This window comes from Mesoplodon bidens (assembly GCF_964165515.1).
Source record: "Mesoplodon bidens genome assembly, chromosome: X".
NCBI lineage: Eukaryota > Metazoa > Chordata > Mammalia > Artiodactyla > Ziphiidae > Mesoplodon > Mesoplodon bidens.
Window position 1 is genome coordinate 124,694,262 of NC_138163.1, and position 246,029 is coordinate 124,940,290.

The window sequence follows — 246,029 nt, forward strand, 5'->3', positions numbered from 1 at the left end:
CAGTAGTTGTGGCACACAAGCTCAGCAATTGTGGTGCATGGGCTTAGTTGCCCCGCGGCACGTGGGATCTTAGTTCTCCGACCAGGGATCAAACCTGCGTCCCCTGCATAGGAAGGAGGCTTCTTTACCACTGGACCACCAGGGAAGTCCCAATGTTTTCTTTTACAAATGAAAAGAACTATGGCTTTAAGAGGCAGAGAGAGTTGCCCTAAGAAATTAACACACATACCTTTCATCCTTTCTTTTAAATGTAAGTCTTAAGCTTTGGAAGTATAAAATGAATCAAGTATCAAGACTCAAGATGCACAGTACAGGGTTTTCATATAACCCTGTCCACCATAATTAATCAATCTTGAGTGAATGAATGTGTTAGAGAGTGGCTAGCTGATCACTAAAACTAGATCCTCTTCCTCCTGGGCACCTAGGTGAACTGCATTTCCCAGCCTCCCTGCAGTTAGGTATAGCCATATGGCTGAGCTCTAGCCTGACCAATAAAATGCAAGCAAAAGTGAAGTGTACCATCCAGACCTGGCTCATAACACTACGCATTCACAGTCCTCCCTCCCTTCCCCCCAACCTGCTGGCTGGATGTTGGCCCTCAGGGCAATCTTGAAAGCCATAGACTGCAGATGGTAGAGCCTCTCTTACTGGCTGTGTCTACCCTATTCATCCACACTCAAGAGTAGTGTAACCAAGTTCCATTGTGATTTTTGTTATAAAGAAGAAAGAATTGAAACTTTCCAGAATTCAACCCTGAGATGACTCTAAACCCTGGAGATACAAAGTTTTCCCACTTGAATCTGCTGTAGCCTCTGTGTGCCTGGATCTTTAGAATTTGCATGGTGATTTAGGAGGTATAAAGGGCTGTCATATATTATCTCATTTAATCCTAAATGAATGTAATGTCAATGAGAGTGGAGAATATGCATATCTTGGCCCCTTCCTCATTCCCAGCACCTCCCGCAGTATCTGGCACATAGGTACTCAATAAATACTTGCTAAATGAACGGATAGGAAAGCTTGATTAGTTTGAGGGCATGGAGAGAGAGACTTACAAGAACCTAGAAGCAGTTTAAACTGTGGTTCTTATGTCTAGAGCAATATTAATGTACAGTATCAGTGCCTGGCACATAGTAGGCATGCGATAATATATATTATTTATATACCTATAATGTATATATAGTATATACATCATGTATTAGATATCATATATACTATTATTATATACTTTAATAAAGCATAATTTTACTAATTAATTTACTTAAATATATATAATTGGCATTAGAATGACTTGAGAACTTGACCATCTAGCCAGAGTAAACTTGATGAATAGGCAGAATCCAATAAGAGGCATTCAAGTATTTCAGCCCTCTGAGATAGGATAAAATTTCATAATAGAGTGAAGCCATAGATAGATTAGGTAAATCCAATCAGACAGTGAAGCACTCTGGATTGAAGGGTTTTTTATTGACTCTTATCAGATGAAAAAGGGGAAAGAAGTTACAAAAGTAAATAAGCCTTGACTTGAACTTACTCCGGGGATTCTGAGAGCAAAACTAACCTCATTTATGGGATCTGAACTTGGAGTTTTCTGTTGGGATGGCCACTATGACAAAATGTTGGGGCGGAGGGTGGGACCACAAGGCCGTTTGGTTGTAAGAAAGATCACTATGAATATCTGTAGTTCCAGATCGCACATTCTGACCAAATCTCAGCCAACTGAGAAGATAACCCCAAAATTCACATGGGGTGTGACCCCAAATTGCTTGCAATGACATCATTGTCTCCTTAAATGGCACCTTTAACCCAAGGTTTCTCCACCTTGGCACCATTCGTATTTTGCACTGGATAACTCTCTGTTGTAGGGGACTGTCCTTTTGCATTGTACCATATGTAGCAGCATCCCTGATCTCTACCCGCTAGATGCCAGCAGAATTTCTCCCCCACTCAGATTGTGACAACAAAAACGTCTCTGGACATAGGCAAATATGCCCTGAGAGGCAAAATCACCCTCTATTGAGAACCACTGCTTTAACCCTATGAAGATTTACAGTTCAGTGTAGAGCTAGATAAATAAATTAAACCCACAGTATTAATATTTTTGTCTTAGCTGTGGAAATTCTCTGTGTATATCTATTTGCAGTGTTTAACATAATTTTGAGTATTTGACTGTCTAACAAATTGCCTTATGTTTCTAATTTTAAATGTGTACATGACTAATTGATTTAGGCTTGTGACAACTAGTTTACCAAGTTTGTAAACAATATTAGAACGTTTGAGAGAACTTATTTAGAAATTTAATTTATTAAATATATTAGAATCAGTGACATTCTTGAGGAAGTTCTTTGTTAGGAAACAACTGATATATTTAAACAGAAAATACAATATATTAAATGTATAAATTTGGCTTAAGGACTTCCCTGGTGGTGCGGTGGTTAAGAACCTGCCTGCCAATGCTGGGGACACAGGTTCGAGCCCTGGTCTGGGAAGATCCCACATGCTGCGGAGCAACTAAGCCACAACTGTGTACTTAGTGTACCACAACTACTGAGCCTGTGCTCTAGAGCCCGTGCTCCGCAACAAGACAAGCTACCGCAGTGAGAAGCCTGTGCACCGCAACAAAGAGTAGCCCCCGCTCGCCACAGCTAGAGAAAGCCCGGGCGCAGCAACGAAGACCCAACACAGCCAAAAATAAATAAATTTGTTTAAAAAAAAATTTGGCTTAAAATTATTTAAAAGAGCTTAATTGTCAAAGTCCCTGTAAAGTTATTGATAAAATGCAATTATGTTTATAAGGAAAACAACAAGATTTGTAAGTTGATCTTAAAAGCTTAAGAAAGATCTAGGTTTTTAAGTTTTAAAATTTGCTAATTTAATTTAAATCAAATATTATTTCCAAGAACCAAATTAACCTCTGAATAATATTTTCTGTGTGCGAAAGCCATCCTTGAGGACAAAAAAGAACTTCACGTTGACGATAAGAAGTTAGTTGCCTCATAAAGGGTGTGACCGATGGTTTTACACATAGTCCCTGGGGGGCTGTGAGGAACAGTCTTTCATCCTCTTATTTCACAGAATCACTTTCTGGAATGATGAATAAAATGTATGACTAAAAATGAGAAAATCGAGGGGATAATATGGGGGAAAGTATTCCCTCAAAATGAGGGAGAATGTTTTGAGGTATTTACTTATTTATTTATTTATTTAAATGACCATTTAATTTTATTTTTAATTAATTAATTAATTAAAAATTTTTTGGCTGCATTGGGTCTTCGTTGCTGCACGCGGGCTTTCTCTAGTTGTGGAGAGCGGGGGCTGTTCTTTGTTGAGGTGTGCGGGCTTCTCATTGTAGTGGCTTCTCTTGTTGTGGAGCACGGGCTGTAGGTGCGTGGGCTTCAGTAGTTGTGGCATGCGGGCTCAGTAGTTGTATCTCGTGGGCTCTAGAGCGCAGGCTCAGTAGTTGTGGCGCACGGGCTTAGTTGTTCCGCGGCATGTGGGATCTTCCCAGACCAGGGATTGAAGCGGTGTCCCCAGCATTGGCAGGTGGGTTCTTAACCACTGCACCACCAGGCAAGCTCCTTGGGATTTTTAAAATTGAATTTGAGGGGAAAAATATTCAGAATAAGTTGTCAATACTCTGTTAAACCTGGAGTAAGAACCAGCGCATCTAACCTACAGGCCCCGATTTCCCAGCCCAGCTCCCGGTAAGAGCCTGGTTTTGGAAGGACAGGGGCGTAGAAGGTGGCCCTGGCCAGCTACATGCTCCACCTGACACATGCCTCAAGGACAGTTTGGGGGCTGGAAACACAGAGCAGGCAAACACGTGAGCTGAGAGCTGTCTGAATAAACTGGGCCCTGCACATGCTCTGCTGGTGGCTCTCGCCTCCAGTCTCTGGCCTGGAACCAGCTGCTGGAAGGTGGGCCTCAGGGACACAGGTGCGCTGCTGGCTCTGGGGATGCTGCCATGTTGTAGCTCTCTCCCGCCAGGGGCCGCCGGTGCCGGGCTGCACACTCAACACTTTGCCTTTATTATCTGTGAGTCCCCCCAGAGCTGGCTGCTGTCTTTCCCCCAGTGACTGATGGAGAAATTGAGGCTTGGAGGGGTGGCCACTCAGCTAGGGAGGATAAGCTGTCAATCTTCTAGGCAAAAACCAGTGAGTAAAAATAAAGTGTCAGAAGAATCAGAAAATAATTTTATCATAAAATGAGACTGATTTGGTGAAGTCTCAGGTAGCAAATGCTATATTCAATGAGCTTGGGGCTTAGGGTTGTGTTGATTTCTGAATTTGTTTGGTAATATGGTGAACCGTACGTCCAGAAAACACTAAACCTTTTTTTAAAAATCACGATGTCAGTGGGTTCTTTGGTTGTCGAATTTCACTTGCATATAATTGCCTCAAAGTGTAGGTACAGCATTTGAAACAAAATGAAAAAAAAATTAAACTGATAATGATGTTCTTGCTCTCTGAATAAACTCTGTTTTTAAATAGAATATACCAAGCATGGTAGTTTTAAAGACCAATCCTAATTTTGTGAAATACATTTTTATTTTTCTAAACTGGAAAAGAACTGTATGTCTGTCAAGGGCACTGAAGACAGGCAATGGAGAAACAGGTTTGATTTAATTTACCAAAAAAAAAAAAAAAGAAAAAAATTCCAAACTTGGTTATGGGTTTTTTTCCCCTTATAATTAAAACATATTTGTATTTTACATCTTTAATAATGAATAACTTTGGGAATAAATGTTTATTTTAGTTGAAAACGGTACAAAGACTAAAATATTAATGAGGGGGTCTAGAAAAAATTTGAGAGGCAGGGATGGAAATAGAATGATTTATCTTGAGAATTATCAGTACAAATATTAGTAACCACTAACATTGATTGAACGTTTACTGTGCTGGATAGTCTACTAAATCCTCAACACCTGTGCTTCTCAAATTGTAACATGTATAAGAATCATTTGGGGGAATTCCCTGGTGGTCCAGTGATTAGGACTCAGTGCTTTCACTGCCAGGGGCCCAGGTTTAATCCTTGGTCAGAGAACTAAGATCTGACAAGCTGGAGGCACTGCCAGAAAAAACCAATCCTTTGAGGATCTTTAAAATGCAGATTTGCAGATTCTGTTTTAGTAGGTCTGGGGAGAAACCTGAGATTTTGCATTTCTAAGAAGCACCCAAGTGATGCAGATACCACTGTCTGGGTTTGTGAACCAAACTTTGGATAGCAAAGTTTTAGTTGGATCATCTCATTGAATTCTCACAGTAACTCGATGTACTATTAATGTCTCCATTTTGCAAATAGAGAAACTGAGTCCTAGGGAGATTAAGTGATTTGCCCAAGTAGTGGGGCTGGCATTCTGACTCTAAATCTACATTTTAAAATTAGAATCATCTAGCCAGTGGTTCTCAATTCTGGCTGCACGTTAGACCCACCTAAAGAGCTTTTAAAAATACTGATGGCTCCACCATTTAAATCAGGTTCTCTAAGGATGGGGCCTAAGCATCAGTATTTATTTCGAGCTCCCCTGGTGATTGTAATGGGCAGTCAAGTCTGAGTACCACTGGTCTGCGTCAACCCCATTCTTTTACAAATAAGGCAATTGAGGCCCCCACCACAAAGAGTCAGTGTTTGTGACCAGGAACCCAGGTCCCCTGATTTAGTCAGTATCTGAATAAGAAGCCACTGTAATACAGGCTGGGGTTGGAGAGGGGGAGATGTTTATCTCTGTTGAAAAAAACCCTTAATTTAAACCTTATTAAACTATCAGCTAAGAAAAGCCTACAGGGCACTTACCATAAGACACTAAAGGGACTTCCCTGGCGGTCCAGTGGTTAAGACTCTGTGCTCCCATTGCAGGGGACACAGGTTCAATCCATGGTCAGGGAACTAGATCCCACATGCTGCAACTAAAGACCCAGCACAGCCAAATAAATAAGTAAATAGTTTTTAATAAAAGACACTAAAGAGGATCTAAAGTAATTTACTTTATTTTGAGGAAAAAGGGTACTTGACTGTTAAAAAAGCAGGATCAGAATGAGCCTCAGAAACCCAAAAGAATGTAAGGGGTGGTGGATATGCTGGGTCTTAGAACAATTCTTTTTTTTTAAAATTAATTTATTTTATTTTTTATTTTTGGCTGCGTTGGGTCTTTGTTGCTGCATGCAGGCCTTCTCTAGTAGCGGCGAGAAGGGGCTACTCTTCGTTGCGGTGCGTGGGCTTCTCATTGCAGTGGCTTCTCTTGCTGTGGAGCACGAGCTCTAGGCGCGCGGGCTTCAGTAGTTGTGGCTTGCGGGCTCTAGAGCACACGCTCAGTAGTTGCGGCGCATGGGCTTAGTTGCTCCTCGGCATGTGGGATCTTCCCGGACCAGGGCTCGAACCCGTGTCCCCTGCATTGGCAGGAGGATTCTTAACCACTGCGCCACCAGGGAAACCCACCACAATTCTTCTAGTCTATACTGGGAGAAAATTAAAAAAAAAAAAAGAACAACGAACTTTGTTGTTGGGCACAGTACTTTGATTGGGCACAGTAAGATTGTGTGACTATCTCAAGAAATTTCACACCTATCCCCAGTGTGCATAAGATCACCGAATTTGAAGATTTCTAGATTCACTAAGAAAAGTTTACACTATTTATGAAATGATTCATCCACTTATTCAACAAATACTTGTGAAGCACCTGCTATGTGCTAGACACTAGATCCTGAACATACGGCAGTAGACAAGACAGATATAGAGGTTACAGTCTGAGAAGGATGCTGCCCGTCCTAATGCTCTTGCCCTTGACTTCAAGGGGAGGAGGCATGTGACTTAGGCTTAGCCAGTCATTATACTCCATCCTCCTCACCATGTGATGGTTAAAGCTGGGCCAGTGAGAGTGTGTCCCTGAGATTATTATATTCAATACACTGAACCAGGAAGCAGGAGTTCTGTTTCTTCTCTGGGATTGCTATCTGGGCTAATAGAAGCTAAGGGTGTCTACAGCCATGTCTCATGCAACTTAGCATGGAAGAAGCCCTGTGAGAAGGGAGGGGATTGGGACCAGCTGCTGAGAGAGAGAGAGACAGAAATCCGATGACATAATTTGAATTCCTGTATCCAGAATCTATTCCACCTCTGTCCTTCCCAGATATGTGAGCTGATAAATTCCCTTTCTTACTTAAGCTTGTTCGAGTCAAATTTCTGTCATTTGCACCCAAAAGAGCTCTGACTCAGACTTACAGATTCACTGAATGAACAAGCAACATGAACCTCTGAGTTTTTCTAATACAGTGGCTCTCAGACTGTGGCCTCTGAACCGGAACCTCGGCCTCAGCTGGGAACTTGGGAGATGCAAATCCTGGAATAGTATCCCAAACTTACTGAATCAGTAAGTGTGGAGGAAGGGCCCAGACATCATTTTTAACAAGCCCTCCAGATGATTTCAATCCACACTAAAGTTTGAGAAACTGTTCTAATACAGCCCTTTCCGTAGATGTGAAACTAGAAGCCCAGAAAAGGGAGGTAATTTGCTAAAGTTCACAAAACTAGTCAGAGGTTGCTTTAGACCCTCTTAGTAATCCAGGGGCTGTAGGGTTTAAGAAAGGAGGGCCACTTGGAGTTTTGAGGGAAGTAAACACATGGATTGGCAAAGAGAAGGGGGAAAAATATTTTGGGTCAAATAATACAGTACGGTTGGAAACACTTGCTGTGTGTTTCCACAGGAGTTTGGAGAATGTCTTACTCATCTCTTGGCTCCCCAGCTGAGCCAACAACAATGTGTTAAAGCTCCATGGCCAATGGCAGGAATCCAGGAGAGTCCTTTCTATGTGCCAGCAAAGAGGAATTTCTTAGAAAAGCTACAGAAGTTACGCTACTATCACATTTCACTTTGTGGAGTGAAAGAATAAAGAGGATGAAACAAAAAGCAGGGAACTTCAGTTATTCCTAAGAGTCCCACCTCTCCAGCTGGGAGAAAAGGATTTTATTGTTGTTCTCGCCAGGGCAGAAGTTCCCCGGAGGGAAACTGGGCACCTAACCGGGTGACTTGGAGAATAACTTGCTTTTTTGGAACTTTTTTTTGTCAGGTGGAGGGAGAGAGCAGCAGTATTCCAGAGTGTCCCTGGAAACTATTTAGTAGCCTGCTTTCCGAAGATTTGCCCAGTCTGCCCTGGGGACGTGGTCTATCCAGAGGCAAACCTAAGAAAAGAGAAGGCCTGGCGCCATATGTATGAAGCCTTCTTCTTCTGTCCTTCTCCTCCTCTTGAGTATACAGATAAGCATAGGAGGGAGAAGAGCAAAGGATCAAGGGAAGTTTCTGGCACTACCAGTTTCAGAGAGTACAAGCTTTTAATAGCCAGTATACACTTTTGCTTTGGTATATCTACTCAGGCAAGGCCAATGCCCTCCAGGAAGTTACCCGATAGGAAAACGAAAGCATCACCTCCTCTCATAAAAAATCCATGATTCACACATTCATTCATTCATCAATTACTTATTAAATATCAACTATGTGTCAGGCACAGGTCTAGGCACTAGGGAAACAGCAGCAACAAAAATAGTAAAAAACTACAACAACAAAAACAACCTTGCCCTTATGGAACGTATGGAACTTTCTATCTTTTTGGGGAGAAAGACAGTAAACAAAACAAGCAAGTAACATAAGTTGGCTGGCAGTTAGTGCTATGGAGAAAAAATAAAACAGGGAAAGAGTAGAGACAGAGCTGGGGGTGGTGAAGAAGGGAGTTTGAAAGAATAAATAAATAGGGCGACCAGGGAAGGCCTCACTGGGATTCAGTGTGGCCTTGGTCATAAACCCTCAAGAAAGATCTCTTGAAGCTGGAAAAGACCCTGAGAAAGAGACTCAAACAACAGATCAAGAAATAATTTGATCAGGTAACTACTGATATCTACTATGGTATAGATGAGTGCTCATCAAATATTCCATGTACTTTCCTACATTTCCCAGCCTTCCCTGCATTAGATTGGAGCCATAGGACTAGTAGTGGCCAATCGTTTGTGAGCAGAAGTGATATGGGGCTTCCCTGGTGGCGCAGTGGTTAAGAATCTGCCTGCCAATGCAGGGGACATGGGTCTGAGCCCTGGCCCGAGAAGATCCCACATGCCGCGGAGAAACTAAGCCCGTGTGCCACAACTACTGAGCCTGCGCTCTAGAGCCCGCGAGCCACAACTACTGAAGCCCTCGCACCTGGAGCCCGTGCTCGGCAACAAGAGAAGCCACCGCAGTGAGAAGCCTGTGCACCACAACGAAGAGTAGCCCCCGCTCACCACAACTAGAGAAAGCCTGTGCGCAGCAACGAAGACTCAACGCAGCCAAAAATAAATAAAAATTAAAAAAAAATCCTGTTAAAAAAAAAAGAAGCGATAGGTATCATTTCTGGGCTGAGGAATTTAAAAGCCCAAGTGCTTCCTTCCCCTTCTCTTGCCTACCTTGGCCATCTTGGAGGCACATGCTCCTGGCTGATTGTCTACCCTCAACCCATTCCTCTCGTCTCCTCATTTTGTTTTCAGGCATTCATCCTTCCCTCATGCAGCCCGTGTGACTCAAGCTACACTGATCCCATCCTTAGCTGCAAAGTCAGTCTGCTGGGTCTAACCCAGTGGTTCTCTTAAGTGTGGTTCTCAGGCTAGCGACATCAGCATTATTTGGGATCTTGTTAGAAATGTACAATCGGAAAAGTAAATTCTCAGCCCCCAACCCCTCCAGACTACTGAATCAGAAACTCTGGGGCTGGGGCCCTGCAATTTGTTTTTTAATAAGCCCTCCTGCTGATTCTGATGCAGGCTTATATTTGAGAACCACTTGTCCTCACCAATTATGTTAATCACATTCCCCTTGATAGTGATTGCTTCCTGAATCCAGGTTTAAGCCAGTCAGTGTCTGGCGTTCCCCTGGCAGCTGAACTGGTCCAAAGGGAGTCATGTGATTTAAGTTGGCCCAAGTCAGACTGAAGAGAAGGCTATTGAAGCTACAGTTGAAGGAAGGTTTTTTTCCTTTCCTAAACTTTCTAGGACCCTGCTCCTTCCTTTACCCCTTTTGATGGACACGAGTGAGGTTGCCTTCCTTGCCGACCATGAGGGAAACTAGGCTGCGGGCAGAGCTGAAAGGATCACAGTGAAAAGGAGCCAGAATGCTTGCACTGTGCCTGTTCCCTGAAATAACACATTTCCTTATGATTTAAGCCAGTTGGATTTGTGGTTTCTTGTACTTATAGCCAAAAATGTCATAACTACAAAGAAGTTATGAGACCAAGGAAGTATGGGGCCAATGGGCATACCAGAAATATTCTAGGATGATGAAGGACGTATTTAGTTAACAGGCATTTTTTTTTTCACCAAGTTCTCAAACACTAGACCCAGCTAGAATAACTGTTATAACTTGGGAAAAAGCAATTTAGGACAAATAAAATGGAGCATTACTTCATGCACTGGGTCCCCAGGTGGTGAATTGACTAAAAATACACAACTAATTTTTTTTAAAAAGGAGGGGGACTTAAGTAATCTTCTTAAGTGAAATGAAAAAAAAGGAGTAATACACAAGATGAGCCCAGAATGTATTGTAGTTCCAGAAAGTAAGAAAGTGCTCCAAAAAGAATGGAACGCAGGAACCAGCCTGAAAGAACTCCCAGTGACTGAAGCCAAGACAAGTTGACAACAAAATAAATAATGATAGCATTGGATAATAAACCAGACTAAAGTAATTACCCGTGAGTCCATAATGATATAAATAAATAATTGAATAAGTAAAGAAATGGGAGAGAAGATACAGCTCTTCCCTATAGAAGAGTTCCAATGAATTAATGTAGAAGGAATGAATGGAAGAAATGGAAAAGCACTGTTAGAACACCACAGTAATCATCGTTGCAAGTGTGATCCACTGATGGATGCTAAAATTAATGGAAGAAGGTTTGAAGAGAAACAGGATATTTGTATAGTCTCAAAGTATCTTCCTCAAGGGAGAAAATGAACATAGGAGACAAACTAGGGTGTCACAGGGCTGTGTATGTCCAGGGTTTTCCCCTGAAATATACCCTGTGGTTTCAGACACAGGTAAACTGAGAGATTTGGTTTAAAATTTCATGGCCAGGAGGACTTCATGGGTTCCTCCAAGAAACAACAGGAAGGGGGTCAGAGACCTTCAGTTAGGACTGAGTTGGATGAGGCCTGGCCCAAAGTGTTGTCCCCTGTGTTCTACTGAAGAACCCAAGGGGTTCGTCTTCCTCACCGCCCCCCCATCTCTACCCCAATGCCAAGGCTGCTCTCTGCAGGCAGGGTGGTGGTGAGTCGCACAAGCTAATGCCAGTGTGCAGATCTACTGGGATGCATTTAGTTTCCTCTGGATTTTCTGGTTGGTTATTTGTGTTGGCAGGGGGCCACACTCAGTTCCTCCCAAACTGGAACACATTCTCTGGAAGGGCTGGTCCCACCATCCTCATCTTGGTCGAGGCCAAAGTCTGGTTTCATTGTTCATTAAACTTCCATTTGTAATTTTCATTGAACAGAATGACAATCTGTCCAACTGTCTTCATTCAGTATTTCAACAAGAGAGAGTCTTTTTGCCTCCCACGACAGTGTGTGATTTACTTATCTCTTCCATTGTGCAATAGGTTCACCACCATCACAACTAGCGCAATGTCCTGGAGAAAATTTTGTTGTATCACACGGTGACTTCACTCACATCGGCAGTGACTGGTTTCTCACCTAAATCCACCACAGCCGACACCACAGAGGATAAGATCACATCACCAGAGACTTCTCTGGTCTGAATGTGAGTGCCTGGAGGGCTGGGATCACCTCTTGTCCATCTTCATCCTGCCCAGAGTCTGGCACATAGTAGATGGGATAGTCATCAGTGCAGTTCATCAAGTATGATGAACTACCTCTCCACTTCCTAGGTCCTTGTAGGGCTGCATTTCTCGGCCCTCTGTGCCTGGGTGCAACTATGTGAACAGTTCCAGCTGACGAGTTGGGAGCAGAAGTGTTGCACATCACTTCTGGGCTGCAGCACTGAAATGCTTGTGGTCCAGAACTCTCTTTTCCTTCTAGCTCAGCAACCAGCCGTGTTTGAGAAGGTGGCTCCTCAGTCAGCCTGGATCCCTGAGTGACTGGAGGAAGTAGAGCTCCCCGTTCCAACCTATAATGACAACACAGTGTAAGACATAAACCTTTGTTGCATTAGCCATAGAGATTTTGAGAGTTGTTTGTTACTGCAGCATAACCTAGGATATCCTCACTGATACTGTAGGCATTAAAAACAAATGTTTGTTGAATGAATGAATGACTTAAACCAGAAAGGATTTCTGAGCAGTGGTAGCTCCAGAATTTCTATAAAAGGGAAATTCAAACTTGGTAAGCTGATTACAATTTTGTGGGAAGTGGGGGCCGTGTTGGCTAGGGGACTTTTCTTGTTTTGTGTATATAGTACACTGTTTTTGTTAGATGCCTTTTATTTGGGGTGTTGGAGTGTTGATGGAGACTATGGGGGCCCAAAAGACCCCATGCCAACTCTTGGCACTACCCCTGGAGTTTAGATTGACCTTGTTACCTGCTATGTTTTTTTTTTTTTTTTTTTGGCGGTATGCAGGCCTCACTGTTGTGGCCTCTCCCGTTGTGGAGCACAGGCTCCGGATGCACAGGCTCAGCGGCCATGGCTCACGGGCCTAGCCACTCCGCGGCATGTGGGATCTTCCCGGACTGGGGCACGAACCCGTGTCCCCTGCATCGGCAGGCAGACTCTCAACCACTGCGCCACCAGGGAAGCCCCCCCCCCCTTTTTTAACATCTTTATTGGAGTATAATTGCTTTACAATGGTGTGTTAGTTTCTGCTGTATAACAAAGTGAGTCAGCTATACATATACATATATCCCCATATCTCCTCCCTCTTGCGTCTCCCTCCCACCCTCCCTATCCCACCCCTCTAGGTCAAGCAACTTTTAATATGAGCTCTACATATATTAACTTTTTATTGAAGTAAAACATACATAAAGAAAAGTACACATATGATAGGTGAGCAGCTCAATGAATTTTCACAAACTTAACAGATCCATGTAAGTAGCACCCAGATCAAGAAACATTACCTGTACCCCATAAATCCTTCTTATCATCCTTATAATGGTTGATGCTTCCAGTCATCAACTCCCCAATGACCACCATTCTGACTTCTAACTTCACAGATTGGTTTTGCCTGTTTTATACTTTGTATAAATGGAACCACATACTATGTATGCTTTTGTGCCTGACTTCCTTCGCTCAATATTGCTTATGAAGTCCATCTACGCTCAGCGTGGCAGTGGCTTGTGCATTCACTGTCTGGTATTCCATTTTGAGACTATACCACTGCAATGTTTTCAATCCATTCTACTGCTGATGCACATTTGGGTAGCTTCCAATCTGGGGCTGTTACAAATATATGGCTATCAACATTCTCGTTCCTTTCCTCTGGTAGACATAGGCACTCATTTCTGTTGAGTATATACGTAGGAGGGGAATTGGGACATCAGGTAGTTGTGTGCTCAGTTTTAATCGATTCTGCCAAATAGCAGTGTATGAGATTTCTGGTGGCTCTATACAATGTGAAGTCTTTTCTAACATATGCAAGTGTTAAGTGAATGCAAATGGAAACAATTTAACCCTTTGGAATAGCATTCAATCTATTAAAATATACTATTTTACTCTTCATCACAGTTCTGCCTCCAACTTGTTATGTAACCTGGGTGAGCTTCCTGCCGTCCACTCCCCCTTAACCCAACCCTTTCCATTCATTTATCTAGCTAGAATGTTGTGAGTGTTAATAAACTGGTGTTTGCAAAACAAAATCAACCCCCTCCTGCAGAGCGGAGTATATATCTCACGGGTGTTGTGTTTAATATGGCAGAGCCAGACAGGGGTGTGCTCTGCAAATCTGCACTTTATAAACATCCTCTCCAAAGCTCTGAATGCAATTCAGAATCTAGAATTTTGTTTTACTGGTAAAGAAAAATGGAATATTCTCCTGTAGATTTTAACGAAAGAAAGAGAATGGTGCTTTGAAAGTGATAAAGCATCTTGCAAATATTGGAGTTAGTTGACTACAAAGAGGAGGGCTGGAGAGGGTAGTGTGGGGATGGTGTAAAAGGGGCCAGAGAGGGAATTCAGAGCGCTTTCCCCCCTGGCCTCTACAACCAATTCTTACCGTAGAACCAAGCTACGTTCCCCTGGGCCTCGGTTTTCCCATCTGTAACACTGGGTACTTTTGACAAGCTGGTTAGGTGATCTGTAAATCTTATCCGGATCTAGTTTTTATTCTAGAATGTGCAGAGGAAGGAGATGCTGACAGAAAAGGTAGAGGGGACCAGGGACAACTCACTTCATATACTACCCCCCACCCCCCAGCAGTCAGAGCGCTGGGGATCCCAGTTTCTAGGTATCTGGTGTACCAGGTAACCATGGAACCGAATTCGTTCTCAGGACCCTTTCCTTTTACCGACCTCTCCAAATCCCCCTCCAAGCGGTCTGACCTCTGCATCGGGAATATTGTGGCAGAGGGGCGACCTCGGGGTTCCCACCCATCACAGTGCACGGTGCTCAAAGTGGTGGGATACGCATTTGGGTACCAGGGCGACCCCTAAAGGTGAGCGGCTGGGTGTGGAGACTGGAGGCCCCTAGGAGCACGCCGAACCGGACGCGGGGCAGCGGAGGTGTTCGCGGTCCAGGGAGTCCAGAAGCGCCACGCGGGCCTCCGCAGGGTGGGGTGGGCCGCTCGGCCCGCGGACCCTACTTCTCTCCCCGCCCCGCAGCCAGGAACTCCCCCCGTCTTCGGGCGGTCGAGCTACTCGCTCACACCCTCCCCCCTCCGCGCCCCGCCCGCTCCCCACCTCCGCGTCCCGCCCGCTCCCCACCTCCGCGTCCCGCCCGCTCTCCACCTCCGCGTCCAGCCTCGCAGCTGCCGAGCGCCGGACGCGCCGGACGCGCCACGCCGCGCTGGGCCGCTGAAGAGCAGGCCGGCCAGCCGTCCGGGAGCGGCGGGGGCGGTGCCCAGCCCGCGGGAGGGAGGAGTAGGGCCGCGGCCCGAGCGAAAGGGAAAAAGGAGGGCTGGAGGGCGCCAGCAGCCAGCCCGTCGGCGGGGACCGGCAGGTAAGCGCGCGGCGCCGGGATGGGTCTGTCTTCCTCGGGTTCCTGAGACCCGGCCGGGGAGCCGCGGAGCTGGCGACCAGCGCGGGCGGCTCGGGCGCAGCGCCTGGACCTGAAGTGCGACGGCACGGCGGGGCGAACGCTCCCTCCGCCCGACTGCGGCTCTGAGCCGGGGCCCTGGGCCGCCCTGAAAGGCGGAGGCTGAGGGCCGAGCTCCGGGAGCTGGCACACCGACCGTGGGAGAGTGCGCGCCGTGGGAAAGGGGGCTCTGGCGACGCGTTCTCCGAGGGAGAGGGGCGTGTGTATCCAAAAGCTTAGCACGGGCTCCAGCTCTCCCCACCCCTCCGCGAAAAAGAGCCACGAGCTTTATTCGCGCGGGCGGTCTTCGAGACCCGCCTGGTGGGGACTCAGTTTGCCGCGCCGCGCAGTGGAGGCGGCGGAGCCTGCGGAGCGCGGACGCGACCCGGGCCCCAGACGGCTTGGCGCGGCAGCGTCTGTCTGGACGCAGAGCAGGTGGCTAAGGGCGCGGCGGGATGGAGCGGCAGCCAGGAGCCTGAGGATGGGACAGGAGACTGGAGGTCTCGGGTGAGCGCTTTTCGACAGGGACTTGCCATTTCAAGGCTCCGGATCTATATACGTTTCAGGTGAGGAGAGAGAGCGCTGACGGCCTCCTGAGAGCCAGATGAGGCAGGCAGCAGAGGTTTTTTCCGTGGCTGCTTCGACAGTGACACTTATTTGTATGTACCGTCCACGTGAATTCCCTGGGGATCTTGTAAAAATACAGATTCTGATTCAGTAGGTCCGGCCGGGGTGGGGCCCGACAGTCTGCATTTCTGACAGGCTCTCAGATGCTGCTGCTGCTGCTTCATGGATCACACTTTACACGGCAGGCCCTGCAGAAATACTTTTTGTCCAACAGGCTGAAAACCTTAGGAAAACTGGGACATTGGGAGAGGAGGTCCTAAGAGTTTACAATCCCACCTCCACCCCAAATACATACATTAAAACGATTGCTGCTCATTTAGTAGCAAAATGCTTTACTCTTACTGGGTTACCAGCCAAATACATTATCTGATAGTAGAGCTGGCTTCATGGGCATGCAACCTGTATTTGGTTTAATGTTCTGCTGTTGCCGTCGAAATTCTGAATAATTTCGCATTTTTATTTTGCACTAAGCCCCATAAATTATGTAGCTGATCCGTAGGCAGAAAAAGGACCCATTTCTTTGATCAGTGTTCGGAGCTGGTGGGTGATGGAGAGTGAAGGTTTGTTAAGCAAAGACTATCCAGATGTTGCAGTTCCTTCCATCTTTCTCAACTTCTTTTCAGCTATCTTAAGAGATGAGCCTATGAGTATAATTTCAGTTCTACATGGTATGACAATATTTATTTTAAAAATAATATTAATAATTTATTAAGAGCTTATTTATTTATTTATTTATTTAATTTTTTTTTGGCGGCACGCGGGCCTCTCACTGTTGTGGCCTCTCCCGTTGCGGAGCACAGGCCCCGGACGCGCAGGCTCAGCGGCCATGGCTCACGGGCCCAGCCGCTTCGCGGCATGTGGGATCTTCCCGGACCCGGGGCACGAACCCGTGTCCCCTGCATCGGCAGGCAGGCTCTCAACCACTGCACCACCAGGGAAGCCCCAAGAGCTTAATTATTAATACAATTAAGTTCGATGTTGTAATAGTTTGTGAATTGAGTGACAAAGGCGTGTGCTATTTTCAAATGATTTGGGGAGTTTTAGTGTCCCAAAGTTTTGCTTACTTAAGATCTAAAATGAGCTGGACATTGCTAAATTGGCTGCTTTTTTCAGCTCAAATGCAAAGCTGGAAAATAAAAAGTGGCCAAATTTTGAAGCTGTTCAGGGGTATTGCTTTACAGGGCCTCAGTGCGACGCCAGCCCCTATCGGATTCCCTCTGCTTTTATCATTCCCACATCCCTGCAAGGTGACTTTCATTAAAAGGGGGATAGAGCAGACTTTGCTATTGAAAAACACTAAAGAAATGCAGGGCCAGCATTAGTGTTTTTTGTGAGGAATTCTTGCCCCAAACCCACAGATTCCAGGTGTGTGTACTTTTCTAGAGAAAAAATAAATAAATGTTGGAGACACAGAAAAGAAAAAAAAAAGGAACTTTAATTATGGGTATGATTTTGTTCAGCAGAGGGAGGAAAAAGCCTGGGAAATGGCATTTCATTGGCGGGTTTGGCAGGCAAAGGAGAGCTGCTGTGTTTCTGGTACCATGAGCAGCCTTCCAGAAATGGCAAAGTGAGTTTGCCCAGGTGTTAGGGAGAGCCAGTAAGGAAGCTGCACTTCCACGGCTAACGTGGTCATTCTGGGTGCTCCAGTGTGGCTGTGGTGTGCCTGAGGCTGGTTGGGGACTCGGCGAGGGGGACATCACCGTGAGGTTCCTAGTGCTTTCACAGCGTTCATGAAACTGACAAACACATTTTTCCATTTTGCTGCCTGAGAGTGCCAAGTCAGTTCAAATACACGCTACAAACTGGGAAGAGCACCATTACATTGAAAAAGAAAGAGAGAGCTGGGGGTGGGCGGGAGGGGAAGAATGCATTTCTGTGGTGGTAATAATTCTGAAGATAGAAAGGAGAGATTCTGCCTTTAGTAAAAACCTGGGAGCCGCCTTTTATGCCTCACTGAGAAAGGCCTTCGCTACCTCAAGATAGAGGAAAACAGTTTTTCTGCTAAAATGTTCATGGTGTTAAAAATACATGGGTCTTTAATCCCCATGGAAATTATCTGGGGGTTGTGGTGTGCGGTGGGAGATGTTGGACGTTAAGAAATGGGGTAAACATTTGGGAAAAACTGTCATAAAATAAATCCCCTCAATCAAAGTCTGTGAACAGTGTGTTCCATTTTATAAATCTGCTTAATTCTTGAGCCGATTCCATGTTTTAAAAATTGAAGTACAATTGTAAAGCAATTATACTCCATTAAAGATGTTTAAAAAATTGAAGTACAGTTTATTTACAATAACATTCACCCTTTTTAGTGTACCGTTCTGTAAGCTTTGACAAATACATGTAGTCATGTAACCACCACCATGGTCAAGATATAGAAGAAGTCCATCACTCCAGAAAGTTCCTTATTGACGCTTTGTAGTCAACCCCTTCCGCCACTCTCAGCCCCCGGCAACCACTGATTTGTTTTCTGTCCCTATAAATTTGTCTTTTACAGAATGTCCTGTGAATGGATTCATACATGATGTAGCCTTGTGAGTCTGGCTCCTTTCACCTGGCATAATGCATTTGAGAGTCACCCGTGTTGTGTGAATCAGTAATTTGTTCCTTTTTATTGCTGAGTAATATTCCACAGTTTGTCCATTTACCAACTTTTGGTGATTATGAATAGGGCCAATGTAAACGTTCACATACAGCTTTCTGTGTGAACATAAGTTTTCATTTCACTCCAGTAAATACCTAGAAGTAGGATTGCTGTTTTGTGTGGTAAATTTAACTTGATAAGAAACTGCTGAACTTTTCCGAAGTGGCTACACCAGCGTGCACTCCCACCAGCGATGTATGAGGGGTCCTGTTGCTTGGCATCCTTGCCAGCCCTTGGTATTGTCAGCTTATTTTATTCCAGCCATTCCAGTAGGTTGTGGTGGCATCTCTGTCGTTTTAGTTTGCGCTTCGCTGATAACTAATGATGTTGAGCATCATTTTGTATGCTTTTTGGTCATTTGTATATCTTCTTCTATGAAATGTCTGTTTTTTTTTTATTGTATTGTGTGTCATTATTGAATCGTAAAAGTTCTGCATACATTTGCACACAAGTTCTCTGTCAGATATATGTATTGCAAACATTTGCTTTTAGTCTGTGGCTTGCCTTTTCATTTTCTTTATTTTTAAAAAAAATTGTGCTAGGGAATACCTAACATGAGGTTTACCCTCTTAACAAATTTTGAAGTGTCCAATACAGTATTGTGAACTATAGGCATGGTGTAGTACAGTGGATAGCTAGAACTTTTTCATCTTGCGTGACTGAAACTTTGTACCCTTTGAACAGCAGTTCCCCATTTCCCCCTCCTTCCAGCCCCTGGCAACCACCATTCTACTCTCTGTTTCTGTGAGTTTGACTATTTTAGTTGACTCATATTTAGTTGACTCATATAAGTGGAATTAATGATTTTTTTTTTTTTTGAAGAGCACAAGTTTTAAATTTTGTTAAGGTCTAATTTATCAGGTTTTTTTTCTTCTATGAATAGCACTTTTAGTAACCTGTCTGATAAATCTTTGTCTACCTCACATTTACCAAGATTTTCTCTTGTGCCATCATCTAGACATTTTATAGTTTTATCTTTTATATGTAGGTTTATGACTTCATTTTTTTTAATTAATTAATTTATTTTTGGCTGTGTTGGGTCTTCATTGCTGCACGCGGGCTTTCTCTAGTTGTGGCGAGCGGGGGCTACTCTTCATTGCGGTGGCCTCTCTTGTTGTGGAGCACAGGCTTCAGGTGCACGGGCTTCAGTAGTTGTGGCGTGTGGGCTCAGTAATTGTGTCTCATGGACTCTAGAGTGCAGACTCAGTAGTTGTGGCGCATGGGCTGAGTTGCTCTGTGGCATGTGGGATCTTCCTGGACCAGGGCTCGAACCTGTGTCCCCTGCATTGGCAGGCGGATTCTTAACCACTGCACCACCAGGGAAGTCCCACGACTTCATTTTGAGTTAATTTTTGTATGCGTCAAGGTTCACTCTTTTCCATATAGATAGTTGCCAATTGTTGCAACACTATTTGTTGAAAAGACTGTACTTTTCCCTCATTGTATCCCCTTGGCCCCTTTGTCAAAAATGAATTTACTGAGTATGTGTGGGTTTAATTTTGAACTCTCTTCTGTTCCATCGATCTGTACATCTGTCCTTATGCCTATACCACACTGTGTAGGTGTTACACATTCTTTTTTTTTTAATAAGAGGGTATTGTGTTGTTGTTTTTTTAAATTTTTTTTGTTTCTTTTTTTATTTTTTGGTCACAGTGCGTGACATGTGGGATCTTAGTTCCCCAACCAGGGATGGATCCTGCACCCCTTGCATTGGAAGCTTGGAGTCTTAACCACTGGACTGTCAGGGAAGTCCCACACATTCTTGTTAGGTGAATTCCTAGACTGTTTTGTTTGTAATTTGTATTGCTTTTAGAAATTGTATCCTTTTTTGCCCATTTTATTTTATTTATTTATTTATTTATTTATTTATTTATTTATTTATTTATGGGCTGCTTTAGGTCTTCCTTGCTGCGTGGGCTTTCTTTAGTTGCGGTGCGTGGGCTTCTCATTGCCGTGCGGTGGCTTCTCTTATTGTGGAGCATGGGCTCTAGGTGCGCAGGCTTCAGTAGTTGTGGCTCGCAGGCTCTAGAGCACAGGCTCAGTAGTTGTGGCGCACGGGCTTGGTTGCTCCGTGGCATGTGGAATCTTCCCGGCCCAGGACTCGAACCCGGGTCCCCTGCATTGGCAGGCGGATTCTTTTTTTTTTTTTTTTTTTTTGCTGTACGGGGGCCTCTCACTGTTGTGGCCTCTCCCGTTGCGGAGCACAGGCTCCAGACGCGTAGGCTCAGCAGCCATGCCTCAGGGGCCCAGCCGCTGCGCGGCATGTGGGATCTTCCCAGACCAGGGCACGAACCCGCGTCCCCTGCATCGGCCGGCGGATTCTCAACCACTGCACCACCAGGGAAGGCAGGCGGATTCTTAACCAGTGCGCCACCAGGGAAGCCGCCCCCCATTTTATTTTGTTGTGACTATACTATTGTATAGACAGATTTTTAAATTTTTTTGTAGGTCTAGCATATTCAAGCCATGTTACTGAACTTTCATTAGTTCTCATAGTTTTTCAGTCAATTTTCTTGAATTTTCAAGGTCGACAATCAAACGGGCTGCAAATGGCAATGGTATAGGGGCCCCTCCCCGCCCCCAATATTTTTTCCTCCGTTTGTCTGGTCTCCTTAGTGGCTAGGCTGCTCTGTAGAGCAGTGTTGAGGAGTAGTATCTGACTCAGGTGGGAACGCTTCTCATAGCTCACCACTAGGTATTCTGCTTGCTGTGGAGTTCTGGCAGTTACCCTTATTAGTTCCTTCAGGAGATTTTCTTTCCATTTTTAGCTTTGAAATGTTCTAAAATTTAATTTTAAAATTTCTTGTTCTGCTTGGTATTTATTTTTGTTTTCATTGAAAGCCTAACAGTTTAGAGGTGAGTCAGTCTTCCCAGCTTTGGGAGGTCATATTTTGATCTTCTTCCCTGGAGAAGAAGATAGTGTAGCAGAAGTCAATTCATTTTATTTAGACTAGGAAGAAACTACCTTTGGAGCTTTTTTTATAATGTTCTCATTTGGGGGGGATGCCAGGTACAGCGAGGAAGGGAGAGAATAAAGGAACAGTTTATATATAAATAAATATCTTATGTATAAGTAAGATAAGGTAGCTTTTTGTAGTGTTTTTCAAACCTTCCTGCCCACCATTCACAGTGAAAAGTTTAGATCTCAACCCAGTATGAACATACCTGTATATAATTGAAACGGAATCTCACAAAGTATTATGCATTTTTCCTCTGTGCAGTGTATTCTGAAAATTTCAGTTCTCTTCCATCTGTTCTACTTCATTTAAAAATGATGATCATGACCCTCTGCATTGATTTGACACTCTTTCATATAACCCTGTTTTGTAAAACTGTTCATTTAGGTTCTAAGCCCCCAAACTGCTGAACTGTGTCCAGGACAGATTCATTTTATATCAGACCCTGTTATGATACAAAGTGAGTTCATTTTTAATACCCTGAGATAGTGGTAGCTACCCAGATTTTTCTCTTGAATTAGGATATAGCCTCTAACCCAGTCTCCCAGCACCCACTCTTGACCCCAGAGAATTGCCAGTAAAGGCAGTCTTGTAAATCCACTGTTCAAAACCTCTAACAGCCTCTGCCACATTTACACTAACCCCCCAGCTGCTCCCTGTAGCCTCTGAGGCCCTATATGACTTTTATCTCAATCTTCCCACACTTCTCCAGATACACCAGCCTTCTTGCTATTCATCACCCAAGCCAAGCATTTTCCTGCTTCCCAGCTTTAGTATTTGCGGTGCTACCTGCCTGGAGCACCATTTCACCAGATAATCACATAACTTGTCCCTCTGTTTCATTTGGGTCTTCTCTAACCCTCATTCTAAATCAGCATTCCTCACCTACCACTATAAATGTCCACCCCCTCATCCCACTTTTGTTTTCTTGTAACACTATTATCTGCAGTTATATTATTTAGTTATTCGTTCACTGATTCCGTGTCCTTTTTTTCCCTGCTAGAATACAGGAGGGCAGGGACTTTGTGTATCTTGCTCACAGTTGTATTTTCAGGACCTAGAACAGTGGGACATAGTAGGTGCTCAATAAATATTTGTTGAATGGATGAATGAGTGCACCTAGAATCTAGAAGAAATCAGGCACTAATCCTAAGAGAAATTCAAATTCAGTTTTGGTGTGGAAATTTCTTTAGGTTAAGCATAGAGTATATTTTATTATTATTTTTAATTTATTTATTTTTAGAGTATATTTTAATGTAAGTCATTAATCAACAGACATCTGGTGTCCACTACATTTCTGACTCTGATAATAATAATGATAACTAACAGCTAATATTTATTGGGCAGGCAGTGCTCAATTTACATATATTAACTCATTTAACCCTCCCATCCTCTTGGGGCAGGTACTATTATTATCATTTTACAGAGGAGGAAACTGAAGCACGGAGAGGTTAAATACTTTGTCCAAGGTCATGCAAATGGTAAGCAGTAGTAGATCCAGGGTTTGAACACAGACCATCTGATTTCAGAGCCTGTGTTTTATTTTTGTTTTTTTATTGAAGTATAGCTGATTTACAATATCATATTAGTTTCAGGTGTATAACATAGCGATTCAGTATTTTTACAGATTATGCTCCATTAAAAGTTATTACAAGGTAATGGCTATAATTCCCTGTGCTATACACTACATCCTTTTTGCTTATCTATTTTATACGTAGTAGTTTGTATCTTTTAATCCCATACCCCTAACTTGCCCCTCCCTCTTCCCTCTCCCCAGTTGTAACCACTAGTTTGTTTTCTATATCTGTGAGTCTTTTCTGTTTTGCTATATACATTCATTTGTATTATTTTTTAGATTCCACATATAAGTGATATCATACCATATTTGTCTTTCTCTGTCTGATTTATTTCACTGACCATCAACAGATGAATAGATAAAGAAGTGGTGTGCGTATACATACACACACACGCACACACACACACACAGAGGAATATTACTCAGCCATGAAAAAGAATAAAACTCTGCCATTTGCAGCAATGTGGATGGACCTAGAGCCTGTGTTCTCAACCACAGTGCTCGTAGGAGCAAGGAGCATACACAATTCCTGATCTTTATAAACATGTAATGTTATGGTTAGAAGTAAAACAATTACTTTCAATGTTGATAAGGAGACCAACATTTGGTAGACAGTTCAGTTGAATTAGTAGGATGGATCTTACAAGCCTGATTAGTAGGATGAATCTTAACAAGCCTGATCCAGATTCTTGGGTCATCTGCCTACCACTGCTGTTGTCTTTTTCTTGTCCTGATATGGGTATCATTTGGGGGTCAGCAGGTCTTTCTATATATCAGTCCAATGCAAAGGCCCTTCTTAAGTGGGAAATATGAATTCAAGAGTCAATTCCCTTCAGTTTCTCTGCGTGCGAGCTAGTTAATAGTACCTGATAAGGGTCCTTTTATCTAGGTTGGAGACAGTCCTTTAAATGATGCCTTTTCCGGTATGCATAATCTCCTGGTTGCAGGTCACGGGGCATCTGATCTTCATCCAAAGATAGATTGCTGTGATAAGCTTCAGAAACAAACTTCGAGTGTTCTTTTAATAATTCAATTAAACTTTCCAATAATATAACGTAACAACAAGGAGCTATCTGGGAAGTGAGTCTTAAGCAGTAAATACAGACCTCAATTAACAAACCTAGAATTTAATACTCACTGAAACCATCTTTTTCTCTCTAAAATTATCCTAATTTCTACCAAATATAGCCAAATTAAGACATTTGTTTGCAGAATAAGTCTGGCTAATTGACCAAATAGGCTCTTTTAAATTGGCTCTGCTGGAACTTTTCATAAGGAATCTCGGGTCGAACTTTTAAAAGGCCTCTCCAGGCTGGGAAATCCATGGCAAGGGCTAGCCAGATTCCGGCTGTGATATGTATAGATTTGGGTGAATTCCTCTCTTCTTGAGGTCCACCAAACATCTTGAGATTCTTGTACAAGTCAGGAGGTGACCTTCCTTATTCACCTGATAAGGCTTCTGGGAACGTAAGAGTTTCCAATTTCTGGAGGGATTTGGTAGAGAGAAAATATAAATGTTTCGATTCCGCTTACGAAGGTATAATTTACCAAGTTGCTGTAAGCCAAAATTACCCTGAGGGGAAAGGTTTCCTTATATCTGGAAAACACAGATTAAAAGCCAGTAATATTTCAGACAAAAACCATGCAAATTATGATCATATTCACCAGTTCACTCAGTCCAATGTAACGAATCCTTTTTGTTAACAGTTTTATGGAAGCCGTCAGGTTTTCTGTTAGGATTCTTTAAATTTCTTACCTTGTTCAGCAGTATGGTCTGAAAGTTATTAGAAACCTGTACTTGTCAAAAAGTCCTTTCTATGAATCTTGAAGATGAAACATTTTTGCAAAAGGATCAGAGTAAAACAATAACCGTCTATGAATGACAAAAAAACTTAAAAAGGCATGGTTAAACACATGATTACAATGCCATTGACAAAGAAACTTGATTACTGCTGTGACATACAACATTTTAAGATGATAACTAGAATTATGACTGATACCATTTTACTAGAATGTATTCAAATTTTAGGAATTCCATATAATTTCTAGTATATCTATATTAATAACATTTACCCATACAATATAACTTAAGGTTTATCCCTCATTTGACAATGCTTCCTATGTAATTTAACATACCAAGCAAGCCTAATTAGTTTAATATTTCTCTTTGATATGCCTTAGGGGCTCTTTGGAAAACTCAAAGTTAGCTAGAGGTCAACGGACTTTAATTAGAATTTGATCTTTGGGAAGTTTGTCAAAAATATTGAAAAGTTTCAAAACACTTGGTCAAACACATAGGTCACTGGGAAACGATACTTGTTCACTTAACCAAAGTGACAATAAAAGATTTCAAAAGCAAATACAGAATGTAACAACAAATTACTTAAAAGGTAAAGAAAATTTACACTCTGATATCAAAAGCAGCTCAATAGTCCAAAAAACTTTGTTTTCTTAACAGAGGGAAAACCAAACTCCAGTCTTGTACCAGCTTACTTTTTTGTGTGTGTGTGGTACGCGGGCCTCTCACTGTTGTGGCCTCTCCCGTTGTGGAGCACAGGCTCCGGACGCGCAGGCTTAGCGGCCATGGCTCACGGGCCCAGCCGCTCCACGGCATGTGGGATCTTCCTGGACCGGGGCACGAACCCGTGTCCCCTGCATTGGCAGGCGGACTCTCAACCACTGCGCCACCAGGGAAGCCCCCAGCTTACTTTTAATAACAAAATCAATTTACTTAATTAAATTCAATCTAATCTTAGCCAACCCTGACCATACACAAAACACTTTTCTCAGGGTTCCTTTTTTACAAACCTTCCACAACTTTTTGTATCCATATTAATTTATCCCTTATTTTCTTTCCCATCCAGAAGCAATCAGCTCTAGGACAAAATTACCACTTTTTTCCCTTAGCAAAATGTATTTCTATTCCTCATACCTTCTTTTACTGAAAACACACATCCTACTTTCCTTGCATACTGAAAAATTTCCCTTATTATTTCTAGTAGCTCTAATCACATATATATTAAAATTTTTTTTTAATTTTGGTTTTTATTCATTGTGAACTTTTTTTCTTATAAATTTATTTATTTTATTTTTGGCTGCATTGGGTCTTCGTTGCTGTGCACGGGCTTTCTCTGGTTGCGGTGAGCGGGGGCTACTCTTTGTTGCGGTGCACGGGCTTCTCATTGCAGTGGCTTCTCTTGTTGCAGAGCATGCACTCTAGGCACGCGGGCTTCAGTAGTTGTGACACGCGGGCTCAGTAGTTGTGGCTTGTGGGCTCTAGAGCACAGGCTCAGTAGTTGTGGCGCACGGGCTTAATTGCTTTGCGGCATGTGGGATCTTCCTGGACCAGGGCTCGAACCTGTGTCCCCTGCATTGGCAGGCGGATTCTTAACCACTGTGCCACCAGGGAAGGCCTATCCTTTCTACTCTTGATGGGCCTTTGGTTTGTTTCTAGTTTTTGGCATTTATGAATAGTGTTATGAGGATCACCCTTGTACATATCTTTTGATAAACACATGTGTGCATTACTACTCGGTGAATGCTGTATTCCCTCTACCCTTCTAGGTTCTTGGCTGAGACACCCCTGTAATAAAAAGACAGATTAACAGGAGAAAAACAAACAAGTTTAGTAACATATATACCTTCTGTATACATAGGAGAGACCCACGAAAACTGAGTAACTCCCCAAAATGGCCCAAGCCCCACCACCTTCAACACCATCTTCAGCTAAAGACAAAAGGAGATTTTGTGGGGCGGTGGTGGAGGAGGCCAGTTATAGGAATTATCAGGAAAAATACAGTAAACAAGGGTAAGGTTGTTATGCATATTTAAGTCCATGCCTTCTCCATTGACAAGAGTTTCTAGAGCTTTAGAGTCACCCTTCTCTTCCTGGTACAGAAAGGGAGATAACTTTAAAGTGGAGATTTCCCTTATAAATGTAAATGTCTCTTACAAAAGGGTAACTTCTACTCGGTTTTCAGAGCTTCTCCTTTGTGTGCTGTTTCTTAAAAATAATCAGCCTCAAGATAATTCTTATGCCAAAGAGACATTTTGGGGTGTCATATTGTGTTCCCCTTCAGTACCTAAAAGAATGCTTCAGATATATTTCTACTCATTTTCATGGTTGTCAGTTATTCTCTGAATGCAATTAGGATTAGTAACCACCTCTGCATCAATTTACATATCTGTATCCATATACAGTGTTGAGGCTTTTTATTCATAACTTGAATTGTTTTAGCATCAGTTGTTTTTCTACTTTAATTTTTCTCTAAGAGTGTTTCTATGTTCATTTATTACTTTACCAGCTACCTATATCAAAATGTCATTTTTAAGTATCTCAAGAATTTTGACTTTCTTTTTTCCTGTGAGACACACACACACACACACACACACACACACACACACACGTAATTATTTTGAAGTGAAAAACACTCCTGGAACTGTCAAATGTATTTTGCAGATATTGAGGCAAAGGTTTACCCACCTGAATAGTCTTGGAATGGTACAGGCTTATTAAGCACTGATTCCTAATTTTGCCAAGGGGGGAAAAAGGGGAGAGCAAAGTGAATGAAAGCGGTTTTGAAAAACTAAAATAAGCTTTATTTTGTTGTGATTACACGCAGGTCCGCAGGTTGACATTATTATCTCCCTTTGTCCCAGATTGCATTAACTTATTCCATTCAGCAAATCTGAAGTTAACTCGACAAACTGAATAGAGCAAATATAGCCTGAAATCGAGCAAATACCTTCCATTTGATTTTGGTAGGAGTCACAGCCGCTGAACGTACTCTTTATGTAGAGAACACTTAGTGAATCCTGTTATCTATGGCACTGCTTTTCAGATGTACACATCAATCAGCTGGGGAGCTTGTTGAAATGCAGATGCGGATTCTGGGGTTCTGGGATGGGGCTGGAGATGCCTGCTTTTTGGGGGACCACACTTTGAATAGCAAGGCTTTAGAGCACAGCCGGGTTTACATGAGACCTTGGTCGGTTGCCCATTCAGGGGTGATAAACATCCCTGCCCCAGTGCCTCTCGGGTTGGCCTCCCAGTGCGGGCTGAAGAACCAGGTGTGTGCAGTCTCCGTTGGAGCCGCAAAAGCCCGTGCTCTTTGGACGTTTCTTTAAATCTCAAGTGGCAACTCCTTTCAATCTCCCCTCACCTAGTCTCTCCTCAAACATTCCGAACACCTGAAGAAAAACGACTGTACTCCTCAAAAGCACGCCAAACCAACATACACACACCCCAACCCCCGCCCATATGCGCGCGCGCGCACACACACTTAATCCCTCTTCTCTCCTGGCTTCAGTGCTTTGTACTTCCTCATTCATTCCACAGAGGGTGTCCGTTTAACATCCCGGTGCCGAGCACTGCGGTACACACCAGCCCCCTTCCAGCCACTAGCTGTGCATTTCTCTGCCCGCCTGTGTGGCAGCCTGGAGTGTTGGGGAATTAACAATCCCCAGCCCACCCCGGAGCAGCCCTCAGCCAGCGCCTGATGAAAGCTGGTAGATAATGAGCCCAGCTCTTTGCCCATGAGCAGGACCACTGAGACGGATGGGCAGTCTGCATTGGCTCCCAGAGCTCCCCAGGACTGAGATTCAGCTGCCCCCAGTGGTAACTGGCTTGATGACGCACCTGTATTAGCTGCCTTCCTGCCTCCGTCTCACTTCCCCGTTCTCCTGTGTCCTGGGATCACATCCTAAATAAATTGCTTGCTCTCGAATCTTTGCCTCAGAGTTACCTTCTGGAGGAACCCAAACTATGGCAAGGCTCTTTGAGGCCAACAGTCAGGAAGTACTTTTGTTCGTTTTAATAAAACCCCATTACAAGAAAACACGGGAGCCCCTTGGGTTTGTCCTAGGGGGGGTTTCACCACTGTCTAGTTATTTTGTTGGCATGACACCAACCATTCAGATGGCTGGAAATAAGCCCGATCATGGAGAGCGTGCTTCCGTGTTCCTGGACTGTCAACAGAGTTGATATCTGGGGTCCCTAGCAGAGCTGATTCTTGCCTTTCTGACTCCTGACCAGGGGCATGTATCTCTGAGTTCTGCCTCAGAGCCCTGAGCACATCCTGTGGCCTCTGCAACCCTCATCCTGGCTGCCTCCTACTTCCATTCTCCTTTCCGTAGGCCTCCTTCCCTCGGGTTCTCTGTTGTGAGTTCTCTGCCCAACCCTTTGGGACAAGGAGTCCTTTCTTGGACCTTCAGTTTACTGCATGGAGGCTCCTGACTTTAAGTTTCAGGGACGTACCACCCCTGTTCTCCAAGCTTTGCACCAATGATCAGTGCTTCTCATAGCCGTGTCTTTAGCTTGTCCCCCTCCTCCTGCCTTCTTCCCCAGACTGGAAATGGATCCAAACCTTGGCATAATTTAAACTTCTGAGTGCATTTTAGAACTGCCTGTACCCAAATGGGGGATCTTAGCCCTTCTATATGTTCAGAAGTGTGCCTTTTCCCCTCAAGACCTTGTATGCAGCACTCCCCTTTCTGTGGTTCCTTGTATGATGGGAACCCCCACCAGGCAGGGATATTTGGGAGGGTAGCCTGACCTGGCACTCCAGAATGGATTGCTCACAATCTTGCTGTACCCCTGCCAGGGTGCATTGCCCACCAGGCTGAACACCCATGTCTTTGTTTGGGCCTCTTGGGGTTCCTGATTAGAGACCCTTGTTCCTTTGTATTTGGTATTTTAAGAGTACACACTACATCAGTAGGACTGTCTTTAATGTAAACATCCATGAAAACATCAAGGATGGATGGCTAGGTGACTGCTTCCCTGTGACTTTGGGCTCTCTTCCTGCCTTGTAGACTGCCACCTTCTTGCTGTGTTCTCAAATGGTGGACAGAGCGGGGGGTGGGGGAGAGGGAGGGAGGGAGGGAGGGAATCTTTCTCTTCTTATAAGGCTGTAGCCCTATTAGATTAGGGTCCCACCCTTATGACCTCATTTAACCTTAATTATCACCTAGAGACCCTGTCTCCAGATACAGTCATGCTGGAGGTTAAGGTTTCAACATATCAATTTGTGGGGGGAGGGACACAGTCCAGTCCATAGCAGTAACTGTGCCCAGCTTCCCCCCCAACCCCTCTATTCATCTAGCTGAATCCTGAAATTCCACAATTTGAGATTCATTTCTTTGGCTTAGAGAGTTGTTAAAATGTAAATGGGCACAGAATTTGGTTCATGTGTCTTGATATGAGGTCGGCTTCTGAGAGCAGGTAGGGTTCAAAAAGTAGACCACTGGGTACCTACAAGTTGGGAATGCGCCCCATCTAGAGGAGAGAAGGGTACTAAAAAGAAAGTCGGTTTTCTCCGAGCAGTGTCTTTTGTTAACTTTGCCAAGGCCTGTTCAAGTCCTCAGAATTATTTTATCAGTTCCTGCGAAATAACCCTTAAGATCAAAGAACTGAGTACTTAACATTGCTTTCTTGGATCTATGAACAATTTGAAAGACATTGCCTTTTATTTTTATTTATTTATTTATAAATTTATATTATTTATTTTCGGCTGCGTTGCGTCTTCATTGCTGCTCATGGGCTTCCTCTAGTTGCGGGGAGCTGGGGCTACTCTTCGTTGCGGTGCGCAGACTTCTCATTGCTGTGGCTTCTCTTGTTGCAGAGCACGGGCTCTAGGCATGTGGGCTTCAGTAGTGGTGGCACACGGGCTCAGTAGTGGTGGCTCGCGGGCTCTAGAGCACAGGCTCAGTAGTTGTGGCGCATGGGCTTAGTTGCTCCGTGGCATGGCATGTGGGATCTTCCGGGACCGGGGCTCAAACCCATGTCCCCTGCATTGGCAGGCGGATTCTTAACCACTGCGCCACCAGGGAAGCCCCGATATTGATAAAGTCTTGGTTACTGCTTGTTACTGAATGGTAATCCTTTATCAACCAGGATATTTCCATTTTAGTACTTAATCCTTCTCCCACACTAACATCAAAATGGTACCTGAGGTAAAGTGAGCCCTTCTCGTGGCTTCTTATTGCTGGGATCGGCTGCTTGTGGATAATTAGCTCAGCTAATCAGAACATTGTGTATGAGTCGGGCATATGGCTTTGACCCCATGTGGCCTTTGCTCCTAGGGGGACCCATAGAGGGTGGGTCAGTGCTGTTTCAGTTCTGCTAAGGAAAGTGCTTGGAATTCCATCTCCTTTGGACCTGCTCCATCAATGGTGTCATCTAGAAGTCTTTAACCCTGGCCGTACATTAGCTTTAAAAAAGTGCACAGAGGTAAGCACTGTCCTGAAACTGGTGTTCATTTTCTCATATATTTCTTTATACTTATATATGAATATGTCCCTAAGCAAGAGAAAATGCTACTTGCATGCTTTTGAACTTTATATGATTGGTATCTTTTTTACCCTCATATTATTCTGCAACTTTAATTTTCAGTGTCTTTTTTTTGTGAGATGTGTCCTCGTTGCTACATGTAGCTCTAGCTCATTTCTTTTTCTTTGCTCTGTAGTAGTCCGTTGTGTAAATATATAATCTACTTGTACATTCTTCTATTGATGTTCATTTAAATTGCTTCAGATTTTGTTGTTAAAAATGAAGCTGCTATGAACAGCCTTGAACATGTTTCCTTGTGCTAATATATAAATATTTCTGTAGGAATTATATTCAGGAATGGAAGTACTGGGTGGCAGGGTATGTGCCTCTTCAACTGTACTAGTTGTTGCCAGATTACTTTCCTAAGCAACCGTGTAAGATACTTCCTGTTGCTCAGCATCCTTGCCAACACTTAGCATAGTCAGACTTTTGAATATTGCTAAGATGATAGGTATGATATTTATCTCTTTTTGTTTTGATTTGCATTTCTCTCAGTAGTAGTGTTCACTGACTAAGTTTCATCTTCGTGAAATTCTAGTTCAAGTTTCTTACCTATTTTTCTCTGTCAGTTTATCTGTATTTTTAAAAATGGATTTGTGGATGTTCTTTATATGTTCTGGATACTGATTTTTAGTGATACATGTTATAGATAATGTCTCCCAGTCTGTGGCTTATTTTTCACTTTTTATGGTGTTTTCTGATAAAGGTCTTTCAGTGTAGTCAAATTTCTTCTTTTTTTCTTTTATGGTTTGCACTTTTTTTTTTTTTTTTTTTTTTTTTGCGGTACACGGGCCTCTCACTGTGTGGCCTCTCCCGTTGCGGAGCACAGGCTCCGGACATGCAGGCTCAGCGGCCATGGCTCATGGGCCTAGCTACTCCGCGGCATGTGGGATCTTCCCAGACCGGGGCACAAACCCGTGTCCCCTGCATCGGCAGGTGGACTCTCAACCACTGCGCCACCAGGGAAGCCCTATGGTTTGCACTTTTTGTGTTCCTGTCCCAAAGACATAAAGATATTCTTCTCTATTGTCTCCTAAAAGTTTTAAATGTTGGCTTTTGAAATAATTTTAGTCTAATTGGAATTGAGGGAGGAATCTGTGTGTGGATTGTTTGTCCATGTGGAAAACCAGTTGTCCCAGGATCATTTATTGAAGAGTTGATCATTGCCCTCCCTGAGCTGCATCTACCCTGGCACCTCCTTTGCTGTATCAAGTGCCCATATATCTGTGAACCTGCTTCCAGGCTCTCTCAAATTTGGTTTCCTGGTATATTTTTCAAACCCTGAGTAAATACTACACGGCCTTGATTGCTGTAACTTTCTCAAGAGTCTTGGTATCTGGTAAGTCAAGACCTCCTTTGTTATTCTTTGTCAAATTGTCTTGGCCACTTTGTTTTACATACACATTTAGCCCTCCGTATCCATTGGTTCCATATCCGAGGATTCAACCAACTGCAGATTGAAAATATTTGGAAAGAAAAATTCCAAAATGTTCCCAAAAGCAAAACTTGAATTTTCTGCAACTCGGCAACTATTTACATAGCATTTACATTGTAATAGGTAGTATATGTAATCTAGAGATGATTTGAAGTATACATCCTTTGTAGGTTATAGGCAAATACAATGCACTTTATATAAGGGAGTTGAGCATCCTTGGATTTTGGAACCTGCGGGGGTTCCTGGAACCAATCCCCCATGGATGCCAAGGGACGATTATACACCTTAGAGTTACCATCAAGTTCCATAAAGAACCTCGTTAAGATTTTGAGTGAAATTACCTTGAATTTGTAGCATTATATATATTTTTCCAAATTACTTTGATATAGATTATCTCATTTGTGTCTTGCAACAACTTGAGAGGTAGGTTAATATTGCCCCCATTTCTCAGATGAGGAAACATATTAGAGAAATTAAATGCCTTGCCCACAGCTCACAAAGCTAGTCGATTGCAGAGCCTGGTCTTTTTTTTTTTTTTTTTTTAATATCCCTCTCTTCTTTTTTTTGTTAAGAAATAATTCACATACCATAAAATTCACCCTTTTAAAGTGTACAATTCAGTGGTTTTTAGTATATTCACAAAGTTGTGTAACCATCACCACCATCTAATTCCAGAACATTTTCATCACCTGAGAGAGAAGCCCTGCACTTATTAGCGGTCACTGCATGTTTTCCCCTCCTCCCCACAGACTCTGGCAGCCATCCATCTACTTTCTGTCTCTATGGATTTGCCTGTTGTGGAGATTTCATATAAATGGAATCATGCAGTATTTGGCCTTCTGTGTCTGGCTTCTTTCACTTAGCCTCATGTTTTCAAGAGTCTTCCATGTCATGAATCGGAACTTCATACCTTTTTCTTCCCTTTCTTCATTTTTTCTTGGGGTCATTTCCTTTCTTCATTTTCATGTTCTTTCCTTTTTCATTCTATTCCTTTTCCTTCATTTCTTCAGTCCTTTAGCCAAATCTTTTGACTCCAAATCCAGTGCTCTTTTTACAGTTACCATGTTAAATCAATCAGTAAGTGGACATTTATTTCTTTAAGAAGCTAAGGATGAAATGAAATGATTACGCGTGAGCCTAACAACGAAGTTCTTCAGCCTCACTCCTTGCTGGCATGCGTTAGGCACTCAAACATTGAGCTAACTGCACCAGAATAGAGGATTCAGTATCAGAGTTCTTTAGAAGAATCTTGCCAATGTTGTTTATGCTACGCCAAACTTTTGCTAAGCACTGTGCCTGGGAAGTGGAATATTGTTTAGGTTGTGAGCTGTGCATTAGATATGCATTCTTGCTTTTGTAGAAGAGAAGTCGTATTTTCTTCTTGCAAACATCAGGTTGTTCAGTTGATTGTGTTACATAGATCTTGATTTGAAAGACTTAACATAAAGCACTGTATATAAAGAACGCTTCTCTCTTTAAAAATGTACTTATTCAGTTAATCAATATTTTGATGTTAACCTTGAGCTTGAGTTGAACTATGAAGAAAAATCAGAAAGAATGACACTACAATTTGCCAAGCCTGAACTAAACTAGGGACAAATATGTATGTTTCCCTGCAAAGTCTGCTGAATTAATTCCTTACCACTCCCCAGACCACTCCCAGTGAACAAACTGAACCCACATTTGGCAGGATAGTGGAAGAGGAGAGATTAAACATGCACACACACGCACACACACACTCACACACACTCATAATTAGTTGATCTGCAGCAAACCTCAAGCTATTCTTTTAACTAAACTTAAATCAAGCCAATAATTCACTTAGATTTTAACCAGCTCTTTTGAAAATTGTTTTATAAGGCTTTAGTTCTTCCAAATGTTCACAACCCACAAAATTGGTTTTGGAAATAATCCTTTTTCCCTTTGCCTACAAGGAACTGCAAAGTTGAGTTTGAGTTCACTTGCAGTAGTTTTTCTCTCTGTAGGTTTCCAGATATGATTCTTTTTCTCTGTTTCCTTTTTTAACTTGCCATGGATTTGCCCTTCTTCCCCAATAGTATGTCCAACTCCTTCAAAATCTCTCCATTCAGTCATCCATGTACTCTTTCAACAAGTATTTCTAAAGTTCCTGCTATGTGCCAGGCAACCTTCTAGTCACTGGGGACTCAACAGTGAACCCAAAGGACAAAACCTCAGCCTTCAACAAAGCTTATTTTCTAGTGGGCAAAGCAGATAATAAGTAAATAAAATACACATTATGTTAGATGGTGATTAGTGCTATCTGTAGAGGAAAATGAATCAGAAAAGAGGCACAGGGAGCATTGAGGGGCTTCAATTTTAAATAGCATTTCTCTAGGTCAGGAGTTGGCCAACTTTGGCCTGTAACCTTCCACCTTTTCCTGTAAATAAAGTTTTATTGGCACACAGCCACACCCATGCATTTACATGTTGTCTGTGGAGTTCATTAGTTGCAACAGAGACCATATGGGCTGCAAATATTTACTATTTGGCCCTTTGCAGAGAGAATGCAGATTTTTATATATGATAACTTTTTAGAATTAATATGCATGTTGCACTTTTCAGCTTCCAAATCATCTTTACAAACACTGCATCATTGGAGTGTGGTAGCGGTGTTGGGAGAGGTCTAAGTAGCTTTGTTTTATAGGTGACTGAACTGGAGAGGTTACTGAGGTTGTCCAGGGCTGCTGTGCTTGTAAAGTGGTGATGTTTAATTCTAAAAGCTGGTGCTTTTTCCAGCCTAATCGCCTGCTCCTGATGATAAATAAAACCCAGCTTTTTAGCACCGGGAGCTTCCTAGCGTACACAACACAGAAAGGCAATACTACGAAGGCATCCAGAGTGTGGGCTGTGAAGCTTGGCTGCCCAAGTTCAAATCCTCACTCTGCTACTTCCCTCTGTGACCTCTGTGCCTTGCGAGTTTCCTTTTCTATAAAGCAGTTATAATAATATGCCTTCTGGGTACGGGGGTGATACATCCCAGTTTGCCTGAGGCAACCCTGGTTTATGCCTCTTTTCTCTGCGTTAATTAATAGTGTCTCATTTTACTCGCAGGTGCTCCAGTCTGGACATTAAATTATATACGTACCCAGCTAGGGTTGTCACTGGGGTTGAGTTAGTACAAATAAAGGACTTAGAATCCTGCCTGACCATAGTCTGTGGCAGTGGTTTCTTATCTCAGTGTTGTGCCTACTCATCACTTAGTTTTCTTCTGACTCATTTTTTGATTCCATTAAGTCCAGACTGGTTTCTGTCTGAAGCGACTTTGTCTGTCTGGGTTAACAGGTGATGAAGGATCCTTCTTCTAGGGCACAGAGCCCTCCACCTGCAGCGTTCATCCCCCCGCGAGCCTCTGGGCTCACTCCCTGACCTCCTTTGGCAGGTCTTTGCTCAGATGTCATCTTCTCATGATGCTTTCACAGGCCACTTCTCTAATTTGCCACGCCCTCCCATACACTTTGTGTCTACTTCCCCGCTTTAGTTTTCTACCTAATACTTACTACAGATAACATGTAGATTTTATTGAGCGGCTAATAATATTTTTAGTGTAGTTTTGTTTTGCTGTTGGATAGAAAGAAAATTTTTGCTGTTGGATAGAAAGAAAAGCTCACTATGCCTGTGAGCTTTATTTTTCTGTTTTTAAAAATAGTGTAGCTTTATTGTTAAGATTTGAGAAATTACAGAAAACCACAGTGAAACAAATATAATCCACCCATAGTCCCACCCCTCCCCCAGGGTTGTCATTTTGGGGTGTATTAAGAAGAAAGCAATTTTACACCAGCTCTAGAGGGAATGCATTTTCTAGTCTAATCATAGAACTTTAACTAAACAGCTTATAAGCAAATGAAGATTTCCTATGTTCTGTAAGTATTATAATTTTGATTCCTTTACGATAAACTTTTCTTCATATTTTCATCTGAAACTGGTCTGAGAGAAAATATCAAAACAATACTGGTCCAGCCTGGTCTCAGCCCCAGAAGTAAAGAAAAAAACACGGCAGAGCAGCTGAGTGAGACGGCAAGTTTCCCCACTTGGAATTAAGGTTTCCTGGCGTGTTGGCAGTATGTTAGTCTGACTCTTGCCAATGTGAACGCCTTAATAGAAAGGATCATGTGGTGGCATACTTTTTATTTGCTGACTTCCTTTATAATACGGAGCAAGTTGCACATTCTTTGTGTGTCACTCTCTCCTCTAAGAATGTAATTCAGCTTCGTGTTTGCTCCACAGCCCTCTTTAAAACTTGTAATTGTTTCATATATTTGTTCGTTTACATTTTTATTTGAGTGCCCCACCAGCATGTAAGTACCAGAAGGGCACAGTTGTATCTGTCTTGCTCACCACTGTGTTCCTAGTGCCTCACGTGTGCCTTGCACATGGTACTTACTTACTAAACATTTGTTGCATGGGGAGTCCACTGAGCCTGGCGGCGCACACTCGCCCACCGCACAGGGGTCCAGGGTGGGGACGACCCGTGTGCCAGGTTCTCAGCTGCGAGAGAATGAAGCCCTAAAAGATGGCCTTGGCCCCTCAGATATCATCCTCACTTTCTCCCTCAGGCCCCCAATTCCTTTAACAAATGGCAGAGTCATCAACTCAACCATCTGAGTTGGTTTCAAGTACCAGTGCCTTTTGAGACCGGAAGCTCATTAAGACCTTCACACTCAGAGATCAAGAGCGATGTTAGCTGCGGTCTTGGGGGGTAGGGGGTAGTGGTGATAGGGTGGGAGTGAGGAGGAGAGCACAGGGCAGGGAGGGGGAAGAGGGCCTGCAGGTGGGATGGCCAGGGAGGAAAGAGCGCGGGAAGGGTAGCGTGCCCGCCGCCCAGGCTTCTCTAGTCTCTGCTAGAGAAGCTCGTTCAATTTCACCTGCCGCCCAGGCCGATGAAGCAATCAGCCTGACACACCTGAGCAGTGGATGGTGGCAATAAGGCAATAGCTACATTTTTTTTTTTTATGGCTGTGTTGGGTCTTTGTTTCTGTGCGAGGGCTTTCTCTAGTTGTGGCAAGCGGGGGCCACTCTTCATCGCGGTGCGCGGGCCTCTCACTATTGCGGCCTCTCTTGTTGTGGAGCACAGGCTCCAGACGCGCAGGCTCAGTAATTGTGGCTTGCGAGCCTAGTTGCTCTGCGGCATGTGGGATCTTCCCAGACCAGGGCTCAAACCTGTGTCCCCTGCATTGGCAGGCAGATTCTCGACCACTGCGCCACCAGGGAAGCCCCAATAGCTACATTTTTGGGGCATGTCCTGTGAGCCATACTCTGTGCTGAGCACTCTTCCTGTACTTACTCACTACTCCTTTGCAAGAATTTTAGGACACAAATATGATGATTATTCCCATTTTATGGATAAGGAATCTGAGGTGGTGAGGCATTAAATATCTGAGACGACTTCATCCTGCAGCTTGTGGTAGGCTACAATTACATATTCATTCTCATCAGGACTCAGTAAAAATGTCTTGCTGTCCCCGCCCACCCCCCAACTGTTGCTTGAGGTCTGGGTGGCAGAAGGACTTTACAGGAGCTGCCTCTGGAGAGTGGCCTTTCTACTGTCAAGTTTGCTGACCCCTCCTAGAGTTCAAGGTCAAACCAACTGGCCCCCACACGATATCACATGGCTTTCCTTGCAGTGTATTAGAGAGTTACAGACCTTATAACAGGCAGGCCCAGTGCGCCTCATGGTTCAAGGGGACTTTGAGGTCTGGTGGCAAGTGAGTAGCTTTGGGACCCCTCATGTGGTCTGCTCCAGTTTTCAAAAAATATCCGGGGAGTTAGACTCTTGCTGCAAGGGAAAAAAATAGTACTCTCTCACTATTTGGAACACCTCGGTTTTGGGAAAATCACTAAAAAAAAAAAAAAGAAAAAATTACTGCAGAGCCCTCAGTGCTGCATGATTGCTGGAGGGTCATTAGGGAAAAGGCAGTGTCCAGACACTTGTGGGAGGTAGGAGTTTTTTATAGGCTGTTTGTGTGTCCAGTTTTGCAGTTTTCAGAGGAGGACTCCACTGGGGCTGTGAATGAAAACCATTGAACCTGTCACATTGTTGTTAGCCAGGTCACCTGGAAAAACACCGTGACAAATTGCAGCCCTGGGCGGGTCAAAGAGGGGAACACTAAAAAGAGAAGAAGAAAATGGATGGCCCTGCTCTGGTGTGAGGCCAGGGCTCGGTGTCATAGCCAAATTCCCCGGTGAGAGAGGAGTTTCCACCATCGGAGGCTTTCCCCACCCTACTGTGCACCATTATTTTTTACAGTCTGAAAAAATAGTTCCACTTCTGGTGGAGCCAAATAGAGTCACTTGAAGGCAATGAAAACAAAAGGAGCAGGTAGTGTTGATGCTTTAAGAGAACATCCTGATGAGGGAGGGAAAAAAATGAGAAGACCAGCTAGCAAGTGGGAGGTTTTCCTGGATGTAGGAGAGCTGCTTGGAATGGCATTGACTTCTGGTTTCTAAGGACCAGCCCAGCAAACCTAAACCTATAATGTAGGCAAACCCTCCTTGGGGGTCTCTTCCCCATCCCTCTCCCTTTGCCCTCACTGAGCTAACAGCAGGTTCCCGGCTCAGTGCCCCTGTGTTGTCTGTGCCTGACCTCAATGGGCTCTCCCCAGTCATCCCTGCCTGTGGGATCCCTAGTCACCAGCAAAGCTGATCTGATCAATGGAGCCACACTCGTCTGTTAATGACCACAGTCATTGAAATTTGCATTCTTTAATGGGTTGCAATGCCTTACAAAAAACAACAAGCCCTGAGAGGTGGTCTTTTGGTTATTAGTCAGAAATTAAGAACTTTGAGGGTAGGAGAGGAGTCCTACTCTAGGCAAGCTTTAACAGGGCATCCTCTCCTTCAGTCCCTTTGATATGGAACACATTTCTCCGTCTTCCACTTCCCAAACACAAAAAGAGTCAGTCACTCCCATCTTTGTGTCCTCAAAGCAGTGCTCTTAGGACTAGAGCACATTTTATAACACTGTTCATCTGCACATAGGGCTTGAGTGAAGATGTTTCTTGCCTTCCCAGAACATACCCCTTTATCCTTTCCCTGTGCAAATACGGACCGGCCTCCATTTAGAAGAGAGTCTTAATTAGGAGCCACAACTTCCTGTAGATGATGTGATCAAACGTCCAAGGCTGCTGACAGGAGGATTTCGCCTAGGACTGAGAAGTGACTGCTGGGTGAGGTGAGGTGGGAGTCCTGGGCGACCTTGATAAGAGTAGCACAAAAGCCTATTTGAAATCAGTTCCAGAGAGGCTGGGAAGAGAGGAAGTGGTGATCGTGAGTACGGCCAAGCCCTGAGCAGATTCAGTTAAGGACTAGTTACAAGGAAAAACTCTGCTTCCTTGAAGGATTGTGTTTTCTCCTCTTCATGGACGAGTTCAGCATGGGACGTGATTCCTTTGCTCTCTGGGCACCAGAGAGCCATGTTTGTGGTTTGATATTTGATAATACAAATGTGAAGGCCTTATGACCGTGTTATTTGTTTTCTAGTTCCCCTCCTTGGTTTTGATCTCCTTTTCTAATTTATATTCTCCTTGAACCTGCTTTTCTTTGTGTGGGGAGGGGACTAGAGAATGCCATTTTGTCATCTGTGGTCTTGGTGGTTGATTACCTCTTGGCCTTTTGTCTACCATAAATCACCATACAAATGGAAGGGATTATTACTATCAAGAACAGATGAGAAGGAGGGCAAATAGTTCTCTTTAAACAGGGAGGTTCTATAGACAGTTTTGGAACATGGGAAGGGAGATATTGGAAGACGGTTGAGGCAATAAAGTCTTCCTCTGCTCTTCCAGAAGATGGCATTGAGAAATCGAGAAGAATCCTAGAGATGTGTTCCAGAGGGTATACTTTCGATTTATTCTTGTTGATGGAAGCCATTAAAATCTCTGTCCACCTGACAGACAGTTGGTGGTCAGTTTCAAAATATAGTCACACATGCACCTAGAGAAGAAGTGAACTTCTGCAGGGAGTCCTAGGGGAGAAAAGAGTTCCATTTAAAACACCATTAAAAGAAAAAAAGTGAACATTTATCCAACCCTGACATCTAATTTGCCCTTTCTAAACATTAATGTTGTAACCACAAACAAATGACAGGTTCCAGGACACCAGGGAAAAGTAAGCTTTTAAAAAGTCTGAAAAAACATCATTCAGGGGAAAAAATAAGTTAGAGTGGGAATAAAGTACAGACTATAAATGTGGAAGAGGAAAGAAAGCGTTTTAAGAAATAACCTTCTGGCTTCTGAGTTGTACTGAGTGGTTTGATGTCATTAGCAAGATGATCCTATTGATTTTCTTTTATTCATATAGTAAAGAAATGGAAATCTAACCATTTTACCACTCACAGTGTGTTGTTTCCTGTAGTTATAAATATATCTTCCAGTCGCTTAGGCTGGGCAGCCAGGTGAGGGAAGGGGTTTTGGGCTATGTCCCTTAAACCTTGGGTGTCTGGCATGAAAGACCTGTTTTCTTATTGTACTTCCTGTCTGATGGCAAGGAGTTGACCGGTCAAGAGGGGAGGGCTAGAACGCTTCAGTAGTCTACTCAGCAGGTCACTGTGATAAATGACTCTCCCAGGTAGATTATCACCAACAAATGCCCAGAGATGGACTGCAAACTCTGCCAGGAGTCCACCCTCTTGCCTGCCAGTCCCCAGAAACATCTTGCTGAATCACTTTATGAGTGAGTCCCAGAGACCGTGTCTATAGACTCTGCTTATGCGGGCTTCAGTGGGAGTGGGCTAGAAGGAATTGAGGCCTTGAATTAGAACTAGCCCGGGCCAGTGTCTTTTGTACCCAGTGGGTCCTTAAACGGGTACTTGTAGTACTTGCAGAAGGAAAAGAGGAAAGCAAGAAGCGTGGGGGGAATAATGAAAGGGAGGAAAGGTAGACAGAGAGGAAGAGAAAGAAAGAAGAGGATGGAAAGGAAGAAGGAAGGTACGTAAGTTAGTTTTCTCTGTGTAACAAAACACCCCAACATTTGGTGGTTTAAATAAAGCCACAGCCATTTCATTTGTTCCCAGTTCTGGAGTCTTCACTGTGGGCTGGGCTCAGGTGGATGGTCCTGCTGGTTTCAGTTTGCTCACTCACACCCCTGCAGTCCCCTGCCAGTCAGCTAGGTGACTCTGTTCTGGGGGTTGGAACAATGGTGGTGACTGGGCACATGCCTTTCACCGTCCAGCAGACTAGCTCAGGCTCATTTCCCTGTTCACATAGTGGCTCGAGGTTCCAAGAGCAGCAAGAAGACTTCCGCGGTCAAGCTCTTTTCGAGCTTCTGCTTGTATCACATTTGCCAATGTCCCATTGGGCAGAGCAAGTGCAAGTCCAGCCCGCATTCAAGGGGTGGAGAAATAGACTCCTCCTTTTGCTAGGAGGAGCTGAGGTCACATTGCAAATGGGCAGGCATATTAGCCTAGGGAGAATTTTTGGCCAGTTTTGCAATCTCCCACAAAGGGAAGGGCTAGAAGTTTCTTTTGCTGGCAAGGTTGGCAGAGACACAACAGTATAGAGGCTGAGTTTGAGGCCCTCACCTTGAATTTTATTTTATTTATTTATTTATTTATTTATTTTTAACATATTTATTGGAGTATAATTGCTTCACAATGGTGTATTAGTTTCTGCTTTATAGCAAAGTGAATCAGTTATACGTATACATATATCCCCATATCTCCTCCCTCTTGCATCTCCCTCCCACCGTCCCTATCCCACCCCTCTAGGTGGTCACAAAGCACTGAGCTGATCTCCCTGTGCTATGCGGCTGCTTCCCACTAGCTATCTATTTTACGTTTGGTAGTGTATATATGTCCATGCCACTCTCTCACTTTGTCCCAGCTTACTCTTCCCCCTCCCCATATCCTCAAGTCCATTCTCAAGTAGGTCTGTGTCTTTATTCCTGTGTTACCCCTAGGTTCTTCATGACATTGTTTTTTCTTAGATTCCATATATATGTGTTAGCATACGGTATTTGTTTTTCTCTTTCTGACTTACTTCACTCTGTATGACAGACTCTAGGTCCATCCACCTCACTACAAATAACTCAATTTCGTTTCTTTTTATGGCTGAGTAATATTCCCTTGTATATATGTGCCGCATCTTCTTTATCCATTCATCTGTTGATGGACATTTAGGTTGCTTCCATACCTCATTGTAGTTTTTTTTTTTTAATTTCTGCATTCCATACCAAGTGAACTTTATTAGTAAACAATCATGATCCATTGCTATAAGAGGTGTTCATTGAATTCTGGAGTTCAAAGAGCCCCAATAATTTTTTTTTTTTATTTTTTTACTCACAAATGACCTGTGTATGTTTATTTATTTTCTTATTAGTCATCCATTTTATACACATCAGTGTATACATGTCAATCCCAATCTCCCAATTCATCCCACCACCACCCCGCCCCCCACCGCTTTCCTCCCTTGGTATCCATACGTTTGTTCTCTACCTCTGTGTCTCAATTTCTGCTCTGCAAGCCGGTTCATCTGTACCATTTTCTAGGTTCCACGTACATGTGTTAATATACGATATTTGTTTTTCTCTTTCTGACTCACTTCACTCTGTATGACAGTCTCTAGATCCACCATGTCTCTACAAGTGACCCAATTTCGTTCCTTTTTATGGCTCAGTAATATTCCATTATATATATATACCACACCTTCTTTATCCATTCATCTGTCGATGGGCATTTAGGTTGCTTCCATGACCTGGGTATTGTAAATAGTGCTGCAATGAACATTGGGGTGCATGTGTCTTTTTGAATTATGGTTTTCTCTGGGTATATGCCCAGTAGTGGGGTTGCTGGGTCATATGGTAATTCTATTTTTAGTTCTTTAAGGAACCTCCATACTGTTCTCCATAGTGGCTGTATCAATTTACATTCCCACCAACAGTGCAAGAGGGTTCACTTTTCTCCACACCCTCTCCAGCTTCTCATTGTGGTGGCTTCTCTTGTTGTGGAGTACAGGCTCTAGGCATGTTGGCTTCAGTAGCTGTGGTGTGCAGGCTCAGTAGTTGTGGCTCGTGGGCTCTTGAGCACAGGCACAGTAGTTGTGGCAAACGGGCTTAGTTGCTCCGCAGCATATGGGATCTTCCCGGACCAGGGACTGAACCCGTGTCCCGTGCATTGGCAGGCAGATTCTTAAGCAGTGTGCCACCAAGGACGTCCCGGCATGCCCTGAGTTTTGAAACGCCTTTAGTTCCACCATGTTGGGTTGAGGCCTGTGGTAGCCTCACCCAGAGGGTTGGGTCTGCTGATCAGGGTCCTTTGAAAGTGGCTTCCTCACTGTGTGCTCTTTAATACCCTCTTCTCCAGCTCTGGGCAGAGGTAACCAGCAGTATTCTATCCCCTGGCATACATTTGGGAAGCCTTAAGCTAGGTAAGGGGAGGGAAGGAAAAGAGGGAAACTGTGGGATCAAGGAGAGTAGAAGGGAAGAGAGGATGAGAAGACTGGAGAGAGGGGAGGAGAGAAAAGAAAGGGTTCAGTGCTGCAGAAAAATAGCATCGGACCAACAGTTGCAAGAGGTCCACCAGCTCCTTTCCCTGGCCTGATTCATTCCACCTCTGACGCAGCCTCACCAGGGTGACCAAGAGGTCATCTTCTTAGATGTTTTGGAAAGCAATTCCAAAAGCTCTCTTCGTCACTTCTACAGTTGAACAGTGCTCCATATCAGGACGTTCTTCCTCTTGTTAATTTAAATCCCTTGGAATGTGGTTTAAGCTACCTTTAGACATCACCTTGTGCCCGTGGCAGAGACGAAAACCACCTCACTGCAATGGTTCTTTCTCAGAGGGCCTTGTATACATCGTGGATATTATTCATAATCCATCGTAACCTCCACCTGGACATGCAATGTGGACTGTTCCCAGTCTATTCACAGATTAAATTTTTAATACGTTCCATCGGTTGTCTGCTCCTTTCCTCCAGGTCCCTTCTGGCCATTCTCTGATTTGCTTGTTATGCTTCAGCAACATCAAACAGATTCTAAGCCCTGCCTACTCCATGCCAGTCTTTGACTCTGTGTCTTGGTTCAGGTACTTTCCTCTCTTTGGAATGCCCATTCCCATGTCTTCACGTAAAGGGCACTGCACATCCTTTAAGATGCAGCATGACTGTTATCTCCTTGAGGAAACTCTCCCAGATCCGTTTCCCTACAACAGGTTAGGTTCCCTTCCTTGGAGCTCCCCCTGTGCCTGTGACAGAGCCCGCTGCCAGTTCATGTGCGCTTCCAGAAAGCCTGGCCATCTGCATTCAGAGTCTAATGGTCCTCTTGGCCAAGTGCCCTTGGCACACCCAAATAGAGCGGCCCTGTTCTTTGGCACACAGTAGGCATTTGGTAAAGTTTTGTTGAATTAATTATCTTTGAAGTCTTTCTGAGCCATCTCACAATTTAACTCCTCTTGAATGGTGGCATCCAGAACTGAACAAACCAGTCTGTGCGGGTAAAGGTCCTTTTAGACGGTCTCCCATCAGTAATGGGGCCACCACAAGGTTTGAGAACCATTCTGGTTTGTTCCTCGATGGCCATACCTACCACTCTACAGCCAAGACCTCCATATCCCTGACCTTCTCGTGTATATGCCCACAAGCCTAACCTTCACCATTCTCTCCGTCTGTGCAATTTGCTTTTCCTACTAGTGTGGAGAAGCTTCTCCTTGCTTATTTCTACTCTCATTTTCAATTTATCAAGGCCTTTGTCCTCTGGTCCTTTCTTCCATGGTGTTGGTGTCATTGCCTGGAAGTGTGAGCCACTCTCTGCCCCTCAGTCTGGGCCAGTGATTAATCATTAGGTTCTAAACGAAGTGCTGAGCCCTCAGGTTGCTGCATGTCACTGGGTTTTGTTTTGGTTTGGTTTGGTTCCTCCTTGGACCAGCCTCACATTACCCAAGAGGACAGTGGGAAACTGTCTGGGGCTGCTGTTACCTGTGCCCTTTGCCCATTGTTTTGCTGATTATTCCAGGATGTGTGGGCCCTGTGGTCAGCACCCAGGGCCTCTGAGCAGCCTGTGAGCACAGGAGTTCTAATTCTTGGATGCAGCCTCTCTGGGAGCTTCCTCTGCACTGGAGCAGGGCTCTAAGTACATACAGAGATCATTTCCTTCCCACCCAAACCACTTGCAGTCTGCTTGCTTTTTTTTTTTTTTTTTTCTTTTTCTGGTTATGCTGGTATTACCTTGGGTTTTAGCCAGCTTGATAAATAGAGGAAGTTGGATGCCATTCCAGCCTTCCTGATGTCATGGTTTGGTGGAGTCTGCAGTTGTGGGAGGTTTCAGTTAATCCTAGCAATTGGTGAATTTGCTGTTCTTCTCTGAGAAGCTTCTCTGTCCTGTGCCATGTCTTACATAAGTCAATATGGTTCCTTTTCTGACTTGCCTTTTCCTTTCAATGATGTAAGAAGCCCAAACATTGGCAGGCACTCTGTTTTGTTACTGGAGTGCTGGTGCTGATCCTGATCAGATCCTCAGTCCTGCTCAGTTTCTCACGGAGATAAAGGACGGTGGACATGCTGTGGCGATAGTGGCAAAGAGGGATCCAGAGGCCGACGGATGCACAGTTCTTTAATTAAGTTTAGGCCTCTGTGTCCATCAGCCATTTTCACATCATTGCTTTTGACATTCTCTTCCACAGCTTACTCAAGTGAGTTCTTGCTCCCTGGCTGGGAAGCTGGTTTCTTGGCTCTGAGACCAGAAGTCTGTGCTGCCAGTGGGGCCTTTCTAATTGTGTTAGAGCAGGGCCAGGGGAGACGGTATCCAGCTGAGCAAGTGATGGCATTACCTCCTCGTTAGTCCCCCTCCGAGCTTGATTTATGAGTTCTGTTTGGAGAACCTGGATGGCTTGGTTCTGTTTGGAGAACCTGGATGGCTTGGCCCAGCCTCCCTCTGTTACGCATTTTGCTAGAAGAAATACATGTAATTGTATAAGTAATACATGAACATGTGCCGGTGTTCTTTTGAGCTTCATCCTTTCCTCCATCACACGCCTCTCTGTGGAGGTTTGGTGGGTTTCCTTCCAGGCTTTTTTGTATGCAGCCATACTTGTCACTGTATAAATAAGCATGCATGTGTATAGCTTTGTTTGTTTCTTAACATGTCCTAGTATCTATATTATTAAGAAATTTGATTTTATTCACTTGGTTTATATGTATTGACCATCTCTATGTGTCAACACATATAGGTCAACTTCATTTTTTTAAGCATTGTATAATATTCCAGAATATGGATGGACCATCGTGTTTTTTTTTTTTTTTTTTTTTTTTTTTTTTTTTAGAGGTTTACTTTTTTTTATTTTTTTTTAATTAATTAATTATTTATTTATTTATTCATGGCTGTGTTGGCTCTTCATTTCTGTGTGAGGGCTTTCTCTAGTTGCGGCAAGTGGGGGCCACTCCTCATCGCGGTGCGCAGGCCTGTCACTATCGCGGCCTCTCGTTGCGGAGCACAGGCTCCAGACGCGCAGGCTCAGTATTTGTGGCTCACGGGGCTAGTTGCTCCGCGGCATGTGGGATCTTCCCAGACCAGGGCTCAAACCCATGTCCCCTGCATTGGCAGGCAGATTCTCAACCACTGCGCCACCAGGGAAGCCCCGGACCATCGTTTTTTAACTATTCATCTACTGATGGATACTTAGGCTTTTCCCCCTTGCACAAAGCTGCAATGACAGTATTTGTTTGTATATTTTTGTGTATGTATGTCAATATTTCTGTAGGGACAATCTCCGGAATTAGAATTTCTGGATCAAAAGGTATGCACATTTAAAAATTCAAAACATAGCTAAACTGTTCTCTCAAAGTTTACATTGCCACCAGCAGTGTAAACAAGAGTTCATTTCCCCACATGCTCTCCAGCTTTGGGTATTATTAGGCTTTTTAATTTTTTTTTTTTTTTGCAGTACGCAGGCCTCTCACTGTTGTGGCCTCTCCCGTTGCAGAGCACAGGCTCCGGACGCGCAGGCTCAGCGGCCATGGCTCACGGGCCCAGCCGCTCCGCGGCATGTGGGATCTTCCCGGACCGGGGCACGAACCCGTGTCCTCTGCATTGGCAGGCGGACTCTCAACCACTGCGCCACCAGGGAAGCCCAGGCTTTTTAATTTTTTCATTCAGTGGGCAAAACAAATTTCACTGTTGCTTGTCCTATTTTTCTCCCTGAAAGTGTTCCAAGGGAGCAAAGGGAGCCTCATGTTGTTTATTAATAAACTTGGTTCCCAGGAACCACTCAGCCTGCTTTATCGTGGTTATCCATAAGGTTTTGGAAGAGGCAAGGTACTTGAATTGTGAAATTTCATCAAAAACCCCTATGTAGAAAATTCTCATTTGCACAAAAACGAAGTGAAATTATTTCCGTACTCGAAGTCACAGTTGATTTGTTTCCTTGTTTGATTATTTTAATGTTTTTCAGTTGTTGACCCTACATTTCATTCCACATTGAATATTGGTACATGTGTTTGTAATTTGTTCATCCTAGGACAGGACAACATGCTCGGCTTTCATTTTTGCCTTCTTTAAACATTGCTTAATGAAGTTTTTCTGACATATTAGGCTTCATTAAGAACTACTTCTTTTTTCCTCTTAAAAAGCATATAATCAGTAGAAACTCACCATGACTCCTTATTTCCTCTTTGAATTCATATTCTGGATCCTCCTTGAGCATTGAACTTCTGTCTTAACGGCTCATTGACTGAAGCCAGGAGTAGGTCAGTTGGTTCCAAGATCATCCTATAGATTGTTAACCTCTTGCACCTCTTTATCTTTATGTCTGTATTTCACATGAGGGGATATCATAGTGTGAAGTGACTGTCATCTTTGAGCTAATAGCTGTACTGATGTTTTGGTTTTGAAGTGAAGCATGATGGAATATTCTCAAAGATACAAGTCAGGTTGTCAGCAGTGATCTCTGTCCTGGGTGGGCACACAATTTCCTTTCCCCAGCATGCATCTGCCTTGTCCCTCACTCAGGTCATTGCCAATGCCTCCGCCTCCCCCTTCCAACTCTGAGCCAAACTTAACAATCAGTATAGAGTTATTTATTTAGCCCCTCCGTGGAGAAAGAATTCTGCCTCTGGCTTTGGGGATGCAAGAGACATAAATGACCCAATCCTTGATATCAAGGAGTTTAGTTTCTCGGGAAGTTAAGTCACAAGAACTGAAGAAATAGCTAATGAAGCATGGTCTCTAGAAGAGACTACCCCTCCTCAGATCCGATCACTTCATTGTGCAGTGCCCCTGTGACGCAGTTAATGAAACCTGAGACTGAGCAGTAATACATGCTACTAAAACATTAACAAGGTCAGCCCCCAAGCTGGCTTTGAGCTTGTCTTCCAATTTGTAATAAGTTCCTTAGGAGTTGTTGTGGTGCCCGGGCTTCTCATTGCGGTGGCTTCTCTTGTTGCGGAGCACGGGCTCTAGGTGCATGGGCTTAAGTAGTTGTGGTGTGTGGGCTCAGTAGTTGTGTCTCGCGGGCTCTAGAGCGCAGGCTCAGTAGTTGTGGTGCACGGGCTTAGTTGCTCCGCGGCATGTGGGATCTTCCAGGACCAGGGCTCGAACCCGTGTCCCTTGCACTGGCAGGCAGATTCTTAACTACTGTGCCACCAGGAAAGTCCTCTCTGTGCTAGTCTTGTTAACCAACACTTATAAATCAGTGCAAATATCTCAAAGGCGTAACATTTTGTAAAATACTTAGGGAGCAATTATCACACCTCTTGTTAGGTCAAAAATATTGATAATTGCATACATCATTGCAGCCATGGTATAATCAGATTACATCAGTTAACCTGTGGTGGCAGAGAATGACTCCCACCCAGACCTGCTCTGCAGTGGTATCAAGCTATTTCCCTCCTTTTAAACTTTATTCTATACCTAGATAAAGATAGATTTATCATTTATTACCATTCAAGATTGCACCGATGGTCTACATTTTTAAAAATATGATACTTGTACTATTTAATGAAATTGAAGAGATCTAGAATAATTTCTTGGAGTGGTACAAGCAGGGCCATGGCATTCAGTCATGTAGCTTATGTACTGTTCAACCCTAGGGGTAGCCATTTACATCAGAGTCTACAACCACAAAACATGAACCTGGGGTAATCGTTAATGAGTGGTTATCTAGTGTCAAGGTCTAGATTTTATTGTTTAAATGCTAGCAAATAGTTTTTTTTGTAAAGGATGCTATCTCACAAGCCATCCTTAGCACCTTGAAATTTTGCTAAGAACCAGTGGCTATTCATCTTTGTTGATGACGTAGGTAGCATTGAAGCAACCCAACTTGCACCAGAAGATGAAGAACAGTTCCAGCTGAAAAAGATAAAAATGACTTTTATATATAATGAGTAAGGGTGTCAAAATCCATAGATTTCCCTCTTTGATCAGTGATCCCAGAGACGTCATGACCCAGCAGGATGTTCTCTAGTTTATGCGGAAGGCAGTAGGAGTGACACTATTTTAAATACCATAAAACTTCTTCTCCTATTAGGAAATATATATTCAGCCTTGAGGAAACGTATTCCAGGCTTGGAATATGGACAATGGAAAGCAGTCTTTTCAGTGGCGCCAGGTCTGTAGTAAGTTCTTCCTGAGCCGTATTCTCTTTTCAGGATGGTTACTGGAATCACCCCTTGTTGTGCCCTTTCCTGCCGTCATCTGGGAGCTGAGTACAAGCTCTCTTCAGTGGAAAAGCATGGTTTATTTTGATCAGAGGCCCAAGTCACAGCACATATTAACCAGTCACCCGGTGCCATGACTAATTTAACTTTGACCGTATCTTATGCACCACTTAGGCCCTACCCTAGAAGTTGGCAAAGCTCAAGAATGAGTTTGCAGAGATTTTGAAAATTCTATAATAGCATTTTGAGTTTGTTGGTTCATTTCACCTGACGAACTCAAAACAGTTTACTTCCAAGGAGAGCAATTCCCAGGAGGCCAGCATTGTAGCCTGGTAGAGAGAGTAGGAGTCCCATCAAACAGCCAGATGACCTTGACCCATCCCCTAGAACACGTTGGGCCTCTTTCTACATCTGTAGACTAAGGGTCTCATCTAGGTGAATTCTGAATTCCTTTCCAGAAACAGACTGCTCTGATACTCTTTCCAGAACTAAAATTATATACTTGTGTAGTAAATCTTCTAAGTCACCTCTGTGAATTCCAGGTAGAGTCAAGCCTAAGGCATTTGTATAGGAGAGTTTTTTTGTAGAGGTTCATTAAATATAGCTTTAAAAAAAAGGGGGAATGCTTTTGGAGGGGGAGCTGAGTTAAAAATTAAAAATAGATTAATTTTTAAACTTTTCTATGAAACTTTTTATGACATATGTATTAGTGTATAATTCAATGAATTTCAGAAACTGAACACACCATGTAACCAGCACACAGAATATTGCCTGAACCTCAGAAGCCCCACTGAGCCCACTTCTAATTGTTATATCCTCTGCCCCCTTCCAAGGATAACCATGCTCCCACCCTCATTCCGTCGATTAGTTTTGCCTGCTTTTGTTCCTCATCTGAGTGGGATCATGGACAACATGCACTCCTTTATGTCTGGCTCCTTTATCTAACATTGTATTTCAGAGATTCCTCAATATTACTGTGTGTAGCTGTAGAAGACACTTAAATTTTCCTCCAGAGAGACGTTGCTTTATCTTTGCACAACGACATTATCATTCAAGTGACTCATTCGGGAGGGTCAGTAATATGCCATTCTGAACAGAGAGAGGATGAAAGTGCTGGAGAGAAACCAGAGGCACTTTATAATTTATTAACATAGTGTGTTATTAATATATAATACAATTTACAGTATTCATGTTAAAAATAGAAATCCTCTTTGGTAGGAGAAGGATTCACTTCCTGCTCTAAGACGTTATCATGCCTTGTCCAAGGAAAGAATCATTCTTCTGGTACCGGCAATGGCTGTTAAATGATAGGATTCTTAAAGATTGCCAGCTTTTCCTGGAGACGGAGAAATCGTGATTTATTCCCACCTTTCTGTGTCCTTATCCCTGCAATCCCTGTACTATCTTACCCTGCACGTATGAGGTACAAAATAGCTATTTGTTGACTGACTGAAGGGTCTACAGCTAGCATGTATAGTGCCTTCACAGTGCCAGCCCCTGTGCCCAGATCTGTTGTTTACTCACCACAGCGACACTGTCAGGCTGGTGCTATTATCACAGTTCGCTAGATGGGGAATCTTGGCCATCGGAAATAACTTATCCAGAGTCACACAGACATTGTGTGGCAGAGCCAGGACCTTTGATCCCATGCTCTTTAGCCTTCACCGCGGTGCCTGCACACTCTATCTCAGGCCGACAGAAGCTGCGGTGGTGGCTAGGTGCTTGGGTGCCCTGTGGCCAGGAGCTCTGCCAGCTGAGAACACGCGGCCTGGTCTGTCCCGGTCCCTTCCCCTGTGGCCATGTAGAAGGAGCCTGCTCAGTGGGCTCTCACTGCCCGAGCCCCGTGGGCGGCGTGTGATTTCCTGGCTGGCTTCTTCCTCCCTCAGTATCCCCCGCCAGCGCCTGCTGCTGGTGCTGACTGCCTGTCACGGGGTTCCGTTGGCCAACTCCTCCATCAGGAGAGGAACGGACGTGGCCTTAGCATCTGCACTTTTCTCCACGTGCCGAGCTCCTCTCAGCCTCTGCCCCACCTCCCCCATGTGTATTTCATCTAGTTGCCGCCTAGTTAACCCTCACATCTCATCTGGTATATATTGGCCCTCGATGATTATTCGTTGGAATGAAATGAATAAACGAATGGTAAATGAGAGTTTAAAACTCAGTATTGATATAAACTTCACTTTTTAAAAAATGTTGACTCTGCCCTCCCCACTACTAAAAATGTAAGCGATGATAATGAATTAACATATAATAAAGAGGAAATGCAACATACCCATCCTTTTACACTATGACATAAATGGGATAGATCATTTATAAGATTCTGTGACCTCTTCTGATTCTTAGCATAGTTTTTAACCAGCCTTTATATAGTGGTAATCATTATATATGCAGCATTTTGTGCTTTTAAATTCTTTTCTTGATATTTTGCATGTGTTGATGTTTTCCATAAATCTACATGGACTACCTTGCTTATCATTTTTATTATAATATCCCACTGGGTGGGCCTCCCGTAATAAACATGGGTTTTGCTTTTTGTAGCCAGTGCCCACCTGGCATTGCCAATTCTCTGGACTAGAGTAATTTAAAGGAAGCAGGTTGCACGTTGTCTTGCTTGAGGAACTGGCCTTTTGGGCATTGTTGTGTCGTGATTATGGCAAGCTGTGATGATGTGTCCCCATATTTTATTCCAGGATGCTTTTCTCTGGCAGGCAGTGTGGCCGTGTTGGCAGACCTGAAGAGCCTTTACTGGCGTTCAGGATATTCCTTGTCATCATTTGTCTTCATGTCACTATGGTTACATCCCTGGAAGGTAAGGTGCCCATTTTCCTTCATCTTTTTCCTATTTTATCTCTGTGTGTGTGTGTGTATGTTTATTTGGGATTGTTTTACTGTGGTAAAATAAACATAGCATAAAACTTACCATTGTCACCATTTTTAAGTATATAATTCACTGGCTTTAAATGTATTCACAATTTTGTGCAACCATCACCACTATCCAGTTCCAGAACATTTTCATCATCTCAAATAGGAACTCTGTACCCATTAAGCAATAACCTCCCTTCCCCCCTCCCCCCAGGCCCTGGTAACCTCTCTTATTTCTGTCTCTATGATTTTGCCTATTCTAGGTACCTCATGTAAGTATAAGGAATCATACAGTATTCATCCTTTTGTGTCAGGCTTATTTCCCTTAGCATGTTACCAAGGTTCATCCATGTTGTAACATGATCCAGAATTTCATTCCTTTTTAAGGCTGAATAATGCTCCATTGTATGTACATATTTTGTTTATCTATTCAATGTTGATGGACATTTGGGTTATTTCCACCTTTTGGCTATTATAAATAATGCTAGTGTGAACATTGGTGTTTAAGTATCCGTTTGAGTCCCTTCTTTCAATTCTTTGGGGTATATATACCTAGGAGTAGAATTGCTGGGTCTTATGGTAATTCTATGTTTACTTTTTTGAGGATCTGCCAAACTGTTTCCCACAGAGGCTGCACCATTTAACATTCTCACCAGCAAGGCACAGGATTCCAATTTTTCTATATCCTCACCAACACTTGTTATTTTCTGTTGTTTTGATAATGGATGTGAAATGGTATCATTGTAGTTTTTATTTGCATTTCCTTAATTAGTGATTTAGTGATTAGTGATTAGTGATTAGTGATTTTGAACATATTTTCATGTGCTTATTAACCATTTGTGTATCTTCTTTAGAGAAATGACTATTCGAATCTTTGGTCCATTTTTGAATTGTGTTGTTTGGGGTTTTCTGTTGTCATTGAGTTTTAGGAGTTCATTATATATTCAGGATATTAATCCTTTATTATATATATGATTTGCAAATATTTTCCCCCTTCTGTGAGTTGTCTTTTCACTCTTTTTTTTTTTGGCTGCGTTGGGTCTTCGTTGCTGTGCACGGGCTTTCTTTAGTTGTGGCAAGCGGGGGCTACTTTTCATTGCGGTGTGCGGGCTACTCTTCATTGCGGTGTGCGGGCTTCTCATTGTGGTGGCTCCTCTTGTTGTGGAGCACGGGCCCTAGAGCGCGCGGGCTTCAGTAGTTGTGGCACGTGTGCTCTAGAGCACAGGCTCAGTAGTTGTGACGCACAGGCTTAGTTGCTCCGCAGGATGTGGGATCTTCCTGGACCAGGGATCAAACCCATGTCCCCTGCATTGGCAGGCAGATTCTTAACCACTGCACCACCAGGGAAGCCCCTATTTGTTTTTTTTTTTTTTTTTTTTTTTTTTTATTTTTTTATTTTTTTTTTTTTGGTGGTACGCGGGCCTCTCACTGTTGTGGCCTCTCCCGTTGCGGAGCACAGGCTCTAGACGCGCAGGCTCAGCAGCCATGGCTCACGGGCCTAGTCGCTCTGCAGTATGTGGGATCTTCCCGGACCGGGGCATGAACTCGTGTCCCCTGCATCGGCAGGCAGACTCTCAACCACTGCGCCACCAGGGAAGCCCCCCTATTTGTTTTTAAAAGTACCTACTCGAAGGCACTTCTGCATGGAAATTTAAGGGAGATAGAGAACCACCCTAGTGAAGCAGCATCCATTTCAGAAAAGAGGATCCTTAGAAGCTTATGTGAGAAGGGGAAAAGGTACCTGAGGAAGGCAATAAAAAGTCCAGAAACCCCAGGGCTGCAATATCTTTGAGTACAACTGCCAAAAGAATACAGTGCTATGCAAATATAAAGAATCAGTATTTAAGAAGACATTATTAAGGACACACAGAGAAATACCTTACTTATTTAGAAGAGAGTTGCAAGACCAAGGAATCTTTGTTGGATAAAGTAAATATCTACTAGCAGCAAACAACAGCATAAATACAACACACACACACACAGATGCACACAAACTAAATGGAAAACTTGCAACAGATTAAAACACAGTTGACAGTCCTTCAAAAGTAGGCACTGGGGCATATTGTCAAGAAGCCGTGATACTTTACACAAAGAAATAAGAGCTAAATGTGTATTGACTGCTTACAATGTGCTGGGTTCCTATGTGCTTTATATACATCCACTCTCTTAAGCTGCTCAACCGAATCTATTAAGGGGAGATCCTAGTCTTAGCACCATTTCCCAGATCAAGAAACTGAGGCTCAGAGAGATAAGTAACTTGCTCAAGGGAGTGGCCAAGCTGGGAATTGTACCCAACTTGGAATTTTGTGCTCCTAACCACAAAACCAGAGTTCTCAAACTTGAGTATGCATCAGAATCACCTAGAAGGCTTGTTAAGACAGATTCCTAGGTCCTTCCCTGAGAGTTTTTGATTTAGTAGCTCTGGGGCAGGCCCTGAGAATTGACATTTCTAACAAGTTCTCAGGTGATGTTGATGTGACTGGTTCAGAGACGATACCACTACCTACACAACTGGCAGAAGACATAACTAGGGAGAGAAAACTCCTCCAGATATATATCATGGGATACAAATTCTTTTATGGCCATGTGACGTTCATGTAAACTGTGCTCAGACACATCATCTCCTTGGGGCATTAAGACACCACTGTGGGATTGTCAGGGCAAAAATCAAATGTCCCCACTTTACTGATGAGTAAATGTCCCCAGGGATGTCATTGGTTAGGAACCAGCAGAGCCAGACTTTTTGGTCTTGCGTTTCAGTGCTTTTTCCACCACAGGGTAGATGAGGAAGGAAAGTGGAACACAGGAGGAAAAAATCATCAAAAGGAAAGCTGCTTGGTAGAAATAAGTCTTTTTGAAAAAGTATATTTAAAAATTATGAAAATGGGGCAGGTAAACAGGAGAGTTGCATGGCTCTGAAACCAGCTTGAGTAGGGAAAACCTGTGTGGATGCTAAGGTCGCTGAATGCATTTCTTGCTCTGGCTCTCTGATGAATTGATTTCTTAAGGCAGTGGTTCTCAGAGTGTGGCCCCCAGACAAGCAGCATCAGCATCACCTGGGAGCTTTTTAGAAGTGCAGATTCTCAGGCCCAGCCTAGACCTGCTGAATTGGAAACTCTGAGGGTGGGGTCCAGCAGTCTGTGCTTTAACCATCCCTCCAGGTGATGCTGATGCATTCTCAGAGAGCCACAGTCTTAAAGAATTGGCTGAAACATTACTGTGCCCCATGATATAGTAGAAAGGTGGTGAGACCTAGAGTTAGAGCCCTCCCCGTGCCTGCCACCTGCTATTTGTATGATCTCTATTTGCCAGTAGACTGATACGGGACTCTATTTCCTCATCTTCAAAATGGGTGTAATCCTGAGCTCCCCCAGTGGGCTCTTGTTTTTTGGGTTTTTTTAAACGTTATTTATTTATTTATTATTTTTTTTAATATTTATTTTATTTATTTATATTTTGCTGCGTTGGGTCTTCGTTGCTGCGTGCGGGCTTTCTCTAGTTGCGGCGAGCGGGGGCTACTCTTCCTTGTGGTGCGCGGGCTTCTCATTGCGGTGGCTTCTCTCGTTGTGGAGCACGGGCTCTAGGCATGCAGGCTTCAGTAGTTGTGGCTTGTGGGCTCTAGAGCGCAGGCTCAGTAGTTGTGGTGCACGGGGTTAGTTGCTCCGTGGCATGTGGGATCTTCCCGGACCAGGGCTCGAACCTGTGTCCCCTGCATTGGCAGGTGGATTCTTAAGCACTGCGCCACCAGGGAAGCCCTGGGCTGTTGTTAAGGCTCAATATATGTTTAAAAAGCAAAACAAAACCAAAAAAACCTCCATGATGGCAAAGGTTTTTCTTTTTCTTTTTTCTGTTTCTTTTTCCAGCTTTATTGACATATAACATTGCATATGCAAAAGTTTTTCTGAATGAAGTGTTTTGGGATCTGGAAAGGGCCAAATAGGAGTTCGTTATTGTCTTTCAGAACTCCAACTAAGTATTCATGTTATTTAATAATCACTTTGATAATATTTACCTTGTGCCAGCCGCTGTGCTTTGAAGTAGGCACTAGTATTAGGCTCCGTTTTACAGACTTACAGGGAACCGAGGCACAGAGAAGGGAAGCAGCTTGCCCTAGGTTAAACATTTTGGTTGCAGAGTTGCAATTCAGACTCAGGCCATCTGACCCAAAGTTTGTGTGTTTAGCCACTACGCTATCCTGTCTTCAGCATTCTTAACTTCTCTGCTACACTAGGTTGTGTACTCTGCTTGGTGGTTGTGTAGCTGTAGGTTAACCATAAAGGTGGAATCCACTTTTGGACTGGATATTGGACTGGATCATCCAGACGGCTTATAGGCATCATCTCTGAACAGCTTTGGACTGAGGCAGGTTCTTTTCGGTTCAGGATGGCTTAGGTCTGGTCTTTGATGAAGGCCAAGGGGACCTGCTACTTCTACACTGGATAATCAGTTGCGTGGTAATGAGTGCCTGCTGTGTGCCTAGCATTACTGGCTGCTGAGAGGACATCATCTCTGACTCCAGGAAATTTACACTTCAGTTGGAGGGACATGACTGTGACACATGAGAACAGTACAAACTGTAACTAAATCCTGAAGTGTGAGTCAGTGCTGTAGGGCTTTAACATACGGCCTTTGGCCAAATCCGTGGGTGAGTCTAGTTAAATGTTCAGCCGCCTGTAGCAGATGCTATTGCTGCTCTGCCCATCTCCCCTTGGCCCACCCAGAGGTCACCTACAGACAGATCCTGCACATGCTGGTGGCTCCCATGTCTCCCTGACTGAGAATGATCTGTACCCATGCGCCCATGCTTGGCCTGTACATGGAACAAGCTAGTAGTACCAGGGAGTTAATATCCCAAAGCAGTGAAGAATGGGAGTTCGTGTTTACCTGTGCCAGCTTCCTTGTCCCTTGGTGGGACAATGCTAAGGTGTTTTCTATACACCTAGGAGATTGTTGGATTGGGCCACAGTTGTCCATGGTAGCAGTGTGCTAATTAACGTACCCATTATTGGCTTTACTCTCTTCCCTACCTCACTCCCCTACTCCCTCCCTCTGCTTCCTGGGTTCATCCCCATTTGGAAACACACTCATTTTCCAAGTCCAGCCCAGTATTACTGCCTCTGTGAAACCTCCCCTCACGTCTTCATAAGAATTAAATCTCTTCTGCCAGTGCTCCCTTTTCTGTTTATCCATGTCTTTTTATGCTTGTCACTTTGTATCATGTCATGATGTACTTGTTTTGCATCATGAGTCCTTTCAGCACGTGGTCTGTGCCAGGTGAGAAGGGAGAATGAAGGTTTGGCAAGGTGGGTGGGAAACTAATGGGGTGAAAGCAGGCAGAGGGACTGCTCTGGGGCAGGCCGTGATATAGATCATCTCATTTAATCCTCCCCAAAACTCTTTATGGTAGATATTTTAAGTCTCAGTTTGCAGATGAAGCAACTGAGTGTTAAAGAGAGTAAGTCATTTGCCCCGAGTCACACAGCTTGGAGGATCCCCCATTGGAATCAGTAGCCCGTACTGTTCATACTATACCGGGTTGCCCAGTAAGTGAAGACTGAATGAACGTGGCACTGAGGCATGGAGAGAAGACGGAGAGGGAGCCTGAAGTAGACTGCCAGGGAGCAGCCGTTGCCCCTGGCTCTGGGGTACCTGGACTGCAAACACAGTAGCTTCACCCTGGAAACCTGAGAGATGACTCAGTGTCTCTTGACAGTGAGGAGGGATTGGACTGACACTCCCTTTTTTGGTTTGTCTTGTTTGTTTGTTTTTTGCGGTACTCGGGCCTCTCACTGCTGTGGCCTCTCCCGTTGCGGAGCCTGTGCTCCAGACGCACAGGCTCAGCGGCCATGGCTCTGCGGCATGTGGGATCTTCCCAGACCAGGGCACGAACCCGTGTCCCCTGCATCAGCAGCAGGCGGACTCTCAACCACTGCGCCACCAGGGAAGCCCCTCCTTTTCTTTTTTTAACATCTTTATTGGAGTATAATTGCTTTACAATGGTGTGTTAGTTTCTGCTGTATAACAAAGTGAATCAGCTATACATATACATACATCCCCATATATTCTCCCCGGACTGACACTCTCTTGTTAGGCCACTGACCAATAGAGAAAACCCTTAGACCTTGACACCCTTAGACCTTGTGTAATTTGGTGATGTTCGAGGGAGTCATTCTTGGTCTACCAGAAACTGAAATAAGTTTTGGCAGGTAACTTACCTCTAGCCTCTAGCTCTCTTGGGCTGTGCCAATACCTCTTTTCTTTTCTTCCTCCCTCCCTCCCTCCCTCCCTCCCTTCCTTCCTTCCTTCCTTCCACTGCTTCTTCTCTTTTGTCTTCCAAGAAGGTCTTCTTTTAGGTACAACTGTTTTCCAGAGCGTGAGATGACGTATTAGTGGAAGACGGTTATAATTTCATTCTTGCAGAGTTGTTGTCCCCATTTGGAAACAAGTACACATTTGAGCCAGTTTGGTGACCTCATGAGCTATAATCCCAACTTACTGTCTTTCTGGGCTGGATCTAGATCTTTCTGTGCTGAAGGCATTTCCAGTGATAGATTTCTCTCTAATTCCCCTTCTCCAAGGCCTCACTGGCTTGTCTCCTCTTACCGTCTCATGCTTTGTCCATCCAAGTCTTTGTTCTTCTTTCCAAACCCAGTGCTGGTCTCCTTGTCTCTCACTTTCCTATCTGTTAAATTGAGATTATAAATACCATAGTGCTGATCTGATACTCAGCCAATTTCCCAAGCCCCCAAAATTCCACACAGGCATGAGGTCACTTCTGCTGGGCCCTGACTCTTTCCCTGGCAGGTAGAAGTGGTGACAAGGAATGATAGAGAATCTAGATGGGTTGAGGGGGAAACTGAAAGCAGAGGACATTGTGTGCCACTTTCCACTTAGAACTCCGGATGAGAACCCCTCACAGTGGCCTGTAAATCAACATGGGGCAGTGGCAGAGATGAGAAATGGTGGCACAGTGTGTTTAGGCAGAGTGAAGGCTGGAGGTGGTGTCCTCTCCAGGTCTTTGTCATCTCTTGTGTGACAGGGAAGGGATTCGAAATTGCCCTCATGTTCCTAGTGGGTAGCTCTGTTGAGAGCCAGGGGCAGGGACAGGGCTGCAGAGATGACGGTGTGGACAGCTGAGACCAGGGGCCAGATGGAGGATGTGACAGACACCCAGTGGTGAGAGCTGAGAGGACCTAGGTCAGCAAGAGAGGGACCCCCAGGCCAGGGTGGGATTCTGAGAGACTAGAACATGGGGCACACTGGACACAGCCTTCAGCAGTGGATGCCAGCTGGACCCCCAGGAACCCTGCAGGGTGAGGGAGATCCCTGGAGAGGCCCTCGAGAACCCAGGGCTCAGCACGAGGTGACGTAGGTCCTTTCTCCCTGCTCTGCAGAACACTGGCACCCCATTCCTAACCTGGAAGCCATCTTGACTACCAGAAGGAAGAGGAGGGAAAACGAAGATTGCGCATTTATCTGGAAGACGTTGAGTTACCTAGAGACCATTTTAGAGCAGAAGAGAGAGCTAACTTAAATCATCAGGTTTAAGGATCCCTTTCCTGTACCTCTGGAATGGAGGCTCCAAAACAAGATGGAGTCATCCTAGACATCAAAGGAAAGCTCAAGGATTTCTTTTTAAGTTGTTTATTGTCACTATTGTTTGTACATCGAAATTATGTCTATATATTTTATAAGATTTTTTTATTTTTACTTTTATTTATTTATTTATTTATTTACTTATTTATTTTTGGCTGTGTTGGGTCTTCGTTTCTGTGCTAGGGCTTTCTCCAGTTGCGGCAAGCGGGGGCCCCTCTTCATCGCGGTACACGGGCCTCTCACTGTCACGGCCTCTCTTGCTGCGGAGCATAGGCTCCAGATGCGCAGGCTCAGTAGTTGTGGCTCACGGGCCTAGTTGCTCTGTGGCACGTGGGATCCTCGCAGACCAGGGCACGAACCCATGTCCCCTGCATTGGCAGGTGGACTCTCAACCACTGTGCCACCAGGGAAGCCCTGTGACTGACTTCTGACCAAAAAGACACCTGAGAAAATCTGCTGGGGTACTTCTAGGGAAACATCCCCACTCCTGAGACTCAATGAAAAAGAGTTTCTCTTCTTACTCTGGACACGCACTGTCCAATATGATAGCCACGAGGCACATGTGGCTATTTAAATTTAAATTAATTAAAATTAAGTGAAATTAAAAATTCAGTTCCTCAGTCTCACTAAGTCGCATCTCAGGCATTCAGTATTCACATGGGGCTAGTGGTTGCCATACTGGACGGTGCAGATATAGAATATTTCCATCGTTGTAGAAAGTTCTATTGGATAGTGCTGTGCCTAGACATTTTCGTGTTTGGATTTGATGCCTGAAACAGTGGTAGCCATCTTAAAAACACTGAGAGGAGCTAGGGAGTGCAAGTAGAAAGTGGAGATAACCAGAGTTTTTGAAAGGTTGAGTCCCTGAACTAACTGTATCCTGAGGTTGAATGACCAGAAGGCTGGAAAAGGCCTGGATCTCTGTTGCCATCACTGAATTGTAGGACCAGCCTTAGAACTAACTGTCTGCTTTTGGAGTTCTTGTTAGGTGGGCTAATTGAATGTCCTTAATGTTTGTGATACTTTTAACTGAATGTTCTGCGACTTGCCTCTGAAAGCATTCTAACACATCTAAGAGTTAACTTTACAGAGGTTTACTGTGTGTCACATCGTTTTCAGTGCTTCGTGCGTTACCTTCGTGAATCCTGATAATAGTTACGGTCAGGTGTTAATCCTTCATTTTCTAGATGAGGGAACTGAGGCTTGGACGGTTTGAGTCACTTCCAAGTTCACACAGCTGGAAAGTAGAAGTGGTGGCATTTTAGAACTTGTGTCCTTAACCACTTCCTCAGTGTTTAGTCCCTGAAGCAGTTGAAAATATTTTTTTACACGACTTTGACTGAAACTTTGCCATATTCATTTATCCTGGAATGGGTTTGTACCTCCAAAGGACTAGATAAAGATTAAGAGAGATCTGAGGAATAAAAGCAATAGTTCCAAAGATTAAGAGAGATCTGAGGAATAAAAGCAATAGTTCCGCTGATTTAATCTATTAAGAAGTAAGTTGATGTTCCAAGAGAACATGGTGTTGAAATGAACCTTGATGTGGGTACATCTTTCCTTCAAGGAAATAACAAGAAACAGATTGATCTTGGCAAGAAGGCTCATGTTCACAAGATCACAGTGCTGTAAAAAAAAAAAACTCCATCAAGATAGATTGAGGGTGCTTTTGCAACAATGTCTGTGGCAATTGTGTTTGGTTTTAACATCAGTGTCCGATTTGACCTGTACCCTTCCCTCTTCTTTCCCTTTAGGAATGCACACAGCATAAAGTAAAAGTTACTCTCTTGTTGCTCTAGTATTTAGTATAGTATAGAATTTTGTTAATTTAAGGACGAGAGAAATGAAAACTATCAAATGGGTGGTGGTCTTGCTTTGGTGAATAAATGAGAATTGCTTATAATTATCTGATTAATTGAATAAACAAGGACTGAACACATAGCTGTCTTGTGTTTCAACTCTGTAGCCTCTTTTGCCTTGCTCCTAATGTAAAATATGATTTGTCACTACACTGGTTACTGATTTGGATTCACAGTAAAGGCTAACCAATTCTGGGTTTTGGTGTACAAGCAGGAGGGATGAGTTTGAATTAGTGAAGAACTTTCAGTCATAGGATTTTTTTCAAAGTAGAATTTTAAAACTTTCAAGCGAGTTGCATAATATCACTAAAATGTAAACTCTGTTTGAGGCCAGGGGTTTGGTTTTATTCCTGCTATAACCCCAGTGCCTGGCATACAATTGGTCTTCAAAAATTGGAATAAGTGAATAAGCTTTGGGCAAATCCCTTCATGTTCTGAGCTTCTTTCCTCCCTTGTAGACTGAGGGGCTTGGACTAGTTTGGTATTCAGTCTTTTCCAGACCTATGACTTATGCTGTAATTCTTTTCTTCCAGTGAACTGCAAGTCCTAAAAGATACTATCTTTCAAATGGTTTATTTAAGTAAAATTTTCCTCCCATTTTTGTGCTGAGCAAAGACAACAAAGATAACTGCATCCAGTGTTTGTGATCAGTAGTAGAAAACCAGGAGAGATATAATTTCAAACAAAGCAAACATCACACTCTATTTTCTCATGCAGTCTATTGTGGGTAAATAAACAATTTTTGAAGTAAAGAAATATAGTATAAGTCACTACCTTTGCCACTTTTCTGGATTTACAATATTATACTAGGTCATCTTCAAGTCTCCTTCACCTCTGAAATGGATTTCTATGAACTTCCATTTCCTGATGTGTAATACAAAGTGATGGAACCCCACGGTCTTTCTAGGAGATGTCTTCCTATGATGCTAACCCATGGAAACTTGAGTTAGACGAACACAGTGTTGTAATAGATATTCTCACTAATCAAGCATTAGTGAATAGATACGAATGTTTTAAAGTTAGAATGGAAATCACATACATGCAAATCTTGGAAAGAAACTATCTTTATGATTTTTTAAAAAACGCCCCTCTGCAAATTACTGATATCACGTTGTTTGTTTTAAGAAAAAAAACCCGTTTATTACATAAAGGTAAACTTTATCCAAAGACACAGAATCATGCAGACTGAATTAATAATAATTACAGGGACTTCCCTGGTGGCTCAGTGATTAAGAATCCACCTGCCAATGCAGGGGACACAGGTTGGAACCCTGGTCTGGGAAGACCCCACATGCCGCGGAGCAGCTAAGCCCGTGCACCACAACTACTGAGCCTGAGCTCTAGAGTCCACGAGCCACAACTATTGAGGCCGCGTGCCACAACTCCTGAAGCCCACGCACCTAGAGCCCATGCTCCGCAACAAGAGCAGCCACCTTGATGAGAAGCCTGTGCATCGCAATAAAGAGTAGCCCCCGCTCGATGCAACTAGAGAAAACCCATGTGCAGCAAGAAAGACCCAGTGCAGCCAAAAAATAAATAAATAAATGAATAAGAATTTTAAAAATAGTAATAATAATTACAACTTACTGTTGGAACTGTGATAAATACAAATACTTTGTAAATGTAATATAATTTCATTCAAAGTAATCACCCCCATTTTTACAGATGAAGAAATATAAGCAGAGAAATGTCAGAAACTTAACTCAAGGCAGAGCAAGGATTTGGACCTCTCTCTCAAGAGCCTAGTCTCTTAATCACATTTAAAGTTGGTTAAGGAGGCATGCTCATTCATCCATTGGAATTTTTTGGACATGGGCCTTTTATTCACATGGAGGTGACTAACTCAAGAGTTATACATTATTAAAAGTGAGGAGTCCCAGATCAGACTTCAAAGCTCATGACAAGCCAAAGACAACAGAAGGGGAAAACAGTAGAACAGGAGCCACCAACATACAAAGGCCTAAGGGCCTCCTAAGAATCTTCTACCCAGAAGTGCTACAGCAAAGGTTAAGGTTTACATGGCTTCAAAACAGAGGGAACTCAAAAATACAACTTTTTCAACTAAGTAGGATGCAGCAAGAATATCCATAATTCAGCCATTCTCTGTGGCTTTTACTAGGATGTCACTGTTTACAGAACTTGTTTGTCACGTAGGAGTTCTACAGTTGGGGGTCATGAAAAAAACATGATATGGATGTTAGCTAGGAGCAAAGCTGGGGACGTGAGTCACAGAGAAGGGGGGATTCATATTCAGCCTCAGTGGCAAGGACTCCCCCTCCTCTGATTCATATTGATTCCCTGACTTTTGACCTAGTCAATATAAGGTCAAAGAACTGGAGAGAAAATGACTGGGGAGAGTGATTTTAGCATTAATTTTGTCCTATCATTATTTTAATGGGTATCATTACTCTACAGCACTCAAATTAAATCTGATGTGGCAGAGACTGGCTGGTAGCTCACCAAAGCTTTATTTTTTCTTCCTTAGCACACAGCTAGACTACATTTCCCAGCCTCCCTTGCAGTTAGAAGTGGCCATGTGGCTGAGTTCTGGCCAGTGGGTGTGGGGAGAAATGATGTTTGCCACTTCCGGGCTTAGCCATTAAAAATCTCCCACCTGGGGCTTCCCTGGTGGCGCAGTGGTTGAGAGTCCACCTGCCAATGCAGGGGACACGGGTTCGTGCCCCGGTCCGAGAGGATCCCACATGCTGTGGAGCGGCTGGGCCCGTGAGCCATGGCCGCTGAGCCTGCACGTCCGGAGCCTGTGCTCTGCAACGGGAGAGGCCACAACAGGGAGAGGCCACAACAGTGAGAGGCCTGCGTACCGCAAAAAAAAAAAAAAAAAAAAAAAAATCTCCCACCTGTTTGCCTGGCTGGATGTTGCTCTCCAGAGCAAACTTGGAATCTTCATGTTGAAAATGGCAGTGCCTCTGTCAGCCTGGGTCCCTGAATGACTGCATGGAGCAGATGCTGCTCTCTCTGTCCCACCCTACCCTCCACTCTAGGCTGCTGATTGGACTTCACACCTGGAAAATTACCTTTTTTTTTTTAAGTGTCTGAGATTTCAGCGTTTATTTATTGTAGCAACTTGCCTTACCTTAACTAATGAGGCAAGGTAGTTGGTACATCTCATTCATTCTGCCATTGGAAGGTGGGGTGGGATGGGCTCGGCATCCCTTCTTTCTTGAGATCATGTATGAACCCAGGTTCATACAATCTAAGAAAGCTGGAGGAGGCTATTCTGGGCACTACCAGATTATCACTGTCCAATCAGGAGAGAGACATTTGTAGTCAGGAGACTCCACCAGAGCTGCCCACTCCCTTTGTACCAACCCAGGCCACTGGGACCTCCACAATATGGTATAAGGTTAAGACTACAGGCTCTGGACTTCTGGGGTCAAGTCTTACCTCTTGCCATTTATTAACTCTGACTGTACCAAGGTATTTAATCATTGTGCTTCAGTTTCCTTATCTGTAAAGTAGCAGTATCTCTCTCATAGAGTTATATGCAGATTAAATGAGTTAATGCATGTAAAAGAGATGGCTGAAATGCATTTGACACGTTGTAAGAACTCCGTAAAAACTAGCCGTCATCACTAGAGACCAGCATGATCTAATAGAAATTTTTGTGATAATGGAAGTGTTCTATATCTGTCCAGTACAGTAGCCACCAACCACATGTGGCCATTGAGCACTTGAAATGTGACTGAGAAACTGAATTTTAAATTTTATTTAACTTTAAATTTAAATAGCCACACGTGGCTAGTGGCTACCATATTGAACAGTACAGCTATAGGCCATTTGTTCTAATTGCTTCAGAATTTTTTGAATTAGTGGTTTTGGGGTTTTTTTGGATGTATACCCAGGAGTGGAATTGCTGGGTCATATGGTAGTTCTATTTTTAGCTTTTTGAGAAACCTCCCTACTGTTTTCCACAGTGGCTGCACCAATATACATTCCCACCAGGTGTACGAGGGTTCCCTTTTCTCTACATCCTCGCCAACATTTGTTATTTGTTAACCTACCTGCCGCACTTGAGGGATTCAGAGCAATGTCATCTGCACTGTTGGGGTTTGATAGGTTAACTATTCTGCTTCTCCCTCACCGCAACATCCCCTACATCCTCTCATCTAACCTTAAAAGTGTCTGTTGAACCTCTCTTTTCATGCCAGCTTCCCAAGCACTGGTTCAAGTCGTCATCATGTCTTGGCTAATTTACTGCAATAGCCTGCTGTCTGGCCGTCCCACTTCAGATCACCCTCCTCGTTTATTTCATAGCTATATAAAAAAAATATTGTTCTGTGCCAGGGGCTGGGGAGAATGGGGAGTTCATTGTGCAGCCAAGTCCTTACCTTAGGCTCCGCACCCCCGGAGAACCTAAGCTAAGATGCCGAGGGGGTCACTGCTCACCTGTGAGCTGGCAAAGAGTGGCGTGATCTGAGGGAGACTGGAAGAGTTTCTGTACCCTACCCACTGGTGCCCTCCACCCACTTCCAGGTGCTTCTGCACTTAAAACATCTACCACAGGGAACTCTCACTACCCATAAATGACAGGTGCTTTGGGGTGAAAGAACATGTCGGCTGACTAACAGCAGAATCACCCGAGACACTAGTGGGGATCTGGGAGGAGAGGGGCACCTGGGCAAATGTTGCTTTCCTTAAGCTGGATCTTTTCGGGAGGAAACGGAGATAGCCCTGGAGTGTGCATTCTCTATGGGGGCCACTTCGCTCCCATGGGAATGAAAATTGGTTCTTGGGGGCCAAAAAATTTCTTTTTTTTTGTGGCTGCGTTGGGTCTTCATTGCTGCGCGTGGGCTTTCTCTAGTTGCGGCGAACTGGGGCTACTCTTCGTTGCGGTGTGCGGACTTCTCATTGCGGTGGCTTCTCTTGTTGCGGAGCACGGACTCTAGGCGCGTGGGCTTCAGTAGTTGTGGCGCACGGGCTCAATAGTTGTGGCACACGGGCTCTAGAGCTCAGGCTCAGTAGTTGTGGCGCATGGGCTTAGTTGCTCTGCGGCACGTGGGATCTTCCCGGACCAGGGCTCAAACCCGTGTCCCCTGCATTGGCAGGTGGATTCTTACCCATTGCATCACCAGGGAAGTCCCAAAATCTTACATATTACACAGGGCTGGGACTTGGATGAGGCAAGTGAGGGGTCTAGGGCACAGAATGTTAGGAGAGACCCCCTCTTAGGGCTCTGTGTGTGTGTGTGTGTGTGTGTGTGTGTTTACACACATACATAAATGCACGCATACATAAATATATACATACTGTTTGGATGGCAAGGAGTGTTGTGGGTAAGGGGATGGAAAGGGTCGGGCAAAGGGGGAGTGTTGTGATTTTAAATAGAGTGGTCTGGATCAGTCTCTCAGAGAAGGTGATATTTGAGCAACATTTGAAAGCGGCAGCAGGGCAAACCAAGGGGGTCTCTGTGGGAAAAGTATTTCAGGCAGAGGGAGCAGCAAGTGCAAAGGCCCTGAGGTGGGACTGTGCCCAGTGTGTTGGAGGAACAGCAGGGACACCAGAGTGGTTGGATGAGGGGAGTGGAGGGGGAGATGAGGTCTGGATAGAGGGCCATGTTTCATGGGCATGTGGGGAGATTCCATGAAGAAGCATGGGTATAATGCCACTGTAATAAGTGTTCAGTAGAGGCCAGTTTGCCTCTCTCCCTCTCTTCCCCCTGAAACACTAAGCAGTATTTACCTTTCAGACTGAAAAAGCTCCAGAAGCTACCAGCCTTCAGAAGTAGAGTGAACCCAAGTTATGGCTAGCATTTTATAATGGAAAACACAACCCAAATACTCCATTATCTGCACTGGCCTTGACGGGCAGCCTAGATTATTGTCTGTGTGTCTCAGGGCGGCTGGGAAGGGGGGATGATGCCCTAATATCCCCCACCTGTCAGAAACAGTTTATTTCAAGGCTCTCCTCCTTCCTAAAGTGTACATCCCTCCCAGTGGAATGGGGTGGATGGCCAGCAGGTCAGCGGCTCTTCACTGTTTTAGACCACAGCCCAAGAAGAGAAGCAGCCCAGTAGAGTGGGGCTCGGAAGCCTAGGCTCAGATCCTAGCTCTGTCCCTTTACTACACACGTTATTTGACCTCCGTGTGCCTCAGTTTCCCCATCTGTAAAATGGGGTAACTTGCCTCGTATTGTTGTTATGAGGACTAAATGAGTTAATATTTATGAAGTGCCTGGTCACAGTAATGCTATATACATGCTTGTTAATTTAAAATAGAGTCCCTTTTGGGACTCTACCCTTTCCAGAAAAAAAATGCATATGAATACACACAAATTTGCATTCTATTTTAGGGCATTTATGGACACTCCAGAATGCATCTCCTAGATCCTCAAGGGAGGGGACTGTCTGTTAACCCCTGAGAGAGGCCAGATCAGTTCTGGAGGGGTTAAGGGGCAAGAGGGTGGGTGAGTGGTACCGTGTGAGGACGGGAGAGGAGCAAGACCCAGGGGCTGGGGGATCAAGACCATGTTTCACCCACTTCCCATTTTGGCCAAGGCCCACCTAGAATTGCCAATCGTTTGCACTTTGGGAAATTCCACCAGCTAGGAGCTGAAGTTTTCTTTAGGGATGTCATTATCAATTGTTTAATAAAAACGTTGTGTCAGAGTATTTATTGAGCACTGTGACGTGAGATGGTCACAGCTCAAGTAAACACATTTTGGCTGTGCCGAAGTAGAAATGTTTTCAGTCATTTTGTTGGTTATGTAGTAAAATCTGAAAAATACAGTTCTTGTAAGAGTGTCTGTTGTCCCAAGCCCCGGAGAGCCACTGTCATAATCATATTGTTTTGTTTGGGGTCCCTGTATAAGAGTGCCTAGGCGTGGCACCTTGTTTTGAGTCATCTCTCTATGGAACAGTAATTCAATCCAGAGAAGGACTGTCACCAGATTACAAATTTTAGTTGGCTCTAAAACATTCATGCAAGGGGGGCTAGTTGTATTCTTTTTAGATCCACTCCTAGAAGATTAAGCCTTTATCTTTCCCATCCAACTGCGGGGAGAATGTGCTGGGTGTAAAGAGAACCAACTGTCTGACATTTTAAGTCTTACATCTCCCACATATCAAATAGCAGAAGGAAAATGAAAACCTCAGAACCCTCAGACATGACCTTGTATGACTTGGGTGCAGGTTATTTGGGAGGTGATCCCAGGAATGAGGAGTGAGCGAGCAGGGAGAGGGCATTAGGAAGAGGAAAGGTTGATAAAGGGTACAGTATTGAGATCATTGCTGTGGGCAACGTTTGTGATACGGCAGTTGAATGGCCATTTTAGTATACGTTTGGAAGATCTGTTAAGTAAGCTACCTGCTGTGATTGGCAGTTATAGCTATGCTTCCAAAGTACAGATTCTGAACCATAGCCATCTAAGAAGTGTTCTCAAGTCTCTCCTTCATGGACTCTGCCTCATTGCTCTCAGATCTTTTGCCCATCTTTCCCCTGCTGTGCTTTGTATCACAGGGACCTGACCGCTTGCAATATTTGCATTAAATTCCTGCTCTTGAACTGCCTGTCGTATGTTCATGACTGCTGGAGACTCCTTAATGATGTCATCAGTCAATCCAAAAATGTTTTGAATATCTACCACATGCGAAGCCCCTGCACTGGATTCCTGGAGGATAATAAAGAATCAAGCAGCTTAGCATTTAGTTGGGAAAACAAGACATACAGTGGAAAAGTTAAATAACAGTGCCTAACAGTATATGTCCAAATGCCAAGTGAATGGTGTAGCCAGTGAATACACTTCAAGATACAAAGAGGAAAGAGCCATCTCCATCAGTTTCATGCCAGGGCGTGCTTTAGAGGGCTGGAGAGCTGACAGAAAGGGGTCATCTAAAACTTCCAATTTGGGAAGGGTAAGAATTTGGAATTTTATTTGAAATCTCCTAATTTTTAAATGTTGGTAAGTAATTCAAACTTTCAGAAACTTCAGTGTGAGTTCCATTGTGTGGGCAAGATAAAACTTGTCGGGGAGCTGAGTTGGGATTGGGAGCCAATGGTGTGCATTCGGTGGATGGCTTACTGAGTTGGGTGAGAAGTCAGACGCAAAGAACGTTAAGATCCTTGCCAATGAGAAGATTCTGGGTTCTAATATTTCACTTATGTGTGAGGCGATCAAGATCTGGGCTTAGAAGGGGACAGTGGGCATGGGAAGAAAGGAGAGATAAGAGAGAGATTAGGGAATATTAATACCCTCCATTTATCTACTAGTTTATGGTCTACACAGTTTGTCATTGGAGGTAGGATAGAATAGAGGCCCAGAGGGTAGGCTCTGAAGTTAGACTGCCTGGGTTCAAATCCCAGCTCTACAGTGAATTCCCATGGAGGCCTGGAACAATTCACAGAACCTTGCGCAGCCTCAGTTTCTCAAGCACTAAAAAGGACTGATGCTAAGGAATCCACATATTTCATAGAGTCATTGGCTGATTAAATAATAAAATGTGTATGAAGCTCTTCGTGTGTTAAGCCTGGCTCACAGGAAGCATCAATCAGTGTTCACTCTTACTATCATCACACACATCACTTCTCTTTAATCCTTGCAACAGCTCCCTGTTAGGGTGAGAAGAATGCACAGGATGGATGATGGAATCTGGGGGTGGGAGTGGGAGGTGGAGAACAGGAGGAGTCCGGAGCGATGGCCAGAGAGTGAGCCTTTGGTTTGTAGACTCAGCTGCGTTGCTGAAACTGACTCTAGTTTTCTGGGCCCTTCGCTTAACCCCTGCGGGATTTTTCTTCCTAAAGTGTGGTTCCTTGCAACTCATATTCTCCATAATTTAAAAAACTGGATTTTTGAGTATGTAGGAAGAATAATGGCTGCCCAAAGATGTCCCCTTCTAATGCCTCAAACCTGTAACTATGTTGCCTTACATGACAAAAGGGATTTTGCAAATGTGATTAAAGCTCAGGACTGGGAGATGGGGAGGTGATCATGGATTGCCTGGGTGGGCCCAGTCTGATCACTCGAGTTCTTAAAAGTGGAAGAGGAAGGCAGAAGAGTGAGTCAGACGGATGCTGCATGAGAAGGACTCCCCCTACCCCATCCCACTGTTGCTAGCTTTGAAGATGGAGGAATGTGGGTGGCTTCTAGAATCGAGGAATGGCCCTCAATTTATAGCCAGCAAGAAAATGAGGACTACGTCCTCCAACTGCAAGGAACTGAATTCTGCCAGTTGTCCAAATAAGGAGGACACAGGTTCTCCCCCAGAGCCTCCAGAAAGGTGTGCAGCCTGTTGACACCACCCTGATTTTAGTCCGGTGAGACCCATGTTGGACTAATGACCTACAGAACTCTAACGTAACAAGTTTGCATTGTCTTAAACCACTAAGTTCATGGTGATTTTTTACAGCAGCAACAGGAAACTAATATACTGAATTCTCCAGTTTCAGTTGTTTGGCTGGTATTACCAGAGGTCCATCAAATTCAAGAATGATATGGAAATGCTGTGGGGCGATGGGGGACTGGGTCTTGGATATATGGGGTTGGAGAGGCAATGACAGTAAGGCATTCATATGGCAGTGCTCAGACCACACTTGATCATGTGGGATTGGATTTGGGGAGGTGGTAGCAATAAATTTGAAAGAATGTGCCAGGGAGGTGATGTAGGGAAAGAGACTCCGTCGAGGGGGGCCACTTTCTTGAGTTGCCAGTTCCTCTGTTTGGTGTCCATTCGAAGCTTAGGCATGCCAAACTCCTGGTCATCATAAGTGCAATATATGGACTTTGTTTTAAAAAATCACTAGGGAGTCATATTGAGTAAATTTTATAGACAGCTCACAATAATTTTATTTATGGACTTAAATCGAGACTTCAATGAATGAATAATGCTTTAAATTTTGCTCTTTGTAAATTTCCAAAGGAAAATCTGAAAATTTAAATGTTTTTCCTTTCTCTGCTTGCGAATCTTTTTAACAATGGAAATGTTTTGTCTCCTAAGAGTGGCATGGAACTCAAATATATGACTCACTGGAAATGCTGACCACCTCCTTCGTTTTTTTTTTTTTTTTTTTTTTTTTTTCTTTTTGCGGTACGCGGGCCTCTCACTGTTGTGTCCTCTCCCGTTGCGGAGCACAGGCTCCGGACACACAGGCTCAGTGGCCATGGCTCATGGGCCTGGCGCTCCGCGGCATGTGGGATCTTCCCAGACCGGGGCACGAACCCGTGTTCCCTGCATCGGCAGGCGGACTCTCAACCACTGCGCCACCAGGGAAGCCCACACCTCCTTGGTTTTAACAAATGGGAAGTGAGTTAGGAGAGAGCCCAAGAGAAACAGAGGCTGATACTCAGGAAAATGTAAGGCCTAGGGGACGTCTCTATGTGGGACCAAGAGGAGTGATGTGGAGCATTATAATGAGAGACAGAAAAAGTGAATAAAATGTTAGTCACTGAGTAATCGGGCCCCTAGAAGAAAAAAAATGCCAAAAGAGAAAAAGCAGACAATAACAATTTAAAAACCTCTAACTTTTATTTACTGGGTTCCCTTCCTTCATCAGTGTAGGCCTCTGCTGGGAGCCCTGTAGGCTGGGCTGGGCTGGCCCTTGATCTATGTTTTGATCAGGTTTTACCTCTTGATTGTGAATCCATGCATATCAAACCTGTCTACCCAGAGATGGCCAACCAGGAAAGTTCCTTCTCCACTCTGGCTCTCCTATTACCCTTGAATTGTCCATTTCCTCTAGCATCTAAGAAAGAGGTAAAACTCAGATGAGCCCCTTTCCCTGTGGGTATACAGCTCTTGTCAAAGGATTTAGCAATGGAGAAGGTTGAACAATTGGTGACTCTGGTCAGCCACTGGGCAAAATTGAAAAGGAAGCAGTATTAGCCCCTGTTGCCTTTCAACATCACTCTCCATCCCTCTTCCCTGGTACTCATCTCTTCCTCAGTGCCTTCATGCTGTTCCCTGCCTGTGCCACGCTCCCACACCACTCTGCCTCACCTGCCTAAACTGATGTGTCATTTTCAAGTAGCCCATATTGAATGTTGATTCTTCCCGGAAATTTTCAACATGGCCCAGTATGGTAGGTCTTTGCTACATAATGAGAAGACTTCAGCCAATTGGAATTAATTCATACTAAGCTGTGAATGACTGATTCCCCTTAGTGCTCCCAGGAGCATTCTCAAAATTAAACTCCTGTTAATTCAACAGACTCTTTGATTGGTGGGATATTTAAGGTAGCATGAGGGATACATTGAAGGACAGAGACTAAGAAGAGGCAATGCCAATTAAATTAGGGCATCAAGACACTAACTACTCTGCGCTAACCATTTGAGTGCTCATTCAGTCCTGCTTTCAAGCAGAACTGTGTTTTAATTATACCAGAAAATAATCAGTACCCTACCACCATTTAAGGAAAATAGGCTCCTGGAAGCTACCAGGTATGTTTCACTGTGCAATTTTAGTTTCTAAATATACTTATTATTTCTTTTTAATTGTATCTCAAGGTACCACTATGGAAATAACCATTCCTTTGTAATTAAAAACAGTTTAAGAATTTATAAGGTAATACCCCATTGGGTGAGAGTTTGGGAAAGTAACACTCTGATGTACTGCAAAGAGCGGTATAAATTGGTTTGTTTTCTGTAAGGCATCTTGGCAATCAAAATTCATGGAACTTCTGAAAGAAATAGCAAGTACGTATGCAAAAATTTACCAAGAGGATTTCCTGCAGCATTGTTTATAATCATGAAAAACTGCGCACACTAAAATGTCCATCAAAAGGAAATTTGTTATATAAATTAATGGTACATCCAATCAATGAAATGCTATGCAGTCATCACAAAATGGTATTGGGGAAAATTATTTAATGATATAGAACAATGTTCAGGATATAGTGTCATGAGAAAAACCAGGTTACAAATAGTTTTAAGTGACGTGATCTTTCTTATCATACCTATAAGTACATATGTATACACATACATTCATATATTTATATTCATATGTAGATATACATTAACACATAGGAAGAGAAAAGAATATACGTCAAAATGTTAATGTCATTTATGTCTGGGTGGTGAAATTATAGGTGGTTTTAATTTTCTTCTTTTTGTTTATCTGTAATTTCTGAAGTTTCTCCAATAAGTGTATTATTTTTCATAGAGAAAAAAATAGAATTACTTTTCTTTTAAGGAATCTAGCATCCTCCCAAAATAAATAACACAGCAGTTCTTGTAGTTTATATACCCAGAGGTGTCTGATTGGCTTAATTAAAGGTATAAAGTCTGCGCTAATAGGTATAAAAAGAAGTACAGTTACGGGAAGTTTAATTTATGCAGATGTATACATTTACACATTCTAATGAACATTTGCCAACAACCGAAGTTCTTAGTCATCATTTTAAAATGTACTAAACCATTATATAACAAAATATATAGAGTACCATCAACAGTTAAATTGGAAGAATTGCTTCACCAGAGGTATGTCTTTGTGGAGAATTGAAAGAACTGATTAGGCTGTTGAAAATAATAGTAAATTAACGTACTGCCCTCTTTTGGTAGCTGTTTGCAACTCATTTTACATTCACTGCCGTTAAAGATGTTAATCTCCTACAAATTCATGTACAAACTAATTTTATTTACTTTTACATTTTTTATTGAAGTATAGTTGATTTACAATAATGTTGTGTTAGTTTCAGATGTAGAGCACAGTGATTCAGATATATATATATATATATATATTCTTTTTCAGATTCTTTTCCATTATAGGTTATTACAAGATATTGTAATCATTCCCTGTATTATACAGTAGGTCCCTGTTGTTTAATCTACAAACTAAACTAATTTTAAATCACCTTTTTCGTCAACAGAGCACGCTGATAATTCCAGTTTGTTATCACCTTCTGGTAAGATTGTTATTTCCTGACTTTGGGGGAATTTCAGCAAAATATTCTAGAAGTTCTCCATGCAATGTCAGATACAGCAAAATTGTTTTCTTCTATGAAGCTTAATTAAATTCTGTCATTAAACCTACTCCTGAAAAATCAAAGCAGACACAGACAACAGGGTAGTCTATCAATCCCCCCCAATTGCTAAACAAAGCTAGGGACTAATTTGTGGGTTTTCATCATGGTAACTGCTTCAGTTCTTCAGTGTTACTTTTAGTATTCTAGTTCATGTCTCCTGAAGAGTATCAAGGACATAAACATGCTAAATGTTCCTATATTTGAGGGTTGAGATGTTCTCTTAAATATACTTCCTCAGCACCCCACTGGATTAATATTTTTCAAAAGGCTTCTAAAGGCTTAGCACTCATGAGAATGGGAAGGCAAATCAATAAAGAGAAATTTATAACTAGGACCTGTCTTGGCAGGAACCAGGAGCAGAACCTGCATTCCAGACTGCTGGCTACAACGGGACCTCAGGGATAAAGTGGTCCCCCCCCCCATCCCTTAGTTAATAACACGGTGAAGCCTGGAGAGGCTGAGTAACTTATCTAAGTTCACACGGCTTCTTGCCCCACATCACAGATGCAGCACATGGCTTCTCTAACTCCTACTTCTGTTTCATTCTGTAATATATATACCATATAGTACAGAACAATCTTTTACGGTAAGGAGTGAGTCAACTCACATTGTCCTTAGTTGTGTGAAAATGAGCTTCTACTGTTATTAATTCATTTAACTAAAATTAGTAATAATCGCTATTACTGCTCATGCACATACTACATGTCTGGGAGTCTTCCGACATCTCGTTTTGCTTCCAATCTTGCAGTATAGGGATCGTTATATTCATGTTATAGATGAGGAAACCGAGGGTCAGAGAGGAGAAAACTTGATCATGTTCACACATTCTCTGGAGCCACACTCCTTGGGTTTGAATTTGGCCACCCCCCCCCCACCTCCATTGCTATCTGTGTGGCTTTGGACAAGTTCCTTCAGCTTTCTGTGCCTCAGTTTCTTCATCTGTAAATTGAAGAGAATAACAGTACTCGCTTCGTAGGGAAGTTGTGAAGATGAAATGAGATAACACATGTGCCTGGCATAGAGTAAACCCTCAGTAAGTAATAACGATCATTATTATTATGTTTTACAAATTTATTTATTTAAAAATTTATTTATTTATTTTTGGGTGTGTTGGGTCTTCGTTGCTGCGTGCGTGGACTTTCTCTAGTTGCGGTGAGCAGGGGCTACTCTTCATTGCAATGCACGGGCTTCTCATTGCGGTGGCTTCTCTCGTTGTAGAGCACGGGCTCTAGGTGTGTGGGCTTCAGTAGTTGTGGCGTGCAGGTTCAGTAGTTGTGGCTCTTGGGCTCTAGAGCGCAGGCTCAGCAGTTGTGGCGCATGGGCTTAGTTGCTCCACGGCATGTGGGATCTTCCCAGACCAGGGCTCAAACCCGTGTCCCCTGCATTGGCGGGCAGATTCTTAACCACTGTGCCACCAGGGAAGTCTCTGATCATTATTATTAAGTTATTAAGTAATGGGGCAGAGATTCAAACCCAGGACTGCAAATCTCCAAAGCGCAAGCTCTTTTTGCTAAGCCAGTTTGCCCCCTTGTTGTTAAACTTCTAGGATAAAATGAACCACTGTATTTTTCTTCTGCTGCAGTAGCCTTCTCAGACTTAATCATGGTGATATCTTTGCAAAACTGTTTGCATGGAATGAGGTCAAGGGTTTGGAGGCACACAATGATGCCAGGCACAGCCCCAGGGCCCCAGGGGAAAGCCAGCACAGATCCAGGGATGGACAGGCGGCTGTGCCCACAGGCCTCTTTGGATGGTGTCACCCATTCCTCTCCAATCAGAAAAATGAATAGTCATTGATTAAAAACCACCTTTGGCGAATTATATTGTTCTGCCCCAAGAGCAAAGGATTCCATACCCAGGCTTTGAATCTCATTGCTCAGGAACTGTCTTACTTCTCAAGAAATATACTTGGTAATTTAAAAAAATGTAGTAAATGACAAAATTTGGAAGCAATAATGTAGGACAGACAGGGTGTGTGTGTTTCAGCCAACGCACGATTGGTCTAAAACCGACAGGCCAGCCAAGCACCTCGACACACCCAAATGTTGTCCTTACCAGCTGAATATCAGGCTCCCTATTGGAAAGCTCAGTTTAGTTGTAAAATGTTTGCTTGTCGTGTGTATACGGAGAGGTCAAGCCATTGGACCTTTTTAATAGTTAAACATGCAAAGTGTGTGCAGTAGACTGACCTCTTAGCATAAATAGAGTTATTCCATGGGAAATTTACAACCTGATTGTCTTAATAGCAGCCATATTTTATTTTATTATTATTTTTTTAATTAAAAAATTTTTTTAGCTATGTTGGGTCTTCGTTGCTGTGCATGGGCTTTCTCTAGTTGCGGTGAGCGGGGGCTACTCTTCATTGAGATGCACGGGCTTCTCATTGCAATGGCTTCTTTTGTTGCGGAGCGCGGGCTCTAGGCATGTGGGCTTCAGTAGTTGTGGCATGTGGGCTCAGTAGTTGTGGCGCACGGGCTTAGTTGCTCTGCAGCATGTGGGATCTTCCTGGGCCAGGGCTCGAACCCATGTCCCCTGCATTGGCAGGCGGATTCTTAACCACTGCACCACCAGGGAAGTCCCAGCAGCCATATTTTAAAATAACTTACCAGGAAGTTGTGTTAGGTAGTACAGTATTGAGTGATAGCAGTGTCATTCTTTAAATCTTAAATTCATTATGAGAAAACTTACCAGGTGTCATTATAAACAGAGTAGAACCGATGTACCAATATGTTTCATAATTGTAGTGTGACAAATTATTAAACTATAAAATGTTTTCTAGAAGTCTCTGGCTGAAAAATTTTGAAAGTAGTATGTCTCTATTTTGTTGTGGTTCCTAAAGTTATTTCCGTAATATTCCATAGGTCAGAGCAAGCTTCATGGTCATGAGTCTCATATTCTTTACCTGTAAAATGAAACAGTTGTACTCATTTCATCTCTTGGGTTCTTTCTTTATGATTTTCTGATTAAATGTATACTCACTGAGTGATTATGGGACTTGCAGATTTAACTACTTATTGGTCTGATAGCATGTTTTCGACTTTTCATAATTATATCTCAAAAGTTTAACCCCTTAAAATTCAATAAATAATTGTTTCAAAGTATTAATTGGAATTTTTGTTTTTCTCCTGCAGCTGAATCACCTCTTGTTGGTTTTGTCCCCTACTCCAATGGTACTCCAGGCAAGATTTTGAACAAATTTAAACCTAGATTTACCCCAATTTGTTAAGTTTTTGATTTAATTATACCTTTGTCTTGTCGTTTTTCCTCGGGACAAAAGAGGTTGAAACTACAAGCCTGAATGGTAAGAATTTTTCTGAAGCAAGTGAAAATTGATAACCCTTAATATGAATACAAGTATAATGAATGGTGTTGAAGGTTTCCTTATTCAAATAACAAACACAAACAAACACAAAAAATCCCCCAGACCATCGACCCTGGAGAGCAACCTAAACTTTCTGGTTTAATGATAATATTCTTATTGTGGAAGGAGGACAGCCGTACACCATTCTAACTGTGCTGTGAAAGGAAAGAAATATCGATCACATTTTGAGAGCTGTACTTGCTCTCCAACACGATGCCAACACACTTTACAGGACAGATTGTTTAAATGGGAAAAGCACATCCAGTGACTTTAATGTGATTCAGCCTAGATTTAGAGGCACAAAGTGTTCAGAGACAGCCTTTTTTTTTTTTTTTTTACAGATGATCTTATCAATTTTTAAATAGTATGAAATGAAAAAAAAAATCTGGCTTCATACTAGGGAAAAGGGCAAAGAATTGGGCTATAATCGAGGGAGGTGGGCAGGGCAGCACATTCTGTTCCCTTTCTCTGTGGGTAGACAGCCTTCCATCTTATTGCAGTCAAAACCCAACACTTTTTGCAATCCCTTAGTTAAGATGAAATCTCACCATGTGGTTGGTGGTTAAGGAGCTAAACAATCATAGATGCAACTCATGCCGATCAAAACTGGTTTAAATTCACATTTGGTCCAGTGGGAAGGGAAGACATTATCTTTTTTTTTTTTTTTTGCGGTACGCGGGCCTCTCACTGTTGTGGCCTGTCCCGTTGGGGAGCACAGGCTCCAGACGCGCAGGCTCAGCGGCCATGGCTCACGGGCCCAGCCGCTCCGCGGCATGTGGGACCTTCCCGGACTGGGGCAGGAACCCGTGTCCCCTGCATCGGCAGGCGGACTCTCAACCACTGCACCACCAGGGAAGCCCAAGACATTATCATTTTTATGTGCGATTACTTTTTACAATGAAAAAACATCTTTAAAATCTCCTTGGCAGTAGTTTTTGGATCCCATTTATGTGGGTTTTTTTTTTTTTTTTGAAGTGTGATAATATAGTACATGCCTTTTTTTCCTCCTTAAAGTTTCATCCAGAATAATAAATTCTAGAAGTATTTTCATTTAAAGAAATACCAATAGGGTAGATTTTAAATTGGATTTTAAGTGAAACGATCAAAATGAGATTTCCTTAAAAGTTCGTTGAATATCATGTTCAAGAACTCCAAATTTAAACTAGAATTCCTTAAAGATTGCTTTATAAGAGTATACCTTTAGGTACAAATGCATTAAGCATCTACAGGGCTATGTATAATATTAAAGTTACTACTAACTATGGAAATGTCATATCCCTTAGAGACTTTCATTATAATAGAGAAAAAAAGGGGACAAAATATTAAACAACATAAATGGGTTTATTTAAATCTAATGATTATAGGAGTGCTGCTATGTTTTAGACAGGTAAAACGTGTTCAGGAAACACATTTTTAAATAAATGAATACTTGGTCAGGAATGGTCTGCGCGGGTTGGGGAATGGCTAGCGTTGTGAGAGGGTGGACCGGTTGGCTTTTGCAAAAATCTCTAACTTCTCCAGGATTTGGGGAAAAGTGAAGTGTTTAAGGAACTTAGGAAGATGCATGTATTTGTTAACCATGCCAATAGTTGTGCTAATTTTTATTATTTTATTTCAGATGCTACTTCGAGCGTATTATCTACTTTGAACAAAACAGGTAATGTCAAGTTATTTCTAAATATAATAACTTGTCTTCTGTGGCTTCTTGAGCTTCTCACTTGTGTGGTCTTCTGGGTTAGTAAAAGTTATCTCCTTGCCCATTTCCTATGACTCCAACTGTTGATTTATTATTCGTTTTACTTTGACATTGAACTATAATTCTGGTGTCACCACACTCCTGAACTTCCAAACTCTTATGGCTATAGCACTCCATTTAAAATAACATCTACAATTTTTTTGATTACAGTAGTAATACATCTTAGCTCATAAAAAATGGGGAATATAGAAAAATGCAAAGAAGAAAATAGCAGTCATCTTTAATGTTACTTTCCTAAAACTATTACTGTTAATAATTTGGTATATTTCCATTCAGTATCATATATATATATGTATATATGTATATATATATATATATATATATATATATATACACACACTGTGTATATATATATAACAAAATAGTCATAGTTTACATAAATTTTTATATCTTGCCCTTTTGACTTCATATTAAATTATAAGTATTTTCCAGCATCCCTTACTATTAATGACTTGATAATATTCTGTCGTGTAGCATATGTGAACATTAAATTTGTTTCTACTTTTTTTTTTTTTTTTTTGGCTGCACTGCGCAGCATGCGGGATCTTAGTTCCCCGACCAGGGATGGAACCCGTGCCCCCTGCAGTGGGAGTGCAGAGTCTTAACCACTGGACTGCCAGGGAAGTCCCTGTTTCTACTTTTTAAATAGAAATTGTTGCAGTGAACATCCTTGTGCAAACATATTTGCATTTCTCCCTGATTTCTGTAGAATGCTCTGCAAGGATTGGACTTATTTGGGTCAGCATTATGAATATTTTAAGGCCTTTGATACCAACTGCCCAATTACCTTCTAGAAAAGTTGTACCCAACAACATTACTGTCTGCAGTGGATGAGAATGTCTTTGTAACCGTACCTTTGCCTAGAGCTGAGACTATGTCATATACTATTAGATTTTCCTTTCAATTCCTTAGGTTCTATTTTGCATCTTTTCATATTTGTGAGGTTGAACATTTTTCCCCCAAAGCATTTTTTTACTGGAATCAGAAGTTCATTTCACAGTTGTGTTTTGTTTGCTCTGGAAAGGAAAGTATCAGGGCAAAACAAGATAATATATTGAAAGGATTCTTAATAGTAATGCAAAATGCTGTCAGCTTTTATAATTACCACCGGTCATTGCCCATGGGTCTTTCACACACTGAAACAGAAGCTTGTCAATAACACATACAGACATGAGATTTCTGAAGCTGTCAGGATAACGTCATCATTCTTTTTTTTTTTTTTTAAATATTATTATTTTTTATTAGTTTCTGCTTTATAACAAAGTGAATCAGTCATACATATACATCTGTTCCCACATCCCTTCCCTCATGCATCTCCCTCCCTCCCACCCTCCCCATCCCACCCCTCCAGGCGGTCACAAAGCACCGAGCTGATCTCCCTGTGCTCTGCGGCTGCTTCCCACTATCTATCTACCTTACGTTTGGTAGTGTATATATGTCCATGCCTCTCTTTCGCTTTGTCACAGCTTACCCTTCCACCTCCCCATATCCACAAGTCCATTCTCAAGTAGGTCTGTGTCTTTATTCCAGTTTTACCCCTAGGTTCTTCATGACATTTTTTTTTAAAATTCCGTATATATGTGTTAGCATACGGTATTTGTCTTTCTCTTTCTGACTTACTTCACTCTGTATGACAGACTCTAGGTCTATCCATCTCATTACAAATAGCTCAGTTTCGTTTCTTTTTATGGCTGAGTAATATTCCATTGTATATATGTGCCACATCTTCTTCATCCATTCATCCGATGATGGACACTTAGGTTGTTTCCAGCTCCGGGCTATTGTGAATAGAGCTGCAATGAACATTTTGGTACATGTCTCTTTTGGAATTATGGTTTTCTCAGGGTATATGCCTAGTAGTGGGATTGCTGGGTCATATGGTAGTTCTATTTTTAGTTTTTTTTTTTTTTTTTTTTTTTTTTTTTTTTTTTTTTTTTTTTTTTTCTTTTTGCGGTATGCGGGCCTCTCACTGTTGTGGCCTCTCCCGTTGCGGAGCACAGGCTCCGGACGCGCAGGCCCAGCGGCCATGGCTCACGGGCCCAGCCGCTCTGCGGCATATGGGATCCTCCCAGACCGGGGCACGAACCCGTATCCCCTGCATCGGCAGGCGGACTCTCAACCACTGCGCCACCAGGGAGGCCCTATTTTTAGTTTTTTAAGGAACCTCCATACTGTTCTCCATAGTGGCTGTACCAGTTCACATTCCCACCAGCAGTGCAAGAGTGTTCCCTTTTCTCCACACCCTCTCCAGCATTTATTGTTTCTAGATTTCTTGATGATGGCCATTCTGACTGGTGTGAGATGATATCTCATTGTAGTTTTGATTTGCATTTCTCTAACGATTAATGATGTTGAGCATTCTTCCATGTGTTTGTTGGCAGTCTGTATATCTTCTTTGGAGAAATGCCTATTTAAGTCTTCTGCCCATTTTTGGATTGGGTTGTTTGTTTTTTTGCTATTGAGCTGCATGAGCTGTTTATAAATTTTGGAGATTAATCCTTTGTCAGTTGCTTCATTTGCAAATATTTTCTCCCATTCTGAGGGTTGTCTTTTGGTCTTGTTTATGGTTTCCTTTGCTGTGCAAAAGCTTTGAAGTTTCATTAGGTCCCATTTGTTTATCTTTGTTTTTATTTCCATTTCTCTAGGAGGTGGGTCCAAAAGGATCTTGCTGTGATTTATGTCATAGAGTGTTCTACCTATGTTTTCCTCTAAGAGTTTGATAGTTTCTGGCCTTACATTTAAGTCTTTAATCCATTTTGAGCTTATTTTTGTGTATGGTGTTAGGGAATGATCTAATCTCAAACTTTTACATGTCCCTGTCCAGTTTTCCCAGCACCACTTATAGAAGAGGCTGTCCTTTCTCCACTGTACATTCCTGGCTCCTTTATCAAAGATAAGTTGGCCATATGTGCGTGGGTTTATCTCTGGGCTTTCTATCCTGATCCACTGATCTATCTTTCTGTTTTTATGCCAGTACCACACTGTCTTGATTACTGTAGCTTTGTAGTATAGTCTGAGGTCAGGAAGCCTGATTCCTCCAGCTCCGTTTTTCGTTCTCAAGATTGCTTTGGCTATTCGGGGTCTTTTGTGTTTCCAAACAAATTTTGAAATTTTTTGTTCTAGTTCTGTGAAAAATGCCAGTGGTAGTTTGATAGGGATTGCATTGAATCTGTAGATTGCTTTGGGTAGTAGAGTCATTTTCACAATATTGATTCTTCCAATCCAGGAGCATGGTATATCTCTCCATCTATTTGTATCATCTTTAATTTCTTTCATCAGTGTCCTATAATTTTCTGCATACAGGTCTTTGGTCTCCTTAGGTAGGTTTATTCCTAGATATTTTATTCTTTTTGTTGCAATGGTAAATGGGAGTGTTTTCTTGATTTCATTTTCAGATTTTTCATCATTAGTGTACAGGAATGCCAGAGATTTGTGTACATTAATTTTGTATCCTGCTACTTTACCAAATTCATTGATTAGCTCTAGTAGTTTTTCGGTAGCATCTTTAGGATTCTCTATGTATAGTATCATGTCATCTGCAAACAGTGACAGCTTTACTTCTTCTTTTCCAATTTGGATTCCTTTTATTTCCTTTTCTTCTCTGATTGCGGTGGCTAAAACTTCCAAAACTATGTTGAATAAGAGTGGTGAGAGTGGGCAACCTTGTCTTGTTCCTGATCTTAGTGGAAATGGTTTCAGTTTTTCACCATTGAGGACAATGTTGGCTGTGGGTTTGTCATATATGGCCTTTATTATGTTGAGGAAAGTTCCCTCTATGCCTACTTTCTGCAGGGTTTTTATCATAAATGGGTGTTGAATTTTGTCAAAAGCTTTCTCTGCATCTATTGCGATGATCATATGGTTTTTCTCCTTCAACTTGTTAATATGGTGTATCACATTGATTGATTTGCGTATATTGAAGAATCCTTGCATTCCTGGAATAAACCCCACTTGATCATGGTGTATGATCCTTTTAATGTGCTGTTGGATTCTGTTTGCTAGTATTTTGTTGAGGATTTTTGCATCTATGTTCATCAGTGATATTGGCCTGTAGTTTTCTTTCTTTGTGACATCCTTGCCTGGTTTTGGTATCAAGGTGATGGTGGCCTCGTAGAATGAGTTTGGGAGTGTTCCTTCCTCTGATATTGTTTGGAAGAGTTTGAGAAGGATGTGTGTTAGCTCTTCTCTAAATGTTTGATAGAATTCACCTGTGAAGCCATCTGGTCCTGGGCTTTTGTTTGATGGAAGATTTTTAATCACAGTTTCAATTTCAGTGCTTGTGATAGGTCTATTCATATTTTCTATTTCTTCCTGAGTCAGTCTTGGCAGGTTGTGCATTTCTAAGAATGTGTCCATTTCTTCCAGGTTGTCCATTTTATGGGCATAGAGTTGCTTATAGTAATCTCTCATGATCTTTTGTATTTCTGCAGTGTCAGTTGTTACTTCTCCTTTTTCATTTCTAATTCTATTGATTTGAGTCTTCTCCCTTCTTTTCTTGATGAGTCTGGCTAATGGTTTATCAATTTTGTTTATCTTCTCAAAGAACCAGCTTTTAGTTTTATTGATCTTTGCTATTGTTTCCTTCATTTCTTTTTCATTTATTTCTGATCTGATTTTTATGATTTCTTTCCTTCTGCTAACTTTGGGATGTTTTTGTTCTTCTTTCTCTAATTGCTTTAGGTGCAAGGTTAGGTTGTTTATTCGAGATGTTTCCTGTTTCTTAAGGTGGGATTGTATTGCTCTAAACTTCCCTCTTAGAACTGCTTTTGCTGCATCCCATAGGTTTTGGGTCGTCGTGTCTCCATTGTCATTTGTTTCTAGGTATTTTTTAATTTCCTCTTTGATTTCTTCAGTTATCACTTCGTTATTAAGTAGTGTATTGTTTAGCCTCCATGTGTTTGTATTTTTTACAGCTCTTTTCCTGTAATTGATATCTAGTCTCATAGCATTGTGGTCAGAAAAGACACTTGATACAATTTCAATTTTCTTAACTTTACCAAGGCTTGATTTGTGACCCAAGATATGATCTATCCTGGAGAATGTTCCATGAGCACTTGAGAAAAATGTGTATTCTGTTGTTTTTGGATGGAATGTCCTATAAATATCAATTAAGTCCATCTTGTTTAATGTATCATTTAAAGCTTGTGTTTCCTTATTTATTTTCATTTTGGAAGATCTGTCCATTGGTGAAAGTGGGGTGTTAAAGTCCCCTACTATGATTGTGTTACTGTCGATTTCTCCTTTTATGGCTGTTAGTATTTGCCTTATGTATTGAGGTGCTCCTATGTTGGGTGCATAAATATTTACAATTGTTATATCTTCTTCTTGGATCGATCCCTTGATCATTATGTAGTGTCCTTCTTTGTCTCTTCTAGTAGTCTTTATTTTAAAGTCTATTTTGTCTGATATGAGAATTGCTACTCCAGCTTTCTTTTGGTTTCCATTTGCGTGGAATATCTTTTTCCATCCCCTTACTTTCAGTCTGTATGTGTCTCTAGGTCTGAAGTGGGTCTCTTGTAGACAGCATATATATGGGTCTTGTTTTTGTATCCATTCAGCCAATCTGTGTCTTTTGGTGGGAGCATTTAATCCATTTACATTTAAGGTAATTATCGATATGTATGTTCCTATTCCCATTTTCTTAATTGTTTTGGGTTCGTTATTGTAGGTCTTTTCCTTTGTTGTGTTTCTTGCCTAGAGAAGTTCCTTTAGCATTTGTTGTAAAGCTGGTTTGGTGGTGCTGAACTCTCTCAGCTTTTGCTTGTCTGTAAACGTTTTAATTTCTCCATCAAATCTGAATGAGATCCTTGCTGGGTAGAGTAATCTTGGTTGCAGGTTTTTCTCTTTCATCACTTTAATTATGTCCTGCCACTCCCTTCTGGCTTGTAGAGTTTCTGCTGAGAGATCAGCTGTTATCCTGATGGGGATTCCCTTGTGTGTTATTTGTTGTTTTTCCCTTGCTGCTTTTAATGTGATTTCTTTGTGTTTAATTTTTGACAGTTTGATTAATATGTGTCTTGGCGTATTTCTCCTTGGATTTATTCTGTATGGGACTCTCTGTGCCTCCTGGACTTGATTAACTATTTCCTTTCCCATATTAGGGAAGTTTTCAACTATAATCTCTTCAAATATTTTCTCAGTCCCTTTCTTTTTCTCTTCTTCTTCTGGAACCCCTATAATTCGAATGTTGGTGCGTTTAATGTTGTCCCAGAGGTCTCTGAGACTGTCCTCTGTTCTTTTCATTCTTTTTTCTTTATTTTGCTCTGCAGCAGTTATTTCCACTATTTTATCTTCCACCTCACTTATCCGTTCTTCTGCCTCAGTTATTCTGCTATTGATCCCATCTAGAGTATTTTTTATTTCATGTATTGTGTTTTTAATCGATGCTTGATTCATCTTTAGTTCTTCTAGGTCCTTGTTAACTGTTTCTTGCATTTTGTCTATTCTATTTCCAAGATTTTGGATCTGGGAAATAGAATCTTGGATCATCTTTACCATCATTATTCTGAATTCTTTTTCAGGTAGACTGCCTATTACGTCTTCATTTGTTAGGTCTGGTGGGTTTTTATCTTGCTCCTTCTCCTGCTGTGTGTTTTTCTGTCTTCTCATTTTGCTTATGTTACTGTGTTTGGGGTCTCCTTTTTGCAGGCTGCAGGTTCGTAGTTCCCGTTGTTTTTGGTGTCTGTCCCCAGTGGCTAAGGTTGGTTTAGTGGGTTGTGTAGGCTTCCTGGTGGAGGGGACTAGTGCCTGTGTTCTGGTGGATGAGGCTGGATCTTGTCTTTCTGGTGGGCAGGTCCACGTCTGGTGGTGTGTTTTGGGGTGTCTGCGGACTTTTTATGATTTTAGGCCGCCTCTCTGCTAATGGGTGGCGTTGTGTTTCTGTCTTGCTAGTTGTTTGGCATAGGGTGTCCAGCACTGTAGCTTGCTGGTCGTTGAGTGAAGCTGGGTGCTGGTGTTGAGATGGAGATCTCTGGAAGATTTTCGCCGTTTGATATTATGTGGAGCTGGGAGGTCTCTTGTGGACCAGTGTCCTGAAGTTGGCTCTCCCACCTCAGAGGCACAGCACTGACTCCTGGCTCCTCAATTTGGGATGATTTGTTGTCTATTCATGTATTCCACAGATGCAGGGTACATCAAGTTGATTGTGGAGCTTTAATCCGCTGCTTCTGAGGCTGCTGGGAGAGGTTTCCCTTTCTCTTCTTTGTTCTCACAGCTCCTGGGTCTCAGCTTTGGATTTGGCCCCGCCTCTGCGTGTAGGTCGCCGGAGGGCGTCTGTTCTTCGCTCAGACAGGACAGGGTTAAAGGAGCAGCCGCTTCGGGGACTCTTGCTCACTCAGGCCGGGCGGGAGGGAGGGGCACGGAGTGCGGGGCGAGCCTGCAGCGGCAGAAGTCGGCGTGACGTTGCACCAGCCCGAGGCGTGCCGTGCGTTCTCCCAGGGAAGCCGCCCCTGGATCCCGGGACCCCGGCAGTGGCGGGCTGCACAGGCTCCCGGAAGGGCGGTGTGGACAGTGACCTGCGCTCGCACACAGGCTTCTTGGCGGCGGCAGCAGCAGCCCCAGCATCCCACGCCCGTCACTGGGCTCCACGCTTTCAGTCGTGACTCGCGCCCGTCTGTGGAGCCCCTTTAAGCAGCGCTCTTAATCCCCTCTCCTCGCGCACCAGGAAACCAAGAGGGAAGAAAAAGTCTCTTGCCTCTTCGGCAGCTCCAGAGTTTTCCTGGACTCCCTGCCGGCTAGCTGTGGCACATTAGCCCCCTTCAGGCTGAGTTCTCGCCGCCAGCCCCAGTCCTCTCCCTGCGCTCTGACCGTAGCCCGAGCCTCAGCTTCCAGTGCTGCCCGCCCTGGTGGGCGAGCAGACAAGCCTCTCGGGCTGGTGAGTGCCGCTCGGCACCGATCCTCTGTGCGGGAATCTCTCCGCTTTGCCCTACCCAGGTATGTGGGGAGTTTCTTGCCTTTTGGGAGGTCTGGGGTCTTCTGCCAGCATTCAGTAGGTGTTCTGTAGGAGTTGTTCCACGTGTAGCTGTATTTCTGGTGTATCCGTGGGGAGGAAGGTGATCTCGGCGTCTTACTCTTCCGCCATCTTACCCGGAAGTCCCAACGTCATCATTCTTAAGTGTTTCTCCAAGATCTGAGCTTTGTGTTTTCTTCAGAACTTGCTACTCACCCTAGGAGACAGACCTTCTTTGTAAGTCTGTGCCCGGAACACAGTCTCTTCTAAGTGGCCATCCTTACAGTAAGGATTTCTGAGCCTGGTTCTCTATTATCTGGGAAATAAGCCATGGGCTCTGTTCCCAAAGCGTGTCGGGAAGATATTTCTAAGGTTTGTTTCTTCAGAGTGTGTTAATATTTGCCTGTGAGTCATTGACTTGGAACAAGTCTGTCCTGGTTCTGCTGTGAGCTTGTTGGATGACTGTAGTTGGATAGTCTCAACCTCTCTGAGAATAATTTTATCTATCAATAATATTATATTATTATTATTAACTCCTAAAGAAGGTAGCAGGACACTGTTGATATTCGGGTATAGTAGCAATATTTTGATAGTAGATCCTGTGTTTACTGTTTCCGTTCATTTTTATTCTGAATCACCTGCTCCTTACAACCTACACCTGAAGGTCCTGATAGTGACTTAATTCTGCATATCTGAAGTGTAAGTTCACATTAATTTGTCTAGAAGCAGCGCATGGAAACTGCAGTAGAATTATGCAGGCAGTGGGGTGAGTAACAGGAGTGATCTAACTGGGTAAACATGGGAATCCGAATCCAGACCCACCCTCTGCCAATGCTATATGATCTGAGTATGTAATTCTCATTCATTCTGCTGCTGAGATGACCAATAGTGTCTTAAATGTGTCAACAGTATGATTTTCTTAGCAGTTCACTAAAATGATACTCATGGCAAATTGTTTTTAAAAAATAACAATTCTGCTCTAATATTTAAATTGCTTCTTTGCAGAAAAAACTAAAATCACTATAGTAAAAACCTTCAACGCATCAGGTATGACTTATCATCAATATCAAGACTTTCTTTTTTTATAACTAAAGTAAAATTAAACAAATGGCTGGTGTTTATGTTTTCTTTCTCTTTTTTCCTGTCTTTTAAAAATGAAATCTGTTCTTCATGAGTAGATGTTTATGCACTGGGTACCTTAAATTGTACTAAGTGTTTGGGATTATATAATAATAATCAGACACAATGCCCACCCTCTAGAATCTTCTAGTCTATGAGGAGAGACAAGGCAAACAGATAACCAGCATGAACATGTGTGCAGATAAAGGCAGTGATTTCACAGGTGTTTCTGACATGGTTAAGAATCTTGAGAGATAGAAGGGCTGGTGCTAATGATTATCAGTGAGATGCAATTTATGAAGGAAAGATTCTTAGAGGAGTGAACCTCAAACTCTTTTTAAATCAAATAAGGGATGTACTATTAAGTGCCTATTATAAGATTAAGGATACATGATTCGCTTAACAAAGGCTTCCAGTTGATTTAAAGCAGGGGTTGGCAAACTATGGCCTGTGGGCCAAATATGGCCCACCACTTGTTCTTGTAAATAAAGTTTTATTGGAACACTGCCATGCCCATTTGTTTACACATTGTCTATGGCTACTTTCCCGCCTCAAGGAATAGTAGAGTAGCTGCAACAGAGACTATATGACACGCAAAACCTAAAATATTTACAATAGGGTAGGCCCATTACAGCCAGAGTTTTCTCGCTCATGATTTAAAGGCTGACCTGTGGCCATGTACTTGGAGGGAATTATGGATAACAGCCCTAGCAGTAGGAAAGAAAATTCTCGGTATGAATGAGTAACAAAAGACACGCATCACTGGAAACAAAGGTGCTACTAAAATTTTGAGAAAGATGAGAGATGGAGATGATAGCGTGAAAAGCTTAGTAAGCAATAGACCAATGTTTGACCAAGAACATTAAAGCATTACTCTCCATAGTAATCTATAGTATTTGCATAGTGTATGTGTCCAGTGAGTTATATCCATAAGCACGTATATTTAAAATGAAATCTTTCTCTTTTGGTGTGGGTAGCATTGCTGCAGAACAATATAGAAATCCACATGTCAGGTAACTTTTGGCACCTAAATTCAGTTTGCTCACAGAATCAAAACTCTTGGCTGAAACGTGATGCCTACACACCAAATGTCAACTAAATCATTCTGGCAGGAACCACATCGCATGCACTAACTCAAATTATAATTTTAGTTTGTGTTCAAATTAGTTCTCTTAGGGAAGAAGTAAGCACTCATAAAGTACTATAGAAATAAAATAGCAATCAGGCATTGCATACGTTAATTCTGACCAAACCAGACCTAACAGGGACATCAAAATATTTCTTAATATGACAACCTTCTCCCCTTGGCAGTCTGCTAGTACATTATCAGCATTTGCCCCTCACATTTATTATAGATTTCTTATACTTTGCCAAAAGGATGAAATTAATGAAGGGAAAATTCTCAGCAGAGTAAATCAAATCAAAGAAGAGATGTACCTCTCCTTTCACCAAAGGAGAAACTATTTCTCAGGTTAATACGTATGAAGTATTTTTTCTAACATGGCTTATTTCACCTCCCATTTGCCTCTGCCTCCTTTGTATGCCTACGTCATCTGTTGTACTGGCCATCACTCCATTTTGCCCTCACTATAACTTTTTATCTACTGGCCAGTATCACTCACTAGATTGTAAGCTTGTTGAGGGCAGGGTCTGTATCTGGAAGCTGCCAAAGCCTATAGAATAAGGTAGGTGCTCAGCAAACATTTTTTGAATTTTGTAGTTTTTGCCCATGTGAAATGACATCATGACATCGATGGTATTTCATACATACATTTGCATAAGGAGCTAAGACCAGCATTAGAGTGTTCATGGACTCCCCTGCCTAGGAAAGGAAGGAGGACCTATGAGTAAGGAAGGGCTATTTCATTTAAAGTCTCTATACTCGATTGTATTCATGCTGTTCCTTTTATATTGGACAGAAGAGGGATTAATTGGGAATGGGACAAAGAAATTTTAGGGAGTAGGGGATCAGACACTGACATACTAAAGAATAGTAGAGTCCAGTTCCATAACTGAACTACTAAGAAATGAAAATTCTCATTCCTTTAGTCTTTGTGGAATTCATCCAGACAATTATATCCAACATATAATATTTTTGGTACACGCTTAATGCTTCAATTTGTGAATTCTCTTAATGTAGTGTGTAAGTGCAAGTGTTTACATGCTTAACCCGCTGTGTTTTGTTTTCTTTGCAGGTGTCAAACCCCAGAGAAATATCTGCAATTTGTCATCTATTTGCCATGACTCAGGTTAGTTCTTGTGTACACTACACATTACCAGATAAATTAGCTCCACAGAGAAATGGTTTGTTTTCCTGCCGTTGAGTATGTGATGTGTGCCCCTCTGATTTATCTCCTTTCATCACACCTGGCTACTAAGAGTCTCGAATGAAAACAAAAGCAAATTTTAGATCAGGCTGTAAGTGAGATAATGGGTTAACTTCCTTAATATGAGAACATGAAGCTCTGCACCAAATATTTTTCACCATAGCTTTAAATCCATAGCTAATGCCCTTAGAGTTGATTTATGAACATAATAATGAACTTAGTTATTGAAAGCCAGTTCTTGTATATAAAATCCTCAAGGTTTTCCATAGGACCTTAAGTATTATAACTTAGAAACAGGATGTTGTCTTTTGCTAAAAATAAAACAAACCACTCTACTAGAATGTTGAAAATCTTACGTACACCGAGTTTAATTGGACGCTAATTGCAGTAGTGCCCATAGTGTATTTTGCCATCTCTAACTAGACTGTCCACTCTTTTTAAAAATTAAGATGGCAGTCGCTTGAGAGCATGCTATTTTTGAAATGGGAATATTTTCCCTTCTGCCATGGGCCAGAAGGAATGAAACAACCAGTTTTCTGACGTTGGTTTGGCTCTCTGGGCTCCCTTCCTATTAAAACCAATGAAAGAGATGTGAAAAACAGAAAAACATGGTATGGCAGGTCAGAACTGGACCATGGGAAGAAAGAAGAGGAAGGTAACAAAGTATTTTATAATATTAAAGTCTTAGTGTAGCTGCAGTGATACAAAAAAGCCAATCATTATAGGAATGTTTTCCTTTTATTCTGTTCCTTTTAACAGTTTAATAATTTGTTTGAAAAACATAGGAAACAATTTCAAGTGAAGTAAGTTAAGGTTGGATAGTTTAGAAAACAAGAAAACTTCCATTGAAAGAATGTTCCGCAAACACTTTCTATTTATGTGAATGTGAGGTTTACTTACATGAGCTTTCTGCTGATAGTATGCTCCAAGTCGAATATAGCAGGAAAGTGTTAGCTGGCTTTGGTTAAAGGGAGAAGAAACTTGTTGGATACATTTCACTTTCATATATTGTGGAACTCTCTTCTCTCCTCCTTCTCTTCTCCCTCCTCTCTTACCCTTCTCTTTACTGAATTCTCCATAATTTCGTTATTTTCATGCTTCATCTATGTTTTGGACTGGTGACTAATGTCTAGCTTAGTGTTATGTCTACATGATGTTTCATAATTGAAAATTGAACATTAAGGAAAAAAAAAAACTGGTCATCTTGAATAACAGATGCCAGGAAGCTGGTTAGAGTAATGTTTTCCCCAGTTAAGCTACTGAATTGACCATTTGTTTTAGTGTTTGGTGAAAACAGCCTCTTCAGGGGACCTACTGATTTGTCACCAGAAATTCCACGATATCCTGCCAGAAACTAGAAACCTTCACTTCTTGCAGTTTCCAATCTGGATTCATTAAGGGAAATGGAGGCTGGTGAAAAAACTGAGAGCTGACCAGGTAGAGTTAGGCTGAGGGTCAGAAGGTGGTGGCTTCCTGGTTGCTCTGCTACCCCTGTGCGCTCAGCACATTCTTGAAACTCAGCATGTGCTGAATAAGGCTGAGGGATAAACTTGGAGAATGGAGAGGTGAGGGAGAAAAATTGTGGGTGTCAGCACACACACACAGGCACTAAATAAGTTTTTAAAAGCTAAGAGTTTTGCAAAAATGTACAAGTAATTCTATGCATGTATCAATTATCTTTTTTTTTTAATTTACTTTTGGCTGCGTTGATTCTTCGTTGCTGTGCGTGGGCTTTCTCTAGTTGCGGCGAGCGGGGGCTAGTCTTCGTTGTGGTGTTGGGCTTCTCATTGTGGTGGCTTCTCTTGTTGAGGAGCACAGGCTCTAGGCACGTGGGCTCAGTAGTTGTGGCACACAGGCTCAGTAGCTGTGGCTCGTGGGCTCTAGAGCACAGGCTCAGTAGTTGTGATGCACAGGCTTAGTTGCTCCATGGCATGTGGGATCTTCCCAGACCAGGGCTCGAACCCGTGTCCCCTGCATCGTCAGGTGGATTCTTAACCACTGTGCCACCAGGGAAGCCCCATCAATTATCTTTACTTTTAATAGTTATGTAGTGCATTAATTGAAATTTCAGTATCAATATGCAGAGTTTGAGGTTGTCAGTAGAAAGGTTGCTGGAATAGATAAATCATGTTAATCACTGGCCTAGTGGCGTTGTCAGCCATTAAAAGGGGAAGTGGACCACTGGGTCCTTGGCTGTGAGAATCAGTTGTACTTTATAGTGCAATAAAAGGTGAGACAGTGTGGCCTTCCACCCTCTAGCTCAGGAGTTGGCAAACTACTGCGCATAGTCCCAATAATAGCCTGCCACATGTTTTCGTAAATAAAGTTTTATGGGAACACAGCCATGCCATTCATTTATAGACTGTCTATGGCTGCTCTTACGCTACAACCGCAAAGTTGAGTAGTTTCGACAGAGAACATATAGCCCACAAAACCTCAAATATTTACTTTCTGATCTCTTACCAAAAAAGTTGGCTGCACCCTGCTCTAGTTTATATGATATCCTTGCCCTTCTGATCAGGAGGCCAGTTTTTTGTCTCTGTAGATTATGAAGTGCACACAGTGTACTTCTGTTAAGAAGTCTCTGTTTTATTTGTCTCCAGATAGGGCCAAAGCCCTTCCGAGTATACCCTGCAGGAAATGGCATTGACTGAAATTGAGTTCAGTGTTTCCCAAGGCAAGCATTTTCAGAACAGGGTTTTCTGGCATTTCTGGGGCAAAAGCCACAATGAGTTGTTCAGCTGAAGAAAGGATTTGCTCTGCATTCTGTTCAGGTTTCAAAGCAAAATCTCAACTTTGCTCCTAGGAAAGATAGTGCATTTGGTAGCTGTATTTTATTTTATTTTATTTTATTTTATTTTTGATTTTCATCTGGTAGCTGTATTTTAAAACGAAAAAGAAAAACCCCAAATGGCAAGGAATAAATAGACTTTCGTAAGGCTGTGTAACTGCTGAGAAATCCTTTGTCCCTCCCTCCCATGTCTCCCATAACTGCAACTATAACAGCTTAAAAAGATTTGCAGTGTTAGAGCCACAGTTCCCCAGTTAACATCGTTAAGGGAAACAGTCCTGATGTGAAGCACATAGATAGGGATAAAATTTCTTGACAAGGGGACAAGTTTTGTGTTTTTCTGCATTCCCACATAAAATGTATAGTTGATATTTTCTGAAAATTATACTGATTGATAATCGTTGAGTAACTTTCTGATAAAAAGAAAGTAAATGTGAATAACAAAGAATTTGATGAAATTGTTTATAAAGTAATCTGATAATATTTTTCTGTATTGTATTAATCCTCAAACTTTAAGGATGCAAGTTTCAAATTTCTTTTTGAAAATTTATTTTTAGCCTTTTTTAGAGGTGAGATCATGTTTCAATATGATGAAGAAAGCAATGTTACCCAGGTAGGTTTTAAAGATTTTTTAATTGCAATTTAAAAAGTGAATTTTCATGTATTTAAAGATTTAAGGTTCAAATTATTTCTGATATTTAGCATATTTACTTTTATCACCAAATTTAAATAAAGTACATGTTGTTGAAACATTAGCTTTGTTGAGAGGGCTTGACTTCATGATAATCATGGTATTTTGTTAAAAATTATATTTTAGTTTTCACTAGGTTTGATGCTGAATAGAGTATTTATATGATACAGTTCTATTGCCAGTCAAAATTTAAAATTACATTAGAAACTCCTAGCAGTAAGAAATGTAATATATTGAACCTAAAAATTATCTTCTCAGTCTGATCCTGTTCACCCCATGGGGGATTCAGACACAGTAGTATCAGCCTTCCCATAACCTAGATTGGTTCAGAAGATCCCAGCTAAATATGGTTTGTTAATTCAGTAAATATTTCCTGAGTACCTACTGTGTGCCAGGCAATGAGCTAGGTGCTAGAAATGCAGTGATGGTTGCTACCAAGTGTCCCTTTTTACGTTCACATAGAGAAATTTAATAGTGTTCTTTTGGGGGAGCCCTTGGAACAACAAAAGATAGAAATTAGCACATCAGACTTGCTGATTCAGAATATTTTTTTAAAGAAAACATAAAAACAAAAACTGACTCAGCCAATGTATATTTGATCATTTGCTAGACAATATTCCATGCAGTTAAGAATCACAGTCTTTGGGGTGTAGTTCTTTGGGCACCCAACAAAACTGAAGAACAACTTCTTGTTAGAAAGTGTTATAAAACAAAACAATATTTGTTGTATTCTTAATGATTTTGTGCTTCTAGCAGAATCAAGTTATGGCTAATGGCACCTCAACTGGAATCCTGTCTCTAAGGGAATTGAAGTGAGTAATCAATCTGCTGTTTGATTTAAAACTTAAGACATCAACTATGGAAAGATACTTGTTGCGCTATCTGTACTTTTGGAAACTGAGAATAGGAAAGAGAGAGACCCCAGAGGTCATAAAGAATTGGTTCTTGAGACCTTTGCAAACTAACCATAGTCACCTGTCTTCAACTAATATCCCTGTGAGGCTGTTCTCTTTGATGCTATCGAATTATGTAAGAGTGTCACCAAACCAGATTCGTTTTGCCCAATGCACCGCAAGCCAAAACACTGAGAAGCCAAGGTTTGCAGCACAGAGAAGGGTTTATTCCCAAGGCAGCCACATGAGGAGAACAAGTCTCAGATCTGCCTCCCCAAAGGCCAGGGACTTGGGGTATTTATGAGGTAAAGAATAAAGTGGCAGGGCAGTCTGAGGCTGGGGAGCGTGGGGAGCATGGGGAAAGGTGATTGGAAAAAGGTGGGTAATCTTTGTTCTGTGCAGGTGTTACTAAGCTACAGACCTCTTCATGTTCAAAAATGGAGGCGCTTAGCACCATCTGAGGGTAGAGTTTTCAGCCCTCTGACGCCAAGGACATCGGACGCTCGCGCATGCCCAGTTGGAGGGTCAGGGGTCCTCTCCCGTCTTAACCGGTTCAGCTAGAACTAGACACAGCTGACTCCAAGTTCCTGGAAAACAACTCAGGAAAACATCTTATTGTTTAGGCTACATGCTGCTTGGAGGACATGCAGGTCTTAAAAGGACTTTGATTCGTGAAGGCAGGTTATAGGCGAAATGGATTTGACTAATAATTACCCACGGTTTCAAGAGCTCCATTTGAAATGGTATTTGGGTTTTAATGTGATTTGGTAGCCAGCCAGGTTGAAATAAGAGTTCAAGGTAGGACTCCATGTATACCATTTACTCACGCTTTCATGAGGCATCGGTCATTCAAAAGTCAGAGAGAGGTCTTTGTTAAGTAGACCTCAGTTTACAAGGGTAAGCACAGACAGTAAGAAGTGCATTACAAATAAATGCTCCTAGTTAGACAATAGGTCAAAATGTCGGCCAGCAGACAGTCTCACCTTGACTATCACTGCAAGGGGAAACTTCATGTCTTCGCCCTCATGCAGGGAAGCAGCATCAGAGGTGAAATTCATCCACTCTCAACCTTGCTATTATCTTTCAAAAGAGATTTTCGTAAACTTTTGAACCAAATCCAGAAGCTCTGAGGAGTATCTGTGATGACACTGAAGAGAAAAACTTTTCCAAGGTATCAATAAAAACAAAACACGTGATAGGAAACATGTTTTTAAACTCACAAGTTCGTAAATAGAACACAACCTGGCATACTTGTAAGTAATTCATTTTAGTTGCTAGACCTGAAATATAGATGAGTTCATTTAAAGCCACCAAGCATTTGTTGAACACCTACTATGTGCTAGGCATTGGGGATACAAATGGGGATAAACCCAACTCTCTGAGATGGAAAACTGGGTCTAGAGCAGTGGTTCTCAACCTTGACTGTATATTAAAATCACCTGGGGATCTTTTAAAACCCCTGCTATCCAGGCACACTCCATAACAATTAAATCGGTATTTGGGGCCTGAGTTGCAGGCATTGGTATTTTTGAAAATCCCTAGGTGGTTCCAGCACGAGGCCAATTTTGAGAAGCAGGAATCTAGAGTCTGATGGGAAAGAAGCAGGAAGCAAACAAATGATAACAATACAGTATAATCCCTGCAATGAAGGTGACACGTACAGGCTACCAAAGGATGTTCTGAGTGTGTGAATATAGAGTAGGCAGAGTAGTTGGACATGACTGGAGTGGCCAGGGAAACCCCAGAAAGAAGGTGGCCTCTGAGCCCAGTTCTGCAGGAGCAGCTCCTGCCAGCTTGAAAAGCTAGCTGACTACTGTTGCCGCGATACTTCTCTTCTCTCCAGACCTTCCCTGGAGCCAAGAACTATTGCCCAGTCCTTAGAGCAGGATTTCTCAGCCTCAGCACTGTTGACATTTGGGGCCTGATCATTCTTTGTTATGTGGGGCTGTGCTGAGCATTGTAGGATGTGTAACAGATCCCTGGCCTCTACCCACTAGATGCAGGGAGCACCCTGCCCCCAATTGTGACAATCAAAAATGTCTCCAGATATTGCCAGGTGTCCCTTGGCGGGGGGCAGAGTCAACCCAGTTGAGAATCGCTGCCTTAACGTGAGTCCTTTAACTAGATTTCTTTCATCCTAAGTTCATGGGAAGCTCTGCCACATTGAAGAAATAAAACTGTTGGAGTGGGATTGGAGGAGAGCAATGAGGGAAATTCCTAAAGAGGAGTTGTGAGGAGGGGAAGGCAGGGCTGCGGAGTGCTAGAGGGCAGGTGGGGTCAGTTGGAGAGAGAATGAGTAGGAAATCAGAGACAGAGGGCCCCCAGGGTGAGTGGCTGGCCCCTCTCAGAAATTGTGCCTCCGGCCAGCTCTTCCTCTGGCCCTTTGCCAGAAGCAGCTGCCTGGGGGTTGCAGTAGCCTAATGAAATAAGATTGTTCAACCATAATTTATATCTTGCTGTTGGCTAGAACCGATACAGCTTCTGTCTGGTTAGTTTCCCTTGTCATATGAATAATTAATTTTTCCCACATAGGAATCTCTTGTTATACCCAGTATTTCTTCAGAGTGAACACTGCAAGCAATAAATACCATATGCTTAATTTAATTGCTAAAAATCTAACTTGTTTTGAATTTAACATCACCAATGATCTCCTTCATATCAATTTCTCATTTTATTAACAGGCGATCAGAACTCAACAAAACCCTGCAAACTTTAAGTGAGGTAATTATAGTACATCCTGTATTTGTTTATAATTATTGTTATTATTTGGGGGAGAGCATGGGGTTCTTTATTCCTGAGGAGATATGTATTCAAATTACCCCAAATCTGTCATGTATAAGAATGAATGGGCTAGTTCCACTACTCCAAAAATCAGAACTAGGCTCAATGGATGGACATTACAAGGGGGTAGATTTTCCTGTAAGTAAAACCAAGTTTCTTAAAACCAGGGCTCCAGGAGAATGAGCTCCCTTATGTGGTAAAGAGTTTCCTGACACTAGAGGTATCCAAGTAGAGCCTGTATGGCCTGAATAGCTTTGATCATATGTCATTAATCTGGTAGGAATGTGAATTGGATGATTCCTAGGGGTTCTTGTGGTTTTAAGATTCTGTGATGCTGTGATTAGTCCTTGGTCATCTTGCCTGACATTTTCAACTGTCAAACTAACGTATTTTTTTTCTTTTGTTTCAGACTTATTTTATAGTGTGTGCTACAGCAGAGGCCCAAAGGTCAGTCATTTTTAATACTTTTATGTAAATAACCTTATTTCTCTACTCATGAGAAATAAAGTACAAGGAGTCTTTAGGGTGCAAATTCAAAAGCATTCCTCTAAAATAAATACACATTAGTGACATTTTGGATATATAATTTTTTATTCTTCCAAACACATATCACTGTCATCCATATTCTCATTTCTTCTTTTTTTTTTAATTTTTTTTTTTTTTTGCGGTATGCGGACCTCTCACTGCTGTGGCCTCTCCCGTTGCGGAGCACAGGCTCCTGACGCGCAGGCTCAGCGGCCATGGCTCACGGGCCCAGCTGCTCCGCGGCATGTGGGATCCTCCCAGACCGGGGCACGAACCCATGTCCCCTGCATCGGCAGGCGGGCTCTCAACCACTGCACCACCAGGGAAGCCCATATTCTCATTTCTTTATGAAGCACAGAGGGGTGGGTGGTGTTGGGCCATTTGCCTCTGGTTCTATGAAGCTAACGGTCATCAGTTCCCTTAGCCCCACAGGCCACCAGTAGGGCCAACAAATGGCTCCCAGTGGTCTAGTCAGGGTGAAGGCCACACAGAGAAGGAACATAATATGGAGCTAGGAGAGAAAAGGAGAGAGGGGGAAGGAAAAGATAGGAAAGAAAGAGAAAAGAAGAAAATAAAAAGTGTGTGCAAGGGTCGGGACTTCCCTGGTGGCGCAGTGGTTAAGGATCCACCTGCCATTGCAGGGGACACGGGTTCGAGCCCTGGTCTGGGAAGATCCCACATGCCGCGGAGCAGCTAAGCCCGTGCGCCACAACTACTGAGCCTGTGCTCTAGAGCCCGTGAGCCACAACTACTGAGCCTGTGCTCTGGAGCCTGTGAGCCACAACTATTGAAACCCACACGCCTAGAGCCCATGCTCTGCAAAAAGAGAAGCCATCACAGTGAGAACCCTGTGCACCGCAACGAAGAGTAGCCCCTGCTCTCTGCAGCTAGAGAGAGCCCGCGTGCAGCAACGAAGACCCAGCGCAGCCAAAAATAAAGAGAAAGAAAGAAAGAAATTTATTAAAAAAAAAAAAAAGTGCGTGCAAGGATGAATCAGAGATTGCCTGACAGCTATTTGAGGTTACACAGATTATCATTTGAAATTATGTCCATTGGCTGTCCTGGCTGCATAAGCCAATGGCTTTTAGGTCGATAATCTCACTACCTGAATCTTGAGCATTCTGTGAGAGTAAAAGTCCTATAAAATAACAGTTTCTACTCATCAGACGGTTCATTGGTACAAATAAAGGCAAGTCTTCCGTGAAATTGTAGATCAGATTCCTATTCACTATATGTATTTTGTTATTTCACTTTTCATTATTTGCAACATTAATATTTTGTTGACCTAAACCAAGACAAAAGTAAAAAAGAAACAGAATGTCTTAAATTCCTGGTTATCTGATGACCTGAATTGAACTGCCAGAAAGATTTTGGATTTAAGAGACCTTGCTATTCATCTAGGCTGGTATGTGAAAGGGCTCTCATGATGGAAACACAAATGCCTCCAGACACCAGGCAGTGTGGGTGGGTGGTAAGACTCTAGATGTCAGGATGCTTGTCTTTGCCACCAGGTTTCACCCCTGTATGTTCATGATGCGGGCAGGCAAAACGACTCAGCAGCTGTGTGTGGTCAGAGGGTCTCTGGTTTGCAGTCCCTGTGAATGTAAACCTCTATAAATTAATTCTTCGTCCTAGAAAGTCTTTGGGGTAAAGTTCAGCCCATGATAGGTGGATGTTTACAAGCTTATTGGGGTGACATTGCAAGTTAACAGTGTCAGTGCCCCCTTTCCTCACTCTAAGCTTGAAAAAGCAATTACAAATATGTAGGTAGGTTTCCAGTTTAGTAACACTCTGGTTATATATATTTCTCTTTATAGCACATTAAATTGTACATTCACAATAAAACTGCATAAGACAATGAACATATGTGCTGTGATGGTTGCTTTGCAAACAGTAAAGATTCGACCGATGGGTAAGTTGTCTCTATCTTTATTGCTGTGTTCATTTTCACATGACTTTGATGTGTTCTTTTCAAAATTGAAAATACAGTGAATAAATTTACATATGTTACAGCTTTCTGTTTTGACTCTTGTCCTTGGGCAGTTTTTAAGGAGCTCTAAAAGGTGATTTTTCCCACTTTCTCAGTAAAGTTTCAGTATGCTGTATTGGAAATCATGATAAAACAAACCCTACTGAGAGGGAGAATTCTATTTGGAGTGCTCGATTGATTGCTGCTGGGATATATTTACTCCTGAATTTCTCTTAGGAGGTGCTGAACAGCGATTGACACTGTGTGCATATAACCCCAAATTATTCACTCAGTAAATATTTTTGAGCACCTACTATTTATATGTAATTGTCAATATAATGGAATCCAATTTATTTTATCACCTGTTTTAGACTAATGCTCTTCAAAATCCCATCAGTGTAAGAACTGTTGTACTTGACGGAGCTGAGCCTCTGCCTTGCCTTATTCTTGACCATTTTCTTCTTTCTTTTCTTTTTGTTTCCTGCAGAACAGTGCTGCTGCTCTGTCAGGATCCCCTGCCCTTCCTCCCCGGAAGAGTTAGAAAAACTGCAGTGGTATGTAGCAAATATGCTGACCCTTTTCCTAATAATAATAATACTTAATCGCCATGCTGGCTAAGGAATTTGAAATTTTGACGGTGAAGAAGGGCTTTCAATTTTAGGGAAAAAGCACAGTTTTCTTTTGTATGAAGTTTACTTCACTTTAAACCAATGGTTTGCAATCTTGGTTGCACATTAGAATCACCTGGGGAGCATTGACACTATTCTGACTTCCCACAGCCTCACCAACTGAATGTGTCCTCATATTGAAAAATTTTTCCAGTGTGGTAGATGAGGAATGGTGTCTTAGTGTTATTTGTACTTCTCTTATTAAAACGGCTTGAGCATTTTCTTTTCATATACGTGGGGCCATTTTTTGTATTTTTGTGAATTGTGTGTTCATATCTTTTTCCCACTAGATATTTAATCAGTTTTTAAGAGTAATTTATATATTTCCATATGGTGGATATTAGCCCTTTATCTGTGGTATATGTTGCAAATATTTTCTCTCCAATTTGTCAGTTATCTTTTGACTTTGTTTATGATGTTTTTGTCGTGCAAATTAAATTTTTTTTATGTAGTTAAATTTACCAATCTTTTATGTTATTGCTTGTGGATTTGGAGGCATTATTAGAAAGCCTTCCCCTACGCCTGGCTATAGAGCAATTTACCCTTGTGTTTTTATAGTACTTGTATGGTTTCTTTTTTTGTTTGTTTGTTTTTACATTAGATCCACTTGGAATTTATTCTTATGTAGTGGGAGCTTTGGGTCTAATTTAATCTTCTTCCAATGTCTATCTAGTGGTCCCAGCACCATTTATTAAAAAGTCCACCTTTTCCTCAGTTATCTGAGATGCCACCTTTGTCATATGCTAAATTTTGGTAGCTATTTGGGTTAAACTCCAAATGTTAGGTATTAACATTGGGGGAACCAGGTGAAGCTGGTTCATGGACCCCACTTTGAGTAGTGGGGTTCTAGACTGTAGAACAGTGGTTCTCAACCCTGGCTGTATGTTGGAATCATCTGGGGAGTTTTAAAAACACCAATGCTGGGAATTCCCTGGCGGCCCAGTGGTTAGGACTTGGCACTTTCGTTGCTGGGGCCCGGGTTCAATCCCTGGTCAGGGAACTAAGATCCCACAAGCCGTGCGACACAGCATGTACATGCATGCATACATACATACATACATAGATACATGCGCTGATGCCTGCCTCCCACCCACAGAGCTAGGGATGTCATTGGTCTGGGGTGCAGCCTAGGTTTCTGGATTTTTTAAAAATTAGGCTAGAATTAGATGATGGCCCTTTCATTGCTGGGGCCCGAGTTAGGACTTGGCACTTTCATTGCTGGGGCCCGGGTTCAATCCCTGGTCAGGGAACTAAGATCCCACAAGCCACGCGGCACAGCATGTACATACATGCATACATACATACATACATGCGCTGATGCCTGCCTCCCACCCGCAGAGCTAGGGATGTCATTGGTCTGGGGTGCAGCCTAGGTTTCTGGATTTTTTAAAAATTAGGCTAGAATTAGATGATGGCCCAGTGTCTTTCCAGTGCATTGGTTCTTAAGATTGGCTGTACATTAGAAACACATGGGGCTCTTTTAAAACTGATGTGTCAAGGTGGCCTTCTGGGGTGCTGGAAATACTCTATATTTTGATCTGGGTGGTGATGATAGAGGTGTATACATATTACAATTACAATTTTTATAATTCTTCAAGCTCTAAATGTAAGATTAGTACAGTTTACTGTATTAGGCTGTGCCTCAGCAAAGAAGCACATTAAAATGAATATGGATGCCTGCACCCACCCTAGAGATTCTCGCTCATTTGGTTTGGGTTGGGAGCCCCGGCACTGGTGCTGAAGTGCTCCAAGGTTTCTAACGTATAGGTGGTGTTGCCCGCCACTGCTCTGATGCTCACCACGTACCTCACCCGGTGGGTTAAGGGCTCTGATTAGCAGAAGTGATGAGAGCAGTACAGGGCAACCTCTTCATGGTTGAGCCCAGCGAATGGGAGCCCCATGCTAAAGGGTCCAGCTGCTGCAGCCCCCAGATAATATGAAGGAAATTTAATTTACACTTCTCAAAGCACCTTTGCCACAGCTTGGCCAGATGGGTTGCCGCATTATACAATTTAGGGAATGGAGGCTCAGAGAAGTTGGGTGGATTGCCCAGAGGAGTAGTGAGAGCTGGAGCCCCAGCCAAGGCTTCGCGACTCATCATCTTTCTGTCTGGCACTCCTTTGTCCATACTGCTTCCCGAACATCAGGCCGTGGGGAGAGGCTTCCAGCTGGGTGCCTGGCCCAGACTGGGTTGAGCCAGCATTTCTTTTTATGGGTATGACTTTCCTTAGGTCTCTCAACCTGATATTCCTCCCTCCTCTAACCCAAGAGAAGCTCCAAGAATACATTCTCACTGGTGTTCTAAGTCACCATCTAAAACTGGATCCATCAGAGTCTTCCCTGGGTGATAATTTGTTGCCTTTTCCCCTGAAGACTGGTGGATTTTGTGCCAGATGGTAGATGAGTTCTTCTCAGTCTTCCATGTCATGAAAATACATGGGCCTGGGAACCTCACCCCCACTCCAGGACCAACTGAATCAGATACTTAGGAGAGGCCACAGAAATCTCTCTGTTTTTTAAAAAAGTCCTCTACGTAATTCTCAGGCACAGCCAAGGTTGAGAACCACTGGGCTACAGTAACATTGAGGGTGTAGCTGATGTACAAGCTGGGGACCACCCTTTTGGCCCCAGCTTGATCCATTTTTTCATTCAGCAAGCATTTCTTGTTCACATACTATGTGCTAGTTAGGACCATGGCAGGCTATAGCAGTATAAAATTGATTCAGACAGATTCCTATGCTCATCAGTTTCACAAAAATTTATGCATTGTTAACTCCAATTCAAGATTTTCTTGAAACAAAATTCAACACGTTGAAGAACAAAAATGGCAGTGTGATTTACCTTTCCTAGCCAGTATCACCAGTGTGCACGTGAACGACCTAAATTTGAAGTTTCTTGGAAAGGAAAAGCTTATTTGTGACCCACCAAGACCAGTACAAGAATTTGCTGGAATGAAAAATTCCATTCTACAAATTAATAATAGTGATTTCTACATATTTTTTCTTCTATCAATCAATATGCAGAAGATTGTAATTGTAATTGACAGAATTATGTACTTTGGTTGCAAACACTGTAAGAAAAATTTGAAGAACATTTTGTTGTTACTGGTAAATTTAGAACTGCTTTTCAGTTTATGCCATACCACTTTGAAGCCATTGTTAATACTGAGTTGACACGAGTTAGTGAATCTATTATGGACAGACATAGTTTTGAAATGGGTGTGCTTTAGCTTCTAAGTCAAATCAGTTGTTCCAAAAATGATGAGCCAGTTTTGTCAGTGTGGATTTGAATATTAAAGGAAAATGGTATTTTGGCATTTGATTCAGTTTTTAGAAAAATTGTAAGTATGTTGGGAACAGTTTGGGCATGTGATTCCATTTTTTTTGAGAGTAAATTTTGTAAAATCAAAAAAACACCAAAAAAGACAGATTCCTAGTATATGGAAACTACCAGTTGGGTCTCAGGGCATTTAATAGCTCCCCTCCGCAAGAAGCACCTGGAAATGTTACAAGATCTCCTCAACTGACTGATAGAGTCAGGGAGCAGCAGTGAACAAGTGAAGCAGAACTGGGAATTCATGAAAGAGCATCCCTCCTGGCTCATTCCCCTCCCAGGGAGAAGGTGTTGGCAGTGGGCAGGGGCAGGAGGCCAGTAGCAGGTACACAGAAGATGTGCAGTGGCAGGTCCCTGGTGGAGCCATGTCACCGTGGTGGTGTCACATGGTTGCCAGAAGAAGAGATTAGCCTCTGTAGCTCATTCGTGTCTCATGTGCATCTCTCTGATTCTTTCCTTTAGTGACCTGCAGGATCCCGTTGTGTGTCTTGCTGGTCATCCACACGGTTCACCATTTTCTTCTTCCAGCAATTCCATCCCACTTGCTCCTCAGGCCACCATTGTGTCCCAGACCTCCAGTGCCTTCTCTTTTGCTGAGCCCCTAGCTCATCCACCTGTAATCCACAGCCCTCACTCTCCAACAGGGGTGATTCCCCTTTCTTCTCCCCAGCCTTCAGCTCCCATTGCTTCTAGCCCTGCCATTGCTATGCTCCCCCAGTCTGGAACTATCTCTTCCCCTGTGCCTCCCACTGATCTTTCCCATACCCTGCCACCTGTGAAATCCTTACCTCCCTCTCCCACCACGTCTGCCCCTGTGAATGTCAACACGACCAGCACACCTCCTGACAAGACAGGTAAATATGGGGAGCAACGCTGCTCCCACGTTTGTTGTCATCCTGGTCATGTGAAACCCAGCTGCCAGCCTGCCAAATCAAAATACCTGTAATGAAACCACGTTAAGCCTTTGCTTTTATGATGCCTACTTGATTTTGAGAGCTTTCTTTTGGGCATCCTTAGAACATAGATATGGCTGAGTTTGATTGTTTGGTCAAGAGAAATAGCTCTGAGGCAAACACAGATCTCATTTTGTCAAGATGAGTTATTTTACAGGTTTCTTTCTCCCTCAAAAGGTTGTTGGGTCACTGTTTTCAACATTCTGAAGGGAAAGATTTTGAACTATTAAACACAGTAACTCCATTTAGACAGAAGACAAAAGAAAACATTGATGTTCCTGAAAACCAGTCAGTCACAGAGTGCCAGAGCTGGGGCTGAGCCAAAGTAGCCGTGAGGAGGAGAAGAGAATTCAGAAGACCTAGGGGTGGGTCTGCCCAGGCCCTCACAGGCGGTGGGATCCAGAATAAGCCATTTCGCTCCCCCTAACTTAGCCTGCGCTACCTCAAGATGGAAATAATCTCACTAACCTCATAGGTTTGGAACCGTGGCGGACATGACAATGCCATGGAAACTGCACGGGGCTCCCCGGACACAAAGTACGCTTAGGGGTAAAAAGATAAAGGGAAGAGGGAAAGAAGCAGAGAGAATTCTGGATACTCTCTGGAGTTTCAAGCCAGTGAGTAAGAAGCAGGCATTCCTCTGGAATTTGGAGGGTGGGAGGCAAAGCCAACCTCTTGGCGACATGAGATTGGAGCTCGAGTTGTGGTCCTGCCTCCTCTGCCCTGGGCAAGCGTCCCCAGGAGATTTGGAGCCAAATGACTGGAGATGTTTTTGAATTCCACAAGAGAGGAGTGATGAAATATGATATGCCACCTCAACAAAATGTCTATTACGCAGCTGTGCATAAGAACAGCTAGATAGAAACTTGGGGCATTTTTCAAGTCTTGAGTGAAGTGAAAATAACGTGACAGTAAATAGTTGGCACACCATGTTTGTAAGTTAGTAAGTTATAACAGGTGGATAAAGATTCGAAGGGAATATGCAAAATAACAAATAGGATGTTAGGTGGTGAAATTAAGAGACTCCTTTGTTAGAAGACATACAGGTGGCCAATAGGCACATGAAAAGATGCTCATCATTGCTAATTATTAGGGAAATGCAAATCAAAACTGTAGTGAGGTATCACCTCACACCGGTCAGAATGGCCATCATTAAAAAGTCTACAAATAAGAAATGCTGGAGAGGGTGTGGAGAAAAGGGAACCCTCCTACACTGTTGGTGGGGATGTAACTGGTGCAGCCACTACAGAGAACAGTATGGAGTTCCTTAGAAAACTAAAAATAGAGTTGCCATATGATCCAGCAATCCCACTCCTGGGCATATACAAAGACAAAACTAAAATTTGAAAAGATACATGCACCCCCTGTGTTCATAGCACTATTTACAATAGCCAAGACATGTTAACAACCTAAATGTCCATCGACAGATGAATGGATAAAGAAGATATGTTTTTTATATACATGTGTTTTATACATATATATACAATGAAATATTACTCAGCTATTAAAAAGAATGAAATAGGACTTCCATGGTGGTGCAGTGGTTAAGAATCCTCCTGCCAATGCAGGGGACACAGGTTCAATCCCTGGACTGGGAAGATCCCACATGCCGCCAAGCAACTAAGCCCGTGCACAACTACTGAGCCTGCGCTCTAGAGCCCGCAAGCCACAACTACTGAGCCCGTGTGCCACAACTACTGAAGCCCGTGTGTCCTAGAGCCCACACGCTGCAACTACTGAAGCCCACACACTCTAGGGCCCGCGTGCCACAACTACTGAGCCCACACACCGCAACTAGAGAAAGCCCGTGCACAGCAAAAAAGACCCAATGCAGCCAAAAAATAAATAAAAATTTAAAAAAATAAAGAATGAAGTAATGCCATTTGCAGCGACGTGGATGGGCCTAGAGATTATCATACTAAGTGAAGTAAGTCAGAAAGAGAAAGACAAATGCCATATGATATCATTTATATGTGGAATCTAAAATATGACACAAATGAAATTATCTACAAAACAGAAACAGACTCACAAGACATAGAGGACAGACTTGGGGTTGCCAAGGGGGAGAGGGGTAAGGGAGGGAAGGATTGGAGTTTGGGATTAGCAGATGCAAACTAGTATATATATAGAATGGATAAACAATGTACTCTATATAGTACAAGGAACTATATTCAATATCCTGTGATAAACCATAATGGAAAAGAATATGAAAAAGAATATATATATGTATAAGTGAGTCCCTTTACTGTACAGCAGAAATTAACACAACATTGTAAATCAACTATACTTCAATAAAATTAAAAGAGAGACTTCTTTGTTGTTAGACAGGTTTATATCATTGTATCCCAATTAAAAACACTACTAAAAATCAGGCTTACAGCTGGTAGTCCAACTGTTGATTTCATAATATTCTCCTTTCCACAAAAAGAGCTTTTAGTTACCCACATAAAGTTCTGTATTCATGCTATAAATTAAGTACATGTATATTTATGCTTATACAGATATACACTAAATACACTAACGTGCTTTTACATTTTTTTTAGTTAACTTTCTTGAAGTATAATTTACCTGCAATAAAATTCATCCAGTTCTATAGATGAATGAAATTTTTATAGTTCTACGAGGTTGGATAAATGCCCACAGTCACGTAACCACCATCATGATAATATAACGTTTCCACTATCCCCAAAGTTCCCTCGTGTCCCTTTGTAGTCAACTCCTACCCACTACCCCAAGCCTCTGGGCACCACTGATATGTTTTGTTTCCCTATGCTTTCAGTTTTTCTGGAATGTCATATGAAGAGAATCACACAGTATGTAGCCTTTTGAGTCTGGCTTCTTTCATGTAACGTAATACATTGGACTGTTGGAGACCTGTCCATGTTGTTGCATTTATTGGCAGTTCATTCCTTTTTATTACTGAGTAATATTCCACTGTGTGGATGGACCACGGTTTGTTTCCTCATTCTCCAGTCGATGGACATTTGGGTTGTTTCTAGTTTGGGACTATTATGAAAGAGGCTACTATCAACATTTATGAACATGTCTTCTTAAGACAGGTTTTCATCTCCTTGGGGCAAATACCTAGGAGTGGGTTTGCTAGGTCACAGAGTCTATGTGTGTTTCTTCATTAGTGATTTTTCCATTATGTGTTCAGAAAGTGATTTGGCTCTCTGTTATAGAAATTGTTCACACCAGCAGCATCAGTGTTTCTGAGCTTGAGAACCAAGTGTCCCGGATGGAGAAGGTTCTTTCCTTAGGCAGCTTGGAGCCTAACCTCGCAGGACAAATGATAAACCAAGTCAGCAAACTCCTTCATTCCCCGCCCACCTTGCTGGCCCCTTTGGCCCAAAGGTATGACTTAGCAAACTGATGTGGTCATGAGAGGGGACCCTCTAATGATAATGATGCTTCTATATGATTAATTAAAGCCAAGTATTTTTCTCCCACGTACGAGGTTCATGATGACTTGTTAAGTTTCTACTCTATATTCTGCTTAGACTGGGGAAAACAAAGTGGGGGTGCTGAATTTGAACGGCTACTTCTCTTTACAGATTGCTAAAAGTAGTGGATGACATTGGCTTACAGCTGAATTTTTCAACCAAGACCATAAGTCTGACCTCCCCTTCTTTGGCTCTGGCTGTGATCAGAGTGAACGCCAGTAATTTTGACACAACTACTTTTGCTGCCCAAGACCCTGCAAATCTTCAGGTACATCCTAATTTATTGTGGAAAAGACCTTTTTTTGTATATGATTATAAGTCCTTGTGTACTTCATTATTGAGGCAATTACTGCTATACTCAGGGGTGATATTCAAAATATTTAACATCTAGAACAATGGGGCGCCACAGAATCAAAAAAAAAGGACATCGGTCTTGGCTGGAGCAGGATCTTGGTGTGCCCAGTGTTAACCCTTTAGCAGCTGGCTTGTGGAAGTTTGGGGGGGGCAGTCAAGTCAGGGAGGTGTCCAGCGGGTTCTAGTCAGTTGGGAGAGACCTGACACCGGCTACTATGCTTTTTTCTTTTTTTTTCTTTTAACATCTTTATTGGAGTATAATTGCTTTACAGTGGTGTGTTAGTTTCTGCTGTATAACAAAGTGAATCAGCTGTATGTATACATATATCCCCAGATCCCCTCCCTCTTGCGTCTCCCTCCCACCCTCCCTATCCCACCCCTCTAGGTGGTCACAAAGCACTGAGCTGATCTCCCTGTGCTATGCGGCTGCTTCCCCACTAGCTATTTTACGTTTGGTACCAGCTACTTTTTGACCCATTTCAGTATTTTTTTAAATATATAAGTTTATTTATTTATTTTTGGCTGCATTGGGTCTTCGTTGCTGCACGCGGGCTTTCTCTAGTTGCGGCAAGTGGGGGCTGCTCTTCGTTGTGTCGCGTGGGCTTCTCATTGTAGTGGCTTCTTTTGTTGCGGAGCACGGGCTTCAGTAGTTGTGGCACGTGGGCTCAGTAGTTGTCGCTTGCGGGCTCTAGAGCGCAGGCTCAGTAGTTGTGGCGCATGGGCTTAGTTGCTCCATCACATGTGGAATCTTCCCGGACCAGGGCTCGAACCCATGTCCCCTGCATTGGCAGGCGGATTCTTAACCACTATGCCACCAGGGAAGTCCCCATTTCAATATTTTAACAAGTGTTAGGACTACACTGGTGTGAATAGTGGTGCTGTATATCAATCCTGCTTCTAGTGTTTTCTATTAGAGGGATTGGGGACTGGAAACATGCAAGTAAAACCAAGTCTCACCTTTAAACTTAATTTGTATAGTCTTCCCTTTAAAAGTTTAGTGCATGTGGTTCTATGATGACTTTGCCCTAACAGGTCACCAAGTTGGTGTGTCTGCTGCTGTGGTCTCCTTGGGCTCTGCAGTTATCCTGAACTTTCTCCCCTCCCACCCTAGCTTTATTGAGATATAATTGACATATAGTATCCTGCACTTTCTGATTGTTTCTGTATATCCTTTATCCTTAAAATGTTTCCTTTCCGGGCTTCCCTGGTTGCGCAGTGGTTGAGAGTCCGCCTGCCGATGCAGGAGACACGGGTTCATGCCCCCGTCTGGGAAGATCCCACATGCCGCGGAGCGGCTGGGCCCGTGAGCCATGGCCGCTGAGCCTGCGCGTCCGGAGTCTGTGCTCCGCAACGGGAGAGGCCACAGCAGTGAGAGGCCCGCGTACTGCAAAAAAAAAAAACAAAAAAAAAACTGTTTCCTTTCCTGCTCTGAGGCCTCATCTCCCTATTACACATCCTCTAATTTCATAGCAATCAGAGAAACAAGAAGAACCAATAGAGACACCACAAATAAATGCCCTTACAGGATCCTCCGTCTTTATTAGGTGTTGTGTTTTCCACCTCTTGATTATACTAGCCCCAGACATCTTTATGATCTTTTACTTGATTTTCAGGTTTCTCTGGAAACTCAGGCTCCTGAGAATAGTATTGGTATTATTACTCTGCCTTCATCGCTGATGAGTAATTTACCAGCTAATGATGTGGAGCTGGCTTCCAGGGTGCAGTTCAACTTTTTTGAAACACCTGCCCTGTTTCAGGTAAAGTTGCTTCTAATTGCTTTTGGTTTAGGTTTTGAGGGGGACTAAGGGAGTTTTATTTCTTTTAATCCTCACATATTCTTAAGCCTGCTATAAGTCACATGAATTGCTGAAAAGCTGTAGTTTATTTTAAACAGGACCTAATGATGCTGCTGAGGATAAATGACAATAACTGACACTCACATAGCATTTATCAACTGCCGTGCAGTATCATAAGCACTTAGACATGTTAACTCTAATCCTCTCAACAACATCATGAGGGAGGAACTATTGAATTATTATCCCAGTTTTACAGATGAGGCTATGGAGGCACAGAGAGGTTAAGTAACTTGCTCAGGAACACACAGCTTAAATGGCTTAAATGGCTTAATGTTATGTTCCCTTTAAGATTCATGAGGGTCTCGTTGTGTCAATCTGTGAAATTTAACTCAGCATTTAGAGCACTGTATAGTGGAATAAGCTCTGCTTCTCATTATGGTCCTTGGGAAAGTCACTTTACTCCCTGCCCCTGAATTCCTGACCTAGGTAGTAAAATAAACAATGTGGACTAAATAGTCCGTAGGGTCCCTTCTAGCTCTAAAATTCTCTGATAACATTTCATTTTCCCTTGCCATCTTGTTGATTCTTTGGTGTGCTAGGACCCTGCCTTGGAGAACCTCTCTCTGATCAGCTATGTCATTTCCTCGAGCGTGGCGAACCTGACAGTCAAGAATTTGACAAGAAACGTGACGGTTACATTAAAGCACATCCACCGGAGCCAGGTGGGAGGGGCCTGTCTGGTCTGTTCATTGACCAGAAACACCTCATGCAAACTATGCCTGTAAGACTTTGCCTGAAAAAAGTAAATTCAGCAGAACCTTAGACCCAGTTAGGGCAGTGTGTAAGACTAGAATCACACAGTCACTCTGCTGGGTTTTAGCATGCCTGATAACTGCCTTCCTAATTTCCAAGAAGGAGCAGTGTAAAAAGCAAGCTCTTACTGCCAGTTTTCAGTGCTTTATATCTGTGGCTACAGGTCTGATTCTCACCTCCAAAGAGAAAGCATCTTAGTTCAGTTCACACTGAGCATCATCTATGACCTCGCTGCTCAAAGTGTGGTTTGCAGACCTGCAGCATCAGCATCAGCTGGGAACTTGCTAGCAATGCAGACCCTCAGGCCCCACCCCAGCCCCACTGAATCAGAATGTGCCTTTTAGCAAGGCCTCAAGGTGATTCCTATGCACGATTGCTGAGTTTAAGTGCTGACCTATATGAGACTCACTTGCTTCTAGAGACCAGTGTAAAATAAGAACTCTCCTAAAATCAGGAATGAGATTCTGAAATTTTAAAATACCGTTTTTTTTCTAATCGCTTTCCAGTTTTTTCAGTTCTGTAAATTAATTATTTGTAGTTTATCTTTCTGTTACAGGATGACTTAACAGTGAGATGTGTATTTTGGGACTTGGGCAGAAACGGTAGGTTCCAGACATAACTTTTTCAGTCTTGAGTGGGTAGGGGAGGGGAAGCAAGGAGGGAGGAGCAGTGATTGGGGCAGTGGCTTTGCTGATCTGGCAGACGCTCTTTCTAATGCCAACAGGTGGCAGAGGAGGCTGGTCATCTGATGGCTGCTCTGTCAAAGACAGGAGGCTAAATGAAACCACCTGTACCTGCAGCCACCTTACAAGCTTCGGCGTCCTACTGGTAATATCCCCACTCTACCTGGCCTTAGATTTGGGTCTGAGGGTTAGCTGGGCATCATACCATGATGTCTAATCTGATGGATAACTTTGACAGGTCAGCAGGTTTCATGATATTGTGGCAAAGTTATAGGCCAATGAAATGACTCTTCTAATAAGCAAATGTACTTGAAGGAAAATACTTGAACATAGAAGTATTTTTTCGCATTCTATTTTTACATTTAAGTTTTTCTTTTTAAGATAGCTATAAGAGGACTAGGGAATTCAGATTAAAATGGGTAATAAAAATAGTTTGTAAGGCACTTTAAAATTTTATAAAACATTTGACATAAGTTATTTTATTTAATCTTCCCAACAATCCAGCAAGATAGGTAGAATAGGGAGTTGTTATTTTCATATTAATGAAGTCAGAATTAAGACTCACTTGTTAGGTAATTGTCTACAGTCATAGAACTAAGAAATATAAGAGCCAGAAGCCAAATTCATGTCTTCTGGCTTCTAGCCTGGTGCTTTTCTGGTGCACCATAATGCAGTGATCAAGTACATGGGCTTTGGAGTCAACCAGACCTGAATTTGGATCCTGGCTCCTCTACTGTGTAGCTGTGTGACCCTGGGCAAATTACTTAACCTCTCTGGGCCTCAGTTTTATTATCTTTACACAATGATAATAATTGCACCTATCTTGTAGGTTTGTTGAACGAACTATTACTTAATTACTTAACCTTAACGAACTATTACTTAACCTTAACGAACTATTACTTAATTACTTAACCTCTCTGGGCCTCAGTTTTATTATCTTTACAGGATGATAATAATTGCGCCTATCTTGTAGGTTTGTTGAACGAACTATGGACGGGTACCTGAATACCCAATAAATGTAAATTATGACTCTTATTTATTTTAAAATATTTGGTCTTGAAAGCAATATTTTATTTTCCAGGACTTGTCTCGAACACCCTTGCCACCAGCTCAGTTAATGGCCCTGACATTTATCACCTATATTGGTTGTGGGCTTTCATCAATTTTTTTGTCAGTTACTCTCGTAACCTACATAGCCTTTGAGTGAGTATCCACAACTGGAAACTTGGATTATATGACATAGCACCTCAATTGCCAAAGTATATTAATTAATTAAGCATGCTCCTTGGCCTAGCTTATCCTGTCCACCCATCTAGTGGGGCCACCTATATGTAAAACTTCATGGGACTTTGGTTTATATACTTCCTTCCTTCCACTAGTTTGTGCACTCACTGAAGGCAGGGGTTGTGTCTTAATCATCCTTGTACCCTAAAATGATGCCTGGTACCTAGCTGACATTAAGTGAGAAATGAAAGATGGATGCAGACCCCGAAACACAAGAGCTTATAATGTGAAATAGACCATAGCTCCATGTACAGCACAAGAGCTGTGTTTAGTATGTTAAGTTTCTAAATAATACTGAGCAAACACAAAAGATTAAATGCATTAACAGGTGTGGGGATGAAGAAGAATAAAGGGTATCAAGTGTCACTGAAAAATACAGATACTCAGTGAGTGTGGCTTTGTAGGTCAAAGCAAGAATGACATTCCAAATGACAGCATCTCCTTCTTGGCTTATCAGAAGGGTCCCTTTGGTCACTGGGGGATTCCAATAAATTCTGTCGGAAAAGAAATATAGGCACTTTTATTGCATTAACTAAATGAAATAATATGTAAGTTCTGGGATTTAGATTTTGGACACTGATCAGGAAATGCACAAATTTACTTTTAGTGCCAAACTTAGGGTCCATCTGTGACTACAGATCTTCTAGTGGACCTTTGGAAATATGATTAATGAGACTAAATTACTATAAGGCCAACCATTACTCAGAATGATCTCACCAGATCTAATTTCACACACATAAACATGTATATGTCATCAGTTAGCTGTATTTTCCTTTGGCTGTTTCATTTAGCTATAGTTTGAACTCTTCTTTCCATGATCTCATTTTAACTACTAACATAAGATAACAGGAGAATCTGGCTTTTTGAAGATCTGAATAGAGGAGCCTATTCTATGAGAAGCAGCACAATGCTTCTAGAAGTAGTTTGGGAGAAATGGAGGTGGGTGCTCAGAAGATTCCACTACAAACTATTTGAAAGGATGGGTCAATAGTCGGCATGTATTAAAAGGTTCCACAGAAATATAAACATGAATTTTCCATATGGTTATCACAGATGATTCGGTTTTGATTTTTCCTTTGTTGTTATTGTTGGCTTTAATGCCTCCCCCCCCCACACATACACACCCTCGCGCAAAGAGAGGAAATGTATACATATAGACATTTACCAAAAAATAAAAATAAATTGCCTAGAACACAGATATGTTCACATAAACGTTGGCAGATTGTGATGCTAATTCTTTTTTTGTCCTTTTCTTTTAGAAAGATCCGGAGGGATTACCCTTCCAAAATCCTCATCCAGCTGTGTGCAGCTCTGCTGCTGCTGAATCTGGCGTTCCTCTTGGACTCGTGGATTGCTTTGTATGACATAAGAGGCCTCTGCATCTCAGTGGCTATATTTCTGCATTATTTTCTCTTGGTCTCATTCACTTGGATGGGCCTGGAAGCATTCCATATGTACCTGGCCCTTGTCAAAGTGTTTAATACTTACATCCGAAAATACATCCTTAAATTCTGCATTGTTGGTTGGGGTATGTATAATTTTTGCTCACACAGTGCCTGGGTTTTCTCTGCTTTTTCCCCAGTGTTTTGATTTTTAATCAGATAGAGACACTGATGAAGCAGGTCATACTTGGCAGGTTTCTAAAACAGCTTTATTCTCCTTTTCATGTTTCACTGCCCAGAGAGCAACCTCGTCAAGTCTCTTCCTAGAACACCTGTATATTTACCCTGGATTGGTTATGACCGCAACACTCTGAGGTTAGGGCTATGAATCCTCTTTGTATTTCCAGTAACTAGAACTGGGGCTGACACACAGAAGGTGCTCAATCAATTGAAAATATTAGCTTGGTGATAATGAGGCCAGACTGCCCGTCCCCAAGCTCCCAGCCAGCCTCACTCTGCTCTGTACCTCCCAGATTTACACATGTGCACGACAGTGTGCTCAGCAGGGCATAGCAAGAGAACGTACAGATAAAACCTAATGTAACTTCATCACCACACCGGTCCGGTATTTCACATGATGCCACCTGTCAGTGGTGGATCACAAAGTCTTAGACGCCCCCAAGATCTTGAAGGTTTATTCATCCAACTCCCCACCAAATGTAGGAGCCTCCTGGACTTGACTTACCCTTGACTAAAGATAATTTAACCTCTGCTTGAATTTTTCTATTGTTGGGGAGCTCATTACCTTCATTAAAAAACAAAATTCAACTGAGTACATTTGAAAGATCTTACTGGCTTTATTCACAATTCATGAATCAGGCAGCATCCCGTCTAGCAGATAGAAAGGAGCTCTGAGGAGCTGTACCAAGTGAAAGACTTTTTATAGGCAGAAGGAAGCAGGAATAAGGAAGTCATTCTGGGCAATAAAGCGGGTTGGTTATTGCAAGGTTACTTTCCTTCAGGGGTGGCAGGGGTCTATCAGGCAGGTTACCTACCTAGTGCTGATAAGGTGATTTCGGATTGACTGGTTTAAGATTCCATTTCTGGGCGAGCCGAAGACTTAACTCTGTAATGGAGTTAAGTCTCAGTTTGGTGACCTGTGGCTAGCATAAGCGAGTCCATTTTGGGCCTGTTGTCTCGTTTTTAATACCTCACAAGGCAGCCAATGACCATCTTCTAAAGCTCTGCAGGTCTGTTTTTCCATTAAGTTCACTTGGCTCTCTGGTGGCACTTACCCAGCGGTCTTGGTTTTGCTTTCTCAGGAAAAAAAATAATAAGCTGATACCTCTTCTGCCAAAGAGTCCTTTAGATAATCTACATGTAATATATATGTATAATGCTCTATTTCTCAACGTATTTTCACACAAGTAACCCCATAAGAGACAAGTCAGTGAAGTTAGCAAGGCAGTTATTGCTAATACCAGGTGAAGAACCTGGCTCAAAGTGATGACGTGATTTACCCTAATTTCCACAGCTCGAGAACAGCCGAGGCTGGCTTTCTAATTTCTTATGCATATCCCTTCCACTGTATTATAGCCGCCATCCCTCCAAGACTCCCTTATCTTCTTCAGGCTAAATATTACTTCAGGGACTTCCCTGGCGGTCCAGTGGCTAAGCCTCCGCCTTCCAATGCAGGGGGTGCAGGTTCAATCCCTGGTTGGGGAGCTAAGATCCCACATGCCTCAGGCCAAAAAAACCAAAAAACAAAAAACAGAAGTGATATTGTGACAGATTCAATAAAGACTTTAAAAATGGTCCACATCAAAACATATTTAAAAGTATATGTATATTAAATAAATAAATAAATATTCCTTCAGATATTCCCTATGCAATAGGATTGCAGACCCTTTTCCTCCCTTGTCATCCTGCTTGTTATTATATCTTTGTGAAGAGTAACAGAACAACACCTTTCTAGAAAGTCACTTATTCCCAGAAAAAGAAGTCACTGCCTCTGATCTTGGGCACGGATTCCGTCTTCTTTGTACAATCCTGAACGGTCAGATTCCCTTGTCAAGGAAAAGCTCCACCCCCCACCCCCCCCCCGCCCAGTATTTTCTTTTTAGGAAGATGTCTAACTTAGGAAGTCACCATATGTCGGTGTCTCCATAAGGTACAAATACAAAAGAATTAAATGAAATATTATGTTAGATGGTACCAGGTAGCCCAACCTGGCTGTGAGAAGGAATTGTTTTTTATTTACCAGAGCCTTGAGATTGTATGCCAGGCTGGTCTGTGAAGTGTCAGCGTGGGGTGGGGAGCGATGGCGTAGAGGGGTGAGACGGACTCCTTCCCAGCCCAAGGTCACTTTAAGCGGGGAGGAGCCTTTTCATTATGCTTCCTCTTAGCCCGAGCGCCCTGGGAGAGCCAGTGAGAGAGCCAGTATAGTGGCGGTCAACACCCCCAAATCAATCAGGTCAGGCATCTCAGTCCATCAACGGGTTCCAGATAATCAGTTGAGGACTTTGGGGTTCATAATGAAAGATTTTCCAGAAGTTGCTGGTAACCCTAACAGGTTGATTCTTTGGTGTATATTTTGGAGTCCTTCACTTTGCCTGCCACCTGACCCTTAAAATTACATTCCAGATGGGTGTAAGTTAAGGCTAACACTAGCTACCGTAGCAGACAAACCCTGAAATGTCAGGAGCAGGTAATTTCTCACTCATGTGCAATCCAGTTAGCAGAAGTGGAGGGGTCTCTGGTCTTGTGATTTTTCAGGAGCCAAACTGCTGGAGACTCTGCCTCAAGACAGGGCTTCCAAGGTCGCTCCGAATTTGGGAGAAAAGAGTAGAGAAACTCACTGGAGGTTTTTATGGGCTAGGCCAAGAGGTGGAGCAAATCACTTCTGTCCATGTTCCATTGGCCAAGACCTAGTCAAGTAGCCACATACACCTAGCTGTAAGAGAGGCTGGGAGATGGCCAGCCACGTGCCGGGAGGAAGAGAAACTGGGTTTGGTGAACAGCTCACCAGTCTCTGCTATTTCAGAAGAAAATAGAACGTGATCTCTATTCTTTCTTCTCACCACCTTTGGTTATTAGAACTGTGTGTGACTGATGTTTCCCATCTTCCAGGGGTACCAGCTGTGGTTGTGACCATTGTCCTGATTATATCTCCAGATAACTATGGACTTGGATCCTATGGGAAATTCCCCAACGGGTCACCTGATCACTTGTGAGTACAAAGCCCCCCACGGAACGTTAAGTGAACTGGAAAGCAGAATTCTCCAAGAAAATGGAGGCTCTAATCAGCATATCAACTGGCTCTCATCCTAATAAAATCCAGTAACATTTACAGCAGGCTTTGCAGTTATATATGTAATGAGATCAGCTAGTTAGAAAAGCCATGCTACTATGTGTTAAAAAAATGAATTAGGAGGAAGTATTTCGAAAATACTTTTATAAGCCTCTGATAAAAATAAAATACCAGCTACACTATATTAGTAAAGACTCATGGAATGGAGTTACTAGGATCTAAAGGGGATAAAATCTTTTAATGTCTTCAAAGGATATTTTTTAAATACTTTCAGTCACCAAGGGTCCTAAAATAAACCCTCTTGGAGTTTTTCCCCTAGGTCTATAAATGGCTGTGGAGATCAGAGGTTTTATCTTTTTTTTTCTCTTGTAATTGTAGGAAAATGTTTCAGTAAAACAATCTAGATTCATTGTTATCATTTGGAACCATATTTCAGCAAAAAAACCCATGATATGTTTTCCCTGTTTTTTCCCCCCAATTCCAGTTGCTGGATCAACAGCAATGCTGTATTCTATATTACAGTTGTGGGATATTTCTGTGTGATATTTTTGCTGAATGTCAGCATGTTCATTGTGGTCCTGGTTCAACTTTGTCGAATTAAAAAGAAGAAGCAACTGGGAGCCCAGCGAAAAACCAGTATTCAAGATCTCAGGAGTGTCGCTGGCCTTACGTTTTTACTAGGAATTACTTGGGGCTTTGCCTTCTTTGCCTGGGGACCAGTTAATGTCACCTTCATGTATCTCTTTGCCATCTTTAACACCTTACAAGGTAAGCTCTACAGCACTAAATACACACTGAATGACCCAGTCGAACTGAAAAATATTGCTACTAAAAGTTAGAGTATCTGCAAAGTGGCTTACTTAGTAGCTTAAGATATAATCATTGAAAAACAGATTTAACTTTGAGAAAGGGTGCTCTGAGAGCCTTGGAAGAAAGGCTAAATTCGTTAAATTCAAGAAGTGGTCCTTTTTCCTCCTTATCCATCACTACCTCCTGGGAGGGAACAAACATATCAAGGGGAACCTACCAGGAACTGTTTCTGGGAGAGTCAATCACTCTTCCTTCACCTGGTTCCTTACCTTTTTTTCTTTTAACTTTTTTATTGAAGTAGAACATGCATACAGAAAAGTGCACATACCCATAAATGTCCCCGTGAGGTCTCACCACTCTGACCTCCTAGGTCTGTGTTTGATTTCAAGACAATGATAAATGTGAAGTCAATGGCAGCAGCCTGGCCCAGTACTTAATCCCACCCAGTTGCTCTGCCCTGACATGCAGCAGGAAGGGCAGGCTCTGCGTGTGACCCTTGACCTCGGAGCTTCCCCTTTGTTAATGAAGCCCAGCCGCAGTCATTTGGGAACCCTCTTCCATTGTATTCTTTTTTTTTTTTCCTTTGGTCTCATTGTATTCTTTAGGAAAGCAAATTACTCATTCCTCTAGATCAGCATTATAAAAGAGTTGTCAGCTGTGATTAATTTTTTTCAAATTTTTTTTTTTTTTTTTTTGGTTGTGTTGTGTCTTCGTTGCTGCGCACGGGCTTTCTCTAGTTGCGGCGAGCGGGGGATACTCTTCATTGCGGTGCCCGGGCTTCTCATTGCGGTGGCTTCTCTTGTTGTGGAGCACGGGCTGTAGAGTGCAGGCTCAGTAGTTGTGGCTTGCGGGCTCTAGAGCGCAGGCTCAGTAGTTGTGGCGCACGGGCTTAGTTGCTCTGCGGCATGTGGGATCTTCCCAGACCAGGGCTCGAACCCGTGTCCCCTGCATTGGCAGGCAGATTCTTAACCACTGCGCCACCAGGGAAGTCCCAGCTGTGATTAATTTTTCATGGACGCACTTTGGCATTAAAAGCGGAGCAGGCTAATAAGTTTACGTTACAGTAACAATCATTCGTGTCCCTTGGTTTCCTTTTACTCCAAATCCTCTGTGTTGATGCCTTTTAATTGCATTCTCATCCACTCGTTTTCATCTTTTCCTGGTGGCTTTTAGCTCCCATAGCATCCTCCTGTAGTTCTTTCAGGCATATAGTTCATTAACCTGAGATTGAATTCAAATGCCTAATTTGGCTACCGGTTCTTATTTTATTTGTAGGAAGCCAGTTAATGTGCTTGCTGGTTACATACAGTTGTTCATTTTTACCTACAATGTACAGTTCCTGAACTGGTATATCCAGGTGTTGGACTACTTAGAAAAGTTTTATTTGCCAACAGTGGCATGCTAAAAGTAAGAGACACTTATTTGAAAGAGAAAAAATATATGCCCAAATCACACTAATCGTAAACATGAAAGCGAGGTACCTACCCTCGCATATTTACTGTGGAAACTGAACCTGCCTCTTTTTCATTTCCCTAGAATGACTTCTCATTAGAATATGAGTGGACAGAAAGAATGTATTGTTTCATTTATCAAAGGGAACTAAAACCTAATTCACAGGGCTTTGGGGTTGATAAAAGGAGAGATGTATACAGGTTCTGATTTGGGCCTTGGGTACCCCCATTTTGATCTCTCCCCTAATGCAACCAAGTGTAGCTGCCCAGGGTGGCAGGTGGACAGAGGTGTGCAGTACTCGAGATATCAGTCTTCAGGCTGGGCACGTGTACCTTACTAGAAGCAAACCTGATATTTTAACATGAAGGTTTTAAAGTAGATAGGTTGGGGGCTGGGGAGAAGAACTCAATTCGCCCATTCATTCTGCTAATATTTGTTTGCGTTCAAAGCCTTGGGGAGTGGTAGCGAGGGGGCTGTGCGGGGAGCCCTGCGCCTGCATGCAGTGGAGGGTGGAGGCAGAGGCTGAGGTGAGGGCCTCTTCACGTCCGTAGTGTTGCCCTCTTTGTGGCCAGGACACCACTGGAGAATTTCCTCGAGCCTGTCACAGGGAGGCTGGAAGGTAGACAAGGCTATGGCTGCAGTGCCCCAGGCTTCGGAGGAAGAGGGGAAGGCCCAGGGAAGGGATGTGGCTGTGGACTGGAGAGAAGGAGCGAGGGATGTGAGACAGAGGAGGAGATGGCATTTGACAGAACTTGGAAATCGATTACGCATATGGAGGGACGGGGAGGTAGGAGCTGTGGACTGAAATTTAAAAAGCACAGGGACTTCCCTGGTGGCCCAGTGGTTAAGACTCTGCACTCCCGATGCAGGGGCCCTGGGTTCAATCCCTGGTCAGGGAACTAGATCCCACATGCCGCAACTAAGCCCTGGTACAGCCAAATAAATAAATATTAAAAAAAAAAAAGCACAATATGAGAGCTGTGAGTTTCAGTTTTCTTTGGGGGAATATAGTCCGGGAGACAGCCGCTCAGAAAGCTCTGAAGAACTGCTCCAAAGAGGTAAGGGGGGAGATCAGCATATGTGTGAGTTTGGAGAAGGGGTATGTACAGTCAAGCACACATCTCGGCAGAAGGTTACTGCTTGTCACGAGGCACAGATACCTTCGTTAATGCTTTTAGTGCTTTTCTAAGTGTGGGAAGATGCAAGAAACTAGGTTCATAAAATTTTCTCCTGAAAATACCTAATTATCCGAAGGCCTTTTCTACCAGTTTTCCCAGAGCACAGAGCGCCTCATGCCTGATCTCCATCCTGAAATCCTTTCAGGGTGTGTTGAATGTCAGTGACTGCAGTGGCTTATGACTCAATCCTTGTAGAGCTGGATGGCCAGCAACATTCTTTAGTTGGCAGAGCCTGGGTCTGAGCTGGCATCCTGGGTAGATGGCTCGTATTTCCAAAGATAGGGAAGGCTAATGACAGGATGTGAGAGGTGAGACAATGAGTTCAATTTTGGACATATGGAGTGATATTCTTTTTATAAGTATTCTTTTAATCTTACAAAGAGAGTCCTCCCAGGGTGCCTTTCGATAGCAAACTTTCCCAGGACTTTGGGCTTTATTTTCAGTCTGCAAAATTTCATTTTGCCTATGGCTGCCAAAGATTTTATGTTTTGTGCAGAGTAAGCTCATGACATTCAAGTCTTAGTTTGGAATTCATTGTGTTACGTTTTCCCCCCCCTCCCCATAGGATTTTTCATATTCATCTTTTACTGTGTAGCAAAAGAGAATGTCAGAAAGCAGTGGAGACGATATCTGTGTTGTGGAAAGTTACGACTGGCTGAAAATTCTGGTAAAGATTTACCTTACTTTTTCTCCTTCTCTTAAAGCTTGAGGAAAAGATTGTATAAGTTAAGATCCAAAGCAATTAATGCCAAAGGAATATCGGATCTGGAAATCAATGAATGGAGCCTGCTCAACACGAAATATCCATTGTGAACATAAGGGGAAAAAACCTAGTGAATTAAAAACCAATACTCACATCTGGGAACTTAGTGAGCCATAGAATTAGTGGCCTGGCTGCTGCTTGCTTGAATGAAGCAACAGTGAAATTTTTAGAATTCATTTCCTTTCGAGTGCATGCTTTCCATTTGTCCAAAGAAATTTTTAATATTTACCTTCCTAACTTTTTAAGCCTTGACTCAACCTTTTTTCCACAGGTCCTGGTTGTCAGTGACTTCATTTATTTGTTATTGGGCCAGACTTTATATATAAGCCTTAGCATACATTTGGTTATTTTGAAGTTATTTTCAGCTATGCCCTGCTGGGTTATCGAGCAAATAGCTCATTTTTAAGAAAATAAGAAAAATGAAGTAGTCTTTGAAAATCTAAATTCCTTCTGCATAAATATTACCCATGAATACAGACTTCGCAGTATTGCAAAGATCTAGTTGCACAAGATTGGAAAATGGCAGTACCTAGAGTTCCATCATTTGCCTGGATTGAAGAGCCATTAGTCATAACAGCAGGTCGATTTGTGTTCTTGTGAAGACAGTCCTTGGCTCTGAAATATTACCTAATTCAGAGGATATTTATAGACACAATCAAATTAGCTTGGCCTTTAGTTCCCAGAGAACATAGGTTACTTTTAACTAGGCAGTCATTTAAAGGACGAATGTATACGGTCTTAAATGAAAATACAGTTTATCACACCAACCTGTGAAATGTGGGATTCTCTGTAAGATCTGGAAGCGAGAGATCAGTTCTTAGAACGAGTTATGCTGTGACCTGTCTCCTGCATCTGAGTTTCAACATTCTGCCCTGTTTTTCTGTAATGCTTACCCTACTGTAGACTGGAGTAAAACTGCTACTAATGGTTTAAAGAAGCAGACTGTAAACCAAGGAGTCTCGAGCTCTTCAAATTCCTTACAGTCAAACAGTAACTCCACCCAGTCCACCACGCTGCTAGTGAATAATGATTGCTCAGGACTCACCAGCGGAAACGGTACGTATGTCTCAATATAGTATTTCTCAAGCTAGTGTTTGTTGTATTAAAGCACTTTTATCCTTTAATGGCATTTTTGCTAAGCAAAGTGTATAATTACATGTATGACTAGTGGATCAAAAAGGTGGTTCCCTTATAAAAGAGAAAGTTTATTAATCCAAGTTCATTCGTTTTAGAGCAGTTTTTTTTTAAAGATTTAAGCGTTGTTTTTTTTTTAAAGATTTAAGTTTTCACGATGGGAATTGATGGCGACCTAAAAGTTTTAATGTGGCAAATCCCGACTTAAGTATTGCCCAAAGACTTCAGTCCTATGCTATTTCTGTGCAAGCAGTACCTAAAATAGTCAGTAAGACTATATCAATTTTTTAGTATATCTATAATTATACACATCTTCAACGCTTTTAAACCTTCCTATTTTTTGCTTGTCATGTTTGTTCATTCTTTTCCACAGCGTGGCTGCCTTGTGACAGTGCCCAAATCCCCATGAATATATCAAATACTGAAAGATGAATTGTGACCTGTATTGGTGACTGTATATGTCTCCAGTATACGTACAGATCATTGCTGCTGTGCCTCCTTTACTCATTAATTCTGACATTTCTAGCTAGAACTTCCATTACGTTTTCTTTCTTTCAAAAAGACTGGGCAGTTCATTACTCATAAAAACTTATCTGTTTCTCTCTTCTTTGGCTTCTTAATATGTCTTTTGCATTTTTATAAAAACTTAAATTCTGCTGGTATACTTTCTCCTTTCCTGGAGAGTTTGCCTTTACTTATCATTTTAGAATATTAGTTATTTGCATGACAAATTCAGATAAATTTGTGAGAAGGTTCATATACTTACCAGATAATTTTCTAGCCTCCCAAAGATGGGATGTCCTACTGGTTTGTATAGACTTTTAAGATACAAGAGGAGGGGCTTCCCTGATGGCGCAGTGGTTAAGAATCCACCTGCCAGTGCCGGGGACACGGGTTCGAGCCCTGGTCCGGGAAGATCACACATGCCGTGGAGCAACTAAGCCCGTGTGCCACAACTACTGAGCCTGTGCTCTAGAGCCCACGAGCCACAGCTACTGAAGCCCGCGAGCCACAACTAGAGCCCATGCTCCGCAACAAGAGAAGCCACCGCAATGAGAAGCCTGCGCAGCGTAACGAAGAGCAGCCCCTGCTTGCCACAACTAGAGAAAGCCCGTGCGCAGCAACGGAGACCCAACGCAGCCAAAAATTAATTAATTAATTTTAAAAATTGTTTTTAAATAAATAAAATACAAGAGGAGGCCTCTAAATCAAGGTTTCTCAACCTCAGCACAGTTAACATTTGGGGCTAGATAACTCTCTGTTGTGGGGCCTATTATGTGCATTTGAGAGTGTCTAGCAGCACCCCTGGTCTCCACCCACCAGGTACCAGTAGCACCCAGCTGCTCACACCCCCAGCTGTGACAACTAAAAATGTCTTCCAGTATTGTGAAATGTTCCCTGGGGAATAAAATCGCCCCCACCCCCCCGGTTGTTGAGAACCATTGCCGTATCAGATGAGAAACGGTTGCCATGGGGCCTTAACTCTTTATTGTAGATACCAGAGGGAGAGCTGGGCTCTATGCCAAGTTGCTATAGCGGGAGTGACTCAGTGCAGGTAAACAGAGTAGAGGCAGTGGCAGTCAAGGCTGATTCATAAGTTAGTGGGAGAAACCGAGTTCAAAGTAGAGAAATCAGAGGTGTGAGCTGAGTCATCAAGAACCCTCAGAATCACAACATAGCAGTCAAGCCTACTGGTTTGGATAGAAGTGTTTGGGGCTCTTAAAGCCAGATTTTTCCATATTCTAGAAAGAACTCAGAGACGAAGCCTCACTTGCCTAGCCTGCCAATATGTTGCCATCCTTCGGGGAATCAGATTGAATGGAGGCAGCACATTTTGCACAACTGTTTTTTTTTGTTTTGTTTTTCACGGTACGCGGGCCTCTCACTGTTGTGGCCTCTCCCGGTGCGGAGCACAGGCTCCGGACGCGCAGGCTCAGCGGCCATGGCTCACGGGCCCAGCCGCTCTGCGGCATGTGGGATCCTCCCGGACCGGGGCACGAACCCGTGTCCCCTGCATCGGCAGGCGGACTCTCAACCACTGCGCCACCAGGGAAGCCCCCTGCACAACTGTTTGACATGGCTGATTTCGCACAGCTATTTTCCATGGCTGACAGTGAGGGTGGGGTACATTTTAGGCCACCAAAATGGCCACGTGTTTAATACCACATAACCTGCACATCAGGATCTGGGATGGATGACAGAAAAAGAAGCTGGAAGTTTAACGGTTTGTTTGTTATACCAGGTCAAATTGTTCCTGCACAAGAATGTCCTCAAACCAAAATGTCTAAATCAGAACAGCAGCCTCAGACAGTCACTTGCCCATCTCTATGCCCAGAGATGGAGCTGAGTTAGCCACATCCATCACCTAGTGTGTGTGAATACTACATATTTCAGTTATGCCTTGGAGGCTTGGCTACTAGCAGCCATGTCAGTCAGTACACAGGGCCACAAGCTCACAGTTTGGAAGAGACATCACATGTTGACTCTTTTGCTTCTGAGCCATGTAACCTTAAGCAAAGCACTTACTTTCTGACACCTTAGTTCCATCGTCTGTGAAATGGGGATAATAATAGCACTCATCCCGTGGGGTAGTAAATGAGATAATTCTTATAAAGTTCTCAGCACTGTCATTATTAGTATAATTATGGCATGAACTAACAGTTGGGCTTATTATTCAGCTTTCTACATTGTCTTCACATGGTGTAACGGTCAAAAAGATGTTGCCAAGGAGCTAGAGGATCTCGGCAGCTGTGCCCACCCCACCCCTGCACGCACGCACACGCACACACACACACACACACACACACACACACACACTCTCTCTCTCTCTCTCTCTCTCTCTCTCTCTCTCTCTCTCTCACTCACTCACTCACTCACTCACTCACTCTCTCTCCAGGGCCTGCCTGGGGTTGGGGAGGCCCACCTGTTCCCTGCCCGGACTCTGAGGTTGGACTCTGTTGTTTCCTCCTGGGAATCAGCCTTACCCTGATATAGTCAGAGGGGCTGGTTTAGTGTATGAGAGATGATTTGTTTTCTTGCCAGGACAGTTGTCACTCTGGGTTTCTCTGGTACAGAGTTTTACTTTATAGGAGTCTTAGGGAACCAAGAACCTTGTGAGGGATCTCTGTTAACCTTTGGGAGAGACCAGAATATTACCTTAAGTTAAATTACACATACGCTACTACTTGAAGGCAATATATGTTCAACCAGAGTTAGGAAATGGGCCCTTTAAAATCAAGAACATTGCTTTGCTTCATATTTTGACCATTTTATTTAAAAAAAGCTGCCATAGAGAGCTGGTTTCTGAATCATTCTCCAATTTGTTTTGCTTACTTTGAGTGGTCTTAGGAAAGGAATGAAAAGTAAATAAAATATGACAATATATCAGACATATTTTTTTAAAAAAAGACATGCTCTCCATGTGCATACTTAAGAATAAAGCGACGTTTGTTTATTTTGAAAATGCTTTCCATAGGAGCAGTTCCACGTGTAGATGTATTTCTGATGTATCTGTGGGGAGGAAGGTGATCTCCACGTCTTACTCTTCCGCCATCTTCTCCTGTCCCCTGAAAATGCTTTCTGTGGATACTTCATGACGCTGATTTTGTTTTTCCTCATACAGCGAATGCTTCTACAGAGAAGAATGGTTTTTCTTTCAGTCTTCAGAATGGAGATGTGTGCCTCCATGATTTTACTGGAAAACAGCACATGTTTAATGAGAAAGAAGATTCCTGCAATGGTAAAAACCGTATCGCTCTAAGAAGGACTTCAAAGCGGGGAAGCTTACACTTTATAGAGCAAATGTGATTCCTTTTCCTAAAATCAAAGCATGTTGCTTGACAGTGTGAAAATGTCCAGTCTTATTTTTTACATAATGTGAGTTGTATGAAAATCAACTAATTTTATACTCGGCAACTTCTGGAGGAGCATAAGCTAATTGAGGGCAATGGTTGCTATTGGAAGAGGAAGCCAAGACGTTATACCACGGTTCTTAGACATTTGTGATTTGGTTTCTTATCCTTCATTTTAAAAGAAGACTGGTTTTAAACAACACACTAAGAATAAGACTCGTTTTTAAAAAATCAAAGTAGTTCACTTCCAGCCCCAGTTAAAGATGCTAAGTTATCTTTGATAACATTATATAAAGCCACTGTTGACTTCAGCCTGTTGGTGAGTTTCGTTGTGCATGCCTTTGTTGTAAATAAGCTAAATTCTAGTGACCCACATGTCAAAAATCTTACTTCTCCATTTTTGGTATTTATTTTCTACTGTGTAAATTTCTTTCTTTGTAGAATCACGGTTGTGTTGTTGTGTCTAATGTGATAATTCAGAAAATCCTTGCTGATTCAGTGACCTCTAAAGCTCCTTTTGGAGATTATATGGGATGTGAAATACAGGAACTTCACTGAAATCAAGAAATAATGACGCCAGCCAGACTGGAAAAATGTAAGCAGATAGTGCCACAATTAGCTCATACAGTGCCTTGGAGTGAGTTAGAAAAAGGTGCCCCCACTGGGCAGACACAGCCCCATGGGCTCGTGATTTGGCAAACAGAATGAGGGCCATATTTTAGCCCCACTCACCCTCTTGGGTGCACCGTTGTTCAGAGTACCACCTGTACAACCGTACATAACATCCAGTACTGACACCCATCTCCTGACCTCTTCCCTAATCATCAGATTATGGAAGCTGCACCAAGATGTTTAGCTTAATACCTTGGTCACAGAGAGGGAAGGAACTGTAATCTAGACCATATGGTAGAAAAATCATGACTGAGGGAGAGATACACTGCCACTTCTCAAATCCCCAGAGCCTTTCAGAAAAGGGCAGTAGAGTAGGCTTACTTTTTAAAAGAGGTGTACATTAAAAAAATCATACTGCTGTTCTTTAAAAAGCAACTGCATGGCACTTTGTTGATTGCTATGACTGGTAGGTACACTCTGGCCCAGCCAGAGCTATAATTATTTTTGTTAAAGAATTGTCTTGATGAGTGTATAGTGACAAGGGGGAGCAGCTCTTGGGAACAGTGAACTATCCTGCACTGCTATTGTTTCCATATGTATCAAACACTGATTGCTCCTAGTCATAGCGAGTCTGTCTTGCTTCCTACCTACAACTGCTTGATCAGTGCCTCAAGTATGTCCTTACTAGGAACATTTCAAAAACCTTTAGTTAGGTCTTTCACTAAGGTTCCCTTGCATATATTTCAAGTGAATGTTGTATCCCAGACTAACCACAGTAATAATGTAATACACTTCTGTGAGTGCTGATTTGTCTTTGCAATATTTCTTCTCCGATTTATTTAATTGCCTTGTATTTATACGTTAAAATTGACAAAAATGTTAAAATTGCCAAAATAAATTTGCAGTTAAGTCCTTTAAGTTTGAGAACTTTCACAAAAGGAAAACGTTTGTGATCTCTTTCCCTGGTGGTGGAGCTTGCAAGCGGTAGGACCACCCTGATGAAGGCAACTCGACAGTAGCATCCTTTGGCAGGCAGCAGGCACGCTGTGACCGTGAAGTCAGAGCAGGGATTGTCCTACCTCCCGAGATTGCTTTCTGAGGTCTCTTTTTCATTTTCCTCTTGCTCTTTCAAGATTATCTCTTTAACGCACGTTGACATTGACTCACACAAGCCCCATATTTGGATCTCCTCCAAGTGTCTGCTTCCTCAGCATCAAACAGTAGGATTTCAAGAAGGTGAGGATCGGAATTGGGGTTTCTGGGGAGCTGATTAGCTTATAGGAGCCACAAATGGGGAAAGCTGGCCTCAACTCCACAAGAGGTCTCTGAGCAATCTCTCCTTCCACGATGCTCAGTTGCCTCAAAGATGTTGAGTACTAATTTGATGAGAGAGGTGGTAAGATACTCTAGATTTGGGGGTGAGATATCAGAAACCAAATCTCCCAAAGCAGATTATGTAAACAAAGTGTACACAAAAGGATACACAATGTCTGACAACCTTTAGGTCCTGCCCCCCACCCCTTATTTTTCCTATTGTGTTTTGTGTCTGGCTACAGTCCTTAAGCCAAATTCTCATCTGTATTTTTACTTCAGACAGATAAGGGGCAGGACAGAGAGAATGTTCCTGAGAAGCATCCTCCTTTGGCTTTCAAATTAGTCCCACAATCTGAGACTCTACTGAAGGACACAAAGGTGGTGGCAATATGAGGAGGCAAGGAGTATCACAACAGTGGCCAGTATTTGAAGGAGTATTTTCTCAGAACATTCGAGAATTTTTTGTTTGTTTGTTTTTGTTTTCCCCCCAAAACACTGCATTCATTAATCCCACAAAGTAACTCTGTTGACTTCAATGAACAGCATCATGATTGTTCTCAGTAAAAAGGGTGAAATGTCTTCATTGGAGATACTGGGTTGTGTCTAACGAGGTCACCTAGGAGGCAGGTTAGTTTGTTGAAGGTCATTTCCACAAAGAGCTAATTTACTGAACAAGCAATTTATCAAATGGACTAGCGCGTTGTCACTTTGTCTCCATAAGAGAATTTTAAGGACTATTGAGTTTGTCTCTGCTTCAGCTCCTTGCTACTGCGGTTGCAGTCTGAAGGACGGACAGGAGAAAGACAAGACTGAGTGGACATAAGAACATCATCTTGAACGGGAAGACTTCTTAGCAGTATATTCTTTTTTCTTTTCACCTCAGTCTCTAGGTACAGCATCAAAAAGTTGGGGTGGGGCTTCCCTGGTGGCACAGTGGTTGAGAGTCTGCCTGTCGATGCAGGGGACACGGGTTCGTGCCCTGGTCCGGGAAGATCCCACGTGCCGCGGAGCAGCTGGGCCCGTGAGCCATGGCCGCTGAGCCTGCGCGTCCGGAGCCTGTGCTCCGCAACGGGAGAGGCCACAACAGTGAGAGGCCCGCGTACCGCAAAAAAAAAAAAAAAAAAAGTTGGGGTGGACAAAAATTGAACACATTCTTAAAGAATGTGTTCTTTTAAATACATTTATAGGACTTCCCTGGTGGCACAGTGGTTGAGAATCCGCCTGCCAATGCAGGGGACACGGGTTCGAGCCCTGGTCCGGGAAGATCCCACGTGCTGTGGAGCAACTAAGCCCGTGCACCACGACTACCGAGCCTACGCTCCAGAGCCCGCGAGCCACAACTACTGAAGCCCAAGCGCCTAGAGCCCGTGCTCTGCAACAAGACAAGCCACCACAATGAGAAGCCCACGCACCGCAATGAAGAGTAGCCCCCGCTTACCACAGCTAGAGAAAGCCTGAGCGTGGCGACGAAGACCCAGTGCAGTCCAAAGTAAATAAATAAATAAAAATAAAATAAAATATTTATAGATATATACCTCGCTGTGAAGAAATCTTATGCTCCCTGGTGTTTCTCTCTTTACATCTCAGTCTCAAACTAGCTGCAGGAAGCTGGAGCAGAGATACATTCAGCATTTTTTTAAATATTGTGATAAAAAACAAAATGATCTCCAGTCAACTAAAATTAAATTGTCATGGAAATAGTTTGGCAAATTGGTTATTTTCAGCAAATTAATTCAGAATGGACCCTCTCTTCTGTGTCAAAGATGGAGTGCTTTTCTTTAGAGTCAAAGACCTGAACCGTCCAAGAGAAACATTTGTTGGTTTCCACCTTGGATGTGGATGCTGACATGTGGCTCCCTGGGAACTTCCTTGGCAGAAGCCCCCCATGGCAGGACAAGGGGCAGACCCTCTGGTTGGGGTCAGAGAAGTTATACATGGTGCTACCTCAGGGTCTAGTTTCAGGCTTTCATCTTTATAAAGATCATGAATCAGCTTCAGAAACAACAGCATACCCCATCACATTCCATATCTGATTCTTCCCCGCCCCCGCCCCCGCCCCCGCCCCCGCCCCCGCCCCCGGTACGCGGGCCTCTCACTGTTGTGGCCTCTCCCGTTGCGGAGCACAGGCTCCGGATGCGCAGGCTCAGCAGCCACGGCTCACGGGCCCAGCCGCTCCGCGGCATGTGGGATCTTCCCGGACCGGGGCACGAACCCGTGTCCACTGCATCGGCAGGCAGACTCTCAACCACTGCGCCACCAGGGAAGCCCCCATATCTGATTCTTAACAAACATTTGAGAAATGACTCGGAGATGGGTTTCTGTTGGGTCACAACCAGAGAACGGCTTCATGGATATACGGACCAAGATATGGAGGTTTTATATCTCAGGGACATAGAAATCTAAGATATGAGTCTGATTTTTATGTAGTAGAGCTTGTAGTCCAAAAAGAATCACTGAAATTTGCTTGGAGATTTAAAAGCTAAATAGCCTTCCTTCTTTTTGGTTTTATCCCTGAATTTCAAGCTTATTGAAAAATACAGCTTATATGATAATATACATTAAAGCATAGACCAAAGCCTAAGAATGTAGGCTGGCTATACACCAAAAGAGGTATATGTGTGGAGCAGAATTTACAAAGAATGAGATCAAGAGACTGAAAATGTTTCTATCCTGGATGGAAATGTCAGCTAATATGTAAAGGTCATCGGTTATTTTCCCCCGTGGCTACAAAATGGACTCTTGAAGAAGAACTCACTGTGAACAAAGGCAGTAATGAAAGGAAGCATTAATCCCAGCTTTTAGATACAGTATATGTGAGACTTCTGTAAGAGTACATATTCACATTCCAAGAGATTTAATGGTGATAATGTCTAGTTTTATTTACCCCTAGACCATAGCAAATTTTGCATGGAGGCACATCACGTGGATTGCTGCATTATTTAAGAACCAATAGTAAGAAAACAAAAAGTAAGTGAGATAATGGGTTTGGTGCTTTAGTCGAGTGACACAGGTTTATGTTATGGAATTTTGAAAATGAACTTGGTTAAGGATGATACATAGGGGACCCAGCTGAACATGACTTATTTTCTTTCATTCATTCAGTACCAATTGAGCTACAACTACATGCTCAACACTGTATCAGGCACGGTAGGAGATACCAAAACTGTTTCAATGAGTAACTTACAATCCAGTTAGAAAAACATGCCTCACGTGAAAACAATATGAGCAGTACATTGTTGTCAAATGATGATGGAACCAGCTATGATTTATGAAGTACTTTTCTGTGAGCCAAGCATGGTGCTGAGTGTTTTATATTCACCCTCTTGTTCAAAGCCACCCTAGGAGGTAGGTGCTATTATTATCCCCATTTTACAGATGAGAACATTGAATATCAAACAGCTAAAACATCCCAAAGCTCGCACCACTTGTAAATGGCAGAACTGGAATTTGAACTCAATTTGAACTGACTCCAAGACCTAAGTTCTTACTAAAGAAATTGTTATGGGAATTCAGAGAATAGGGAGGGCTAATAGAGAAGAGCCGAGCAGGACCTTAAAGCAAAGACAGGCTTCAGATAGGCAAGGAGGAGGAGGAGGCCTACTGGGTCAAGCATACAGTAAATGCATGGAGACTAGCAAAGGGCTCGAGTTAAGGATATTAGCTGAGCTGTCCTCTGGAATTAACATGGGACCAGATTTCGGTGGAAAATGAATAGTGGGCAGAAGATTGTAAACACTGTTGGTAATGATCGGCCACGAGAAACTGTAATGTCGAGTTTCAAGTTGCAGGTCTGGAGGAGGACTGCAGGCCAGGCCCGGTGAGCTTCTCCCAGGTAACTAGTGGCGAGGCCGCAGGCGCGGGGGGGCAGCTGGGGGACCCTGCTCTGCCCCAGTCGCCCCCTCTCCTCTTCCCCCCTGGGCCCCACTACTTCCGCTCATGGGCGCAGACGCGCCAGGGGCAGAGCTGCTATTATGGCCCGCGGAGGGACGCCCAGGCAGCCGCAGTGGGCGGACCTATTTCTCCATCCGCCGCCCGGAGTCAGTCCTTTATCTCCGCAACTTCGAGCTTTCTGCTCCGCGGCGTCGGATCTAGGGGCGGTGCTAGAGGGCGGGGCCAGGGATGGGGTTGTAAAGCCATCTCAGGGCTGGGCGGGGCCGCCAGCGACAGAGCGTGTTAGGGGTGTTCTGGGCCTCAGGCCCGCCTCCGCGGATTAGGCTCCGCGCCGGGGGCGGGTCCGGGGGCGGGTCTGGGGCGTCCAGATGCCCGCGACGGAAGGACCTGTTTCAACAGCCCCCGCTGAGGTCGGCGGCCGGCGGGGAGGTAAGGGGCTCAGAGAGGCAACCGTTCTCGCCCGGAGCCAAGTTCCCCGCTGCTCTCGCGGGCCACCTCGTTTTCCTTCCCCCACTGGCCGCGACTCGGAGGGTTCCGTTCCGCGGCGGGAGCGCGGCCGGGGACTGGGCTGCGAGTGGGCTGCGGCAGGCGGGTCGGATAGAGTTCGCGGCCGGCCCCGAGGCCGCCTCACGACAGCCCGAAGACAAAAAAGACTCGACGGGGCATCGTCGCCCCACGCCCGGAACCCAGTTCCCCACTTCTCCCGCGGGGCCGCGGGAGACCCGGGAGCGTCGGGAGCGCTACGGGCCTGGTCAAGGCGGGGCAGCCATAGCGCCAGCCCCTATCTCCGCCTTCGCGCCTTTCAGCAGTAAGAAACTCTAGTTGGCTTGCTTTCCAATCATAGTTTGGTTCTGTTATTTTAAAAAGTCCCTACCTCGTAACGCCGGGCTCCATCTCGAGAACTGACCGAGGCTGTTAGTGCTTGGGAACCGAGCCCGCTCGGCGGCCGCAGCCCGGGCGTCCCACCTCCTTGCAGCAGGTCGGACGCCGAGGCCCCGGAGCAACGCGGAGATGAGGAGCAGGAGCAATTCCGGGGTCCGCTTAGACGGATACGCGCGGCTGGTGCAGCAAACAATCCTGTGTTACCAGGTAAGGAGGGACCACCCCGAACTGCCATCTCGAGGCACTTATTCTCCTACCCAGCCCCCTCTCGTGTCCTGAGACTTTGCAGTTAAGAGGTTTCCTCTTTAAATACAGCACTTGTTGGCCGATGGTTACTCCCCACCCCCATTCCCACCCCGTCCACTTTACGAGCCAGGGGACCTAAGGGCTGTGCGGCTACACTTCACAGGATTCTTTGACCACTGTTTGGGATCGAAGATAGAAGGAGCCCCCTGGGTGCCCTGGGTACAAAATGCGTCTTTCTGCATTGACTCTGCTTCTTTTGGATGGAAGGAGGTGTGTGTAGGTTGGACAGAGCACACTGAATGAGGATGGTGAGCTCTGGACTGGGAGGACAGTAGACAGGAGTGAAGAAGCTCCTGAGGTGTGCATCCCACGCCGGGGTGTGTGGCGACTGCTGCTATTCTGCCCTTGAATTATCTTGTTAGAGACCCACCTGCGAGGGTCTTAGGGCTCACTCTGGTTGCTATTTTACAGATGAGAAAACTGCAGGCCAGAAAGGTTCCTGCAGGTAGCAGGGTTAGACCCAAATGCAGGTCTTCTCCCAAGTTGGAGGGGATCTTCGAAGCTGCCCATGTGGTCTGAGGTATGGAGTGTCTCCTGTTTTGTATTACCCGGCTAAAGTTATATCTGGGCCCATCATGTAAGACCACTGGACTATTTTTATTCCTAGTGAAGACAACAGCTATGTTGCTTGCCCTCAATCAACAGCAATTATTTATAGGAGCTCCATGTCAGAGAAGGAAGTGACCTTCCAGGGTAGAGGCCTGGCCTTCAAGTTGGGAGCCATGGTCACTCCCAAGCCACTGATCCTTTTCCCTATAGCCAATTTCACAGCCTTGTTTCTTCATTCAGGAAATATTTATTGTGTACCTATTATGTGCAAGGCACTCTGTCAGGTGCTGGGCCTACAAAGAAGAATAAATATTTGTAGTGCAGTGAGATTTATGCGTAGGGAATAGGTCCAGAGTCCCTTGTCTGAAACTCCTGGGGTCAGATGTGGTTTGCAAGTCAGCAGTGTTTGGATTTTAGGAAGGTAATATACATATATATTCTCTAGTAACTGCAGTGAAGTCTAGGCAGCACCCTTAATCAAACACATTATTATTTTCCACATTGGAATATGAAGATTCACACTGAGTAGGAAAAGTAAAGACTGAAAGTAGTTTCACATCAGTTCAGGTCACCTTTTGCCACCACACGAGCTTGCTGCAAAATTATGCAAACACTTTAAATTTTCAGAGCATATTGGCTTTTGAAATTGCACATGAAGGACTGTGGTTCTTATTTTGGGAGCTTAGCCCGGTTTGGGGAGCAGGGAGGAGTCCTGGAAGAGACGATGTTCAAGCTAAGAACTGAAGAAGAAGTAGGCAGGCAAATGGGGGTGATTTTTTTTTTTTTTTTTTTTGCTCTCCTCTTTGGAATATATTATAATTACTTCTACAAAGTGTTTTAAAAATCCAAGTTGAAAATCCTTGCCCTTCATTACTGTGATGGAAGGGGCTTTAAGGAGAACTGATTGAGCTTGGTTCTTGTGTTACACCTGGGTTTGAATCTCTAGCTCTTCCTTCAACTACAGGTGTAACCGTTTCCCAGCCTCTCTGAGACTATGCCCTTATCTGTAAAATGAGGATATAAACACCTGTGATTACTGCCCAGTATGTTGCCTGCCCACCCCACCCCCCAGTAGGCAGTTAGCAAATAGTGAGTGCTGTTGGTGGTGTTACCATTGTGATATAGGCCACACATATCCAGGCCACAAGTCCTCGCCTCACCACCCTGGGCCAGGATGCTCTTTTTCCTGAAGGCCTTGATACAGCTACTAATTGCTTTCTGGTTTTTGAACATAATTATGTCTCCTCATGGATTCTGCGAGATCCTTAAGCACAGAGACCTCATCAGTTTCATTCCTTTTGCATCAAGCAGTGCTCCAGGCACATGAAAAGTACCCTTAAGTCCTTGTTGATAAAATATGTTCTGCAGGCTCTGAGCCATCCTAATGACCCAGCTATTGATCCAAGCTTACCTTCCCTCAGGAGCAAAAGAACTGTCTTCCCATTAAAGCAAATCTGCAGCATTGGACTTTCCTCTCCAACATTTTAATGATTAAAAAAAAGTTGTCTGAGCCTTTAGTTGTATTTATTTTGGGGGTAGTTCGTGAGAAGTCCTCATGTTTGCCCTGTTTTTCCCTTCCTGACTGCATAGTCAAGCTTTTCTGGTTAACCAGAACACTCCAAGTACGGTTCTGTTGGAAAATCCCGTGAGCCTGCACATGCAGAATCACTACTTCCCACTTTCCCCCACCTCGCGCGCATCCCGTCCCAACAGCTAGTTTTCACAGTTGTAGAGGCCTAACCCATTTAGGGCCTGGTCATCTTTTCTGAGTGATCTTAGGCAGGTCCACTGTGTAAGAATGAATGAGCAATTTTATGTTATGCATATTTTACCACAATAAAAAATGAATGAGCTGGACTCTGAATGAGTGGTTTCTAAAGTTTATACTATATTTCCCATCTGTAGATGGGTACAGATGTTTATGAGGAAGTTTTCATTGTCAACTGGTACAAGGCTGACCTCTTTCTGATTTGTTGGGTTCTTTTTTTAAAGTATAGTTGATTTACCATATTAGTTTCAGGTATATAACTTGGTGATTCAATAGTTTTATAGATTATATTCCATTGAAAGTTATTATAAAATAAGGGCTATATTTCCCCATGCTGTACAATATATCCTTATAGCTTCTTGATTTTATACATAGTAGTTTGTACCTCTTAGCCCCCTACCCCTATCTTGTCCCTCCCCCTTCCCTCTCCCCACTGTTAATCACTAATTTGTTCTCCATATCTGTGAGTCTGTTTTGTTATATTTGTTTGTTTGCTTTATTTTTTAGATTCCACATATAAGTGATAAAACACAGTATTTGTCTTTCTCTGTCTGACTTATTTCACTAAGCCTAATACCCTCTAGGTCCATCCATGTTGTTGCAAATGGCAGAATTTCATTCTTTTTTATGGTTGAGTAGTATTCCATTGTATATATACACCACATCTTTATCCATTCATCTGTTGATGGACATTTAGGTTGCTTCCATATCTTGGCTATTGTAAGTAATGCTGCTATGAACATTGGGGTGCATGTATCTTTTCAAATTAGTGTTTTTGTTTTCTTTGGATATATACCCAGGAGTGGAATTGCTGGATCATATGGTAGTTCTGGTTTTGGTTTTTTGAGGTCCATACTCTTCTGTAGTGGCCGCACCAATTTATATTCCAACCAACAGTGTGCTAGGGTTCCCTTTTCTCCACATCCTCACCAACATGTTATTTGTGTTCTTTTTGGTAGCCATTGTGACAGGTGTGAGCTGGTATCTCATGGTGGTTTTGATTTGCATTTCTCTAATGATTAGTGGTGTTGAGCTTTTTAAGTTGAGATCAACTTACATTGATTTCACTTGTTAGAAATCGTTCAGTGTTAAATATATCAAACCCATAATTATTCTTTTGTTAGAGGCAATACTTTGTTCACATCAGCTAGCATATCAACTAATTACTTTTCCTGTGTCTGTGAAAGAGAATTTTTTCCATTAGTCATTTGCCAAATGTACTTACTGCTAAATAATAAAGATTGACAAAACCAAAAGCCAGTTTTTTAAAAAGACTAATAAAAAGGCAATCACAATAGATGTAAAATTTTAAATTAACCAGATAATGGAAATTAATTTTTTAAAAATTTTAAAGATATATGTGATTTATAAGAGACAAACCTAAAACTGGATACTGAAAGGTTGAAAGTAATTAGTGAGACAAGATATACTAGGCAAATGCTAACCAAAAATAACTTGGTGTAATTATATTGATACTAACATCAGGCATATAAGCTTTTGAAATTTAAAAGAATTCTATTAGGGATTAAGAAATGTTATTACTAGATGATGAAAGGATAATTCACCAAAAAAAAATAGAGCAGTTTTAAACCCACAGAATACTAACAACATAGCTTCAAAATGTATAAAGCAAAACTTGACTTAATTGTTAACAAATCCATAACCATAGTGGGAGTTTTTAAATACCCTTCTCTCAGATACTAATAAAGCAGAGAAATAATTAGGACATAGAAAATTTGAACACTTCCATAAGAAACAAACTTGATCGAGTATACATATGTAGAATTCTGTGCCCAACCAGTAGAAAATACTTATTTGTTTCAACCTTGCAAAGTATATTTTTCAAAAACTGATGACAAATTAGGGTATAAAGGAAACCTCAAAAAATACTGAAGAATCAACTTTATGCATACCACACTTTTTGACCAAAATGCAAGAAAATTAGAGAGCAATAAACAATGACTGCTAAAGCGCCCCCCCAAATATGTTTGGACTCCTACTAAGCCCACTTCTAAATATATTTAAACAGATAATGGATATGTATGTCATGAATATATACATATATATATGTACACACATGATGTCATGGATCTAAGCAGAAATTATAATGGAAATTATGAAATATGTAGAACTGAATAAAAACAAAGGCATTCCAAATACCAATTTATGGAATATAGCTAAAGTGGGATGTGAAGAGAAGTTTATATCCTGAAATGTATATATTAGAAAAGAAGAAAGATTTACAAATTAATGAACTCAAGTTGAGAAAAGGACAACAGAGTATACCCAAGGAAATAATAAAGACAAGACCAACAATTAATGTAATATAAAACAAATAATAAAGATTGACAAAATCAGAAGCTAGTTTTTTAAAAAGACTAATAAAAAGGCAAACTTCTGTCAGGGTTGATGGGGGGATGGGAAAAGGGACAAATAAACAATATTAGGAGAAAATGGAAAAATACTATGAACAATTTTGGGCAGTAAATTTGAAAACGTAAATGACCGTTTTCTAGATAAATGTTACCAGTGTTTAAGCAAGAAAAAATTATATCCTAATTAGACTATAACCATTAAAGAAAATTGAATGAGTGAAAAAAATCCTAGGCCAAGATGAGTTTATAGACTAGGACCAAGGAACATTTAGAGGTTTATTTATTCATTCATCTTTGAAGGCTAAGGAATTTGGCTTTTATTCTGAGTGGGAAGGGAAGCCATGAGAGGGCTTTGAGCAGATGAGTGGCATCATCTGAATGATGTTTGAAAAGAATCACTCCACCGGCTGCATGGAATATAAGGTGTCAAGATGCAAAACAGGGTGACCAGTTAGGAAGCTTCTGCAATTGGAGCATGATGGCTCAGACAAGGGTGGTTGTAGTGGAGACAGATAGGAATGGTTGAGTTTGGGGAAAATTTCACAGATAGAGACAAGTTTTACTGGTGGACTGAGTGTACGATGTATGGAAAAAAGAAAAGTTAAGAATGACTCCAAGGCTTCCCTGGTGGCGCAGTGGTTGAGAGTCCGCCTGCCGATGCAGGGGACGCGGGTTCGTGCCCCGGTCCGGGAAGATCCCACATGCCGCGGAGCGGCTGGGCCCGTGAGCCATGGCGGCTGAGCCTGCGCGTCTGGAGCCTGTGCTCCGCAACGGGAGAGGCCACAACAGTGAGAGGCCCGTGTACCACAAAAAAAAAAAAAAAAAAAAAAAAGAATGACTCCAAGATTTTTGGCTTGAGTAACTGGTAGGATGGAATTGCCTTTTACTGAGATGGGGAAGATTGTGGAGGAGCACGTTTCTGGGGGAAGATAAGGAGTTTTATTAATTTCGAGGTGCCCATTAGACGTCCAAGTGGAAATGGTAAATAGGCAGTTGAATATATGAGTCTAGAAGTCAGGGGAGAGGTTAGGGCTGGAGATGAAAATCTTGGAGCTGTTGGTACACATATATGTAATGAAAGATAATGAGACTGGATGAGATCACAGGAGTGAGTTAAACAGAGAAGAGATGACATTTAAAGAGGAGCTTTCCAAAAATGGAGAGCTCCAGAAGATGAGGAGGAACCACCAAGGGAGACTGAGAAGCAGCAGATGAGGAAGTAGGAAAACCAGCCAAGGGTGGTTGTCATCCTAGAAGCCAAGTGAGGAAAGTGATTCAAGGAGGAGTATCAGATGGGGGAAAGACTAATAATGGGTCAAAGACAAGTAGCAACAAGACTGAGAAGTGACCATCAGATTTAGCGGTGTGGAAGTGGTTGGTGATCTTGTCGTGCAGTTTATGTGAGTATTAGAGGCAGAAATTGGTTGAGGCGAGCTCAAGAGAGAAGGGAAGAACAAGAGCTAAAGATTGCATTGAAACGATTCTTTCGAAGAGTCTGCTGTAAAGGAGAGCAGTGGTTGGGTGGAGATGTGAGCTTGAGAGGGGTTTATTTGAGAAATTATATATCTGGTAGAAATGATCCAGTAGATAGGGAAAAACTGATAATGCAAGAGTGAGAGTGGGAATTACTGGAGCAGAGATAGTTTATCCATCAAAACAAGAGGGAAGGCAGGGTACGCGGGCTCAGTGTTCTCTTTTGATTGTTTCTACTTTCTCAGTGAAACACAAGGCACTGTCATTAGCCGAGAGTGAAGTTGGAGAGGAGTTATCAGAGGTTTGAGGAGAGGGGAGAAGGTTTGAAATTGTCCTTTAGGAGAAGAAGGGAATGGATGGTCCAGGGATTTCTAGTATGATTGTTGGACAGCATTAAGGGTCATTAATTTCAAGCAAGTTCAACCAGTATGGCTGTGTGTTTCTTTCCAGCTGCGCAGGTGCACCCCCAGCGGCAGGCAAAGAGTCAGATTTAACCAGAGCTCAGGTTTTTGCGTGGCGACTACAATGGAGTGAGAGAGGGGCAAGAGATTAACAGATAACCCCTATCTTAAATAAACTGTTTCAGATAAAAGATAAAGAGGGATAGCTACCAACTCCTTTTATGTGGCCAATATCCCAAGATACCGTAGTCAAACAAGACATAATGAGAAATATTATTTATGGAGGAAATTCACTTATGAATATTGATGCAAAAATATAAAGTAAATTATTAATAAAATGAAGCCAGCAATGTATTAAAAATACAGCATAATCAAGTAAAGTTTATCTCAGTAACACAAGGAAATTTTCTTTAAGAAAATCTATTAATATAACTTACCATATTAATAAAGGAAAAAAAGCCTTCAACTTTACCTGTAACATTTTATTTCTTTTTTAAAAAAGGAAGGAATTTGTACCGTTCCTTCATGGTGGAATGCTTTCATTTGTTGGATCTGAGTGATGGGTATTGGTTATATTGTTCTCTCTGCTTTCCTATATGTTTGAGATTTTATTGAGTTGTAAAAATTGAGGCCATATTAACAAACATAGTCTAGGAGTAACCCAGGAGTCAGCTTGGATTTCTTCTTTTCCCTCATGCCCCACCAAAAAGTGAGAGAATGTCCTAATGAATTAGATCACCAAAATCTCTCTGCACGCCACCCTCTCTGTCCCTTTCCACTGCCCCCACCCGAGTCCAGGCCACCATCATCTCATGCCTGGACTGCCCCTCTAGCCTCCTGATTAGTTCCTTGCTTCCACTCTTGGCCCCTCCTCCCCAGCAGTAAGCAACCTTACATCAGGCACCAGACTACACTGCTCTCCTGCCTACAAGTTGCCATGGCTTTCGTCACTCCTAGAATAAAATGCAGTTCTATCAAACTTTGCAGTCCAGCTGCAGCCTAGCTCACCAGCTTCTCACTCACCATCAGTGGTGTGCTGGTAAATGCTTAACAGCTGGCTCAGCTGACTTGAAAACGTGGCTTCTTTGTCAAGAGCCATACCAGGAGGGAGAAAATGAGAGAAAACCACCCCGTTTCTCATGCCCAACAGCAAACTCTTGATCTTTCCCAACAAATCTGGGTACCACCACCCATTTGGAGCCCCGAGTCAGCAACCCAGGAGTCTTTTTGGCCCCTTGTTTCTTCCTTTCCCACCTGTGTTCCATCACCAAGCTCTGCTGATTCTATCTCCTGAACGTCTCTTGAATCCATCTGCTGCTTCTGCTCCTCTCTACCGTCACCGCCCTCCTTGTCTAAGCTGCCAGCCTTGCCATTCTCTACCCCAGTACTAGCTTCCCAGCCTGTTTTCTCTCTGCAGCCACTCTCAGTCCCCTCCCGGTATTTCTCCTGACTGCAGCCAAAGTGGTCTTCTCCAAAGCAGGTATGCCCTCCTGCTGCACCCTCACTCTGGGTAACATCTTAACCTCCCTTCCACCCCGGCTCCACCGGGGAAGCCCTCCCTCCCCACCCTCCTTTATGCCCTCACAGAATGACACACATCCCCTTTGCTGCACTTAACCGAGTTGGAATTTTACATCTATTTGTGCGATTTAAAATGAATGAATTCCCACTAGGCTATAAAGTCCGCTGCACAGGACCAAGGATTTCTTTTTAATTACCATTTTGTCCTTAGCACTTAGTGTCTGGCAGTTGTAGAGATTTTAAAAACAGTTGTTGATTGAATGAATAAATGAATGAAATAAAATGCTTAAACCACGTAGTCTATGTGCTGTAGTATGTGCAGTTAATAAATGACCACTGCTCTTGTTATTATTATTCATCAGACCTCTACCATACAACCATCATTTGGGGGTTCTTAGAACCTAATTGTATTTCCATAAAAAGAGGCTGGGCCAAAGTTGCTGCAACCTATCTGTCCGTTGTCCTTAGTTCAGTTTAATCTAGCAGGAATTTATTTAATAGTCAAGATGGGAATGAGAACAGTTGTGGGCCAGGGCACGCACAAGCATTCCAGGCAGCACTGAGTCCAAAAAGGGCAGAAGTGACATTTTTCGTCCATAGTCAGACAGGGACTGTCTGACAGATGGTTGTCTGGTCTGTGTGTCGAAGATTCGAGAAAGAGAGCACTTGATAGATAACCTAGTATCAACCCCAGCCCTGCCTTCTGCCATCTCCCACTTCAGTTCTTTTTTTTTTTCTTTTTTTACATCTTTATTGGAGTATAATTGCCTTACAGTGGTGTGTTAGTTACTGCTTTATAACAAAGTGAATCAGTTATACATATACATATGTTCCCATATCTCTTCCCTCTTGCGTCTCCCTCCCACCCTCCCTATCCCACCCCTCCAGGTGGTCACAGAGCACCGAGCTGATCTCCCTGTGCTATGCGGCTGCTTCCCACTAGCTATCTATTTTACGTTTGGTAGTGTATATATGTCCATGCCACTCTCTCGCTTTGTCACAGCTTACCCTTCCACCTCCCCATATCCTCAAGTCCATTCTCTAGTAGGTCTGTGTCTTTATTCCTGTCTTACCCCTAGGTTCTATATGACATTTTTTGTTTTTCTTAGATTCCATATATATGTGTTAGCATACAGTATTTGTCTTTCTGTTTCTGACTTACGTCACTCTGTATGACAGACCCTAGGTCCATCCACCTCATTACAAATAACTCAATTTCGTTTCTTTTTATGGCTGAGTAATATTCCATTGTATGTATGTGCCACATCATCTTTATCCATTCATCCAATGATGGACACTTAGGTTGTTTCCATCTCCTGGATATTGTAAATACAGCTGCAATGAACATTTTGGTACATGACTCTTTTTGAATTATGGTTTTCTCAGGGTATATGCCCAGTAGTGGGATTGCTGGGTCATATGGTAGTTCTATTTGTACTTTTTTAAGGAACCTCCTTACTGTTCTCCATAGTGGCTGTACCAATTCATTCCCACCAGCAGTGCAAGAGTGTTCCCTTTTCTCCACACCCTCTCCAGCATTTATTGTTTCTAGATTTTTTGATGATGGCCATTCTGACTGGTGTGAGATGATATCTCATTGTAGTTTTGATTTGCATTTCTCTAATGATTAATGATGTTGAGCATTCTTTCATGTGTTTGTTGGCAGTCTGTATATCTTCTTTGGAGAAATGTCTATTTAGGTCTTCTGCCCATTTTTGGATTGGGTTGTTTGTTTTTTTGTTATTGAGCTGCATGAGCTGTTTATAAATTTTGGAGATTAATCCTTTGTCTGTTGCTTCATTTGCAACTATTTTCTCCCATTCTGAGGGTTGTCTTTTCGTCTTGTTTATGGTTTCCTTTGCTGTGCAAAAGCTTTGAAGTTTCATTAGGTCCCATTTGTTTATTTTTGTTTTTATTTCCATTTCTCTAGGAGGTGGGTCCAAAAGGATCTTGCTGTGATTTATGTCATATGCCTATGTTTTCCTCTAAGAGTTTGATAGTTTCTGGCCTTACATTTAGGTCTTTAATCCATTTTGAGCTTATTTTTGTGTATGGTGTTAGGGAGTGATCTAATCTCTTGCTTTTACATGTACCTGTCCAGTTTTCCCAGCACCACTTATTGAAGAGGCTGTCCTTTCTCCACTGTACATTCCTGCCTCCTTTATCAAAGATAAGGTGACCATATGTGTGTGAGTTTATCTCTGGGCTTTCCATCCTGTTCCATTGATCTATGTTTCTGTTTTTGTGCCAGTACCATACTGTCTTGATTACTGTAGCTTTGTAGTGTAGTCTGAAGTCAGGGAGCCTGATTCCTCCAGCTCCGTTTTTCGTTCTCAAGATTGCTTTGGCTATTCGGGGTCTTTTGTGTTTCCATACAAATTGTGAAATTTTTTGTTCTAGTTCTGTGAAAAATGCCAGTGGTAGTTTGATAGGGATTGCATTGAATCTGTTGATTGCTTTGGGTAGTAGAGTCATTTTCACAATGTTGATTCTTCCAGTCCAAGGACATGGTATATCTTTCTATCTATTTGTATCATTTTTAATTCCTTTCATCAGTGTCTTATAATTTTCTGCATACAGGTCTTTTGTCTCCTTAGGTAGGTTTATTCCTAGATATTTTATTCTTTTTGTTGCAGTTGTAAATGGGAGTGTTTCCTTGATTTCACTTTCAGATTTTTCATCATTAGTGTATAGGAATGCCAGAGATTTCTGTGCATTAATTTTGTATCCTGCTACTTTACCAAATTCATTGATTAGCTCTAGTAGTTTTCTGGTAGCATCTTTAGGATTCTCTATGTATAGTATCATGTCATCTGCAAACAGTGACAGCTTTGCTTCTCCTTTTCCGATTTGGATTCCTTTTATTTCCTTTTCTTCCCTGATTGCTGTGGCTAAAACTTCCAAAACTATGTTGAATAAGAGTGGTGAGAGTGGGCAGCCTTGTCTTGTTCCTGATCTTAGTGGAAATGGTTTCAGTTTTTCACCATTGAGGATGATGTTGGCTGTGGGTTTGTCGTATATGGCCTTTATTATGTTGAGGAAAGTTCCCTCTATGCCTACTTTCTGCAGGGTTTTTATCATAAATGGGTGTTGAATTTTGCCGAAAGCTTTTTCTGCATCTATTGAGATGATCATATGGTTTTTCTCCTTCAATTTGTTAATATGGTGTATCACATTGATTGATTTGCGTATATTGAAGAATCCTTGCATTCCTGGGATAAACCCCACTTGATCATGGTGTATGATCCTTTTAATGTGCTGTTGGATTCTGTTTGCTAGTATTTTGTTGAGGATTTTTGCATCTTTGTTCGTCAGTGATATTGGCCTGTAGTTTTCTTTCTTTGTGACATCCCTGTCTGATTTTGGTATCAGGGTGATGGTGGCCTCGTAGAATGAGTTTGGGAGTGTTCCCCCCTCTGCTATATTTTGGAAGAGTTTGAGAAGGATAGGTGTTAGCTCTTCTCTAAATGTTTGATAGAATTCGCCTGTGAAGCCATCTGGTCCTGGGCTTTTGTTTGTTGGAAGATTTTTAATCACAGTTTCAATTTCAGTGCTTGTGATTGGTCTGTTCATATTTTCTATTTCTTCCTGAGTCAGGTTGGCAGGTTGTGCATTTCTAAGAATTTGTCCATTTCTTCCAGGTTGTCCATTTTATTGGCATAGAGTTGCTTGTAGTAATCTCTCATGATTTTTTGTATTTCTCCGGTGTCTGTTGTTACTTCTCCTTTTTCATTTCTAATTCTATTGATGTGAGTCTTCTCCCTTTTTTTCTTGATGAGTCTGGCTAATGGTTTATCACTTTTGTTTATCTTCCTAAAGAACCAGCTTTTAGTTTTATTGATCTTTGCTATTGTTTCCTTCATTTCTTTTTCATTTATTTCTGATCTGATCTTTATGATTTCTTTCCTTCTGCTAACTTCGGGGTTTTTTTGTTCTTCTTTCTCCAGTTGCTTTAGGTGCAAGGTTAGGTTGTTTATTCGAGATGTTTCCTGTTTCTTAAGGTACGATTGTATTGCTCTAAACTTCCCTCTTAGAACTGCTTTTGCTGCTTCCCATAGGTTTTGGGTCGTCGTGTCTCCATTGTCATTTGTTTCTAGGTATTTTTTAATTTCCTCTTTGATTTCTTCAGTGATCACTTCGTTATTGAGTAGTGTATTGTTTAACCTCCATGTGTTTGTATTTTTTACAGATCTTTTCCTGTAATTAGTATCTAGTCTCATAGCGTTGTGGTCGGAAAAGATACTTGATACAATTTCAATTTTCTTAAATTTACCAAGGCTTGATTTGTGACCCAAGATATGATCTATCCTGGAGAATGTTCCATGAGCACTTGAGAAAAATGTGTATTCTGCTGTTTTTGCATGGAATGTCCTATAAATATCAATTAAGTCCATCTTGTTTAGTGTATCATTTAAAGCTTGTGTTTCCTTATTTATTTTCATTTTGGATGATCTGTCCGTTGGTGAAAGTAGAGTGTTAAAGTCCCCTACTATGAATGTGTTACTGTCGATTTCCCCTTTTATGGCTGTTAGTGTTTGCCTTATGTATTGAGGTGCTCCTGTGTTGGGTGCATAAATATTTACAATTGTTATATCTTCTTCTTGGATCGATCCCTTGATCATTATGTAGTGTCCTTCTTTGTCTCTTCTAGTAGTCTTTATTTTAAAGTCTATTTTGTCTGATATGAGAATTGCTACTCCAGCTTTCTTTTGGTTTCTATTTGCATGGAATATCTTTTTCCATCCCCTTAGTTTCAATCTGTATGTGTCTCTAGGTCTGAAGTGGGCCTCTTGTAGACAGCATATATATGGGTCTTGTTTTTGTATCCATTCAGCTAGTCTGTGTCTTTTGGTGGGAGCATTTAATCCATTTACATTTAAGGTAATTATCGATATGTATGTTCCTATTCCCATTTTCTTAATTGTTTTGGGTTTGTTATTGTAAGTCTTTTCCTTCTGTTGTGTTTCTTGCCTAGAGAAGTTCCTTTAGCATTTGTTGTAAAGCTGGTTTGGTGGTGCTGAACTCTCAGCTTTTGCTTGTCTGTAAAGGTTTTAATTTCTCCATCCAATCTGAATGAGATCCTTGCTGGGTAGAGTAATCTTGGTTGTAGGTTTTTCTCCTTCATCACTTTAAATATGTCCTGCCAGTCCCTTCTGGCTTGCAGAGTTTCTGCTGAAAGATCAGGTGTTAACCTTATGGGGATTCCCTTATGTGTTATTTGTTGTTTTTCCCTTGCTGCTTTTAATATGTTTTCTTTGTATTTAATTTTTGACAGTTTGATTAATATGTGTCTTGGCGTGTTTCTCCTTGGATTTATCCTGTATGGGACTCTCTGTGCTTCCTGGACTTGATTGACTATTTCCTTTCCCATATTAGGGAAGTTTTCAACTATAATCTCTTCAAATATTTTCTCAGTTCCTTTTTCTCTTCTTCTTCTGGAACCCCTATAATTCAAATGTTGGTGCGTTTAATGTTGTCCCAGAGGTCTCTGAGACCGTCCTCCGTTCTTTTCATTCTTTTTTCTTTCTTCTGCTCTGCAGTAGTTATATCCACTATTTTATCTTCCAGGTCACTTATCCGTTCTTCTGCCTCAGTTATTCTGCTATTGATCCCATCTAGAGTATTTTTAATTTCATTTATTGTGTTGTTCATCGTTGCTTGTTTCATCTTTAGTTCTTAGGTCCTTGTTAAATGTTTCTTGCATTTTGTCTATTCTGTTTCCAAGATTTTGGATCATCTTTACTATCATTATTCTGCATTCTTTTTCAGGTAGACTGCCTATTTCCTCTTCATTTGTTAGGTCTGGTGGGTTTTTATCTTGCTCCTTCATCTGCTGTGTGTTTTTCTGTCTTCTCATTTTGCTTATCTTACTGTGTTTGGAGTCTCCTTTTTTCAGGCTGCAGGTTCGTAGTTCCTGTTGTTTTTGGTGTCTGTCTCCAGTGGCTAAAGTTGGTTCAGTGGGTTGTGTGGGCTTCCTGGTGGAGGGGACTAGTGCCTGTGTTCTGGTGGATGAGGCTGGATCTTGTCTTTCTGGTGGGCAGGTCCACGTCTGGTGGTGTGTTTTGGGGTGTCTGTGGACTTATTATGATTTTAGGCAGCCTCTCTGCTAATGGGTGGGGTTGTGTTCCTGTCTTGCTAGTTGTTTGGCATAGGGTGTGCAGCACTGTAGCTCACTGGTCGTTGAGTGAAGCTGGGTGCTGGTGTTGAGATGGAGATCTCTGGGAGATTTTTGCCATTTGATATTATGTGGAGCTGGGAGGTCTCTTGTGGACCCGTGTCCTGAACTTGGCTCTCCCACCTCAGAGGCACAGCACTGACTCCTGGCTGCAGCACCAAGAGCTTTTCATCCACACGGCTCAGAATAAAAGGGAGAGAAAAAGAAAGAAAGAGAGAGAGAGAGGGAGGGAGAGAGAGAGAGAGGGAGGGAGAGAGAGAGAGAGGGAGAGAAAGAAAGAGAATGAAAGAAAGAAAGAAAGAAAGAAAGAGAGAAAAAGGAAAGAAAGAAAGGAGATAAAATAAAGTAAGATAAAATAAAATAAAGTTATTAAAATAAAAAATAATTATTAAGAAAAAAATTTTTTTAAGAAAAAAAATGGACAGGTAGAATGCTAGGACAGTGGTAAAAGCAAAGCTATACAGACAAAATCACACACAGAAGCATACACATTCACAAAGAGAAAAGGGGGGGAGAAATATATATATATATATATCGCTGCTCCCAAAGTCCACCTCCTCAATTTGGGATGATTCGTTGTCTATTCAGGTATTCCACAGATGCAGGGTACATCAAGTTGATTGTGGAGATTTAATCCGGTGCTCCTGAGGCTGCTGGGAGAGATTTCCCTTTCTCTTCTTTGTTCTCACAGCTCCCGGGGTTCAGTTTTGGATTTGGCCCCGCCTCTGCGTGTAGGTCGCCGAAGGGCATCTGTTCTTCGCTCAGACAGGACGGGGTTAAAGGAGCAGCTGATTCCGGGGCTCTGGCTCACTCAGGCCGGGGGGAGGGAGGGGTGCGGATGCGGGGCGAGCCTGCGGCGGCAGAGGCCAGCCTCTCGGGCTGGTGAGTGCCGGTTGGCGCCGATCCTCTGTGTGGGAATCTCTCCGGTCGGCACCGATCCTCTGTGCGGGAATCTCGCCGCTTTGCCCTCCGCACCCCTGTGGCTGCGCTCTCCTCCGTGACTCGGAAGCTTTCCCCTCCGCCACCCGCAGTCTCCGCCCGCGAAGGGGCTTCTAGTGTGTGGAAACCTTTCCTCCTTCATGGCTCCCTCCCACTGGTGGAGGTCCCGTCCCTATCCTTTAGTCTGTGTTTATTCTTTTTTCTTTTGCCCTACCCAGGTACGTGGGGAGTTTCTTGCCTTTTGGGAGGTCTGAGGTCTTCTGCCAGCATTCAGTAGGTGTTCTGTAGGAGTTGTTCCACGATTTCTGGTGTATCTGTGGGGAGGAAGGTGATCGCCGCGTCTTACTCTTCCGCCATCTTCCGGTACCTCCGTCCACTTCAGTTCTTTTTAGGTGCAGGCAGGAGGGGGGCTTTTGCTGTGCTCTTTTCAGGAGAGCCTTTAAATATTTTAGTGCCAGTTAAGAACATTAGAGTAATTCAATGAAGAAAGTCCTTGAATCTTCCATTTACAAATAAAGGACCATAATAGACCCGTACGAGGGAGAGATTTAGAATTGTTTCAAGTTTTGCAGGGATCCAAAATGTCATCTAGATCACCTAACCTCCTTTTACAGTTGAAGAATTCCAGCCAAGGGAGTTGAGGGGACCTTTTTCAAGGTCATCCTTTTGGTGAGCTGACAGCCCCGTGATAAGTGCTCCGTCTTGTTGGAAACAGGCCAAAGAGTAGAGATAAATACTTTAGACATACCAGATTGCTGTGAAATAAAGTTGCATTCACTAATAGAGTGAAGTAAATATCACATCTGCCTCATAATAGGTAGGGAGAACATAATGTTCATAAAGTACACTTAGAGACGTGTTCCTTAATCAGATGGGTTACAGACCCATTTGAGAATTTGATGATGGCTGAATATCTTATCTTCTTCTGGGAAAAAATGCTCACATAAAAGTTCCAAGAGTCTAAAGACCTCCAGCTCCCTGCCCCCACAAAGCCCATCTATGGACTCCCGGAGAGCCCAGAGGCAGAGTGACAGGTGTGATGCCACCATGCTCTGAACCCGAACCTAATGGAATAAAAGTCATTGAAAATATCGAATGGTGACATTTGCAGTTTTCCTGTTCAGGTGAAAGGTTACTGGTGTGGCACCCAGTAATCCCTTGATACCTCGGACTTCAGGTATGGCCAGGAGGATTCTGACAGCCCTACTGAGTTTGAATGTGTTCTGTAAGTTTCCACAACACCAGGCTAAGGACTGATACCTCAAGCTAAGGAACTGGCAAGAGAGTCAAAGAATTAAAATCTCCTAAAACAGTGGTAAAGTCATTTGCACATTTGATTGTAGCTAAGGGGCCCAGAGTGGTTTCTGTGAATTTTGAAAGTTTTAAGTTGAGCATGGGGATCTGGAACGAAGCTAGAACAAAGCTAAAATGAAGTGGATGCCTGCAACGCTTGGCTTCCGACCCAGTTTGTTTCCCTGTAAGCCTTCATTCAGTCGTATGTGATGATACAAATGTGTCGGTCCAGGACAGCTTGCAGCTTGTGCTTTATTTGTAAACCCAGAGGGGGAAATCTAATCGGCAGCAATTTAGAAAAAGACATCATTTGAAAGTGAAAATTGCACACCTGTGATCTCCTTAGGTAAAGCATGAGGCTGCTGCATGTTAGAGCTTAAATTTTCAACATTATTCTCTGAAACCTTGAGGTTTACATATCAAATCATGCAAAACCTATCTTTTTTTTTTTTTTTTGCGGTACACAGGCCTCTCACTGCTGTGGCCTCTCCCATTGCGGAGCACAGGCTCCGGACGCGCAGGCTCAGCGGCCATGGCTCACGGGCCCAGCCGCTCCGTGGCACGTGGGATCCTCCCAGACCGGGGCACGAACCTGTGTCCCCTGCATCAGCAGGTGGACTCTCAACCACTGCGCCACCAGGGAAGCCCAAACCTATCTTTTAAACTCATGGAAAAGGGGCTTCCCTGGTGGTGTAGTGGTTAAGAATCCGCCTGCCGATGCAGGGGACATGGGTTCGAGCCCTGGTCCGGGAAGATCCCACATGCCACGGAGCAGCTAAGCCTGTGAGCCACAAATACTGAGCCTGCGCTCTAGAGCCCGCGAGCCACAACTACTGAAGCCCGTGTGCCTAGAGCCCGTGCTCTGCAACAAGAGAAGCCACCGCAATGAGAAGCCCGCGCACCTCAACAAAGAGTAGCCCCCGCTCACTGCAACTAGAGAAAGCCCGTGCGCAGCAATGAAGACCCAACGCAGCTAAAAATAAATAAATAAAATAAATTTATTAAAAAGTAAATAATAAATAAATGGAAAAAAGAAAGGTTACTCACACAACCAGTAGTCTCAATTACAGATGCAGTCATTTTAAAACCAATGCTACTGTAATTCCCACTTTAAAAAACCTCTCCCAAGTCCAAGGCATTGCCCTTCCCCATCTCCTTTAACATTTCAAACAGTAGTTGCTAGAACAAAATTCCCATACAACAAATGAATTTAACCAGTTTTCGGAGCTTTTGTAATAGAAATTCTCACATTCTATTTTTTGCTTTACCAGCACAGGGGCGGTAGGGAACAGGGGGCTGGGGGAGTAATCATGTATTTTCAACATTTATCCTAGTTTCTTTTGGGCATTTCATTTGAATAATTGAACAGTATATTCCTCCCTTGGAACTGAGCAAGTTGGTGGGATGCACTTAGCAATTCTTAATCCAAAGGAAAGAGGACCAAGGGTAGGAGTTAGCCGGAGGCCTCTGACCTCTGTCCCTTGGAGCATAGGAAAGGGAGCTTCAGGAAGGCTTCATGGAGGAGGGAGCATGTGAAGGAGAGGCGTTTGCTGGAGAGCATTACAGGCGGGGGGAAGAGTGTGTGCACAGGCCCAGAAGTGTGAGAGCAGAGCATGTGCAGGAAATACTAATTCAGGTTTTCTGGGGAGCTAGGGAGGGAGCGACGGGTGATGAGGCGGGACGTGAGAGGAAGAGCCAGCACATGATGAGCCTTGTATGGCTACCCGAGGGACTTCGGTTCTATCTTGTAGGGTTGGAGAATTCTGAGCAGGGCAGTGAAGTCTTGAGAGTCTAGGTCTTTCGGTGACCTCCCTTTGTGGAGGATGGATTGGAAGGAGAGCAGTACTAGAGGCAGAGAGATCAGTAAGGAGCTCTTCCGATTTTCCTTTGGGACGGAGGGAGGGGGAGAAGGACTCCATCCTCTCTGGGCCGTTTTTGGTGGGTAGATGACAGCATTCGTCTGTGTGCCCTCCAGCTAGAAATTGAACTGCAAAATGTTAAATTAAGTAGTTTGGTGCTACCATCTAGCTTATGTATTTTGCCTTAATATTGCCTCAATCTTAGATTTCTTTAATAGCATCAAATGTTTTTACGGTATCTAGTTCACTGTGTCCAGTTAATAGGCATTTGTAGTTGTATCTGTCAGGATTCTTTCAGATGTAATTGACACAAACCCACCTCAAATGGCCTTTAAGCACAAAAGAGAATTTATTGCTCAAATAACTGAAAATCCCAAGGGATTGGGCTAGATTCAGGCATGGCTGGATTTAGGAGCTCAAATGATCAAGTATATCTCTTTGTATTACTTGGCCCTGTTTGACTCAGAGTGGGCTTTATTCTCTGGCAGGCTTATCTCAAGTGGTGGCAGATGTGGTCCCTTGGCAGCTCCAGGTTATAGTCTTTCAGATTGGTGCCCTCTGTAGAAAGAAAGCTTTTCCTATAGTGCCCCTAGAGAAAGTCCTGACTGTGAATGGCTCTCAGTTGGTCCAGCTTGGGTCGTGTGCACATCCCTGAACTGTGCCTAGATTGGCCAGGCTGGTCCCACGTCCTTCCCTGCAGCTGGGGCTGTGGCCAGGGGTCAGGCAGTGATGGGATCAACCCTGCCTCCCCTCCCCAGAACCACATTGAATCAGAGCAGGGGAAATTATAGGTCATTTCCAGAAAAGGGGGGAACAGTTACTGGATAGGCAGAGGCAACAGTGGTTTCCATTAGAATGGGGATGAAGTAAAGGGCCCGAGGGGGCCCGACCCATGGTCTCCAGTCTGCTTCGAACCTTCCTTTTTATACAAAAGGAAGCCAAGGGCCAGAGAAGTTAAGTAATTTGCCCGAGATCACATAGCTAATACGTGGCAGAGCAGATTTGAGCCCAGGTGTATCTTACACAGTGTAGGGGCTGTGGCCTTAAACACTGCATTATATTCCACGCCTCTCTTGTGGAACGGCCTTCAGGGACCTTCTGCCCAAATAATACCAGAGACTGAGCTCACATTACCTACAACCCTGTCCATTCTATCTGGAAAATTCTAAATGTTAGGAGGCTCTTATGTTGAGTTGAAATCTGACTTGAGTTGAATAGCCCAAAAAATCGAATCCCTCTTTCAGAGGACAACCTTTCAGCAGTTTGAAGACGCTAACTCGCTCTCCCTTAAACCTTCTCTAAACACCCTATTCTCCCTTCATGAGCTGTGGCTCTCAGTCTCTTCATAGCCCTGATCAACCTCTGGGTATGTTCCAGGTAGGGAATATCCCTTTTCAAACATGGTGTTTGTCAGTGACACTATGCCAGGTGTGCTCTGCCACGCTGGCAGTTCAGTGAGACGCTCATTTCCCTTGTTCTGAAAACTCTACTTCCATTAACATAGCCTTGATTTTTTGGTATCCACTCACATGCTGTTCGTAGGTCGTTCGTTGTTAAAACTTGCAGGCAGTGTTGTATAGTTGAAATTTTTTGTACCTAAATACTGGGGCAAGATGTGGATGGGTCAAAGGGTAGCTGCTGGGATGGGGGAGTGGGGGGGTGATTTGGAAAAAAGAGAAGAGGTTCTGTTTAAAGAGTTGTTGGGGCCCTGGGAGTGGGAGTGTATGTGTAAAGGGAGCTGAGTCATCTCAAATGTGTGGGAGTGATTGCTACTAAAATCAGTTAAGCAGACATTTATCGAACACGTAAGCCCAATAAATAAATTCTTGTTGAATTCTATCTAGTTTTGTTTCAACCTGTTGTCTAAGTCCTTAAGTGTTCTGCTGTTCTGGGTCAGCATCCACTTTGCAGCCCTTACCTGCCCCTCCTCTCAGATGCACACGCCCTCTTAGGAGCAGTGGATGCCACCTTTTCAGCATCGCTGCTCTCTTCTGTTGTGAATCCTCCCCATCCCCTGATCGCTCTCAGTATCATCTTGGTATTGCCACCAACCAAGAAGATTGTATAAGTGTTGTTTCTTGAGCTTATATGACGAAGACTTGAGCTTTTATTATTTTTATTTTTCAGGTTGATAATTTTAACATTGAATATATGTTTTTAAACTACACACCCACCACCCTAGGGAGCCATGTACACTGTCTTTTTCGGTCATCTTGTACCACTGTACCGTTACCCTCACTGAAATTCACTAACTTCTGCCTCCTTAAACTTCACCTCTGTCCTTTGAGTTTACTATTCTCTGTTTCACCCATTCTCATCTCTGAATCTAGGGACAAGCCATTTCCTGTGCTTGAAGCAGCTCCCCTGTTTTACCCACTTTTCTACTTATAAAGCAAAAATGAGGATTTACCACCTGTTTGAATCATTCCCAAGATTCATGCTTCTTCAGAGTTTCCTAAAGAAAGACTACAGTTCTATGAATTTTAAAACATGTATAGAGTCATGTAACCACCACCATAATCAAAATACGAAGCAGTTCCTTCGACTAAAAAATCTCCCTCCTGCTACCTCTTTATAGTCACACATCCCACCCAACCCTAATCTCTAGAAACCGCTGATCTGTTCTCTGTCACTATAGTTTTGTCTTTTCAAGATTGTCATGTAAGTGGAATCATATGGTATGTAACCTTTGAGAGTGGCTTCTTTCACTTAGTATAATGCCCCCGAGATTCATCCAAGTCGTCGTGTGTATCGGTAGTTTGTTCTTTTTCATTGCCAAGTAGTATTCATTATATGGACATATCACAGTGTGTTTATCCATTCACCCGTTGAGGGAAATTTGAGTTATTTACAGTTTCTGGCAGTTATGGATCGAGCTGCTTTAAACATGCATGTTGAGGTTTGCTTTTGTTTAGGGTACTTACCTAGGAGCAGGTTTGCTGGGTCATAGGGTAAGTGTCTGTTTAACTTCATTAGAAATTGCCAAACTCTTTTCTAGAATGGCAGCACTATTTTGCATTCCCACCAACAATGTATGAGGATTCAAGTGGCTCTATGCCCCTGTTAACACTTAGTATTGGCATTAGTTTTTCTATACTTTAAATTTTTATTTATTTATTTATTTACTTATTTATTGAAGTATACTTGATTTACAATGTTGTGTTTCTGGTGTACAGCAAAGTGATTCAGTTATATATATACATAATCTTTTTCATATTCTTTTCCATTATGGTTTCTTACAGGATATTGAATATAGTTCCCTGTGCTATACAATAGGACCTTGTTGTTTATCTATTATATATATAGTAGTTTGTATCTGCTAATTCCAAACTCCTAATTTATCCCTCCCCACCTCCTTTTCCCTCTGGTAACCATAAGTTTGTTTTCTATGTCTGTGAGTCTGTTTCTATTTTGTAAATAAGTTCATTTGTATCATATTTTAGATTCCACATGTAAGTGATATATGGTATTTGTCTTTCTCTTCTGACTTACTTCACTTAGTATGATAATCTCTAAGTCCATCCATGTTGCTGCAATTGGCATTATTTCATTCTTTTTTATGGGAGAGTAGTATTCCATTGTCTGTGTATACACACACACACACACACACACATATACACATATATCACCCATCTTCTTTATCCATTCATCTATTGATGGACATTTAGGTTGCTTCCATGTCTTGGCTATTGTAAGTAGTGCTGCTGTGAACATTGGGGTGCATGTATCTTTTCAAATTACAGTTTTCTCCAGATATATGCCCAGGAGTGGGATTGCTGGATCACATGGTAGCTCTTTTTCTAGTTTTTTAAGGAACCTCCATACTGTTTTCCATAGTGGCTGTACCAGTTTACATTCCCACCAACAGTGTAGGATGATTCCCTTTTCTCCATACCCTCTCTGGCATTTGTTTTTTGTAGACTTTGATGATGGCCATTCTGACTGGTATGAGGTGATATGTCACTGTAGTTTTGATTTGGTTTTTTTAATTAATTTATTTTTGGCTGCGTTGGGTCTTCATTGCTGTGCTCAGGTGTTCTCTAGCTGCAGTGAGTAGGAGCTACTCTTCGTGGCAGTGTGTGAGCTTCTTGTTGCAGTGGGTTCTCCTGTTGCGAGCACGGGCTCTAGGCGCGCAGGCTTCAGTAGTTGTGGCACACGGACTCTAGAGCGCAGGTTTAGTAGTTGTGGCACACGGGCTTAGTTTCTCTGCGGCATGTGGGATCTTCCCAGACCAGGGCTCAAACCTGTGTCCCCTGCATTGGCAGGCGGATTCTTAACCACTGTGCCACCAGGGAAGTCCCTAGTTTTGATTTTGATAATTAGCAATGTTGAGTATCTTTTCACGTGTCTATTGGCTATCTGTATGTCTTCTTTGGAGAAATGCCTCTTTAGGTCTTCTGCCCATTTTTTGATTGGGTTGTTTGTTTTTTTGTTATTGAGTTGTATGAGCTGTTTGTATATTTTAGAAATTAAGCCCTGTCAGTCGCATCATTTGCAAATATTTTCTCCTATTCTGTAGGTTGTCTTTTCATTTTGTTTATGGTTTCCTTTGCTGTGCAAAAGGTTGTAAGTTTGATTTGGTTCCATTTGTTATTTTTGCTTTTATTTCTATTGTCTTGGGAGACTGATCTAAGAAAACATTCTTACATTTATGTCAGAGAATGTTTTGCCTATGTTCTCTTCTAGGATTTTTATGGTGTCATGTTTTATATTTAAGTCTTTAAGCCATTTTGAGTTTATTTTTGTGAATGGTGTGAGGGAGTGTTCTAACTTCATTGATTTACATGTGGCTGTCCAGCTTTCCCAGCACCACTTGCTGACGAGATTGTCTTTTCTCCATTGTATATTCTTGCCTCCTTTGCCGAAGATTAATTGATCATAGGTGTGTGGATTTATTTCTGGGCTCTCTATTCTGTTTCATTGATCCATATGTCTGTTTTTGTGCCAGTACCATGCTGTTTTGATTACTGTAGCTTTGTAGTATAGTTGAAATCAGGGAGGGTTATACCTCCAGCTTTGTTATTTACCCTCAGGCTTATTTTGGCAATTCTAGGCCTTTTATAGTTCCACATAAATTTTAGGATTATTTGTTCTAGTTCTGTGAAAAAGGTCATGGGTAATTTGATAGGGATCGCATTTAATCTGTAGATTGCTTTGGGTAGTATGGCCATTTTAACAATATTCTTCCAATCCAAGAGCATGGAATATCTTTCCATTTCTTTGAATCATCTGTAATTTCCTTTACCAATGTTTTATAGTTCTCAGCATATAAGTCTTTCACCTCCTTGGTCAGGTTTATTCCTAGATATTTTTTTATGTGATTTTAAAAGGGATTGTTTTTTACTTTCCCTTTCTGATGTTTCATTGTTTGTGTAAAGAAATGCAACAGATTTCTGTATGTTAATCTTGTATCCTGCTACCTTGCTAAATTCGTTTATTAGTTCTACTAGTTTTTGTGTGGAGTCTTAAGGTTTTTCTATATATAGTATCATGTTATCTGTATATAATGACAGTTTTACCTCTTCCCTTCCAATTTGGATACCTTGTATTTCTTTTTCTTGTCTGACTAATGTGGCTAGGGCTTCCAATACTATGTTGAAGAGAAGTGAGAGTGGGCATCCTTCTCTTGTTCCAGATTTTAGTGGGAAGGCTTTCAGCTTTTCACCATTGAGTCTTATGTTGGCTGTGGGTCTGTCATAAATAGCTTTTATTATGTTGAGATATGTTCCCTCTATACCCACTTCGGTAAGAGTTTTTAACATGAATAGATGTTGAATTTTATCAAATGCTTTTTCTGCATCTGTTGAAATGATCATGTGGTTTGGCAGTATTTTTTTATTTTAGCCATTTCAATAGGTAGATAGTGCTATCTCACAGTGGTTTTAATTTGCATTTCCTTAATAGCTAATGATGTTGGCCTTTTTTTTTAAATTTACTTTATTTATCTATTTTTGGCTGCATTGGGTCTTCATTGCTGCACACGGGCTTCTCTAGCTGTGGTGAGCGGGGGCTACTCTGTTGCAGTGTGCGTGCTTCTCATTGCAGTGGCTTCTCTTGTTGTGGAGCACGGGCTCTAGGCATGCGGGCTTCAGTAGTTGTGGCTCACAGGCCCTAGAGTGCAGGCTCAGTAGTTGTGGTGCACTGGCTTAGTTGCTCCATGGCATGTGGGATCTTCCTGGACTAGGGCTCGAACCCATGTCCCCTGCATTGGCAGGCGGATTCTTAACCACTGTGCCAACAGGGAAGCCCTTTTCAAGTTTTTTTTCAACCAATTTTTAAATAAGTTGTTTTCTTACTGTTGAGTTTTGAGAGTTCTTTCCATATGCTGGATACAATTCCCTTGTTGAACATGTGACTTGCAAATAGTTTCTCCCAGTCTATAGCTTGTCTTTTTATCTCTTAAGTGTCTTTCACAGAGAAAACGTTTTTAACTTTGATAAAGTCCAGTTTATCGATTTTTCTTCTATGGATGGTGCTTTTGGTGTCATGGCTAATTTTGCCTAATTTTAAGTCATGAAGATTTTTCTTCTATGTTTTCTTTCTTTTTAAAATTATTTTATTTATCTATTTTTGGCTGCCTCGGGTCTTCGTTGCTGTGCACGGGCTTTCTCTAGTTGTGGCGAGCAGGGGCTGCTCATTGTTGTGATGTGTGGGCTTCTCATTGCGGTGGCTTCTCTTTGTTGCAGAGCACAGGCTCTAGGCATGTGGCCTGCAGTAGTTGTGGCATGCAGGCTCAGTAGTTGTGGCTCGCTTGCCCTAGAGCACAGGCTCAGTGGTTGTGGTGCATGGGCTTAGTTGCTCTGTGACATGTGGGATCTTCCCGGACCAGGGCTCAAACCCATGTCCCCTGCATTGGCAGGCGGATTCTTAACAACTGTGTCACCAGGGAAGTCCCATCTTCTATGTTTTCTTACAGAAGTTTTATAGGTTTACATTTTACATTTAGATCTGTGATCCATTTTGAGTTAACTTTGTGTAAGGTGTGGGATTTAGATTCATATTCATTTTCTTGCATATGGATGTTTATTTGTTCCAATACCATTTATTAAAAAGGCTGTTCTTTCTCCCTTTGTGTTTAGACCTTTGTCAAAGGTCAATTTGTCATACATGTGTGGATCTACTTCTGGTCTCTGTTCTGTTCTAGGCCCTATGTCTGTATCCCTTTTCCTCTTGTTAGGTGCACACACATTTAGGATTATTATATCTTCATAGTGAACTGACCCTTTCATTATTATCTAGCATCTCTCTGTATCCCTGGTCATTTTCTTTGCTGTGAAGTCTACTTTGTCTGATGTTAACATCTCAATTCTTTTCCCCTCTTCTCCCTGCCCTAAAGAGTAGGATTTCAGTTTATTACTTTAACAATTTTTTTTATAAGCCCAAAAGCAAAAGGCAAGTAATTCATCAGCATTTTAATCTCTGTGCACTTTAGATTCAGTAATGAGTGAGCTGTGGAGGCGGCAGGTGGGGGTGTTTCCCAGGCCATCACATCTAGCAGGTGACGCCACCATGACAGCATACTTGTTCAAAATTATTCATATAATAATTGTTCACATAGAGGGCAGACAGCAGAAGCAAGAAGAACTACAGTTCTGCAGCCTGTAGAAGGAAAAGCACATTCTAGGCAGTGTTGTGGGCATAAGGCTGTCCCAGTAGCCTGGTTCCTAGATGGAAGGTAACACAGAGCAGAACCACAGCTGAACAGGGATGGACACAAGACATGGGCGAGAAATATAAGCCACCAAGATTTTAGTGTTGTTACCACAGTATAGGGGCCAAGCCCTGGGCCCAGTCCATTCTGAGCCTTAGGGTCCTACCCTTTCTTCCCATAAACAGGAGCCAGGAAAGGCACTTCCCCTAAATTAGAAATGAACAGATGTTGGAGAGGGGCCGACAAATGACTGGAGTTAAAAGAGAAACTGCCCAGCTGTTGGCCCCTTGCCCTTGATGAAGCACAGTTTATGTTAGGCTCATCTGTTTTGGACCTCTTCTTCTACAGTTTAAGGATGTCATTGTCTGTTCCCCTACAGCAGGAGTGCTGAGTCCCAGTGCAGGTCTGTGCTACCTCCTCTAATACTGCATTGGGACACTACCGTTGACTCTTTGTAGCTCTCCTCATAGCTGCCCCCTCCTCCTCCTATAAGGGCGTTAATCCCATTCATGAGAGCTCTGCCCACATGACCTAATTATCTCCCAAAGGCCCCACTTCCAGATACTGTCACATTGGGAATTAGATTTCAATGTATGAATTTTGGGGAGACACAGGCTTTCAGTTCATAATAGTAAGTATTCCTTTTGCTGAGTGCAGCAGCACTCTAATTTAACATGGCTTATGTATGCAGTTTTGAATATGGGGATCCCCTGAAACACCCGGACTGCTTCTCTGTAGTGGAATGAGGCTGAGACAGTTTAGCTCTGGGTGGGGATGAACTAATCCACTTATAGTTAAACCCAAACTAAAGAACCAAAGAGGTGACTTTCAGTTAACAGAACAGTGACATTTCATAATCCAAACCACACTTGGCGCTGTGTGTAAGTGGTCACTGCTGTGTCATTGGAAGGCTCTTTGTCTTAGTGGACTCACGGTTGATGGGTACGCCAGGAAGGGGCTGAGTTCTTTCTGTGCACCTCCTGATGATTTCCTGCCCTGAGTTTATCCAACAGGACCCAGAACAGATAAAGATGCTTATGCTATACCTTGTTGGTGCATAGTGATTTTAAAAAAAGAACTCCAGTAGTCCACTATTGGAATGACTCATACCTTCCCTCAGCCGTTCCTAGACTTCACTTCTGGTTGACTTTAATATCATTGATCTGTAGTTGTTGGCTGTAGAACAGTGTCAATACACTGAATGCTGCTGCCCCTGAAGGCATATCAGTTGCGTTTTAGATGTTTTTGAAGAGGGCATAGATGAGTTAAAGGAGGAAGTCAAATATTTAATTCCTTAGGTGGGATCATCTGAAACTATGCCAGTATTTTTTTTACCCAGTAACCTTGGCAGTATCACTTTGAAAGTACCCAGCAGCGTTTTTTAATGAGCCCTCTTGTAAATAATTTGGTACCCTTTTGAATAATAATTTAAGCTGGCAAGGTTCTGATTGCTATGATGTATTTTATTAGATACATATTTCTTCATATAATTTCAGGAAAAGTCAACAGAGGCTTTATCTTTATGTGACTCTTTTCCTATCTTATCCATTTTATTTCTAGGCACAGAGTTTATTAAGACTAGATTCTTAAAAAAGTAATAGCTTTATTGAGATATAATTTACTTAGCATACAATTCATCTAGCATGTACAATTTAATGGTTTTTAGCATATTCACAGAGTTGTACATCATAACCACAGTCAAGTTTAGAACATTTTCATCACCCCCAGAAAGGAAAAAACTTGTTAGCAGTCACTCACTCACTCACTCCCCATTTCCTCCCATCCCACTCCTACCCACAGCCCTAGACAACTACTAATCTACTTTCTATCTCTATAGATTTCCTATTCTGGACATTCTGTACAATTGGAATCATACAGTATGTAGACTTTTGTGACTGGCTTCTTTTACTTAGTGTAATGTTTTCAAGGTTCGTGCATGCTGTAGCATGTATTAGTACTTCATTCCTTTTTATTGCTGAATAATATTTCATTGTTCGTATGGATCACATTTTGTTTATCCATTTATCAGTTGATGGACACTTGGGTTGTTTCCTCTTTGGGGCTACTATGAATAATGCTGTGATGAACATTTGTATACACTTTTTTGTGAAGGTCTGGCTTTTTAGTGACTCAGCTGCCCTTTTAAATACTGGTGATACCATAGCTACATAGGAACCCCGATGGCCCCCCCTTTTTAAAAAATTAATTTATTTTTGGCTGCATTGGGTCTTGTTGCTTTGCTCGGGATTTTCTCTAGTTGCGGCGAGCAGGGGCTACTCTTCGTCACGGTGCGCAGGCTTCTCATTGCGGTGGCTTCTCTTGTTGTGGAGCACGGGCTCTAGGCACGTGGGCTCAGTAGTTGTGGCTTGCGGGCTCTAGAGTGCAGGCTCAGTAGTTGTGGTGCACGGGCTTTGTTGCTCCGCAGCATGTGGGATCCTCCCAGACCAGGGATCGAACCCATGTCCCCTGCACTGGCAGGCGGATTCCCAACCACTGGGCCACCAGGGAAGCCCCTGATGGCCCCTTGCTCGGCACCTCCTTTTTAAGGTAGGCAGCTTCCCTGGTCACACAGAGCTAGAGTGGTAGAGTGGGGCCTCTTGCTCCCATGTTCAATGCTTTACCAAATGGTGTGGAAACACAAAGGGAGAGGAAGATCTAATTCTGTAATGCACAGATTTGTAAAAGCCTTGAAGGCTTTTTCTATTTGCTGTTTCTTCTATTCGTTACTTACAACAGTATGGTCTGGTCTGAAAGCAAAAGGACAAGTACTCACAAGTTAGAAGATCCCTCAGAGATTTTTTTAGTCTAATATCCTCATTATACAGATGAGAAAACCAAAGCCTAGAAAAAGTGATGTCACTTCTCACCCAAGATCACACTGTTGGTGGCAGGGCAAGGACTGGAACGCTGGTCTCTTCACTTCTCGTCCCAGCCCTCGTGCCCCGATTAGGGTGAGCATTCATTGCCCAGGAGCTAGGTGAAGGGCGGTGCTGAATCGTTTTGTCTCTTCTCTGATAGAATCCCATCACGGGGCTGCTGTCAGCCAGTCATGAGCAGAAGGATGCCTGGGTGCGGGATAACATCTACAGCATCCTGGCCGTGTGGGGCCTGGGCATGGCCTACCGCAAGAATGCTGACCGCGATGAGGACAAGGCCAAGGCCTACGAGTTGGAGCAGGTAAGGCTGACTGGCAGCCGTGGCTTGACCACTCAGCACCTTTTCCTTGAATTGAAAAGCCTACAAGGAGGTAGCTGTGTGTGCAAAACAGTCTGGTAGAGGCTTCTCCTCCATTTCTGCTGTAGTATATTTTGGGGAGGCACTTTGGTGGTCTCAACCTCTCATGTGTCTCTCCTTTTGAGATTTTTCCCTCCATAAAAAAACAACAAAAATCACACTGAATAGACGTCCAAATTTCTAACTAGCTATATTTCTTTCACACATGCTCTGTCAATTTTATACATACTTATATAAAGATGTCATTATAAACTAATATGATAGTTTTTAAAGAGTCAGCACACCAGAACTACACATTCCAAAGTGTATACTCTTTGGAGTAATCATGTTGAAAGGATATTTATCCAAACATTATTGCCACTGCTTAAAACATGTTTGGAATTTCCTTTAAAAATGCCTTTCAGTTTGAGTCATTCCAAAACAATCTTTTAAATTTATAGTCACCCTTAATTTTGAACCACATTGGTGTTGTCCAATTTTTGTGCCAGTGTTACCATACAGCACAATGAAGACCTTTTATTGTTTTCCAAAATCAGAAACCAACATACCCACCAAAGCGAAGACTTGCCATCACTAAGTATGTAAGAAAATAATCTGCCCCTGAGCACAGGAAGTATTTTCAGAGTGTTTTGAGTAATAGCATTGAAGTAAGGAGCATTGATGTATAAAAGTATAGATCTCTTGGCATGAGAGCCTTTGGGATTTGTCTTTGATTCATCATTTCTCATTGGCTGGCACAGCCAGTGGATTGTTAGGTCCAGGGAGAGTTCTTACGGCCCAATTGGTGATTGTTTATAGCAAGCAAAGTGGGCATGAGTGGCGGGCAGCCTTGACAGCAGTAGGGAAGCTAAGAGAGGAAGCCTGTCTGTGCGAGCAAGGAAAGGACAGTTTGGATTTGACTAGACATGCTGAGTATGAGGTAATGAAATCACCCAGTCTTGGAGGTAAGGCAAGAATGGGTAGTATTTAAAATGCATATAGGGACTTCCCTGGTGGCGCAGTGGTTAGGAATCCTCCTGCCAATGCAGAGGACATGGATTTGAGCCCTAGTCTGGGAAGAACCCACATGCTGCAGAGCAACTAAGCCCGTGCGTCACAACTACTGAGCCTGTGCTCTAGGGCCTGCGAGCCACAACTACTGAGCCCGTGTGCCACAACTGCTGTAGCCCACATGCCTAGAGCCTGTGCTCCGCAACGAGAAGCCACTGCAGTGAGAAGCCCACACATCACGACAATGAGTAGCCCCCGCTTGCCACAACTAGAGAAAGCCCATGCACAGCCACGAAGACCCAATGCAGCCAATAAATAAATAAATAAATAAATAAATAAATAAATAAATAAATAAATAAATTTTAAAAAAGAAAATAAAATGCATACAGCAAGCACTGAATGCTTCTCTAAGAACTTGGCTATTACATAAGTGAATCATTCATTTAACAGTATAATAATTTGATATTCATTAGGCAGTACAGTTGTTATTGTGTGAGACTGTCCCATGAGTTGCAGGACATGTAGTGTCCTAAGTCCTTACTTACTAAATGGCTGTAGCTCCCACCCCCATCATGGTGACAATAAAAATGCCTCCACCCCACATTTCCAGATGCTCCCCCACCCCCAGGGATGGTAATATCACCACCAGTTGGGAACCACTGTGCTTCTTCACAATGGAAAATAACTTTCCTTTATTTGAGGGGAAGTCGATTGGCAAATGTTTATGCTGCACACCATAGGAAATGTTAATTATAACAGTGCTAATTATACCTTTTAATTATGAGGTAATATTTTCTGCATCAAAAGAGTTTATGACATAAAGTGAGATTAGACTCCTAGGATTTTAGAGATGGAAGAATCTGAAGGGTGATCCATTTCAGACTTTGGCACTTAACTTTCGTGGCCCTTCACTATGTCTTCCCCTGCAAACCATGTGCATTCTGTAAGAGAGGAGACGCTGATGGCCCTGGGTGGGAACTTCTTTCAGCCAGGCTACTTTGACCTAAAAATATCCCATTCTCCAGCCACTTGTGAAGTAGTTATATAGAGTATTTAATAGGACATATTAAGACCAGTCTTTCAGTGGGCCTGAATTGTGGAGGAAGTGGGAGGCAACACAGTGTATTGACTAGGAGCTCAAACTCTGGAGTCGGAGGGCCTGGGCTCTGTCCTTGCTCCCCCTCCTGCCAGCTGAGAGACTTGAGCAATGTTGCTTCATCAGCCTCAGGTTCCTCGTCTATAAAGTGGGGAAATAATAACACCCACCTCATAAGGGTGTTGCAAGAATTAGTGGGAATCCAGGTAAAGTGTTTTGTACAATACCAGGACAGAATGTCTGATTATCATAGTGATATTGATATTATTTATAATAATACATATTATTAAGAAACGTTGGCAGCTACTTGCATTTTGTAAGAACTTTACTCAGTAGTCCAGTACTGGTGTCACAAATGGCTGTTTTGGCAAAGCATCATTATTTTGGGGCAGGCATGGTGGTGGACTTACTTCATCCTTAGTATAACAAAAATAAATTACTAAAAATTGTGATATAAAGCTCCAGGGTACTAGGCTTATAAAAATTGTCTTGCTAAAAGCAGGAGTCACTGGATTTCAGTGCCAGAAGGTGCCATCTGGTCCAGTTCCTTTATTTGAGATAAGTCACTTTGTCAAGAATTTCTTTGTGATGGAGTGGAGAGGTAGAAATAACCTAAACAATCAGAATGCATGTATATGCCTTCTCAGGGAAGGCTCCAGGAAGCACTGGCTTACCAGCCATGTGGTGAGGAGGTTGTTTTCATGGAGCAGGGAAGCTGGCCTTATTACTGATTCCATTTTATGTCCGTAGAACGTGGTGAAACTGATGCGGGGTCTTCTCCAGTGCATGATGAGACAGGTAGGCGGAAAACGACAGATGTATTTTTGGGTCATCTGAGTGGGCACTTCATATTCATGGTGACAACTAACACTCTTAAAGTGTTTTGAACTTTTCTTCTCAAGATGAAGAGAAATTGAAAATATTTTGCTTACTTTCTCCTTTTAAAATTATCTTCAATAATTTTATTATGCTATAGAACCAGAGTCAAAGAATACTTTCTCAGAATCTCTTTTCAAGAGTTAACTTGTGTAAAAGGAGAACGTGCCCTTTTTTTTTTTAAACAGGGAAGAAAACGTTGTTTTTAAAAGCCACTCCTAGAAAGCCATGTACTATTGTTTATTCTGTTGAGTTTATAAGAGGGTTTCTTTTGAGTTGAAATGCTTGAATTTTTAAAACTTGACGTTAATATTATTGATATTTTCAGTGAGGGGTAAATAAAACAATTTGTTGAGCATGTACTGTATACAGAACATCAGACTAGGATCTACACAGATCCCAAGATAAATATGATACAGTCCCGATCCTTAATCAGCACGTGCCTCATTAGTCTTCAAAGACGACATTGCTCTTTCCCTTTCAACATTAAGGAAACAAGATTGGAAATTTAAAGAGGAAGAGGAGGTTCCTCTCCCTCCCCTCCTCCCTCCCTCTCATTGAGTTCCTACTGTGTGTCACAGCTCATGCTGGAGATATCAGACAAGGAAACCCTGCGGCTTGACCCCTCAGCCCTGCAGAACTTGTTAAAATGGCGCTGGGCTCAGACATTTCTGGTGATGGGCAGGAAGAGTCCCCTGCACAGCCTCTCTGTGTGGTGCTCACTAGTGAACATCCATCCCCTGCCTTCCATCCCACTGGTTCCCAGAGGTAACAGATAAAAGGTCTAGATCCAAGAGATTGACCTTGCCAGCCATGAACCCCTTAGTTGTGAGCAGCCGACTTGCTTTCTCAGGTGGATAAAGTGGAGAGGTTCAAGCACACTCAGAGTACCAAGGACAGTCTGCATGCCAAGTACGACACCGCCACCTGCAGCACCGTCGTGGGCGACGACCAGTGGGGCCACCTCCAGGTGGATGCCACCTCCCTCTTCCTCCTGTTTCTGGCCCAGATGACTGCCTCCGGTGAGCCAGGGCTGATTGACCTCATTGTACTGGGAGTGACAATCCAGAAGGGGGCGGGGAGGGGCGGGCATTGATCAGTATTCAAAATAAGCTGTTTCTGTAAAGAAAAAGCATGCTTCTTTTTGCGTTGCATTATGTGTGCTACTCTGTGGCTCTGTTGACAGTCAGCCTCCTGAACCCTTGCAGCACGAGGGCTGTTGTGCCAGCTCTGTCCGCATCTCACTGGTTGATCCCAAAGCTTCCTTGCTGTTTCTGTCGCCTAATTATTGGACCAACCTAGATCAGATCTACATTCAAGTTCAAATATCTGCAGATGGTGTCATGCTCCATTTTAGAGTTTTCTTCTCCAGGAGTAGCAGGCCCTTCAGCTCTTCTCTCACTACCCTGTCACCCTCTTTAGACACACCCTCATTTATCCAAATTATAAACAAACAACATAATTTCTAGAAGTCAGCAGTGTGCCCAGAGTTGTCTTTCAGTCCATAGCGCCCATGCTGTGAGTGGGCCAAAAACTCCTGGGTGGTGAGCATTGTTCTCATTGAAGCCCAAGCTGTTGGCTTTCATGGAGGCCTGGACACCAGGCCTCCCGAGCTCCAAGCTGCTGCCCCACTCTGTGCACCAAATAGCCTCAAGTTAGGTCACTTAGCTGCTGTGTCTCAGAGTTCTTACCTCCAGTCCCCTAAATTCACGCTCCTGAGTTAGAGGCTTCCCATTTATTTCAGGCTGCAAATGTGAAACTCTAAAAATAGGAGAAGTCAGTAAATAATACTGTTATGGGTTCGTGAATAAACCAGGCACTTTAAAAAATATGTTTTGGTTATGAAAGTTAATATGAGCTCACTGTAGATATTTTGCAAAATATAATGAAATACATAGAAAAAATATCTCACTGCCAATTTTCATTCGAATGTGTCTCCTCCAAGTTTTTTTTTCTATGCATTTTAAAAACATTTAAGGTCATACTGTATGCATAAATATAGTCTTTTTATTACATAGCATTATAACTTAACCATTTCCCCCTTGATATTACAAGCTGTTTATAAACATAATTTTAATGACTTTATCAGTGGATATTCCATAATTAGTTTAACTATTCCTTTATTCTTTTTTTTTTTTTTTTTGCTATTATAACTATGTTGCAATACCAACTTTGACCCCCATCCCTGTTTGCTTCCTTCCCTTAGTTAGATATCATTCAAAGGCTACTCATACTTATTGCTAAATTGTTTTCAGAGCAGTTTACTAGTTAAACTTCCCCCAGTGATGTTAAGGGTGCATATCTTACCATACCCATACCAGCTTCAAGAATTCATACTTTAAAAATACACGTTGGGGGCTTCCCTGGTGGTGCAGTGGTTAAGGATCCGCCTGCCAATGCAGGTGACATGGGTTCGAGCCCTGGTCCGGGAAGATCCCACATGCTGCGGAGCAACTAAGCCCGTGTGCCACAACTACTGAGCCTGCTCTCTAGAGCCCGCGAGCCACAGCAGCTGTGCCCATGCACCTAGAGCCCATGCTCCACAGCAAGAGAAGCCACCGCAATGAGAAGCCCATGCACCGCAACAAAGGGTAGCCCCCGCTCACTGCAACTAGAGAAAGCCCGCATGTAGCAACAAAGATCCAGCTCAGCCAAAAATAAAGAAAGAAAGAAAGAAAGGAAGGAAAGAAAGAAAGAAAGAAAGAAAGACAGACATGTTGGAACTCTGCTCAATATTCTGTAATAACCTAAATGGGAAAAGAATTTGAAAAAGAATAGATAGGTGTATATGTGTAACTGAATCACTTTGCTGTACACCTGAAACTAACACAATATTGTTAATCAACTATACTCCAATATAAAATAAAAATTTCAAAAATCCAACAGGAGAACCAAAAAAACAAAACAAAACATGTATTTGTCATAACCAGTTGTACATTCAAGGACCCAAGCGAAAAACCAGCTCTCCTGGTCACTGCGTTGATGTAGCCGCCTGGGCAGATCCTGGGAGCTGGCCTTTCCATGACGTGAAAAGCCATCTCCTGTAGTTGAGGGCTCTACTTTCCCCATCTGCCATTGGGGAAAAGTACCCGCCCTTTGGCTCACTCAAAGATAAGACAATGGTTGCTCTGGGCTAAAATGCTTGCTTTGTGGAATTTTCTCTGCACAAATCCAACACATACCCGAAAGCCCCACATCTTCTCTTTCGATCCTTTCTACTCCTAGGCACACACGCAAAAGTGGAGCCATTCTTGCCTTCCTCCCTTCCCTCCCCCCATCCTTCCTTCCTTCCTTCTGAGATTAGACATTAACTGTTACAGTTTACTTCATACTTTATTTTTGATGCCCGAAAATGAGGGTAAAAGGATTTATTTCCTAGTGTAATATTTGTAATTTGTAATTGGCAGCTCTCTCTTCACAACATAATTCCGTAACTCCATTGTTTGTTTTTCTTTACTAGGCTTACATATTATTTTCACTCTTGACGAGGTGGCCTTCATACAGAATCTTGTTTTTTACATAGAAGCTGCATATAAAGTCGCTGTAAGTGTCAAACCCAGTGTTTTTTTTTTTTCAGGTGTCCCAGTGTCAAAAAGAATAAAAATCATACAGCTCTTTGAGGGCCAGGCTGTTTGGGGCTGACCAGAAGTTAGCAAGATTAGAGCTATAAGATTACGTCACCTCTGCACACAAAGTGCACATTTCTGTCCAGGAGCTCAGTTGGGGAGCTTTTGTTTTTGGAATGTGCCACATGCTCTGTTTGAATCCATCACGCTTATTTTAAATAAGACTCTAAAATGTCCTGTGGCACGTCCACAGGCCAGCCTGAATCAGGACAAAGGGCAACACCATCAGCACCTCGGCAGGAGCTGCGGTGCCGTGGGGATCACCCCAGGCAGCCCATAGGCAGAGAGGCTGGAGCCAGATGTGTACCCTGGGCCAGGTGTGTGCGGGTGTAAACATGTAGAAACTCAGTTCCTCCAGGCTTTTGTCTGCTACGGAGAGTGGAGCCTGACACACTTCTAGAGAACAGCTAAACTGCAAAGCTGACCATAAGAGCAGTAAGGAAAGGGTAGAGTTTATTTTTTTGTTTTAAAAAGCCATTAAAGCAAGGATCAGCAAACTTTTTCTGTAAAGGGCCAGAGAGTAAATGTTTTCAGCTCTGCAGTCTCTGTTGCTGCTACTCAACTCTGCCATTGTACCACAAAAGCAGCCATAGTCAACTCGTGAACTCGTGAACGTGGCTGTGTCCCAACTAGACTTTATTTACAAAAAACAGGTGGCAAACTGTTTTGGTCCCCGGGCCGTAGTTTGCTGACCCCAGGTCTAAGCGGCGATTCTCAGCCAGGGGCAGTCTTCCCCTCCCAGGGGACATTTGGCAATGTCTGGAGACGTTTTTGGCTGTCACTCTGGGGAGAGTGCCACTGGCATCCAGTGGGTAGAGGCCAGCGATTCTGCTGAACATACTACAGTGCACAGGACAGCTCCACACGACAGAGAATGATCAAGCTCCAAATGTCAGTGGTGCCGAGGTTGACCAACCCTGGTCTAAAGAAACTTGGGAAGTCTTTGTGGAAAGGGTGGGACTTTAGTTGGACCTTGGTGGATGAGTAGGGTTTAGATTGGCAGAAGGGAGGGAGAAGGGTGTGGGAGTAGCAGGAGCAATAACAGAGGCAGGAACAGGCTGTGAGCATGGGAACAGCTTGGGGAAAGGGGGTGCAGAGTGAAGGAGTATTCTTAGGGTGAAAGCTGAGTACTTAAGAATAGTAGAAAGTAAAGTCAGCTTGTGGACGTGCAGGAGGTGGGGCTGGATAATAGAGGTATGGCCATACAGAGAGAGAGATTTGAACGTGATCCACTAGGGAATAAACAGGTCGTCATTTTAGACTCTTACGCTGGAGAGTGAGCTGATCAAAGCAGTTTTTAAGGATGAGTCAGTCACTTGGCTCCAAGGTTGGAGTGAGGATGGGTTGGAGCGGAAAGGCCCAGCTGTGAGGAGTACTGAAGGAAGGGGTCCTGGGGCTCCGCGACAAGGCCTGCTTGGCAGGGAAGAGTCTGAAGTCACTCTCATGTGTCTAAGTCTAAAATTTCTCATTTTGAAAATGTTCATCTTTCTCTATAATAATAAATGCCCAAATTTTGGCATTCGTCCTGTTCTTCTTGGGTTGCAGTCTTTCAGTAGTGCATATAGCATTATTTCAAAATGGTATCCAGTGCTTGGGTTTCTTCAGTGAAAATATAAACTATAAAAGTTAGGTATGCATGTATCAAGTCCTCTATGTGGATGGGCTGTTCTAAGCCAGTTCCTATTAATTTGTTTCAAAATACCAGGAAAGTTCAGTATCCTGAGCCTCAGTTTTGACTTTGGCTCCTGTTAGTTGCTGAGCATTTTTTTCCCAAGAGGTAATGTTAAAAATAGGTATTAAATTATTTTAAATGGTTTGGTTGGCTTCCTCTAGTTATAACCCATTTGTTAAAGTTTCTTTATTCCATCTTACAATTTAATACAAGTTCAAGCGTATTAGATAAGTAAAGGGCAGCCTTCTATTTTAAGATAAAATGTTCTGGTCTCTACAAATCAAGAGTTTCTTAAAAATTACTAACTTTAGAAATAAGAAAATTGAGAGTGTCTTTGTATGCATTTTTGTTCCACTTGAGTATTTACTTCCAGAAGTCTACCCAGAGGTCAAATGAACTGAAATCGAGAAAGAACACAGCTCGAATATGTAAAGCCATGAATTTAGTAGCCTTCGAGAAGAGATATTCATGTTTCTTTATGCCTGCAGTGACATGAACGAATCATTTTTCCATAGCATTTTTCATATACCTCTTTTTCCCTTTTTCTCCTGCAGGATTATGGAATGTGGGAACGTGGAGATAAGACCAATCAGGGCATTCCAGAACTGAATGCGAGCTCTGTAGGAATGGCCAAGGTGACAGTCTCCTCCTGTTTGTTCTTCCTTCTGTGCGTCTTTAACTGCTTTGGTTTGGTTCTCGTCGTTAGGGGTTTGGATTTGATCTGATTAGCATATTTTTCAAAAGTCAGCAGCAAGTATGGAATTCAAGTGGCACGTGTACCCCAGCCAACTGAAATTATAGGTAAAAAAATGTAGGTTTCTTACACCGAAATCTGCATGCACCTGAAGATAAGTGCATTCCCTCCTTACTATCCATTGTTATCACCCACACATCTAAGCTCTTGCTGTTGTCGAAGAAGCTGGATGTATGATGTCCAGTCTTCTTTTCTGGGTCATAAAGGGGGCTGAAGAATATGACCACTTTGTAAGACAGGGCTCACAAGTTTAAAAGTCTACAGGGTCAGGTCAGGCGAGTAATATAAACAAGTGAAGCCGGCCAGATAGAAAAATATCAGGGGGTATTGAGGGTGCTGCAAACTTTCTCTATAGGTATTCTAATTCAAAATCATTTTAAAAACCTCCTCAGGCCGAACAAAACATGCGTGTACGGGCTTCCCTGGTGGCGCAGTGGTTGAGAGTCCGCCTGCCGATGCAGGGGACGCGGGTTCGTGCCCCGGTCCGGGAAGATCCCACATGCCGTGGAGCAGCTGGGCCCGTGAGCCATGGCCGCTGAGCCTGCGCGTCCGGAGCCTGTGCTCCGCAACGGGAGAGGCCACAACAGTGAGAGGCCCGTGTACGGCAAAACAAAACAAAACAAAACAAAACAAAACGTGTGTAGGGCAGATTCAGCCTGCTGGCCACCAGTTGACATGTCTTGCCCTAGACATTTAGCACGCCTCCTCCCTCCCCTCTTCCTCAAGACTGAAGCATAATTTTAGACAGAGTAAAGACTCCAGAACTAGAATTTTTAAAGCAACAATAAATTGGCTCTTTTAAGGTCAACTGACAGAAAACATACTTAATACTAAAAAAAGTTAACATTCTTAAGTGCCAAATATGCTAATGTTAGAAGTCAACCGCTAAAATAGGTGAAAGAAAAGCCGCCCGTAAATTTAGCCCTCCACCCCTTACACACACAAAGCTGTGTTGTTAATGTTTCATTTTTGGGTAGAATAGTAATTTCATTTTGGGAAATGGTTTTCTATTTTCTCTTTCTTGTTCCTGCAGTGAGCAGCAAAACACAGGAAAGCTCTTATCTACTGAAAATAAGGATAGTACACGAGTATAAGACACTTTAGTGGATTTTAAAGATTTGTTTTATCACGTTTGGGAAAACATATATGCTAGATTGCTTAATGAAAAAGGGGTGCCAGATATGGGAGTGTATGTGTACTAGCAAGAAAAAGTAATTCATACCTGTGCTTGTAGGCAGCCCTAGAGGCAATTGACGAACTGGACCTTTTTGGAGCCCATGGAGGTCGCAAGTCCGTGATCCACGTTCTGCCCGATGAGGTTGAACACTGCCAGGTAATGGCTCAAGGCTCTCACGTTCCAGAGAGTAGGGAAGGAGACTCATGAAGTGGAAGACTTGGGCTCCAGTTCAGATCCTCACCTTCCTAGCTTGATGGTACTTGGCTTCTTTGAGTTTCAGTTCCCTCATCCATAAAATGGGCACACTGGGACCTTCTCCTCCTGCTGCACAAGGTGGTCATAAGGATCAGAGTAAATCAACTTAGTTTGTCAGAGTACTTTGTAAACCAGAAAGTACTATGCAAACATAAGACACAGTGATGATGTATATGGAGTCAGTAATCAAGGCAACCTTGTTTCGTTGGAGGCAAAATCGGTTTTATGTTTTTTGAACATGTAGGTGGTTTTCTCTCAGGTTTATTTCATGAGGTCCCCAAATTGCATGACTAGCAGGCAGTAGTTCACTTGGGGAGGGAGTGGAAATGGGCAGAATGGATGGTGGAGGAGAGATGATATGGGAGAAATGGCAAATTAGTAAAGTCTCCCTGAAATACCGGTCAGAGAAAGGTGTGATTTGATGCAGATTAGGGGACTCCATTTAGCAGACAGTAGGTCACCAGTTGCTGACACATCAGCAAACTCTTATTTAGTGAGGGCTTACTGCATGCTAGGTACCGTGCTAGGGCTGTGGGAGTGAGAGACATAAAACCCTGTAAGCACAGCACTTCCGGTGGGAGTGTGTGTTTCAGGCAGAGAGCCGAGGGAGAGTGACTAGTTAAAGAACTGGGCCTGGGGGTCTGTTGGCTATAGAAAATGAAGCTTTGTTCTGAAGCTGAAGGGCTCCCCCCCATATTTAACTCCTTCTAGCTCTTTCCATTTCCCTCCATTATATAGTCCTTAATGGGGAGTCTGCTATTTCTTTGGGTGTGGTTTAATAAAGTCAAGCTGGTATGCATCTTAATAGATGTGTAGTCCCTAGTGGAGATTGCATGAGCTCTGTAGCCAGCTGGACCTGGGTTAGAATCCTAGCTCTGTCGCAGACTGGCTGCATGCCCTTAGGCATGAGTCTCTGTGTCTCAGAGTCCTCACGTGTGAATTGGACATAGTTCTCGAATTCCTTCTTCATACAGAAGATTTAATAAGCTTATGTTTGCAGGGGTCTAGTCCCATGTCTGTACATGTTAGATCTCAGTGTTAGCTCTCTTCCCTTCCCAAACTTGTCTTTATATTTTCACCTTCCTTTAGTTTACAGTACCTAATCCAACCACCTTATAATTGAGGCCATGTTATAGTGCCACTAAGTAACCCATTCTTTCTAGGACTAAACTAATTCTGTTTCGACTAAACCATTTTGCCTGTTCGTGTGGTCTTCTGAAATTGACTCCTTTAAGTAGTTCCTGGGTCACCCAGTCCAACTGGTCACATTCCACAGAAGCCAGACATTTCTCCGGCCTAGTCCCATATGTGTGTTCTTCTCTGTCTCTTATCTTCACAGCCAGGACATGCTAGCCTACTGACAAGGTAGTCCTTAGTCCCTTCCCTGCATGTCCTAAAGGCCCAGCGAAGTCAACAGAAGGCACGAAAGGAAGGGAGACAAACAGTTCTCAGCACGGGCTCCAGGCATACTACTGCTCTCCCCAGCCCCCTTTTCTCCTGCAAGGAGCAGGAAGCATTGGCTGGGTAGGCGAGGTCACCCAGCAGCGGCCATGTTGGTAGGAAAAAGCTCTACTCAAAATTGGCAAACTCATTCAAATGTTCCCTTGGGGTAAAGTCATCGTTTCTAGATACTGTATGTAACTATTAGTGCTTCCGAGGTTAAAGCCACCTGTTTGTTTTTCGTTCAGTCTATTCTGTTCTCCATGCTGCCAAGAGCATCGACATCTAAAGAGATTGATGCTGGGCTTCTTTCCATTATTTCTTTCCCGGCCTTTGCAGTGGAAGATGTGAACCTTGTGAATGTGACCAAAAATGAAATTATTTCCAAGCTCCAGGTAAGCATTGGTCACACTGGTGCCCTTCTGCCCTGTGTTAAGTGCCCCTTTCAGACAGTGACGTGGAGCAGCTCACCCAGGCCTTTGTTCTCCATGAGGTCAGTCGCTCAGTATCTAAGTCGACTCACGATTGAGGTTTCCAAAGCTGAGTCTGGATAAGTCTTGGAGTAATCAATGCCTTGGTTCTCTTTCTGCGTAGCAGAGCTTCAGTTCAAGCTGGCACCTTTAAACCCCAATTCGTATCACTCCCGTACTTCTAAGGCAGAGCTTCTTAACCCTTTAGAGATCCTAGAGAGACTCTTTTAAGAATCTCTTGAAAGGTAAAGTCCCCGCCAGAAAAAAATGTACATGTCCCAATATCCTGAAACTTTACACACAATTCCTGGGGACTTGGAGATCCCAAAGTTAAGTTGAGGTTAAAAAAAATCCCCGCTCCGAGGTGAAATGCAGCAACTATGACACATTACACCAAACTGAGAAGGTTATTCAGTAGTCCAGCCAACTGAAGTTATCGGTAAAATGATTGAAGAATGTAAGTTTCCTAAACTGAAACCTGCATGTTGATGATCCTACTTAGATTCGGTGAAAAATGCTTTTAGCCTTTGGAAACAAAGGGGTAAAGGGTCTCCAACTATATCCCCAAAAGAAGGCACTGTCTCAGTTAGGGGCCAGTGGAGAAAACAGAACCTCTTTAGTTTGTGGGAGTAGGCAGGGAATTAATGTAGGGAATGAAGTGTTTCAAGGGGAGCAGTTCAAGACCGGGCCTCCCAGGATGCCCCGAACACTACAGGGCTGGCCACTAGGAGCGTGCCTGCCTCCATGGCCAGTGCTGGAGCAGCCCCACGTACTTAAGAAATTGGGCAGTGGACACCCCAAACTGCGATCCGGGGATTAGGGAGGCAGATTCAGAGAGCACTGCCACTGTCCTTCTTTCCTGACCCCCAAGAAGCTGGAGAGGAACACTGGAGCCTGCAGCAGGAAGACCAGCAGCGATGGCCCTAAGCCACAGGAAGCCCCTCCACCTCCCTCACCTACTTCTCGCCAGGTGCAGGCTTCCTTGCCTCCAGAGCCTAACTGCGAGGAGTCTGGAATGTCCTGTGGCTTTCCAGTCTTTCCAGTAGAAGCAGTCCAATCAATCCACGTATCTGCCTTGGTGGCTTCTCCCAGCAGTAAGGGCCCCTTTGCATCTTTGCACAGTACAGCAAATCAGAATGAAAGGATGGTCATTCAGTGAACTATCGGTAGTTAACCGCTCAGCCCTGACTGCCACTCCAGTGGAAGGTTTTGGCATTCCCTTCCAAGCACTGATCAAACCTGACTTTACTTGGCTTATTACTTAAAAATAAGTTTTTGTACTGATAGCAAAGAGCATTTGGTACCCATTTTGTTACTAAAAGGTTCATGGGAAAGGGGGTGAAGGGCTGACTTGGATCAAAGAGGCAAAGAAATCCTTCTGGTTCATCAAATGCATCGTTTTGCTTTATCTTCTCAGGGACGTTATGGATGCTGTCGCTTCCTTCGAGATGGTTATAAAACCCCAAGAGAGGTTGTATTTAAAGACTGTTTCTTCTCATTCCTTAACTGCTTCATATCTAAGTTGCCACTGTGGTGTTCTCCCTCTGTTGATTATAAAACTTACATGATGTTGGAATATTGGAGGGAAGTCAATTTTGGAGTCAGCAAGCTGGACTTAGGCTATAGAATAGCAAGATCCTCTGGAGGACAGCAAGCTGGTGGTTTAAAAGCTGCTTTTAGACAAGGACAAATAGTTCTGTGGCTCACATGTTGTTTTAAAAGGCTACCTGTGGCCTCCTTGGGTTCCTTTGCCGTAGTGACTGATACAGTGATATCAATAAAACAGATAGTCTGCCCAGCACTGTGAGAGGCAAACTGCTATTTATTTGCTACAGAGATACAGTAAGCTTAAAATAATAAACTACCCAGGACTGCTGCGTACATCTGATGTACTTTTCTGAAATTTTACCATGGAAAACTGCCAAAAATAGCATCTCCCCATTATAGCGGAATCCTAATCATGCCAGCATCGAAGCTGCATTGAATCAGAAAGCAAGGGACACCCAGTGAGGTGCAATGGTATTACGTATGTAATCCGACATTACCTTTTAGAGGGTTTACCTGTTTGGTTCCAGGACCCCAACCGATTGCACTATGACCCTGCTGAACTCAAGCTCTTTGAAAACATTGAATGTGAATGGCCTGTGTTCTGGACTTATTTCATAATAGATGGGGTCTTCAACGGTGATGCTGTTCAGGTGAGAAAATGCTGGGTGTTGTGTTGGTAATCAGCATTTTCGTTCCACTGGTGTGCTGATTATTATTAGAACATAGGGTTTTGCAGGACTTCAGGGCACTGTGGCAGTTATCTGTCACTGCTTAACAAACTTTCCTAAAACTTAGTGAATTAAAACAACAGCTATTTTGCTTGCTTATTATTCTGCAATTTGGGCAAGGCTCAGCAGGGACAGGTTTTCTCTGCTTCACCTAGTGTCACCTGGGATGGTTCAGGGGTGCTGGAGGATCTACATCCGAGATGGCCTCCCTCACATGGTGGGCAGCTTGTTGGCCCAGACCTTAGTTCTCCACGTAGCTAGCTTGAGCTTCTTACAGTATTGCAGTCTCTGGACAGTTAAGCTTTTTACATGGTGGACATCTTCTCCCAGAATGTGAAAGCAGAAGCTGCCAAGCTTTCTTAAGGTTTAGGCCTGAAACTGGCAAAGTGCCACGTCTGTTGCATTCTGTTGTTTAAGGGCTATTGTTGCCAAACCAGGCTTGTTTTGCCACAGTGCAACAAGCGAGCCAAAACGCTGAGATGCCGAGGTTTGCAGCAAAAAGAGGGTTTATTCGCAAGGCAGCCATGCAAGGAGAAAGTCTCAGGTCTACCTGAGCGAAGGCAAGGGGCTCAGGGTATTTATGGGATAAAGAATAAAGCAGCAGGGCGGTCTGAGGCTGGGGAAAGGTGATTGGAAAAAGGTGCAGTAATTGTCATTCTGCCCAAGTGTAACTAGGCTACAGGGCTCTGCTTGTTCCAAAATGGAGGTGCTTAGCATGCTCTGAGGGTGGAGTTTTCAGCCCTCTGATGCCATAAGGTCAGCGGACACTTGGGCATGCCCAGTTGGAGGGTCAGTGGTCCTAACCAGTCTTAACCAGCTCAGTTGGAACCAGACACAGCTGACTCCAAGTTCCGAGACAACAACTCAGGCAAACATCTTATTATTGAGGCTAAGTGCTGCTTGGAGGACTTGCAGGTCTTAAAAGGACTTTGATTAGTGAAGGCAGGTTACAGGTAAAATGGACTTGACTAATGATTACCCTTGGTTTCAGTCCCCCCTATCTTTTGATCATTCCTCCATCTTAAGGGAAGAAGGGCGATTACCACTCTGGATACTTCCTGCCCATAAGGGGCATAGACCCAACTAGGGCTTGTGGAATGGAACTGTTCAGCACTCATTTGAAAATATTCGCTTGTTCCCAGTTTCAAGTTAACATCTTGATCCCAATAAGCAAATACCACCTATGTGCCAGCTGTCAAGGCATTCATAGGCCCAAGATTGGTAAACCATAGACAAAGATGTAGCCTGAGGGGGCACATAGAATGCCAGACATTGTTAAAACTTAGGCTCTTATTTTTAGGAATTTTATATAGGATAAGCCAGGGATCAAGTGTCTTACCTTTTTCCATATTGGAGTGTCTTGATCATTATCAGTTTGGCTGAAACAATTAGATATTAAATATGGAAGGGACACAGGCTGGGAAAAGTAAGTATGGTTTCTGTAATATCCTGGCCATGTAGAACCTTGACAAGGGTAGATGCCAGGGTCATTTTTTTTTTTTTTTTTTTTAAACTGAGGACACAAGGAGAGGACCAAATTTCGGCTTAGGATAAAACAGGTGACAGGAAATTCTCTGTTGATTAGCCTAACCCAATATGTTACATCTGAGGGCCTTTTATCGTAAGTCATCCAAGGGGAGGGCACTACATAAAGGCTGGAGGACTAGGAGGCGGGGTTCGTCGGGGGCCACCAAACAGTCTTCCACAGACAGGTTTTGTTGTTGCTGCTGTTCTTTTCAGACCAGCCGTGGTTTTGCCGTCTTTAAGGGCACTCTTAGCTAATGTCTTAATGTATCAGCCTCCTAACTGGTCTCCCAGCCTCGCTTCCTGCTGTTTCTCCACACCATCGCCAGAGTGATCTTATTAAGAAAGAGATTATGCTACTGCTTTGCTTAAAGGCTCTGAATGGCTTCCTGACTGCTTTTGGGATGAGGTACAAGCTCTTCACACGTTTTGTAGGATCCTGTAAGATCAGACCCTCGTTTTCACCAGTGTACCCCCAATTTCTTGTTACTTATTTCCTTTCTTGAGTTCTGTAATCCAAGCACATGGAAACTTTTTCAGTCCTTTGAGCGGGCCATGCTGTCTCTCCCCTTCTCTCCCAGGATATGCTTTCAACCCCCAACTTCCCCTCCCTCCTTCACGTGATTCGTTTTAAGTGTCTCTTCTTTCAGAAAGCCTAAAAGCTGGGTCAGGTGCCCCTTTTATATGCCCCACGGTTCTTATAACAGCTTGGCACCTGTAACTGTATTTCGCACTTAGTTGTCAAAGGACCTTGGTAGAGGTGGTCTCTATCCAGTTCACTGGTGTATGCCCCATGCCTAGTACGTAGTAAGTACTCAGTGAATATTTGTTAATGCAGCATTCATTTGTTCGAGACAGATTTCTTCAGCATTTGCTGCCGTGCATACTTTGGTGAGCAGAACAGACCTGTCCTCTTGAAGTTTACGGGGCTGACAAACTCAAACACTTTGCCGTTTTTTTAATCTGTTCAGATCACATGTTCTGGGGTAGGATATGCAATCTAAGATTCGTTTTAGTTTTGAAAGCTGCCTCTATTGAGGAATGCAGAGGTGTTTCAGAAGCGGCAGTAAACTTCAAATATTAATGTTCCCTCTTTGTTGGTTCTCTTATGCTTTAGTGATTATCTCGGTTCTTACGTTTTCTGTCTTTTTATCCCAAGACTGAAAGACCTCAAAAAGATTGAGTTGGAATTTCAATTACGAACAAGCTTGACAATTATCAGAAACAACAACAACAACAAAAAAGCTAAGGAGACAGAAAAGCCTGTTTAGTACCTTATTTTGTAGGTCTCACAGAATTCACTTCTCTTAGCCCCCGTGCCGTCTCTTCCGCTTGCCGCCCAGTCACATTTAAAAGTGATGCACCCTGTCGTGCTTTGCTGTCCATAAATTTCAACCGAAAAGAAAATGAGATCTGGAAGGCATTTGACTGGGCTCTCCAAAGATGAAATGTGTCAAATAGCTGGGTGGCTGTTAAGGGCTTTTGTCTCTCCATTTCCCTTTTAATGTATAGGGTTTTATCGCTGCCTTTTTAATTTAATAGAAATGTTTGCATCAACAGCTTTTACTGAGTAGCACATCCTAAAAATTGGGGTGCATGGATCATAGTACCTACACTTCCTTTTCTTCACATCTTATTCGTTCAGCAAATATTTCGTGAGCGATAAATGTTTGAACCAGGGCTTCTTCAGTGGAAAACTACCAACAGGTGGAAATGGATGCACTGCTTAAGATCTGGCCTCCGCTCCATAAAGCTTATAGTCTAGCTGGTGAGACAAGATTTAAATATGTGCGAAGTTAAGAGTGAAGTATTTAAATCACAAATTAGAGACAGTCGCATTTAGCTCCTCCTAACATTTGCTGTCAGCAAGAGTCCAGGTTCCTCCTGCAGTCCTTGAGCTGAAGGTATTTGTGCATTTCTTAGCCTTGTGTCCTACTTCTGATCTGTTTGTTGCCAAGAGAGCTGTTTTTCTGTGTTGCACTGCTGTTTCCTACCGTGGGGGATGGGGCTGTTTTCCAGGTCCAAGAATACCGAGAGGCCCTGGAGGGAATCTTAATCAGAGGCAAGAACGGGATCCACCTGGTGCCTGAACTCTACTCCGTCCCGCCTAACAAGGTAACCAGGTGCTGCTTATCTAATACAAAGTGAGATGGTGCTTGGCCTTTGGTATTTTTCATTCCCCCTTCAGACCTAACACTTTTTCTCCAGGAGAAGTGGTTTCTAAAGCCTTCAGTAGTGTTCCTGTTTATCACAGGAGTTATGGCTTTGGAACCATGCTTGACCTGGCTGGTGCCCAAGGGAGGCGTTAGTTGAGGACCTTCAGAGGATACCTGTCTTTCTCCGAGCCCAAGGCCACACAGGCCCTAAAAAGCACAAAACACTGTTAGGCGCCATGTTCTCACACATTTCCACGGAAGAAGAAACCAGACAGAATCTCCCTGGGAGAGGGGGAGAGATGTATAGGCATACCTCGCTTTACTGCAACTTCGCAGATAACTGCGTGTTTTTTTTTAAACAAATTTTAGTTTGTGGCAACCCTTAATTGAGTTCTTCCAATAGCATTTGCTCACTTCGTGTCTCTGTCACGTTTTCGTAATTCTTACAACGTTTCAAACTTTTTCATTATTACTATATTTGTTATGGTGACGTGTGATCAGTAATCTTTAATGTTACTACTGAACTTGAAGGTTCAGATGATGGTTAGTATTTTTTAGCAATAAAATATGTTTAAATTAAGATATGTACATTTCTTTCAGACATAATGCTATTTCACACTTAATAGATTACAGTATAGTGTGAACATAACTTTTATATGCAATGGGAAACCAAAAAATTTGTGTGACTCCCTTTATATTCATTTTATTGCAGTGGTCTGGAACCGAGGTCTGCCTGTATAGGGTAGCTGAGAATCCCTTCCTTTGAGTCAAGCGTTTCCTGAGCTACAGCTTGAGTAATCACTTAGAAGCCATTCTATATCCTGAAAAGGGAAACTGGCCAGTTCCAAGAAGATGCCCAAAGATAGTTTTGTTCTATCCACTTTCCTAGCTTGGGTCATGATGGACCTATATATCTTAATGGGAAGATTTCCCCATACCTATCTCATGTTTAGCAGAAAAGAATTCTCAATTCAAGGCTATTTCTCTCTTGAATGTTCCTGTCGCTTCAGAGCTTCATTATTGCATTTTCGGGAGGAAGAGACTTCGGAGAGCAGTGTCCTTCCCCTGGGTGACAGCGGCTTGGGTCTACGAGTTTGTGGTTGAATCAGGCCCACAAGCCCATGGTCAGGGGACTGGCAAAGGCCTTTGAAATTATCTGCCTCAGCTCAAAGAGGCGGAGCTCAGACAGCACTGGGCTCTGCCTGGAACCAGACCCCAGGTTCAGGGCCTCCTCACAACCCCACGCTGCCTCCTAATGGGTGGTGCATTTACAGGGGATGGAGACTCCCTCACCGTACAGATCACGCCATGGAGCCTGCAGGGGCTGTTTTCTTCCTAACTGTTAGAAATCTAGGTTTCCTGCAAACGTATTCATTTTACCATGTGTGATGTGTATGTGTTGGTGGGGGGGGGGGCTGACAGTGGGGGCTGGGTAGTTACTTCCTAGCAACTGCATGTTCAGGTTGCCCCTTTTCCAGTATTGAGGCACTTGACAAAACAAGGTTAGTAATGGGACGTAATTTGGAACCTGGAAGCATAGCAAGGGAAAATAAATAGCTTCAGGGGTATTTTACCTATTTTATGATAGACAATAACCATCTATCCATGTTCTACTAAAAGGCACATTTCCTGATTGTAGTAACTGCTAGGTGTTATAAGCTCTCCTTTTCTTTCTGGTGAACAGTTCTGGCTACATGTTGTAAAGGGTTACTCTGCAACTTTTCTGATCTCTACACTGACCTTTGGGCTTGTACTTGTCATTTCAGTATCCTCCTTTATCCAGTGTGTTTATACATCAGCTAGGCACCAGTTTTGAACGTTCTTTTATTTTGAGCACAGTTTGTATCTGTGCTGGTTCCGGATGACAGCTGGGAAGGTTCACCCATCACATCAGTAACATGTAGAGACCACCACAGACAGGGCTACCCTGACCCATATGACACCTTTGTGCAAATTAGAAAAAGAGCCTCACCCTTGGAGTGGCCACAGCCTTGGGCCAAGGCGCCATCCAGCCTGACTTTCAGCGTCACTCACTTCCTCAGCTGCACAGGCTTCTGCGAGGCGCCACCACCCACGGGGCCTCCATCGGACAGCTCGAGACTAACGCAAGCGTACCCAGCAGACTTGCTTGGAGCAGCTGCTCCGGGCTGGGCGGCAGGCTAGGTACTGCGGCACAGAGGGGTCACGACGCCGGCTCTGCCTCTGCAAACTTGCAGGCTAGGGGGGTCGGAGGAGCGAATCCATGGGATGGAGGGCAGACAGAGGACTGCCGGCAGCAGAGGCTTGGTACGTTAGAGGACCTGCAAGCAGATTGGAAGGACTGAGGTGGAGAGGGGGAGACACATACCTCCACGGGGAGGCAGGAGCCAGCAGTGGGTGGGAGGAGGGCAGATACCTTGTCTACCTTCTGTTCTCTGCATTGACTATTTCCCATTCCAGATCTGTGTAATCTTTCTTAACAGTACTTACATTGCAAAAAGTTTTCATGTACAATCTGACTGTAAAAGTAATTCTGCATACTGCAAAACATACAAGATTCTATAGAAAGAAAATATTTCTCCCGAATCTTACTTCCCAAATAGAACCACAATGTTTTGGAGAATCTCCCTCCACGTATTATCCTGTTTGATTATTTGATTACTGGTAACATTTAATTCAGTTTCGTTTATGAGCTTAAGTTTTTCTTAGTTTGCTAACAGAAAAATTTTTTAAATTTACTGCATATATTAGCAACATCACTGATTAATTCACAAGCAGAGAATGACTCCTCATGATGTGATTTTCCCCTTTGGAGAAAGATGTGTTTCCTATTTCCTTCAATTGGCGTATGTTTTCTGGAGAAGGAAGTGGTCACTAACATTACCCCCAACCAACGAACGTTGTAATGACCCCAAACCCAAAGGTCAGCATGGAGTTTACAACAGAGAAAATTGCAGACTAACTTTTACAACACGTAGCCAGCACTGTCCATCAGAAAGAGAACTGTAGCTTATTTTGATGAGTCAAAAGCCCCCAATGGATTCAGCTTTTTGAGTCCCTGATGGAAAATTAGTGATCTAATAGTACAATTGTTTTTCCTCAGTAAATAGCGCCACCTTCTGGTAATTTTCTTGCATCTGCACACTGAGTTTATGAACCCCTGAGGAGAGCAAGATAGAAAACTGACTCAGCGTCTAGAACTACACTGCTATTGGCTGACGTTTTAGATCATTGTACCCATAATGCAGCCAAGTATAAGTATGAGTCGTGACATTTCTTGTTGCCCAGAGCTGTGCTCAAAGACAGCAGGCCCAGCTTCCAGTGCCTATCTCTCTGCCTTTTGCCATCAGTGTGCTTGCGGGAAGAGCACTGGCTGGAACCAGGCCTGGGTTCGAGTTCCACCTCTGCTGCTTTTAGCCACGTGGCTCCCCGCGCAAGGGCCTCAACCTCCATGGCCTCCTTATCCCAGCTCTCGCATAGAATTGGTTTGGAGGATCAAAAGAGTGGCATTTTGTAAATCCTCCGTGCGCTCCCCATGTAGTGACGCTGGCCATTTTCTCCTCTGACATTCTCACTCTGGGTTTTCCTCTCTTTGCCAGGTAGATGACGAGTATAAGAATCCTCACACGGTGGACAGAGTTCCTCTGGGGAAGGTGCCCCATCTGTGGGGTCAGTCCTTATACATCCTCAGCTCCCTGTTGGCAGAGGTAAGCGACTTGGGGGCTTCACAGACTGGAAACCATCTGATTGGAAGTACAGGGGACCCTGGAAGAACACAGGGGCTCTCTGCTCAGTGTGGCTATGAATATCTTTGGCATCTTTTTTTTTTTAAGATTTTTTTTTTTTGATGTGGACCATATTTAAAGTCTTTATCGAATTTGTTACAATATTGCTTCTGTTTTTTGGGGTTTTTTTTTATGTTTTGGTTTTTTGGCTGCAAGGCATGTGGGATCTTAACTCCCCGACCAGGGATGGAACCCACACCCCCTGCACTGGAAGGTGAAGTCCCAACCACTGGACCGCCAGGGAAGTCACCCGTCTTTAGCATCTTCATGGCTTTCAAGTCAACTGATTGGGGTTGACTCTGAGGCTTGAGACCTAGGCTTGTGTCTGTATTTATAGTAAACCGTTTTGGGCTTAGCTGCAAGCCAAGCACTCTCTGTCCCTCCCCCAGCACCCCTTCCCACCAGCATTCCTGGTCTGTGGCTAGAACCTGGTTGAGTTGATGGTCGGTAGGAGGGCCGGAAGCTTCTCAGCCAGGATCAGCACATGTACGAAAGATGCAGGGTTTGGGGAACTACTACACACGGTCTTAGGTGCAGGAAGCAGGAGGACTCTGACGCTCCAGTGCTCTCTGCAGGAAAAGGCAGCAGGCTGGTTCTTCTGTAGTGGATTTTGTGTCGGCTGCTCCCTCAGCCAGTAACACCGCCACACAGAAGGTCTCCTGCCTCTGACTCATTCCTTCTTGTTAAGCATTTTCTTGCCCCCAGGTTTAAGTTTTTAAAATACAAATGCTTTTGTGCCAGCTAAAAATGAATGCCTCCCCAGTCCTAAGTGTGAGTGATTTTTATCAGATGGCTCATCTTTCCTGGGAGGATCCTGCCCAGCTGAGTGCTTTGGGCCCCTGGGGAGGGGTGTGGGGGTGTGGGGGGCGGGGGAGCCAGGGGAGCAATGGGTTGGATGTCACTGGAGTTCCTGGTGGGTGAAAGAAGACCCAAGTGAAGCTATCACAGTGCAAGTGGCCCTTAGGTGCTGAGATGGAGTAGTTGCTTCATGGATATGATCATCTCTGCAGTTTCATGGACATGTTCTTGGGGGTGGAGACTGTGTTTTATACTTCTATCTTTATGAGTAGGGAAGCACATATATCTCCTTTGGAAAACCAACCCTGCCTCTGACTAGCTCTTTAACCTCGGGCAGGTCTCTTAATCTCCCTGGGCCTCGGTTTCCTCATCTTTATTATTATTTTTTTTAATGTTGTACAGCCTTATTTAAATATAGATTTTTTTTCACGTTTCCTCATCTTTAAAGTAAAGAGGTTGGGCTTTATTATCTCTGCAATATGGTGCAGCTCTGATTTCTATATCAGTGACATGGGAAACAAACTTGCTTCTGTTTCCTCCTCTCAATGTAAAGGCCCTCATCTAGGCCCAGCATTAGGTCCAACTTCTCCTCAGAACTCCCAGAACACCTTGATCCCTTCTCTTAAGGTTCCCATCACTTATAGAAAATATGAGGAGATCCACAGTCAAAGAGCACTCTGCCAGCAGGGAGGGGGGAGTTTTGTGTTTCAGGACAGTCACCTCTGGGCCAAGGGACATTGCCTCGGTTTCCCCACCTGTAAGACGTGCGAATGGTAGTGCCTTCCTGTTAGGAGGCCTGTGTGACAGTGCATGAACAGGGCTCAGCACAGTACCTGGCGTGGGGTAAGGGCTCAGGAAGCGTGAGTTACCCTTGTTCTTTTCACTCACACAAGTTTGGTGTCTCTGACTGGCTCTGGAGAGCTGGGTGCCAAAAACGCAGTACATTTATCAGTGCCATCTAAATGGTATAGTGTAGTTCAGAGAAAATAAGCAATTGCCTTGAAAAATTATAAAGGAATAAAACACTGAAGATTTTGAGCCCCCAAATATTTTATTTTCAAACTTAGGTTTAAGGTGAAATTTCAGTTAATCAGTATTCCATAGTGTTAATGCTCCTCTTTTCCTAGGGATTCCTTGCCACTGGTGAAATTGATCCCTTAAATAGAAGATTTTCCACTTCCGTCAAACCTGATGTCGTAGTACAAGGTTTGTGAGCATACTTACTATTCATATTTAACTTTGTAAACCCAATGTTATTTTTACAGCGAAGTGTTCCTATGTAATTTTTAACCTGCACATGTATAGACTGTAGCGTATGTTACTTCTGTGAAATATGTGCTGCAACTCAGCTGCTCCCGGTCACAAAGTTACTTTCTACAAAGCAGTCGTTTCTTGAATCTAAACCTTGATTTCAACTGGGGCACAAGTGATTCACTGAGCATCCTTTTTCATAACTGCTATTCTTTAAAAAGTAGAACATGGCCTTGTTGAAAACTCAAAACCCAAATGAGGGTTCACTCGTTCCTCCCTTGGAGGTCTAACTTCTTTCCAGAGCTGCAGGCCCATGTTTTCACCTCCCTCCACCCATCTCCCCTCCTCTCCAGCCGGCACCTCTTCCGCAGAAGTGCAAGGCCAGCCTGGGCTACTGCTGCGGCACTGCCTCTGACTAGCCACGTGACTTCATCTCTGGGCTCTCATGATCGGTGCTCTCTCACAGGGTGGTCTTGAGAGGAATTGAGATCCCCAGGGAAAGCCCTCAGTGCAGGGCCAGGCCTAGAATGCTCCCTGCTGGCGGATTCCTCTCCCTACTTCCCCTCCTAGGAAGGACTCCCCAGGAGCTCACAAACCTCATAGAGTGACTTATATACCAGCTAGTATCATAGCGTGTCGTGACTACGCCTTGTGTCCTCTAGAGGACACTGTACATTTCTTAAGGACAAGGGCCTTATCATTTTTGTAGCTTCTGTGTTGATTGATACACACGCACTCAATACATTAAAAACAATTATTGAGCAAATGAAGGGCAGCCCTCTCTGTGGCCACGGACGCATTTGGCTGCGGCTGTCCGTGATACAGCAGAGGTCGTGCAGGTCGTCACCCAGTCGATACTGTGCCCCAGGCCCACCGAGAGACGCACCCAACCGTCACAACATTCCGATCAGGTAGAAAGTGTGACGATCATGATCATCATCCCCCTCTTACACATGAGGCTGAGGGGTTAACTTACTCAGGGACCCACGGCTGACAGCTGGAGGTGCAAACCCAGCTCTGACCTCCAGGTGGCGTGATCCAGCCTGACCCCACAGTCTCTGCCCATCACCAGAGCACATGCTGCTAAGTGATCCCTTAAGTCCACAAGGCCGCTCTTCCAATTGCAGGCTGGGGTGCATTGATGGATCCTGAGCACCATTTTTTTTTTTTTTTAATGCAATAGAAGAAAACAGAGTAGAAAATATCAGAGGCTGTGGTCTGGAGGAAGGAGAAGTGCACTTTCAGAAACTTCTCTGCGTGCAGCTCTCTCAGATCACCAGGCTCACAGGTCTTGGTCAAGCCATTCCTCTGAAAGAGTCACTTCTACAGAGTGACCGCCTTGTGGCTCTGATACGTGGAGATCTCTGCACGGTGTTGTAAGCTTCCAAAGAGACAGATGTTAAGGGAAGCTGCTCGCCCAGTCCTGCATGGCTGATGTTCCCATGCTGGGGCGTGGGGGGTTAGCTTCCAGTCCCTGCTCAGCTACAGCTGGCCAGTCGAGCAGCAAGGCTTCCCCTCAGGGCCTTGCTGTGAAGCTCAGATGAGATCATGAATATTATAATACTTTGAAAAAGCATCATGTGCTATGTAAATATAAGGAGGTGACATTCAGGTCTCAGTGGCATTTATATGTATCATACGTTCAGGTGCCACCAGCCTGAGGGTACAGTGGTTGGGCTCAGAGAGCTACCTTAACAGTAACCAAGTCTTTCCTCTGGCCTGAGCACCGCCCCGAGCCCCTCCAGTTCCTGGCAGGCTCAGCTGCAGGTGGACATAGCACCGGCCACTCTCTCTGTGGCCAGAACTCCCTTTCTCCAGTTCCCTCCCCGGGAGTCCTTCCTTTTCCCAAAGCACTGTCCCTTCTCTTAAAAGCCAGCAGTACTGGTACAGCAGGTATGGGGGGGTCTGAGCCCGCTTCTGGCCCCCACGTCCCAGGCATCCCAGAGCCCTGCCTGCTAGAGAGCCAGATGCCCAGCCTCACTCACTGGAGATGGGGCCCAGGCCGGCCCACTGGGTGCGTGGCCCAGCTCTGGGGTGGCTCTTCCCTACTAGCGGGGGGCCCCGTGCTGTGCTTCCCAGTGGGCCAGGCTGCCCCACTACCACCAGCCCACTGGTAGGCCCACTTTTCCTTCTCTCCAGAGCATAAAACCTCCTCCCCCCTCCCCCTCCCTCCCCCACGGTCAGAGCATCCCCTGCTGCACACACCACTATATTGCTCTTCTGTCTTTGAGAGCAGAGGCACAGACTTCTTCTGGTATCCCCTTTGCAAAGCTGTTTCCACTCCTGACCCCATGTGAAAAGAACATAAGACAGGTTTCGAATAAATGCAGACCCACAGGGAGGCAAGACATCATTTGAGGTGGGTAATTCAGCTTGTGACCTGTTGAAGACCATTTCTAGAAGTCCCAGACTGTCTTGCACACTGAGGGCACTTGATAAATATGCACTGTCGACGTTGAGGGGAGGCAAGGCCAGAGAGAACCAGGAAGAGTGACAGGACAAGCGCTCTCCCGTTCGAAACCACCCAGCGCGTGGAGAGCGTGCTCTCACAGGCCGGAGAGGAGAGGACACAGCAGCGCGCGTCCGTGTGAGGGGACGAGGGCCGCCGTCTAATGCAGGTGCTATGTTCTTGTTCACAGTGACTGTTCTGGCGGAAAACAGCCACATTAAGGAGTTGCTGCGGAGACATGGGGTGAACGTCCAGAGTATTGCTGACATTCACCCAGTCCGAGTCCAGCCAGGCCGGATTCTTAGTCACATATATGCCAAGCTTGGTAGGTTTGGGGAAATAGCAGGGCATTTTTGGCGAGGGGGCATCTCGGTTCTAGGTTTTGGGTCTGGGGGAGACTGTGATATGTGTAACTTCAAAGGAATTGGGCAAAGCACTAAAGTAGGTGGTTTGACAGCTTCCACGTGAAGAGGAATGGCCACCAAGCACATTCCTCCCATGCCTGTTCAGGAGAAGTCACCACAGGTGGCAGTGTGATTCATCAGATCTGTTGTAAAAGAAGGAGCCACCTTTGAAAATTCACAATTGCAACAGTCATTTGTGTCTTGGTAATGTTTCTAAATTTTATCTGTGGTCTAAGAAAATGCTCATTTACCCATTAAAATGGGAGATGGGCTCTCTTTACTTTTTCTAAAATCTGACTTTGTTTAGGATCATGGTTCAGTACTAAATAAATAAAAAGTGAACATTAATAAAGTCCTTTTAATAATTTTATTCCATAGAGATGTTGCACCGGGTGCTGTTCTTCTATATGCCTGAAAAGAAGGGGGTGGGATTTGTTTTTAATTCATCCTTGTCCCAAAGAAGGATAACAGTATTAGAAAAACCAAACCCCAAAGTGAGTTGTTTAACATATAAATAAGCCCAGTCTTAACCAGAATCACTTGGATTAGATGTCACTGTATTTGCTCTAGCTCGAATTTCTCTTTTATTTTCTAAATAGGACGGAATAAGAATATGAAATTGAGTGGGCGACCATATCGGCACATTGGTGTCCTTGGAACATCTAAACTATACGTGATTAGGAACCAAATCTTTACTTTCACACCCCAGGTGAGAAGAGCAGGCCAGTAACAAACCAACAAGCATCTGTTTATTAAGCGTCTTTTCTGTCTGGGGAGGTACTTTGAATGTGGCAGAATGTGCATGCATGTGTTCAAACAGAGACGTAAGATGACACCCAGTACCTAATACAATTCTTTACTCGTGGTAGGTGCTCAATAAATGCGGCTTGACTCGAATCGAGCATGCCATCACTTCCAGTATGAAATTCATACCACTTTACAAATTCGCTAGTGACATGCCACTTGACTCGCAGCCCTTGTCCCCTAATTGCAATAGTCCTTAACCCTCGCTTAGGCTGTTAGCAGGTCCTCTGTCAACAGAATCCCACGTTGGAAGTCTGATTTTTCAGGTCCCAACCCCCTTGACAGGATCCTGAATATACTGATTATGCAACTTTTCTTCAGAGTTTTTGTTTCCAAAGGAAACTAGTCCTGTGGAATGCAAACGAAGCGTTTTTCATCCATTTGAGCAGCTAGAAAGGCCAACTGAGGGATCACTTTGTCAACATGGGGCATAGCCCCCCAACTACCTGGGGACATAGTTAGGCTGTAGGGTCATGGGTCAGTAGCCTCAAGTTGCTCTTTTTCACCCAGCCCGTGCTGCTTGCTTAAATCTTGTGAGTTATTTCCCTTCGTAACAAATTTTAGACCAGAACTGAGTGTGCACTGGTCCAGAGGCCAGGACAGCAATGATTTTCATCAACATCAGGCAACAGTGCCTTTAGTTCACATTAACCAGGCCATGAATCAGGTAAACACAGTCTCCACGTCTCACCTGCTCTCAGTGACCCCACTAGGAAAACATCACTGAGCCCAGCAGCCCTGGACAGTGTAGGAATTAAGGAGTTATTGATTTACTTTCAGGGACAGCGGTATTGGGGCAGGTCCTTAAATCCCCATCCAAGGAGCTGTAAATAGATCTAGTTGTGCAACTTTCCCTTCTGCGCTAGCACTAACGTAGCCCTGGTTCCTGGGCAGGCGACAGATCGATTTGTCTGATCGCGAGGAGAGCCCCATTATGGGGGCGGATTACAGCCAGGGTTGAGCCTCTTCTCTGGAAACAAAATGCAAGGATTAGTGCTGCCGTGAATGACAGCTGGAGTTTTGTCGAGGGAAATGAAGGACAGCCTTGAACCTGGCCTGTTCTGACTTGCAGTTCACTGACCAGCATCACTTCTACCTGGCCCTGGACAACGAGATGATCGTGGAGATGCTGAGGATCGAGCTAGCCTACCTGTGCACCTGCTGGCGGATGACGGGCAGACCCACGCTCACCTTCCCCATCACCCACACCATGCTCAGTAACTCCATGAACTTGATCTGCTTGACTCATGTCCCACTGGTGGTTTGGACCCTTTTCAAAATGTTTAAAATGAGTCCCATGGACAGAGCCAAGTACTGAAGGGGGTTCTTAGCAGTTAGGTTTCTTAGGTCGGGAATCTTCTGTGCCATACATATTTTAATTAGATTTTGTTGATGAAAACATTTCAGTGCATAACCAAACAAAGTATTCCCAGATTAAGTAAACTAATTGATCTTTTTTTTTTTTAAGCAAACGATGGCTCAGATATTCATTCTGCTGTTCTTTCCACAATTCGAAAACTAGAGGATGGATATTTTGGAGGAGCCAGGTAATTTGTGATTTTTTATTTTTATTTTACTTTTATTTATTTATTATTATTTTTTTTTTGCGGTACGCGGGCCTCTCACTGTTGTGGCCTCTCCCATTGCGGAGCACAGGCTCCGGACGCGCAGGCTCAGCGGCCATGGCTCACGGGCCCAGCCGCTCCGCGGCATGTGGGATCTTCCCGGACCGGGGCACGAACCCGCATCCCCTGCATCGGCAGGCGGACTCTCAACCACTGCGCCACCAGGGAAGCCCTGTGATTTTTTAAAAAGCAAAAGTAACATTGACCTTTCTTAAAGTCTGCTGCCGCCCCTCTCCCGTTTTTTGTATCACTCGCCGAACATAGAAGCGTGGAGCTTTAGAGTAAAAAGGGAGTTAAAACATCTAATCCAGTCACCCATGGGAAACTGGAATCCTCTCTAAGCATCAGTTGGTGGGTGTTTGTGAAGCTTTTATGGGCGCCAGGAGGCCTGGGGCATAGAGAGGTGAACATACCAAGTCTCTCCGAAGTGGCACTCTCGGAATGCATGTATGGAATGCTGTGTCTGTTTCTACTAAAAGGCGTGCTAGAAAACACCCAGTGCCTAGGATCTGGCAGGTGCTCAATAATCAAATCACTCCTTGAATTGACTGGGGTGTGCTAACACCTTAAGAATAATTCACAGAACTTTACAAATTCCTTCGTGGCCCTCAGAACAGAGCACCTGAATGGGCCTCCCTAGACCACTGTTCCCTCATCGTCCGTGGAACGCCGCCCATTCCAGTTTGCAGGCCCACAGTCCAACCGGTGCTCCCAGCTCTTACAGTGAAGCACCTTGAGGGATAGGGGGCTCACCTCCCATGGAAACCCCTTTTGTTTTTGTACCCCATGACTGTCACAAGGCAGAGGATTTCTCAGTAGCATCTATGCCCTGATCTCTGTGAATCTCCTGGAATATGCCAGAAGGGCCCCAGGATAACCTCACCCTGCAGCTGGCCCGAGTAATGTGTGGCCTTTCCTGAGCTTGGGGAGGCTGCCGTTTGGGTCCTGATGGAGTGCCACCTGCTAAAAGTGTTTGGGAGTTGAAGTCAGCCCTTCTTCTCACATCCTCCCACACCAGGGACCCTGCTGCCACAGTAACTTTTTACAATTATAAAATACACATAAAGATTGCCATCTTAACCATTTTAAAGTGTACAGTTCGGTTGCGTTAGGTATATTCACATAGTTTGCAACCAATCTCTAGAACTCTTTTCATCTTGTAAAACTGAAACTCCCCCCACCCCTGCCCCTGGCAACTACAGTCTACTTTCTATCTCCAGGTGTCTCATCTAAGTGGACTTATCCAGTATTTGTTTTTTTTTTGTGACTGGCTTATTTCACTTAGGCTGATGGCCTCAGGGTTGAGTCACTGGATTTCTAAGCACTGGGTTTGGCACCTCTGCTCACCAAGCTCGCTGCGGGTTTTGCTGTAGACTCGAAGTGGCCCTCGCTCCAAGCTTCTCCTGGCCTCTCTCATGAGTGTCAGCGAGGCCATCCCCAGCATTCTGCTATCTAGCTCCCAGGGCTGGCGCCATAACTGCAATTGGCATCTGCTTTCGTACATTTCATATCCAGCTTGGATAAATTACCACCTGGCATATGGCGTCATAACCGAGAGACAATACCATACGCCCATAATTAACTGTTTTCCAAAATGAATTCTTTAACTGAAATCTAATCATTGTCAAGAGGATACCGTGTGCAGTTACTTGAGCACTTGCAGTGTGTTCTTTGTGGCTTTGCACCTGTTGTCTCATGTTGTCTTCACTTTGTCGTGCAGGCTGTACTCCTATTTTATGGGCAAGGATCTGTAGGCTCAGAGAGCCAGGGGCACAAGATGAGTAGGTGCAGGAGCTCTGTGTGAATCCACAAACGGGGCTCTAACCACCATACCGAGCTGGATGGGGGCTTACGGGAATCAGGAGGGCCTCCTGGTTACAGAGTATGGCAAACAGTTCAGAGAACCATGGAAAGAAACAGGAATGCCTAGGCTCCATCAGCTACCTTTCCTGCTTAGTTCTTCATAATTAAAGTTGAATGTCATTTTGTCTCTTTTTTAGGTCTGAGGGTATTTAAAAAACTAAACTCGCTCTACATGCCAGACTCTACCCTCTGGACCCACCTGGGGTCGCTTGCTATCAGAGGGTTTAAAATTACTGCCTTGCTGCCTTTGACCTGATTCCTTTCAACTTCATCAGAGGAAGCGGTCCCTTGGCTCCCCCTCATCTCCTACTGTTTCCAACCGCAGGGCAAAACAATCCTTAGAACTGACCCCAGGGCTCTAGGGGGAAAAAGTTTTTACTTGATTAAGGGAAGGCTTTTCTTTCCCTCAGGCAGTGTTTCTTGACGTAGTGTACTTGCCCGAGGAAGCTCACGCACATGTGAATTCATCTGAGCTGCATGCTTCTGTTTACTCTCCTCGAACTAAGCCGTTGAAACAAGTCATAATCTGATGCTGGTAGCTCTGAGGCATCCTACACTTTTCTGCCTCCAGATCTAACACTTCAAGAAGCACATAGTGCCGGCTTTCTTTCTGTACAGTGGACATCCCACTTGCCCCCCGAACCTGGGGGTGAATCAGGTTCAGGGAGCAAGAACTCAGAGGCTGCTGCCTTTGTAGCAGAACCCCATACTGCCAAACCCAGCTCCCAGTTTTCGGTGGAACTTCTCCCAGCCTGATAATAGGGCCACTCTGGGCCACTGTCTCTATCCAGGGATGGCCCGGCCATCACGTTCTTTCTAGAGAGAACTTTGGCTCTGAGACGTGCCTCTCCCAACATTTCCCCCCACCCGCCCCCGGGCCTTGTGTGGCTGAGTGATAGGGACTCATAAAAGGTAGCACGAGGGCACCCAAAGAATCGTTGCTTGTGGTTTTGTCCTGGTCCAGTTGTTTTAGGGCAAAAAATACCCAAGGGTTGATTCTGCTTAAAAGTGGTTCGCTCAATATGTTTTGTAAAACTTTGGTTGGTTCAATAAAATAGATTTCTATTTGTGTTGCGTTTGGGAATAAGAAATCAGCATGATGCATTTTGGCTTTTAATATGCTGTGTGCTTCCACTTCATACTTGCTATTGAATTTTCATTTTAATTTCTTGGCTGACTACTTGTTTGGGGCAATCTGCAGAGTGACGTGTTTACTGATTCTGGCAGAACTGCCACCTGGTTATTGAAAAGTCTCTCGATGATTCATAGTGGAAGTTTGTCCACATCCACCTATATCTCTAACATAGTGTTTCCTTGGCAGAGTAAAATTAGGGAGTCTTTCGGAATTTCTCACCACCTCTTTCTACACATATCTGACCTTCCTGGATCCAGACTGTGATGAGAAGTTGTTTGACGATACCAGTGAAGGGAGCTTCAGTCCTGATAGTGATTCAGATTTGGGAGGATATTTGGAAGACACCTATAATCAAGGTACGGCTTGGAATGCCTTTGCAGGTGGTCCCTGAATTTATTTAAACCTTGGCATTGTGATAAAATTGCCCTAAAACTCAAGCACAGAAAATGATTTGTAATTAACATGACAAAAAAGAGTCTTTGGAAACTTCCACATATTAAAATGAATAAAATGCCACTTTAATAAACCTAAACTGTAAAGGTGGGGCTTTTTTAAACCTAGAGGGACAAAGTTACAGGAATGCGGACTTTTCACAAAATATAAAGAAAGAAACACACTGCTTGAATTTTCAAAGAAATGGTAGAATGATCTTGGTTCGACTGGATATAAGTGATGAAATCCTTTGTATATGACATTTCTCAAACTGAGGAAGGTTTGGGGTTGAAGTGACCTGTTTTTCACTTTTAGATAGTACTTGGGATTGCGGCTGGGGATTCCATAATGCTTAGCTCACTCAGGACAAATTAAAACCAAAAGATCAGATGTTGGCTGCTGGCCCTCTCATTGTCTACATATTCAGCTCATCTTGGGATGAGGTGATGTAAACACTATTTGGACCTGTATTTTCTTTTTCTAGGATGAAGTTTTCCCAAACAATAACTTTATGAATACATGCATTATCTATGTAAATCTCTTTACTTTCCAGGGGTAGAGTGGAGGTCAAATATCTATATCAAAATATTGACTTTCACTAAATCTACTCAGCACTTCATGCTACACGTAATCACTATTATGCATTTAGGTTATTTCTGCAACTTGTTTTCACTGGCTCTTTTTCTTACCTGTGTAATTATAGAAAGCCAGGATGAACTTGACCAGTATATCAACCACCTCCAGCAAAGCACATCCTCGAAGTGCTATCTGCCACCTCTTTGTAAGAAGACAGAGGACAGCCATGTTTTCAGTGCCATCTACTCCACTCGGGATATACTTTCCGTGATGGCAAAAGCAAAGGGTTTGGAAATTCCATGTACATTATTAACTCTTTTCTGCCTGTTAAAATAACTTATTTTATCAAAGTAATGCATGAGCATAATGTAGAAGTCAAAGAATCCTAAACGACAACAAAATGCAGCTGTTTCCTGCCTCACCTCTCCCCTCCTCACTGCCCCCAGTCCTTCTACTTAGAGGCAACCACTTTCAACTCTTCGTTGTTTCTTCTGGTATTTACATATTTCTAAATAATGTGTCTGTAGTGCTGTCTTTGGTGCATCGATGTCATTCAGTATCTGTTGACTTTTTCTTGTGCAGGTGAGGAATTCAGCTGTGTTAAATCACCACTCCTGCTTCACTTCCCCTAACCTATCCACGCAGTTGTATTAAGGTTTAGTTAAATCGGTATTCACTATTTCTATCATTGTATGTATGCAAATATTATTCCCAATTCAGTATAGTAATATACTACATTATCATTTTTCCTTTTCGTTTTTTCTGAAGTTAACAGTTGCCCTATCTTTTAGTTTGCTTCGCTTCCTTTCTACACCTTCCAATGGCCTCGCAATACAAATTTCCACAAGGTGAATCATATGTATGAATCTCACGGGTCCACTGCTTTTCTTAAGAGTCCAAAAGTTTCCTCCCATCTGGCTGATTGCACTCTAAGCCTCTTGCCTACCTGGCATCCTGGGTCTTTTCTTTACTATAATCCTTGGAATCTCCTTTGCTTGTCTCTTCAGTTGGGTTCCCTGTTTCTTGATTCTGGCATGTTCCCCTTTCTCAATTTATTCCTTTGGTGGAATACATTCTAGAACAGTTTCAATAGGTTTTAAAAAATGGTGCAGTGGAAGAGGGCACAGTAATGACAGGCCTTAACTTGCTTGTTTCTGGAGTTCACTGCCCCTTTTGGCCTGGTCACCCTCCACGTCCGGGATGTAGATTTTATCCTGGGATCTTCCTTCATCATCATCTGGGAGACTTCCTTGTCTCCTTTGTTAGCTCTCCTGTTTTCTGTATCTCAACTTTTCCTCTTTCTTAGCTTACTATCTTATTTTGGTGGAGGACATCCAGTAGTTTCCTAGGAAACAGTTCATGGTGGGTAAAATTGTTGAGACCTTTCAAGTTTGAAAATATCTACAAATTATCCATTTGAGAGTTAGGCTGGGTATAGCATTCTAGATTGAAAATAAATTTTCCTTAAGAATTTTGAAAGCATCTTTTCATTGTCTTCTAGCTATCAGTGTTGCTACTAAGAAATCTGAACCCATTTTGATTTTTGATCCTTGAAATATAAACTGTTAATCTCTTTCCAAGTTTTTAGGATTTTCTCTACTCTCAGGTTCTGAAATTTCAATTATGTGCTTTGTTCTGGGTGTATTTTCGTCCACTGCGTTGGCTACTCAGTGGGCCTTCTCTATCTGGAAATTTATGTTTTTCAGTCCTGTAAAGTTTTTCTGAAAAATTCCTTGACTCATTTCCTTCCCTACGTTTTCTCTGTCCTCTCTGGTACTTTATGATTCCAATGTTGACCTCCTGAAGAAGCCTTTATCGTTTCTCTCCCGTCTTCCATTTCTCTGTCTTTTGATCTGTTCTGAGGGCAATTGCTTCAACTTTTTGTTCCACCTGCTCAGTTGAGTTTTTCCACTTTTGCTGTCATGTTTTAAATCTTTGTTCTCTGAATTGTATCCGTTCTTGTTTCATGAATGCAATATAATTCTTATTACTCTAAGAATTAATGGCAGAGCTTTTTGTTTTTACATTTTCTTCTCCCTAAATGGTTTCCATTTCCCCCAAGTCAATTTTTCCTGTTTGTATTGGTTTCTGTCTTCCAGAGTAGAGTCTTTCCTCCAGTGCTGGGTGTTCCTTGGTTATCTGCTCATGCATATAAGAATCTCCAAGCCTATACCTGTAAATGGGGCCTGTTGGGTTTATGGGTGAAGGCGGGGCAGATTTCCCAGAGATGTTCTGCAATCTCCTTTGCAATCTCCTTTGTAACCTGTAAGGGTCTGATTGCCTCGAGCCATACAGTCATTTATTCCCCCAAGGAATGTACCCACACCTTCAGGCATGTGGGTCGGCATCCCCTCCAGAGACACACATACCACCCCTTTTTTACTCTCTTCAGAGAGACCTTCTAGTCTTCTGTCAGGGCGAGCAAGGCAGTTGCCAAGCTGTGTGGAGTTGCTGAAGGCATCTAGGGAGCTCACTGCCTCTCACACACCTTGTTCTCCGTCTTTCTTCTTATGGTTACCCTCTCTGGACCCCCAAGTTCTAGAGGTCCATGGTGCAGCAAGCTCCTTAGACTTCTGAGGATTCTCTGTTATAAATCTGACCGGTTCTTGGTTTTCCCCACTGCAGTCTTGGGTTTGGTTGCCTTGTGTCTACTAAATGTTTTCATCCATCAGCTTTCCCACTTCCAAAATGTTGCTATTGTCTTCTCTCCTGCTTCCCTATTCTTTAGGATTTGCCTTTTTTAAAATTATTTTTTGTAGGGTTAGTGGGGGTTTAAGAGGAAGTAAAATTAAAACTTATGTTTAATCCACTAGTGTTACCTGAAGGTCTATAAATGCCTTTTATTTATTTATTTTAAAATTTATTTATTTTTTATTTTTGGCCGCATTGGGTCTTTGTTGCTGCGTACGTGCTTTCTCTAGTTGTGGCAAGCAGGGGCTACTCTTCATTGTGGTGCGTGGGCTTCTCATTGTGGTGGCTTCTCTTGCTGCAGAGCACGGGCTCTAGGCACGTGGGCTTCAGTAGTTGCAGCACGCAGGCTCAGTAGTTGTGGCTCGTGAGCTCTAGAGCGCAGGCTCAGTAGTTGTGGCGCACGGGCTCAGCTGCTCTGCGGCATGTGGGATCTTCCTGGACCAGGGCTTGAACCCATGTCCCCTGCATTGGCAGGTGGATTCTTGACCACTGCACCACCAAGGAAGCCCTATAAATGCCTTTTAAATATACCTCATCTTTACCTTGAAAGCTTCCTATTTTCCCAAGGTGATATGACATACCCTGGCAGACAGAGATGGCTTAATGAATAAATACTGATAGCATCTAAAGGTGGTTAAAAGGGGGAATTCCCTGATGGTCCAGTGGTTAGGACTCGGTGCCTTCACTGCTGGGGCCCAGGTTCAGTCCCTGGTCAGGGAACTAATAAGATCCTGCAAGCTGCACAGCGCAGCCCCAAAAATTAATTAATTAATTAATTAGGTGGTTAAAAAGAAGCACTAACACCCAGCAGTGGCAAAGTGAAACACACAGTGGACAGGAAGCTGGTACACCTCGATTATGAGAAGGCCAGTGACCTTGGACAAATGACAAGGTCATTGGACAAACCTTGGACAAACCCTCTCTGGTTCTCAGTTTCCACATCTGAAAGAAAAAGAAGTTGGACTCAATCATTTCTAAGGCTCCTTCCAGTCCTAGATGCTATGTAGTTTTCCCTGAATTCTAAGAGAGAAAAGTGGAATTCAGCTCCTTACAGCAAGATCTGTGTCCTGCTCATTTCTTATTTCCAGAGTTAGCACATGATGTGGCCACATGAAAAATTCTTTTTGAAATCAATGAAACTAAGTAAGTAATCATTTCTTATTTGGTTTGTACTGAATAGGGAGTAGCCACCGTACCTCTTAAAAGAAGTATTTTATCCTTCCTCCTGCTCAGAAGAGCTTTCTCTTTATTCTTTTGTTTTCTAGTTGTTCCCATGGCTTTGCCAACTAAAGTTCTAAGTGCCCACCGTAAATCGCTGAATCTTGTTGATTCTCCTCAGCCACTCCTAAAAAAGGTAAAGTATTTAGAATCACTTTTTTTTTTTTTTTTTTTTTTTTTTTTTTTTTGCGGTAGGCGGGCCTCTCACTGTTGTGGCCTCTCCCCTTGCAGAGCACAGGCTCCGGATGCGCAGGCTCAGCAGCCATGGCTCACGGGCCTAGCCGCTCTGCGGCATGTGGGATCTTCCCAGACCGGGGCACGAACCCGTGTCCCCTGCATCGGCAGGCGGACTCTCAACCACTGCGCCACCAGGGAAGCCCTAGAATCACTTTTTCAAAAAGTGTAATGTTCTTTGGTGCTGGTGTAGCCCCAAGAACTCTTTTAAATGGTTGAACTCAAAAGAGCACATTTCTTGGTATCCAGAACTTTCAGGATGAGAAGCTCTGGGTTTTGATGTGCACCCACTCATTTAGTTGTCTGGCTTCTGGTTTGTGTCAGTATGCACACTGAATTTGATGCAAACCTTTATATTTTGCGTGTAGGAGATGGCTACTGACATTCTGCCTACTCATCAGAATCTGTGTCACATTAGAGGAAATGAGCTAGCTCACTACCAGCCCTGTCCTATCTGTGCCAGCCAGCCAGCCAGCCAAAGCCAGGCTACTTGTGGAGCAGGGCACAAAACCAGAAAAAGATTCCTCTGGAGAATAAAATCCCAGGGTATTCCCCACTAGTTCCCATAATTTGTTATTTTATCCAAAGTTCCCTTTGATTTTATCAGAAAGATTCAGTGTCTGTTGGAGACTCTTTTAACCTAACCACAATTTTAGGTTGTTTAAAACTCACATATTTTGTGTGTATTTTGCCTTCAAAAAACATTTTATCGAAGTTTAACATATACAGAGAAAAGTATATAAAATATAAGTATAGAGCTCAATGAATTATCACTGAGCCAGTAGACACGTGTGCGTAACAAGGGCCCTTCGCGTCCCTCCCGGTCGCTTCCTCCCCCTCCACTAGCATGAATTCTAACACCAGGGGTTGGTTTTGCCTGTTTTTGACCTTTACATAAATAAAATTGACACATATTTTAACCTGTTCAGTTCAGTATCCTGCAAACATCCACTAACACAATGATTCACCGATCAGAAATATAAACAAAAAGCCCCAAAAGATACAATGAAAACCTGAAGCATAGCACAGCAGCAGAGTTCCAAGACCAGGTTGGTGTGTCACTTCCTGATCTTCTGGAAGTTTGCATGCTCAGCCCCCCTCCCCTGCTTTTTGGCTTTTGTATGGACAGGCCCCCGAAGATGACTTCCAGTTTCCCAGAGATGACCACGGCAACGTAGACTGTGAGAAGCTGGCTGAGCAGCTAAAAGATTGTTCGAACCTACAGGACCAAGCGGACATTCTGTACATTCTGTATGTAATAAAGTAAGTGGGTGGTCTTCACTAGTTTGAGCTTTCTCTATTCTCCTTGCTCTTTGTCCTAGGCTTCTTGGCCTTCCAGCAAGCCACATCATGGTCATAGTCACCCAAGCTACCCAGACTCACCGTGAACAGACTCCCATCCCCTTCTCTACCTACTAGTGTTGCCCTCCCAAGATGAGAAGGCTGGGTGAGGCCAGGATCTCACCATTTCCTGATGTTAGGCTTCTGTTTCAAATAGAAGACGATGCAGCCCTCTCGGTGAGACTCAAAGGCACTGTGCAGCCCCCAAGCACTTGGCAGAATGCGTGGGGATTCATTCCCCTCCCTGCCAAGTGAGCTCTATTGCAAGAGAATCTGGCCTTGAAACGTTCTGGGCCATACTTCTGGGGTTTTCCATTTCTTGACAGGGGTCCCCGCTGGGACACAAATCTCTCTGGACAGCACGGGGTCACTGTTCACAACCTCCTCAGCGAGCTCTATGGAAAAGCCGGCTTGAACCAGGAGTGGGGTCTGATCCGCTACATCTCTGGCCTACTCAAGAAGAAAGTGGAAGTCCTGGCTGAGGTCAGAACAACCATGCACGCGAAGGGTGTCTGTTTGTCCTTTCTAGCCCGGTGCCCTCTTGCTATTATGAAAGCTGGAGGCAAGCACCTCCATTTGTAAAGGAAACGTGTTGTTTAATATACAGATGGAGCGGGTCCTTCTGTCCTGACCTCCCACTGCTCTTGGAAGACAGGCAGAGGAAATGAAATTCGAGTTGATTAGTTTTGTTACTTCTTAGCTGCAGAAAAGGGTTTACCAAGACATGAAATGAAAATGCTCTGTGGCCCGGCACCCTCTTAAACAGAGCTCTCTTATTTCTGCACATCTGCAATATAATCATCATCAGTATTTTAACCCCAAGGCCCTGCAAAATCCAGAACTGCTTTCTATGACATTCAAGTTCTTTTTTTTCCACTCATTCATTCATTCATTTATTCATTTATTTTATGGCTGCATTGGGTCTTCGTTGCTGCACATGGGCTCTCTCCAGTTGCGGCGAGCAGGGGCTACTCTTCATTGTGGTGCGTGGGCTTCTCATTGCGGTGGCTTCTCTTGTTGCAGAGCATGGGCTCTAGGCACGCAGGCTTCAGTAGTTGCGGCGCGTGGGCTCAGTAGTTGTGGCTCACGAGCTCTAGAGCGCAGGCTCAGTAGTTGTGGCGCATGGGCTCAGTTGCTCCGCGGCATGTGGGATCTTCCCGGTCCAGGGCTCGAACCCGTGTCCCCTGCATGGGCAGGCGGACTCTCAACCACTGCGCCACCAGGGAAGTCCCCAAGTTCACTGTTTTAGTAAGGTGATGGTATTTATTATATGTGAATAATGGGGAAACTGGCAATTTAGGACTATAATATGGTCATTAACTCTTAACATCAGTATTTTAGGACTCACAGCAACTCATCCTCCTTATGGAATATCAGGGAATCCAGTGTGTTTGCTACAGGGGTTGAGCATAAAATACCCACTAATAGGCCCTGCAGAGCCAGGCCTGGGGCCACATTTTGGGGACACAAAGATCACAGGGACCCAACTCTGGCTGGGTTGCTCAGTCTGGGGTCTGTGTACGAATTTTCAAATAAATAGCAGCATGGGTCATAAAGTTTGTAAAGGTAAATTTATGATCTCATTGGCAGTGATCCTTCCCCAGCGGCTTTGCTCATCTTTCTCCCCTCGCCCTTTTCCTGAATGTGTAGGCCTGCACGGACCTGCTGTCGCACCAGAAGCAGCTCACGGTGGGCCTGCCACCAGAACCCCGGGAGAAGACCATCTCTGCGTAAGTCTTCAACCTGGGGGCCTCAGGTTTGGGGGCGGTACCTGGGGGGAAAACATCAGTGCTGTCCACCATTCAGGAAGAGAGTCTTTTTATAGACACTGTCACTCGAGCGCTTCCAGCAGGAAAATGAGGATATTCCATAGAGGACTAGGAGGCATCTTTCATGGTGTTTGTGTCCTGATGCTCCTTCCTAGGCCTCTTCCCCCTGAGGAGCTCACAGAACTTATCTATGAAGCCAGCGGGCAGGACATCAGCATTGCCGTCCTCACACAGGTCAGCTGGCCACGGAGGGGCAGGGCTGTCTCTGGGCAGCAGGGGCTTCTCCGCCACCAGCCAGTCTCTGAAGCCCTGTCTCCACGTGTGTCTGTGTCAGGAGATTGTGGTTTACCTGGCAATGTATGTCAGGGCACAGCCCAGCCTCTTCGTGGAGATGCTCAGACTCCGGATTGGACTCATCATTCAGGTGATGGCCACGGAGCTGGCGCGGAGCCTGAACTGTTCAGGTGCGATTCTCACGCGCGGCTCCCACAGCTCCTGCAGCCACCCGCCCCTGGGGAGCCCTGCCCAAGTATTCTGGAACCAGGGCTTCTGAGCCTTTGGGTGGGCTCATGGCTTCACCAGATTCTCTCGTTTAGATGTAACTTCCGCCAAACCATCCAGCACAGGGTGTTGAATTTCATAGGTTAGGGAAAGTGAGGCACTAGAATCTTTTCTGCTCCTGACATCTGAGCTCCTTACTGTTTCTCCTTGTGGTAAGATGTCACCCCCCATTTCATAAAACCGCTGCTGGGAGAAATCCTACCAATTTACATATGTAAATCAACTGCAAGATGCGTTCCAACATTGGGGGGTTATTACAGTGTGAAAAATTTTGCGTCTGAGTTAAGAAAATATACAACTTAAATAGCAGCATTTAGAATCACCAAGGATCAGTACCTTTCAGAAAATATACAACTTAAATAGCAGCATTTAGAATCACCAAGGATCAGTACCTTTCAGTCCTGAAGCAGTAGAGAGGTAATCCTGAGCAGGGAGACCTCCCACAGTACCCTTTGTCTCCACCCCCACCCCACGCCCACGCGACTCTACCTTCTCCTGCCACCAGTCCTGTGTCGGGACACTTACACGATGTTTGTTTTTAGGAGAAGAAGCTTCTGAAAGTTTGATGAACCTCAGCCCTTTCGATATGAAAAATCTCCTACACCATATTTTAAGTGGAAAAGAGTTTGGTGTTGAAAGAAGCGGTAAGTAAATGCCCGTCTTACTGAGGGGAGGGGGTCAGAGAGGGCTTGACTGACATGTCCAGCGTGGCCTGGAACTGCTTCATTTCTATGCAGATCAACATCAGTAATCGCGATCCGGGACATAATGTTTGGGTATAAGGTTCCTACTTCACTGAGATGGACAGAGTTCTAGGTTTAAGGTTGCGACTTGTAGGGCTTTGTGACCCCTCGTGGGCTGGCTGGGAGAGCTGCGGTCCCATGTGGGCGTGGGGCGCACCCTGGTCTGTGGCCTCCCTCCTTTGCAGTTGGTCCAGGCACCGTCACTTGTGCACAGGGGTTAGGAGCAGGTGAGGCGACCAAGGTGTCAGCATGCAAGGGCTGTCTCTTCCTAGCACCTGAGGGCCCCACCTTTAGTGTGGGTTGGTTTTCGATTAGAACCCCTCGCCCTTCGTGGGCCCAGGGAAACGCCGTCTGCAGCCTCGCAGCACCTTCTTGCTGAGTGAGTTTGCCCCGTCCCCTTCTTGCGGTCCCTCACGTTTTATCTGTACCGGAACCCTGTTCGCAGTGCTAGGAAATATAATCGCCCAAGTCCTGGTGGAATTCTGTTCTCAAATGCTCCCTAATTATAATGGAAGCAATTATCATTTACTCTCCTCATAATAAGGTGAAATGATTTGCAGACACATGTGTGAATTTATTTCATCAAGCCAAAGAAATGCAGTGTGGGCTGTCATTCTTTTTATTTAATAAGGACATTGGGTACTTCGGATCTTTTCTTTAGAGCGGGCACCAGCAGGCAAACAAAACCGGCATCGTGCGATCAGATGTGTTTTGGTGGGTTTTCTCCTTTGCTGAGGAATGCTCAAGATCCTTTTCCAAAAGTAATTTTCAGTTCTTTCAAATGCACAATCCTTGAAATGTAAATATATAAGATTAATATTTAATGTGTTCTCATCAAAATAATATGTGCTTTGACACAGTAATTACTAAAAATTGTTATTAGATACAAACTTATAGAAGCTTATGAAACTAGGAACAGAGTAAGGTCACTTGAAACCATAAATATGTCTAATTGCAAGCAAGGCCAGAAGAGGTCCTGTCTTTTTGCGTATAGCATCATTTGTTAATTGTCCTTTGTAACTGTTCGATTTTTATAAATCAGGAAACTCAAATAGTCTTAGAATTTTTATTACATTCTGAGATGTCTAAGATGAGTATTTTCAGCTAATGCCCACCCTATACAGGCCCCACGGTAGCTTCCCAGACCCCTTTGGGTTCTGTTTTCCACTCTCCCGGTGTCCCTCGTCCCTCTCTGGCTAATCGCCGTGTATCCTTTGTGGGTCCTCCCCCCGTGCTGTCCTTTGGCTCCTTATTTGTCTCTCCTCCTCTGGGCAGTGCCCTACCCCCATGGCTTCGGGGGTGGGTTGGGTGGGAAGGCAGGGCACGCAGAGGATGCTGCCCGAGGAAATGACCTTAGAGTCAGGCCTGCAGAAGGAGAGGACGCACCTGGCAGAGGGGAGCAGGCAGGCCAGGGGGGAGCCGCCTGTGCAATGCCCAGTGCTGAGTGGCTGGCCTGGAGGGGACAGCTAAGAGGGGCGGGTGGGCTCAAGTCGGTAGGGCTTTGTGTGCCCCTGTGAGGCTTTAACCTGAAGACAGGGCTTTTAACCTGAAGAAGGATTCCAAGTGGACAGTGACATGGTCACACGTGCCTTTAAGAACGATCGTTGTGAGCACACCGCGGAGAACCGGTTAGTGGGGGCAGGGCGGGCAGCAGAGTGGAGCCAGGTGACGTGTCTTCGCCACCTCCAGCCTTTGGTTGGCTTGTTCTCCCAGGATTTCTCTCTCCGGGCCCAAGGCTGGACCTTAATTAGTTGGTCTCAGTTTTCTGCAAGGAAGGGGGTGCATTTGGAGAAGTAAAAAATTATTTTAAAAAACATATCCAAATCATTGAAGGGTTTTCTGGCCACTCAGTGTTTTCTGCATGCTGCTTAAGTGATGTTCACTCTGTCACCCATTCACTCGAACACATATTGAGCCTGTGCTGTGTAGCAGGCGCTGCCCCAGGTGCTGGAAAGAGTGCCGGCCAGGGCAGACACGGCCGCCTCTCACAGAGTGCGTGGTCGAGTGGGAGAGAGAGACGTGGATAAAAGTAAGCACATGCGGGCTTCCCTGGTGGCGCAGTGGTTAAGAATCTGCCTGCCAGTGCAGGGGACACGGGTTCAATCCCCTGTCCATGAAGATCGCACATGCCGCGGAGCAACTAAGCCCGTGTGCCACAACTACTGAGCCTGTGCTCTAGAGCCCGTGAGCCACAACTTCTGAAGCTCGCGCGCCTAGAGCCCGTGCTCTGCAACAAGAGAAGCCACTGCAATGAGAAGCCTGCGCACCGCAACGAAGAGTAGAGTAGCCCCCGCTCACCACAACCAGAGAAGAGCCCACACGCAGCAATGAACACCCAACGCAGCCAAAAATAAAATAATTAATTAATTAAAAAAAAATAAGCACATGCATGTATTCCTCTCAGGGTGGACAAAATATCGTTTCTAAGAACGATGTGTGTGTTTCCCCTCCAGTGCGGCCTATCCATTCCTCCACATCCAGCCCTGCCATCTCCATCCATGAGGTGGGACATACTGGAGTCACCAAAACCGAGAGGAGTGGCATCAGCAGGCTGAGGAGTGAGATGAAACAGGTAAGAAGAGCTCTCGGCTCCAGGAAAGAAGTGGTCTTCCTATCTGGGCTCAACTCAGAAAGTGATAGAGACCCAAGGCGTGCAGGGTACAGCCTGCTTTGTAAAGGATGTGCCATCCCTTCTGTCCTGGAATCTGAACACACCCTGTACCCAGACATCCCAGAGCCACTCACGTGCATGCACACATGCTCATCCTTAACGTTAAGGTGTTATGCGAGCATTCTGGAAAATACCCTTCCCCGTGGTTGCCTGTTGCCGAGAACTGGTCATTCAGATGGATCACAGCCATTTAAAAAGTAGAGTCGCGCAAAAGGTAACTGAATCATCTCTGCATCAAATGTGTCCTTCAAGTGAAACAGAGAGGAGTCTAGGAATGGAATGGAATGGAATGCTCGTGATACCTTTATTTTCCACCATCCACAGGTGTCTCTATTGTGCTCACCTTTATTTAATTCACAGTAAATTCCTTCTCAGCTGATCCCACAGGAGTGCAAGTCAACAGCCTTTCAGTCCTAATGTGCCGGTTACTGTGGTAGGACTTGACAGTGATCTACAGTAGGAAATAGAGTTTCCTTCTGACCATGACCTGCAGTGAGAGATGCACTCGGATTTTCTTCTCCATTTCAAATGATGACTCAATCTACTGAGTCTGTGAGGCACTGAGGGTCACACCCTGCAGCTGGAGCAACACCTCCTAGTATAACCTAGAGGGTGATAGAAGTAGTAAGGCATCCTTGATTTGAAACTGGTTTTTGTTTATTTTCTAATGTATTTTTACTTTCAGATGACTAGGCGAGTTAGTGCTGATGAACAGGTGAAACATCTTTGTCTTGTTTCCTCCTTTACTGTGCTTCATGTTCTTTCTGGCTTGAATGGGGAAAGCAAGGCTGTGAGTACAGAGAGTCTGAGTGCGTGGAGAACGGCTCTGTCCATCCAACATGCTTGGGTGGAGGGGACTCCGCAGGCTGTGGGAGGCAGCCCTGGGGACAGGCAGAGCGCTGGACTTGCCCTGCGCCTTCAAACAAATCCATGTCTCAAGCGCTTGGATTTTACAGGAGGCTACGTGAAAGAGATGGGCCCGGGTTCTGCCTCGGCAGGAGTTTCTGTTCAAAAAAAGGGAAGAAATAGGGACAAGTAGATTGTGGTCATTGATTACAGCAGTAGAAAGAATACTGCCACTTCCTGTGCCTAGATTGCCTGGGGGAATTTAACCCTGGAAGGAAAGAAAATGTAAGGATACTGTTCTTTTATGTCACCCTTGTGACATACTTCCTTCGCCTCCTCCATCCAGAAGCTCAGAGTCCCTTTCCTAATGATTTAATGTCTCTGTGAGAGAGCTCAGGGGAGTCACATACTGACACGCGGATTCTCAGTTGTCCCAGGGAAAAACGTCCGCGCTGTCTCATTCGAATTTATGCTCTTTCCAAGTAAGGAACAGATTTTCCAAGCATCTTCCTTCGCCCACCACTCGGTGGCACTGTCCCTCTTGTTACCTACATCCCGATGGCGGCTGACTGGGGCTGAATATGGGTGGTTCCTTCCGTCTCCATTTAGTGCCGTCCTTGCATATTATGGGGACAAAATGATCACCTTTTTTCTTTGATGGGTTTAGATTCAGTTAGCCAGTACAAGTTTTGTATTTGGCCACTTACATCAAAGAAATACATTATTCTCTTTCCAAAATTAACATACAAGATTAGCATTTCACGGCTGGGAGTTTGGAAAATAAGTCGTGTGCTAACTTGATGAGGCACCCTCCACATCTGACTAGATATGGGAACACTTCACACTCAGAGAAAGCATTTCCCGGGCCCTCTATTGGCGAGCCCAGAGCTCTGCCCGCTGTGCCGCAGCCCATCGGCCTGGGGCGGGGGGTGAGTGAGAACTTCTGGCCCCCCGCATCCTCTGCCTCTTCCTTCCCTGGCTGTTTCTCAGGCTGTTCTATGTTCCTTCTCTCTGTGTGCGTCCTTTGGTGTCACTGCACATGACTGAGTGGACGCTCGGTTTTGTAGCTCTTTTCTGTGAGCCAGGCCCCGTCCAGCAGCACACACTCCTCCAAGTCTGTGGTAAACAGTGTGTCCCAGCCATTGTCCTCTTCGCCACCTCCTTCTCGTTTATGGTGTCTCAATCCTCTCGTTGCCCTTCGCGTGCTCCCACCACCTCCCTAACTCCCGAAGATGTGAACAGGTTTAAGTGTTTCCACTTGACTATGATTATGAGTAGAGGCTAGAAAGAAAGCCGAGAACTTGTGGAACTGAGCTCTGTGTTTCCATCTTGAGCTCTCTGCTTATGCTCCTCGGTGGGGTGTGACTGAGGAGCACTTTTCTCACCAATTCCCAGGAGCTTCTGGAACTTTCGAGGCAGTGGTTATGTGCCTCTCTGTTGAGTCATGGGGGTGAACTGCTGCCTGCACGTGCTGATTGGCACTTTGTATGCGGAATGCCCCCCGCTTGGCTTGAGGCCGCAGAGGAGATGGAGGACTAGGAAGTGTTCTCATTGCAGAGGCGAGTCTCAGTCTTCCTCCCAAAACTGGAAGCAGAAAACCAGCTGAGTCATTGATGAGTGTGGCTGGAATTACTTTTATTTGTATCTAATTGTTGCCGTATTTAAATGGCAGTAATGAGCCCGATGGAATAACCCAGCCTAACAGCCTTTTCAAAATAAGATCTGATGAAGTTACAATGCACACTCCAAAAAGACTCCTGCCCTCCTAGCCTGCTTAACATTGGGATTTCATTTGTAAACCTTTACCTTTAAATTTGATGTTGCACACTGAGAAATGAAAGTGCCAGATAGTCCAGAACAAAGATAATGTGTAAGGATGAAGGTTATCCCTTCCCCGACCCAGAGGCCAAGGGGTGAGAATCCATCCACGGGAAGAAAGCAGGTGTGAGCTTTGCCGCAGGGAGGTCGACGCTGAGGGAACAGGCCTGGTCTCAGGCCCCACCGGGAGCCTCTCAGAGCTGCCTCCGCAGTCGTGGGCGGGCCTGCGGCTCCCGAGGCAGAAGCAAAACTGTTGGCCCTGCCCCAGCGCTTCCCTCGCGGAGGCCAGAATAAATCCAGCCTCGGGGAGGAGGTGGGAAGGAGGTGATACCCCTCCTGCTTCAGCAAAGGCTCCCGGCTCGGAGGTGGTCATCGCCCCAAATTAGGATAAAGCGCCGTGCTGAGAACAGGCAAAGTAGAAAGCGATTGAAAAGGAAGGTGGTAATACCATAGCCTCTGAGGCCCCGCCACAAACGTGGGTTCCAGCCTTCCCCGCTTCCAGGGCTCCAGAGCCTTGCCCTGCGCTGTGTTGTGTTCTCGTGGCAGCTGCACTGCAGGGGAGTGACCACCACCCTCCACGGCACCACAGGAGGAAAGCGGTCACTGTGGCGTTGGTCTCCGTGGGCTGCAGCGCCCGAGGAGTCACCTCCTCCAGGTCCGAGGCCTCCCCAAGCCCTCCAGCAGCAGTGCCTGCTGACCCCACGGCCGGGCGTGCTCCCAGGATTTCCCGCATCTGCACTCGGGGTGCGCACCCGTGCCCCGCTGCTCAGATGAGGCTGAGCGCGCTCGTGGCAAGTTATAGACTGGAGCAGCCGGTGTGCAGTCGGGATTCGCAGACCCCCCTGACCTGCTCGGCCTCTCCGTTGGGTCAGGGGCCTCTGATGCTGTACCACCTCTTGGGGGCTGGGAAGAGTGCACAGAAGGAGCTTAGTAAACGAACCGGGGCAGGAAGGAGTGAATCCAGCTGGTGGTGGTGACTAGTTTACGGAGCTGCCCTCTCGGTGACCAGCACTGCCGTGGGGTGCCGGCTGCGAGGCTTCTGAAGGCCGCGCCTTTTCTGTCTTGCAGAGGTCCAGCACCCCATCCTCACCCACGGGCACGTCATCGTCAGACTCAGGTGGGCATCACATTGGCTGGGGCGAGCGGCAGGGCCAGTGGCTGCGCAGGAGAAGGCTGGATGGGGCCATCAACAGGGTCCCCGTGGGATTTTACCAGAAGGTGTGGAATATCCTTCAGAAGGTGAGCTTGGCCACTGTGCTGCATTCCATAGGCACTGGTGCTGAGGCGTGCTGGCACCTACAGGTAGCAGGCGGCTGCAGAACAGGCGCATAACCCCCAACCTTAGGTAGCTCACGGCCTAGAGCAGGGTTTCTCCCCCCTCGGCACCTCTGACATTTGGGGCTGGGTAATTCTCACTTCCGGGGCTGCGCTGTGCATTGTGGGATGTTAAGCGACATCCCTGGTCTCCACCCGCTAGATGCTGGTAGCACCCCCTCCCCCAGTGTGACAACCAAAATGTCCCCAGACGTTGCCGAGTGTCCCCTGGGTGGCAAATTGCCACTGGTTGAGAAACGCTGGCTGGAAACCCAACAAGGTAGATAAGGTGGCAGCCCAGGCTTGGGGGGGCCACCGTTGACGTATTTTAGGAACGCAGAAAAGTCAGAAGGTAGGCAAGAACCAGAGAAGGCAGGGAAAGCTCTGGATGAAACGCCGTAACCCGGCTGACCCAGAACAGCCTCAGGAGCCACGCCCCTTGGTCCCTGCACCCACTTCCTGTCTCACACCCACATCAGCCTCAGAGCGTCCCGGTGTCTCCCTGGGCCCCACCAGAGGGACTGTCTGCCTCCGTTAGAAGCTTCTGTGCAAACCAAGAACCACAGGCAGGACCGAGTTTTTCCCTAAGCTATTTTTGTTAGCTCATTTCACAGTAGAAGAGGCAAGGCGGGAAGAGGCATCCCTAAGACCCCGTACCGCAGCCCCTTCCCAAAGCCACAGCCCCCTTCGGCTGTGTTATGTCCCCTGTGAGGTCTTCCTTATGGACCTGGGCATGGAGAGGTCAGAGGGGTCCCTGTCCTCACAGCTGAACTCCGGTCCCCACGTGGGGGCAGGGCCCGAAGAGGCCTCTTGTCAGGAGGAAGGAGCGTTTGCTGCCGCTGCATCCTCAGCCCACCAGGGACGGAGGCGGCGCAGCTGCTGTCTCCAGGGCACAGGGAGTCAGGAGGTAGCCCGTGAGCCCAGAACTGTTCCTGGGGCAGGGCTTCCACCGGCTTCATACCAAGACGCTTTTATTATGAAAAAGCAGCATTTTGTATTGAGCCAGCGCTGGTTATTTATATACACGGGTGTGCATGTGCGTGCATGTGCTCTAGTCTTTTGTGATTGGTGCTTATTATAGAAATCTCAAAAATAGATGCCTGCAAAGGCATAGAAGCATCACTTTGCCAGCAGGAAACATGCACATCTCCCTTTATCTGGCACCAAAGGGGGCCTCTCAGCCGCCAGGGCCGGGTTGCCGAGTGAAACTCGGAGCTCCCACAGAGGAGGACCCGGCAGCTCCCTGGGGCGTTGTTCGGGTGAGATCTGAACGATGCCTGCTGGTTCCCTAGAATTGTTCCATCGAAAAACAGCCTGTGGGCAGTGAGAACAAGCCCTCTAAAAATAACTCCGACAGTCTGGCGTGTTCCAGTCCTCGTGCTGGCTTCCAGGGCAGAGCGACTTGAGTGTGTGTGCGCCGTTTTTAATCACGTTCTGGAATCTGACTGAAATGTGAAATGCGTGTTCTGCCTCCAGTGCCACGGTCTGTCCATCGACGGTTATGTGCTCCCATCCTCGACGACGCGAGAGGTAGGATGGGAAAAACCCGAACGCCGTGAGTTTTCACCAAGTGCTTTATTTCTTGGACTCTGACCACTCACCCTTCTTTCAAGCTTGTTACATACAGACAGGGCAGTTGTAGATCTGATCTTTCTAGACACTTAACCGTCAAGTTTTGCAAAGTTTTTTTTCCCCACATTTGTTGCATCATCTTTTCTCTTTCCCCTCAGAAACAGCATGTCTGGACTATCGATATCTTTAGGTTTGTTTCTGAAAACTCTCTTAAGAGCAAAGTTGCTCACCATGCTCGTTGGACCCACGGCAGAGAACAGTCATCTTCCCTGGTTTCTTTCCCCTGTTCATTCTTTTAAATAATTGATCCTTTAGTTTTTACACCACCCAAGCCACCATGCTATGCGCCACAAGGAATAATGAAGAAAGAGAAATAAGAGATGGCCCTGCCCCTGGAAGTCGCAGTCCAGCAGGATAGGTGACTAATGCTAGGACAAGGCTGACTGACGCCCAGGGCAGAGCTTTCCGCTTCCTGCTCCAGAGGATTCCTGGGGGCAGAATTAGCAAAGTGGCCAGAAAGGAGGCAGCGTTTATGCTGAGCCACTGGGTGCTGTGGGCAGCGTGGGTGACAGGACTGTGTCTGTGCTCGGTTCACTCGTGACCCCCTGCTGGTCCCTTTGGCAGATGACCCCACAGGAGATCAAGTTTGCTGTCCATGTTGAGTCGGTGCTGAACCGAGTGCCACAGCCTGAGTACCGGCAGCTGCTGGTGGAGGCCATCATGGTGCTGACGCTGCTCTCGGACACGGAGATGAACAGCATTGGGGGCATCATCCATGTGGACCAGATCGTGCACGTGGCCAATGAGCTGTTCCTGCAGGACCAGGTGGGTGTGCCCAGAGCCAAGGTGGGGACAGAGGCAGTGCAGCCGGGTTGGCTGGCATTTATCTCTGTCGAGGCTGGAGATCCTGTGACCAATAGGAAGGAATATTCTCGAACAAAGATAATGTCATCAGGGGCCTCCCTGGTGGCGCAGTGGTTGAGAGTCCGCCTGCCGATGCAGGGGATACGGGTTCGTGCCCCGGTCTGGGAGGATCCCATATGCCGCGGAGCGGCTGGGCCCGTGAGCCATGGCCGCTGGGCCTGCGCATCCGGAGCCTGTGCTCTGCAACGGGAGAGGCCACAAGAGTGAGAGGCCCGCATACCGCAAAAAGAAAAAAAAAAAAAAAAAAAAAAAAGATAATGTCATCAGATGGTGGGAAAATGTCAACCATTTGGTTTGAAAGTGGCACAGTGGCCACTGGGAGGTCTAAAGACCTTTGGAGATGGACAGGCCCGTTTCAGCATAGGTTCTAGTGCCAGCACCAGCCTCGCGACATGTCTGGCCCCAAGTAAACCAACCACTTAGCCTGCACCAAAGTCGAGCTAGAAGAAGCCGTCCTCTCCTCCTAGAATCAGTGATTGGCTGGGGACACGGTGCCCAGAGCAGAGGCCATCTGTCCCCGGTTAGGCCGGGAGCACCAGCTCTGCTCACGTGTTGCCTCTGCCCTTTCCTGCTGCAGATGTCGATCGGTGCCACGGACACACTGGAGAAGGACCAAGCCACGGGCATTTGCCACTTCTTTTACGACAGTGCTCCCAGCGGGGCTTATGGGACAATGACCTACCTAACGAAGGCGGTGGCTTCTCATTTGCAGGAATTGCTGCCCAACTCAGGCTGCCAGATGCAGTAGGGCCTCGGCGCTCTGAGTCTGTCACTTTCTCATGGGAACTTTCTTGTGTTCCCCACGATCCCCCGTGCTGTCACAAGAGCATTTCCCATCAGAAGCGCTGGCAGGGAGGAGGTGGCAGTGACACACCTGAAAGCAGTATACGTCCAAGCCGTAGAATCCTGTGCCCGCCCCGAGGAGCGCCCTGGGATCATCGTCTTACATTCATTTTGCTGGAAAGTTTGTCACAGCATCTGGTCTCCTGGAGTCTGAGGAGGTATCGGAAATGGGTCTACTTTGAGTGCAGAGTGGAGTGAGAAGGCAGCTTAAATTGGCTTTCGCAGAGTTACCGAACAGGTTCAATGAGCTAGTGACACATCTTCAAGATGGCCAGATCCTTCGAGCAGCTGCGGACCTTGACAAGGGGCACATCTTAACAGGGTACAGTCTGTCTGTGGGTCAAAATGTTTGTTTAGCAAATAGAACAACTCCTTCTGCAGAGGTTTGGTTGTTTTGTGCCTTGCTTTCCTTCTTGGCCTGTTGCTGTCTTATTGGCATAGCTACCTTTGCGTGAGAGTTCTCTTTCACCAAGATTTAGAAAATTGCTCCCACTTGACTTTGGCTCATGGTCTTCAAGGAGTTTATCTTGGCCCCCCATGAGGTAGGGATTTCTCCTGCCTTATGAAAAAATCCCACATCATCTTCCAGAATCTAACCAAAAAAAGAAAGGAAAAAAGGCAGAGGAGAAGCCAACTCTTCTTATAGCTGGGCCAACTGTTGTTTTGGGGCTGGCATAGGCAGGGAGTCCCTCTGGAAGGCCTGTACCCCCGCCCCCCTCATGGGGTGACGGCCGGCAGGGAGCAGCACGTCCGCCGTGTTCTGGGGGAGCCACGTGATGAGTCTGCAGCACCAGATGCCACAGAAGCGCACGCCGTGCTCAGAAACAATGCTTCCCTCTGTGGCAGAGCCGGGCTGGGGCCTCAAGCCCTTCTCACAACAGCACTTTTGCCCTAAGGCTCTCAGGTGGGGTGTGGCTGGAGGCCTTGACTGCAGAGGAGTGAGGACGAATCCTGACGGGGCAGGGCCTCCCAGTCTTCCTTTGCCAAGGTCCTGAGGGGTGGAGTCTCTCTCCAGGGGTCTTACGGGGATGGGGGGTGGGCATGACACACAACAGGGAAAACTGTTTCTGTGAATAATGGACTCTGAAGGACAGTCACCTGGTGGCCTCATGGTGCGCTCTGGCTGGTTGAGGGTGACAGCTTAGATTGGTGATGACCGCTTGTGAAATGGAAACTTGGCCATTGGATCTTTGCGTGGAAGTTTGCATGAAGGTGGAGAAAGCCGATGCTCAGGCTGCTTTGAGAGGACAGCAAGGTGCCCAGTGCCCCTCAGAGTCAAGATGCAGCACTGACCAGTACTCTTGAAGCAGAGGCAAGGCAGGGAGGGTTCCTGCTAAAGGCCTCGCTTCAGTCCAAGCCAAACAAACACTTTGTAGTTGCCCCCGGAGGAGAGAGTCTGGAACACGCGTCTTGGCTCACTTACCCGCTCGGTGGTGCACAGGCACTGTTTACACGGACATCAATGCCTTGGCTTCATATTTGTTTGAAACCATATTTTCCTTGCTGAGGTACAGAGTAGTTACATAAAGAAAAGTGCCCAAAATCTCTCTCAATTTCTGCTCCAGTGGACTCCCACATCCCCCCCGCCCCACTTCCTATTACTGTCGGTATGTGAAACCTTTCTCCTCAGATTACTAGATGGTTCCTTCTGTCATTCATCGGCAGTGTGAGATGCTCTGTCTGTGACTCGGTGCTCAAGGCCCTCAGCCTGCGCAGGAAAGCCAATGTGAACAGATGACCAGGCTTTAGCGTGGTGTGGGGGGGCGTGACGGAGCTGGACGAGGGCCGGGCTGGGAAGGTAGGGACGGCCCAGAGCCCTGCCATCAGCATGGCAGATCCCGGAGACGGTGTCGTGCCCCCTGAGCCCCCCGCAGTGCCCGGAGCCTTCCTGTTTGTGCCCCGTCTTCCCTTGGAAGCCTGTTTGCTCTCATTTGCCTCGGCGGGTCCAGGGTGGGGGTGGGGGTCACAGCCACCCACGTTTCATAGTCACATTTTCATGACCTTTATTTCTGGTGTCTTTAAGACACGCTTGACATAAACAAGACTCATGTCATTCACCAGATAGATTGCCTGGTGGATCATTTCAAACACAGATAATGTAAGAAAGGTACAAGCCACTAAAGGCCCGGTTGCTTCTTGGGCAAAGGCTTGAGAAGAGTTACAGCCCTCCAGAATGAGCCGGGTGCTAATTTAGAACGATCACCTGCCTGTGGATGACGCACAAAGCCGCAGATGCTGTGTTTGGGCTCACCAACCGAGACGCGGGCAGCCAGGAGGAGAGCCATAATAAGCAATTCAACTGAGCCTTCGATTCACTCTTTTGAAACCTCTTTCAAATGAAACCCTGAAATAGTACCACATTTCCACAGGCATCAAGCTGTCAGCTTCAAAGAAGAACAGGCTTCTGAGGCTTGATCCCTTTCACGAGCAGCTGAGGCCCACACCACCAAGAAGAGGAACAGATGTTCGAGGGGGATGGGAGAGACCCATCCTGCCACCATCCTGGCCTCTGCGGATGGGCCCAGGTTTCCATACCAGGAGCCCCTGGCACCTTGGGGCTGGGCAGCAATGAAGACCCAACAGAGCCAAAAATAAATTAATAAATAAACAAATACATAAATTTTATAGGAAAAAAGAAGAACATGAACGTCATAGAAAGCAGTTCTGGATTTTGCAGGGCCTTGGGGTTAAAACACTGATGATGATTGTATTGCAGATGGGCAGAAATAAGAGAGCTCTGTTTAAGAGGGTGCTGGGCCACAGCATTTTCATTTCATGTCTTGGTAAACCCTTTTCTGCAGCTAAGAAGTAACAAAACTAATCAACTTGAATTCCAGTCACAGGAAGCCAGATATGCCCAGTAGCAACCCAGTCTGGGCTGGGGGAGCCGGGAGGCTGTCTGGTCAAGCCAGCACCTCCCTAGTGGACATCAGTCCGGAGGTCAGAGCGTCTGCAACTCTCCTGAGGTGCGGCGAATAAAAGGAGAGATCGTTATGCAATAGCTGCCTGGATAGAGAGGATATAAATGCTCCTTATGTAAAAAAAGAAAGAAAAAAGACCAGAAGATCAGGAGGCAAGAGAAACAAGTTTGTCAGTTGATGGATGCCAGTTATTTCTGGACAAGAAGACAGGTGGCTCGGCCTCCCTTGATGTAAATTACAGCAGAGCATCTCTCAGTTCTGTTGACTTGCGCGGGAGTCTGGCAAATCGCTTTTGTCTTCCCTGCTTCCTTATTGTCAAAAGGTACAAAAGCCTCCCACCCCCCCCCCTTGGCGCCATCATCTTTCAAGGTGACTCTTAATGCTTTTGAAGTCCCTGCCATCTGTTCTGTACAGCTCTGCACTTTGCATGTTCCCAGAATGCCTTCTGTTCTCCCGGACTTGGCCACTGATAACTCTGCTCGTGAGGGGAAGGTAAAGCCACACTGCCACCTTCTTAGAGCCCAGTGTCCCCTTGTTCCCTCAAAGCCATTTAGGAGAAGCCGTATCCTTAAGTTACCAAGAGAATTCTCTGAGGAACAAGACCACCTGAAACCGCGAGAGAGACTATTCTCAAACCTAATGCACACAGTGTTTGACAGTTTGGGAGAGGGGAAAATTCCATCAGAAAACAACTGTGTATGTTTTTAAGGAACATATGTGCAATTTTGGCAAAAACGCCTTCTTAGAAGGACTGGAATCATCGGAACCATTGAACTCTGAAGTCACATGATTCCTCCCTCTGTCTTGTTGCAGTATGTCAGCTATTCTGAAAAATGAATTGCTCAAGAAGGCACTTAATGGGGGCCTATTACAGTATTACCCAGGCGTCACTCGGCCCACAGAATACGGACCAGCGTGGCGGGATGAAGAAATGCCTGTCTCGTTTGAGAAGACCTCTAAGGAGGCACGTTGTCCAGCGTCCCGTGGAAGCATTCCTAGCACCGCTCCACCAGAACAGCCATGCGTCGGCCCTCAATCCTGAGCGTCTTTGACCTGTCTCAGCGGGGTGGCCGCCAGACGCCTCCAGCTGGTGGGCTAAGGGTGTGGCCCCGAGCTACTTCTGAAATGGGCACGGGGCAATGGTTACACCTTCCAGTTTTCCTTTCTGAAAGACCTTTCCAGATACAAGCCCAGGTTAGACTTGCCAAGGAGAATTCATAGTCACTGGCTGTATTCTCTCATGGCCTCTGTGTCACCTTTCACCACTGTGTCAGAATTTTTAGTTGCAAATTACAGGCAGCAACTCTAGCTGGGTAGGAAACACGTTTCTTAAAGGATATTGGATAAGTCACATGATCACCAGACTTGGCGACTCCCCAGCCAAGAACAAGGCCCCAGGTCACCGGGCTCACACCCTGGAGCTTACACCACAGATGCCCCCAACGCTCACCAATGTCACTAGGACCACCGCCTCCTCTCTTTCAGAAACTTTTAAACGTAGAGGCTGCCACCTGTCAACAAAGTAGGTTTCATACAGTCGCTAGCTGTCAAGTCAGACTCTGGCAGGTGTGTTCCATCAGCTGGGGCGGGGTTGTCAGCTGAGAGGGAGGTTGGAAAAGCCAGTATCTGAGACTTCCTCCTCCTCAAGTGGAGGTGGGGCTGGCTTCATAACATGGGGGACCACCCCCCCAGACCCAGGAAGCACGTTCCGATGCTGAGCATCTAAAACTAAGCGTCCACTACAGCCAGGACCCTTGGCTTGTATTCCTCCGTCCAGAGAAGCAGGACATGTGCTCTCCCGGGGTCTGCCCTTTGGCGAGGCTTGGTCAGCGGGAGTGAAGAGAGTGTGCACAGCAGGTGGCCAGTGCCCCCTCTGGGCTCAAGCTGGACCAATCACGGCTTCTCTCTGCCTGTAGAAATGTTTCTAAGTCACGGGGGCTGGGTCGCTGCTGTTACCCGGCCTGCACAGCAGACCACCTCCTGCCACTTAGCTTCCAAGGAGCTGTTGCAAAGCTCCCAGCATACCAGCCCAGCCCTGGTAGCCTTTTCCTGGACCCTCTGAGTGACAGCCCATCTGGGACAAGACACAAATGATTGTCTCATCTTTCCTTCTAAGTCTTTAGCCAGCTGGGGGATTTAAAAATAAAGAGTTGGAACTGATTCGAAGTGTAAGCCTGTGTCCTGACAGTGTGAATAAATTCCCCCAGCTGTCACCGAGGTTCCATCCCTGAATTCTCGCAAGCGTCTGAGCCACTGTCTCCTGAGCTCCAGAGAGCCCAGCCGCGGAGGCGAGTCGGCCTCTGGCGCTCCCCTCCCGCCCGCCCGCCCGCCCTCCCTCCCTCCCTCCCTCCGGGCAGCTCCCCCGATGTGCTCTCCCCCTCATTAACCACAGAGCTCCATCTGGAGTGAAAAACGGCGCAGCAGGCGCCGAGGCGGTCTCTGTGCCGGAGATGAAGCCGGGCTTGGCGGCCCCGCCGGTGCAGAGCCCTGGAGCCTGAGCTGACCTTGCAGCCCGAGTCTCCAGAAAGGCCTCGGGGCTTTTCATCCCCTAAAGCAGTGAGCTGACGTGTGCTATGGTGATCACACACGCACACACACGTTTCTGTCCCCAGGTCCCCTGAGACCAGAGATGGCTTTTCTGCCGTCAGCCCACATTTATGCGGCTGGCGCTGTGCTCAGCAGGCTGGGACACAGCAGCGCACGCCTAGAGACAAAATAAGCAGGTCTATGGGGAGGGGGGTCAAATCAAGAGCCCAGAGCAAAGGGTTCACTCTGAGCACGGGGCCAGTGGAGAATCTGCAGAGTAAACTCACCAGCCCTCCACCAGGACCATCCTGTTTTCTCAACGATGACGACACAGGGAGAAGAGAGGGCAGCCCCAAACCCTCCCCTGGGTGCGATGGGCCTCCCTCCCGGAGCAGGTCAAGGATGAGTAAGATACCCACCTGCAAAACGTTCTGGGTGACGGGGCAGGAGCTTCTCAAGAATGTACTGGACCTCGGCCTATAGCTGTCTGAACCCAGCGCGGGGGAGGGGGGTGGGGGGTGGGGTGCAGGGGCGGGCACGGGGCCAAGCCCATCTCCCTGTCTCCAGGTAAGTCGGCCAAGGGGGCTGAGAAGCCAACCCCCAAGTCCTCCTTCCTCTCCTGGCCCAGATGATAAACGAATGAGCAATTAGGTGCATAATGTGTTGGGATGACAAGAGGCTGGACAAGATTAAAGCAGACAAAGAGGGCAGGGAGGCCTGGGGGCAGCAGGGACTGTCATATGGGATGAGTAGACAAGACCCCTGATAAGGCAGGATTTGATCAGAGACCTGGAGGAAGTGAGGGCCTGAACTTAGGGGAAACTAAGGGGAAAAATGTGTCAGATCGAGGGAACAACCAGTGCAAAGGCCCTGAGGCAGGAATGCACCTAACATGTCCTTGGAACAGGAAGGGAGGCCAGGGGGAGCAGACTGGTGCCATCAAGGGGAGGAGTGTAGACCTTGGCTTTTGCCCCAAATCACTGGGGGGTTTGGGACAGAGGAATGCCAACCCTTCCAGAGATTTGCTCCACAGGGAAGCAGGGGCAGAGGAGAGACGTGTTCATTTCGCAGCAGGTTTGGAGAGACTGTGTCTCTGGGAGGGTGAGACGAAAGGGGCAAGTGCCCAAGGTGATTTAACTTCCTTCCACCCAGCTTGAGAAGCAGACAAGCTCCTCCTCGAGCTGGAAAATGGAGGTGATCGAATGACTGAATAACAGAGGAAAACTGTTCCTGTTCCCTTCCTCAACCCTCCTCTCCCTCTCACGCCTAAAACCCAGTGTGGTCCTTAGATCATTTTCAAGCTAACATACACACGCGTGCACCCAGCCATCGGCCAGCCGCCGCCTGCCACACTTCCTGTGCCGGGGCTGCAAGTCCTGTGCAGAGCGAGGGGCCGCAAAGGGAACAGTGGCTGCACGTGGTCACCAGGGCTCCACCCAGGCTTGCAGTCTCCTGCTTTCCCCGCCCCTGCAGAGGTTTCTCCCTGTCCCCAACCCAGGGGACATCAGACCTCTTCTCTGCCATCCACAAGTGCCCAGCTGCCTTTCAAGTCGGGCCTCAGAAAGCACGAGGAAGAATGGGGTGGCTGAGGCCTTCTAGGCTCTAAAGGCTTCACATTCTGCAAGCCATTCAAAGGCTGCTTCCTCTGCACTTTAAATAGCTGCGCTGTGCTGAGTTTTAAATTTGACACATTTCTTTTTCTGAAGCTAAAAAAGGCACAATGGAGAAAGCAAGCAAGCAAGAAATGTAGTGAGTCATCGGGAGGAAGAGAGCTGCTCCCGCTCGGAGGCCATGGTCAGGGGAATGGTGGTGGGAATAGGTGAGGCCAACAGGATTGGCTCTGAGTCCTCTCGGGAATAGGCGAGACTCTGGCGGGTCTTAACAGCTGGTAAGCCCCAGGTATGTTGGAAAGATAGAGGAAGGCGGCAGACATTTAAACTGAACATCTGGTCGAGTAGCACATCCCTCAGACATTGGAAAAGAACACACTTTCACCCCCGAACATTTGCTTAGTTAGATGACCATTCTTGGCACCAGGATTTTACAGATGGGGAAACGGAGGCTCAAGAGGCTTGTGAATTTCATAAATTCTCCTGCGTTAGATCAGGACTAAAGCCTGTGTTTCAAGACTCCATGTTTACCTAGATCTGGGCAAAGAATACTGCATTTCATTTACAAATTTACCTCAGAAGACAGCCTCTCATTTTCTTGGATTACACAAGACTTGGACGGCAGAGATGGAGACAACTATTGCAGGGGATGCATTCCAGCCTACTTAAGAACCAGACGCGCCGTACAGGCAGGCGCCAGACCTTGGGTGGGCACAGAGCTCGGGGCTAGACTAAGAGTGCTCCGAGTGTGGCCCTCAGCCGGCCCCTAGGTGGCCCTTAGCTCCCCAGCTAAAGCCAAGAGGCCATGCATGTCCTGCTCCACTTTCTCTAAGGGTCCATTTCAATTTAGAAGAAATGTGGTTAGTGCTTTGGAAACTGCAAAGCTTTTAACCAGAATATCTGTTTTAATGTGGACCCTGCCACCCTAGAGACCTTGACCAGATGGTGAGCCTCTGACAAAATTGGAAGCAAGGCAGAGGCAGCAGTTAGCCTTAAGGCATCGAACCTGGCTTTGACTGCTTCCTGGGCCCCCAGCCCTTTCTCCCCCAGACACTCTGGGATCAGCCGGGCAAGCAGTCAGATCCCCACACTGCTGCTGGGAGCTGGGCACCCTTGGATTTTACATAGTCACTTGGTGCCTCACTTTTCTCCTCTGTGAGATGGGATGGGAATTATATAAATCGTCCTCACTGGAGGTTCCAGAGATTAACAGGATAATGTGTGTAATAATAATCATAATAATGTACATATACTAATGTCGTGATAATGCGTATAAGCCACTGGCACGTGGCAAAGGCTAAGTAGACAGTGGCTGTAGTCACCTTCCCCCACGGCGCCTCCCACCTAGGTCTGCAGACTCCAATCCCCATGGGAGGCAGCCCAGGTGCTTTTGAATGTGGGCTGTGGATCCAGACAGGCTGCTTTTTAGCTGCATACCCGTGGACAGCAAGTCCTTCCTCTGAGCCAGGTTTCCTCGTTTGTCAAGATGGGATAGTTAGAACTCTCCATTTAAGGATTTGGAGGACGATTAAAAATTAGATAATGGGAGTAAAAAATTGTTTAAAAGAAGATCCATCAGGACTGCGACCTGGCAAAGCTTTGGTTAAGCCCAATTCAGGTGTTACACTCTAGAGAGGCCAAGGTCACTGCCCTCTTCTCCGCCCTGAGCAGGGCTCTCTGCTGTGGACCAAGGACAAAGCAGGGCAGACAGAGGCAGGGGATGGCGCTTTGGGGAGAAGGAGCAAAGAGTTTCAAAGCCCTATCTACATCTCCAACCTCTGAATTCCTCCTTCCTCTTGGAACTTGTCACCAAGGGCCTGGTGTGACAAGAGAGGGCTGGAGCCTCCTCCCTTCCTTGGGAGAAGTATTGCTGCTCTCAGAGAAGAGAGCATCTGGGATGGGCGCAGGCCAGGCGGCAGCTGAGGGGCAGGGCCAGGGAGCCAGCAGGACATGGCGTTGCTTTGCTGAGACCACAAGAGCGGCCTTGCTTGGGAATGGTTCAGAGTACCGCCCCTGAGCTGGCGCCTGCTTGCCTGGGGTCCAACTCTGCTGTGAAGTGGGGCCTGTGATAGCACCTCCATCTCATATGATTGTTACAAGGATTAAGTGTATTAATTCTTAAAGTGCTTGGATATCACTTGGTACCATAGTAAGTGCTAAGTAAACGTTTGAATTTTTTTGAAAATGTTAGATAGAATAAAACTCCTGGAACCTAGCAAACATTCAATGAATTCCTGTTTAAAAACAGCCCCCAAATGCCTTCTCTCCCCGACTGTCCTCACTCCAGCCAGTCTTCTGTTTCCTCTGAGAGACTCATGTTGCTGAAGTATTAGAGGAAAGAAACCTTGATGGTCATTGGCCATTCCCAGCCTTTTCAGGGGTGTTTGCCTTTCATAAGTCATGTTTTAGCCTCAGTGAAAGCAATAACTTGTGGAATCTCAGCCTCTGAGCTAGACAGTGTGATGGGGAGCTAAAGGGGAAGGAGACGGGAGAGTAAAAGGCCCTCAACTCCCTCCCGTCATGTTTTTTGCTTACGTATGGGCTGGCACTGCCCGGGGCCATGGCGGTGGGGGGGGGGCGCACACGTGCTCTAAAGACCTGTCCCTTCCCAGAACTCTAAAAGGCAGGATGATACTAGTGGATAGATTCTTAAGTAATCTCTCAGGATACTTTCAGCTGTACATCATAGGCTACCCAGCTATCAGTGGCTTAAACAATAAAGATAATCATCATCTCATTTAACAAGGAGCCTGGAGCCAGGAGGTTGCAGGGTTGGTTCAGTGGCTCAGTAATGTCATGAATGATCCACGCCCTTCCCATCTTCCTTCTCTATCATCCTCAGAATGTGTTGTTTCCTTCTCTCATGGTTGCAAGACAGCTGCCACAGCACCAAGCATCACACACTTAAAAGACAACCAGAAAGGGAGGGGCGGGGCTTTCTTCTTGAGTCTCTCTCTCGCTCGCTCGCTCTTTCTCTCTCCCTCAACCCATTCCAGGCAGGGAAATCTTTCCCAGAAACCCTCTAATAGACTTTCCCATAATTCTGATTGGCCAGAACTGAGTCACATGCCTGATTTTTAGACTAATCACTGGCAAAGACAATAAGGATTAACAGGAGAGCTTTAGAGCTACCATAGTTTTGAATATACAACTATTTGTGGCCCTGGGGGAAGGAGCCACCTTCTGAGACATCACCTGTCAAATACCTGACACAAAGTTAGGGTCCTGTTAACAAGGCAGGGGAGGGATGGTTGCTGGATGGGCAACCTGAAGCTTGTCCTGAACACTTAACCCCCTGGGTCATTGTCTTGGCCTCTTTCATGTTTCTTGAAATTTCCTGTGCCTTGTCCAGGGCCCTTTGCAGCTGTAGGAAAGGTGTTGCTCACTAAATACTTCGGGCGCCTCTACTTGTTGCCATAACTGTAACCACCTCCCCCTCCCTTCCGACCTCCCTACATGGTGGATTAAAGCAGAGAAACATAGACAAGATGAGACAAGCCACAATATAGGTGAAGGTGTTAGAAAAAAGCTACAAGAGAATCATGATTAAATGTTCCAGACTCACCAGTTAAAAGACAAATGTCAACAAATTAGGTTAATATGGAGAGATATGTACTGTTTATAAGCATACAGACATGAAAGGTTGAAAGGAAAAGGATGAAAGAGGACATGTCAAGCAAATGTTAGCCAAAAGAGAGCTGGTATCACTGTGCTCATGTCAGGTAAAATAGACTTCAGGACAAAAAGCAGTATTAAAGATGAAAAAGGTGACTATGTGATGATAAAAAAGCAAATTCACCAAGAAGAGATTTCCATTTTAAACATGTATGTACCCAACAAAATAACTCCAAAATATATGAAGGAACCACTGATAGAACTACAAGAAGAAACCAATGAATCCATCTTCCTAGTGAGAGATTTCAACATATATCTTGACTACTAACAAGTTAGGCAGAACAAAATATCATCAAGGCCATAGAAGACCTGAATGACACAATTAACCTTGATTGAATGGACAGAGAGACAAGTCAACGCAACATTTTGGGAATACACTCTGGGTTCTCCATGCACACGTGGAACAGTAAAATTTTGCTTATATACTAAGCCATAAAGAAAAAAAATTTTTTAAAAAGAGCAAAGCTGGAGGAATCACACTCCCTGACTTAAGACTATACTCAAAACTACAGTCATCAAAACAGTATGATACTGGCACAAAAACAGACACATAGGTCAATGGAACAGAATAGAAAGCCCAGAAATAAACCTACACACCTATGGTCAATTAATCTAGGACAAAGGAGGCAAGAATATACAAGGCAGAAAAGACAGTCTCTTCAAAAAGTGGTGTTGGGAAAACTGGACAGCATCATGTAAAAAAATGAAATTAGAACATTTTCTCACACCATGTACAAAAATGCACTCAAAGTGTATTAAAGACCTAAATGTAAGACCAGAAACCATAAAACTCCTAGAAGAAAACATAGAACACTCTGACATAAATTGTTTCAGTATCTTTTTGGATCTGTCTTCTAAGGTAAAAGAAACAAAAGCAAAAACAAATAAATGGGACCTAATTAAACTTAAAAGCTTTTGCACAGCAAGTGAAACCATCAACAAAATAAGACAACCTACTGAATGAGAGAAACCATTTGTAAATGATATGACCAGTAAGAGGTTAATATCCAAAATATATAAACAGCTCATACAACTGAATATCAGAAAAACAACCCAATCAAAAAATGGGCAGAAGGTCTGAATAGACATTTTTCCAAGGAAGACATACAGATGGCCAAAATGGCACATGAAAAGATGCTCAGCATCACTAATCATCAGAGAAATAGAAATCAAAACCACAATGAGATATCACTTCACACCTGTGAGAATGGCCATCATCAAAAAGAACACAAATACAGGGAACTCTACTCAATACTCTGTAATAACCTATACGGGAAAAGAATCTGAAAAAGAATAGATATATGTATATGTATAACTGAATCACTTCGCCGTATATCTGAAACTAACACAACATTGTAAATCAACTATACTCCAATATAAAATTAAAAAATTAAAAACACACACAAATAACAAATGTTGGCGAGGATATGGAGAAAAGGGACCCCTGGTACACTGCTGATGGGCATGTTAAGTTGCTGCAGCCACTGTAGAAAACAGTATGGATGTTCCTCAAAAAAACTAAAAATAGAACCACCCTATGATCCTGGTCATGTGGTCCCCACCCCATCCCATGCCCCATCCCACTCCTGGGTATATATCCAAAGAAAACGAAACATTAATTCAAAAAGATACATGTACCCCCATGTTCATAGAAGCATTATTTACAATTGCCAAGATATGGAAGCAACCTAAGTGTCCGTCAACAGATGAATGGATAAGAAGGGGTGGTATATATATACACAATGGAATACTTCTCAGCCATAAAAAGAATGAAATTCTGCCATTTGCAACAACATGGATGGACCTAGAGAGCATTATGCTTAGTGAAATAAGTCAGACAGAGACAAATACTCTGTTACCACTTATATATGGAATCTAAAAAATAAATGTATATTTAAAAAAAAACAAACAGACTCACAACTATAGAGAAGAAATTAGTGGTTACTAGTGGGGAGAGGGAAGGGGGAGGGACAGATGGGGTAAGGAATTAAGAGGCACCAACTACTACATATAAAAATAAATAAGCTACAGGGATATATTGTACAGCCCAGGAAATATAGCCAATATTTTATAATAACTATAAATGGACTATATTCTATAAAAATATTGAATCACTATGTTGCACACCTGAAATTAATATAATATTGTAAATCAAGTATACTTCAGTAAAGAAAGAAATATGCAGACCACAATCCTTGACCTTTAAAAATGTAAATAACCCCGAGACATTTACAAATGTTTTAAAAATTGCTAAGTAACTCACAGGCTGAAGAGGAATTCATATGAAACTTTTAAAGATCTCCAGAGGTGAATGAAAATGAAACTGGTGCATATCAAATCCTGTGAGATACAGAAAAAACAATGCTTTGAGCGAAATTTATAACCTTAAATACTTGTATTAGAAAAGTTGAGAACCTCAAGATTGATGAGCTAGGTTTCCATTTTAAGAACTTAGAGAAAGAACAACAAAGATAATATAAAATAAGCACAGATTATTGAAATAGAAAACAAAGATACAAAAGAGATCAACAAAGTCTAAGGTGACCTTTTTAGGAGAAGTAACAAAATAGGTAAACCTTCATCAAGTTTGCTCAAGAAAACAGAAGAAACAAAAAGTATTATGAATGAAAAGGGGGACATGACTACAGAAGAACTAGATGTTAATAAAAAGATAATAAAAGAATACTAGCAAATTCAACAATATGGCAGCAATTTTCAAAGTAAGACAAGAAGTGTCGGTGATGCTTGTGGCACACTATTCACAACAGCAAATGCCTGAAAGGGCTTCACCTGTCTGCGGGTGGGAATATCTTCACCTGGCCAGATTTTCTGAGGGATTCAGAAAGAATGAAGCACTGTGAGATGCAACGACATGGATAAATCTTAGCAATATAGCAGGATGATCAAAAAGATTACAGACAGCATGACACCCTTCTTATAAAATTAAACACACACACACATTTTAGGAACATATACAGATGCATATGAAACCATAGAAAAGCAAGGGAGAGAAGAACAAAGCACACAACCTTCTTTAACAAGATTCTGTTGGCTGGGGAGACAGGCATGAGATGGGGTAAGGACCATGTGACCAGGTTGAAGTTAGTGTCAGGGTCCTGACTTTTGTTTGGGGTAGTGGGTTTGCATGTGCTTATTGTTAAAAGTAGCAAGCTAGGGACTTCCCTGGTGGCGCAGTGGTTAAGAATGCACCTACCAATGCAGGGGACACGGGTTCGAGCCCTCGTCCGGGAAGATCCCACATGCCACGGAGCACTAAGCCCATGCACCACAACTACTGAGCCCGCGTGCCACAACTACTGAATCCCACGCGCCTAGAGCCCGTGCTCCGCAACAAGAGAAGCCACCGCAATGAGAGGCCCGCACACCGCAATGAAGAGTAGCCCCCGCTCGCCGCAACTAGAGAAAGCCCGCACACAGCAACGAAGACCCAAGGCAGCCAAAAATAAAAATAAATTTATTAAAAATATTTCAAAAATTAAAATAGCGAGCTAAATAACTAAATAAATAGGAGCAGGTCATGCTGGACCAGTGATGAAGAGTAGGTTGAGTGGAGAAAAGAAAGAGGCAGAAAAGGTGTTCAGTTGGCAATCATCATCATTATTGTTCCCCACGATCTAGGGGACAGACAGAGCTAACACAGCTGAGTGGGGGCCTTCGCCTGGGCCACTGCTGTGGGTCTGCTTCTTAGCTTCCCCCAGCTCAGCCCCGGCAGCTGACACCTCTCGTGCCATATGGAGGAGACAGGGAGACAGGGAAAGTGAGCCGCTGTAGGGTGGAACTTAGAGCAGCTGAGGTCAGCTCTTCATTCTGACAGGAACCAGCAACCGTTGAGGATTATGTCTTGACCCTCCCCGATACAAAACTAACCAAAGAGGAGAGGATTGCTGAGATGGCACAGTTAGCCTGAAGGCAAAAGGACCAGGTGACAGGCCACAGAGACCTTGGAAACATCATTCAGGTGTCTCTCAAAGTCTAGGGCCACTGGCTGCTGCAGGTGCCTGAGGGTGACGGGTTATGACCTCCTAGACAGGGGCTCCATCAACCTAGGGCAATTCAGGGGAAAGTAGTGCAGCTGTGAGTACTTAGTGACGGAGCGGGGGAGGGCTGCACCGCTGACCAGGATGTGGGCGGCCACTGCAGCTTGCCTCTGCCTCGTGTGCCAGGCGCTCGGCTGCATTCTCTTTCACCTGTGCCATCGTGGCCGCGCTTACTCTCATTCTTCAGGAGAAACAGAAGCTCCAAATACTCGTCATTTTCGCCCCAGCGTTTCAAAGCCCCTTCTGCTCCTGGCAGAAGGACAGAGGGGCAGAAGTTGTGTGACTTCAAAGGCCGGGGAGGGGGGGTTGCTAACGTTAGCAAATAAAAGCACAGAACGGCCAGTTAAATTTGAACTCCAGGTAAACAGAGTCAATTTTTAGTACACACATGTCCCGGCTAATATCCAGGACATGCTTCTACTAAAAGATTGTTTGTTATCTGGAATTCAAATTTAACTGGGTGCCCTGTATTTTGTCTGGCAATCCTGAAGCCCGCGGTATCAGGCCGCCCTCTGCCACCACTGGTGACTCAAGAAACAGAGGCCAGGTAGTGTGCATTACGCAGAATGCCACGCAGTGGAGGCAAATGCACCATGTGCAGTTGAAATGCACACTAATGCTTTCCCGCTTTGCAGGGGAGGGGAGCTACTGGTTCTGTCTGCGATCAAGGATGTAACTGTGGGCTCATCCCCACATGTGTGAAGCGATCCCCTTCCAACGCAGAAGCTCCGGCGCCCGCACGAGCCAGCCGGGAGGCAGCCTCGGTTTCCCTCCACCTCGGCGCGAGGGAGCCCTGACTAGATCCTGTTTCTCCCCCTCCATCCATCACTCCAGACACTCCCACTCCGACGCTCGTGCATCTCAACTCCAGCCTCTGCACAAAGGGGAAGCCCGAGACGCAGACACCGCACAAAGCTTTGCAGGTTTGGTGGAGGAGGCGCCCGCCTTGCCCACGTCCCCTAGAGAGCCGCCCGCCGCGCCTGATGTAACCGATGGCACCCGCGGCAAACCTTTTCCAGTGCCCTCTGCCACTCCCCGCCAGAGGCATTTCAGCTTGTGGAGCACCACGGTAGGGAGGGATGGGGTGTGCTCCGGAGGCTCACCGCGGCATCGGTGAAGCGAGGCTAAAATTAAATCAGACTGAACATATTGTTCGTGGAAACCTTAGCAGAGCATGAGTCATGGTGGTGAAGTGCATCACACAGCCTCAGAATTCCCATTTATATTAGGTTTCTTTGGGGTCTTTATACTTTGGCTCAGGATCCCTTGCTCCTCTCCCCTCCCCCGCCCCGCACTGATTCTCCCTCTTTGGGGGAAAGCCTCAAGCCTATGGTGGCTATTAAGGGTCCAGCTGGGCAGCCAGGAAACAGAGCAGGGTGGGCGCCTAGCGGGTACCAAGGGAATCAGCTCACCAGCGCCAGAGGTGGATGCCCCGGGGCCACCAGGAAAGAAAAGGGGGGGAAATCTGGCCATTTTGACGAACGCTAGCATCTCAATTATTTTTTTTTAAGTGAAATTCAATGAGAGGCAAGAGGTTGAAACTCCAGGTTAAAATGAACTTGCCAGGTTCTTGTGCAGTTTTTGGTTAACTCAGCCTCCAGACAGCGCAGCCCAGTGAGCACACACACGCTCGCTGCCTCACAGCCGTCTCCACAGACCACTTACCAGCTGCATGACCCGGGGCAACTGGCTTCATCTCTCTGGGTCCATGAAATAGGAGTGATGATAATAATATTTACCTCTAGGGTGGCTGCAAAGATTACTGAGTTAATATGCGTGAAGTACTTAGCACTTGGCTCAGAGGAAATGCTAACGTGTGAGCTTTCATCACCATCACCGCCACCACGCCCCCCAGCAGCGGACCCTCGGTGGCACTGCCAGGCACTGGGGGAGCAGGGCCACACGTGCTTTACAGACAGCCACAGGCCAGAGACCTGGCAGAGATAGGATTCACAGGCTGTGGGAGCCACAGGGCCTTCCCCTGCAATCCGTCTGGTCAAGTTGGTTGCGGGTGAGGAAATGCATCTCACGCACGCTCAGCAACCCAGTGCAGCAGAGCCATCTTCTGGCTCCCCATCCAGTGCTCTTCCATGTGCTCCCTGAGGGGCCCTGCTGCACTGATACTGCTGGAGAGGGAAGCAGGTTTCACACCTTGGGAGACTTGCAGTGCAGGCAGGTGAAGAGGGACCACCTGCCACTTTGAGCCACACCAGGCTGTGTAGGCAGAGTCCCCACAACCGCGAGGCAACCGCCCTCATCGCTCGGCACACGGTCAGGCTACAGCAAGTTCCCACACTGTCACCTCATTCGGATCCTCACACCAAACGCAGGGGGCTAGTGGCGGGGAGAGCGGGTGCCCCCCTCTGACTGTGGGTTCCCTGGGAGCTTTTGAATGAAGAGCTATTTCATCTACTCAGACCCAGCATGTAAGTGGCCTCAGGGATCCCCAACTTTTTCCAATGGGGGTCTTTTTACTATCACCCCACGTTCCCTATGCTTTGAAAGATCTTATCTACCATGCTGCAAGTAATAAGTTAATTTTTTCTTCTGTAATTTATTAATGGCCAAATGAAGTTTCTGTGCAAGGGATAAAGGCCGTTCCCAAGATGAGGAGCTGGGATTCCTGCCAAAAGCAAAGAAATGTGACATTTTTATTGGCCCAAGATGACTTATCAGAGCTCCATGAACAGTCTCTGGAAGGCTTTATAAAACGACAACATCTCATGGACTCCTGTTAAGATGACTGCCCTCCCAAGAGGCCCAGAGACCCCGGGAGGAGAGCCATGTGTTCCGATCCCAGCATGGCGGTCTAAGCCCCCCAGGATAACGGCTGGGCAAGGACCCAAGGAGGCAACAGTGTGGAAGAGGAAGGGGCCTAATTGCTGATGCTGGGAACAGGACCTCAAGCCTATGCCCAAGGCAGAGACTGCCCACTCTGATAACTTGGGGCCCTCGTCCCTTGGTGACAGCCCCAAAAGCCATAGGGGCCCCCAGAATGGCACCTTTCTAGACCTCTAGACACAGAGCCCAAATCTCTGCCCCTGTCCTAAGATGCTCAGAGCCTAAGGAAGTGCCTCTCTAGTGGTAAAGACTCATTCTAGAAGGGCAGGAAATCCAGGGCCTTCCTAAGGGTCCTCCTGGAGTACACAGCCAACAGGCCTGCAGTTCTAGCCATACCAAGCCTGTGGAGCCACCCTTCCCACCTGAGATGCTCAGTTCTTGCTCATTAGACATGCACATACCTCACGGATGTACCCCAAGAGAGGGACAGAGACTGACCCTAAGCTGACTTGAGCATGAGCCATGTTTATTCAGTTACAAATTCTTGGCTTTGTTCTAAATCTCTGGTATTGTGGAAAGACCACTTGAATTACAGTCAAAGGGACATCATTTTGATTTTCAATTCCATGAATTTATCTCTGCTACTTTGTCACTTCAAACTCTGTGAAAGGCTTAAAAATAAAACAAAACCTATACAACTTTAGATTCCATTAGAAGTCGATTTATTCATAGTAGGTATTAATAAGGGGGAAAATGTAATGAATGGCAACTTAAACTAGAAAAAATGAATAAAACAACAATTTAATAAATAAACACAGTAAGATGACTAAAGTAAAATTGAGTCTATCGGTCAATTCACCAAAGTTGATTAAACTGAATTCACCCAATAAAATACAAAGACTGTCAAAGTTAAAAATAAAAATCCAGGTGTATGCTGCTTAGAGGAAAAACATAAGCTGACAAAGATCGAAAATAACATGCCCAAAAGATATCAGAAAAAATGCCAACAACAAGAAAGCAGGCCTTCCACCTTCCTTTTACCGCCCTGTTCCCCAGCCCCATGCACTTAAAAAGGTCATTGGAGCTAACAGTGGAAAAGTGCCTATCTACAACCCAAGGACCCAAGGCTGCGCTGTGCACTTGAGAGATCTGTTCCCCGACCAAGGACTCAATCTGGGTCACAGGAGTGAAAGCCCGGAATCCTAACCACTAGGCCACCAGGGAACTCCCACTTAATTTCTTGCCTTGAAAGCTCTTAAATTTTAGTAACAATTTCCATGAGTAAGAGAGTAATAAATCAGGAGATTGGTTCAAGATGGCAGAGTAGATGGACGTGCTCTCACTCCCTCTTGCAAGAACACCAAAATCACAACTAGTTGCTGGACAACCATCGACAGGAAGACACTGGAACTCACCAAAAAAGATACCCCACATCCAAAGACAAAGGAGAAGCCACAATGAGATGGTAGGAGGGGCTCAATCACAATAACATCAAATCCCATAACTGCTGGGTGGGTGATTCACAAACTGGAGAACATCTATACCACAGAAGTCCACCCACTGGAGTGAAGGTTCTGAGCCCCACGTCAGGCTTCCCAATCAGGGGGTCTGACAACGGGAGGAGGAGTTCCTAGAGAACCAGACTTTGAAGGCAAGTGGGATTTGATTGCAGGACTTCGACAGGACTGGGGAAAACAGAGACCCCATTCTTGGAGGGCACACACAAAGTAGTGTGCGCATCGGGACCCAAGGGAAGGAGCAGTGGCCTGTGAGCCATGGCCGCTGAGCCAGCGTGTCTGGAGCCTGTGCTCCGCAACGGGAGAGGCCACAACAGTGAGAGGCCCACGTACCGTAAAAAAAAAAAAAAAAAGGGAGAAGATGCAAACCAAGAGAATTAGAAATGAAAAAGGAGAATAACAACTTACACTGCAGAAATACAAAGGACCATGAGAGATTACTACAAGCAACTATATGCCAATAAAATGCACAACCTGGAAGAAATGGACAAATTCTTAGAAAAGCACAACCTTCCCAGTCTGAACCAGGAAGAAACAGAAAATATAAATAGACCAATCACAAGCACTGAAGTTAAAACTGTGATTAAAAACCTTCCAACAAACAAAAGCCCAGGATCAGATGGCTTCACAGGAGAATTCTATCAAACATTTAGAGAAGAGCTAACACCTATCCTTCTCAAACTCTTCCAAAATATAGCAGAGGGAGGAACACTCCCAAACTCATTCTACGAGGCCACCATCACCCTGATAACAAAACCAGACAAAGGTGTCACAAAGAAAGAAAACTACAGGCCAATATCACTGATGAACATAGATGCAAAAATCCTCAACAAAGAACTAGCAAACAGAATCCAACAGCACATTAAAAGGATCATACACCATGATCAAGTGGGGTTTATCCCTGGAAAGCAAGGATTCTTCAATATACGCAAATCAATCTACGTGATACATCAGATTAACAAATTGAAGAATAAAATCCATATGATCATCTCAATAGATGCAGAAAAAGCTTTCGACAAAATTCAACTCCCGTTTATGATAAAAACCCTCCAGAAAGTAGGCATAGAGGGAACTTACCTCAACATATAAAGGCCAAATATGACAAACCCACAGCCAACATCATCCTCAATGGTGAAAAACTGAAAACATTTCCACTAAGATCAGGAACAAGACAAGGTTGCCTACTCTCATCACTATTATTCAACATTGTTTTGGGAGTTTTATCCACAGCAATCAGAGAAAAAAAATAAATAAAAGGAAACCAAATTGGAAAAGAAGTAAAGCTGTCACTGTTTGCAGATGACATGATACTATACATAGAGAATCCTAAAGATGCCACCAGAAAACTACTAGAGCTAATCAATGAATTTGGTAAGTAGCAGGATACAAAATTAAGGCACAGAAATCTAAGGCACAGAATTCCTATACACTAATGATGGAAAATCTGAAGGTGAGATTAAGGAAATACTCCCATTTACCACTGCAACAAAAAGAATAAAATACCGAGGAATAAACCTACCTAAGGAGACAAAAGACCTGTACGCAGAAAACTATAAGACACTTATGAAAGAAATTAAAGATGATACAAACAGATGGAGAGATATACCATGTTCTTGGACTGGAAGAATCAACATTGTGAAAATGACTCTACTACCCAAAGCTATCTACAGGTTCAATGCAATCCCTATCAAACTACCACTGGCATTTTTCACAGAACTAGAACAAAAAATTTCACAATTTGTATGGAAACACAAAAGACCCCGAATAGCCAAAGCAATCTTGAGAAAGAAAAACGGAGCTGGAGCAATCAGACTCCCTGACTTCAGACTATACTACAAAGCTAGAGTAATCAAGACAGGATGGTACTGGCACAAAAATAGAAATATAGATCAATGGAACAGGATAGAAAGCCCAGAGATAAACCCACGCACATATGGTCACCTTATTTTTGATAAAGGAGGTAAGAATATACAGTGGAGAAAAGACAGCCTCTTCAATAAGTGGTGCTGGGAAAACTGGACAGCTTCATGTAAAAGAATGAAATTAGAACACTCCCTAACACCATACACAATAATAAACTCAAAATGGATTAAAGACCTCAATGTAAGGCCAGACACTATAAAACTCTTAGAGGAAAACATAGGCAGAACACTCTATCACATAAATCACAGCAAGATCCTTTTTGACCCACCTCCTAGAGAAATGCAAATAAAAACAAAAATAAACAAATGGGACCTAATGAAACTTCAAAGCTTTTGCACAGCAAAGGAAACCAGAAACAAGACGAAAAGACAACCCTCAGAATGGGAGAAAATATTTGCAAATGAAGCAACTGACAAAGGATTAATCTCCAAAATTTACAAGCAGCTCATGAAGCTCAATATCAAAAAGACAAACAACCCAATCCAAAAATGGGCAGAAGACCTAAATAGACATGCCTCTAAAGAAGATATACAGATTACCAACAAACACGTGAAAGAATGCTCAACATCATTAATCATTAGAGAAATGCAAATCAAAACTACAGTGAGATATCACCTCACACCAGTCAGAATGGTCATCATCAAAAAATCTAGAAACAATAAATGCTGGAGAGGACGTGGAGAAAAGGGAACCCTCTTGCACTGTTGGTGGGAATGTAAATTAATACAGCCACTATGGAGAACAGTATGGAACTTCCTTAGAAAACTAAAAATAGAATTACCATATGACCCAGCTATCCCACTACTGGGCATACACCCTGAGAAAACCATAATTCAAAAAGAGTCATGTACCACAATGTTCATTGCAGCTCTATTTACAATAGCCAGGGCATGGAAGCAACCTAAGTTTCCATCGACAGATGAATGGATAAAGAAGATGTGGCACATATATACAATGGAAAATTACTCAGCCATAAAAGAAATGAAATTGAGTTATTTGTAATGAGGTGGATGGACCTAGAGTCTGTCATACAGAGTGGAGTTAAGTCAGAAAGAGAAAAACAAATACCGTATGCTAACACATATATATGGAATCTTAAAAAAAAACAAAACGTCATGAAGAACCTAGGGGCAGGTCAGGAATAAAGACACAGACCTACTAGAGACTGGACTTGAGGACACGGGGAGGGGGAAGGGTAAATTGGGACAAAGTGAGAGAGTTGCATGGACATATATACAGTACCAAATGTACAATAGATAGCTAGTGGGAAGCAGCCGCATAGCACAGGGAGATCAGCTCGGTGCTTTGTGACCGCCTGGAGGGGTGGGATAGGGAGGGTGGGAGGGAGGGAGATGCAAGAGGGAAGAGATATGGGGATATATGTATAGGTATAGCTGATTCACTTTGTTATAAAGCAGAAACTAACAACAACAACAACAACAAGATGGCCAGCTATGGAACACAAGTGTCTAGGGGTCCAGACTTCAGAATATGAAAAACCATGCTATGTCTTGCCCATAGCATATTATAACAAAATGGGACCTAGTGGTTTTTTAACTTATCAGCTTCTTTATTTATAAACTGGGGATGATAAAAACGCCCATGTTATGACATTAGAAATCTTATGAGTCATTGACATAAAAAATATGGTAAGGCATAAAAATAAAACAACAGCAACAAGTAAATGTGAACAATATACAGGAAATGGATGACTTCCTCACAAAACTGAAGTCACTAAAACAGACCAACCTATCAAGATCATTTACCATGGACGAGATTGAAAAGGAGAGTAGCTGTCTACCGTGAAAAAGGCACCAAGACCACCTAAGCCCACAGCTGAATTTTATCTAACCTTTTGTGGACAAATGAGTCTGACGCTCTTTGCACCTGCTTCTCTCAAACTGAATGTGTACACAAGTGATGTGGGGCTCTTGTCAAAATGCCGATTTGGATCCATCAGGTCTGAGATGGGCCCAAGACTCTGCATTTCTAACCAGTTCCCAGGGGAGGCGGATGCTGTTGGTTCATGGACCCCACTTTGAGTAGCAAGGATTTAACTGTTTCAGGCAGTAGGAAGAAAGATATAAGGTTCTCCAGTTCCCCACAAGGCCAGCATAACTTATATACCAAAACCAGACAAAGCTAATTTCAACAATAACAAATTCTCAACCTCAATTTCATTTATAAATATAGATGCAAATTCTAAAAACACAGTAGCAAATAGACTCAGATATGAAGTTAAAAAATTAGAAAGTACTTCAATATGAAGAAACCTAGTAATATGAGTCTTCTTTTTTTAATTTAAAAAAAGTTTTATTTATTTATTTTTGGCTGCATTGGGTCTTTGTTGCTGCACACGGACTTTCTCTAGTTGTGGCGAGTGGGAGCTACTCTTTGTCGCGGTGCCCAGGCTTCTCTTGTTGTGGAGCACAGGCTTTAGGAGCACGGGCTTCAGTAGTTATGGCTTGCGGGCTCTAGAGCGCAGGCTCAGTAGCTGTGGCGCACGGGCTTAGTTGCTCTGCGGCATGTGGGATCTTCCCGGACCAGGGTTTGAACCCGTGTCCCCTGCATTGGCAGGCAGATTCTTAACCACTGCACCACCAGGGAAGCCCACAGTATGAGTCTTTATATCAAAAAACGAAGAGAACATATAAGCATATTAATAGATGCTAAAAGCAGCCATTCCTAATTAAAACTTTAAGGAAATAGGAATAGATGGAAACTAAGGATATTCATCAAAAACCAACAAAAATTATTTTAAATGTCAAAACACTAAAAATATTTAATTAAAATCAAGAAGGAGACAGGGATGCACACTAACACCATTATTATTTAACACTGCTTTAAGGCCGTAGTAGTTCTCAACCCCGGATGCCCATAAGAATCATCTGGAAAGCTTTCCAAAATATATACCAATTCAATCTCTGACCATAGGGGCCTGGCACTAGAATTTTTTTAAAAAGCTTTCTGGCTGATGTTAATGCAACCTGGGGTAAGAACCACTGTCTTAGAGGTAAAGAAAATAAGACAAGTATAATCTTTGGGAAAGAAGTGTAGGGTTGCCAGACAAAATACGGAACACCCAGTTAAATTTGAATTTCAAATGAACAATGAATACATTTTTAAGATAAGTATGTCCCATGCAATATATATTTCCAGACACTCTTATTCTAAAAATTTATTGTTTATCTGAAATTCATATTTAACTGGGTATTCTGTATTTTTGTTTCCTATCTCTGGTAGCCTTGAAAGAAGATATATAAATTAGATCTGTTTGCTGATACTATAACTGCCTACACTGAAAACCCAAGAAACACTATTAAAAAACTTTTTAAATTAATAACAATATTTGGTAAGAAGGCTGGATATCAGATATATTACAATAAAACATAGAATTTTTTACTCCAACAATAACTACCTAGAAATGCAAATGGGGATAAGTTTTTCATTTATAATAGTGGCCAAAAATGATAAAATATTTAGGAATAAATTTAATATGAGAAACATAGACCCATAAAAGGAAACTTAAAATATTCTATTAAAAGACAGAAAACAGGGACTTCCCCGGTGGTCCACTGGTTAAGACTCTGCCTTCCACTGCAGGGGGCATGGGTTCAATCCCTGGTCAGGGATGCCTCATGGTATGGCCAGGGAAAAAAAACTGTATTAAAAAAAAAAAAAGCAGGATGGCTGAATAAAGGGTGATCCTTCATAGCACTGAATTATAATAGCCATTAAAAAGAATGAATTAATGGACGAAAACATTCATGGCAGCACTGTCCATAATAACCCCAAAGCCTATCAGTAGAATGGATAAATTCTGGTATATTCACACAATAGGATATTATACAGTAACCAGAATGAACAAACTATAACTACATACATTACGAATGTCATAAATATATCATTAAGAAGGAGTATGGGGCTTCCCTCGTGGTGCAGTGGTTGAGAGTCTGCCTGCCGATGCAGGGGACATTCCCCCTAAATAAATCAAACCCTAAAAGGGAATGAAAGTAAGCATAACTACCCTACATAAAAACGTTAGGTCAGGGGGCTTCCCTGGTGGCGCAGTGGTTGAGAGTCCGCCTGCCGATGCAGGGGACACGGGTTCGTGCCCCTATCCCGGAAGATCCCACATGCCGCGCTGCGGCTGGGCCCGCGAGCCATGGCCGCGGAGCCTGTGTGTCCGGAGCCTGTGCTCCGCAACGGGAGAGGCCACAGCAGTGAGAGGCCCGCGTACAGCAAAAAAAAAAAAAAAAAAAAAAAAAAAAACGTTAGGTCAAGGTGTAACCTATGGGATGGGAAGAAATGTGCTACATTTTCTATGTCAAGAATACCCTTATATTCACACGAAAGTTTTTATGAAACCTAAAAACTAAAGGAGGATTTAGCAGTAAATTAAGAGCAGAGTGCTTAATTGAATAAGGCCATGAAGCACGCACACACCGCCCGTCACCCTCCTCAAGTACTACAGTAAAGCCCCAGCTTACTAACACATGCTAAGCAACCATACGAGAGGAGACAAGTCGTAACAAGGTAAGCATACTGGAAAGTGTGCTTGGATAAAACAAGATGTAGCTTAAACAAAGCATCTAGTTTACACCTAGAAGATTCCACAACCCGTGTACATCTTGAACTAAATCTAGCCCAAACCTCCCCACTCCCCACCGCTACTACCATAAATCAATCAAATAAAACATTCATTATACATTTAAAGTATAGGAGATAGAAATTTAATCCACTAATGGCACTATAGAGAAAGTACCGTAAAGGAAAGATGAAAGAAATATTAAAAGTAAAAAAAAGCAAAGTTTACCCCTTGTACCTTTTGCATAATGACTTAACTAGTAATAACTTAGCAAAGAGACCTTAAGCTAAGCTACCCGAAACCAGACGAGCTACTTATGAGCAGTAAATAGAACGAACTCATCTATGTGGCAAAATAGTGAGAAGACTTATAAGTAGAGGTGAAAAGCCTAACGAGCCTGGTGATAGCTGGTTGTCCAAGAAAAGAATTTCAGTTCAACATTAAATAATACTAATAAACACATCAAGTCTCAACGTATATTTAATCATTAGTCTAAAAAGGTACAGCTTTTTAGAAATGGATACAACCTTGACTAGAGAGTAAAATAAACATAAACCATAGTTGGCCTAAAAGCAGCCACCAATTAAGAAAGCGTTCAAGCTCAACAATAAAACAGTGTTTTAATTCCAACAATAAGTAAATCAACTCCTAGCCTGACTATTGGACTAATCTATATAGCTATAGAAGCAATACTGTTAACATGAGTAACAAGAAATTTTTCTCCTCGCACAAGCTTACATCAGTGACTGATAGTATACTGATAATTAACAGCTAATAAATATAACCCAACACTAAATTATTTATTTAAAATACTGTTAAATTAACACAGGCGTGCATTAAGGAAAGATTAAAAAAAGTAAAAGGAACTCGGCAAACTCAAACCCCGCCTGTTTACCAAAAACATCACCTCTAGCATAACCAGTATTAGAAGCACTGCCTGCCCAGTGACAGTCGTTAAACGGCCGCGGTATCCTGACCGTGCAAAGGTAGCATAATCACTTGTTCTCTAAATAAGGACTTGTATGAAGGGCCACACGAGGGTTCTACTGTCTCTTACTTTCAGTGAAATTGACCTCCCCGTGAAGAGGCGGGGATAACAAAATAAGACGAGAAGACCCTATGGAGCTTCAATTAATCAACCCAAAAATCACAAACCCAAACCACCAAGGGATAACAAAGTTTTATATGGGCTGATAATTTCGGTTGGGGTGACCTCGGAGTACAAAAAGCCCTCCGAGTGATTAAAACCTAGGCCTACTAGCCAAAGTGTAATATCACTTATTGATCCAAAGTTTTGATCAACGGAACAAGTTACCCTAGGGATAACAGCGCAATCCTATTCTAGAGTCCATATCGACAATAGGGTTTACGACCTTGGTGTTGGGTCAGGACATCCTAATGGTGCAGCCGCTATTAAGGGTTCGTTTGTTCAACGATTAAAGTCCTACGTGATCTGAGTTCAGACCGGAGTAATCCAGGTCGGTTTCTATCGATTACGCATTTCTCCCAGTACGAAAGGACAAGAGAAATAAGGCCAACTTCAAACAAGCGCCTTCAAACAATTAATGATCTTAACTTAATAAACAAGTGCAAATTATATCTGCCCGAGACCAGGGCTTTGTTGAGGTGGCAGAGTCCGGCAACTGCATAAAACTTAAACTTTTACACCCAGAGGTTCAAATCCTCTCCCCAACAAAATGTTTATAATTAACATCCTAATACTCGTCCTCCCTATCCTCCTAGCCGTAGCATTCCTAACATTAGTAGAACGCAAAGTCCTAGGCTATATACAACTCTGGAAAGGACCATACATTGTAGGCCCACATGGCCTACTCCAACCCTTTGCTGATGCAACCAAACTATTTACTAAAGAACCCCTACGACCAGCTACATCCTCCACTACCATATTTATCATTGCACCGATCCTTGCCCTAACCGTGGCCCTCACAATATGATGCCCCCCACCTATACCATATCCCCTCATCAACATAAATCTAGGAGTATTATTCATGCTAGCAATGTCCAGCCTAGCCGTCTACTCTATCCTATGATCCGGCTGAGCTTCTAACTCAAAATATGCACTAATCGGGGCCCTCTGAGCAGTATCACAAACAATCTCATATGAAGTAACACTGGCCATTATCCTCCTATCAGTACTCCTAATAAACAGCTCCTTTACTCTATCCACACTAACTACAACACAGAAACAACTATGACTGCTCTTTCCTTCCTGCCATTAGCCATAATATGATTCATCTCCACCCTAGCAGAAACCAACCAAGCCCCCTTCGACTTAACAGAAGGAGAATCAGAGCTCGTATCCAGCTTCAATGCAGAATATGCAGCAGGACCTTTCACCCTATTTTTTTCTAGCAGAATATGCCAACATCATTATAATAAATATATTCACAACTATTCTATTCCTAAGAGCATTCCATGACCCCTACACACCAGAACTATACACAACAAACCTCACTGTCAAGACACTATTACTTACAATATCTTTCCTATGGATCCGAGCATCCTATCCACGATTCCGATATGATCAACTAATACATCTGCTCTGAAAAAATTTCCTTCCCCTAACACTAGCTCTCTGTATATGACACGTCTCACTACCCATTATAACAGCAGGCATTCCCCCCCAAACATAAAATACAAGAAATATGTCTGACAAAAGAGTTACTTTGATAGAGTAAATAATAGAGGTTTAAACCCTCTTATTTCTAGAATAATAGGAATCGAACCTACCCTTAAGAATTCAAAGTTCTCCGTGCTACCACATTACACTATAATCTACAGTAAGGTCAGCTAAATAAGCTATCAGGCCCATACCCTGAAAATGTTGGTTTATAACCTTCCCATACTAATAAATCCACCCATCCTTATTATTATCTTAATAACCCTCATCCTAGGCACAGTAGTTGTAACCACCAGCTCTCACTGACTATTCGCCTGAATTGGATTTGAAATAAACATAATAGCCATTATCCCCATCATAATAAAAAATTCTAATCTCTGAGCCACAGAAGCCTCCACTAAATATTTCCTAACACAAGCTACCGCATCTACACTACTCATAATAGCAGTTATTATTAATTCAATACATTCCGGCCAATGAACCATTACAAAACTATTCAACCCAACAGCATCCATGCTAATAACAATAGCCCTAGCTATCAAACTAGGACTATCCCCCTTCCACTTTTGAGTACCCGAAGTAACAC

At 43.9% G+C, this 246,029-nt stretch overlaps 2 protein-coding genes across 16 annotated transcripts; both read left to right on the top strand.

Moving 5' to 3' along the window:
- Positions 1–14,932: 14,932 nt before the first annotated feature.
- ADGRG2 (adhesion G protein-coupled receptor G2) lies at positions 14,933–130,668 on the top strand. 12 transcript variants are annotated; one of them, XM_081222823.1, is made up of 28 exons: positions 14,933–15,109; positions 53,037–53,155; positions 75,479–75,514; positions 78,766–78,804; positions 78,912–78,935; positions 80,614–80,652; positions 89,705–89,746; positions 92,014–92,067; positions 95,494–95,549; positions 96,381–96,439; positions 99,202–99,241; positions 99,711–99,748; positions 101,644–101,738; positions 102,283–102,349; positions 106,259–106,650; positions 109,932–110,103; positions 110,304–110,460; positions 112,160–112,303; positions 112,942–113,064; positions 113,712–113,757; positions 113,880–113,983; positions 114,920–115,041; positions 116,382–116,650; positions 119,634–119,733; positions 120,299–120,582; positions 123,820–123,921; positions 124,921–125,073; positions 128,774–130,668. In XM_081222823.1, exons 2-28 carry the CDS (start codon positions 53,038–53,040, stop codon positions 128,956–128,958), a joined length of 3,060 nt encoding a protein of 1,019 aa, XP_081078949.1. In that variant the 5' UTR covers positions 14,933–15,109; position 53,037; the 3' UTR covers positions 128,959–130,668. The 12 variants fall into 12 exon arrangements, with proteins under 12 accessions (XP_081078949.1, XP_081078948.1, XP_081078952.1 ...); XM_081222822.1 differs by lacking the exon at positions 14,933–15,109 and adding an exon at positions 15,635–15,691; XM_081222826.1 differs by lacking the exon at positions 14,933–15,109 and adding an exon at positions 15,635–15,691 and having other exon boundaries at positions 96,384–96,439.
- Positions 130,669–134,878: 4,210 nt separating this feature from the next.
- On the top strand, positions 134,879–217,594 carry PHKA2 (phosphorylase kinase regulatory subunit alpha 2). 4 transcript variants are annotated; one of them, XM_081222818.1, is made up of 31 exons: positions 134,885–135,908; positions 165,030–165,188; positions 168,082–168,129; positions 169,061–169,229; positions 171,668–171,750; positions 174,060–174,140; positions 175,494–175,592; positions 177,380–177,526; positions 179,019–179,072; positions 179,677–179,799; positions 183,421–183,516; positions 187,136–187,243; positions 189,247–189,325; positions 192,010–192,144; positions 192,823–192,932; positions 194,100–194,244; positions 194,496–194,574; positions 197,837–198,006; positions 198,786–198,944; positions 202,615–202,703; positions 203,931–204,064; positions 204,469–204,625; positions 205,793–205,872; positions 206,067–206,145; positions 206,246–206,375; positions 207,015–207,116; positions 209,669–209,787; positions 213,619–213,789; positions 215,341–215,394; positions 216,061–216,261; positions 216,938–217,594. In XM_081222818.1, exons 1-31 carry the CDS (start codon positions 135,831–135,833, stop codon positions 217,106–217,108), a joined length of 3,609 nt encoding a protein of 1,202 aa, XP_081078944.1. In that variant the 5' UTR covers positions 134,885–135,830; the 3' UTR covers positions 217,109–217,594. The 4 variants fall into 4 exon arrangements, with proteins under 4 accessions (XP_081078946.1, XP_081078945.1, XP_081078944.1 ...); XM_081222817.1 differs by having other exon boundaries at positions 134,886–135,908; positions 198,786–198,959; XM_081222819.1 differs by lacking the exons at positions 213,619–213,789; positions 215,341–215,394; positions 216,061–216,261; positions 216,938–217,594 and adding an exon at positions 209,148–209,244 and having other exon boundaries at positions 134,881–135,908; positions 198,786–198,959; positions 209,669–209,758.
- Positions 217,595–246,029: the final 28,435 nt, after the last annotated feature.

Bases quoted from the DNA above. Each gene is read 5' to 3' on its own strand.
- PHKA2 (XM_081222817.1), top strand. From the start codon at position 135,831: ATGAGGAGCAGGAGCAATTCCGGGGTCCGCTTAGACGGATACGCGCGG. The intron at 187,244-189,246 runs GTAAGCGACTTG...CTCTTTTCCTAG, and splicing joins TCAGCTCCCTGTTGGCAGAG to GGATTCCTTGCCACTGGTGA. The intron at 189,326-192,009 runs GTTTGTGAGCAT...TCTTGTTCACAG, and splicing joins ACCTGATGTCGTAGTACAAG to TGACTGTTCTGGCGGAAAAC.
- ADGRG2 (XM_081222822.1), top strand. From the start codon at position 15,666: ATGGGACAGGAGACTGGAGGTCTCGG. The intron at 15,692-53,036 runs GTGAGCGCTTTT...ATTTTATTCCAG, and splicing joins CAGGAGACTGGAGGTCTCGG to GATGCTTTTCTCTGGCAGGC. The intron at 99,749-101,643 runs GTCAGTCATTTT...TTCTCTTTATAG, and splicing joins GCTACAGCAGAGGCCCAAAG to CACATTAAATTGTACATTCA.